The 243,793-nt window shown below is 39.5% G+C and overlaps 3 protein-coding genes and 2 pseudogenes across 4 annotated transcripts; 1 reads left to right on the forward strand and 4 right to left on the reverse strand.

Annotated features, from left to right (window-relative positions):
- Positions 1-24,206: 24,206 nt before the first annotated feature.
- On the reverse strand, positions 24,207-24,875 carry LOC124503835 (60S ribosomal protein L10a-like; annotated as a pseudogene).
- Positions 24,876-44,251: 19,376 nt separating this feature from the next.
- On the reverse strand, positions 44,252-71,380 carry GCNT4 (glucosaminyl (N-acetyl) transferase 4). 2 transcript variants are annotated; one of them, XM_047087984.1, is made up of 2 exons: positions 71,153-71,380; positions 44,252-46,128 (listed from the first exon to the last, which is right to left on the reverse strand). In XM_047087984.1, the coding sequence occupies exon 2, from the start codon at positions 46,125-46,127 to the stop codon at positions 44,763-44,765; it is 1,365 nt and encodes a 454-aa protein (XP_046943940.1). In that variant the 5' UTR covers position 46,128; positions 71,153-71,380; the 3' UTR covers positions 44,252-44,762. The 2 variants fall into 2 exon arrangements, with proteins under 2 accessions (XP_046943940.1, XP_046943930.1); XM_047087974.1 differs by lacking the exon at positions 71,153-71,380 and adding an exon at positions 70,662-70,899.
- On the forward strand, positions 69,956-80,609 carry LOC124509715 (uncharacterized). Its single transcript, XM_047076407.1, has 7 exons — positions 69,956-70,088; positions 70,175-70,330; positions 70,510-70,851; positions 70,890-71,229; positions 72,475-72,591; positions 75,146-75,260; positions 80,220-80,609. Exons 1-7 carry the CDS (start codon positions 69,956-69,958, stop codon positions 80,316-80,318), a joined length of 1,302 nt encoding a protein of 433 aa, XP_046932363.1. The 3' UTR covers positions 80,319-80,609.
- Positions 80,610-86,830: 6,221 nt separating this feature from the next.
- ANKRD31 (ankyrin repeat domain 31) lies at positions 86,831-224,953 on the reverse strand. Its single transcript, XM_047087997.1, has 25 exons — positions 224,728-224,953; positions 210,239-210,312; positions 204,490-204,596; positions 203,305-203,345; positions 198,389-198,465; positions 196,211-196,254; positions 188,344-188,901; positions 185,472-185,746; positions 182,682-182,791; positions 171,306-171,461; positions 164,091-164,233; positions 154,764-154,908; positions 150,145-150,197; positions 147,238-148,717; positions 146,444-146,608; positions 142,187-142,324; positions 140,985-141,127; positions 131,935-132,097; positions 130,334-130,449; positions 125,397-125,484; positions 120,717-120,813; positions 116,806-117,808; positions 100,249-100,389; positions 93,924-94,026; positions 86,831-87,193 (listed from the first exon to the last, which is right to left on the reverse strand). Exons 1-25 carry the CDS (start codon positions 224,829-224,831, stop codon positions 87,048-87,050), a joined length of 5,670 nt encoding a protein of 1,889 aa, XP_046943953.1. The 5' UTR covers positions 224,832-224,953; the 3' UTR covers positions 86,831-87,047.
- Positions 158,418-161,178, reverse strand: LOC124520116 (metallothionein-1-like; annotated as a pseudogene).
- Positions 224,954-243,793: the final 18,840 nt, after the last annotated feature.

A 243,793-nucleotide genomic window follows, 5' to 3' on the forward strand; every position in this document is an offset into this window, starting at 1 on the left:
GGGCTCGCAGGCGGAGGTCTGGGACAGGGCTGTTGCATGATGATCAAGTTCAGCTACCTTCAGTGAGGTCCCCTCTCACCACTGGGGAGCATACCTGCCTGCCCGCCATTGGGGAAGCCTCATGATAGGAGTGTCCTTGTTCTCCCTGTGCACTCTCTCCTTCTGCAGCCAGGGGCAGCTTCCCGCTTTAAACCTTTCTAGGCACAAGTCCAGCTTCAGGTCGTAGTGACCTTCCTCTCCAGGGTTCCACATCATGCTCTGCTAGCTGTTCACTTGAAGGTCACTTTCTGACCTTATCTTCAAAGAAATTCCTTCTATCAACCTCCCTTTCCCGTGTAGCCTGGAAGTTGGTGATAAGCTAAGTTGTGGTGGAAAATTTTGGCCATACCCCTTAGCAAATCGGGCAAAGATGATGTGCGTCCTCTCTTAAGACGTGCGTACTCATAACCTTTATTCTCAGTTTTTGGGCCTCAGGCAAAATTGAGATAAGGGAAGTGTGCCATTTAAACATCCACTGTAGAAATACCACTTAAAATGGGAAACGGGGAAAATGTGAGTGTGAAAGGGAGTTATTTCCATGAAAGCTGTTAAACGTTTGGGAAAGGCAAAAAAAAACAAAAGAGAAAACCCAAACCCAAATCATTACAAAGATCCTATAGAAATAGGTGCAGGTGAGATGCCTACTGATTTAGAGAATCATAAAAATCAGTAAGATTATGTCCATAGTGTTCAAGAACTTTGAGTTGCTGCTTCTCCTTTTTTCCCCCCTAAGAGAAAAATTTATTATTTGCTGCCACACAAAGAATAATATATTACTTAAACACACATTGTATCTATGGGGACAAAGGCAAGGCAGGCAGTTACGTTTTTAAAGCAAAGAAACAACAGAATATTCATGTACTTTCATTTTTGAGTGTCTATAAACTTAACTCTATTATCTGAAAAATTCACACATTTCTGAATTTGTACTTATAAATCTTCAAACACTTGCAAGTTCACATTAGACAATAGATAAAAATCTATAACCGGATTCCAAAAATTCAGGTATGTGAATGGAGAGTTCATACATGGCTCGGGCGTGTCACTAGCGGATTTCAGAAAAATCCCTTCATCCCTCTTCTGAACTTCACAACCCATGGTTTAAAGTAAGACAGCATCTGCCAAGCCCCGTTCCTCTGTCTTTGTGGTCAAATCTTGGTTTTGGCTGCTGTCTTCCTTCAGGATTCAGAGAGCAGGCACCACCCACTGGGTCAGGAAGGGGTTATTGTCATCGGTGCCGCAGCTGTCTAGAACCAAGAGAGTGCCATCCAGCTCATTTGCCTTGCCTTGGATATCTTTATTCTCATAACGCAGATTTCCAATCGGACAAATGAAATGGGACTTCTACCCCTTGGCCACATCGGAGACGTCACCTGCTGCTTTTATGCAACCAGAGGTGCTGAACATGTTCGTGTGGTCTTTTCCGGCTCCATGAATCAGTCATAAAAAGATTAGATTACTAGGTTATTGTAAAAGGATATAACTCAGGAACAGCTAGAGGGAGGAGAGGTATAGGGCAAGGAATGGGGAAAGGGCCTGGAGCTGCCAAGCTCTTTTGGAGGATGCCACTCTCCCTCCATCTCCACGTGTTCAACCAACCCAGAAGCTCCCTGCTTCTCTCTAAAGAGGGTGTGGTGATCTCCACTGAGAGGATCCAAGACTAACTGCAATCATCTGCCTTGTACTCAGGGAAAGTGAAGAATGACATACTGTGTTGTGTTAGAAGTTAAAAGCAGCATTTAAGGGGTGCATGGGTGGCTCAGTCGGTTGAGCGACGACTTTAGCTCAGGTCATAATCTCACAGTTCATGGGTTCGAGCCCCGCGTCCGGCTCTGTGCTGACAGCTCGGAGCTTGGAGCCTGCTTTGGATTCTGTGTCTCCCTCTCTCTCTCTGCCCCCCTCCTACATACACTCTGTCTGTCTCTCTCTCAAAAATAAATAAAGATTAAAAAAAAATTTTTTTTTAAAAATTTTTTTTTTCCAACGTTTATTTATTTTTGGGACAGAGAGAGACAGAGCATGAACGGGGGAGGGGCAGAGAGAGAGGGAGACACAGAATGGGAAACAGGCTCCAGGCTCCGAGCCATCAGCCCAGAGCCTGACGCAGGGCTCAAACTCACGGACCGCAAGATCGTGACCTGGCTGAAGTCGGATGCTCAACCGACTGCGCCACCCAGGCGCCCCAAGATTAAAAAAAATTTTTAAAGCAACATATAAGGTAAGTATCATTGATATGTAAATATCTTCTTTGTAATTCCTTCCTTTAACTAACTTTTTAATTATCAAACACCTACCAGTTTTAATAGAGTTGGCTAAAAGTTTTGCAGAGAATGCTGTTTTCCCTTCTCTGTACATTCTTCCCTTCTTCCATATTAATATAGTTTCATTTTTTTTTTCACTGGGCCCTAGCTTCCCAAAATAAAAATATTTCTCTTTGTCTCTTGCAGCTTAGCATAACAACATGACTTAATCGTGGTCAAGAAATATATGTTGAAATATCTTTTGGTAGTTTCTAGGAATGTTCTTTAAGCAAAAGCTACCATATGCCCTTGCCCATGTCTTTTATGCCCATCTTCCAACCTACTACCTGGAATACAGATATGATAGCTGGAGCTCTAGCCACCATCTTGGGTCATGAGGGAAAAAAAATGGAAGGTGGCTGGGTCTCTGAGGACTTTGTGGAACCAAAGTGCCAGAACAACATGGAAGTAAATGTCTGCCTTCTTTAAACTGCTACTGTTTTTGGTCTCTGTGATTCATGGTCAAGCTTAACCATAACTGAAATACAGGGCTTGGGACTAACTATTTTTTTCTGAGCAGAAATGCAATCCGCTCTGCATATTCTATTAAGAAACTTATAGGCAACCACTATCTATGTAGATTTTTTTTTTTTTTTTACAATACTCAGGAGCTTTATAGAGGGGCTACCTGAATTAGGAAGAGAACCCTCTTCAGGTCTTTTGGACTCAAATATTCTACAGTGCATCATTTTACTTGAAGAATATTCAGTTTTAAATCATTGCAAAGTCCATACTTTGCCCAGAGATAATTCTTTTAAAATCAGTGATTTGGCTTACTGTTTCTGGTAAATGTTTTCATGTTCTGCAAAATTTCCTCAGGCCATATTGATTTATTTTACTAAGTCTAACTCCAGAGCTGGGAATACACCATTTTAGAACCAGCACCAATGTGCTAACACATTGTACCTTGGGGGCAGAAGGACCTCATTCCCTCAATTCTGAGATGTCATCACTAGATGGTGCACCAAGGGTGTCCTGACAGCTTTTGAGAAAAGAGGAAAACACGCTAAAGGACCCATATTTTTCTCGGCAAATGCTAATAGCATACGTATATATGCTCATTCACTCCTTTTTTATTTTTTTCATTCATTACTTTTTTTTTCTCCAACTTTGAATTCCAATCATTTTCACATTCAGTCTAAAGATTCTTTTGAATTACTTTTTGTTTCACGGCACCCCGACTCTTTGCTTTATTTAACCAGTTCTTGCATTTTGGAGTCTTTTGCCCCTTCGTTACAACACAAGGAATGATTAATGCTATGTGCTCACATGTAACTGTGTGAAGTATGGTTCTTCTCATCCCTTCCTCTATTTTTGCCCATCAAATCGGTCTTTAGGCCGGACTCTTGTTTTGAGAGTTAACGATAAAATTCCAGACCATGGCTCTAAGTTGCAACGCTTCACTATGAGCAAGATGGCGTCGTCTCTCCCCAGTGAAGCCCCAGAGGGAGAGGATCACTATGTCGTTGCTCAGTTAAAAGAGTCATCTTGGCAAGGTGGTAGACTGAGAGCCCTCACAAGCACATTGGTCTTGTTTTCCTGTGCCACGCAGAGGCCTGTGTGAAGGTATATAATTAGCAACCAACTGTCCTTGGAGGTACAATTTGAAACAAGGAGTTTTGGAAGACGCTAAAGACTTTAGAAACATGTTGCCACGTCCTGTGAAAAATAATTTCCAAAAGAGACCTACAATTCTGACTGGCCTATTGCTTTCGTTAAAAAAGTTGCTGCCGGGGCGCCTGGGTGGCGCAGTCGGTTAAGCGTCCGACTTCAGCCAGGTCACGATCTCACGGTCCGTGAGTTCGAGCCCCGCGTCAGGCTCTGGGCTGATGGCTCGGAGCCTGGAGCCTGTTTCCGATTCTGTGTCTCCCTCTCTCTCTGCCCCTCCCCCGTTCATGCTCTGTCTCTCTCTGTCCCAAAAATAAATAAACGTTGAAAAAAAAAAATTAAAAAAAAAAAAAGTTGCTGCCTTGGTCCTAATGTTGAATTAACATCTCCATGTCTTTAACCGTATAAATATTTGCAAGATGGTTCTGTCAGATGAGAAAAGGATTATTAGCTCTTTCCCTGTCGTGTACGTGATAGAAATAATAAATGCTTACCACTCATTTTAACAATGGGATGAAGAGTCCTATCTCATTTAAATTTGTATTATAATTTCAGAGCACATTAAAAAAACATCTCAGGGCACTGGATATCCTGGTAAGATTTTTTTTTTTTTTTACATCAGTTGTGAGACAGCAGTTGGATTTCAGAGATGCATCTATTTTCAGAAATACAGATTTTTAAAGGCATCTTCACATCAAAAAAACTTTGTATTTTTATAATGTAATTCTTGTCATTGTGTGTGTGCCAACAGATATTTAATTATCAGTCACATTTCTGTAATTGTGAGGCCATTCTTAACAGCGTATAACATTTAAGAGAAATTACAGCGAGTGTCCTTCTCTCTTATCTGTTAACATTTCATGCTGGGGCAATCTGTTTAAAATCACTATCCAGAACAACTTAAAAGGTCGATGACAGTGCAGTATCTCAAGGAGGCAGTGCCTGGCATTGTGAATGGTGTGTGTGGAAGTTCCTGGGAAGCCTTGATGCTTCCTGGCCATCCATCAGGTGACCGATGAGATACGGAATATTCTGTCTACCTATATATGGACACTCGAGGCTTTTAACACAACCCTGGGTAGCACCATTTCTGCTTCCATCGGCAGGCTGCTGCCTTCTCAAATCCTTGGCACAGCACTGGGCGTCTCATCTAAGCGGTGTGGGACCCAGATTGTTCCCTTTTACTCTGCCCGAGGGCAGTGTTGCCCTAACTTCAGTCATTCAGGTCCCACCTCTATGGTTTCAGCTATATCTATATTATTTATTCAGTAGGGGTGCCTGGGTGGCTTAGTCGGTTAGCACCTGACTTTGGCTCAGGTCATGATCTCCTGGTTCGTGAGTCTGAGCCCCACATTTGGCTCTGTGCCGACAGCTCAGAGCCTGGAGCCTGCTTCAGATTCTGTGTCTCCCTCTCTCTCTGCCCCTCCCCTGCTCACACTATGTCTATGTGTCTCAAAAATAAGTAAACGTTGAAAAAAGTGTATTTATTCAGTATTTTTATACTTGTACTCTGTTTCCTTAAATGCATTTGCTTTAAAAGAAAACTTTCTATTCTCTTAAATGGCAAAATCGAGTATCACACTACAAATGGAAGGCAACTGTAGGTCAGAGATGGGACCATATCAGAAAAACACAGAATTTAATCATGTTCTCCCCACTTAACACAACCAATTTCTTCTGAACACCTCTCCCAGATGACAAAGTTCTGTGGAACCTGATCTCCCAAATACTACTCTTGGCTTTGCCCTCTAAAGTCCTGGCCCATGATCTTTTCCCTAGACCTTAGACCTACCAAGCTCACTCTTCCTCTGTATTTGGCATGACCAGCTTTCCCTTCACTCCAGGGGCAGCCTAAGTAACCTGACTCCAGGAGGGGAGTGGTCACTGTTGGTGTCCTGCCCAGAAATCCTTGAATATGATTTACTAGTTCCATTTCACCACTTTCTTTCTCCAAAATTCCCCAAAGCACCAACAGAATACTTTACTTACATATACATATGTATATATGTATATATGTGCATATATATATGTGTATATATGTGTATATATATACATATATACATATAACACATTTAGTTATATATATAAATACATATAATAAAATACATATTATATATATACACATATGTATATAACAATACATATTATAATACATAATATATGTTACATATATACATGTATGTACATATATATAAATATACATATATAGTTTAGAATTTATTGAATAGCAGGGGGAACAATGGTAAATGGATAGATCAATACATTTGAAGTCCTGAAATTAATTAGTTGATGTGAATAATTCATTAATTGAAAAGGCAGAAAACATGTTAACTATTATGCATTTGTAGAATCATTTTCAGAACAGCAGAGAATCAACTAAGGGAATGGTACTAATACAGGAACATCTAAGGAGGATTTATCAAGAGGAGGCATCATAACCAGAGAGGGCCATCCTGGGTGAGTCAGCACTGAGGAGGAGGGAAGATCTGCTTATCTGGGGACTGGCACAAAGGGAAAACCAAGGACAAATTTATTTTCTCTTCGCTTCCGTGAGGCAAATGCATAAAATATCTCAGTTTTGTGTGCAAGGCAGACTGAGCCTTCAGGAGACACAAAGCTCACCGCCAGTATCTGGATACCATACTCGGCGGGCTGAAAAATGGCTGAGGATGCCACCCGAAGGGGCCAAACATGGCTGTTTCAGATAAAACTCCCGCTGTCCCTGGCCCCATTGGGATTTGATTTCTGAATCCCCACACTGATAAGAACCTCCCAGTGTGGAGAGGCTGTGAATCATCTGGCTGCACATCTTCCTGTCTGCCTTCCTCCCAGCTCATCGATTGGGTTGAGCGCTAAGCAGTCTGATTCCTGCTGAGACAACCGTGTAAGTACTACTCTTTACTCTCCTGCTCTCCCGGATGCACGGACACGCTCCTAAGAGGAGATGAGCTCTCAGAGTTAGAGCAATAATCTAATCTATTGATCGGGCTCTTCCGGTTGCCTGTTCTGAGAAGACACATTACCGTGAGGGCAGGTGTGGCACTGCTGATGTTTGCAGGAAAAAGAGCTTGCCACAAGGTATTGGCACAGACTGAGGAACCATGATATGGGGAGCCAGTGTCTCAGGAGTACTGCCACTGATTCCCCAGGCCTCCCTGCCCTTGGTGGCCCATTGGTGGCCTGCCCATTTGGCACTTCAGCTGATACCAAATGTGCACATGCTCACCGCATCACACTTGAAGCTCAGACACTGTAAGCAACAAGACAGGGGAGAGGGAGAAAGGTGGCACTGGGGCACCTTCCTCACTCAGAACCTCTATCCACATCCTCCAAAGCTGCCAGGAAAAAAATCCATATAATGATTGTTTCTTACTAGGCAGTTTTAAAACAAGTAACTTAATACCTCTTCTAACCATGAAGCTGCCCATGAACCCCTTCTGGAAGAAAATTCTGAACCTGCAAACTTGGCAAAGATTTCTTCCCTAAGAGAAGTTTTATGAGTTAGAGTAGTATGTTTACCATTATTGTGTTGACCAATATCTGCTTCTTTTCCTATTTTAGGCATATGAAAGTCTGCCCTCCTTAGTCTCTGCAGTCCTTGCAGTTGGACAGGGCCACGTGACTAGTTGTGATGGCCAATGTAATGGCATATATCATTTCCAGGCTGAGACAGTGAAATGCCCATGTGTGATCCTCTAGGCTCTTTCTGTTACACAAAGGAAATCACAGAGAAGGCCTTTTGCTGAGATAGAAGGCCCAAGAGTTTGAAGCAGCCAGAAGAACTAAGTCTTTATGCAGAGGATAACTGCCCTGGAGAGCTGCCTGGGCCCACAGAGGATTTTGCATGAGAGAGAAATAAACCTTTGTTGCATTAAGCCTGTGAGATTTGGAAATTGTTTGTTAGTGCAGCATAACTTAGCCCACCCTTACTAATATAGAATTAATGTTCCATAGAGTGCCTGTTGTTTCTCCTCTGATCCCATCCTTCTCCTCTAGCCAGGTATTCTTTTGTTAGCTAGACTTCTCTCCTGCAATTTTCTGCTTGGCCCAATACTCCTCTCCTGTCTTTCTTCCCCCCGTCAAACCATCCTCAGACCCTGCTCAATTATAGAGTTCATGCTTCAACTGCTCAAACCTTACCATCCTGAAATATTTCTCAGCCACAATGGCCTAAATAAGCAGGAAATTCTGCTGAAAACCCATCCAATTGTTTCATGAAACTGAAACTGTCAAGCCCCATGGAGAATTAGTTTAAGTACTGAGGGAGGAGAAAATATTTGACTTTCTTTACTTAGTAAGTATTTTTACCTAACTAAGTTGTGGAGCAAGTCAAGATAAGACTACTTTCCTTTCATCCTGACACCTATATGTCACCCTTAGGACTTAAAATGTTGCTGTAAAAATAGTTGTTTTTCTGTGAAGTTAACAGCTAAGTGTCTGGGAGGCTGTGCTACTGACCCAAACTTGAGACACCAAGCATTTGTACGGAAAGATGCCTCCCTGGCCAAAGAAAGTGCCTCCTTTGCCTGCAAGTCAGCAAGTCAAGTTTGTAAAGGGCTCCAGTGATCTGAAACTTCTCACTCTTACACCGTGACTGCTGGAAGGAACGCTGGTAACTAACAGGATCACCATTCTCTCTGATCACCTGTGAGCTGAGCCAAGCAGCGTCAACAAAACGAGGGGCCCGTAGATGTGCTTTAAGAAATCTACTGAGATGAACTGTGGAGTTAGGAAAGTAGATACCACTTGGATGAAATGCCTATTTGCCATTATGACTTAGTTGGAAGCAAATAACAGAAAATCTCATTATAGAGCCTTAAACAACTGGCAGTTTCATTGACCATTTCTCCTGGTTTGATACCTTAGAGCTTCAAAGAACTCTCTGAAGGTGAGAAGTAGACCTCCGAGAGTACCAGAATGTTATTCTGGCCCTCGTGATACAGAGCTCTGTCAGCTATGGAGAGGTCAAAAAGCAGTTAAGTGTGAGAAAAAGCCTCTGTGGACCATGAGCGGGACAAAGAGGCTCCAGGACAGAGACAAAACTGAACCACTTTCTGTAGAGGATGTTATCAGTTGCTTCAGGGGTAAACCCTGTTAATTAATTATCCACCCCAAATCTTATGTCCCCTTCCCCTTCCTTCTACAATTCTTCTGGCGTGGCAGGCGACACATCTGATGACAAATCATTCCTAAATATAAACCAATCATGACAACACTATTTCCTGCTTCCTCAGACTCATTTGCAGATAAGAATGGCCGGGGACCTCATCTGAACCAATGGGTAAGTTTGCTAGGGGACTTCTGGGAAAAATATGTTGCATTTAAAATGAAATGGACAAGCATGGCTGGCAAGAAATCCTCGGTTAAATGTAATGACAATGCTCAGTGATACAGTAACCATTTGTGATCATGACTAGGCCCCACGCATGAGGGAAAGCTTCCAGAGAAAGATGAAGATTGTAGACACCCCCTTGCCCCTCAGGGACTTCTTTTTCTGGCTGAGATGGTGTAACAGGGATCAGATTTACCCTTCTACCTGAAGTGAACATAAAAGAGGACAAAATATATGAAATGACAGATTTCAAGACCCAGGGTCATCAGGCAATGAAAAACGTTGATGCATAAGAGGCCAGAAAAAAAGAATATGAGCCCTATAGTTACCCCCAGAATTCTGCCTTGAAAGAGTTTCCAGGCTGTGGAGCAGGGAGGGGAAAACCAGGTAGAGCCCAGCAGACTCCTTGAGTGGAGGTGAGAGGGACAGAGTTGGAGGAGACCACAGCAGCTAGAGTTTGCAGGACAGAGAACCAGAGAAGAAAGAGCTATATAAAGAGAAAAATCCAGAGATCTGCAGAGGGCCCTCCTTGAGTTTGAGCCAATTATTGATTAGGACAGGCATGTAAGAAAATTACCTAAGGCTGTGAAAAAGAACCACCTGAATGGATTATGGTATGTTGCCTGACCATAGGGAATTAAATTAGAAATGAATAACAGAAAGTTCTCTGGAAAATCCCAAAATATTTGGAAACTAAACACCTTTCTAAAAAAAATACGATCAAAGAAATCAAAAGGAAAATTAGAAAGTAGTTTGAACCGGAAAAAAAAAAAAGAATACAACATGTCGCATTTTATGGGATTCCACTAAAGCAGTACCTGGGGGAGGGCGGATATCATAACATTAAAGATTTATATTAGCAAAGAAGAAACATCTTAAAATCAGTGGTCTCAAATCAGTGGTCCAAGTTTCCGTCTTAAAGAACTAGAAAAAGAATCAATGAAACCCAAAGTAAACAGAAGAGTGGAAATAATTAATACCAGGTAGAAAACACTGAATTAGAGGAGACAGAGAGGGATAGGGAGAGGGAGAGGAAGAGGGAGTGGGAAAGGGAGAAGAGGGGGAGGAGGAGGGGACGATGGGGAGGAGAAGGAGGGGAGGGGGAAGGGAGGGGGAAGGGAAGAGGCAGGGGCAGCAGCTGGTGATGGAGGAGGAGAAAGACCAATGAAACCAAAAGCCAGTTCTTTGGGAAGGTCAGTATAATTGATAAATCTTATTAGGGGGAAAAAAAAAGACAAATTACCAATGTTAGAAATGACCGAAGTATTATCACTATAGATTCTATCGATATTAAAAAGATAGTAATAGGCTATAATGAATGCTTTTATGCCAATAAAATTGATAGCTTAGGTGAAATGGAAAAATTCTTTGAAAGACAAATTATTAAACTCACACCCACAAAGATAACCTAACTAGCCCTATTGAAGAAATTGAACTTGTAGGTAAACAGTTTCCCATAAATAAGACTCTAGATCCAGATGGCTTCAATCGTAAATTCTACCACTTAAGAAAGAAATAATACTAATCCTACAAAATATCTCCCCCCAAAATTAAACATGAGGAAAATATGTCCCAACTTATTCTATGAAGCCATCATTACCATTAGACTAAAACCAAAGACATTACAAGAAAACTAGAGCCAGAAATGAAAGACTGGTTTAGCATTTGAAAAAAAAAAAAATCTATCAGCAACAATCTATCAATAATTCACTATATAAACAAACTAACAACTTAATAAAACAACTCTACAAGATGATCTCAATAAATGAGGAAAAAAGTTAACAAAATTCAGCATTCCCTCCTGACATAAACTCTTAGCAAACTAGGAATAGAAGGAATTTTCCTAAACCCAATAAAAGACATTTGCAAAAATACACAGTTAATATCATTTTTAATAATGAAAGACTAAGAATAAGAACAAGACAAGGACGACTCAATACTTCTGTTCAACAATGCCCTTGAGGTCCCAGCCAGTGAAATCAGTCAAGAAAAAGAAATAAAAAGCACTCAGATTGGAAAGAAAGAAACAAAACTGTCCATTCACAGACAACATAATCTGTAGAAAAAAAAGCTACAAGAATGAGAGTTTGACAAGTTAGCAGGATACATGCATACCGTATAAAGATCAATTGTATCTTTGTATACTCGCAGTGGACGATCAGATATTTGAAATTAAAAAAAATTAGCATTTATTCGTTTTTGAGAGACAGAGAGAGACAGAGTGCAAGCAGGGGAGGGGCAGAGAGAGAGGGAGACACAGAATCCGAAGTAGGCTCCAGGCTCTGGGCTGTCAGCACAGACCCCAACACGGGGCTCAAACCCACGAACCATGAGGTCATGACCTGAGCCAAAGTCGGATGCTTGACCAACTCAGCCAACCAGGCACCCTGAGATATTTAAACATTTTAAAAGAATACTAATTACCATACATAAAATATATGAAAAACTTAAGGAAAAATCTAACAAAAAGGTACAACATCTGTATACTGAAAACATTACTGAAAGAAAATTTCCAATATACAAATAAATGGGCAGATAAACTGTGCTCATGGGTCTGAAGACTCAATACAACAACAATACCATCCCTTCTCAATTTATACATTCCATGAATCCTCAGGCACCTGGGTGGCTCCGTCAGTTAAGCGTCCGACTTCAGCTCAGGTCATGATCTCACGATTCGTGAGTTTAAGCCCTGCATCAGGCTCTGTGCTGACAGCTCAGAGCCTGGAGCCTGCTTCAGATTCTGTCTCTCCGTCTCTCTCTGCCCATCTCCCACTCGCACTGTCTCTGTCTCTCACAAAAATAAATAAAACATTAAAAATTTTTTTTATAGATTCCACAAATCCCAATCAAAATCCCAGGAGGCTTTCTGGTAGATATTTGAGAATTCATATTATAATGCAAAGGACAAAAACTAGCCAACCATCTTTGAAAAAAATTATAGGACTTACATTACCAATTTCAAAACTTCTTTATTATTAACTTATAATAATTGAGACAGGGTGATACTGACACAAAACTAAACAAGTAGATGAAGGGAGTAGAATGGAGAGATCAGAAATAAACTCAAACAACTTTTCACAAAATTACAAAAGCAATTTAGTAGAGGACAGTCTTTTCATCAAATGATGTTGTAACAACTGAATGTCCATCAGCAAAAAAAAAGTGAAGGCTGATCTAAACCTCAACTGCATACAAAATTTAACTCACTTGGCCTAAGTGTAACATCTAAAACTTGTTCTTAAAAAGCTTCTAGAAGAAAATGTAATCTTTGTGACTTTGGATTACACACAGATTTCTTAGATACACCACTAAAAGCATAACTCATAAAATAATTTATCAATTGAACTTTGTCAAAATAAACAACTTCTGCTTTTTCAAAGACACAGGCAGAAGAATGAATAGATAAACTGCACACTGGGAGAAAATATTTGCAAACCATATATCTGATAAAAGACTTATTTCCAGAATAAAGAATCTTCAAAACTTGAAAAGAGGAAAACAAACAACCCAATAAAGAAAAGGACAAATTTTTGGATAGACACTTCACCAGGAAAATGTTCAGAAATAAACACATACAGGGGATACTTAACATCATTAGGGAAATGTAAATTAAAACCACAATGTGATACCATTATATGCTTATCAGAATGGCTATAGTGAAAAAAAATGACCATACCTGGTGTTGCCAAGGATAGAGAAGAACTGGAACTTGCTTACACTGCTGGTAGCAATGTAAAATGGTGGAATCATGCTGGAAACAGTTTGGCACTTTCTTTAAAAAGAAAAAAAAGAAAAAAAAATCTACTTATCAAATGATCCAGCCATTCTGCTCCTAGATATTTACTCAAGAGAAAAGGAAATACATATCCGGACAGAGATTTTTACACAAATGTTCATGGCGACTTCGTTTGTAATAGTCAAATTCTGGAACCAATTGAAAAAAAAAAGTCTGGAAACGATGTCAATACCCTTCAATGGATAAACAATCTGTGATGTATCCATACAGTAGAACACCACTCACTTTGTAATTAAAAGGGATAAATTACTGATACATGACACAACATGAATAATCTCAAAATAATTATACACAGTAAAAAAGTCAGGCAAAGAAGGGTATATACTATTGATTGCATTTATAAAAGTTTCTAGAAAATGCAAACTAATTTATAGTGACAGGATGTAGATCAGTGGTCACTTGAGGGGTGTGAGAAGAGACAAGAGGGAGGGACTAAAAAGGAGAATGAGGAAACTTTTGAGGGTAATGGGCATGTTGACTATCTTGAGTGTTGTGATGATTTCGTGGGTATATACATGTGTCAAAATCCATTAAATGGTACAGTTTCATTAGTGGAGTTTATTGTAGGTCGACTAAACTTCTACAAAGCTAAACAAAAGAAAAAAGAAGATGCTGCCCCTGACATTGTTGAGCCATTCGACCAATGATAGATAGCTATCTGTCTCCAAATTTTTGATTATGAAAAACAATGTAAAGAATTAAGCCATGGCAAGCCATTTTCCCCATATTTGCAGCTGGAAACAAAATTTGCTGCTACATCAACCCCAAACCGTGGCATACATATAAAGATTACAGAAACCTAAAGCTTGAAGGGACATTGCAGATTAGCCATGCAAAGCCTTCCCAGTCTCCCCCATTAAAAACAAAAACAAAAATGAAACAGAAAACTAGAGGGACTTGCCGAGATCTGTTGGAAGATCCAGAAAAGACTCACATTGTCTTGACTCCCAAAGTGGGGATCTTTCTAAGTACAACATACTGCGGTGTGCCATTTCAATCATTATTTTCTAAATTGTATTTTCTTAAAACAGCAAAGACAAAGAAATGCAGAGTGAAATTGAATGCGTACAAGCGGAATTAGCAAGAGGAATGGTTGTATGTTTTATAAATGAGGTAACGGAGCCTTGAGGTATGGGAAAGAAAGGTGATATTTTCTCCTAGACTCACAAGGCAAACATTAACACTGGTCTCTTGAGGTAAGTAAAGGAAAATGACACCGCATGCCCTAAACAATATCAAATGTAGAATTACTTCCAGGAGTCAACATCTGTCTCTGTTAGGTGTCCCTCTGAGCGTATGTGTGTGCCTGGAATAGCATCAGACATTTCAATCCTGATGTTTCCGAGGGTGTTCACATGTTAGAAGTGAAGTGTAAAAATTCAGTCATTCTGTGTTAGTTGACATTTTTTTAAATGGCATATCTTTTTTGGTAATTTCACACTAAATTTGTTTCAGATTAGGCTTACTCATGAAGGGCTGAAAGTTTGTTTTATTCCTTAAACGGTCTCATCTTTGAGCCAAGGCCAAAACAATGAAAATTCTAGCTGAGGTAGAATAAGGAAATGAATATTTTGCCAAGTTATGGGTGATGGAAAACCTTCCTGGCTCCATATGCTATCAATATCTTATGTGTCAAACCAAAGTTAGGAACACGGCTTTCATCTGTGCGGTTAACTTTATTTTTCTGGGCCACAGCACCAACGCACATACTTTATAGAACTGCCCAGCTGAGAAGGGCTGATCTCTACTATTCTTCCTTTATAGGAAGAGTAACTCCAAATCCTGGTTCACCAGGGATGTTGGAAAGTCAAAGGGACTTGGGGAAAAGTTACCGAAATGACTGAATTTTGAAAAATATAAACGAACTGTGAAGGAAGATGAAAGGAATTGAAATCACTCAGCCTCAGTGACAAGTTAAGAGCATACTGAATCTCCACTGGGTATTATCTTCCAGCCTTCCTGTCCAAATTCTGCTGGAATTCTTCATGACGTTAATGACCCCATATGGTAGACACTGATATTTGCCTACCCAATATCCATTCCGGTCTCATCCCCATAAACAGAATCAAGGTCTTGTTTAGGAGTGGCAGTGCGCCCACCCAGACTACCCTCCCACATTCCCTTGCAGCAAGGGGTACCCATGTGACACTCATCTGACCAATGAGAAACAAGCCAGGAGTTTCTGGCCGGCTTCTCCCCCTGTTCTCCTGCACCCCTCCCTCCAAGCCTTTTCTGTCACAGAGGCAGGAAGCCTGGAGGTACAGCAGCCATCTGGAGATAAAGGTAATGAGCATGAAGATGACGTACCAGGTAGCCAAGTGACTTTATGAAATTCTCTGCCAGGAACAATGCCCCTCAGGCATCTCAGTCACAGCATGCCCAAAAGGGAACCCAGTATCTGCTCTTAGAATTTTCCTGTTTTGGTAAATGCCATCACCAGGCATGCCGTCACTATCATCAAAAACTTGGAAGTCACCCTTGACCTACTCCCCTCACTCCCAAGTCCCTACAATTCAGCCAGCCAAACATTGCCCAACAGGCTCCTGGTGCTCTCTTATTGTGGTGAGATACACATAACACAATTTGCCATTTTAATGTATCGATTTGGTGGCATTTACTACATTGACAATGTTGTGCAAACATCGCTTCTATCTTGTTCTGGAATATCATCATCATCCCCTAAGAAAACCCCATGCCCTGTAAGCAGCACTTCCTATTCTCCCCTACCCCTGCCTCCTGGTAACCACTAATTTGCTTTCTGTGTCTATAAATTTGTCTATTCTGGATAGTTCATGTAATTGAAATCACACCACATGTGGCTTTTTGTGTCTCGCTTCTCTCACTCTGAGTAATGTTTTCAAGGTTTATCTGTGTTGCATTATACATTAGTATTTCATTCTCTCTTATGGCCAGAGTACCCATTGGGTAGCTAGATCACATTTTGTTTATCCACTCATGAGTTGAGCGGTGTCTGCTTTTTTCTACCTTTTGGCTATTGTGAATCGGGCTGCTATGCACATTTGGGTATGTTTTTGTTCGAGTACCTGTGTCCATTTTCTTGGGATACCTGCAGGTGGAAATGCCAGGTCATATAATAAACTACATTGAACTTACTGAGGAACGGCCCCTATTTTTTAACAGTGGCTGGAAAATATTACATTCCCACCAGAAACTGGAGGGTTTCAATTTCTCCACATCTTCGCAACACTTGTTATTTTCTGTTTTGTTTTCCTCATAGTCATCCTAATAAGCGTGAAGTGAGATCTCACTGTGGTTTTGATTTATACCTCCCTAATGACTAATGACATTGAACATCTTTTAAGTGCTTCTTGGGCGTTTGTGTACCTTCCTTGGAGAGGTAATTGGCTTGTTTGGTGTACAACACTGAGGTAGAGTTCTTTATACATTAGATATTAGATCCCTAGCAGATATATGATTTCTGAATTTTTCCATTCTGTGGGTTGTCTTTTCATTCCCTTGGTAGTGCCCTTTGATGCACAAAATTTTTAAATTTTGATGAAGTCCAATTTATCTATTTTTTCCTTTCATTGTTTGTACTTTTGGTGTCTTACATCCACCTTTGAGTCATTTAATACATTCACAGAGCAGGATGATATTTTACATACTTAAATCTGATTATCACTCCCCTCCTTAACACCTTCTATAGTCTTCCACTGCACTTAGGATAAAGCCCCAAATCCTCCCCATGGACTACAAGGCTCTGTATATATAATTTGGTCCCTGTCTTTCTCTTTATTTTTTTTTTCAATATATGAAATTTATTGTCAAATTGGTTTCCATACAACACCCAGTGCTCATCCCAAAAGGTGCCTTCCTCAATACCCATCACCCACCCTCCCCTCCCCCCCCCCCCGTCTTTCTCTTTAGTCTCATTGTTCCCCATTTCCCATCATCCTCTTTGCTCTCAGTTTCTCAGGTATGCCAGGCTCTCTTTAATCCCAGGACTTTTTTTTTTTTTTTAATGTTTATTTATTTTTCAGAGAGAGAGAGAGAACATGAGCGGGGAGGGGAATGGGGGGGAGACATAGAATTCGAAGTAGGCTCTGTGTTGACAGCAGAGAGCCCAACATTGGGGCTCAAACTCACAAGACACGAGATCACGAGCCAAAGTCAGAGGCTTAACCAAGTGAGCTACCCAGGTGCCCCTAATCCCAGGACTTTCTCCTGTTGGGAATGGTCTTCCTCACCTCCTCTGTATTTAGCTAATTCTAATTCAGCCTTCAGGTTAAGGATATCACCTCCCTAGTGTCACCTCCCTTAAGTGTCACCGCCCTAGGCGTCTTGCTTAACCCCCAGCCTCAAACTTGTTCCAGCTCGTGAGAGGTGCAGGTTTGTAACTAGATGTTAAGCAGGATCATTAGAAATTAAATTATAAAAACACAGTCAAATGCATTATATTAAGAACAAACATGTGAAACATTACATCCTGATTATTTATTATGTTGTACTATTTAAAAAAAATTTTTTTTATCGTTTATTTATTTTTGAGACAGAGACAGAGAGTGAACAGGGGAGGGGCAGAGAGAGAGGGAGACACAGAATCCGAAACAGGCTCCAGGCTCTGAGCTGTCAGCACAGAGCCCGACGCGGGGCTGGAACTCACAGACCGTGAGATCACGACCTGAGCCGAAGTCGGACGCTCAACCAACCGAGACACCCAGGCACCCCTATTATGTTGTACTATTATCCACGCTCCTGAGGCCATCTACACCTGGCAGTACAATGTACTGGTCTCCTACCGTGTATCTCATCCCAACTCTGCCTTTGGTGGCAGAGACAGCCTGAAATCAGTCACGGTGGCAGCATTTACAAAAAGGACACAAGGCAGGGTATTTTGGGGGTGGAGTAGGGGTAAGATTTACCAGCACAGCACCATCAGATCTCCCTCAGGTGCTGACATGGCATCCCAGACTTTGGTCTTTTCCACTCCTGTGATCTCTCAATTTATTATTGAAATAGCGGGTTTCCTGTTGGTGCTTCTCGTAAGGATGCCAACTCCACGAGGGAGGCAAAGCTGTACATGCCACCCACTGTTGATCGCTGCACTCCCAGCACCCAGCACAGTCAACAGCATATGATAAACACTTAATGATTTTGTTGACAGGTTGTCAACAAGGCCCAAGGACCAAGCTCTAACCTTTTAAACACAGAGGGATTGACAGCAGGGATTCATCTAGAAGAGTATAAAATTTTCCATTTCACGGACTGGGCTATCTTGAGGATGTACACACTGGTGATCACTTAATTATGTTCTGAACTTGACCAGGCTTGAACATGGCCTTGAGGATTTTTTCATTAGAAGATAGTCAGTGATGGCCAACGATGCTTTTCAGCTTGGTTCTCTATACAGACGTGCTGGTTTTCCCACCCTGTCTGTTGGTTTCCAGCTGCCTACCTCTGGCCTCTGCTCCATTCCACATGGCGTTCTTCCTCATATGTTTTCAACATCATCTTACAAGGACATCAGTCATACTGGATTAAGTAAGGGCCTACCCTTGTCCAGTGTGACCTTATCTAAACTAACTGCATCTGCACAGACCCTATTTTCAAATAATGTCACATTCTGAGGTACTGGGGCTTAGGTTTAACTGTTACTAGTAAAATACAACCATCTTGGCAAACAATTCTTTTTTTTTTTTGTTTACTAAATTTTTTAAAAAAAATTTTATTTATTTTTGAGACAGAGAAAGATAGAGCATGAACGGGGGAGGGTCAGAGAGAGGGAGACACAGAATCGGAAGCAGGCTCCAGGCTGTGAGATGCCAGCACAGAGCCCGATGCGGGGCTCAAACTCAGAGTGTGAGATCATGACCTGAGCCGAAGTAGGACGCTTAACCGACTGAGCCACCCAGGCGCCCGTTGGCAAACAATTCTGAAGGCACTGGGTCTGGAGCTTTGCAATCCAGGTTCATTTTATTTAGAGACTTAAGAAGAATCACACATCGTCAGGTCTGATCAGAAAAACCAGTATCATATGCCAGGCTAGCACTCTTACTTCTGAGAGGCCTATGTGGCTCTCACTGTATATTCCTGCGAAGCTAACTGAATTAAAAGTGATTGTCAGAGTTATATATTGATGTTTCTGAAAGGCTCTGGAAAGTCTCTGGTTAAATGTGGCAGACTAAACACTTGCTTTTATCTCCACCATCTCATGAAATCCCCCCCAAAATGAGAGGGAAAAAAAGTGGGGGAGGAATAGCCATAAATCATAATTTCTAAGAAAATGGAATGGAGGTAACTAAGATATAACAACAACAACAACAACAACAACAACAACCACAACAAAAGATGTGGGGAATTGGAAAGAGAAATAACTGTTACCTGACTTATCAGACCAAAGGACACAGAAACCTAAGGCTGCAGTTGGGGAAGCCAGCAGGAAGGGAGTTAATTTTCCCCCGAAGAACCCTGAAAAGCCATGGGAATCTGAGAGCGAGAGGCAAAGAAGACGCTGAGAACTGGCAGATTGGTCGCAGTGAGGCAGGAGGGTCTCTCCTTGACCTGGCAGGAAACTGGAGATGGACTCTGTGAAGAAACTGAGTCACAGAGGGTGTGATCTAGGGGACCCAAGACAGGGCTGGCAAATGTGTGTGTGTGGGGGGGTGGGGGCCTGTGTCTCACAACAAAAACTGGAGTCTGATCTCTCAACGGTGGCTTCCAACTTGGCCGCACATTGGAATCACCTGAAGAGCAAGGTAGGCTCCACTTCCAGAGCCGATGAAATTGCTCTGAGGTGCAGACCAGCATCAGGAATTTTCAACGTTCCCCAAGTGATTGTAATGTACAGCCAAGCCACAGAAATTCCACTTTAATGTAACCTACAGGCAACAGCTTCTTGTGTGTCATTCCTGATCTTTTCCAAGAACCAACTTTTAGTTCTACTGATATTCTCTATTCTTTGTCCATTTCCTACTTCACTCATTTGTCATCTTATTTCCTTTCCTCTCCTTTGCTTATTTTGGGTTTAATTTGCCCTTCTTTTTCTAGTTCCTTAAAGTGGAAACACGAAGCATGGGCTTTATGAAGACTTTTTTTTTTTTCTAAAAGTAGCATTTAATGCTATAAATTTCCCTTAAAGCACTGCTGCAGCCATGTCTCACAAATGTTACATTGGGTTTTCTTTTTGATTGTGTTCCAAATATTTCTTAATTTCTCTTGGGATTTCTTCTTTGGCTTATGAATTGTTGAGGCGTATCCTTAGTTTCCAAGAATTTAGTATTTTTTTTTTCTGGACATCTTTCTGTTATTATGTTTAATTCTATTGTATAGAGAATAATTTTGATCCTTTTAAATTCACTGAGACTTGTTTCATGGCCCAGAATATGTGACACCCTGGGGCATCCTATGTTCGTTTGAAAAGAATGTGTCCTCAGTTGGGTGAAATGTTCTATAAAGGTCAATTAGGTCAAATCAGTTGTGAGTGTTATAAAACTGTCTATAGGATGACTCATTTTTTGGTCTGTTTCATCTGTTCATTCTTGAGAAAGGAATATTAAATCTTCAACAATAACTTTAGCTTTGCCTAGAAATTTCTCCTTTCAATTCTAAAAGTTTTTGTTTCAAGTATTTTAAAGCTATGTTATTGTGTGCCTACACACTTGGAATTATTACGTCTTCTCGATGAATTGTCCCCTTTACCATTACGAAAAAGCTCTTTTTATCCCTGCTAATATTATTTGTTCCAAAGTATGCTTTATCTGAATACAATTCAATATAGCCTCTCTCTAGCTTTCTTATGATTAGTAATTGCACAGCATGTCTTTTTCAATTATTTTGCTTTTAGTCTATTTGCTTTTATACTTTAAGTCAGTTTCTTGTAGATAGGGTATAGATGGGTTGTTTTATAAGATCGTGAGATTCTTTTGACGGGAGGTCACAACAGAATGATGCTAGGATAACAGAAAGGCAGAACTGTGTTATTTACAGCTCCAAAGGGGAGCAGGCTGTCAGGCAGGGCCACACGGGGCTCTGCCCATAGGGGACAGGAAGCCTGAGCTGCAGGCAACAGTTTTTTTTTTTTTTAATTATTTTTAATGTTTACTTATTTTTGAGAGAGAGAGAGAGAGAGAGAGAGAGGGCACAAGCGGGGGAGGAGCAGAGAGAGAGGAAGACACAGAATCCAAAGCAGGATTCAGGCTCTCAGCTGTCAGCACAGAGCCCACCGCTGGGCTCGAACTCACAAACCATGAGATCTTGACCTGAGCTGAAGCCAGAAGCTCAACCGACTGAGCCATTAGGCGCCCCTGCAGGCAACATTTTAGATATGGTAAGTGGGGTAAGGTTAGCTAGGTTTCGTGGGGCTCCAGGGGCACGGGGGCTGTGCCTAGCTGTTTGGTACCTGACCCTGGTTAGTTAGGGCTGGTGCACAGTGGTGTGGGGTGTGACAGCCCTAATAAAGGAAGTTGTGGGAGTGCAGACTCCATCAGTGCTCAAAAAGGGGAACTCACTGGCTTCCAGCCAGGGACAAGATTGGATCAAGACAGCAGTTCAAAAAAAAAAAAAAAAAGTTGTTTTTTAAATCAAGTGTAATAATGTCTACTTTTAATTGGAGGGGTTAGATAATTTACATTTAGTATTTTGGTTAAGCTTAAGCCTATTACCTTGCCTTTTGTCTTCTATATTGCTATTTGTTCCTTTCCTCCCTTTTCCTGACTCTTTGTATTTATTTATTTTTAAATGTTTATTTATTTTTGAGAGAGAGAGAGAGAGAGCACTCACAAGCAGGGGAGGGGCAAAGAGAATGGATCTCAGAGGATTAGAAGCCTGCTCTGTGCTGGCAGCAAAGAGACCAATGAGGGGCTTGAACCCACGAAGAGATCATGACCTGAGCCGAAGTTGGGTGCTTAACTTAACCGAATAAGCCACCAGGCGCCCCACCCTGCCTGCCTCTTTTTAAATTTAGTATATTTTATGATTCCACTTGATCTCTACCATTGATTTATTAGTTATATACCTCTTTGCTGCTTTTCATTTTTTCCCCCACATACTATAGTTTATATTTTTTGTTATTGCTTTTCACTTTTAAATATTTGCCCTAGGGTTTCAGTCTATACCTTTAACTTATTACAGCCTCCATCCAAATAAAAGTATGTCTTAAGGACCTTGTAACAGAGAACTTCCATTCCCTGAAAACCACCCATTCTTTGTGCTGTTTTTGTGATAAATTCTGCTTTACAGATGTTTTAAACCCTGTAACACATTTCATTGTTTACAAACTTAAACAATTATCTTCTAAATAGTTTTTAAATAAGGAACAATGTTTTTTATGATTATCTACATATTTATAATTTCCAGCATGCTTCATTTTTTATGTAAATCCAAGTTTCCATGTGGTGTAAATTTGCTTCTGCTTGAAGATTTTCCTTTAAGGTTTTGTGTGTGTGTGTGTGTGTGTGTGTGTGTGTGTGTTGCAGGTCTGCTGGCAGTTAATTCTTCCAGCTTTTTGATTGTTTGAAAAGCCTCTATTTTGCCTTCATTTTAAAAAGATTTTTTTGATAGATGTAAAATTCTAGATGGACCTTTGTGTTTTTGTTTTTGTTCAGGGCTTTCAAGATGTCACTTTAGTGTCTTGTGGATTGAAGTTTCTAAGGAGAAGTCTACTTTAATTTTTAACTTTGTCCTGTAATTTGCTTTTCCCTCTGGCCGTTTTGAAGATTTTCTCCTCATTATGGATTTCTGGCAATTTGTCATTTTCTGTCTGGTTTTTGTACTTGGATTTCCTCGAGTTTCTTAGCTCAGTGTGCTTATAGTTTAATCAAATTTTGGACTTTTTGGGACACTGTGCTCAAAGATTTCTCCTGCTCCCTCTCCCTCCACTGCACGTATGTTATGCACCTTGAGGTTGTCTCAAACTTCACTGAGGCTCTGTTCAGGGGTTTCTTTTGTCTTTCAGTTCAGGTGGCTTGTATTGCTACATCCTTAAGTTCATTGATCTTTTCCTCTGCACTAAATAGTTAATCTCACCCAGTACCTATTTCATTTCAGATATTTTTCACCTCTAAAAAGCTTCATTTGATTTTGTTAACCATTCATCTTTCTTCTCGTCACATCCATGTTTCCTCTTACATCCTTGAACATAAGAAGCACACTTATAATAGCTGTTTAACGTCCTTGCTGCTAATTTCATTTTCTCAATCATTTCTTAGTTTGCTTTTAAAGGCTGCGTTTTCTCCTTCTTATGGGTCCCATTCTCCTGCTTCTTTATAGGGCTAGTGATTTTTGACTGGATGTGAAACATTGTGAATTTGTTATTACCAAATGCTGGGTTTATATTCCCTTAAAGAATATCAAACTTTTTCTGGCAGGCAGTTTAAGTTGCTTGTGGATTAGTTCGATCCATTTGAAGTTTGTTTTGCAGCTCTTTTAAGGGAGGTCTAGAGAACCCACTAGCCTAAAGCCAATAGAATCCCACCTTTAAGGCACGGCCCTTCTGGTCTCTACTGAATGCCCAGGCATTCCGTGAGACCTTTCCACCCTGACTGGCGGGAACTTACGTGGTTTTCAGACCTATGTGAGATTTAAAATCTGTTTATGTCATGGCTCCCTGTCAGTTATTCTTTTCTCGAAAAACGTTGTTGTCCACACTAGTGAAACTCTACCATGGGCATAAGCAGATTAGTATTTAGCCTAAATCTCAAGAGAGACCATATGCAGATTTCTGGAGGTCCAACTTCTGCCTTTTAAGTACTCTGCCCTGAAAAGTTTAGCCACCTTGCCCTCTCTAAATTCCATTCTCTAGTTAGGCTTCTTTTTTGTACCATGGTCTGAGCATTTCTTCCCGGCAGAAAGCCTAGGTGATAGTAAGGCTCACCTCATTTTTCTCCTTTTCTCAGTTTTGTGCTGCGTGTTGTCCAAGTCTGAAAACTGTTTTTTCCTATATGGTTTCCAGTTTTCTAGCTGTTTATGGTGGGAAGATACTTCCGGATTATCTTATCAATAGGAGCACAAGTACCCCGCTCTTTTTCTATTCTATTCTTTTCTTTTCTTTCCTTTCTTTTTTCTTTTCTTTCCTTTCTTTTTTTTCTTTCCTTTCTTTTTTCTTTCCTTTCCTTTTCTTTTTTCTTTCCTTTCCTTTCCTTTCTTTTCTTTTCTTTTAGCACTAGGGTTTATTAAGCTGTGCCTTAGTACAGACACTAGGGCTTGCCCGTGGTGTTCTTCATGTATAAAGCCTGGACATCCTGCCAATTCTTCTTGAGAAATTACATGAGGAGATGACAGCTAAGTGGATGCTGTACACAACTTCATTATCTGTCATCTTTACACGGTCAACGGCCACTACCAGACAGAGTACCTTCTTCATCTGGAATGTGATTACAGACTCCACTTCATCCACTGTGGCCACCATATTCTCATTGTGGGTCAGTCAGAAAGGGAACTTGCCCGCCTTTTAAAGGCCTGGGCCCAGGGTTCATGAGAGCTGCTTCAAGAGAGATGCTGAAGCAAAGAATAAGGCATCATATTTCTTGGCTAGCTTCTTGATCAATTTCTTATTTTTGTTGAGTTTCTTTAGTGCCTCAGTGTCCATGTGGGGAATATCCACCCCCTTGGCCTCATCACAATGCTGCTGGTCCCCTCAAAATACGTATGGAGAGTTTGGGGCGGGGAGTGGACCCAAGCCTGATGGTGCCCCAGAAGTGTTCATCCTTCTGAGTGTCACAGCTCTTCAGGCTGACCTGCAGCTCCGACATCTCCCGACAATTCAGCGCTCACAGTAGTTCCCACGCAGGACCTCCCGCACCATCTCCCACAGGGTGTCTTGGGAGACTTTGCTGCTCATGGTGTGGAAAGCCACAATAACCAGAAAAGAGAGCAAATGCCCCACTCTTAAATTTCAGTTTCTGGCAGCAGATTACCTGATTGAGGGAGTCCTCAGTAAGAAACACAGACACTAAAAGAGGAAGAGGGACCAAAGAAAACAGATAATGCCAAGATCAAAGTATTTTTTTAATGTTTATTTTATTTTTTTGGGGGGGGGAGGGGCAGAGACAGAAGGAGACACAGAATCCAAAGCAGGCTCCAGGCTCTCAGGTGTCAGCACAGAGCCCAACGCGGGACTCAAACTTACAAACCCATGAGATCATGACCTGAGCCGAAGTCAGATGCTTAACCGACTGGGCCACCCCAAAGAACAAAGTATTTTAAGAATTTATAATTAAAACCCTAAAAGGGACCCAGGAAGATACTACATCACTGAAATCAGAGAATGCTGTGAAAATTTTTTCTAATTCAGGGAATAAGAAAGTTTTGAAATTAAAAATATGCTAGCAGGAGCTAAAATTTCAGCAGAAAGTATGAAAGGTACAACTGAGGAAGTTTTTTAGGCAGTTGAACAAAACGACAAGGAGAAAGAAAATACAAGAGAAGAGACAAAATCATTATAGGACTGATCAAGAGATTCCAAATTGTCAGTTGAAAGGATCTTTAGAAAAAGACCATAGAAAAAAAATGGAGGACAGGAAATTACAGAAAAAAGAACAGAAAATTTCCCAAATAGCAGTGTGAACCTCTAGATTTAAAAGAACCAGTGACTGACCAGCTCAATTGATTAAAAAAAAGAAAAAGGATCCTTACCAGGTAAATCAGGACAAAATCTCAGGACGCCTCAACAAATGAGATGCTCTCAAAAGCAGACAAGTGGTCAGAAATTAGAGCGGCACAGGGGCGCCTGGGTGGCGCAGTCAGTTAAGCGTTGGACTTCAGCCAGGTCACGATCTCGCGGTCCGTGAGTTCGAGCCCCGCGTCGGGCTCTGGGCTGATGGCTCGGAGCCTGGAGCCTGTTTCCCATTCTGTGTCTCCCTCTCTCTCTGCCCCTCCCCCGTTCATGCTCTGTCTCTCTCTGTCCCAAAAATAAATAAAAACGTTGAAAAAAAAAATTAGAGCGGCACAGAGACACAAGAGATGAGAGGGTAATGGGCTAGTGCCTACGACTTCTAAGAGGACGTGATGGCCATCCGGAGATTCATACCCTGACCAATTATCAAGTGAATTTAAGGGCCTAATAAAAATATTTTCAAACAGGCAAGGCAACAGAAATTTGACTTTCTATACATTCATTCTCACGAAGGAACAGAAGGATGTACTCCATCAATCACAGTGAAAACCCAGGGGAAGATACAGGGTCCAGAAAATGAAGCATTTCCAACAAGAGATTGTGGGAAGCCCCTGGAAAGTTCTGGAGGGAAATTCCAGGGTAACAGCTGTGTAGCCAGACCAGAGGACAAATAGCATAGGTCTGAGCAGGACAATGGCAAGGGCATATGCAGAAAAGCAGACAAGGGGACCTGACTATTGACTTGATGTGACTGTATTGCTAAGACTTTTTGTTTAGTGTGTTATTTAGAATTACGAAGGCAAATACAAAACACTGCAAAGATTTAAAAATGGTTGCTCTACAATGTGGATGGAACTAGAGAGTGTTATGCTGAGTGAAATAAGTCATACAGAGAAAGACAGATACCATGTTTTCACTCTTATGTGGATCCTGAGAAACTTAACAGAAGACCATGGGGGAGGGAAAGGAAAAAAAAAAAAAAGAGAGGGAGAGAGCCAAACCATAAGAGAGTCTTAAACACTGAGAATAAACTGAGGGTTGATGGGGGGTGGGAGGGAGGGGAGGGTGGGTGATGGGCATTGAGGAGGGCACCTGTTGGGATGAGCACTGGGTGTTGTATGGAAACCAATTTGACAATAAATTTCATATTAAAAAAATAAATAAAAAATAAAAATGGTTGCTCTGGGTAGTAGGTATTGGAGATCCCAAGGGCCTCGGGGAGTGACTGTCAGTTTTTGTTTTAACCTAGTACTTCTGTTTAATTTTTAAAAAGTTTTCATTTATTACTTTGATAAGTAAAAATAATAATAAAAGGGTAAGAGGCCCAGAAACAAAAATACACAAACACTAGACCCATTCCTGGCACAATTCTTGGCTGCTCCCCCAAGGACGTGTGACTGTGGCATGTGGTCAGGTCACCCCAGTGGGGTGGGGTCAGCTCAGGGCCAGAGTGTGGTCTTCCAGCCCTGGAGACACAGCCCTAATATCCAGCCAGGAAAGCTAGAGCCCTGGACAACTGGAGTTCCCACTGTGAATTTATTTTTAATTTATTTTTTTAAGTTTATTTATTTTTGAGAGAGACAAAGACACCATGAGTGGGAAAGAGGTGGGGGGGGGGGAGGAGAGGGAGAGAGAGAGAGAGAAAGAGAGAGAGAGAGAGAGAGGGAGAGAGAGAGAAAATCTCAAGCAAGTTCCTCACTGTCAGGACAGAGCTTGACACAGGGCTCAAACCCACAAAACTGTGGGATCGTGATCTGAGCGGAAACCAAGAGTCAGACACTTAACTGATCGAGTCACCCACGTGCCCCCACCCAGTGTAAATTTATAAGGGACTGCACCAGAGGGCCAATTTAGTGAGAAACAGAATCGTGAAGGCTGATTGGAAATTCACACAAACAAGTCGACACATTCTCTCCTTAATAGAGAAACAAACTCAAGAAGTCTACATTCAGAAGGTGGCTTGATAAAGAGGGAAGCAAAGTGTAGGGAGTCATATAGTTCTCAGAAATACTGTAAATACTTAAGTAAGATATACGATTAAAATAGCCTGGTGAGTCACCTGCTCCTTTAATAGTTATCAAAGATCAACAAACTTTCTCTGTAAAGGGCTAGATATTCAAAGTTTCCACTTCACAGGCTGTCCCTGTCATAACTGGTCAACTCAGCTGTTACAGCTGGTCCTAAGTTTTATCTGACCTGGTGTTATAGATAGCGTGTTCTGCCTTTTCATTCAAGTCCTATTTTTGTTTCTGTTCCAAGAAAAATAATAGCAGAATTTGCACCAGTGGATTTTCTAGAACAAGTTGGTTAATGGCTAAGATGTCTGGAAGCATCTATGCATTTTGGCTTGTCATTAAGATTTCACTTCATGAAAGGATGTTTCATGAGATTCTTACATACAAGGACAATTTAAGGTTGATTCTCTGAACTTACAGATGCTCTTAAAAAAATTGAAGAGGTTTTCTTACAGCTTGACTATCTGACCAGCTCTGCTTTTTGTGTTCATTTGTTTTCACCACAATTAAAAACCACAGCAATTACTCAAATGCAAAGAACTACAGCAAGAATTATCGTGTGACTCTTAGAAAGTGAACATTTTGCTTTCCAGTTGCTACATTCTGGCTTATTTAGTCTGCTGAGAGCAAAAGGGCAAAATAAGCACTGTTTTCCAAGAGCTACGTCAGTTCAGATGACAAACAGCAATTGTAGGTTCAGCCACAGAAAACTCAGAATTTTAGTCATTCAGCACCTATTTACTAGGTGTTTACTGTGTACCTGGTACACACACAGAACAGAGTGCTGAATGAAACACCTTGGTCCCTGGCCTTTTGGAACTTAAGTCTAGTGGGGGGAGACATAGGTTTAAAAAAGAAAAACACTTGGCATAACATCCTCCAGTTCCATCCACGTAGTTGCAAATGGCAAGATTTCATTCTTTTTCATTGCCGAGTAGTATCCATTGTAGATATATACCACATCCTTTTTATCCATTCATCAGTTGATGGACATTTGGGCTCTTTCTGTAATTTGGCTATTGTTGATAGTGCTGCTGTAAACATTGGGGTGCATGTGCCCCTTCAAATCAGCATTCCTATATTCTTTGGATAAATTCCTAGTAGTGCAATTGCTGGGTCACAGGGTAGTTCTATTTTTAATTTTTTGAGGAACCTGCACACTGAAGAAAGACAGCACATGATTTCACTCATATGTGGAAACTGAGAAACTTAACAGATGATCATAGGGGAAGGGAATGAAAAATAGGATGAAAACAGAGAGGGCGGTAAACCATAAGAGACTATTAAATACAGAGAACAAATTGAGGGTTGATGGTTGTGGGGAAAATGGGTGATGGGCATTAAGGAGGACTCTTGGGATGAGCACTGGGTGTTGTATTTCAGTGATGAATCACTGGGTTCTTCTCCTGAAGCGAAGACTACACTGTATGTTAACAAACTTGAGAATAAATAAATAAATGAATAAAATACAAAAGAAAAACGCTTGTAATTAAAAATTGTGATAATGGCCATACGGAAAAGTAAATAGAGGAGAATATCATTTAGACTGTGGTATCTAAGGAGATTCTCTCTTTAGTATCTGAGGTATCTAAGGAGGACTCGTTGGAGAGAGATTATTTGATCTGGGACTTACAAGTTATGAATAGGAATTTCCAGGCATCTGTACCTGCATGACAAACCACCCCATACCTAGTGGCACAGAAGACTCTTTTGTGCTCAAAAATAGGTTAGGATTTCAAACAGGGCATGGTGGTAACAGCTTATTTCTGCTCAACTTGTAGGGTCTTAACTGGGAAAATGGGAATGCCTGGGAGCAATTCCAGTAGCCAGGGACTAGCATCATCTCTGGGCTGCCTCGCGCACATGGCTGGTGCCGCATTGGGCTGGATGGTGGCTCCAAAGACATAGATGCCCAAGTTCTAGTGTCACTACCTGTGAATAGGACCTGATTTGGAAAATGGATATTTGTAGGTGTGATCAAGTCGGGGATCTCAAGATGAGATCCCTCTGGCTTTAGGGTGGGCCCTAAAGCCCATAACCAGGGTCCTCCTAAGAGACAGCAGAGAGAGAGTGGAGAATAGCAGGGGCACAGGGGAGAAGGGAAAATGAAGGAGGAGGCAGAGACTACAGGGATGCATGTACAAGCCCACGAGTGGCAAGGATGGTTGGCTACCACCAGAAACTTGGAGAGAGGAGCGGGTCAGATCCTCCCTCAGAGACCCCAGAATGGGGGGGGCAACACCAGCTGACCCCTTGCTTTCAGACTTGTGGCAGATTTCAGAATTGCCAGACAATGACTTTCTGTTGCTTCAAACCACCAAGTCTGTGGTCATGTTGTTACGACGGCCACAGGAAACTAGGACAGGTGCCTAGGCTGGGGTGACTCAAGGATGCAGCAGCCACAGGTGGCCTCTTTATGTGGCCTTGGCTCCTCACAGTGTGGCAGCAAGGTTCTGAGACAGAGCTTCCTGAAAGCAAGGGACCCAAGAACACAACCTTCAAGAGACCAGGGCAGAGGCTTTCCTTGCCTGGCCTGGGAAGTCACACTGCAGTCACCCAGATCAGAGGAGAGGCGACACAGGCTCCACGTCTCAATTGTAGAATTTGTGAGCATCCCCTGAAATCGCCTCGAGGACTCAGCCATTTCTAGTAGGGAGCAGAGTGAACAAGATCCGTACTGTCCATGCCGGCAGCTGCAGGCCCCACGCGGCTATTTACACGTGAACTAACCGCCTCTGAAGTACTCCTTTGCCACACGTGGCTAGAGATGACCAAGTTTGACAGTGCAGACAGAGAACATTCCCATCACCGGACAAAGGTCTAGGGGACAGTACTGCTCCAGACTGAGGTAACACTATGGGCCAAGTCTAGGAGCTAGAAAATAAATGGCCTGAAAAGTGGAATGGAGAAAACGGGCTTTAAGGACAGGTGTTTGGGCTGGTTTTTGTTGCTGTATGCCCAGCATCTGGGGCAATTTTGTTCTGTGGAATGAAAGGATGCATACATAAGGCTTAAGTATACCATGTGTCACGCTAGAGAAAAATGCCTCAGAGTAGATTGGAGAAGTAGACAGGGGTCAAATCACACAGGGCTTTTCTGAACACTTTATGGAGTGTGTATTTTAAGTAAAATAGAACTTGCAAAATATGTTGTTTCTTATTTTGAATATTTATGACAGGCCTAAAAAAGAAATACATTTATTGTGGCTAGTTGGTTTATTTGTTAGGAAAAAAGGCAAGAGACAGAAATCCAGAAATAACAAAGGTTTAACCAAATTAGAAATCTATTTATCTCCGTTTATAGAAATGTAGGCTGCTATGGCAACTCCAGAATCATCAGGAACCCAGGCTCATGGTGGAAATTTCCCCCTTATTCTCTAGGATGTCTACTTTGGTCCAGACAGGAGAAAGAGAAAAGGGGAGAGGGAGAGCTTCTGGCCTTCATATCCCGGATCATCTCACCTCCAGATCCTTAACTTCATTATGTCTGCAAAAACCCTCCCTCCAAATAAGGTCATATATACAGTTATGGGGTAGAGGTCTTGGACATCTGCTCAATTCAAGGACACTTGTCAGGAAGTTGCTTGTAAAACTTTCACTATATCCCTTTGACCAGTACTTTATTGTATGACCACACGTACCTTGCAAGGGAGGCCAGGAAGCATAATATTTATCCTGGGAAACATGTACTGAGCTAGCAAGGAGAGTTCTATTACTACAGAAGAAGCAGAGATAAGACATGAGAGGCACCAACTATCAATCTCTGGCATAAATGTATGCACATGTGCATTTCCACTAGACCATGAACTCCTGGAGAATGAGTCGGTCTAATTCAACCCCGATCCCCAGCACAAAGCACCGTGCTCACCATGCAGTAACTCATCACTGATGGTGTGCTGAACTGCATGCTTTTCAATTTCAAGGTTCTTAAATTCCAACATCTTTTTCAGAAAGATTTATTTCCTAGAAGCCACGTTCCCCACCCCCGACCCTTACTTGCTGAAGCGTGAGGGGACTTTTCTCCAGGCTTCACCCTGAGAATCTGGTAAGGCTCCCGTACATTAACAGAAGTGTAGGGTTCCCCTAAAATTCCTCCCCACCCCTATCTCACGACTTTGAACTCTCACCCCTAGCAATGTGCCACTTACAGTTGAAGTAATCCCTCTGGTGCTGGCTCCAGCTGTGAGCTTGTGCTCCTGGTCAGGAAGTTGCCTGTCTCTCCAAGTCTCAGGGTGATGGTGGGCCCTGGGAAATCCGTTCTCTGAGGGATCCAAAAATAGTTGTTGATTTTCAGTTTGTTCATCTTTTTCTTTCTTTCTTTTTTTTTAACTGCAATGGTTTGTTAGAGGAGAGGTTGGTAGGGGGACAACATGAGAGAAGGAAAAGGTGAGGGTCAGTGAGGAGAGGCAGGAAGCACAGGAAATAAAGACGCTCACGAGCCAGGAGCTCCACCTTCCCGTAGCCCCCGCCCCCTTCTTCCATCCGGCCAGGTGTGCCCCCCACTGGCCACCCAATTCCTGCTGCCACTTCAGCCTCCGAAAACTTTTCAACTCTGATTGGTCATTAGAATCCCCTGGAGGGCTTTGATAGCACCCTGCACCTAGGTCTCCCCTAATTAGAAACACTTCCGGGGCTTCTAATGTGTGACTGGTGTTGAGAACCAGCGGTCTAGATTCTTGCTCCTCTGAGGATGGCCCACCGACAAGCACCATCGGCATCAATTGGGAGCTTGTCAGAAAGGCAGCGTTTCAGGCCCTACCCCAGACCTACGGAGTCAGAGTCTGCCTTTTAACAAGATCCACAGATGATTTCTATGCACATTCAAGTCCGAGGAGCTTTGAGGAGGTGACCCTCCTATAACCCCAATTATGGCTGTCTTTATGAAGAGGACAGCTCTCTGAGAAGTGCTATGTGAGCCAGGCGTCCTACGGAACACATGGTCCGTGGAAAAGTCTGATGCAGCCAGTGTAGACGGCATGTCTGCTGTCATTCCCCAAGCATAATATATTTGAAATAAAGAGAATTACATCCTCCAAAGGGAAAGGGGCTTGGGCCCTTTAGTCTGAAACACCAACATGGGGTTCATCAACTTCAGGGTCCACCAGAGGAAACACCGCTCTAATTCAATTAATTGAATAGGTTATAATTGAAGAATTGGGGTTAACTTGGAGGCTGGGGTTGGAAGCAGGCATAAGAGACTTTGGCGTAAAAACAGGGTCAGGTATGAGGCCAAGAGAATGACATTGAGATTAAGGAAGTAAGAGCAGGAAGATCACAGGTCAAGTCAGCTCGGGGGTGAGGGGAGCACCACAGAGAGGGCTGGTGGCCTCCAGCAGAGTGACGAGGCACAAGAAAGGCAACGATGACCCTCAGGACCCAGGGTCTCGAAGCCCCGCGGATGTGTCCCTCAACCCTGGCTTCCTGTTTACATCCATAAGCTCTGGTTGCCTCCTTCCCTACAAGATCTCAGCACCATGTGGAGTAAAATAACCATAGGCATGTGTCTGGTACTTTCCTGGTCACCGGGACTGATGCATAAAGCACAGGTGTTATCAAGTGGCTAAGAGCATGGCCTCGGCAGCCACAAAGCCTCAGTCCCAACCTCAGCTCTACCATTTACCACCTGGTGACCTTGGACAAGTCAGCTGACCTCCTCGGGGTACTTCATCATCTACAAAATAAAGATGATATAGGCAACCACTCATAATGGTAAAAGCAGAAGGATTGGAAGCAAAGAGTATCATGCTTGGCACAGTGATATACACACACATATGATATATTATTTACACTGAGACCTGATTCTTTTGGCTTTTTTTGTCTGAAGATTGTTCACCATTCCATGTTACCTGTTAGGTTCCTTTGAGAGTACTAAATGAGAATTACAACACTTAAAAAGTTCTTTGCTTTCTTTCTCTCTTTCTTTTCTTCCTTCCTTCCTTCCTTATTTTAGAGAGAGAGAGAGAGAACTCTAGCAGGGGAGAGGGGCAGAGGGAGAGAGAGAATCCTAAGCAGGCTCCACACTCAGTGCTGAGTCCAAAGCAGGGCTCGATCCTATGACCGTGAGATCATGACCTGAGCTGAAATCAAGAGTTCGATGACTGAGCCACCTGGGTGCCTCAAAAAGTTATTTTATTTATTTATTTTTTTTCTGTGAAAAAAATTTGGTGTTTCGCAGTCCTCCCTCACCCAAGAATCCCTATTAAATTCTAACTGTAACTCCATTACATTTATAAGTTGATTTTGTATCCTCATTTTAAGGGTGGGAAACTGAAGTTCAGTGGGGTAAGTTCTTCCCCCAACAAAATTCACTTGGTCCAAAGAGGCAGTTCTGGGACTAGAACACAGATTTTCTGGTTCTTAAATCAGTGTCCTCTCCACCAAAACAGCTTCTCAAATTTTAATATGCATAAAATCACCTGGGACTCTCATTAAATGCAGATTCTGATTCAGGAAGTCTGGGGTAAGGCCCAAATTCAACATTTCTTCTTTTTTAAAAAAAATATTTATTTATTTATTTTTGGGAGAGCACAAGCCAGGGAGGCGCAGAGAGAGGGGGACAGAGGATCTGAACTGGGCTCTGAGCTGTCAGCACAGAGCCCAACGAGGGGTTGGAACTCATGAGCTGTGAGATCATGACCTGAGCAGAAGTCAGATGCTCAACCAACTGAGCCACCCAGGCACCCCCAAATTCAGCATTTCTAATAAGCACCCAAGGGATGCTAATGCTTCCTTCTAAAGATGAGATTGAGTAGCAAGGGCATTGTATCTTTCAATCCATATAGTTCTGACGTGGCTGCTATGTATTAGTTGTTAGGTCTTGGGTGCCCCTGCTTAGAAGAAACGGTCACTGAAAAGAAAATCTCTTTCTTAGCTTGGGCTGCCTTGCACCCACCAAGCCTAGCTTCTGTCTTTCCTAAGGATATCAGAGCAACTGCCTTGTTCCTGAAGTCCCCAGCTGTGTCATTCATCACAAGAGGATTCACAAAGCTGATCTTGTGGTGCCGGCCCATTCTTCGCTCTTGGGAAGAAACCTTGGTGGTGGTGATGTCCAGGCCTTCGTAAACCTGCACGGAATCGGCACGGACGATTTCGCCACCGAGGGGTCGGCCTAGCTACAATGTCAGGGGGTTTCCCGGTACCCGTGGCCCCAAGAATCACTACAAGACGCAGTGTCCTTGGCAGGCCTCCTAAGCCCAGAGCCCACGGAAATAGCTGGTGCAGCCGCCACCGCCCCCATCTTGAAGATGTCTCCAAAGAATTATTTTTAACAAATTAATGTGCAGACCTTGTCTGGATCCTGATTGCAACATGGTGGCTACAAAGACATAGCTGGTAAATTTTGAAAATGGACTCAGTGTTACATATTAAAGAATTGTTAATTTTGTTAGGTGGGGTAATGACCTGGTAGTTATGTTTAAAAAAAAGAGTCCTTAACACTTAGATTCATATGGAAGTATCAGGTAAGACCATCAAACACTGCCAACATTTGCCCGCCTTTGACCTATAAAAGCAGCAATTGCAAATACCTCAAACATGGACAGAACAGGAGTGTGTCCGGCACTTTCCTGCTCACGAGGACCAGAGCATAAAGCACAGGCAGGCTGCATATCGCTAAGGGAAGTGTTACGATGTCTGGGATTTTCTTTTAAAAATATTTCTGGGGAAAACAGGGTGGAGGGATAGGCAGATGGAACAAGATGGTCACAATGTTAGTAAATGTGAGGCTGGGTAATGAGGCTTTATCATGCCATTCTCTCTACTTTTGTGTTTGTTCGAAATTTCCCATAGTAAAATTATTTTACAGTTTTGTTTGGTGGCATTCAAGTGTATATTCTTATTCTTTACGCCTACAGCTGAAAGAAACTCAAACCGGTCTTGTTTAAACAAACAAAAGGAAGGCTTTAATTGGGCTAACTGACCAGAGGGCAGGCTGGAGCTGGTCTCAAGAAAGATGGGATTTAGCACCTTCGTTACTTTGAGGATCCTTTCTCTCCTCTATTTCTTCTCTGTTCCTTGTGGCACATTGACTTCATTGGCTGATACAAACTTGTCCGGGTGGGGTTCGGAGCTGCCCATGGCTCATGTGCCTGTATCCTTGGGTTTTTACGATTAGAGACGAACAAGAGGTCTATCATCTATCTATCTATCTATCATCTATCTATCATCTATCTATCTATCTATCTATCTATCTCTTTTTCTTTTGGAAATATGGGTCAGCCTCTCTGCTTTCTTTTCAGGTACAAGAGGTTCTAATCCCCTGACAGGAATTTGGAAAGTCCCAGGAACCCCAATTAGCCTAATTGGTCCACGCAGTAGACAATCACTGTGTCTACGGTGGAGGGGGGGAGAGCTGTGCCCGCTCGTTCAGTAGTCAGGAGGACTGTTTTCTGAAGATTCGGGGAGGGAGAAGGGCTGCACAGACGGAAGTGATAGCCACTCTTATGTGGTCTCTGGTTATTTGCACTAGCTATTAGATTATAAGAAAAGTTGCTTACAGATCATGTCTTTTTCCTTCCTGGTTGCTTAATTGGCTTTTTTCCAGTTTTTATTTTAAAGTTTATACAGGTGGTTGCAAACTTTGTTGCAAAAAAGCGTAGCAGCTTCCATTTCTTTCCCCATTTCCCTTCCCCAGTGGCAACTAGTTTCACCTCTCTGCATTGGTTCTTTCGGTTTTATTTCGACCTATCTCAATGACATTTTTATATTGCTAGGCTTGATTTTTCAGTTTTAGGCATTATCTCTTGATTCCTAGCATGGGAGATAAAATCTTTCACACACACACCCACACTTCCCACCCCACATATTCATCCTTTCTATCCCCCCAAATTCATAATAAATTCTCTCAGACCCTATTGATGAGATCAATATTTAAAATTCACATGTTAAATATGACATGATTAACATTATCTGATCATGACTGTGTAAACAGTATGTCCAACTGAGTCACAGGCACAGCTACTCAACTTTCTGTTCTTCTTCTTTCTTCTTATAAATGTTTCCCATAGACATTCAGTCCCTCATTCTCCACTTGGCCTAATTTGCCTCTAAACAAATACATTCAGACTTATGAGGTCTCTATATCTTCATCTTCCTGAAGAAATATCTGAAGCTTTCTGGCCTACTCCAGCGTGAACGGGATACCACCCTTGCTGGCACCTAGCTCCCATCCTGGGATACCCCTTCATCATCGCTCCAAGGATCCACTTCCCTTCTTTCCACGTGGGATCCCCGGTTTCCTGTGGAGGTGGCCTTCCCAACGACAATTGGGGAAACTACCTGTAAAGCTGGATCGATGATTACCCTGAATAAAAAAGAATTAATAGCCAGTAAGAGTAAATGAAATCATGGGCCACACTTACTGCCATGAAAATTACCTGTTCCACGTTGCTGTTTAAAACAGTGGGAAATACTCTTAAATAAAAGTAGGAGCTAGTTTCCCTTAGATGGATACATTTTTCTGAGTTTTCTCTGGCCTATTTTTGTTTTTTGAGTTTCCACCCATGGCTAAAGTAAAAACTTAGAAACATTTAGAGGATGACATATAACTCGGTATCTATTTTGCTTTGGCATTCCTATAGTAGCTTGAAACAGTGAAGAGTTAGAATGATATGGCTGTTTCAATATTTAAAAAATTTTTTAAGATGGTTACATTGAAATGCTCATGAAATAGTCCATCTGGGTAGTCTGTCTCAGCATCACACATCGTTAAGAGAGTTAACACACAACCCTGAATTTGAGACTTCACCACAATAATTTCAGTTTGGGGTTCCCGGGTGGCTCGGCTGGTTAAGTGTCTGTCCGACTCTTGATTTCAGCTCAGGTCATGATCTTGCAGCTCATGGGTTTGAGCCCCACATCAGGCTCTGTGCTGACAGCATGTAGCCTGCTTGGGATTCTCTGTCTCTCCCTCTATTTCTGCTTCTACCCCCCTGACTTGTTCTCTCTCAGAAATAAATAAACATTAAAAAAATTTTCAGGTTACCTACACCCCCAAAGTTCCTTTGGTTTTTTGTTACATTTTATAAAACAGTGGGGCGCCTGGGTGGCTCAGTCGGTTGAGTGTCCGACTTCGGCTCAGGTCACGATCTCGCGGTCCCTGAGTTCGAGCCCCGCGTCGGGCTCTGGGCTGATGGCTCAGAGCCTGGAGCCTGCTTCTGATTCTGTGTCTCCCTTTCTCTCTGCCCCTCCCCCGTTCATGCTCTGTCTCTCTGTGTCTCAAAAATAAATAAACATTAAAAAAAATTTTTTTAAATAGTTACAAATAAGGCAGTAATGTGGTTGAAGATAATTTTAGGAGGACCTGCAGTTATGGAAATATATCAACTTTGGTCATAATTAAAAATAGGTAGAGTGGGTTTCTGCACGGACCCTGGATCCTACTTAGGATTCTCTTTCTCTCTCTCTCTACCCCTCCCCACTCACACACTCCCCCCCTCTCTAACAATAGATAGATATAGATGTAGATAGATATAGATGATATAGGTATAGAATATAAATAGATAACCACCTCTTCAACAACGTAGAGACAGCATATAGGGCAGAGCATATAATCTATTTCTGAACTTCTGATCACAGCTTTTTAGGATCTTGAGGTATGTGTGCTTATTGTAATATTTGGTGCTTTCTATATGCTAACTTGGCCAAATGTTTCTCATGTAAAGAAATAATTTCAGGAAAGATATCCTACAAGTGGTTCTCAAAGTGGGGTTTAGAACAGCATCAGCAAATTCTCCTCTCCATCCACCACTCCACTTCATGACAGAGTGAAGAGGGCAGAGGGGGAGCAATTTGTATTTTAACAAGCCTCTAAATGATTCTGCTACAGACTAAAGTTTGAAAACCATTGTCCTCAGAAACACTGTAAGTTAGGGATCATGCTCCACTGTTAGGAATGGAGAGCTGAGGTCACAGTAGCTCAGAGTATGTATCACCCATAAAAGAAGACGAGATAGGTGGTCTTGGATGGTTCAAATGTTGTATTATTTTTCTCTCCTTGCTATAGAACTTGCATCCGCATGGTTTTAAAATGGCTGCTGAGATTCCAGCTATTACAAACACATTCTAGACAGTAGGAAAAGCAAGGAAGGTGGAGGGAAGGCAAACTAAGTAAGCCATCTTTAAAGTGTATTCTCGGATGCCCCACCAATGACTTTTGCTTTTTCTTATCTGCCATCCCTAGTTGAAAGGGATGGGAAATAACGGTTATGTTGTTGCTCAGAATAGAAAAATATAAACACAAAAAACACAGGAGCCAAGGAGAACGAGTACTAGAAGGAACTGGCACCCTTGAGAGCCGTCCTGGAACAGAGTTCATCATCAAAGGCAAAGTTTTGAGAATATTATTCTGAATGAGCACTTCACTAACCATACATTAAAACACCTTCTTTGATCTGTTAGAGGAACAGCTGCCTCCTTGCTTTAGATAAAGGTCTTTTCTACTTTGAAAATCACAATAGTCATTTATGAGAATAAATAAATACAGTTGATTTCTTTAAAAAAATTTTTTTAATGTTTATTTATTCTTGAGAGAGAAAGAGAGAGGGTGTGAGCAGGGGTGGGACAGAGAGAGAGGGAGACACAGAATCCGAAGCAAGCTCCAGGCTCTGAGCTGTCAGCACAGAGCCCAACACGGGGCTCAAACTCCTGAACCATGAGATCATGACCTGAGCCGAAGTTGAATGCTCAACCAACTGAGCCACCCAGGCACCCCAAATACAGTTTATTCCACATAGGTTGAGGCTATGTTTGATATATACCAACCAAATGTCCTATGCAATTCTTTGACAGGGTGATTTATAACATATGAAAAGCAATCAGAAAAAAAATATCCATTCTCTTCAGAACTGTAATTCTTTTTCAGAAAGTAATTCAAGGAAAGGAGAAGCTATATGTATAAAGCACAGCACTGTTATCTATGACAGCAAAGGGAAAAAAAAGTAATTTACAATCCAAATGTCCTGTAACAAAGGAAGGGCTGAGTGAATTATGGTATGACCATTAGACAGCCATAAAGATCATGCAGCAGCATGGGAAAGTGGTTGCAAATACATTGGTGGGAAGAGAGACAAAAAGCGTATATGTATATGGATAAGGTAGGAGAGGTATTCCGAGAACTATAATGGTTTGGTCAGGATGTGAGAATTATGAATACAAAGGGTTTCTGTTTAAATTTCCTTTATTCTATAAGAAGCAATGGCAGCAATGACAACAAAAAAAGTAAGATGAATTCACCCAATCACTGACCATAATTTTTCCTCAAATTCTCTTCTGTCTGTTTGTCTTCTCCATGATTCAGTGCCAGGGGCTCCCAGGAAGGGCTCTGCTGCTCTATCGTGAAGGCTACACCTGAGGCCAGGCGGATAGTCTTCCTGTGGTTTTTACACACCCATACGATTTGACACACTGATTATCTGTCTCCAAAGCAAAGCTCAAGCTGTTCATTACACATCCTCATAGGAATATTTTTCCAGTAGTGAGAATAAATTTGCAATCATCTGCTCTCTCTCCTGCCAGGGTGTCCCCATAATCAGTTTCATGAAACGAGAAGCCAGTTGTCCTAGGTTATATGTAGATTTGTAGACCCCAAAGGGAATAAAAAAATATGCAACTAATTATCTAGGAATCAAACCTATGGGTCTTTAATATGATGCCGAGTACCCCCACCCCCAACCACTACTGAAAGAAGTCCGAATCCTTCCATGACATTGCTGTGGATTTGTATGGTTGTCCAGCTTGGCAAGACAAAGAATTAACCATAGGTTAAGAGTAGATTTAATTTTTATTATGTAGAAAATTCCCAAAATGGCCTTACTCCTTGAGCTAGATTGTGATTTGTGACAATGACATTTATACTCCTTGCCAGCTAGGGAGGTTGGTGACGGTTACAGCTTTAGAAAGGGTGACAGAGGAAAACTGGCCAGTGGGATTTTCAGAGTGGTTGGAAGGCATAGCAATCAGCAACAAGTAGTCCTTAGCTTAGTAGGACTGGGAATGGCATTATCCAGAACAGAGGGGCAGTTCATCAGGAATAAGCAGCCAGCCAAGCTTGAGGGCCTGGTGGAACCACAGTGAAGGGGACTCACACCAAGGCAGGAGTCCTGGTAGAGAGAGAAAAAGAGTCTTGATTTTCCAGGAACTGAAGAACCTGAGATGAAGAACCTCAACCTACTGTATTAAAAACTAACTTCCAAGGGCTCCTGGGTGGCTCAGTTGGTTAACCGTTCGACTTCGGCTCAGGTCATGATCTCACGGTTTGTGGGTTTGAGCCCCGCGTCGGGCTCTGTGCTGACCGCTCGGAGCCTGGAGCCTGCTTGGGATTCTGTGTCTCCCTCTCTCTCTGCCCCTCCCCCACTCATGCTCTGTCTCTCTCTCTCTCTCAAAAAATGAATAAACATTAAAAAAATTAAAAAAATAACTAAAATCCATAAAGTCATCAAGCAAACATGAATACTTGTCTAGATAATTAATCTTGGAGGAGAAGTCAGTCTGAAGGAGAATGAAGACAGAGATCCTGGAAAACAACTGAAGTTTGTGTGCCCATATTTTGTGTATAATCCACACGATGAATTCTTTTACTCTGAGTGAAATTAACTTGCTCTTCAAATACTGGGCAAGTGTCATAAACTGAAAGAGTCTTTGTGAGGAGCCAGCACAGGCAGAGAAAGGAATTATAAATTCCAGGGACTTGGGGGCACCTGGGTGGCTAAGCGTCTGACTTTGGCTCAGGTCACGATCTTGTGGTTTGTGAGTTAGAATTCGGCATTGGGCTCTCTGTGGTCGGCACAGATGCTGCTTGAGATCCTCTGTCTCCTCTCTCTGCCCATCTTCCGCTCTCTCTCTCTCAAAAATAAATAAACATTAAAAAAATAAATTCCAGGGATTCGGCTTTTGGAGCACATTTTTATTTTATAATACCAGAGAATTAACATCTACCAGCCGCACAATACCAAAATGCAATACCAATCTATTTAAAACTCACAGAATGGGAAATATGCTTTTCAAAAATGGTAAAAAACAATAACACAAACAGCTGTAACATACACATAGGACATTCACTTTACATTCACAAAGAAGACTGTCTTTTTGTTTTCAGGAAATATGTCAAAAAAATATATATATATATGTATGTATAATATTCACATTCTGGAAGGCAAGAGAAATCTTCATATTTAACTCTGCAAATTTAAACATTATATATATATATATATATATATATATATATATATATACACATATATATATATATATATTTTTTTTTACTTAGAATAGCCAAAACATTAAAAATAGCAGCAACATTGATCTTTAAATATTATAATGTTAGAGTAGATTATTCACATAATGTAGATATATTTTAGTAGCTCTTTCTAATATCTAATACAACTTACAAACTTCAAGTCCTGGTCTCATTGCCAAACAACTTAGAATCTAGATTCAATAAATACTATGCAAAGAATGATTATAAAACACAGACTGTAGAACATTCTCTAGAGCAGGAAAAATCATACCAAAAGGTTTTAGGGGAGAGTCAGGTCTGAAGGAGGTTTGAAGGCCTATAAGGAAACTGTAGGATTCCCAAGGCAAAAGAGATGACCAGACAAGCCCCCTGAAAGGTTGAACTGAATCATGGGAAATGTGTCACTGGGGAAAACAAGGTGCTGTCATCTCTTTGTGGTGGCATGTTTCATGTGGATATGGTGTGAAAGTGATTAACAACTGGAAAATTTCCCAATAAACAGGCGATAGAATCATTTGTCACCAAGAGGCAAGACACGGGACAAGGAGATCGAGTTTTCAGCCTTTACATTTATTCTGAGGACCAAAGCCATAAAAACCAAGCTGTCTGTGAGAACTTGTGTATTTAAGACTAGAAGGTAGGAAAAACATTTCTACCCCTAACCTGCATCCAAGACACAGGATCAATCTGCTAATCATACTGGCTTAAAAAGAACCCCAGATGTGGTGACAGGGGTTTCTTTGTACCTGGATTCATTTACAGAAGTTGCTCCTGCAAATGTGGCTTCTTTTATATTTCAGAGGTTTTCCAGAAAAGGTAAAGGGTTAAGTTTCACAATGGGGTTGGATCTCTGTTTTGCCTTGTAATAAGACTACTCTCTGATATTTATTGTCAATAGTTTGTCTCCATTTTCAAACCAGCTCACATATTTCAGTTGATTCACACACACACACACACACACACACACACACACACGTGTGAGGAAGCCAGGGTAAGCATCCAAGTGTTCACTTTAAAGATCAGGAAACCTGAGGCTCATAGAAAGTGACTTAGCTTCTCACAGTCACACATGCTAACAAATGGTTAAGTATCTTCTGCAGAACTTAGCTCTCTCCAAGGGTGACTTATTTTTAAGAACAGGGGCTTGGCCACAGTTTTCTGAAGAATGAAGTAATTTGGGGGGGGGGAGGAAGAAAAATGAGTTCCAGAGAAGAAGAAAGGGAGAATAGTGATCCCGCTTGGCAGTTAGTATCATATACTTGAAAACAAGCAAAATGCATTTCACATGGAGAACACAGACATTTTAGAAAATATTTAAATACATAGATTCTGTGGCCAACATTGAAACATAAGATCAGGAAGAAATTTTTACATGAGCTCCATGATTTCCCAAGAGACGTAAAAATATTACAGCCTGTTCTCAGGACTCTGCTCCTGTCCCATTTCAATTCAAGCACAACATAGCTACATTGAGATAGATGTATATTTGATTCGTTGTGGTAGTTTTCTAAGGAGTAGGTTTTACAAAATACCATTAGTGAAAATTCTTGCTACGTCCTTAAGAAAATTAACGTTTTCTTTCTCTGTATCTAAGCTGAGAAGACTTCAGTGAACTTAGAGATTTTATCATTTTAAGTCTAGATTCTATTTGGATAGTTATTGGAGATGTAAGCAAGAATTTTAAATGACCATAATAGTTGATTTAGAAAGCTGTCATATTTTATACAATCTTTTTGAGAAAATTCAGTGGCTCTTAGCTTAATGGTTCCATAAAACAAAATTATAACAATTCCACTGTAAAAAAAAAAACCATACTTTTAATGATAATCTATGAACTAGAAGACTTAGGTTTAACGTTCAGGAGTGTGACATTTAGAACTACTAACCAAGTTCTTATTTTTCGTCAATAAATGCGTTTTAAAGAAATAATTGAACTAAAAAAAGGAGACCATTCATGAAATTGTTGTGTACGATGATGCAAAAATCCTGCAAATCCCCTTGTTTCTCTTCAGGCACCACCTGTCCCAATCCCCTCCCCCCACCCAACCTCCCCAACATTCATACACTATAAATGCCCCACTGACAGAGTCTTGCGACTCCGAATTGAAAGAGTGAGGCAGTAATAGGTAAATTATGCTTTGGCAAACAGGAAACTGGACATTCTTTGAGTTTTCCTGAGGTAGTGGTTTCTCCTTCTAATATTCTTTTTTTTTTTTTTAATTTAAATTTTTTATTTTTGAGAGAGAGAGCATGAGCAGGGCAGGGGGCAGAGAGACAGGGAGACAGAGGGAGGGAGAGAAAGAATCCCAAGCAGGCTCTGCACTGACAGAGGGGTCTGAACCCATGAACCAACCATGAGATCTTGACCTGAGCCAAAGTAAGACGCTCAACCAACTGAGCTACCCAGGCACCCCTCTCCGTGTAATATTCTAAAGGTTAAGAAAAGTCTAGGGAGCTGAATTAAGAGACAAAAGGAGAGTTGGTCACTACACTTAAACAGTACTCTGAAACTGGTGGTTTAAAAACTTATGTGATTATCGCACATGCCAACACCTTTCCAGTAGACTCTTGATGGCTATGTGGAAAACTTAAAGTATTAAGTGTGATTAGGGTAAGCCTTGAGGGCATCATATGACTCGATCTCTGATTTAGCTCCATAAGATTACAAGGAAAAACAAACATAAAAATCATCCGACCAAGTGCAGTCTTATTGTCATCAAAGCCTAGGTCATTTTGCCTTATGTGTGGAATTTTGGACACCTCTCCAACTATGAGAAGGTTAAGCCCACATGTTAGTGGGCATAGTATAGCACACAGTTCCATATTAGCTCCATTTATCAGATAGCTTCTTTCTGTCATGATTTTATCATGATGTGATTATGGGACTTTTAGCCATGAATAACTTTTTTGAAGACAAAGTAATCCATTCTCTCTGCTGTTCTTCAAGCTTTTCTGCCAGGCATTTAATCAAGACAGGGTCCACCTTAGAATCAAATTTATTAGCAAACCAATGTCCATCATTTATAAGCCACCTTAATTCCGCTGCTCCGTAGATACACACACTTCGAAGGTGGGAGCCAGTACAACGGGGATACAAAAGGCCTTCATGATAATTCCATTTGACAAGGCGGGTCTTACTCTGTAAGTCAGACACGTCCTGGGCTGACCTAGAAATCTCCCCAGGTATTCCTGGTACCCGAATTAAGGTAGCCCAAAAATGTTCATCAGGTGAGTACGTATCTTTAGACCAGGCAAAAAAGTCCTTAACAAGGGAGTTGTTGAAAATATATTTAACAAACGCTCGACTTAAAACAAAATAAGCACTTCCAACAAATATCTCAATGTTATGAGGGGGGGCTTCCTTGGAGATGTTTGTCCTTATTGGTAGCTTCACATATTCATAAGGCACCTGTCTTAGTTCATGGTGGTAAGTGAATCTTTCCATTTTACTGTTAGGGGGTTTTACCGTTTCTAACATATTTGCCCCATTGAGCTTCTTCAGCTCTGACACTAATTCGAAGTTTGACTTCAAAGGAAAATCTTGCCCACACAGATTGATAACATATTTCCACTGAACCGAAGACTTGAGGAGGTCTGACAAGCAATTTAAATCAGCTTGGAGTCTGGAAATGTGGGCATATTGTACTGTCTCTATTTTGGAGGCAATGAAAACATTGGAGAAGCACTTAGCTAAATTGTTCATGGCAACTTTGAAGGTATCAGGTGACTTATAGTCATAATGGATGCAGTAAATATTGTGCTCGTTGTATATAGCATGGATTAGTCTTTCAACCATAATTGCGTCTTTATGAACAACCAAAGAATAGGCTATCGGGAAGCTTCTCTCCTCCCTTGAAACAGGCTTTTGATGGTACCTTCTTAGGGTCTGATAAATGTCACAATCACTGGTTATTGCCACGACATCCTCATCATCCAAGTCGATGATTTCTCTCCTTCTTATTTCCAGACTCTTGCCAATTTCCAAAGGTGCCTGTTCATAGACACCTGAACAGTTAACTTCATACCTGATTTCATTCTTAACATTGGTGTATCTGTTTCTTACAAAAGGTGAGGTACTCAGGGAGTATTCAACCAAGTAAATGCCTCTTTGAGGGAAGAGGAGTCTCCTCACATTTAGAAGCTTCAACAGGGAGAACAGCCATAGAGTTAAAAATAAGACGAAAACTTTCTGCTGTGCTGGGTATTTAAAACAGCATTTGAATGTCTTCATTCTGTAAGAAGGAAAAGGAATAATTCAGGTGGAATAAGAGAAAGACAACTAAGAGGCCATTAGTTCAGTTCAATCAACATTCACTGGGTACCTTCCACATGCCAGGCAGAAGGCTGGGCCCAGAGGTAAATGAAACAAGGTTCTCACCCTTATAAGAGGATCCAGAAATCAGGAAGTGAGAACACACAGAATGGTGGTATTTTGTGGTACGCTGTGTTAACTATACCTAAATTCTGAGAGACATTGGTTACCAAATAAAGGCAAATAATGTAAGCGCCTAAAATATAGGTACTATGTAACTTTCACTGTCTGCATTTCTACTTAGAGTATTTGGGGAGAGATTACTCTGGTTTGGGCAGAGGTCTACAGAGTTAGAGGTCATTAAGGGGTCATCAGAGATGCAAATGGCCCACTGAGCCTGAAAGTAACATCCATCTTGATTCTACCTTCAGATCCTTATTAGATATAGATCTGAAGTCAGACGGGAAGAGCCCAGTGAACCCCACTGCTATAGACTGAATGTTTATGTCCCTCCCCAAATTCATAGGTTGAAAGCTAAGCCCCAGGGTAATGACATTAGGAGACAGGGCTTTGGGAGGTAATTAGAACACGAGGGTGGGTCCCTCATTAATGGATTAGTGCCCTTATAAGAAGAGACCCCCTCCCTTATCCCCTCTGCCACCTGAGGTATGGATTAATTACATCCATACTATGTGAAAAAGCTGGAGACAAAACTGCATGTGCCCATGTGGAACAATTTCCAGGATATACTGTGAAATGGAAATAAGCAAAATGCATAACTGTGTTTAGTGCACTCACATGTGTGTCAAAAAAAAGATGATACAAACCGTATCTACAGAAAAAAGGCACACGTTGGTAAACTTTTCTTTCCCTGTCACAAGTACTCGACTCTGCCACTGGAGCGGGAAAGCAGCCACAGATAACACACCAATGAGAGGGCATGGTCGTGTTCTAATAAAACTTTATTTATGAAAAGGCAGCTGGCTGGCTATTTCCTGAAGGATACTATGGAGACTCGACATTGGGAATGGGAGCTGCTTTGCAGGGTGGGGTGGGAGAGGGTGGAGGGTTAGGGGCCCGCGTAGGAGGGAGATGTACTTATCCGTGAATATCCCTTTGTATTTGAATTTAAAAAAATGATTATACCACTTTTTTTTTTTTTTCAGATAAAAACAGGCTAATCAAGTGAGGGCACAGATGAGTTTATTTTGGGAGCAGTAGGAAGGGGGGAACCAGAAAGTGCTACTGCAAGGCTTGAGGACAGGAGGACCAGCTGAGTTCACAGAGCTGCTTCAAAGAGGTTCAAATCCTGAGAACTGGGAGGTCTGAGGGCCCCATGAGCAATTTCCTAACACATCTCCATAAATCTTAGATGAGGACATAATCATTGTTCCCAATTGTCTTAGAATTAACAAGCAATCTGAACCTCATTTATTTTTGTAGTTCAGATGAATTGAACTAGCTCTCCTGGGAAGGTCATGCCCTCACTCACTTTGTTTGAATCACTCTCGTTACAGAACAACACCTTATGGACAACAGACTGTCCTTCAGAACCTGGTCCTCCCCAGCCACCTCGCAACCTCTCCTCGGGTTTCCCCAGCGCCCTACTTCAGCTCACTGCTCTTCTCGTGCACACTCTCCCTAGCCCTCTGGACGCTGATGTCCACACACACATTGCCAACACCTTTATCTCCAGTCCTCACCTGCTGCCCAAGCTTCTGACATGAACATCCAGTTGCTTGACGGACATCTCCACATCTCCACTAGATATCCCACAGGCACCCAGCTGAGTCCAAAACTGAATCTGACGTCTTCACCTCGCCTGTGTTTCCTGTGTCAGTTTATGGTGACACCACCCATTCAATGACCCAGGCTTGAAACTGGAGGGTCATATGACTCTTTCCTTTCCCTCATGTCCACATTAACAAGCCATCTCATAAATACGCCCAATTCCATCCCTTCTTCTCCATTCTCATTAGCTGAATCAGCACCCAGGTCACGGAATCCCCATTAGGCTCATGGCTCTGGGTCCCTTTGTTAGGTCTCAGGCTTCTCCTCTGAAGCAAAACGAGTAGGGTTCTATCCACACCGGCTCAAGGCCAACGTTCCTGCCAGTTCTTACAGAGCGTGGGAAAACTGACTCCCCATGCACAGGGCAACAAGTTTCTTCAGAAGTTGGAGCACATGTTTAGAAGCAGGTGTTGTGATAAAGTTTGATTCCGAAGATTCATCAATCCCAAATCAATCTATCTCATCATGGTCCTAGTTCATGGCAATTACTCATACATAGGAAGGAGCGTACATAAATGGCTAGAATTAGAATGAATCTTACCCAAAGTAAAATTTTACTTTGTCTTTTCTGGTCCACGGGATCCCTACTTAGCATCAGTTAATAGTTCCCCCTGATACCATAGTGGTAAAATGAAAAAAATCTCCTTACATTTCTAAAGAGGTCTGCAAAGTCTTCCAGAGTTGTCATGGCATTTATGATGTACCATTTAACTATCATCTTCACACTTACATAAAAAGGCAAAGGCTGGCTCCCTGTCCTGTCATCCGTTTTCAAGGGCTCCTCTGTACCCACGCTTCCCCTGTCCCTCCTGAGAACACCTGGAGCACACACTTCCTGATTCCAGCCTGGTGCCTAGTCGGTTCGATTTGGGCTAGCGGGCGTGGCCGCCTGCCCACAGAGGGCAGGTGGCAGGGCATGTGTGGAAGGGAGACATGGCAGGCTTGCTGTGAGAAGTCCTGTGGGAACTGGTTCTGGTTCCACGTCTGAGCTTCGCCAGCCGGGACGAGAGTTAATTTTAAAGGAACGAGGGGAGGGAAGTGGGACATCCCAGGCATCTGGCTGTCTGATTCTCCTTTCCTCCTCTGGGCATCTTTAAGGAGGAGAGCTCATACGTCTACGGGTCAGCCCTAGATGTCAAGGGATCTGAGCAGCCCTCCAATACCACCTTGTCCCAGGTCAAAGTAAAACCCCTCCCCTTGCTTACCATGGCCAGAAATTCCTTTGACTGAAAGGAGATGTGGTATAGACATACGATGGAATACTGCTCGGCGATCAAAAAGAATGAAATCTTGCCATTTGCAACAAGGTGGATGGCGCTAGAGTGTATTATGCTAAGTGAAATTAGTCAGAGAAAGATAAATACCACATGATTTCACTCATATGCGGAATTTAGGAAACAAAACAGATGAACATAAGAGAAGGAAAAATAAGATAAGAACAGAGAGGGATGCAAACCATAAGAGGCTCTTGAGGACAGAGAACAAACCGAGGGTTGCTGTAGGGCTGTTGGGTGGGGGGGATGGGCTAAATGGGTGATGGGCATTAAGGAGGGCACTTGCTACGATGACCACCGGGTGTTATATGGAAGCGATGAATCACTAAATTCTACTCCCGAAACCAATACCACACTCTATGTTAACCAACTGGACTTTAAAGAAAATCTTGGGAGGAAAAAAAAAAATGCACTCCTTTCCCCACGTGAGAAGTCCGAAAGGGGGAAGTGAATAAGCTTCTGTCAAATCCTGAAAAGGGCTGTGGGCCTCTTCCCAGCTTTGATGAGAAGTCAGCAGGACATCCGTGGGCACAAAAGCCTGCAGGAGGTTAGAGACCACAGTTTCCAACCGTGGCTCTGCTGTTTCCTGGACAGAACCTGTGTGTGACATCCACGGTCAGGAGCTGCGGAGGGCAGCGGCGGGCAAGGGGTGGGGGTGGCAGGCACCTGCCCGTTGTGGCGCTTCCTCCCCTCCCTGCCACCCGCAGCCCTAACTCACGAGTCCCCACGAGCCTCAGGTTTGGAGGATGGAAACGAGCTCCTGATGGCTCACGAGAGCTGGCGGGTGCCAGACTGCCAGTTCTACCGGCCATATGGTTCCTAGGAGACTAGGGCAGCAAGGCCACCTTCTGCAAACATCCCACCCTGGATCCTTCCCTATTACAGGCCCTGAGCAGGAAGCAGGCTAGGGTTTTGCTGCCAGGAAGTGGTCTTACAATTACAATACAAATGAGCGCCCACCCACCTGCCCAGGCAAATAAGGAAGCTCGGCCCGCTGCCAAGTTCGCTGCCACATAGGTACGAGTTCCTAGCGATGAAGACAGGGCTGGAAAGGACATGATATCGCTGTAGCGAAGCGGAAACAAGCTGTTAGGATAATTCAATAAAAGCCCAACAAAGATGCTGAATGAAGCCTTTCCCCCAAACCGTCTTCTATTCCCAGTCCTTCCAGGGGCTGATTACAGTCTTATAAGAAACAGCAGGCACACACAAAGTGAACTCAGCTAAGTGGTTAGAACTGTAGTCAGGGCTAAGCGGCCACAGCCATTAGCAGCTCGTCCACGGACTCTCCTTAAGTCAGCAGTTTCAAGACCCAGGACTGTCTAAGAGCAGGGCACTTGGGAGAGAAGAAAAAGTATGCAGGCTTCACGATGCCCCAGACCCGGGCTTGAATCCCTTGGAGGGACGCTGAATCCAACGAATTCACCTCTGGAGCCCAGTTTTCTTATCTCAAAATGGGAACGACAAATCCCCTCCTGAATTGCGGGGAGCAGCTGCGAGGGGTCAGGAGACCTGGCATGTGAACGGGGTCACCCCACAGAGGTGCGCAGCTTGCCTGACTCCAAACCTTTTCCTAGTTTTCTAGGTTTTCTAGTACGTTACACAGAATGTGCGGAAATGCAGACAGTGTTGACCTTCTCTTTTCTGGCCAAAGTAGGAGGTGGAAACATCGTAAGGGAGCAGCCGACAGCTAAGCCCTTGCTCAGGGGCTGAGCTGGAAAAAGCAGAAGCCACGCAGGGTCCTGCGATACACGTTTCACCCTCCGGCCACACGGCCAGGACTTCAGCTCAGAGGAGACCCCCTTTCAGCTCAGGAACAGCCTACCGACCGCCTGGACCCTGGACAAGTTGCTCAACGTCTCCACATCTCTGTGTCCACATCAGTAGAAGTACGTTAATACTAGCAACTACCTGTGGGATTTTGAGGTAAGTGGGTAACGCATGCAAAGCCCTTTAACACAGTCCTGACGGTGACTTGGCCAATGCGGGCTGTGGCTTCACCTTCATCAACATCTTCACCTGGCCTAAGCTACCCTCCTCCTCCTGACTTCTTTAAAGATCCTGCCCAAGACCTATGGCTTACTGTCCTATTTTTTCAAATCTATTTTCTATTTCCCCCCAAAGTTCTGACACAAATGCAATGTTTTAGAATTAATGCCTGAATGCCTCCATGTAGTGCTCCTTACTAATTTAATACCATCATTATTATTAATGAAGAGTCACCGAACAAAGAGGTGTTACCTGGGGCCATGTTCTGAGCCCTCTGCATGTACGCAATCCCCTCATTGGGTCAGTGAGGTAGGGACTACTTTTATGGTTCTTTACAAGACAGGAGACTGAAACATGTGGTAATTAAGAAAGTCCCCCAAGGTGAGCTAGGATCCCTGTCACGTGGAACTTGAACCCAGAGACTCTTGCTTCAGAGATGTACTCTTAACCTTCTAGGTAATACCGTCTTTTACAACATAAAGGTTTCCACAATGGTTTCAGTCTTTGACTGAAATTTCTCATTACTATGTCTTACCGATCCGTCCTAAAACTGAAACAGGGATGAACATAAAATCGCCAAGTCCTGAGACCTTCCGCCCAGTTTAAGGGATTATATACCTGGAGAATCAGCCTGCAAGGACACTGGGGGAGGAGCTCATTCTATTCCTGCAGGCAGAGGCAGTGGCAAGCCAGGTGCTACTGATGAGAGTAGTCAGTCTTCCAGCCATGGAATCCATCGAAGGAAAAGAAAGCCAGCTCATCCTACGGAACTCTGACGGCAGTTATTCTTGTCTCATATCCCGTCACTGACTACTTACCGATTTACTTGTTCTCGTAGTGACCAGTCAGTCACTGAGAGTTCAGGCTCTCTGAGAATTAGTACCTAGTTTAAAAAGCTTTCTCTCCACATGAAGAATATTCCCTCTGTGAGCCACTTTCGAATTCTTAAACGTAATATCCATACATGTTAGTATGAAAAATAGGATTTGAAGACTTTATTGATTTAGAAATATCAGGAATTTGTTTCTTCCTAAAGTTTTCCAAAGAAGGATCGTCACTTAAGTACACTGATATAAAGATGAATTCATTAGAAAAAGAAAAAAAAAAGTCCTGATGTAGTTGAATAAGCTAAGGTCCTTCTACCGCAGCTCCTTGATTTCAATAAGGTCATTGATTCTCCTCTTGATGACATGCTCATCACCAAACCGAGAGAAAGTTTTCAAGTAAGACCATTCGTGGGAGGATGACTCAGCCGGGATGCATTTCCTCAACACCCCCACAGCACCCTACGAGTTCCTAAAGAAGCAGAAAGGCCACAACTTCTTACTCAACATGTCTCCAGAGGCAAGGGAAACAAAAGCAAAAATTAACTACTGAGACCTCATCAGAATCAAAAGCTTCTGTACAGCAAAGGAAACAATCAGCAAAACGAAAAGGCAACTGACAGAATGGGAGAAGATGTTTGCAAATGACATATCAGATAAAGGGTTAGTATCCAAAATCTATAAAGAACTTATCAAACATAACACCCAAAAAACAAATAATCCAGGGAAGAAATGGGCAAAAGACATGAACAGACAGTTCTCCAAAGAAGACATCCAGATGGCCAACCAACACATGAAAAAATGCTCAACATCACTCATCATCAGGGAAATACAAATTAAAGCCACAATGAGAGACTACCTCACACCAGTCAGAATGGCTAAAATAAACAACTCAGGCAACAACAGATTTTGGTGAGGATGTGGAGAAAGAGGATCTCTTTTGCATTGTTGGTGGCAATGCAAGCTGGTGCAGCCACTCTGGAAAACAGTATGGATGTTCCTCAAAAAACTAAAAATAGAACTCCCCTATGACCCAGCAATTGCCCTACTAGGCATTTATCCAAGGGATACAGGTGTGCTGTTTCGAAGGGACACATGCACCCCCATGTTTATAGCAGCACTATCCACAATAGCCAAAGTATGGAAAGAGCCCAAGTGTCCATCGATGGATGAATGCATAAAGAAAATGTGGTATATATATACAATGGAGTATTACTCGGCAATTAGAAAGAATGCAATCTTGCCATTTGCAACTACGTGGATGGAACTGGAGGGTATTATGCTAAGTGAAATTAGAGAAAGACAAACATCATATGACTTCACTCATATGAGGACTTTTAAGAGACAAAACAGATGAACATAAGGGAAGGGAAACAAAAATAATATAAAAACAGGGAGGGGGACAAAACAGAAGAGACTCACAAATATGCAGAACAAACTGAGGGTTACTGGAGAGGTTGTGGGAGGGGGGGATGGGCTAAATGGGTAAGGGGCACTAAGGAATCTACTCCTGAAATCATTGTTGCACTATATGCTAACTAATTTGGATGTAAATTTAAAAAAATAAAAAATAAAACAAGTTAAAAAAAAAAGCAGAAAGGCCAGTTTCTTGCCCAGATGACCTTACATTCTCATTGTTCTAGAAGACGGCAAAGCAAATAATGATCTGACTGTGAGTAGATAAACAGTGAACATACAAAACATAAGAATGGCCTGATTGGTCCGGAAAGACAATACAAACGGAGGACAATTCCTCCACTAATAACAGGTTATAATCTCAAAAAGGAAAAAGAAACGCTTTTCCATTCTCCGTTTACAAAAGTAAACACTTCCATTAAAAAAAAAAATGAACAGAAAAAGAGGTTAGAGTGGGAGAGAGCCAAAGCATAAGAGACTCTTAAAAACTGAGAACCAACTGAGGGTTGATGGGGGGTGGGAGGGAGGGGAGGGTGGGTGATGGGTATTGAGGAGGGCACCTTTTGGGATGAGCACTGGGTGTTGTATGGAAACCAATCTGACAATAAATTTCATATATTGAAAAAAAACAAAAAAACAAACAAACATTAAAAAATTTAAAAAAAAATGAACAAGTCCATAAAGTGTAAGGAGGGAACTAAGGCTCACCAGTAACCCATCACCCGGCAAAAGCATTCTATGGACCTTCTTTTTTTTTTTTTTTTTTTCAACATTTTTATTTATTTTTGGGACAGAGAGAGACAGAGCATGAACGGGGGAGGGGCAGAGAGAGAGGGAGACACAGAATCGGAAACAGGCTCCAGGCTCCGAGCCATCAGCCCAGAGCCCGACGCGAGGCTCGAACTCACGGACCGCGAGATCGTGACCTGGCTGAAGTCGGACGCTTAACCGACTGCGCCACCCAGGCGCCCCTGGACCTTCTGTCCTTCCAGACCATTTTCAATAACGACACCTTTGTGGACTTGCTTTTTTTTAACAAGAAGTTTCACTATACAGATCCTGTCTTATCTGTTTTTTTCATTTCACAATATACTGTGATTAAGTCCTATCCTGAACTGTGTCTATAAATTGTTCGAAAGTAAACAATTTCTAACTGAGGTCAACATACTTTTCTGTAGGAAAAAAAAAAATTCAATAATAGAATTTACTTTTCTGGGCCTTCTTCACCAAAGCTTAATTAATTATCCCATAATTCCTGAAGAAGCCTAGAAGCAAAATCCTAAAACTGACAAAGGACTTTAATGGTAATTGAGTCCAAAGTCCTCCTTCTCTAGATGAGAAAACAGAGTCCTAGCTGTCATTTAACACTGTTTCACTCTTGGGATGCCAAGAATATGTTTCCTCCACTACATACATGGGTTTTTTTTTTAATTTTTTTATGTTTTTATTTATTTTTGAGACAGAGACAGAACATGAGCAGGGGAGGGGCAGAGAGAGAGGAAGACACAGAATCCAAAGCAGGATCCAGGCTCTGAGCTGTCAGCACAGAGCCCGACGAGGGGCTTGAACTCACGGAGTGTGAGATCATGACCTGAGCTGAAGTCGGATGCTCAACCGACTGAGCCACCCAGGCGCCCCACATACATGTTTATACATCCAACTGCTCTCCCTCAAAGGACTGGACAGAGGGGGGACTTCTGTTCCCCAGTATCCAGAACCCTCATGGTGGTACTCAGTCCAGCCTGGCTCCACTGCCCCCTCGACTGAGTCTGTTGGTCAAAGTCAACAAAAATTGTCATTCTACCAGATTCGGTGGACACATACCTGTCATTTCCTAATGGGCTACACTGAGCACTAATACTATTTGTGTTCTTTATTCCCTTCAATAAGCCTATGAGGTTTATTATCCCTATTACTCATTCTTTATCCCCCCATCAATATCCTCATTTTCAGATTAGGAAACTGAGTCACAGAGGATAAATAGCTAGTATGTAGAGGAGCCAGGACTTTCAACTCTGGCCCAATTTCCGAGCTTACACTGTCAACCACAAGGCCAGCCGCCTCTCCAATCTCTTGGAGGAGAACCCTGTTGGTTCTAAACGTGTTTTGAATCCATCCACACCTTTCCACTCCACTGTAGGCCAAGTTACCATCCACTCTTGCCTCTAAAGGAAATAACTTCCTCACTAGCCTCCCTCGAAAGTCCCTCTAATCCATCCTCTGTACTGTTGCCAAAATGATCATTTAAATACATAAATCAGACCACTCCTGCTCCCTAGTCCCACTCCCTACACTTAAAACCCTTCACTGGGATTTCTGTTGTACTTAGAATAAAATCAGAAATCCTTTCTATGGATGGCCGCAAGGCCTAGCCAGTTCCTGTCCCTACCTTCCTTTCCAACTTCATCCTATTCTGCTTTTCTTGCTCATTCTACTTTAAGCAACACTTGCCTTCTAAGTTTTGGTTAGCAAAACAGAGCCCTGCTTCCAGCTCGGCACTGACAGCGTGGAGCCTGCTTGGGATTCTTTCTCCCTTTGCCCCTCCCCCACATGCATGTACTCTCTCTCTCAAACTAAATAAATAAACTTGAAAAAAAAAAAGTTTCTAGAACACTAGTCTCCTGCCTCAGGACCCCTGCACTTGCTGTCCCCATGTTCAGACAATTTTTCTCTGGATCCTGGGGTTACTGGCCCCCCTCTGTCCTTCAAACTATTTTTAAAAAATGTTTATTTATTTTTGAGACAGAAAGAGAGTGAGCAGGGGGAGGGCAGAGAGAGAGGGGGAAACACAGAATTCAAAACAGGCTCCAGGCTCCAAGCTCTGAACTGTCAGCACAGAGCCTGATGCAGGGCTCGAACCCACAAACCACAAATTAACAACCTGAGCCGAAGTTGAATGCTTAACCAACTAAGCCACCCAGGCACCTCTGGCCTTCAAGCTAGAATAGAAATGTCCTTTCCTTGGGTTGTCTCTGATCACCCTTCTCCAGTCTTTCTCCTGACTATTGCACTCCTTGTTTTCTTCCAAGCACTTACCACAGCAGCAGTTACTTTGTTTGACTGTTTATGCCTGTCTCCCAGACAGACCTTGTTCCCGCTCTACCTCCAGCACCTGGAACATACCTAACTGGCACAGAATAGTTGCTCGGTGGGACAAAGTCAGAATACCCAAGTTCTAGTCTGGGCTGTGCCATCAAAAACTCAAGTCACCCTGGCAAGTCATTTATTTAATCTTGGGTAAGTCTTTACTTCCCATGCGTTAAATGGAATAATGGTTTTCTATGCAGCAATGCGATCATGAAGGTCCTATGACACAGGCAAGTCAAAGGGCTACAGAAAGCAACTTTGGTATGCAAATGTTGGTTACCAGGACCTCTAAAAGAGGAATGGTTTCTTGGGAAAACCAGGAATGAGTCTGTATGCTGTGGTTTAGTTTTGTTTTTCTAAAAATTTTTTTAATGTTTATTTATTTCTGAGAGAGAGAGAGAGAGAGAGAGAGAGAGAGAGAGAGAGAGAGAGAGAGAAGCATGAGCAGGGTAGGGGCGGAGAGAGGGAGACACAGAATCCCATGCAGACTCCAGGCTCAGAGCTGTCAGCACAGAGCCTGACGTGGGGCTTGGATTCACAGACCGTGAGATCAAGACCTGAGCCAAAATTGGACACTTAACCGACTGAGCCACCCTAGGGCCCCTAGTTTTATTTTTCTAAAACAGAACATGCATTGCTTCCTTCATTCTGACATTCTAATTATTTTTTGTTTTCACTCCCTGACAACGGTCTTTTTTGTCAATGTCTGTATATATATTGTTCCTAAAGACATACACCTGTCTTGGATCTTGAAAGACAGGAACATAGTTACTCTAGTTAATTGTTAGAGGTTTTTATTTTTTTTCCCCTCCACCTGCTCATTATCTTTCGAAAGACTGATAACCAAAGAATTCCTTATCTTTTAGATGGTATTATGATATTTTTGTGCTTTTCCACTAGGATTTTTGGCAAATATTGAAACGTTGCTGTATTACATGCCTTCTGAAAAGTTTAAATTTCTGCATTAAAAATGTATGCAATTATTATTCCTAAAAAAATAAAGATACCTAGGGAGACACATGTAGCCAGTTCCGCTCAGTCACGTTCAGCTAACCAGCTTCTGTAACTACGGATGGCAGACGCTATACAATTTTTCCCTCCATTCAGTATGTTCAGGGGCAATGCTTCTCCAGACAGTACAAAGCTGCAGTGACCCGTTCGGGCGTCCCTGCTTGGCAAAACCATCCCTAAGGACCACATCACAAGCAAAGCAGCACCGAGGACTCTACAGCAGTGGGAGCACACAACAGCCTCAACGAGGGCCTCTACCAGTGCTCAGGGGCTCAGAGGGTTAACACGGTCTCGGTGCAGGAAAGCGGGACGCCCCTCATCCAAAGGGGATGTGGTGGGGGTGCCGGCAGAACGTGGCACAACTGACAGCTTCCTCCACAGGCCCAGGGCTTGTGAACATCAGTTTGTCAACCACCTCTTGATAATCCTTTCAACCAGTAACTTAAGTGGAGCCCCTTAGTTTTGGGGGGGGGGGGAAGAACGAGCAACCCACGTCAGGATGCATTTACCGGACGGTGGTCCCTCAAGGTCATTTGAAATCTGGACTGCAGCAATGGAGCAAAAGAAGTGCTGAATTCAGCCAGGTTTTTTATAGTCACAAAAACTGGGAGGTGGCCAACTTTGCTCTGGCTTCGTTGCCTTTGGTTCACAGGACAAACATCAAAAGCTGGTTGTATATGGGTTTTTCTGCTTTGTTGTTGTTGTTGTTGTTTGAGGAAGAGAGAGTGAAAGGAGGGTAGGGGCAGAGGGAGAGGGAGAGAGAGAATCCTGAGCAGGCTCCACACTGTCAGCACAGAGCCCTGTTGGGCTCTATACCAAGAATCCGTGAAATCATGACCTGAGCTGTAATCAAGAGTTGGACACTTAACTGAAGCAGCCACCCAGGCACCCGTTTTTGTTTTTGTTTTATGTTTATTTATTTTTGAGAGAGAGAGAGAGAGAGAGAGAGAGCACAAGCAGGGGAGGGGCAGAGAGAAGAGAGGGAGACACAGAAGCTGCAGCAGGCTCCAGGCTGTCAGGACAGAGCCTGATGCAGGGCTTAAACCCCCAAACCGTGAGCTCACGAACTGAGCCCAAGTTGGACGCTTAACTGACTGAACCACCCAAGTGCCCCCCATGTACCCCTGTGTGTGTATCTTATTGGGCAAAACCACAGGGCTAAGTCTTTAGCAGGAAATCTAAAGGGCCATAAATGATACTACTGAATGAAGTGTTTACTTTTTTAACGGTTTGTGACCCTCATTATGTTGCAAAACATTAAGAGCTTTTTTTCTACAGGAAAACAAAAACAAGGAAAGGTGGATTTCAAAAATATCTATGCTCTTAAATTTTAGCTTGGATGGAAACAGCTTAAATGAAATGTTACTTCCTTTGCAGATACAAAAGATAACAAAAAAGAGGTTAATTGATGTACTTGAAGTTTGCCTCTCAAGCTTTATAAACCCCAATCTTACATTCTTTCTTAGATTCTCCTTCTCTTCTCTGCCTTCCACACTTAGCTGGACACAATACAGAACAAAAATATATTTAATATTCTAGATGTAAAATGTGGATTGAGTATATCTTGGCTTCTTTTTCTACAAAGAAGAAGAACTGAATTGAAAGACACCGGTGTCTTTTTTTTAACTGTATGTTTAGTGTGCTAGAAAGAGAAAAAAACTCTTTCCCCCCCAAGGTCTGCATGGTATATAATTCACCGCCCACCCCGAAATTTCTAGAAGCACTTATTTGCTATTGTACGGCTAACTTCATATTTTATACTGGCCGAAATGAATTCCTCAGAGGTAGCAGCAGAAGAGATACAGCTACTCTGATTTCCATGTGTGCACTTGAAGTAGAATCTTTAATGTTCGTCACCACATCACAGAGGCAGCGTGGGGATAAACAGATGTGAATGAAGAATATGGATGGCAGGGATGGCTTAAGGCCAGGCCACACTCTCTACGAATGGATTGGACACACTCAATTTTACATCTTCAGAAGAGTGCCTTTGTTTGCTGGGTTTTGTCGATGCGGTGGGGGGCTGAGCTGGAGACTTCAGTACACTTCTCTACTTCCACTAAAAAATTCAAGGCCAGCTACTCTGGCCTGACTCTACCATTCCGTAAGATCTGTGTTCTCGGTTTACAATGTACATATTGCCCTGAGAGCTTGTGTGCCTATAGATGCCACAAAGTTAAGGCCCAGGAATTTAAAATTAAGATAAACAGGTGGAACAAATACAATCAGCAGTGCTAGAAAAACTTCTGCCCAAATAGGAATTTTCAAAGCAGGATTTCGTGGAAAGTACCTCCAGAAAGTCAAATCTAGAAATTACTCCAGGAAGCTCTCCAGTTGGCATCTGCTACAAGGATGTATTCTAGCAATAGTTTTAATGAAGATAACAGGTCCCTCAATACGAAGGTTTAGATTTTGGATTAATGTAATAAAGAAGTCGAAGACTTTAGTGAAAAACCACCTAAGCAAACTTACATGCCAACGGTACAGAATGCAAAAGTAAGAAACAGCCTCTTCAGATGTTCACACGGATTATAATGTTACAATCATCAGAACAGTCGGGTGCTGGTACCAGAACAGACACAGATCAGTGAGCTGAAAGTCAGCAACAGACCCGGTACGTAAGGACTTCATCTATGGCTCTGATAGAGACGGCCGGTTGCTTTCCAACATCCATCCTCCCTTCCTTCTTTACCAAGCGAACCCCTACATTGTTGGCGGCAGAAATATGCCCCTCTAAAAGCTTTTTTCTTCAGCCTCCACTGAAGAGGAACAGTCAATAACAGTATATTATACTGCGGGGTATCTGGGCAAGTTCTCTAAAGGAACCTGATTCAGGGGGAAGTACGCCATTTTGTCCTTTTTTTGTTTTTGTTTTAAATAAACAAAGAACGCACTTTTCTGCCTGGAAGTCCGACAGGACGGCTAGAGTTATAGTAGCCATGCTGGGACCATGAAGAGCAGGCTGAGAGAATATCAGCAACCACAGCCCAGAAAGCCTCAAAGCCCTGACCCAGCCGCAGCAAACATCCATGCTGTATTCTTGTCATGTGAGAAAAATAAGCCCTCACATGTTTAAGCAACTTTGCAAAGATGCACTTTGGAAGATGAGCATTTGAAAAGGGGAATGTTTCATGCATATCAAGCAAGCTTCACACACAAGCAAGATTAAGCTTAAATGGAAATGAGGTTACAATATGGGGGCGCCTGGGTGGCTCATTTGGTTAGGCATCCAACTCTTGGTTTCAGCTCAGGTCATGATCTCACGGTTTGTGAGTTTGAGCCCCGTGTAGGGCTCTGCGCTGATGGCACGGAGCCTGGAGATTGCTTGGAATTCTCTCTCTCTCCCTCTCTCTCTCTCCCTCTCTCTCTCTCTCTCTCTCTCTGCCCCTCTGCCGTTCTCTTATCAAAAATAAGTAAGTAAATATTAAAAAAATAAAAATATATAAACTAGGTTACAATGACTAGGTACAACTACTTGTCCAACAGTACAATCTGTATGTGGTCAAGCGTGAAATTCTAGGTCTCAGGCGGAGCAAACTAGAGGCAGGTGGAGGTTTTAGGTAAACATCTGAAGGAAAGTAGTCTCCACGATTGACCAAATTGCCTCTGATACTGGCACAAACCGTGCAGTGTGCACACCATGCTTCAGGTACAACACAACACAGCTCTCGGCAAACCTCTACTTTGTATGGTTCTGGTCACCAGCAGGGGGAAGGCCACATAATCTCTGAAAGTCAACTTGGGCAGGCTGCCTTCTTGTGAGTTTATCTGTAACAAGCTTCCCACCTGTCAAGGAAGATAACAGCGCCACTTAGGGTGAAACATGCCGAGTAGTTCCGATCGCCCCCTCCCTCCCTGACCTGCCTGACCCCATTCCTCTCTTCCCTGCCACACTTGACCCCTCTGCATCATACCCTCCTGCTCTACCCCTCTATTTACAGCATAGCCGGTTTGGAACTTAAAGCCAGCGGTTCTGAATTTAAGTCCTGACTTCACTAAGAAGCTCACCAGTCTAGTCAGTCCCCTGCCTCCTTATACCTGTGAAAGAGGCCAAGGTGCTGACTCCCATGGGTACTGTGATGACTGACTGAGCTCCTGCGTGGGGTACATTCTGGCAGGAAAAGCAGACGGGCACATAGGTTGCATGACAGTAAGGGGTCAAAAGCATTTAAGCAAGAGGAGCACCCAGTACCATAGTCCAGGGGCCGTTCTGCAGGCAGGGACTGGGCTCATCCTCAACGTGCCACACCGGCTCCTGCACCCAGACACCACCTCCAGGGGGCGACAGCCAGGGCTCTCCATTGGGCAGGATGGTGCGGAAGCCATAGCAAAGCCTTCCACATTCACCTGCTCCAGGGGAAATGAGGCCGTGCCCACTGTCGTAGTCCTACAACTTTTCTGTAGGCTTGAGATTTTTTTTTTTTAAATTTTGTTTTTTAACGTTTATTTATTTTTGAGACAAAGAGAGACAGAGCATGAACGGGGGAGGGGCAGAGAGAGAGGGAGGCACAGAATCGGAAGCAGGCTCCAGGCTCTGAGCCATCAGCACAGAGCCTGACGCGGGGCTCGAACTCACGGACCGCGAGATTGTGACCTGAGCCGAAGTCGGTCGCTTAACCAACTGAGCCACCCAGGCGCCCTTTGAGATTTTTTTCAAAATAAATTTTTTTTTCTTTTTTTAAAGCGGGAATCAAGGGGGTAAACGGGAGTGCGCAGGACTGCAAGGCTTCCAAAGTCTCCGCCTCATACGGAGATGCAGGCAACGCATTTTTAGTAGCATGGTCTTAAACATCTCAGTAAGTCTGGGGTCACTGCTGTCGTCCTTCTGTAAGTACGTGTTCCAAGTATGACCCGGTTCACTACTTTGTTATGAAAATATCTTCTGCTTGTTCCGTATTTATGAACTAGTCGATGATCATAAAAATATTCTTTCTTCTATTATTTATTGTGGTTAAAATATACTTAATATAAATTTTACCATTTTAATCATCAGTGCTAAGAAGTCTCTGCTTCCTAGTTTATCCTAGAAAAGCCATTCCATAAATGATGGAGACATCGTGGGTGGATGAGTGTGTGGACAAATGGTGGATGGATGGGTGGATGGATGGATGGAGAGGTAGAGGGACATGGATGGATCAATGGTTACAATTTTAACCATTTTTAACTTCTGTAGCATCAAATATATTCACATGGTTGTACAACCATCACCACCTGCATCCACAGAATTTTTTCATCCTCCCCAGTGGAAACTTTGTACCTGTTAAACGCTAACTCCTGATTCCCCCCCACTTCTGCAGTTCCTGGAAGCTACCCCCCTACTTTCTCTTTTTATGAATTTGATTCCTCTGGGAACCTCGTATGAAAGGAATCACAGCCTCTGTCCTTATTTTACTTATCATCATGTCTTCCAAGTTCATTTGTACTGCAGCATCCATCTAAAGTTCCTTCCTTTGAAGGCTGAATGATATTCTATTGTACGTATACACCATGCTTTGTTTAGCTATTTGTTGGTGGATGCTTGCATCGCTTCAATCTTTTGACTATTATGAATAATGCTGCTACAGACGTGGGTGTACAAATATCTGTTCATGTCCCTGCTTTCACCTCTTTTGTACACACCTTCATGCTTGTATATCCTACTTCTATCCCCCTTCAACTGCTTGCCTGTCCATCCAGCAAACGTCTACTGTGTGCCCACCATGTGCCAGGGAGGCGCTATGTTAGATTCTGGAGAGATAATAGAAACTGTCCTGCCTGGAGGGATCCAGAGAGAAATAAATAGCGAGGTCCCAAGAAATCCCAAGTTACTTTGGTACCTCTGAATTTTACTGTATAATCTCTCAGAATTATAATCACCAGGTGGCATATAGAAATGATTTTTATTCAGGGATTTTCCTGGCACAGTGTTAATTATATGTCCCTCCTTTTAAGGATCTCTTCTCTGGTTCCACATCCCCTTCCTTCAGCTCCACGATCTCCGTGTTATTCCCTTAGTACTTTTTCACGATCTAGTCTTTGGAACTTAATTTGTGTTTGCCTTGAGCGTCACTCCACTTCCGTCTCCTGACCCCTCGGATACTATATCCGACTCTGCCTGCCCGAGAGTATGGCAGGGTGCTTGCTGGAATGGCTGCAGGAAGAAAGAACCTGGTGGAAGAGGGTGGCTGGGCAGAGAGAGCCCCTCCTTGCTGCACCCAGGCGTTACGTGGGGGTGTGGAGAAAGGACACGACAATGCAAATATTCCAAATATGCCACCATGATGCAGAGGAGCAGAAGGAAGAGAGAAGGAAGGCTGGCCGGCACAGGAGCTACGTTAGGCTTTGCTCTTCCTGGTCCTGGGCACAGGTGGCCACCCTCTGCTGCAGTCTGAACGAGCTGCTGTCACTGGCTGTCTGGATCTGGAAAACGACCAGGAGAAATACCACGGTTTGCAGAACTTTTAGAAACAGGTCCAACCTATCCAAGAGCAGACAGGCTGACTGTCTGAGCCTGAACACAGACAGGAAACTCTCCTCCAAAGGGACCACCTCATCTGTTTGCCCCTTAACTAGATGAGGAAAGCAACAGAAGGGACTGGGGAAGGAAGAAAAGCAATCAAAGAGCTAGAAGTCCAGAGTATTCATAGAGATTACCTTGAGGTTACAAAGAGCTCCCTTATCACCAGGCACTTTTGTTTTGCTTGCCACGGCAAGAGAGCACATCACCTCAAAAGGCGTTTGGTAGCATCTTGGATGGGAAAGCAGGCTTGAATTTTATGGACATCTTTGCAGTTTGGTTTAAAGCTAGTCTTTCAGTGCCCGGGGAAAGTACGTGGGAGAGGGCTTGGGTAGGACTGGATACGGATCATGAATGATAGCACAGTGTTGGATTCCAGGCACTCTTTCATGCTCTAGCAACCATGGCTAAAAGCATTCTTGCCATAAAGTTGTTCTGCTTTTTACATTCTTTTTTTTTAAATTGTTTTTTAATGTTTATATTATTTATTTTTGAGAGAGAGAGAGAGAGCAGGGGAGGGGCAGAGAGAGAGGGAGACACAGAATCTGAAGCAGGCTCCAGGCTCTAAACTGCCAGCACAGAGCCCAACGTGGGGCTCAAACTCATGAACAGCAAGATTGTGACCTGAGCCGAAGTCAGACGCCCAACCGACTGAGCCACCCGGGGGCACCTGCTTTTTACATTCTTAAACTTTGTGCAATTAAAGTATCTAATTATATTCCTTTAAAAGCCATATATGGACAAAATTCTACCTGAAAAAAAATTTTAAATAACCTGAATCTCTTCGGTAAAATGTAAGCTTTAGCACAAAACCCTCTTCAAGTCTAGAGCTTAGTGGTGGTTGTGAGGGGTGGGGTGAAGGAGAGGGAAATGACAAGGCACAATTATTGCTTCCTATTATTTTGAAATATCTGAATCCATCCTAATCTGACTATAAAGAAGCTGAAATTTACCTCTGTGTCACTTACAGAAAACCCCCTAAGCTGACAGTATAAACCAATCAGGACAACAAGAACAGTCATGGAGCTCCTGACCTTAAGCTGCCAGTGACTACAAGGGGTGCGGGGTAGGGGGACACGGAGGCTGGAGTCAGAGAAGATGGTCCTCTCGTCCTCTCCCTCTCTCGGAGCAACCGCATGGGGACGCTTCAGAGCAGCCGTAATTTAAACCAAACAACGATGGGCTGATGACAATTCTTCTGATGTCAGCCCCACAAGGACTGCAAAAGATGCCAAGTTTTTAAGCCTCATTAACCGTGAGGAAGGCCTCTACCAAAGCTACTCACATTGTTATTAATTCCTGTGGCCAGGACATCAGCAGCCAGATCAGCAGAGGACATGAAGGTTTATACGAAAGAGGACAGAAGGAGGATCCAAACAGATTTGGACGACTTGAATCCAGTAAGATGCAATCTAACGTCAGTACCAAGACCAGCGCTTAGGTCCAAGAAATTAACTGCACTCACAGCAGATGGAGAAATGGGGTTTAACAGGAGCATCTGGAGAGAACAGTTCAGGGTTTGGCGGACTGTATGTCTGGGGGGAGTAACAGTTTGTTGGGGATGAGACTGCCAAAAGATTTTTTTTTTTAAAGGCAGCAGATGCAAACCAAAACCCAAATCAGTGTGGTTCTGGGAAGCATGAGAACCACAGGGCTGCACAACCTGAGAGCTTAGAGGGCCCTCAGGAAGCATCTTCCCCGGGGTTAGACCCTGGGGCGGAGGAAGGGATGGGTTTGTGTCTGGGTACAACCCCCCACAAGGACACTGACCAGCAGAAGTTAAGCAGAACAGTGAGAAGCTCGTGAACACAAGAGGGAAACGGAAGGTCGAGAATGAAGAAACAAAAATTCAAGAAGAATGAAAGCTGGCTCCAAATATTGAAACACAGGGTGCTGGGCCCCATCCCCAGAGGTTCCCATTCAGCAGATCCGGGTGGTCTCGGAATTTGCATTTCTAAGTTCCCAGGGGAGGCTGACGTGGCTGGTCCAGGGACCATACTCTGAGAAACAAAATTGTAATTCAGAAAAAAACATGTATGTATTTCTGAGATTTTACTAAGACACAAAGGCCATTCCCCAGCAAGTCCAAATTAGGGATAATTTATTGGTTTTAAAACCCCACATATTGGGGCACCTGCGTGGCTCAGTCAGATAAGTGTCTGACTTCAGCTCAGGTCATGATCTCATGGTTCATGAGTTCGAGCCCCATGTTGGGCTCTGTGCTGACAGCTCAGAGCCTGGAGCCTGCTTCAGATTCTGTGTCTCCCTCTCTCTCTGCCCCTCTCCTGCTCACCATCTGTTTCTCTCTCAAAAATAAATAAACATTAAAAAAAACACACATTTATTTTTAAGATTGTGCTCTTTTTAAAATTTTATGTTGCTGAACAGAAGTTTCACCTTTACTTCTGACCCTTAGCATTTCTTATTAGTTCAGCTTCATAGAGCAAAATTCTATCTCTCTCTCTGCTTCATTTCTTGCATTTTACGTAGTGGGCAGTCTCCTTCTGGTATTCTTCCATGCATCCTGTCCTGATGTATTATATTCGGCAGGTCAAGCCTCATTACATATTAAAATGTGACCTGCTTTCATCAAATGGTATCTGGCTTCCCACATCTGCTAAAATAGTAAATACTGATCCAGTCCTTTCCCCCCAAAAGCCCACACCGAGCCCACCGTGCCCAGGGACCCATTAGATTTCGAACCAGCTGCATTCAATTCCTGATTAATTTTTATTTGATCTTATATACTTGAAGCTTTAGCCTTTCAATCCCAGTAGGAAAATTACCAGCATATGGAATGCATATACAATGACATGCAAAGCAATGCAAATTAATACAAAACATACACTTCTAAATTGCTTGGGAAAAGTCTGTAAGCTTTGACATTGATATTATCTGCTTTGCTTCTCTACAGTCTGGCGAGCAGTGACCAGATTCTTTTATTACAGTTAATTTTATATGGCACCTAGCACCTGACACTGGTTAGCCTGTTAAATGGAAGGCGCCCCTGTCCGGGAGTCAGGCAAACGGGATCCTAGCCTGAACTTGGCCACTGTTCGGTTCTATGGCCTTGAACAAGTTCTCCCAATTCTCTGGTTCTCAGATCCTACATCTGGAAGTAATGAGGTGACATCATCCTAAAACCACCAGCACTAAGGCTTACAGGCCGGCACAATGCACACATCGTGTACACGTTGTGCGTGCGGGATGCACACGTGCAATCCTCACCACAGCCCATGAGAAGGTACGATCAAGCGTGCGCCCCGTCCATGTGGTGTCATTTCAGAGGCCAGGAAACTCTCATGGGTAAGCGAGGGAGCGGCACAGCCAGAACTGGCCTCAGCAGTATCGCTCCAGGGGCCACTCAGTGGAGCTGCTGCTCTGTTGCCCCATTTTCAGCTGTGTTACTACGAAACATTAAGTTTGCATGATTCACGAAGTCAAAGTTCACATCTCACAGTCATATGTGCTTCAAAGTACTGTTTCTGTGAGATGCTGAGAGTTACGGGAGTTCGATGTCAAAATGCCAGCCCAATCAGACTGTATTCACCTGAAGGGACTCCAGTATCTTCGTTCCATCCCTTTCACGTATTGTGTGTGAAGCTCCCTCATCTCACAAAAGCCATCCCCCTTTCCCTCCTCTCACCTGAGGAGTGGCTTCCAGGGAGGCAAGCGTGGAGGCCACTGCCAGTCCTCAGCCCGCAGCGCGCCCCGCAGACCCGGCAGGTGCTCGCTCCCATGTGTGAGACGCGCCCCCCTGGCTCTCACCTCTCCCCATGAAGGCAGGGCCTCTGTCCCAGGTCCATACCCCTGCCCCGGCCACCCCAAATGTTAAATAGTGCCCCAGCACAGGTGACGCCTACTCCACTGGAGTATCAGCCAGGGTCTCAGACTCAACCAACTGAACATATCTTTCCTCCAAAACCTGACCCTCCCCTAATGTTCCGTTTTTTATGAATGGCAGCAACATCTGCCACAACCTGGAGAGAGTCACCCTGCCCTCTCCACACAAAAGTCCCGCTTCAGAGTCTGCCTTGAATGCAAGCACTTGCTGCCACGGCCTCAGCCCAGCCCAGACCCCCAGGCCTCTCAGACCCTTGGAACAGCCCTGTTTACCTTCCGGGTACCTCAGATCCATTCTCACACAGCAAACCTAGTCTTGTTTTGTTTTGAATGCAACTCTCACCAGGACACTCTCAGGTGTGAAACTGTCCAGAGGATTAATTCCACAAAAGGGCCCCAAGGCCTGGCATCATGTAGCCCTGGCACCTGCTCACCTCACCTGTGCCACTCTCCCTTCACATCAAACTGGACCTCTCCATTCCACAAACTCTCTGCTAGTCCTTCTGTCTCAGGGCACGCTGCTCCCTGGGCGGGGAGAATGCTCCTTTCCCCCTTCTCTTCCGTGCACTTAGTGGACACCACTCCCACTCATCCATGAGGCCCACCTTAAATCTCCCCCAGAAAGCCACCTGCCTCTTTCCCAGACTCAGCACATCTGCCCCCTTCCCCCCCCCCCCCCCCCAACAGCACACGGCACTGGCCAGACCTATAGTAAGGTCTCAACAAATTTGGATTGATGAATTGACTTTTCAATCCGGCATCACATAATCCCATTCTCGTGCTGCTTTCTTCCACTTCCCAGCCTAAGAAGGAAATCCTTTCTTTGAAGGAGACACAGTTTACTTCTGGTAGGGGCCCTAAGATAAGCCCCAGGTTACCAACCAAGCTAGCAGCTGCAGTATTCAGTGATTTTCAAGGGAGAAAACAGAAGCTGGGCACAGTCATGTACATTCCCTACTTCCTCACCCCCCACCCCCCACCTCCCACTGCAGCCATGATCTGCATTCATCCAAAGTCACATTGATAACTATTTACTGCCTGCCTATCTTGAGGGTACTTACTTGGCATGGTGCTATCAAGTGCCGACTTTGACTTATTCCCCAATTATGCCATTCACTCCTACCTACCACCGTGCTGATAACTGTGGCATTTAGCAAATCACTTTGGAATGAGTTAACTCTGGAATGAGTACAAGCAATAAACAGGAAGGAACCCTGCTCCTCATCTCCCCCTCTCCCAAATTCTTCTATCAGCTTTCCGAACTCCGGACCACACAACCAAATTCTTTGGCTATTGTTTCTCTGCTAATAAAAGAGGTAATTCAACAGCATCTTAATCGGTCATTTCTCAGACACTATTGGATCCTTGGAAAGTGCAGCACAGAAATGTTCCCTGCCATCATTCATTTATTTTTAAAGATTTTACTTCCTCAAGACACTATCAACGAAGGCTGTCAAAAGGGACAGTTAGGTTCTAAAATGCCTTAGGCTGATAAGTGGTTTGATAAGGGCACGCTTCATGCATGTAAGATCAAGAAGGGTGACTTCTATGTCTACCAACTCTCACGGGATACTACTTAACATTAGCCCTAATTCCCTTAATATTCTGGGTTGTTCCTCTTCAACTGTACGGACGAGAAGAGGGAAGGGTAAGGTCTGAGGGCTAACACCACCTCTTCGTGTGCCCAGGTAAGGGGGCAAATCACAAGCTTCCCGTGCGACAACAACCCGGAAAACCTCCCCAAGACCGAGAACTTGGTTCTAAAACTACCAGGCAATACCAGCTCACTCACGCCGTCAGTCTAAGTAAAGATGGTAAACTGACTCGAGAGTCCAGACCTCTTGGCTTGGATCCCCGGAGGCTCCAAGCCTGCCTGAGCGGCGCGGCCACCTCGCAGGGGGGACGTCCTGGTCAGCTCTGCGGCACGAAAACTTGACCTTAAAAAGCAACGAAGCTCGTCCCTGCGGAGGGCATCGCCAGGAGGTCCGCCCCACAGCTTGCGATCTCCAAACTGGTGAGACCTCACCCCACCACCCCACCCCACCCCTCCCCTCCGCCCCAGAGCGCCCAGTGCTAATGGACAAGCCACTGGTGCAGCCCATCCCCGAGCGCCTCGTCCCTCTCCCGCCCACGCGCTTCCCGCCTACCAGGGACGAGGACGCCAGGGACCCGAGTCTCGGGCAGCGTCGCCGGCGGCGCTGGGGCTGCGGTGAGGCTGGAGCGCTGGGTTGGGGGGGGGGGTGGAGGTGGGAATAGCCGGCGTCGCGCCCCCTCCCCCTTGGCGCCCCTCGCCAGAGCGGCCCTTGTGCCGCGGGACGGAAACTGCGGGCCCCCCGCCTCGGAAAGGGCGCGTGCGGAGCCGCGTTCTCACCGCTCGGGGAGAGTCCGGGGAAACCCTGGTGCGGACACGCCGCGCGGGTTCCCGAAGTTGCGGCGTCCGCGAGTGCCGAGGTGGGGTCACCCGCAATAGCCCCCGACTCCATCTCCGCCCGCCGGGTGCCCGCGCCCTTCCTCCCGGCACCCGCTAGGCGCGCAGCCAGGCCGGGGCTCAGCCCGGGATCCCGCTGCGGCACCCCGTGGTCGGCGTCCCCGCCCCCCCCCCACCCCCCCACCCCCCCCCCCCCCCCGAGAGCAACGCGGCGCCCAAGTTTTCCCTAGCGGGAAAGTCAAAGTCTCGAGGAGGAGAGGGTCCGGCCGTCCCGGCCACTCTGTGGCTGGGATCGGAGCCCTGCACCCCGGCCCCGGCCGTTCCTCGCTGGCCTGCGTGGCCAAGTCGACTTACGAAAGGGAGCAGGGGAGCCCCGAACGCGGGGTCCCCGCGGCTGCAGAGGCCGTCCGGGAGGGGGCCGCGAGCTGCGCTCCGGGCTCCCAGCCCCTCTGCGGCGGCGGCGGCGGCGGCTCGCTCCCGCCTCCTCCCCTTTCGCCAACTCGGCGGCGCGCCCTGCTAGGGAGTTGCTTTCCCTCGGCCGGGGGTGGGAGAGCGCCGAGCGGCCCCCGTGACGTGGAGGAGAAAGGAGGAGCGCCGTCGTCGCGCTCCCGCAGCGGGAGCTCCCCGCCCCTGCACTCCGGGGTCCCCGCTCCAAGCTTGGGACAAAGTTGCGAGGCGCGCGCAGCGCGCTCCGCTCCGGCCGAGCCGCGCGGCTCTGCGCCGCTGCCCTGAGCGTCATCCAGGTTCGGGTGCCTCCCCGCGTTAAACAGACAAGAAATCCGAGGTCCGGGGATCCAAGAGACTTGCCCAAAGTCGCTCAGAGGGCGGTGACAAAGCAAACTTACATCTGCGACTCCTTGCTTTCCCCCAAGGCTGTGCTCTGTGAAGCTCGGGCCCTGCAGGATTTGCCTCGCTCTCATTGGTGAGACTGGGACAGTGTCCCACGCAGCCGGGAGAAATATCTAGGAACAGCGTGGGAAGGTGGAGCTTTATGGCCAATAAATAGGGTACAAAGTTGTTTTCCGTCAGTGCCTACATGCCAAATAGACACTCGAAGGCTTCCTTTTTACCCGAGAAAGCGGGGCGGGCTGGGGGTGGGGGGGGTCGGTGAGGGCGTCAGGCCTTGAGGGCGTGGGATCCGGTACCAGTCCTGATCCCGGAATAATTGAATGAAAGCAAGCTCAGACCCACTTAACCAACTAAGAAATATCTACAGCTTGAAATATACTAATTTTTGGAAGTGGATGTGATGCAGGCAGGCCAGTCTGAGGACACGGGAGGGGGGCCCCAAAGGACGAACCAAAAGGATCCTTGGCTTCGGGCAGGATAGAAATCACATGTGAAAAGTTTATGGAATAGCGGGAGTGACCGAGAATAGCAGAGTGAGTGTCTGGGAGACTCCAAAGGGGGAATGAGTCTAGGGGTTGCTTTGGGTTAGGGATTTATATTGGAAAGGTGTCCAGAGTATGTGTTCCTTGAGGATTCCAGGAGAGGGGCCAAAGGCACATGACAGGTGAATATTAGGTGTTATTTTAGAAGGTCCGCGGTGTTGATGCCAGCGTCAGCCCAGATTTGATCGAAGCTAATGTCCTGGAATGAGTTTGGGATCTGGCTCTTCTTAGATGTTATCCGGTGTCTGAGAACTTAGGACAGAACTCAGAGAATAACTTTCTTATTTCCCCCTTGGAGTGGGAACATAGCTCCTCTGGTTTATGCAAACGCAAAAAATAGAACATGAGTAAATGGGGCCTAGCAGAAGAACAGCAGAGATGGAGCCTTTCTAAAAATGGAGTCCCTTCCGTTTCCCTATCTCAGATGCTTTATCTGTGCTGGCAGTTGTCTACTTCCAGAAGTCTCCTGCAGCACTCCTGTTCCTTTTAGGGCCAGAGGCTCCTAGGGCCTGACTTTTAGAACAGGAGGCCCACGAGGCAAGTCAGTCACAGCTGGTTTGCTGCTTCCTTCAGTGTCAGTCCGTGTTGACTAAGGGCTTGCCATATGCCTGGTTGGTGGGTGGAGAGCCAGATAAGACCAGACTCTGACACCCAGTGAATCCCAACTAGGGAGCACTGCATAAGACTCCGTATCCTTTACTCCCAGGATCTAGAGTCTGTCCACAATAGTAGAGACTCTGACACTACTCTGCCTCTTAAAAACTTCTCTGTGCCAGGGGAGCAAATACTTCAAGATCCGTTTTGCAGACACTTTCAAGTAAATGGCCAGCTTTGCACTCATCTCCTTTTCCCCAGTGGGACCTCCTTTTTCTGCAAGAGTCACTAAAGATCAGGTAATTCACTCTGCTTGTCTCCCCCGTCTGCACACGAAGAAGATGATGATAAAAACAAGTAAGGCTTCTATCATCCATCTTGGGCGCTATTCTAAGATATCTGTACAGATTCCTGTAATCATCACAAAGTTACGAAAGAGGTGCCATTTCTATTCTGATTTTATAGATGACAAGAGGGAAGCAGGTGAAGTGAAATAAGTTGCCAATAAATGGAAGAGCCAGAACTCAGACCCTGATGGGCTGCCCCAAGTATCCATACTGTTAACAGCTGAGGAGACTGAGGCCTCTGAGACTGGGATTTGAATGGCCCACCGGCCCACACCAGCCCCCACTCGCACCACCGAAGCTTCTGGTTATCTCAAGCAAGGGGCGTTACGAAAGCCACACTCACAGAATTCCTCCCAAAGAGACCAGTTTTCTTATTCTGAATATATCCAATCAAAAGTGGTTATCCAGGGGCATCTGGGTGGCTCAGTCGGTAAAGGGTCCAACTTCTGCTCAGGTCATGATCTTGCAGTTTGTGAGTTAGAGCCCCGCATCAGGCTCTGTGCTGACCTCTCAGAACCTGGATCCTGCTTCAGATTCTGTGTCTCCCCCCTCTTTCTGCCCCTCCCATGCTCATGCTCTGTCTCTGTCTCTCAATAATAAATAAATGTTAAAATTTTTTTTTTTAAAAAGTGGGTATCCATTCACTCACTTGCTCCCCTGTCTCCAACTCCCAGATCAACCTACTTACTAGTCATAAAGCAAACTGTTTCTATGATGGGACCTTAAAAAACACCTTTAGCATAAAATTTGGGCACGTTGTTTTGGATTGTTCTATATTCAGACCATGCCCATTCTCTCCCTGCCCTCTCTATTCACTGCCATCAATTAGTCCCTTTCCTTAAAACAGTGCCCCAAGTCTTCCAAAAGCTGATTGTCCAAGGCTGGATGGTGGCCACGGAAGGTCTCTGCTACGCTGTGCAGCACGCTCAGTATTCCTGTTAGTTTCCCAGAGCTGCCGTAACAAATTACCACGAACTAGGTGACTTAAAACAGTAGAGATGTATTCTTTCACAGTCTGGACCCAGAAGCCTGAAATTAAGGGGCTGGCAGGGCCATGCTCCCTCTGAAAGCTCTAGGGAAGAATACTCCTCTGTCTCTTCCTCGCTTGCGGTGGTCAAGGGCACTCCTTGGCGCTCCTCGGCTTGCAGAAACATCACTTCAGACTTTGTTTCCTTTACTACGTTAGCCTTCTTTTGTGTGTGTGTGTCTTCTCTGTGTCCAAATTTCTGTCTTCTTTAGGGTTATCGGACCCTGGATTTAGGACCACCCTAATCCAGTATGACCTCATCTTAACTTGATTACATCTGCAAAGACCCTATTTCCAAATAAGGTCAGGTCCACAGGTTCTGGGTGGACATGAATTTTGGGAGGACCCTATTCCACCAAGTACCAGCCCTAAAAGTCACTGTTAATGAAAATGTTTGCTTGAGCTAAGGAGGCAAAGAGTTATAAATCACAGGGCCTCTCCTCCAAGTAAGACATTGTACTTACAGACATAGTCCCTGTACCCAGAACATCAATAACCAACAGGACAGGAGATGCCAAGCGCCAAATGATGGGCCAAATGACAGCCATGCTCAGGAAGTCAGCCAAGGGGACACAGTCACTGAGGACACCACTAAAGCACATCACTCCGAGCAGAGGGCAATCTAAGCACACCCTTGTAGGAAAGCAAAGATAAGTAAGGATAGCTTATCAAAAGCACAGCTGTGAGTGGGGAAGGCGTGCCTGGCAGAATTTTACTTCTGAAGTTTTACTGCAGAAATGAGAGGCTAAAAGGACACCTACCATATGGAGTATAAGAACAAGGTAGATTATTTGGCCACAATAATGGTATGTTGCAATGCCATTGCAATTAGCATGCTTTAAAGTGCTCGTTCCTTTCATTAATTTCATTCGGTCTTTTTTTTTTTTTTTTAATGTTCTATTTATTTTTGAGAGAGCACAAGTGGGAGAGGCAGAGAGAGAGAGGGATGAAGGATCTGAAGGGAGCTCTGAGCTGCCAGCACAGAGCTGGATGCTGGGCTTGAACTCAGGAAACACAAGATCATGAATTGAGCCGAAGTTGGATGCCCAACTGACTGAGCCACCCAGATGCCCCTCATTTGGTCTTTATAACAATCAGAGTGTCATCAGAGAAAAGGACATTATATCTTACGTCTAAGGATCCTGGGGCTCAAAGGGGGCAAATAATTTGCTCAGGTCAAACAGCAAATCGGTTGTAGAATTGGTAGGAAACACACTGGCCTCAATAGTCCTTGTTCAGGAATTTCCTTACCAAATGATGTTTTCCCCTGGGTGAGCCTTCCAGTACTGGCTGTGTTGTCCTTGGCCCAAGGAAAGCATCTGAAGAACAGGGTAATCCTGTAAGAAATGAAAAGCCTTCCTAAAGCCATGTGAATTCCAAATTGGAATTGTGATAAACCTCCCCCAGACATCTGAATTGGCTTCACTAAACCTTCTGAGTATTTTTGGCTGTATTAAAGAATCTCCTTTGGCCTTCTAGAAACATAATAGGATACAGTGGCCTTCTGAGAAGCTCAGCTGATTACCTCATGAAAATAGAAGTTGGAGAGGTTGAGATGTTGGATACAAAAGGCAACAAATTACATCACAAAATGGTAAGCTGACAAAAACTGATCATCACAATTTCGTGTTGGATCTCACCAGTGTGGAGTCGTGCGCAGATGACCAGATCTTGGCATGTTTGAAAGATTTTCCACTAAGAATCTGTAACTGTGGCAAGCAGCTGGAAGTAAGCAGAAAGTCTAACCTTGGGCTGAGTATCTGATGATTGATGTGTATTTTCCTGGATTTTCCTTTACTTAGTAATCAGGGAACTTGCTATATCCTCTGCTGGCTGTGTTTAATGGTATGTTTAAGGATGAAATGCTTTTGAATCTAGTGTGATTCACTGAGTTCTTACCTGTGCAAAGTGCTACACTGGTTGCTACAAGAGAATACAAAAATATAAGAGACAGTCCCTGACCTTGAAGAAAAGCCCATATCATTTAGGAGAGATGAGACGTAGAGATTAAAAATGGTATAAGTGGGGCTGCAATGATATTCTTAGCAGTTTCTCATCAATCAGTTGTCTGTTCAGATGCAACTTCTCTTGCCACCCTTTTTACAACAATGGCTTCCTGTACCTCCATATCACCTTCTAGCCCTTTATCTTGCTCTCTGGCCTTTATGACATTTGTCACTATCTGAAATTAACTTGTTTGCTTGTTTACTCTGCTCCTAGACAGAGGACATGGAATTGTCTCATTTTTTGGTGTATTCCTAGCAGCTAAAAACAATGCTGGGCACATATTTGGTGCTCATTAAAATTTTCCAAACAAATGAATGAAGTACATATTAATCAACTGAAAATGGGCCAAGATAAGTTAAATTAATGTAGTGTTTCCCACATTTGACTGATAAAACTTATATGGGCACTATCAAAAATTTTTTTGTGAAGATTTTGATTCAGTAAGCCTGGAATGGGGCCCAGGAATCTGTATTTTTAAGAAGCATCCCAAATGATTCTTTTAATGGGACAAGTTTGAGAAACAGAGGATTAATGCAGTGATTGATGCATTGATGGTGGTTGGAAAAAAAACCAAAAACAAAACTGAAGTTACAAGATCAGTTTCCAAAGATCAGTGGCTGCTCACTGGAATCACCTGGGAGAGATTTAAAAAACCCTGTGGGTGCCTGGGTGGCTCATTTGGTTAAGCAGCCTACTCTTGATTTCAGCTCAGGTCAGGTACTCATAGTTAGTGAGTCAGCTGCACTGACAGCACAGAGCCTGCTTGGGATTCTGTCTCCCCCTCTTTGCACCTCCCCCCCACATGGGTACGTGTGCTTGCTCTCTCTCTCTCTCTCTCTCTCTCTCAATAAATAAATAAACTTACAAAAAAAAAAAATCCCGACAGCACAGACACTACTCCAGATCAATGAAACTAGAATCTCTTGGGATGAGGCCTAGATTTGGTCTGGGTTTTAACATTCATCAGGTGTTCCTAATAAATAGCCAAGACTGACAATCCCCTGAGATCTGCAGAAATATTTTATAAGTACTCCATGTATATTGCTAGGTTGTGGTCCAGTGGCTTTCAGCTTCTTGTGTCCCACAGCTAGAATCCTTGATCTCCTAGTCTGGAAGAAACACATGCAGACACTTACACAATAACCCAATTTGGGGAGAACTATAGTAACTTTTTGCTATTGTAAAACATGTTATTGGGGCGCCTGGGTGGCTCAGTTGGTTAAGTGTCTGACTTCGGCTCAGATCATGAGCTCGTGGTTGGTGGGTTCGAACTGTGTGCTGACAGCTCAGAGCCTGGAGCCTGCTTCCAATTCTGTGTCTCCCTCTCTCACTGCCCCTCCCTCACTTGCATTCTGTCTGTCTGTCTCTCTCTCTTAAAAATAAACAAACATTAAAAAAATTTAACAAAAAAGGTTATTTAAAGCAACAACTGAATAAAATCTCATGTACTTCATGGCCAGAGAAAAAAACACATACAATATTTTGAAGGTGAGAAAGCCAACGCCCCTTGGGCATAGCCTAGATGGTTAGAATGAGTCATAGAGAGTAAAAATGCTATGCTTATAATAACATGGGAGAAAACAGGGGCACCTGGATGGCTTAGTCAGTTAAGTGTCCGACTTTGGCTCAGGTCATGATCTTACAGTGTGTAGGTTCAAGCCCCGTGTCGGGCTCTGTGCTAACAGCTCGGAGCCTGGAGCCTGCTTCGGATTCTGTGTCTCCCTCTCTCTCTCTGCCCCTCCCACACTCACAATCTGTCTCTCTCTCTCTCTCTCTCAATAAATAAAAAAAAAAAAAAAGGAGGAAACATAGGAGAATCCTGAGTTTCTCTCGGAGGCCTACAGAAAGGTGAGAGGTGGCCCAGGAAAGAGAGAAAGGGGAAGATGTGGAAAGAGTCTATAACAGTGGTTCTCAATCTGGCTGCATATTAAAATCACCTAAGGTGCTGAAGAAATTACCGATCCCAGACTCGTTCTCAAAGATTTTCTGTATTAAGTATAGGGATGTAGTGTGTGTGTGTGTGTGTGTGTGTGTGTGTGTGTGTGTGGGTGATGCAGCAAGGTTGTTAATCACAGGTTCAGAGAGGGGAGCCCGGGCAACTTACCCCTCATAACAACAACAGCTATCATTTATTTTTTTAACGTTTTTTATTTTTATTTTTATTTTTGAGAGAGTCAGCACAGAGCCTGACTCTGGGCTTGAACCCACAAACATGAGATCATGACCTGAGCTGAAGTCCATTGCTCAACTGCCTGAGCCACCCAGGTGCCCTGACAGCTATCATTTATTGAGCAACCCCTCTGTGCCAGCCACGGTGGCTGATGCCTGCTTTTTGCAGCTTACCTCATTGAATCCTCACGTACATCTGAGGAGGAAGGTACGTTGGTAGCTCCATTTACAGACATGGAAACCTAGAGAGGGTCACAAGGTTCCCTAATTAGAGAGTGGCAGAGCTAGGATGTCGGCCCCGAGCCTGCTGTCATATCCACTGTCTTGTCCTGCTTCAACCAAGGCAGGGTGTGATGAGGACGTCCTTAAGGAGAAACTCCCTGTGGCAGAGGTCATGTCCAGTCATTAAGTTTTGTGCTGTACTGTGCTGGAACTCCTTCCCCTTTATCACCAAGCCTTCCGGGAAGCCCCTGCTCCACAACAGCTGGGGTGGGTGGTGCTTTGGGGAAAGGACCAGGTGGCGTGAGATCAGTATGAGGCAGAGGGATGTGGGAGGTGGTGAGAGCATTAGTGGCTGAGAGCAGTGTCCAAGGACCAAGCTGACCAGTAGGCTGATGGAGTTTCATAGAAAAACAGCTACAGTAGAGAATGTAGAGAAACAGCAGCAGAGGGACCAAAAATGGGGCAGTGGCAGACTTTGCCCTGTGTGTTGACTGAGCGGCTCAAGTCTGTCCCCTTGGCTTCTATAGGAAAGGGACCTCCACCATTTTAGAGAGGGGCTCTCTGGGCTTGCGTTACGACACATAAAATAATTTGTGACAGAGAGCCAGGTTCTTCCACATTTGACTGTCTACTTGTTTATTTATCCTGGATACCTTTTTTTTTTTTTTTTTGGTTAAGTATCAAAATTTTCTTAAACCTCTCCATATCTACCACTAGCATTTCTGTTTCGGGGACATTTTTACACGAGGAAACCTAATTTTTGTTTTGTTCTGTTTAGTCATTTCGTAACAGTTAATGTGTAGGCATAATGAGCAGAGAACAAAAATGCTGTGCTGAGGTGAAGATGTTGGGTGATTGGCAAGTCTCACCCACCAGCTGGGTAACTTGTCTCACCACTTCCTGGCCTCCGGCTTTGAAGGACATGACCCAACTTCATATCTCAGCCAGCCTGCCAGACGTCATGGAACTTTAAGGTGTCTTGTGAAAATCTAAAAACAGAAATGTTAACTGCTTTTACTTTTAGAAATACCACTATTTACATTACAGCTTCAAATGTTTGCATCTGCCGTTCCTACTTTAAAGTCCCTGGCAAAGTAGCCTAAATGAAAGAATGTGAAGTAACAAATATGTCCAAGGAATTTAAGGTTGACCATGCAGCCTGTACTCAGGGCTTAAATAGAGACCGAGGCAAGCTGATCTGACCATGGCCTCAAGTTCTGTTCCTCTTATTTAGGTCCATAAAAGAATTATGGATGTGAGAACGTTATGATTAAGTTTAAGCAGAAGCTTACTGTATTTCTTGGCTTTAACAAGTTGAAGAATGATATAGCCCTGGTATCCTTCTGTGAAATAGGCTTCAACATAAATGTGCTGAGGAGAAATAGGAGAGGGTGTCCAAAGAAATACACATGGTGGGTATGTGCTATTACCCCTCATGGAACTGGGAATCCAAAGGGACTTAAAAGTCCAGGTCCTCTGGGCACATGCATTCATTTAAAAACAACAGGACAGTTTCCCATGAAAATTGAGTTTGGGCAATATTTCAGATGAATAAGCTTTACTCATTCTTTGTACTGGAACTCCCTAGATTGAGAAAGAGAGAGCCCAAGAACAGATACCAATGTGTTCATATTGCAACTCATCCAGTAAGACTGCTGCATTCCATTTGCCACTTATGTCTCCGTCTGCCATGACTACCTGTCATTCACTGAAGTGAGCAAATACTGACTCCCTCAGAGTGTGTAGGAGGAAGGAGTCGATACGGTTGTCATCACTCAAAATGATGTCAATACTCTTGTAATCATTTTGTATATGTACAATCAGGCAAATACTTTTGGTTGAGAGAGAGGAAATATATGGTAGCTGACAGCATGAGTTCTGAAGCCAGATTATTAGGTTTGAATCCCAGCTTTACCACTTGGTAGCTGTGTGACTTTGGGCCAAGTTACTTCATTCTGTCCCTCAGTTTCCTTATTTGTAAAACGGGAATAATATCTCTGCCTCATAGGGTGTGGTGAGGATTAAATGAGTTATTACATTGAAAGTGGTTAACAATAACTGGTACATATTAAGTGTTCAATAAATATTGCTCTTAGCCCAACTCCTCCCCCTCACACATATGTTTGGTGTTTTTGTTTGTTTGTTTTACTGACAGATTCTGGAATCCGTACAACTGACTACTCTCCTGCACATGGGCAAATCCTTTTTCCTCTCAACCAATCAAGTTAATCCTACTTCCCAGGCCAGTGACTAGTTTACAAACGGGCAGATGGTATAATTCTAGCCAATGAGACACAATGTCCCGGGGTGGTCGTGGTGCTCGGAAAAGATGTGCATTGGAAGAAAGTTCTTTCTGTTCTTCTTCTAATGAGGCTGTTTCTACATGTACACCTCCTATAATAGCCCAGCCATCTTGGCACTGTGAAGGGAGCTGGAAGAAAGATGGAAACAACAGTGACAATGTTGAGTTGAAGAATTAATGAAGTCTAAAGTTTCTACCTCTGGACTCGTTATAGGAAATAAATTTTCCTTATTGTTTAAGCCATTTTTGAGTAGAGTTTTCTATTATTGTACCTGAAACCTTCTAACTGGTTGATATTTCTTGAGCATCTAGTATGTTTGAGATATTTTATGGAAATAAGGTATAAATCTCTAAGCCTGATATCAACAAGTTTTCCAGCTATTTGCAGGGAGATGAACTATGAGAACGAATAACACCAAGCTGTAAATATTCGGTGCTTGGATCACGGTGGTCTGAGAAAGCAATACATGAGGTCATATATGAGGAGAGGGCTCAAAGAGTAAAGAACACATAGATGGGCAGAAGAGAGAGGGAATATTCTAGGTAGTATAAACAAATGTATGGGAGAGTTAGGGATTGCATTAACTTGCTCAGAGCGCCATTACAGAATACCACAAACTGGGTGGCTTAAACAACAAAAAGTTACTTCTCATAGTTCTGGAGTGTAGAGATCCAAGATCAAGGATTCAGCAGTGTTGATTTCATTCTGAGCCCTCTGTCCTTGGTTTGCAGATGGCTGCCTTCTTGCTGTGACTCACATAGTCTTTAAAAAAAATTTATTTTTAATGTTTGAGAGAGAGAGAATGAGCAGGAGAGTGGCAGAGGGAGAGGGAGATACAGAATCCGAAGCAGGCTCCAGGATCTGTGCCGTCAGCACAGAGCCTGATGTGGGGCTCGAACCCATGAACGGCAAGACCATGACCTGAGCCAAAGTTGGGCGCCCAACTGAGCCACTCAGGCACCCCTCACATTATCTTTTATTTGTACATGTGCATCTCTGTTATCCCTCAATGTGTCCACATTTCTTCATAGAAGTACAAGAGATTGTATGAAGACCTACCTTACTGCCATATTTTAATTTAATCACCTCTTTAAAGGCCCTATTTCCACATATAGTCACATTTTGAGGTCTCAGGGGTTAGGACTTCAACATATGAATTTTGAGGAGACACAATCCAGCCTATAATAGGGACAAAGAAAGAATGACTTGCTTTTAATAGTGAGTCAAGGACTGGAGATTATTGGCAGATGAAGCTTGAAGGTTATGTTAGGACCAGAGAGTGGGGGGACTGGAATGTTGGGCCTAGATTTTACTCTTGCAGCAGCAGGGAAGGAAAAGAGATCTTTAAGAATAATTTGGCACACTGTGCATGTTTTATAAAGAACTGGGTGAGGGAAATGGGGTAGGATTGCTGTTGCACATAGTCTAGATATGCACTGATAAAATTACTGAACTCAGGGAAGTAAGGTGGAGGGAAATGAACGAAAGAGAAATTGAGAAAAGAACAAGATGTATGCTTGGACATTCCCAGCAATCAGACCCGTGGAGTCTGTGCCATAGTAATTCAACTCATAAAAAGAAATATGATTTTATCATAATAGGATTGTGAGGTCTGGGACATTGTGGTTCCAGCTTCCTAACAGGACTGACTACCTGTCTGAAAGGGAATAGGCTTCTTTGTTGAGTATGGAGTATCCTAGAGGTGGTCAAGAAGTTAATGTTATAGAAAGGATACAAATATCAGGTAGAAGACTGGATTGTTAGCTATTCTTGGAGGTCCCATACATGGCTTAAGGCCAGAAGCTTGAGGGTTTCATTTAGACCTCAAAATAGCAAAACATCTAGCAAACACTCCACACTGTTGTTTTCTCACGGGGATGATCTGGGGTATCCATAGCTCTCTGAACTCCAGACCCTTTTGTTGTTTAGTTTGGACAAGACTCAGCATGCCTCAAGGGCACTGGGGATTATGCTGGTTACCAGTTGGTAGATACATTCTTAATGGGATTAGAAAATTAAGTTTAAGAATTTGACCATTAAGATGAAAACTCAGAATTTTAAGTTCTTGTACTATCAACTTAGAATGTATGACTTTTGTAAATTGTAATCACTAAACAAAATTCTTGCTTATTCTTTAAAAACTATTTTTTTAAGTTTCAAAAGAAGCATGTGTTGGTTTTTTTTAAGGTGAATCTACACTGCAAAAGCATCCTTCCACCCTTCCCAGTCCAACTCTCTTAAGGGCAGACACTACAAATTGTTTTCTTTCTGGCATTCCAGAGCTTTTACTCGACATACCTGCACCCCCCCCCCATGCTCATTATCTACGAGTACATATTTCATGACTCATCAAGTATATGTCACACACATAATATAAATACATGCATATTTATTGGCTATAAAAATTATATACACACTCAAAGGCACATTTTTTATTCAACACAATCAGGACTTGCATTAACCACTACCTATCAACGTGAATTTTTTTCATTTATATATATAATTTCTCATGTTAGTACATATATTTGCAAATGAGTCATGTTTTAAACATTTCCTTAAATAACAAAAGCCAAATAGGCCACCTCATGTACATTATTCAAGATTTAGGGGCACCTGGGTGGCTCAGTTCATTAAGCGTCTCTTGGTTTCAGCTCCGGTCATGATCTCACGGTTTCATTAGTTTGAGCCCCACATTGAGCTTGGGATTCTCTCTCTCCTTCTCTGTCCCTCCCCCACTCACTCTGTCTCTCTCTCAAAATAAACGAATAAACTTAAAAAAAAAATTTACAAAAATAGGGAGGCCTGGGTAGCTCAGTCGGTTAAGCATCTGGCTCTTGATTTCAGCTCAGGTCATGATCTCACAGTTTGTGACATCAAGCCCTGTGTTGGGCTCAGTGCGGAGTGTGGAGCCTGCTTGGGATTTTCTCTCTCCACCGCCCCTCCCCCCTCCCCACCATTCCCCTGCTTGCGTGATCTCTCTCAAAATAAATAAATAAATAAATAAATAAACATTAACAAAATTCTATAATGTTAAAAAAAAAAGAATTATGGCACAAAAACAGACACACAGACCAATGGAATAGAATAGAAACCCCAGAACTAGACCCACAAACGTATGGCCAACTCATCTTTGACAAAGCAGGAAAGAACATCCAATGGAAAAAAGACAGCCTCTTTAACAAATGGTGCTGGGAGAACTGGACAGCAACATGCAGAAGGTTGAAACTAGACCACTTTCTCACACCATTTACAAAAATAAACTCAAAATGGATAAAGGACCTAAATGTGAGACAGGAAACCATCAAAACCTTAGAGGAGAAAGCAGGAAAAGACCTCTCTGACCTCAGCCGTAGCAATCTCTTACTCGACACATCCCCAAAGGCAAGGGAATTAAAAGCAAAAGTGAATTACTGGGACCTTATGAAGATAAAAAGCTTCTGCACAGCAAAGGAAACAACCAACAAAACTAAAAGGCAACCAACGGAATGGGAAAAGATATTTGCAAATGACATATCGGACAAAGGGCTAGTATCTAAAATCTATAAAGAGCTCACCAAACTCCACACCCGAAAAACAAATAACCCAGTGAAGAAATGGGCAGAAAACACGAATAGACACTTCTCCAAAGAAGACATCCAGATGGCCAACAGGCACATGAAAAGATGTTCAGCGTCGCTCCTTATCAGGGAAATACAAATCAAAACCACACTCAGGTATCACCTCACGCCAGTCAGAGTGGCCAAAATGAACAAATCAGGAGACTATAGATGCTGGAGAGGATGTGGAGAAACGGGAACCCTCTTGCACTGTTGGTGGGAATGCAAATTGGTGCAGCCGCTCTGGAAAGCAGTGTGGAGGTTCCTCAGAAAATTAAAAATAGACCTACCCTATGACCCAGCAATAGCACTGCTAGGAATTTACCCAAGGGATACAGGAGTGCTGATGCATAGGGGCACTTGTACCCCAATGTTCATAGCAGCACTCTCAACAATAGCCAAATTATGGAAAGAGCCTGAATGTCCATCAACTGATGAATGGATAAAGAAATTGTGGTTTATATACACAATGGAATACTACGTGGCAATGAGAAAAAATGAAATATGGCCTTTTGTAGCAACGTGGATGGAACTGGAGAGTGTGATGCTAAGTGAAATAAGCCATACAGAGAAAGACAGATACCATATGGTTTCACTCTTATGTGGATCCTGAGAAACTTAACAGGAACCCATGGGGGAGGGGAAGGAAAAAAAAAAAAAAAAAAAAAAAAAAAAAAAAGGACGTTAGAGTGGGAGAGAGCCAAAGCATAAGAGACTGTTAAAAACTGAGAACAAACTGAGGGTTGATGGGGGGTGGGAGGGAGGGGCGGGTGGGTGATGGGTATTGAGGAGGGCACCTTTTGGGATGAGCACTGGGTGTTGTATGGAAACCAATTTGTCAATAAATTTCATATATAAAAAAAAAAATTTTTTTTAACAAAAAAAAAAATAAATAAATCAGAAAAAATAAATAAATCGCTCAAAATAAAAAAAAAATAAATAAATAAATAAACTCTGAGTTACTATTTACCCTCTAGTATCTCCATTAATAGTGGCTTCTAGCTGGACCAAGAAACGAAGCTTTACATGAACAGTTTCCATAACAGCAATAATAATAATGACCATTTACTGAGCAAAGACAATGCATCAAGAATATGGTTTATGAGGGGGCGCCTGGGTGGCGCAGTCGGTTAAGCGTCCGACTTCAGCCAGGTCACGATCTCGCGGTCCGTGAGTTCGAGCCCCGCGTCAGGCTCTGGGCTGAGGGCTCGGAGCCTGGAGCCTGTTTCCGATTCTGTGTCTCCCTCTCTCTCTGCCCCTCCCCCGTTCATGCTCTGTCTCTCTCTGTCCCAAAAATAAATAAAAAACGTTGAAAAAAAATTAAAAAAAAAAAAAAGAATATGGTTTATGAGGACTTTATACTTATTTCATTTTGTCCTTTCCTCAACCTGGTGAGATAGTACCATTATTTCCACTGTAATTATGTAATATTATTATATAATAAAATGCTTAGAGTGCAAAAAAAAAAAACCAAAAAAAAAATAAAAGAATTAGAAAAATATGGTAATCTGAAGAAATGATAATAGCGTAAGAAACTTGTTAGTTCTCAAAAATTACGACATGTAGGGGTATTCTAACCTGAACATTTTCAATGGACTCTCACAAGAAGAAAAATGATCCAAGATGTCTTTACACTTTTATTAATATGCAAACCTTTCCAGGTGCTTCCTTTCCAGATATTTAAAATTTTTACTTGAACAAGAACACACACATAGTACGCATTTCAAAAGGTGCCAAAGAGCACATGTGGTTCAGAGTCCCCCTTTCTTCTCAGTTCACTAGCCCCACGATTTTTCTTCCCACAGACAACTGTTAACCAGTTTCCCATGTATTCTAAAGATATTTATGACTCTATACATTTAAAATAAGAAAATATCAAAAAAGCAAGATTGTATCTCCCAAAGTCTAACACTTATGAGAGTAATTTTTATCACAGTTTGGTTCCTCTACCCAGATGACCCAAGCCACGGAGTCAAAAAGCTTCTTTGGGTGCCTAGGTTAATGACAGATAGGCAAAGAATAAGACGGCAATCACAGGATTAAGATAGACCCTTGAGGGGTGCCTCGATGGCTTACTGGTTGAGTTGGACTCTTGATTTTGGCTCAGGTCATGATCCCAGGGGCAGGAGACTGAGCCCTGTGTTGGGCTCTGCACTGGTGTGGAGCCTGCCTAAGATTCTCTCTCATTCTGTCTCCTTTGTCCTTCCCTCATGCACACATGCATCCTCTCTCAAAAAGACAGACAGACCCTTGAGAACTCTTGCCAAGTTTCCTTTTTTAAATTTATTCAGGGGAAGGGGGGACAGAGAAAGAGAGAGAATCCCAAGTAGGCTCTGTACTGACATGGTGGCTCTATCTAAGGGATCCTGAGATCATGACCTGAGCAGAAATCAAGAGTCAGATGTTCAACCAATGTGCCATCCAGGTGCTCCCCAAGTTTCTCTTATAAAAATCTTTCTTACAAAAAAAAATAAAAATCTTCTTGACAATGTAGCAAAAGGTTAAGTATATCCTATTTAAAATAATCAGCCACCAAATCAACATTTGATTCATTTTTTGTTCTAAGACTTACCATAGTTACAGTTTTATCTATGCTAAATTTTATGAAATTTAAAATAAACCTCTTTCATAATTTTATATTTTGGTCACAAGATAAGTTCCAAAGTAAATGGGGGAAGGTACCAGGACATTAAGTTCTTGTTTTAAGTAGATACACTTTAGCCTGGCCTTTTCAGGACCATTTATCAATCTTTTTTTAATCCTTACTTCCCTTTAGTTAACTGTTATTTATACAAAGGTAGAAGTATTGACTGAAAGATGAGTTTTACATTTATGTTAATAAAAAGAAAGCCAGAAATTCAATGTGGTTTAATTCAAAAATGCCTTTATTACAATGGCAAAAAAGTATTTTATCTAACTACAATAGTTTGAGTTCTATTTTTTCTTAAAATAGTAAACACACATCTTAAGTAGCAACTCATAAAGTGTGTATTAAAATAGGCCCTCCGGCCCTTATAAGATAAAATATGAATGTGCCTTAATGATATGAACAAATACCTATTAAACTATTAAGAAAACAAGGTTTTAGAATGTTAGCTCTTCGCATTCCACATAGAACTTCCAATGTTGATCCATTATATGGCATGGGAGAAATTCTTGATCGCTGATTAATAGAACTTCTTTTATTTGTAGATAATGTGGGATGCTTTGCATTGACTCTCTGGAAGTTCCTATTTAAAGAAGAACCAACAAATTAAACCCTATTTTTAAAAAAATAGTATTTAAATTTGCTTATTACAAATTTTAGACCCTAGTCAAGTCTACTGAGCACAAAATTAGATTTCTGACCAAGTCATAATTCACTCACTCTATTTCCCATACCCAAGATAAAGCTATAAATCAGCATTGACTTCTTGGGAAAAAGAAGCCTGTCTGCAGTATAAAACACCAAGGGAAGAAAAGGATGACTGCAGCTTCTGAAGGTGGTTATATAAACCCCTCTGTGCCATAATTTCCAGTAAATTGAGAATGAAACAGTAGTGAGGACTAAATGGGATAATGCATGTCAAATGATTGGCTACTGAGTAGCATATAGCAAATAATAAATATAAGCTGCTATTATTATCGTTACTTCTTACTGAAAATAGTATTAGGCTGGAAGACAGATAATCAGTTTTCTAGGCCACACAAACTTGTGTTGTCTCATGCAAGTTTTATGGCTTCTCCGGCCCAGTACAACCCGGAAAATAGCCACAGTGTGAACATTTGGCTCTTCTCATTCCTCCTTGTCCCCAAAAAAGACCGCACAGCTAACTAATGAACCATTCTACTCATGCAAGAAGTAGGAAGAAACCCATTTTCCTCAAGCGAGATCACCAAATATTAGATATTCTGCATAAGTCTCCTTAAACTGAATTGCTAGCTTCATCACTAGGCAAAAGGACAGGCTCATGCACCTATTCATGTTATCTAGTGGCCTAAATTAGCACTTCAAAATGACAAGCTAATTAGTTAGGTTAAAAATAATTTTAACTTTTACTTTTCTTTCTCCTGTAACATTTTAAAAAATTCCCTTAATAGATCGTAAGTAAAAATAATCAGACTCATTATTTTAACTGATAGTTCACTCCTCAAACATCACTAACCTACGTACTCCTTTCATTCAACCCATGTTACCTCTCTGGTTCTCAGTTTCATCATCTGTAAAATAGGTCCAAGACTAGATGATATAGAAATTTCACTTCTTTGCTTACTCTAGTTATAAATGGAAATGAATATATATATATCATTTTCCCTTTGATTGGAATTATACTTCTTGTTCAGAAGTGTATATATATACATACACATTCTCATTCTGAACAAGAAGTATAATTCCAGTCAAAGGGAAAATGATTAGGAATTATTTTAATAGATTGTAAAAGTACATCTGCTATAGTTACAATGGGGAAAAAGTCAATTACAGCTATTTAAATACAAAATTCAATGCCTTTTTAAAATAAAAGGATTCTAAAGGCTAAACATGGTGGTAGAGTATTAGGTGATTTGATATTTAAAACTAAATTAATAGTATGAGATAGATTTATATTGATAAGATCAAAAGCCATCTGTGAAAACTATACTGGAATCAAGAAACAGACTTGGACATTATATTTTGAAGTTGAAATTATTTAAGCCCTTTCTTTATGGGAAAATAAATTTTATACGTGGTTTCTTAAGCTGAACTGGGTTTGAGACAGTTGACTTTATATGTAAAGTGTTCATGTTTTTTTCTGTGTTGTACAGACATCAGGTCTGGAGTTTTACTAATAAGAAACTCATCAAAGGCCTAAGGTATGTAAAACAATCTGGCAGAGGGCCTGGCACACGGCAGGTGCTCAACAGATAAATTAGTTTTCTTCTCTTTCCTCCCCTATCAGTGGATATATATCCTCCACTTTAAGAATTAGGTCAAAGTTAATCATGATACTAGGATGAAAAAAATTATGATTAAAGTAATGAAAAACAATCAAGAATCATCAACAGGAGCTGAAATAAGCACCTTCTGCTCTGTTATCAGACACCCATCTTCCTTAGGTGTTTAAGTTTGAAGAAGTTCTTAACCACATAAAACAGAAGCACCTGTGAATGTTTGTGCTCTCTCTGTTACACATACTTTTACAGAGCAATGAAGCACAGTAATAGCACTGGAATGAACAAAACACTTTCTTTCAAGTAATTTATTTACAACATATTATCAGTAGGTCAAGGACAGTTTTTAGCAAAATCAAAAAAGAGTCTATTTTTTTTTCTGAAAAAGCATGTTCTATTTTCAAATGAAGAAATGATGAAAGAAAATGATATAATTAATATGCATTAAATGATGGCTTGGGAAAAGAAAGACTTCAGGAGATACTCTTTTTTTCCTAGATGAATACATTTGACATAATTTTCTTTGAGTGTTTTACTACTGTGCTGACAGGGGACATAGATATATATAAGATTGGCTTTCTGAGTAAATAATGAATTGTGATCTGCATTAACAGATTTTTTTTTAAGTACTGTAAAAAAGATTGATATGTCTGTACACAGTGATCACAAATTATGTAGAAGTTTGGGAATGTTCATTTTTTCCTTCCAATTTATTCTGAAATATCAGTGAAGATTTCCTCAATAACACAGAAGAGAAACTACAGCCAAGTAGGCAGAGGCTTAGGAGGAAGTTGTGAAATTTCAAGGGAAAATGCACCATAGATTCACTCCATTTTATAGCTTCTAAGGACTTTAGTGATATATATATCAGGATTTCACCAAAAGAATTTCATTTTTTAAGGCTGGTGTTTGTATGATTAAAATCTTTAAAGAAAAAAATTTTTTTTTAACATTTATTTATTTTTGAGAGACAGAGCCAGACAAAGTGAGAGTGGGGGAGGGGCAGAGAGAGAGGGAGACACAGGATCTGAAGCAGGCTCCAGGCTCTGAGCTGCCAGCACAGAGCCCGACACAGGGCTTGAACTCATGGAGGGCGAGATCATGACCTGAGCCGAAGTCGGACACTCAACCGACTGAGCCACCTAGGTGCCCCTGATTAAAATCTTTAATTACAAATAGCATATACCTTCAAATCTGTTAATGTACCACATTCTAGCACTCTGGAGTCCACCAACACATTCACCTGAGTTACCAACTTGACTAGTTTTTGTGCGGGACTAAGAATAAAGCTCTTCCATCATCTCTGATTCATTGGATAAAGTCTCAAAACAACAAGATTAAAAACTTTTATCACTAATCTTCGTGACTCAGGATTTTTTTTTTTTTTTGAGAGAAAGAGAGAGGGATTGAGTATGCGTGTGCCCAAGTGGGAGTGGGAGAGGGACAGAGAGACTGGGAGACAGAGAATCCCGACACTGGACTCGATCTTATGACCGAAATCATGACCTGAGCTGAAATCAAGAGTCAGATGCTTAATCAAATGAGCCACCCAGGAGCCCCTAGAATATTCTTGATACCATGATTCCAAATGATATGAAGAAATAAATTAGTTATTGAGTTTGCTATCTGTCCCATGAAATGCTGACATCATCTGATTAAAGAGGTTTAGGAAATGTTACCAAAACTAAACAGATTTATTATTTATCATGAAGAGGTGGAAGCAGAAGGATATAGCTCTCTTTTAAGTATCTGGTTGAAAAAATGTGAAGGGCCATTAGTCTTCTATCTCAGTCAGATGTCGAAAATTCAGATAAAGGAGATAATATTACCTAACTGAAATCCTATTTACAATCTGTTGAATTCTTCACAACAAATTCCATTAAGCCTGTGAGATCTAGGCATGTCTACTTATTAGGACAGTCAATCACAAGTAAATTCAGTTTTAAATTAGCAGTCCTTTGGATCATATTCATGCATCCATTAATTCATTATTATTTGATGAACATTATTCAATGAACATTTACTGGCAAGCTATTGTGCTAGTCTTTGGGGAATATAATAAGGAGCAAAAGCCCAGAAAAGTCTCTCTGAACTCAAAGATCTCAGTCCATCAGGGGGTTAAGATTAGGTAGCCAGCAATTATTTATAATATAGAGTGCTGGGGCACCTGGGTGGCTCAGTCAGTTGGGCGTATGACTTTGGCTCAGGTCACGATCTCACGGTTTGTGAGTCTGAGCTCCGAGTCAGGCTCTGTGCTGACAGCTCAGGGCCTGGAGCCTGCTTTGGATTCTGTGTCTCCCTCTCTCTCTGCCCCTCCCCTGCTCATGCTCTGTCTCTCTCTTTGTCTCTCCATAATGAATAAACGTTAAAAAAAATTTATAATATAGTGTTATGCATAAAATTTGACCATCTATTTGCACAACAGTATGTAAGAATCTATATAGTTCTTATAGAGAACAAACTGATGGTTACCAGAGGGCAGATGGGTGGAGGGATGTGTTAAAAGGTGGCAGGGATTAAGGAGGGTACTTGTGATGAGCACCAGGTGTTGTATGGAAGTGTTGAATCACTATGTTGTACACTTGAAACTAATACTACACTGTATGTCAACTAATTGGAATTTAAATAAAAACTTTAAAAAAAGTAAATGAAATTGGAGAGTTTCTCTTTTTTTTACCTTGTCCAAATTTCATTTTTTCCAACACCTATGTGCTTGGTTCCTATACTAGGTCATCTAAACAAGGCACATCTGCAAGTCAAAGGGAGTGCTACTAATAAATTTGCTGGATTAAGGACTGCCCTGGCCCAGCTGGGATGCATAATCACCCTAGGTCTGGGAAATGTAAATAGGTCTTCCTAATTTCCTTACTCCCAGAAAGCACTATTCTGAAGAGTGTGACCATTAAAAAGTGTAAGAGAACAGATTATGTTCATGATACGAAGCAGGCTGATGAAATCTGTAAGACCTTGTTTTTCCTTCAAACTTTGTGTATCCTAGAATGTCAGATCCACAATTTCCATGACATTTTGATATGCAAAAGAGGGAAAAAGATTTTCTCTTCATTGGTTGGCTTGTAATAAGGTTATAGAGTTTACATTTTTCTAATCTGCCAGGTTGTTGGATTTCTGTCAGGTACTACAAAACCAGGTACAGAAGAGTCCTAAATTAAAGAGGTTCAAATAAAGTTCCAACAGCAGCCTACAGAATGCCAGCAGAGACCTGCAGCATCCTAGGCCCAGATGAAGGTAGCAAGAAGTTGGCTGGCATATTAGCACTCCATAGTTCTCAAATTAGCATTGACACTGTGTGAAATATCTAAAGGAAAGAAAATTCAGTATTTCTGTAAACAGTGTTTACGATTTAGAAATTTGTTTATATTGCAGGCAACAGAAGCAGCAGTTCAGAACCCATTTTTTATTTCATGCTCACTTAGCAGGGGAACCATGAGCCCTCTGAGGAAGGAGAGAAATGGCTAGGGTTGGAAATGCCTGCCTAGAGCTAAGAAACCTGAGGAGCAGATAACTTCTGTGAAATAGGAAATAGGGAAGATCCTGTATTTCTGCTCTAATTCTTGAGGTTAGAAACCAGGAGGATAAAGGGTTTGCTTGACTTTCCTGTGTGTGTGTGTGTGTGTGTGTGTGTGTGTGTGTGTGTGTGAGAGAGAGAGAGAGAGAGAGAGAGAGAGAGAGAGAAAGAGAGAGAGACAATTTCTGTTTTACCAGATCTATTCTCCCAGAATGATGAAAAGCACTTTTGAGGCTATCTTCAGAAAAATGGGGAAAATGCATCCTATTCTAAAGCCAGTTTTTGAGACAAAGAAGGACCCTAGGAGGTTACAGTGGATTAGGTATAAAGTTAGGAAAGGAAAGTCCTTGGAATTATTAAGGTTTGTTATAGGAAGGATGGCCCTGGGGAGACTCTGGTTAGGGGCTTAATGATAGTAATCCCTGTTTGGTTGTTGACTCTGGTTATCACAGAATTATCATCTTCTGTATTGTAATTCCATTTCTGCTTATACTGTCCCCAACTGGTCTGAGGCAGGGACACTGGGGGAAACAGCAAAGGGTAACAGAGACTTAGTTATATTCGTTTTATAGAAATGTGTGCGGCCTCTTCCCAGATCATTTCAAAGTCTGCTGCTTAACGATGAAGACGACATTCTCTTCAGCTTTCTTGGGTTAAAGTTGATTCCACCAGATAAAGCACATTAGTTTACACTAACAAGCAAAGATTTATTTTAGTACTTGATTTTAGAAAACTAACCAAATCATGCCTGCAGGAAGGAAAAAAGTACCATTTTTCCTTTTATATGACACTTAAAAATCTACCCAAAGTAAGTATAATATAGATTTAGAAAATGGAATTGTGAGAAAAGGTGTCATTTAAAAAATTCTCCTAGAATCAACTATGCTTAAAAATGGAGTGCTATAAACAAACCAACAGAAAATAAGTGTTGGTGAGGATGTGGGGAAATTGGAACCCTTGTATGTTGCTTGTGGACATGTAAATGACTCAGTTGCTCTGGAAAACGGTTTGGCTGTTTCTCAAAAACTTCAACATATAATTACCATATGATGCAGCAATTCCACTCCTAGGTATACATCCAAAAGAACTAAAACCAGGTTAAAATATATGTATAGACATGCTCACAGCAGCACTACTTCCAAAAAAGGGAAACCGAATGTCCTTCAGGGCAAGATCCTTAAAAGCATTATGCTAAATGAAAGATGTCAGACACAAAAGGTTATATATTATATGATTCCATTTATATGATACATTCAGAACAGGCAAATTCATACAGACAGGAAGTAGACCGAGGGGAGCAATTGTTGAATGGGTGTGGAGTTTCTTTTTGGGTAATGAAAGTTGTTTTGGAACTACACAGAGGTGGTGGTTGCTCACCACTGTGAGTGTACTAAATGCCACTGAATTGTTCACTGTAGAATGGTTATTTGAATGTACATGAATGAAAATACAAAACAAGGAGTGCTTTCTCAGTAGCTTTGGGTACTTTCCTCACAACTAAGAAATGGGTGTTGGTCTGCACGTACCTGGAAGACAAGGTTGATGTTGCTGAGGCGCCATGTTTGGCTCTGAGGGTACGGGTATTTCCTCAGAAACATACTTTACAAGCTCTTTCCCCAGATATGTTACCTGTACACAAGTAAGCACAGAATTCAAAAATTCTACATTTCAAAAGAAGCAAATACACGTCTCTCTTGCAAATTGTAACTTTGGTAAAGTATTGACTGTTGTCTATCACAGACTGGCAAACCATAGTCCATGGACAAATCTGGCCTGCCCCCTTTGTTTGTAAGTAAAGTTTTATTAGAACACAAAGATACCCATTCATTTACTTACTATCAATGGATGCTTTTATGCTACACTATCATTGAATATTGGTGACAAAGACCATACTCCCATGAAGCCTGAAATCTTTATTATTTGGCCCTTTAGAGAAGAAATTTGTTACCCCTGCTTTTTATCATTAATTCTCTTTCCATTCACTTAGTAAACAACCATTAAACCAGCATGGGCTACTTTATAGTGTTAAAGAAGTAGCGTTGTACTAATAAAATTAAACCACAAAAGTTAATAGTACTTTTCAAGAAATAAGACATTTAACTGTTCAGATTAATATCATTTCAGGACTATGCATCCAATTTTTTTGGGTTTTTCTGTTTTGTTTGTGAACTTAGCTATTGTTTATCAGCTTTGAAGGTCAGATCTTAGAGATCCCTGCACACAAATGGGCTAGGCTGAGGCACACTGGCGAACATTTGCCACAGGGTCCTTGGGTTCTCCACTCTTTGTTCCAGGGCAGCCTAATAATACGCCTAAACCATCCAGTCTCAACTCGAACATCCCTTCCTCCAGGATGCTTTCTTAGAACTTCGAGAAACTTAGGCAATAACCTTCCTCTAGACCCCCATAATTTCTGCGCTTATCTTTCTGTCAAGGAACTTATCTCATTTAAATGAAATTATGTGTTAAGAGGTCTGCTTCCATTAACATAAACTCCTTGAAGACAAGGTCTGTGTCATATTCATTTTTATACTCTTAGCACTTCGCATACTGCCTGACAATCCTGGGGGGAAAACCTCTGCAGTCTGAGCTCTTAAGCAAGATTCTTACATTCTTTGAGCCTCTGTTTGTGCATTTGTAAAACGAGTACCTCCAAGCTTATCAGGCTGTTGTGAGGATTAGAATACATGAAAAGCATTTGGCATACTGTCGAGCATGTCCTGAGTGCTCAATAAAAGCTGTTATTTAACAGAATGGGGCAGACATAAGGAATCTGGAAGGTTTAGGCACCCTCTGGGCTCAATCCCATGACCAAACAAACTTGGTAATGGAAATGGAACAGATCTGTCTGACCCACTGTGCTAACCCATCCCCACCTGCCACAGGAGAGATGAGGCCTCTGAATGCCATCTGTCAGTTCTCCCAACAACTAACAATTAGAAACAACAGATTTTGTTCACGTTGTGCCTTGATAATATCCAAAATACCTTACAGGCCCGTCAATATGCAGGCTCAGTATATTCTCACCTGTACTTCAGATTTAAAGCAGATTTTTATCAGTTAGTACTGGGTAATAGAAAGTGGTAAAACTGTACCTTAGTAGCCTTAGAAGTCATGAGTCCACATAGGTCTTAAACATAGCACTAGGGGTAATTCAGACATAGAACACAGCTTTCAGAAAATCCACGGAGTTAAAGATCTAGTTTCTTCAAGGTGGGGGTAATTTATTGAATGAGGATAATAATATACAGACCTCAAACTGAACAGGCACTAGTCACTCCTGGAAACTGTCCATTTCATAAGTGTCTGCGCTCTAGTTGTCTAAAGCATAAGAGCCAATAGTCATCTTATTTGCATATAACTCAAACTCTGAATCCTAAACTAAATCTTGAATCCAAATCTAGCTCGTATGCCTGCTCTGATAGAGGCATGTAGGATGAGCTGTTGGTGAGGTTTTTAGGGTCTTGGACTACATAGCTGCTAGCAATCTTGACAACTTTACCACTCAAAACCCATTGTGATGAGGGGCAGCTGGTGGGATGCCACCTCCCCCCAGAGGAGAACAGTAATAAAGCCGGAGTTAGGGTAAGATGCGTGCTGTGAGGGTTATCTGCAGGTTGTGGTGGTCCTGCTTTTCTAAAATGTATAACTACAGGAGTGCTTCATCCGAAGGCCACTGATGCTTTCCTTGAGACTTTTAGGTAGAAGGTCCATTATTCTTCAGAAATCAGTTCATTGTGATTTCCTAATATTATACTTGGGAAAGAAATGGTGTGCATTTGTGTGTGTGTGTGTGTGTGTGTGTGTGTGTGTGTGTGTGAGGTAGATGCATGATTCAGTCAGCCACTATTCTGGAAATGTAGTTAATCAGCCAAGTGAAATTATTAATTAAGTTTATTTTGGTATGGTCTCTGAAGAAATAAAGTACAATCTCAATTGTCATTAACTGCAGTAACAAATGTTTCTCTATACCTTATGTTCTAACGCATCAAAAGAAAATATAAAACATAACCTGCCTTTGAACATTAAAGAGGTGTCCAAGAATTTACTTCCCTGCTGGGGCTCTATTTTATTTGAAAGTATCAGTCCATTTTTCGTATGTCTTCAGGAAAACCATTTGTTGGTACTAATGGGAATCTGTTCATGGATGATCAAATGACTGTTTTACTTCCATTTCAAGTTTTACGAAGCAAGTCTAAACAAATTTACACTATCCCAAAAGGAAGAAAGAGGAAAGGAAAATTGTTTTTGTTGGAGGATGGGAGAGGGGGCAGAAAAGAGCAAAGAAACAGAAGAAAACTGTAGGTTTTTCTTTTAGGTTCACTGTAACACCAAGACATATTTGGCTAAAAAATTAAAATAATTCTCAAATATTTGAGAAGGGAGGATAAAAGTATAATAACTGCCACAAAAGACAGATCCTGGGGAAATATGATGGAAGTGAGGTTCACTTTCACACCGCCCCCCTCTTCCCAATCCCCATCCTAGAGCCTTCTCCACTTCCTTCTCCACTTCCCCCAGGCAGTCTACGTAGCTCCAGGAAAGAGAAGGGCAGTAGGCCTTTCATATTATTTACAGTCTTCAGGATTCACACCTCTTGGATATTTGTATTTTGAAAGGGCCCACGTCTCCAGAGTAGAAGCAGGACTCACATAAGTTTAAGTTAATTAAGACACTTTGGGAATGATTAATTGACTCAATGAGGCTGGCTGGCTGTCCAGATCAACAATTCCCATCACTTTCTATACTCCTACCTCAACCTTTCCCTACCTTGATATTCCTAATCATGGTGGTGGGAGGAATTATTTTAGAAAGTGTGTAGGGCGAGGGGTAACCACAGAGAAAAGTTAATACTAGATCCAAAACAGTGAATTTATAAGGGTCGAAACTCAGAGAGTGAGTCATTTGGATGGAAAGTATGTTTGCCCAAGAGAGCGGTCACTGCTCCTTCAGTCACTGCCCAAAATGGCAGTGTATTCTTCATCTGCAAAGATCCAGTCCTGAGCATTCACAAAATGAATGGTCACTGCCATTCTTACAATTTCCTACCACAACTGTAACACAGAAAGGCATTTTTTTCTGCTAGAAGTGAGCAATTTTTGCTGCACAAGAATGAGGCTTTGCATAAATCCACAAAGACAGCTAGGTAACACTGTGTGCTCTTTTCAGTTCACGGCAACTGGTTTCCAATGAAAGGAATGTGGGCTCCCTTGTGTTGTAAATGTAGAAAATAATGTCCTTCTGTCCTTACTTGTTGTAAATGTGGAAAATAATATACAGGGAACCAAAAGACCAGATTCTAATCCTAGTTCTGGCACTTACTGGCCTTGGGGGTAATCAACTCACTTAATCTCCTATAACTCTGGTTTTACATCCATAGATAGAGAAAATAGTTAATTTTCTTGCCTCATGGGGTTGTTGTGAAAGAAACATGTAAAAGCCTTTATAAATCACACATAATTATCCAAGTCCTAGAATTTCCACATTGGAAGGGTCTTTAGAGACCATTTAGCACTACTACTTATTTCATACATAAGAAAAATGACGTTCAGAAAGGTTAAGTGACTTGATCCAGATCAGTGATTCTCACTCTAGGCTGCATATTACAATTACCTGGAAAGCTTTTTCAAATATTGCCACTTGGTCTTCAGTCAAGACTATTAGATCAGAAGGTATGGAGCTGGGGTCCTCCAGGCATTAGCAGTTTTTAAAAGCTCCTCAAGTGATTCCAATGTGTAGGCAGGATCGAAAAACATTCCCAGATCATGTAACTTATCATGAGTGGAACCGGGAACCAGCCTGGTCTCCTGTCTCCCTCCCAGAGATCACTCTGCCATATCAGGATGATACCTAATAGTCAGGAGACTGCAGGAGTGAGAGGGATCAGTGATGCCCAGTGGGAGTAAGCATCAGAATTCCCTGTATAGCAGCCCAGCTGCTTGGGTAGGAAGTATGAGTCATCTCTGTGTCTAGTGGCTGTTGTCATTCTGTCTGAGGCAGGATAAGACCTAGTTTTCTGGCATTTCTTGCCTGACAAGCAACCACTCCGGGACCTATAGCCACACCAGCATTCTCAGAATGAGTCAGGAGAAATGTTCACATTGACCAATGTAGCCAAAATGCCCTGTCACTCAGAAGCAACTGTGAATTCAGGAGTTACTTCAAGATAAGAGGAGGCAAAGGTTTCTGTGTTAAGTTTTAAAAGAGGGTTTTAAACAATGCAAAAATTTTTACTGGGGTAGTGTTTCTCAGCTTGGGGTATTTATTAAAAGTACATGAGCACCCTGTGGTAATTTTTAAGACTATTTTTGAATATTAAAAAAAATCTAAGCCTACTTAGATAATCTGTACAAATATCTTATACCCAATAATTCTTCTAATTTTAGCACCCACATTCGCCTTTGACTTCACTATCACCTCGGTGTTAAACCATATGACTAACTGACATGTCCAATGAGAAAAGACCATAGGCAATGTGATATATAAATGAGGCTTAAGTACAGAGTGAGGGCCAAATGATGTCACAGCCAGCTATTCAAAAGCAGAAAATGCAGTAGTTCCAATAAAGAAAAAGAGTGGGAGAACTGAGTCATCACTGGGCACACTGTAGCAGAGGCATGTCGAGCTCAAAAAAACTAAACTACAGAAATCAGAACCATATTCAGGCTGTAAGCATAGACTATTTCAACAAAATGATAAAATCTATCACAAGTTTGAGAAACTTTTTAATAAAAAGGGATTTCCAAGGGTAAAATGTTAATTAATAACATGCAAATATGACTTATGAATCCACAGAAAGGACTGGGCAGGGTAAATTGAAAGTAGGTGGCCTGGTGACTCCAGGGGTGGGAAATAAACAACTAGAAAAAACCTTTAAGAAAAAACCCATAAAGACTATAAAGTAGAAAAAAATCCAAGATGTATTGATGTAAGTGAGGGAACTACAACACAATTTTGGAAGCACCTGACACAAAGGTCTAGAACACTGGAAAGTAATTTAGGGATGCAGAAGGAGAGGAGAAACTAGGAGGGAGGGTGGGCAGAGCTAAGTGGGACAAAAAAGGAGAGAAGAAACTGGGCCTTTTATTACTAGTACACTGAGGCTTACTGTAATGGCTAGTGGAGGTTGAAGGCATCTGCAATTCTGTTTAACAGTAATGGTGGATGTCTGATGATTCACACTTTCCTGGGTGAATCATTCCAAGACTCTTCCTTGAAGTGTGACAATGGATATCTGGAGGTGGCTGATCTTGGCCATCAAAGGTGTCAGTCATTAATTGTCTTCAACTGGTGGTTAAACTGGGCTTACAACTCAGAAGACAGAACTGAGGGGAAGATTACTAAGTCTGGGAAGTCAGAATGAAAACAAGTATTTCTTTTTGGGGGTTTAGCAATTGATGGATAAGACTGAGTTCAAACAAAAGTGCAGCATAACCTCTGTGGGTCTTAGGCTACTTACCCCTTCCTGTGGTCTTGGGGAAGATTTTCCTTCACTGCACCAGAATACTAACATATTAATTATCAATACATCAGAGGTCCCAAATTTTCTCTAGGGAGTCACAAAGACCTGAAATCACCTGGGGGAATCCTAGGGGGGAATCAGGGCATTTGAATTTCTGAGACTAGGTGAGGAACAAGGATGGAGAGGCTCAGTCAGCTGTCCAAGTCTGCCCCTGGGGAATTCTGTTAAACAAGAGTTGTAGGAGAAAGCACGGAGCATATTGTATTAAGGATATATGAGGACATAAACGAGCTTGGAGAAGTTCAGATTTCTTAAAAATAATAGTTTTATCATAAAAATGTACATTTCTATTTGAATATGAAGTTACAGATAAATTAAGAATGACCCACCTTACTCCAAGCATAATTCCAAGTCACGTAACTGTCGTCTCCTAGAAGATCCTTGAGCCAGGTGACTGGATTTTGATAAATCTGACCATTTTCTACCTTAATTTTACCACTCAATAAAACACTGGCTTTGTGAGTAGTCTCCTGAAGTGAAAAATAAAAGAAAAATTAAGAAGGAAAAATACCTGAAATATGTGAACATCTGCTTTTGGTCAGGATGAAGTAAGAGGAAGCAGATTTGTCCTAACACGAACAAAAAATAGACAACATATATAAAGCGATAGTTTGTAAGATACCAAACAACATCAGGCAACAAAGTACAGTGATCCCTGAGAAGTGAGAAATTAATGAGGTGAGCCTTCCAAGTGTCCCAGCCATTGACTTGAGAGAATTTCCAAGTCATGGTACAGGGAGAGGGGATCCAGGCAAAGCCTGTGGACTCCCTGAGGTGAAGAGGCAGAGCAGAGTATAGGAAGGCAAAGTGCCCAGAGTCTGTAGGACAGAGTACTGAAGAAGAGAGAAATACAAAGAGAGAGAGCTCTGTAGATCTTCAGAGGGTCCTCTTTGAATATTCAGCTGAGTAGTGATTAGCGGTAATGACACCTGGCATTCAGAAAGGGCAAAAATAGTGCCTGTTTCCAACAGAAAACCTCAAAACTGGTGGGGCACTGGTAAGGTACACAGAAGAAACTTACTTAAGTAGTGAGAAATAATTAGCCCTAGACTGAAAACATGCTCCAATCCTGCCTACCACATCTTAACAGCAAGACTTAAAAGGATCAAATTGTTTCCAAGGAACTTACCTGTATTTTGGAACAAATATATAAAATGTTTGTAAGACTACAAAAATATCCAGCATCCAACAAGGTAGATTTCACAATGTGTGGGATTCAATAACAAATTAACAGGCCTGCAAATAAGTAGGAAAACGCAACCCATACAGAAGAGACAAAGCAATCAACTGAAAATGACCAAGACTGATAAGAATGTTATAATCAGCAGATAAAGACATTAAGTAGTTATTATGATCATATTCCACATGTTCAAAAAGTTATGTGGAGGCAGGGAAAATATTTTTTAAAAGACTCAACTCAAAGTTCTAGAGATGCAATTACAATGTGTGAGATGAAGAGTACTAGATGGGAATAGCACGTCTAATAATAGATTAGACACTGCAAACAAAAAGACTGGAAAATTCAAAAATAAAGCAATAGGAACTGCATAAAAATGAAACACCGAGCAAAGAGAACTTAAAAAATGAACAGATAATCAGTGAACTGTGGAATGATTTCAACCAATCTGTGTGTAATAAGAGGTTAAAAAAGGAGGGGAGGGAAGAAAAAACACTTGAAGAAATAAATTGGCTGAAATTCTTCCACATCTGAGATTCAAATTTGGAACCCAGAGACTCAAGAAATCCAATAAACCCTAAGTATAAGAAACATGAAAAAAATTATGCTAATGCATCTCATAATCAAAATTGTTTAAATCCAGAGATGAAGAGAAAGTCACTAAAAGCAGCCAGAAGGAGCAAAAAGACACATTATGTACAGAGGGACAAAGTTAAGGACAACAGTGTATTACTTGTTGAAAACAATGCAATCAAGAACACAGTCAAGCAACATCTTTAAAGTACTCAAAGAAAAAAACCATTCCAACCTAGAAATCTGTATCTAGCAAAAATATCTTTCAAAAATGAAGGTAAAATAAACTTTTTTACACATGCAAAAGTCAAAAGGATTCATTATCAGTAGAAGACCTTCAATACAAGAAATGTTAAAGGTAGTCCTCCAAGAGAAGAAAATGATAGCAAATGGAAATCAGGATCTACACAAAGAAAAGAAAAACAGTAACAGTAATTACATAAGAAAGATATTTTTCTTTTTATTTAAATCTCAAGATAATTAGCTGCTTAAACAAAAATAATGATGCAGTATGGAATTTATAACATTGGGTAAAATATATAACACAAAGGTCAGGAGTAGAAAAATGGAAGCATACTACTTTGCAGTTATTATAGTATACATAAAGTGGTACAATATCACTTAAAGGCAGACTGGGGGAAGTTAAAAATATGTACTATAAACTCTAAAGCCACAACTGAGTAAAAAGAGTTGTAGCTAATAAACTAACAAAGGAGATAGAACACAAAAAAAAAAAATGAAAAAGGGAACAAAGAAGAGATGAGAGAAATAGAAAACAGATGTCATGTGATAAATTTAAACCTAACTATATCAGAAGTCTCACCAAATATAAATATTCTAGAATCAACTTCTGGCATGACAATGTGAGGATCCACTCCCAGGTGAAAAAGCATTTAAAAATCGTTTAAATCTCTGAAAATGGTCATAAAGGCATGCAGCAAATAGACATCTATTCAGCTAAATCTATGACAATTAGGTTAAAAAAAAAAAAAGGGAGTCTGTGGTATGTGAACCAAGATTGCTTCCTTCTTCCCTTCCCAGTTCAGTGAGGTGCAGATTCTACTCCAGAATGTGTAGCCACAAACACAGGGCTCCCCCTCCCTACAGCCCCTAGTCAGAGGGCCACCTTCTTGTCAAGGGCAGGATATCAACATTTCTCATCTTGCCCTCAGCTATTTGTTGCTAAGGTTAAGTTGAAGGTAAGTGTAGCCAAGAGGCTGGATGCCTGGGTGGCTCAGTCAGTTCAGCATCTGACTTTGGCTCAGGTTATGATCTCATGGTTTGTGAGTTCAAGCCCGCATCGGGGTCTGTGCTGACATCTCAGAGCCTGGAGCCTGCTTCCAATTCTGTGTCTCACTCTCTCTCTGCCTCTTCCCCACTTGCACTCTATCTCTCTTTCTCAAAAATAAACATTAAAAACATTTTTAAAGAAAAACAAAAATAAAGAGGCAGGGGATCTGTTCTGCATAGCCTGCACTGGCGAGGTAGGGGCTCCACCTTTGGCATGGTGTCACTATGACTACTGGGACCCTGATCACCCTTGCCTGGCTTAAAAGGTGGTGGTTTCACATCAGGAGAGAGAAGCTGTAAAGGCAGGAGGCTACTGTGCCTGCCTCAGCTAAATGCTCAACTACTAAAGCCGGGGTGCCGTTCAAAGAAAAGCTGCTGTGTTCTCACCCAGCTCCCGAGCTAAGGTACATTTTGCCTGGGAAAAGAAGGAAGCCTTAAAACAGATGGTTCCTAATCTCCTCCAAAGGAAATGACTTCATTTGCAACAGAACATAGAAGTTCAAGCTCAAAGGCACTTTAAAGGCAGTACAGGTTGTGGTAAAAGGCAATTGAAAGTAAATTGGTGGATTCATTGGAGATACAGGCTAAGCTGTATGCTGGCTAGTTTTCAGGAGAAAATTGGGAAAATAGATAGTAGGGCAGAGACTTCTTAAAGTCAGAATAAAACTCCAACACTGACCTCAAAAACTATCCCTTCAAAGCAGCACACATTTGATTGGATTAGTCTGTAGCAATTTATGCTTCAGGTCATTGTTGAAAACAATAGAACAATGAACCAGCAATAAGTGGAGCTTGATGGTTAGGTATGGTCAGGGAAAGAGACACAGAGAGACCTGCCAAGGCCTAAGTCCATGTGATATAATATCAAAAGTTTAACACTATAGTAGGTAAAAATAACCTCACTAAAACAATCTATCCAGTAACTAAATAAGTAGGCACATAACAATAACAAGACTAAGAGAAGGTGGAAGCCAGTACGCAAATTTGCTATAATCCATGACCCATTTAAAAATATCTAAAATGTCCAGTTCCAACAAAAAATGATGACAGATGTGGGAAAACAGGAAAGTAAGACACATACACAAAATAAAGCAACAGAAAACATCTGTGAGAGTGACCATATGTTGGATTTAACGAAGACTTCAAAACAGCTATTATAAAAATATTGAAAGAACTAAAGGAAACCATAATTAAACAAGTAAAGGAAGGAATGATGACAATGTCATATCAAATAGAAAATATCAATAAAGAGACAGAATTTAAAAAAGAGAACCAAGTAGTAAGTATGGAATTGAAAAGTACAATAACTAAAATGAAAACTTTACTAGAAGGACTTCTAGTACTAGAAGGACAAAAGAAAGGAATAGAAAATATACTGGAAAAAATAATGGCTAAAAACTTGCCAAATTTATTGAAAAACATTAATCTGTACTTTTCGAAGGAGGCTCAGTGACTTCTAAGTAGGATAAACATGAAAAAGTTCATAGAAAGAAACATGCTGAAAGTCAAAGACAATGAGAAAATAATGTACAAAAGAGAAAAATGACTCATTACTTACAAGGGGACTCCAAGAAGATTAACAGCCAGCCTCTTACCAGAAACAAGGGAGGCCAGAAGCAGTGGAATAATATATTCAAAGTGTACAAAGAAAAAAAGTGTCAACCAAGCATTCTATATCCAGCAAAGCTATCTTTCAAAAATGAAGTTAAATAAAAACATTCCAGAGGAAGATGGCGGTGTAGGAGGACGCTGGGCTCACCGCGTCCTGCTGATCACTTAGATTCCACCTACACCTGCCTAAATAACCCAGAAAACCGCCAGAAGACTAGCAGAATGGATTCTCCGGAGCCAAGCATAGATGAGAGGTCCACGGAAGAGGGTAGGAAGGGCGGAGAGGCAGTGTGCGCTACACAGACTGGTGGGAGGGAGCCGGGGCGGAGGGGCAGCCCGCTGGCAAAGGAGAGCCCAAGTCTGGCTTGCAAAAGCGGAGGGGCCAGACGGAGCGTGTTCTGACAGCCAGCGGGACTTAACATCTGGAAGGTTATAAGCTAACAGCTCTGCTCGGAGAACGGGAGGGCTTGAGGACAACAGGAGGGAGAGTTGTTGAGCTCCGGACAACAGAGGGCAGCTTGGAGGGGAACAAAGGCGCTAGCCAGTGCCATCTCCCTCGCCCATCCCTCAGCCAAAATCCCAAAGGGAACCAGTTCCTGCCAGGGAACTTGCTTGCACTGTGCAAAACACCCAACGCTGTGCTTCTATGGATCCATCCCTCTGGCGGGTCTGACTTCCTCCTGGTGCCACAGGGCCCCTCCCAAAGCGGATCTCCAAAGGAAAAGCAAGCTGAGCCTGCCCCTCCCACCCCTGTGCACCTTGCTGATCTACCCCAGCTAATACGCCAGATCCCCAGCACCACAAGCCTGGCAGTGTGCAAGTAGCCCAGACGGGCCACGCCACCCCACAGTGAATCCTGCCCCTAGGAGAGGTGAAGAGAAAGTACACACCAGTCTGACTGTGGCCCCAGCGGTGGGCTGGGGGCAGACACCAGGTCTGACTGCGGCCCCGCCCACCAACGCCAGTTATTCAAGACAGTACAGGGGAAGTGCCGCGCAGTTCCACCCCACTCCAGGGACTATCCAAAATGACAAAACGGAAGAATTCCCCTCAAAAAGACGTCCAGGAAATAACGACAGCTAATGAACTGATCAAAAACGATTTAAACAGTGTAACAGAAAGTGAATTGAGAGTAACAGTCATAAAATTAATCTCTGGGCTTGAAAACAGTATAAAGGACAGCAGAGAATCTACTGCTACAGAGACCAAGGGACTAAGGAACAGCCAGGAGGAGCTAAAAAATGCTATTAATGAGCTGCAAACTAAAATGGAGACGACCACGGCTCAGATTGAAGAGGCAGAGGAGAGAATAGGTGAACTAGAAGATAAAATTATGGAAAAAGAAGCAGCTGAGAAAAAGAGAGATAAAAAAATCCAGGAGTATGAGGGGAAAATTAGAGAACTAAGTGATGCACTAAAGAGAAATAATATACGCATAATTGGTATTCCAGGGGAGGAAGAGAGAGGGAAAGGTGCTGAAGGTATACTTGAAGAAATAATAGCTGAGAACTTCCCTGATCTGGGGAAGGAAAAAGGCACTGAAACCCAAGAGGCACAGAGAACTCCCTTCAGACGTAACTTGAATCGATCTTCTGCACGACGTATCATAGTGAAACTGGCAAAATACAAGGATAAAGAGAAAATTCTGAAAGCAGCTAGGGATAAGTCTGCTCTAACATATAAAGGGAGACCTATAAGACTCGTGACCGATCTCTCTACTGAAACTTGGCAGGCCAGAAAGAATTGGCACGAGATTTTCAGTGTGCTAGACAGAAAAAATATGCAGCCGAGAATCCTTTATCCAGCAAGTCTGTCATTTAGAATAGAAGGAGAGATAAAGGTCTTCCCAAACAAACAAAAACTGAAGGAATTCATCACCACTAAACCAGCCCTACAAGAGACCCTAAGGGGGATCCTGTGAGACAAAGTACCAGAGACATCGCTACAAGCATGAAACCTATGGACATCACAATGACTCCAAACCCGTATCTTTCTATAATAACACTGAATGTAAATGGACTAAATGTGCCAGCCAAAAGACATAGGGTATCAGAATGGATAAAAAAACAAGACCCATCTATTTGCTGTCTACAAGAGACTCATTTTAGACCTGAGGACACCTTTAGATTGAGAGTGAGGAGATGGAGAACTATTTATCATGCCACTGGAAGTCAAAAGAAAGCTGGAGTAGCCATACTTATATCAGACAAACTAGACTTTAAATTAAAGGCTGTAACAAGAGATGAAGAAGGGCATTATATAATAATCACAGGGTCTATCCATCAGGAAGAGCTAACAATAATAAATGTCTATGCGCCGAATACGGGAGCCCCCAAATATATAAAACAATTACTCACAAACATAAGCAACCTTATTGATAAGAATGTGGTAATTGCAGGGGACTTTAACACTCCACTTACAGAAATGGATAGATCATCTAGACACACGGTCAATAAAGAAACAAGGGCCCTGAATGATACATTGGATCAGATGGACTTGACAGATATATTTAGAACTCTGCATCCCAAAGCAACAGAATATACTTTCTTCTCGAGTGCACATGGAACATTCTCCAAGATAGATCACATACTGGGCCACAAAACAGCCCTTCATAAGTATACAAGAATTGAAATCATACCATACATACTTTCAGACCACAATGCTATGAAGCTTCAAATCAACCACAGGAAAAAGTCTGGAAAACCTCCAAAAGCATGGAGGTTAAAGAACACCCTACTAAAGAATGAGTGGGTCAACCAGGCAATTAGAGAAGAAATAAAAAAATATATGGAAACAAACGAAAATGAAAATACAACAATCCAAACGCTTTGGGATGCAGCAAAGGCAGTCCTGAGAGGAAAATACATTGCAATCCAGGCCTATCTCAAGAAACAAGAAAAATCCCAAATACAAAATCTAACAGCACACCTAAAGGAAATAGAAGCAGAACAGCAAAGGCAGCCTAAACCCAGAAGAAGAAGAAAAATGATAAAGATCAGAGCAGATAAACAATATAGAATCTAAAAAAACTGTAGAGCAGATCAACGAAACCAAGAGTTGGTTTTATGAAAAAATAAACAAAATTGATAAACCTCTAGCCAGGCTTCTCAAAAAGAAAAGGGAGATGACCCAAATAGATAAAATCATGAATGAAAATGGAATTATTACAACCAATTCCTCAGAGATACAAGCAAATATCAGGGAATACTATGAAAAATTATATGCCAACAAACTGGACAACCTGGAAGAAATGGACAAATTCTTAAACACCCACACGCTTCCAAAACTCAATCAGGAGGAAACAGAAAGCTTGAACAGACCCATAACCAGCGAAGAAAATGAATCAGTCATCAAAAATCTCCCAACAAATAAGAGTCCAGGACCAGATGGCTTCCCAGGGGAGTTCTACCAGACGTTTAAAGCAGAGATAATACCTATCCTTCTCAAGCTACTCCAAAAAATAGAAAGGGAAGGAAAACTTCCAGACTCATTCTATGAAGCCAGTATTACTTTGATTCCCAAACCAGAGACCCATTAAAAAAAGAGAACTACAAGCCAATATCCCTGATGAATATGGATGCAAAAATTCTCAATAAGATACTAGCAAATCGAATTCAACAGCATATGAAAAGAATTATTCACCATGATCAAGTGGCATTCACTCCTGGGATGCAGGAATGGTTCAACATTTGCAAATCAATCAACATGATACATCACATTAATAAAAGAAAAGAACCATATGATCCTGTCAATCAATGCAGAAAAGGCATTTGACAAAATTCAGCAACATTTCTTAATAAAAACCCTCGAGAAAGTCGGGATAGAAGGAACATACTTAAACATCATGAAAGCCATTTATGAAAAGCCCACAGCTAACATCATCCTCAATGGGGAAAAACTGAGAGCTTTTTCCCTGAGATCAGGAACACGACAGGGATGTCCACGCTCACCGCTGTTGTTTAACATAGTGTTGGAAGTGCTAGCATCAGCAATCAGACAACAAAAGGAAATCAAAGGCATCGAAATTGGCAAAGATGAAGTCAAGCTTTCACTTTTTGCAGATGTCATGATATTATACATGGAAAATCTGATAGACTCCACCAAAAGTCTGCTAGAACTGATACATGAATTCAGCAAAGTTGCAGGATACAAAATCAATGTACAGAAATCAGTTGCATTCTTATACACTAATAATGAAGCAAGAGAAAGACAAATAAACTGATCCCATTCACAACTGCACCAAGAAGCATAAAATACCTAGGGATAAATCTAACCAAAGATGTAAAAGATCTGTATGCTGAAAACTATAGAAAGCTTATGAAGGAAATTGAAGAAGATATAAAGAAATGGAAAAACATTCCGTGCTCATGGATTGGAAGAATAAATATTGTCAAAATGTCAACACTACCCAAAGCTATTTACACATTCAATGCAATCCCAATCAAAATTGCACCAGCATTCTTCTCGAAACTAGAACAAGCAATCCTAAAATTCATATGGAACCACAAAAGGCCCCGAATAGCCAAAGTAATTCTGAAGAAGAAGACCAAAGCAGGAGGCATCACAATCCCAGACTTTAGCCTCTACTACAAAGCTGTCATCATCAAGACAGCATGGTATTGGCACAAAAACAGACACATAGACCAATGGAATAGAATTGAAACCCCAGAACTAGACCCACAAACGTATGGCCAACTAATCTTTGACAAAGCAGGAAAGAATATCCAATGGAAAAAAGACAGTCTCTTTAACAAATGGTGCTGGGAGAACTGGACAGCAACATGCAGAAGATTGAAACTAGACCACTTTCTTACACCATTCACAAAAATAAACTCAAAATGGATAAAGGACCTGAATGTGAAACAGGAAACCATCAAAACCCTAGAGGAGAAAGCAGGAAAAGACCTCTCTGACCTCAGCCGTAGCAATTTCTTACTTGACACATCCCCAAAGGCAAGGGAATTAAAAGCAAAAATGAACTACTGGGACCTTATGAAGATAAAAAGCTTCTGCACAGCAAAGGAAACAACCAACAAAACTAAAAGGCAACCACCGGAATGGGAAAAGATATTTGCAAATGACATATCGGACAAAGGGCTAGTATCCAAAATCTATAAAGAGCTCACCAAACTCCACACCCGAAAAACAAATAACCCGGTGAAGAAATGGGTAGAAAACATGAACAGACACTTCTCTAAAGAAGACATCCGGATGGCCAACAAGCACATGAAAAAGATGCTCAACCTCGCTCCTCATCAGGGAAATACAAATCAAAACCACACTCAGATATCACCTCACGCCAGTCAGAGTGGCCAAAATGAACAAATCAGAAGACTACAGACGCTGGAGAGGATGTGGAGAAACGGGAACCCTCTTGCACTGGTGGTGAGAATGCAAATTGGTGCAGCCACTTTGGAAAACAGTGTGGAGTTTCCTCAAAAAATTAAAAATAGACCTACCTTATGACCCAGCAATAGCACTGCTAGGAATTTACCCAGGGGATACAGGAGTACTGATGCATAGGGGCACTTGTACCCCAATGTTTACAGCAGCATTCTCAACAATAGCCAAATTATGGAAAGAGCCTAAATGTCCATCAACTGATGAATGTATAAAGAAATTGTGTTTTATATACACAATGGAGTACTATGTGGCAATGAGAAAGAATGAAATATGGCCCTTTGTAGCAACGTGGATGGAACTGGAAAGTGTTATGCTAAGTGAAATAAGCCATACAGAGAAAGACAGATACCATATGTTTTCACTCTTATGTAGATCCTGAGACACTTAACAGAAACCCATCGGGGAGGGGAAGAAAAAAAAAAAAAGAGGTTAGAGTGGGAGAGAGCCAAAGCATAAAAGACTGTTAAAAACTGAGACCAAACTGAGGGTTGATGTGGGGTGGGAGGGAGGGGAGGGTGGGTGATGGGTATTGAGGAGGGCACCTTTCGGGATGAGCACTGGGTGTTGTATGGAAACCAATTTGACAATAAATTTCATATTTTGAAAAAAAAACAGCTTAAAAAATCTGTTGTTTATTAAAAACAAACAAACAAACAAACATTCCCCAGATAAACAAAAATGGAGACAATTTGTTGCTAGAGTACTTGAGAAGAAATACCAAAGGAAGTTTTTCATGTTGAAAGCAAGTGACCTCAAATGGTAGTATGAATCCACTTGAGAAAACAAAAAGCATCAATAAAGGTAATTATACATTAAAGAACACAGAATGAACAAATATTTATTCCCCTTCCTTAACTGATTTTAAAAATCATTGTATAAAACAATAGGTACATAATGTATATATTTAGAAATAGCACAAAGGAAGTGTGTGGGAGCAAAGTTTTCTTGGGCTAGGGGAATGATACCAGATGGTAACTCAAATCCACAGGAACAAATGGAGAGAACCAAAAAGGGCAAATAAGAAGGTTAATAAAACAAAACCTATAAATACATACTTGCTTTCTTTTCTATTTCTTTACAAATCACAAAGTTTTATGAAGTCATAATTACAACAATGAATTGTTGCATTTGAGATATAAAAGGGGGAGAGAGGGATAGAACTATACAGGAGTTACAGTTCTTTATCTTACTAGAATTAATCAGTATAAATATGAAGCTGATTCTGATAAGTGAAGATATCATAGCATAAGCATTATGGAAATACTTCAAAAAATATGTCACTAAAGTCACTAAAGAAAAGTCACTAAAGAAACTAAAGTCACTAAAGAAACTAAAATGCTACACTGGAAAATATTCACTTAATGCAAAAGAAAGCAATAAAGGAAACACAGAGGAACAAAAAAGACATGAGACACATTAAAAACAAAAAGTAAAATAGCAGACGTAAGTCCAGTAATATTAATAATGTTAATTAAATGAGAGTGGATGAAAAAACTTATTCAAAAAGTAGAGGCTGTCAGACTTAGTTAAAAGAAAAACAAGATGTATGCTATATGCTGCATATAAAAGACAGATTAAATTGAAAGAGACAAGAAAATTGAACTTGAAAGGACGGAGAAAGATATATCATGCAGACAGCAACCTCAAAAAACAGCAGCAGTTATACTAATATCACACAAAATACACTTTACAACAAAAAGTATTACTAGAGATAACAAGAGACATTTTATAATAAGAAGAGGGTTAATGCATCAGGAAAATATAACAATTATAAACACACATGCACCTAATAAAAGAGCACCAACATACATGAAGCAAAAATTAACATAAATAAAGGGCGAAACAGACAATTCAACAATATTATAGTTGTCAACACTCCACTTTCAATAATACATAGAACAAACAGGCAGAAGATCAATGAGGAAAGAGAAAACTTGAGCAATATTATAAACTAACTACCCCAACAGGCATCTATAAAAAACCTTCTAACAACAGTAGAATAATTATTCTTCTCAAGTGCACATAGGATGGGCCACATGCTAGTTAAGCCACAAAGTAAATCTCAGAAACTTTAAAAAAATTTTTTTTAATGTTTTTATTTATTTTTTTGAGACAGAGAGAGACAGAGCACGAGCGGGGGGCGGGGGGGTGCGGGGGGAAGAGAGGGAGACACAGAATTCGAAGCAGGCTCCAGGCTCCGAGCTGTCAGCCCAGAGCCCGATGCAGGGCTCGAACCCACAGACTGTGAGATCATGACCTGAGCTGAGGTCGGACGCTTAACTGACTGAGCCACCCAGGCGCCCCTAATCTCAGAAATGTTAAAAGGACTCAAATAATACTAGGTATACTCTCTAAATGCAACAGAATGAAATTAGAAATTAATAAAAGAAAAAAATGGAACACTCACAGTTATGAGGAAATCAAACAACACACTCCTAAATAAGTAAAGGATTAAAGACATAATCAAAAGGCAAATACTTTGAGATGAATAAACAAACAACACACCAAAAATGATGGGATGCAGCAAAAGCAGTAGGCTAAAAGTAAATTTATAGCTGTAAATGCCTATATTGAAAAGAAAGAAAAATCTCAAATCAATAACCTGCACTTATAATGATGACACTGAAAAAAGAACAGCAAACTAAACACAAAGCAAGCAGAAAAAAGGAAATAATAAATACTAGAATGGAAATAAATAAAATAGGCAATAGAAGAACGATAAAAATCAATGAAATCAAAGTGATTCTTTGAAAATATTAACAAAATTGACAAAACTTTAGTGACAGTGACCAAGAAAACAAGTGAGAAGACTCGAATTACTAAGATCAACAATGAAAATTAGTACACTACTACTGACCACACTGAAATAAAAGGGATTATAAGAGAAACTATCAATAATTCTGTGCTAATAAATAACAAAAAATGGACAAATTTCTAACAAAATAAAACTACCAAAAATGATTCAAGAAGAAATAGACAATTTGAAAAAACCTGTAAGAGACTGAATTAACACTCCAAACACTATGTACATAGAAAGAAAAAAAAAATCCAGGTACAGATGGCTTCATTGCTGATTACTATCAAGCATTTAAAGAGAATTTAATACTAATATTTTAGATTACCAATATTCTAAAAATAGAAAAAGAGAAACATTTTTGTGAGATCAGTATAACCTTAATACCAAACCAGACAAAAGACAACACAAGAAAACTAAAGACCAATATCTTTAATAAATATGGATGCAAAAATCCTCAAAAACATATTAGAAAACCAAATCCAGCAACATATAAAAAGAATTATATACCATAACAAAGTGGGATTTATCTGCTTTTCCAGGAATGCAAGGTTGGTTTAATATCCAAAGATCAATTAATGTTCTACACCATTATCAAGAGAATACAAAACAAAAACCATATGATCATCACAACTGATGTGGAAAGAGCATTTGACAAAATCCAATACCCTTTCATGATAAAGGCACTCAAGAAACTAGGAAAAGAACTTGCTGAGCCTAATATAGGGCATCTAAGAAAAAACCTATAGCTAACATTGTACTTAACAGTGGAAGCCTCAATTTTTTCTAAGAAACATAGTCTCATCTTAGGGAAAAAACAGAAGTGTGATCTCACTGTTTTATTTCAATACTGCACTGGTGTTAGCCAGTGCAGCTACACAAAAAGAAATGAAAAGCATTCACAATGGAATGAAAGAAGTAAAACTGTCTTTATTCATAGCCAACTTGATCATCTATGTAGAAAATCCAATGACTTCTACAAAAATTTACAGGAAGTAGTGAGTTTAGCAAGATTATAAAATAACATCTCAATATACAAAAATCAGTTGAATTTCTACCTGTGAGCAATAAACAACCAAAAATTGACATTTAAAAAATATCATATATATTACTATCAAAAACATGAAATACTTAGGGATAAATCTGGTAAAAGATATGAAAGACCTGTATACTGACTCCTACAACTGCTGGGAAAAATCAGAAAACGTCTAAATTAACAGAGAGCTATATCATGTTCATGATTTGGACAACTCAATATTGCTGAGATGTCATCTGTCCCAAAATTCATCTACAGATTTAGCTCAATACCAATATAAATGACAGCATCCCCTTTTTTTTAAAAAAAGAAGCTGACAAACTCACTCTAAAATTCATATGGGATTGCAAAAGACCTAGAATAGCCAAAACACTTTACAAAAAGGAAGAACAAAACTGGAGGACTAACACTACCTGGTTTTAACCCTTATTACAGAGCTGCATTAATCAAGACAGTATTCATAGTAAGATAGACAAATAGGTAAACAGAACAGGGAGTCCAGAAATAGGCACATATATGGACAAATGATTTTCTACAAAGGTGCAAAGACAATTCAATAGAGGGCAATGTTTTCAACACATGTAGCTGGAAGAATTGAATACCCATATTCAAAACTATGAATTGGGATCTTGCTCTGTACTACATAAAGAAACTAATGGATCACAGACCTAAATTCTGGGAGAAAATCTTTGTGACCTTGGGTTAGACAAAGACTTCTTAGATATGATACTAAAAACATAATTAGTCAAAGAGCAAATTGCTAAGTTGGACTACATCAAAATTTTAAACTTCTGTTCTTTATAACACAATTTTGAGAGAATGAAAAGGCAAAACTATATTAGGAGAAAATATTTTTGCAAAGTATGTATTGGATAAAGGACTTATATCCAAAATGTATCAAATAAGAGAATGAGCAGCCAATAAAAAAACAGGCAAATATTTGAAAAGGAACTTCACCGAAGAATAAGTATGGATGGCAAAGAGCACACGAAAAGATGCTCAACATAACTAATCATTATGAAATGCAAAATAAAACCACAATAATAAACTACTATACATATATACATATTATATACATACATCTACATTATATGTTAGTATGGCTAAAATTAACAGACGGATCATACTAAATGCTAGCTAAGTAAGAATATGGAAGAACCACAATACTCATCACAGCTGGTGGGAATGTAAAATGTTACTAACAACTTTGGCAGTTTTTTTAAAAGTTAAATATATACTTACCATATTTCATCCAGTCACTCCACTCCTAGGTATTCACCCAAGAAAAGCAAAAGCCTGTGTCATACTGAAATTTGTACACCAATATCCATAGTAGCTTATATGCGATAGTCAACAACTGGAAACAACCTAAATGTCTATCACAGATGAAATGACAAATTGTAGTACATACATACACACTCTAATGAGGATGACTCTCAAGTAATTATGTTCAGAGAAAGAGGCCAGACAAAAATGAACACATATGGTGTAATTCCACTTTTACAGAATTCTTAGAAGTGCAAACAAAAGTATAAGGACATAATGCAGACCAGTAATTATCTGGAGTTCAGCATGGGAAGGAAGAAGTATGAAGGAGGTATACAAAATTGCAAAAAGAAACTTTTGGGGGTGATGGATATGTTCATTACCTGTTTGTGGTTATGGTTTCACAGATATATACATACATCAAAATCTGTCAAAATGCTTAATTTAAATACATATAGTATGTATTTACCATGTAAATACATATGTAAAAACATATGTAATTTAAATACATATGTTAATTATATCTCAATAAAGCTGTTAAGAAATAGCTGAAATATGAAAAGTTATATTAAAATTTTATTATAGCTGCTCCAGAGAAGTAGCCACACCTGCAAAAATTTGAGTTAATGTAATTAATTTACTAACTAAAATCTGAGTTTCTCTGGCTAATCTGATGTAGGTACTACTTAGCAGTAACTGGTTGACAGGCAAGCAAACAGGAACATCAAGAGACCTGAGATCAAGCCACTAATTTGGTCTGTAAACTACAATGTGAAATTTTGAAATTAATTTTTTTGCTCCTAACTTATAAGTAAAGTTTTTTTAACTAGGAAAAGCCTTATTAACCAGCAGTGGAAGGACTAGAAACAATGGTCATTCAGATTAAATTCCAGTTAGCCTGGACCAATTTCTATTGAACTGGTGGTCCGTTAGCAAAGAAACATTCCAGGATTCTTAAAATCACTGCCATTCTGAATTCCTCTTTCAAAAAGTCAATGTAGGGAAAGGGGACAGGATGCCTGTTTTGTAGGCATTTTCTAGTAGAACAATTTTTTCCTCTTCTATTTATTAAAAAATTTTTAAATGTTTATTTTTGAAAGAGAGAGACACAGAATGTGAGTAGGGGAGGGGCAGACAGAGAGGGAGACACAATCTGAAGCAGGCTCCAGGCTCTGAGTGGTCAGCACAGAGCCCAACGCAGGGCTCTAACTCACTAGCTGTGAGATCATGACCTGACCTAAAGTCGGACGCCTAACCGACTGAGCCACCCAGGTACCCTTTCTTCTTCGATTTTTATGCATATGTGATATTGTTTTCATTGAGTCAGATTTATCCAAATTCCAAGTCACTTCTTATTTCTAAATTGAACTTCTATAGAAGATGAATTTATATCTATCCTTTATCTGGGTAAGCTTCAGCAGTGCACAGTAATTCCTAAAACTGTGGAACCAAAGATAGCTCCCATTTATTATTTTTATGTTGTTCTTAAATTCTTCCAGGGCCAATATAATTGACTAACTCTGGCCTGAGAGCCCAAAGGTGCTAGTGACTAAAATGTATAGCGCAACCCAAAAGCATGATTTCACTAGCTAAGAATACAACGTTTTTGTCCCTTCATTCAAGAAGCCCAGCCAAACCCTACATCCATAATCAGAGCTAAATGCCTACACTTTATGAAAGAAACATTTATTTGCTTATTTATAAAATTACATGATTTTAGAGAAAAAAAAGGATACCTGTGTTTTGAATTCCAGAATGTTATTTCCTGGATTAATTCTTCCTAGTAATATCAGATCTTTTATCTGCATACATTTCTTTCTGGGAGCTGTGCTATTGTTTAAAGGGTTTTTTATAATATGTTGACGGCCAGATCCCGAGGAATAGGAGCTCTCACCATCATGAGCATGGGGAACAGCAAAAACTGATTTTTTAAGATATGATTTCATCTGATGCCCAGTAGTACTGCCTAAGGCATCAGTCCCTTGGTGTGCCAAGGATTCTAATGTCCCCCTAGGTGGCTGCTGGGAAGCTATTTTCCTGTTTCCTCTTTTCGGATCACAATTGGTAGGAGCCTGATCGCAAATAACAGTTGATAGATGGGCATCATTTTCGGCAAGTCTGCTTGTAGTCTCTGAAATATTTAACGTGCCAGTTACTGCTGAAGGACTACTGTAAGATTCATTCCCTTTGGCTGGAGTTTCTGTAAGATCATTTTCTTTTTGTGAATATTCTGCTTGAGCAAGAAAAGCAACAGGCTGGGATGGTAATTTAATCTTCTTAGTGCCATCTGAATGTCTGGATTTTGATAACCCATCCAAGGTACAGTCATTGACATTCTGTTTAGAATTCAGCTCATTTCCAAAAAATTCTTCCCTTCTCACTGTCTCTGAATTTACACAAGTGTTGGTATTTTGGCTGCCATTCCACGTTTCCAGAGATGACTGTGTTTCCTGTATGCTTCCACAAATAAGGCTGACAGGAGAACATGAACCTGAATGGGGCTGCACTGAATTTCCCAGACTGGTAAGCCTTTGGCTGTCCTTTTCACTAGAGATTTCTGAGCTGGATGGCAGCCTCTTCAAACCAGGACCAGACGCAGATGTAATGTTTTTATAGTTTTGCATTTTCTGGCTAATTTTTTTCTGTTTTTTTGCCACAACTAAAAGGCTCTTCTGTCTTGTGGCCAAATTAGCCAGTTGTTCTCTGAGGACTCCTTGCTTAAATGATTCTATGGACACTCTAGAGAAAGAAACAGAAAGAGAAAAAAAAAACCAAAAACAATAGAAAACTTTTTTTAGCAATCATGTAGATTTTAAAGATACTTTGTCTCAATTTAAATTTTAATCAGCCCAAAGTACACAAGTATTTCCTCTGAAAGGAAAATGACTCCTAAGGTAAGTAAGACTGCCTTTTTCTGGAGGTGATGGTGTGGTTATCCACATTTATATTATTTACCAGTTGTGAGTCAACCCTGAAAAAAAACAAATGTGGATTGTTTAGTTGGAAGGAGGAACACCATTTTTAAATTCAGAGTTTGCTTACCTGTTTATAGTGGAAAGGTGTATCGGGAAATAAAATTTGGGAGTAAGTTCCACTCAAGTTCCCTTAGAGCTATGGAGGAGTGAGACTGTTTTGAATAATTATATCTGAGCTGGACCTGAGAAATGTCAATCCATCAAGTAATTACTGTAATTGTACTTTGAACCTGTATTGAGGCACTTTCGGGTCCAGAGGGACTACCAGGACAAGCATTAACCTGTGTGACCACAATGGGCTTGAGAGCGAGAGAAAATGGCTGCTTCACACCCTTCTTTTGGTTATACCCATCTACACTACAGTGCCCTTCAGGATACTGGACTCTTTGTTTCCAGTAGTTCTCAAACTTTTTGGCTTTATGACTGTTTTATACTCTTAAAAATTATTGAGGACCCCAAAAGGCCTTTTTTCATATGGGTCTATCTATCAATATTTACTGTTCTACAAAATAAAACAGAAAATTTTAAAACACAAGAATATACAAAGATACATCCCATCGGCTATTAGAATAATGATAGCACCACACATGTGGCCTCTAGAAAATTCCATTATACACTCATGAGAGAATGAGAGCCAAAAAGTTTCATTATAGAAACAGTTGTGACTTCATACACCCTTTGAAATGGTCTCAGTGACCTTCAGGGATCACCCTAAAGCAGCTGCTTTAAGGGATAGCAATAGTATCACAGTTTAGGGTTGTTGGTACTGAACTTCAAGCAGACCAGATGTTAGAGTGAATAGTAGACGTAGGTGGAAGAAGCAGTAAGAAGAAATATTAGCAAACAGCTAGTAGCATAAAATACAAGAAGCTGAACAGAGGAGAAAAAATTAGTAATATCACATTTAAAACAGAGTTCAGACAGAAAATAAAAATGATTTTAAGATTACAAGCTTTTAAGTCTTACAACAGTATTAATAAGGACTTACACACCTACAAACCCAACTGCTTGGGAACTTCCCAAAACTCCAGGTATATTGTTAATCATAGAACATAAAGGAAAACTGAAGCTAGTCTTCTCCAAAGTTTACCTTCTCCAAAGGTAATTGACCTACCTGTAGGTCCTATAAGCTCACTTGCTTTATACTAACAGGAAAACAGAAAAGAGAAATAATCTGTAATATTTATTCACTGGGGAGAAAAGCAAAATGAAGATAAAATATTTGTGAATGAAAATAGAAAACTGATTTTTAAATAAGTTCAGAAAAAAATGTCAAATGATTATAAGAATATAAAGAAAATTAGAGGGGTGCAGGTGGCTCAGTCATTTAAGCACCCGACTTTTGATTTTGTCTCAGGTCACGATCTCGCGGTTTGTAAGATCGAGCCCTGCATCAGCGTGGAGCCTGCTTGGGATTCTCGCTCCCTCTTTCTGCCCCTCCCCCACTGGTACACACGCACAGCACTCACACTCTCTCTCTTAAAAATAAACAAACTTTAAACAAAAGAATATAAAGGAAATTAGAAAATAACAGGTGAATAAGGAACAAGATCAAAAAGATAACTGCAACCCCATATTCACTGCAGCATTATTAACAATAGCCAAGACATGGAAGCAACCTATGTGTCCATCAAAGGCTGAATAAAGAAGATGTGGAATGTGCAAATGTACACACACACACATACACACACACACACACACACACACACACACACAGAGGAATATTATTCAGACATTAAAAAGAAAGAAATCCTGTCATTTTTGACAACATGCATAGACCTTGAGAGCATTATGTTAAGTGAAATAAGTCAGACAGAGAAAAACAAATACTGTATGGTCTCACTCATATGTATAATCTAAAAAAACAAAAAACTACAAAACACAAAAAAATGAACTCATATATACAGAGAACAGATTGGTGGTTGCCAGAGGTGGAAGGTGGAGGGTGGGTGAAATGGCTCACCCATTTTGACCCCAGGTCAAAAGGTACAAACATCCAGTAATAAAATAGGTCAGTCATGGAGGTGTAATGTATAGCATGGTGACTACAGTTAATAATACTGTATTGTATATTTGAAAGTTCTAAGAGAGTAAACCTTAAAAGTTCTCATGAGAAAAAAAAAAAAAAAAAAGAAGGCATAGGTAGCTAAGTCTATGTATGAAAAACTAATAAAAATATGCCCAAACAAGAAAACAATATATCTTTCTCAAAAAAGGGAAAAAAAGAGGATATAATATAATCAGGATAAAACCCCTTAAAAGCCCTGAGAGTTTAAGACATACACAAAACCACAAAAAAACACATGGTTACACCACTTAGATAACATTTGTGATAGCAAAAAGAAAAAATTTTAGTGTAAAAAATCTGAGTTTACTATGGAAAGAAATTTATTTTGGGGATTCATGACCAGAGAGGCTGTCATAAAATTCTTGGCTATGGACAACTTTTTAAGATACTAAAATGTCCTCTTCTGAATATTTCAAGTAATAAAAAAGAAAAATATCTTTCTGGGAAGTACAATTCCCCATGAAGGTAATAGATTAGATGACCTCATGGTCATTCTTTGGCCCTAAGCAACAATTGTATTCTTAAAAAATTCCAGACCTAACTATTGTAGCTAAAAAGGGATAAATTATGAAAATTCTAAAGCAGTTCTACTTTTTTCACTCACCTGTATTTTTTAGCCAGATCATCCCTTTCTGCCTTCTGTTTGGCAAGCACATTATCCATAACCTCTTTTATCTCTAACATCTTTTCAATGTATTGTTCTGGAAACATGGTAATAAAATAAAAAGTTAACTGAGAGATAGCAATTGTTACATTTGATCACAGAGGACTCAGCCTTACTGTTAAATTTTAAAAAATTTATTTCCCTACGCTGCTCCCCAGTATCAATGGCCCAGATATATAAACCAAGACTCATTGAATTATGCCACCCTATGGAAGTACCCTGAAGAGGGCAGGCCAGCTTGAGTTCTAATCCTGCTACTCCACTAAGTTCTGTGACTCTGGACAAGACATATGAGCCCTTTGGTTACTTTTCTTATTTGTGAAATGAGGGTAGGAAATAAATATTTTGTTAAACTTACTTTTTAAAACACAAAAGGAACACATTGTAAGAAAAATTTTCAAATAATATGAATGTTTACACAGAAGAAAAGTAAAAAAGAGTATCCCACTTTCACCCCCTGTTTCTCCTCTTTTTTACTCCACAAAAGAGACTACTGTTAATACTTTGGGAGGGCACTTGTTGGGATGAACACTGGGTGTTGTATGGAAACCAATTTGACAATAAATTATATTTTAAAAAAAAGAATAAAGAAAAGATCTATTCTTGATTTGAAAAAAAAATACTTTGGTAGCAGGGTACCTGTTTGTGTGTGTCAATTTTTTTTTAATTGTGTATTTATTTAATGCATTGTTCTATATATTTATACTATATGTAACTATTTATTATATTTACCTAACAATAAGAATCATGCCATCAGTTCTTGTTCTTTACACTTAGCATTTAGATAGGGCTGTATGATATCTAAGTTCACATAGATCTATATATAATTATTTTTATAATAATTACTTCAAATTTTCCTATTTTCTTCCACTGCTTCCTAAGTAACAGCATCATGCTCTGCCCCATCCATCACAAGTCCACAAGATTTACACACAAATGCCAATTATGTCCAAGTCCACATTCCCAAGTAGTAAATGGAAAGGCTTAGATGAATACATTTTCTTTTAAATGACTTTTTTTAATTTAATTTAATTTAATTTAATTTAATTTAATTTTATTTTATTTTATTTTACTTTTGGCTTTGTTTCTTACATTTTTTCCCTAATTATTTTAGACCAATGCATATTTTTCTAGATAACATAGAGAAAATCAGTGGTGGGAAATGACATGAAGTTCAGAGTTGAAATTTTTTCCAGAACTTTCCTTTGCAAATCAGACAAATGACTTGATCAGTAAAGAGTCAGTGTTCCCAGAGTAGTTTCTGCCCATCACGCACTTGAATTTTAAATCACAGGTAAAAATAACATTATCATAGTCATCAAGAAAATTCTATGTATTTCTATAAAAAAGGATAGGAAGAATTTTACATGTAACTTGACACTATATACTTATTTATCAGATACATTAATCAGTGGTATCTTAGGGAGAACCTAGAATCGCTCTAATATATGTAAGATTTTAATATATGATAATAAAGAATGAGGATGACAGAAATTATTCAACAGATAAGAGGAGGGAAATGGAACAGTTATGTGGGGGTGGGGGACTCTATTCTATCCTCATCTTGTGCCACGTGTGGAAAATAGATTTCAAATGAAGAGCAGAGTTGAAATGCATAGGAAAAAACCAATATACAAAATGTTTAAAGTAAACATCTTTTTGGTCAGTTTGGTTGAGGCACTAAGGTTTCTGACATCAAAGTGAATACAAGACATCGATAAGAAAAACCTACAGAAGGGGCACCTGGGTGGCTTAGTTGGTTAAGCGTCCAACTTTGGCTCAGGTCATGGTCTCATGGTTTGTGAGTTTGAGCCCCGCATCGGGTTCTGTGCTGACAGCTTGGAGCCTGGAGCCTACTTCAGATTCTGTGTCTCCCCCTCTTTCTACCCCTCCCCTGCTCACACTCTGTGTCTCTCTGTCTCTCAATAATAAATAAGTGTTAAAAAAAATTAAAAGAAAAAAGAAAAGAAAAACCTACAGAAAAATGTACAAAATGGGATCTGTTATTCCTGGACTCCTCAGCCAAATCACAGATATAAAAGGTGTCAGAATAAGGAAGTGGTGAATTTGTAAAGACACTTCTTCAGAGAGCTATTGCTCAACTGGATGGGAATCTCCATTCTCAACAGCCAGACTGAGAGGTGAGGTTTCTCTCTGTCTCAAGCCTAAGGAGGGCAGTTTCTCAAAGAACTGTTGAAGAGAGTAATAACTTTCTTTTGAGGTGATAATGGACTCACACCTGGCTTCCTCCTTTGAAATCTAGAGGTTGAGGCCCTGCAAGGCAAGACATGTGGACACCAGGGAAAAGGGAGAGTTGCTCTTGTGCTGAAAGTTAACTGTCCTCCTTTCTAACCACAGGTCCAAAGTGCCAGGATCCTGCAGACTTGGTATGGAGCCTGCCCTGTGCCTGTGAGACTGACTATGGAGACTTCTACCTGAGAGAGAGTCTGTGTAGGTGGACCACCAAAAAACAAAACAAAACAAAAACAACAACAACAAAACCAACAAAAAACCAGCAGCAACAGCAGCTGACAGAAGACAAAGAGGAGCCAGGGAAAGGAAAATGTGCACTGCCCTGCCACACCACAGGAGCCATATACAAGTTCAGAAAAGCCTCAGAAAATTGCTCTGAAGAGACTAAGTTTTAGACATCCGCCAAAGACTGATGGAGTCAGTAGCAGTCAGTATTTAGCCTAGTATTTAGGCTAGCAACTGCTAGCCAAGAACTCTAGAGTCCCGTTGCCTTACCGTTCCTCCCTTAAAGGGGCAATGGGATGAAGATAAAGGGGTCCTGACTAGTCAATGTATTGGTCATAAAAGAATAAAATTAATTTACAAAGCCTAAGGATGGGGAGGGAAGAAAAGTTTCTAATCTTAAAAGCATTAAAAGAAATAGCAAAGGAAAAAGGCTGATACGTTTTATTATACAGAATTTGAAAATGTATGTACTTAAGCATAAAAAGACAGTTTGGCTGAAAAACATATTTGCAGCAGTTATGGCAGAAAAAGAGTCAATAACTTGATTGTATAAAATGGCTCCAACTTATTAACAGAGAAACAGGAACAGTCAATTCACAAAGCAGGAAAAAAAACTAGAGAAAAAATTCCAATAATAATAAGGTAAGTGAAAATACGAGGCACATTTTTCTCATTAAACTGGTAAAATTAATTTAAATGAAAATACTGTTGCTATTAGCAGTGTAAAGGAAAACAAACACTAATGTGTGTTGGGGAAAGTGCAAATTAAATTAATATCTAATACTTTATGAAATAATTTATCAATACAAATTAATAGATTTTAAAATGTTTATAAATTTTTGAGCCAGCAGTTCCAAATCATTCCTATGAAGACAGTCCTAAATTCAAAAGCTATATACTATAAAATAGCAAAGAAGTAGAAAAATGTAAATGCTCAAGAAAAACGGAAAAATTAAGCCCTGGAACATTTACAAAATAGGATACTAGGTAAACCACTAAGAATAATGGCTCTAGAGAGAAAATGTAAAGTTGGCAAGTTTAGCATGATCTAAACTATGTTTTTAATAATTTTATTGAGGTGTCACTGCATAACCAAATTCTTAGAAGAAAGGAAACAAATACAACAAAATACTGTGGTGGGACAGTAGGTATTTTTACATTTTTTTCCTGGTTTTTTGAAGTGTATTTATATGCCTTTTAATAAAAGATTTTTTAATTGGAAAATTCATCTTAGGTATATAAGGTATTATAAATACTAAATAAAATATATGAACTATTCACATTTGTTTGGGAGTATACATCAGTATTTTGTATTATTTTCCTCAAAACATAACATGTTTACCATGTGTTAGGCCAAGATAAAAGAATGGGTATAATTTAAAAGGAAATAATTTTTTAAAAGACTGTACAGTATGAACTAGGATAAGAGATGAATAGCTGTATCCTATTACATTAAAGATTGAGGAGATACTTTTAACTACTTAAACATTCAGATCTAAATCTATCAAGACCCAATTTTTACCTTGTAATCGTTAACTCATGAAAACACAACTGTGAGCTATCAAAGATTTACAAATATTCAGTGAACTTTTGAGAAATTCCGATTAGTAGGTCAGGGATCAAAGTCAAATTTACTATTTTGAATCACTTGTGTTTTGTAAACAGGAAGACATCTATGCTAAGATACTTACCTGGTGTATCTGCTCATCTGAAAGGTCTGAGGATTTGCCCTACTTGAGTCACAACTGCATATTCCTCTGCAGATCTGTTTTTAAAGGGCTACCATAGCTGCAGGGAATAACAAAATCTCCTCCCTAGTCACTGTATTGTGCTTTCTTTTTTTCTTCACATCTTCATCTAAACATATCACCAGTAGTGGCTTATCTCTGATCATTGTTTCAAGTGTCTCTCATGTTACTTATGCTATACTTTGAGTCTTAGAAGTATCTTGATCAACAAGTACACTAACTACTGGTTTGCATAAATGACTTCTGATGCTCATTTCTGGCACTTTACCATCACAAAAAAAAGGCTACTTTCAGCCACTGTAAGCTTTGACATAAACATGTACCGTAAGAAGTTGAGGTAGGAATGACCTTGGATGTACGAAATAATCAAACTTGAGTATGGGTGCATACTTACCTGCATCTTCAGGGGTTCTTATTTCAAATTCTAGTAAACTTTCTTGTTTTTCTTCTATGTCTTGTAGAATGGCACTGATGGTATGATGCTATCAGATAAAAATATTAAAAACTTCATTACAAGAAGGTAGGTATTTCTCTCTGATATGCAATTGTCAAATGCACAGTAAAAGTGCTAAAGAAAGTGCTGCTACAAAGCTTATTTTGCTTTATGTTCAAAATGTGTTCATGCTTTGTTTACCTGTATAAATGTTGCATACTTGAGGGGAAAAGTAAACTTAAATGTTTTGATTTATGTAGCAGATCTACTCCTGGCAAAAAGACTGTAAGAGTAGCAACCGTATAAAGAATCACAATTTCTCACTGACTTCTGTTACAATCATAGCTGTAGGTGAAACAAGAACAACTGAAAGCACATGATATTTAAAGACCACATATATGCAACAAGTTTACTTTAAGGCTCTGTGACTATCACTGCACACTATTAAAATCTCACACATAATCTTAAAATACAAAACACTACTCTCTCAAAAATTCACAAATGGGATTTAAGGCCCCCTCCCCACGCCCTCGTCAGTAGTGACTGTGTTGCCTGGAATGCCTTCAGTTAACTTTGCCCAGATCCACCTCTTTCCTATGAGAGATGTAATCATGGAGTTGATTCTGGAACTAGGCTGCCTGGGTGTGCTCTGGCTTCACTTCTTCCTAGCTGGGGGGCTCTAGCAAGTTACTTGTCCTCTCCTTGCCTGAACAGACTAACACATGTAAAATGCTTAGGACAGGGCCATTGCAAAGTAAGAATTCAATAAATACTGCTTATTATATAAAACCCATCTCATACATGAAACCTCTGACAAATCTAATTCATACTGATTTCTCCTTTCTCAGAATTACTTAGGAATTGCAGTGCTACAAAACTTAGCATTAATATATATAATATCTTACATATTATAGTTCTCCCTCAAAATAATAAGATCTATAGGCAGGAGTATAGCTTTTATATTTGTGAATGATTTCCAAACTGTTGGATATATAGCTGGTGCTCAATAAATGAAAACTGATGGACTGACTCATATTATCTATTCTTTAATATATTCTCAATATACATTCATTTAAAAAATGTGTCAGTCCTCAAAGCCTTCTGAAGTATACTGCCCTGAAATTCTACTTTGGTGCCTACAAGGGACATGAAAAATGCACATAATAAACGCATCCAATTATGTGGAAAAGCAATCTCACTGCTGTCATTTATGAAATGCATCAAAGCAGAACTATAAAATATAAATATGCAAAACAAACAAATGAGATTTATCTCTTTTTATACCAAATGGCTATAAAAGCAAACTAAAGGTCTGAACTGGCTATGCCTCTACCTACAGGTCAGGATAAAGAAAACACTTTCTGGAGGTGATTTTCCTTTCTCTTTTGCTCATATTGTGGATGCACTCAGTCTTGGCCACTATGGGCAATAACCTTTAACTCCACACAAGCTACACCTTCCACCATGGAGGGTCCAGCATAATCTTCCCCCCAAGAACCTCTTCTTTAGTCCTTCATTACTTGTTGTTTACCTTAAAAAAAAAAAAAGCACAACAAAAAACCCAACCTAGGATCTGTCTTTGGAATAAGCAGCTTTACATAGTTTATATTGTGCTTACTAAAAGCTTCACGAAAATTTTACTCCAATTTCCTATTTTTACTGTGGTAGGACCATCTTTGTCTCTGACACCTTTACAATTCTGTACAATATGGCACAGTGGTTAGAAGCACAGGCTCTGTAGCCAGACTGCCTGGCATTGCTTTAGTTCTGGTACTGCTACTTAACAGAAATGTATTTGGGGAGAGTCTGTCATATAATAAGTACTCAGTGAATACCAACTATTAGTTTTGTTATCACTTCTGTACTTCGTCTACACGGGTATAGAGGAGGCTGCCTACATATTTTGATTTGATGGTGTTACAAGGTAGCACCAAACTAAAATCATCTCATTTCCTTTCTATCTGGCCATAGGGTCACCCCATCCCCAATGTGATTTGAAGTTTCCAACACTTAAAAGTTCACATTTACAAAAGATTCTTAATGACTTTAAAGTCCTTATATTTCTTTCGAGTTTTTCTTTCTTTCTTTCTTTCTTTTTTTTTTTGACTGGGAAATTCAGTTTTATTAGTTTTTTTTTAATTTTATTTTTTATTTTTTTAAATTTACATCCAAATTAGTTAGCATATAGTGCAACAATGATTTCAGGAGTAGATTCCTTAATGCCCTTTACCCATTTACTCCATCCCTGTCCCACAACCCCTCCAGTAACCCTGTTTGTTCTCTGTATTTAAGAGTCTCTTCTGTTTTGTCCCCCTCCTGTTTTTATATTATTTTTGTTTCCCTTCCCTTATGTTCATCTGTTTTGTCTCTTAAAAGTCCTCATATGAGTGAAGTCATATGATGTTTGTCTTTCTCTAATTTCACTTAGCATAATACCCTCCAGTTCCATCCACATATTTGCACATGGCAAGATTTCATTCTTTCTGAGTGCCAAGTAATACTCCATTGTATATATATATACCACATCTTCTTTATCCATTCATCCATCAATGGACATTTGGGCCTTTCCATACTTTGGCTATTGTTGCTACTGCTGCTATAAACATAGGGGTGCATGTGTCCCTTAGAAACAGCACACCTGTATCCCTTGGAAAAATGCCTAGTAGTGCTATTGCTGGGTCCTACGGTAGTTCTCTTTTTAGTTTTTTGAGGAACCTCCATACTGTTTTCCAGAGTGGCTGCGCCAGCTTGCATTACCACCAAGAATGCAAAAGAGATCCTCTTTCTCCGCATCCTCGCCAACATCTGTTGTCGCCTGACTTGTTAATGTTAGCCATTCTGACAGGTGAGGTGGTATCTCATTGTGGTTTTGATTTGTATTTCCCTGATGATGAGTGATGTTGAGCATTAGATTCAACAAAAACCGACCATCAACAAGGCATATCATAGTCAAATTCACAAAATACTCAGGCAAGGAGAGAATCATGAAAGCAGCAAGGTAAAAAAAGTCCCTAACATACAAGGGAAGACAGATCAGGTTTGCAGCAGAGTTTTTCTTTTTTAAAGTTGGTTTTCTTTTTAGGGGCACCTGGGTGACTCAGTCGGTTGAGCATCCAACTTTGGCTCAGATCATGATCTCAGAGTCTGTGGGTTCGAGCCCTGCATGGGGCTCTGTGCTGACAGCTCAGAGCCTGGAGTCTGCTTCCGACTCTGTGTGTGTGTCTCTCTCTCTCTGCCCCTCCCCTGCTCATGCTCTGTCTCTCTCTGTCTCAAAAATAAATAAAAACATTAAAAAAAAAAAGAAAAAGAAAATCAGAGACTCAAGCCTATACTACACATGTGTGTAAGAACTAAATTTATATAATTTGTGTGGTTCAGGAACTCAAACTGAGAAATGAGCATAAAAACTTGTGTGAAGCTGATAAACTTCTAAGGGCCCCAGAAGAGGCAAATGTTAAACACGAAGCCTAGGCACACCAAAATTCCCATAGTAATCGGTCCTCAATGAAATGAAATCATAACAAAAAATTAAAAACCACATAAAGAATCATGTTATCATGTGAGACTCAGGAAGAGACCTTAAAATTCCTTTTAGTTTTATTTTGTTCTTTCTTTAAAACAAAAATTCGAAAAGCAAAGAATTTCTAGAAATAAAAGAGTCATTTAAATTAAAGTTTCAACATATGAGTTAAAGAGAGTAGAAATATGGGTTAAATAGAGGAGAAATATTTGAGGAGAGAAATAATGAAGCAGGAGAGAGGTCAAAGGATAGCACACAGAATATAGTGTGGAAAGTTAAAGAGATGGAAAATACGAAAAAGATACTAGAAGATATTAAGACTAGTCTAACCAACATCTAAACAGAAGTTCAAAAAAAAAAAAGAAAAAAGAAAATTACTGAGATGGAGGAGAGGCAATTTTCAAAGGTATAAAGACTGAAAGTTTCTGGAATACAAATGAGAAATGTGCTTTCACATTAAAGGAGTATTTCTAGGCCTGAGTTTAATTAATAAAATGCTCCACATTTAGACACAACTTAGTGAAACTGGAGAACATAAAAGCTACAAGATTATCTATAAGGGAGTGACAATTAGATTGACAGGTGACTTTCTGTCCATTATTAACAGATACCAGGAACCAACGTAAATCATTTTCAAAGTGCTAAGGCAAATGCAATTTAGTTTTAATACAACTTAAAATATTTATGCTATAAATTAGTTGATTAACAATAGTTGAAGTTCAAAGAATAATACTGTCTTCTCTACAATGACTAACAGAAAGCATATAAGAGAAGTCTAACTTCTCTTCAAAATAGTATTTCATTGTACTTCACTTAAGAAGTTAGTTTCTAGTAAGCTTTGTGTTCTTATCATGTTACACAATCTTATCAATTAACATTTTTTATTGAGCAAATACTATGTTATTTTTGTAAAAATATATTTTTATATGAGGAGTTTCAGATACAGCAAACACTACCACTATAAACCATGCGATATCCAGATTGGCTAACCCAGGTTGCTTTCCTCTTTTCTGTCTGGAGTCCAGGGTCCTTTTTTACCCACTATGAATCCTAGACATTTTTTGGGAGTGGATGGGTGAAGACACACTATGATAGTGGCAGGGTCCATGGGACTAGAAGTAGCTAAAGAACCCAACCTAGGTGTAAACAATAGCAGCTAATCCATATTCTGTATTCAGTGCAGATAAGTGAGTTAACTACACAACATATTTTCTTGGCTCATTTTGTTCAATTAGCTATCTTATTTTCTTGTGACAAAAAATATTTTCAACCTGTGCATTCTTAAAATGGAAAGAGTACTGCCAACAGTTAATGACTGACTAGCCCAAAGAATGGCATTTTCTAAGCTGAAAACTTAAAGGATTTCAACTTCACTCACCACAGGATGGCTTTCTCTTGTTTTTTCTCTGTGTGAAAGAAAAGGTGGATCAACACTTTTGCAGTCGTCACTAAAACACTGTTTATGTCTTTTTGGTCGGGCAGCAGGAATTTTGACTTTAAAAATTAAAATTAGAAAATATAATAAGAATGTGTAAAAATTTAGCTTCATTTTATCAATTTTAATGGTGACAGGAGTGGAAAGAATAAATTAAGTCTACAATTACTAAAATATCTTAATTTGGGTCAGCATCTCATTGTTTATTCTCAATTGCTTAATTACAGCTAACGTTTACTGAATACTTATCACACGCTAGATGTCAAACTCTTCCTGAGCCATCTTATTTAATCTTCATACAAGCCCTGTAAGATAGGTAGTTTATTCTATCCATTTTACAGAAAAGGAGAGTGAAGCTTAGAGGGATTCAGGAAGTTTTCTTAATGTCACATAGCTAGTATTGAAATCGGATCTGACTCCAAAATCCGTGCTCTTAAACCACTACGTCTATGATTCATTGTCTCTGATCCTTTCCCATTCTGGATTCCCTTTCTTCATATAACTATTGTTCCCCTACGTCCCTCATCCCTTTACGGTACCTGACCAAGGAAATGTACACACAAGAAACAACAGACAAGTGGGAATTGATACAGCATTTCATAACAGAGTGCCCAATAACTCCAAATACGGCTGTGGAGAGGGAGAGATACATGGCTAGGGCTCTAAGAAAGGCTCTGACCCTATATATTTACCATATGGTAGCAGGTAATGAAAAGAGGAAACCTTGTATCAGTCTTGACCTTGACCTACATGTGATCTAGCTCACTTGTAAAATATGAGACAATGATTATCCTTGGCTCTGACCAATCATAACAGTAGTATGATTCCTCTCTTGAAAATCAACAATTGTTAAGGATAGTATAGGCTGGGAGAAAAGTGACAGGGGTTCTTTTCCCAATCTTTCTGCCTCACTGGAAGAAAGGGCAGATATGTTCCTGGGTTTCTTGTATGAGTCAAGCAGGACAGAAAAGGAAGAATAATTCATTCTCCTCAACATTTAATACATTTTGCCTGGCTGTACATTCCCTTGAAATATTCTTTACACTATATCCACACATACACATATGTATACATGTATATTTCCTTAACAAATTCATATTCTGGCATCAGAACATGAGATTCTTGAAAAGTTGGCATCAGTCCAACTTTCACATGTACCATTACAAATTTTGAAGTAATGGAATCTTACTTCCAAAGACTGAGTATAATGTCAACCTTTTCCAGCCCCTCTACGAGTAAGCCAATCTGTGTGGATTCAATTACATCTCTATCTCAGACCCAATGTTAGAGATTAATAATGGTTTAATGAATAATATGGGCTCCATTTCAACACATAATTCCAAACCAACAGGATCATATGGTATATAAATTAAACCAAATGTGGAAATGCTAATTTCTAAAAATAATGCTTTTCAAGAGTTTAATAAACATATAAAACATCTACCCCAGTCATGAAACAATTTACACTACAAATCTGAAGATTTTATTTTTCTAAGCAGAGGCATACACTTGTATAAAAGAGCAGGCAATACTTCCACACATACCAGTGACTGTAGCATTACTTTCATCTCTATTATCAGTCTCAACAGCATCATAAGATTTCAGCAGCTTTTTCGTTTCTTCATCATCTGCTTCATCCAAAGCAGTATTCTGCTTTTGATTCTTTTGATTTGGGTTTGCTCCATGTTGTAGTAGAATCTCAGCTGCCTAGAAGATATTTTCCCAAGGTTATCTCTATAGACACCTTTCTGCTTTCGTTTTAAGACACCACCATTAAAAGTTATCAAAGTATAAAAAGCTATCAAAAAAGTTGGCAAACTCTGGTCAAGAAAATTTTTGATTAAATTTGATATGACAACTGTAAACTGATCCACTGATTTGGCCTGATCTGTCCTCACAGGAGAACCAAACATGATGACGTGAAAGTACCAGATATGCAGCCTTCAGGGCAGTTAAGAAGCAAATATAGGTAAAATGAGGTGCAAGATTTACTGTCTCTTTAACAGAGCTCTTTGTCTTCCTCCAACCTGCATTACAATATTTTAGGTATGTTACTTGTTTAAGAAATTTTATGAGCTAGGATGAGAATCCATAACCCTCCTAATAATGTCTATGCACACCTATTATGCATCCTAAATAACTTATATGTTAAAGGTAAAAGGCAATTTAGAATCTACTCCAACCCCATCATTTTAAGGAAGAGGAAACTGAGGTCAAGAGCTTGTGACATCGGGTGGAGGGTGATTTCTAATATAAATGAATTTGTAAGTTTACAAAGTCATTTATATTAGAATATAAAGTTGAATAACTCAAAGTTGTTGCATATTAGAAATTAGTGAATGACCAAAGTTAAAGATGTTACTAATTAGTTTATAGTATAACTCAGTTAGTGAGCAATAGCCAATGAGTCCATCTGAGTGAGGAAAGCAATTCAAATCATTGAAAAACCTGATCAAGAAAAGATGGCCAGGATTTTGTTAAAAATAGAGACATACTATGTGTCAGTGGCTTTTCTCTTTCTCCTTATGTCCAGGTATGGAGAAGCAGAGATACTTAGGAGCAGATGGGCCAGTGAAGATGACAAGGACAGCCCCTCATTTGTTCCATCAGCCCAGGGTTAGCATAGCATAAAAGAAAACACATTTGTTTTCAAGTCAAGCATATAGAACTCACTCCTGCTACTTACTAACTGTCCTTGAAGAAGTTTATTTACCATTTGAACCTCATTTTTATCACCTTTGAGAACTAAATGTGAGCCCTTGTCAAATATCTTATACTAGTGGGTCTTTAATGAAAGCAGTCCCGTCTGAGTAAAGGCATTTTGTTTTGTTTTTACAAGAAGGGGTGAGCAGTACCTCAATCCAGTAGTTTCTAAGCCTGAGTGATCAGTAAAGTCACCTGTGGAATTACTTAAAAATACAGATTCCTTATACCCTCTTTCCACTACTATATGGGGGAGAGAGGAAGCTTGTTTTGTTTTGTTTTTTAACAAAGGAAGCTTTTCTAGAGTTAAAAATTATGCCATATAAATAATGACTCTTCTGTGTGTTAGGATGAGGCCTTCCTCTAAGGCCTTGACCTTTATTTTTTTATTTTTTTTTTTAATTTTTTTTTTTTTCAGCGTTTATTTATTTTTGGGACAGAGAGAGACAGAGCATGAACGGGGGAGGGGCAGAAAGAGAGGGAGACACAGAATCGGAAACAGGCTCCAGGCTCTGAGCCATCAGCCCAGAGCCCGACGCGGGGCTCGAACTCATGGACCGCGAGATCGTGACCTGGCTGAAGTCGGACGCTTAACCGACTGCGCCACCCAGGCGCCCCAGGCCTTGACCTTTAATGTATTAACATGGATTCATTTAATATATTAGTTCCGAGGAAACAGAGAACTCAGCTCATTGGAATGGGACCCTGAACAGCTATTTTTCAGTAATGCCTAAAAGAACAGCTACAGGGCCACAAGGCACTAAACAGGAATGGCTAACAGAGAGCTCCAGGCAATAAGATAGGGTGGACCTGAGGAGCAAAGAGCTTGACAAAAATTAGGTGACCAAGAAGTAGGCCCCTTGCTTAACTTTTTTTTTTTTTTAATCCGCTTTACTAGGGTAATCACGATGACAACCATGACTTAGAAACATTCCATCATCATAAAAAAATTTATTATGGCTCTCTGCAGTCAATCTTTTCCCACCTCCCTTTGGCCCTTGGCACTCAGCAATCTGGTTCAATCACTATAAATTTTGCCTTTTGTAGTATTTCATATGAATGGAATCATACAGTATACAGTCTTTTTTGTGTGTGGCTTAAGTTAGCATGATGTTTCTGAGATTCATCCATATTGCTGTATCGATGGTTTCATCTGGCTACTTGCTAGCTGGTATGGGAACAGTGTTATAACAATGAATGGAAGTTACACCTATTCTGCCACGCAGACAGACGTGTTCAGGAACGCCTGTAATGAAGATGTTTCTAAGAATGCTACTTGCAGGGCGCCTGGGTGGCGCAGTCGGTTAAGCGTCCGACTTCAGCCAGGTCACGATCTCGCGGTCCGTGAGTTCGAGCCCCGCGTCGGGCTCTGGCCTGACGGCTCAGAGCCTGGAGCCTGTTTCCGATTCTGTGTCTCCCTCTCTCTCTGCCCCTCCCCCATTCATGCTCTGTCTCTCTCTGTCCCAAAAATAAATAAACGTTGAAAAAAAAATTAAAAAAAAAAAAAAAGAATGCTACTTGCTAGGTATGATGAGAAGAGTGTTACTTCAGGGAATGGAAATCACATATCATTTGCAATGTATGTGGTATTGAAGGACACTTGTAGTAAAGATGTTTCTAAGAAAAAATAGTTTGTTCCTTTTAATGATGTATCTGTGTATCCATCTATTTATTTATCAGTTGGGAGACATTTGGGTTCTTTCCAGTTTCTGGCTATTATGAATAAAGCCACTGTGAACATTTGAGTATATATCTTTATGTAAACAAAAGGTTCTTTTTTAAGATTTCTGTCTCTCTGTTGGACCTCTAGTTTTGTTCATGTTATTACTTTCCCAATTTTACTGAGTTGTCTTGTAGACTGCTGGGCTTCTTTAAAACCATTATTTTAAGTTCTTTGCCAGACAATTCATAGATTTCCATTTCTTTGGGGTCAGTTACTGGAAAATTATTGTGTTCCCTTCTTGGAGCCATGTTTTCCTGATTTGTTAACGTTCCTTGAAGTCTTGCATTGCTATTTTCACATCTGAAGAGACAGTCACATCCTCTAATCTTCCGAATAACCAGCTTTGAAAGAGGCATCTTCACCAGTCAGTCCATCTCAGGATTCTGAGGCTTTCTTAGATTTTTTTCTATAGATGTATTTGCTGCACATTTCTTGTTTTCTCTTGAGGGGAGTTCTTAAAACTGTATGCCTTCTATTGATTCCATGAAGCCAGGCCAATTGGCTTTTGTTTGTTTTTCCAAGGGGGGTTCTCTAAAATGTTCCCTGAAATCCTACAGAATTGAACTTTCTGTGTTGGATTACTAGCAAGTCTGCAAAGGCTTACTTTTGCTGCCCACGAGAGTGCACAGAGAGAGCTGGCCACAGAGTAGGGTAGTAGAAGGAGTACGTGGGTGAGGTGTGCAGAGCATTAGGGAGATCCAAGGAGCTACGTGGGGAGTTCTACAGGTGAGGCATCTCCAACAACCTGTAGGTAGGCTTCCTGGAGTCCACAAACTGGTTAGTTGGAACAACTGTGGAGCAGTTAGCAGCATCACAGAAGCTGGTGAGTTCTAAGCCTTTGCTGCTGTGTCCCCAGCCTCTCCCAGCCCTTCAATCTTGCAGATCACCTCATCAATTTGGGTGAGGCAAAAAAGAAGTGTGTCTCTTGGTGTGTATTTGTATAAGAGAAGAATTTCCTAAGAGAAGAATTGCAATTGCCAGCTATGATAGTGGATTTCCCATTTCTTTTTTAAAAAATTTATATATGAGAGAGAAAGAGAGAGAGAGAGGGAGAGAGGGAGAGAGGCAGAGAGGGAGGGACTGAGAGAGGAGACACAGAATCTGAAGCAGGTTCCATCTCTGAGCTGTCAGCTCAGAGTCCGATGCAGGGCTCGAACTCACGAACCGTGAGATCATGATCTGAGCCGAAGTTGGATGCTCAACCAACTGAACCACCCAGGTGCCCCTATTTCCCATTTCAATTCTGCTTTTACTTCATTTATTTTGAAACTCATTACTGTGTGCACCCACTTTCAGAACTGCTATGCCTTCTTGGTCAAATATTCCCCTTATACTTATGCAATGTCCCTCTTTATCCCTGACAATATTCCTTGCTCTGAAATCTACTTTGTCTTAAGCTTCCAGAGTCACTCATTCTTTTGATTATTGTTTTCATGGTGTATCTTTTTTCCTCATTTCCTCTTCTTCATAGCCCCTGGGAATCACTAATCTACTCTCTGCCTGTATGGATTTGCTTATTGTGGACATTTCATATTAATAAAATAGTATGTGGCCTTTTGTATCCATCTTCTTTCATTTAGCATAATGTTTTCAGGTTCATCCATGTGGTAGCATGTATCAGTACTTCTTTTTTTATGGCTTAATAATATCTTATTGATGTATACCACATTTTGTTTATACACTCATCCACTGATGGACATTTGGGTTGTTTCTACTTTTTGGTTATTTGGAAAATAGTGCTATGGACATTCATATACAAATTTCTGTGTGAACATATGTTTTCAGTTTCCTAGGCTATACACCTGGGAGTGATTTGCTACATTATATGGCAACTTGGTTTAGCTTTTTGAAGGAACTGCCAGACTGTTTTCTATAGCAGCATCACCATTTTACATTACCACCCGCAATGTATGAGAGGTCCAATTTTTCCACATCTTTGCCAACATCACCTTTACTTTTGAAAGATTTTTTGCTGAGTACAGAATTCTAGGTTAACAAGTTCATTACCCCTTGCAGTACTTTTTAAAGATGTTGCTCCTTTATCTAGTGGCTTGTAAAATTTCTGATGAGAGGTTGGCTACCATTCTATTTGTTCCTATATACATGTTTTTTTCCCAAACTTTCTGTTTCTCCCTTTTTCACTGGTTCTCAGCAATCTTATTATGGTATATGTTGGTACAGTTTTCTTCATTTTTCCTTTACTGGCAAGTTGGTAAGATTTTTGGTTCTGTGGATTTACTGTTTTCATCACATTTGGATAGTTTGGTCTTTATTGTCCAAATATTTTTTTCTGAGCAGCCCCCTCCTTTAGGATTAAGCTTGCATATAGATAGATAGATAAATAGATAGATAGACAGACAGACATATATCTGGGAGTATATGTCTATAGATATATAGGTATACATATATCTATATCTATACAGATATATCTATATAGATAGATATAGATATAGATATGTATAATATAACTTGATATTGCCCTACAGGTCACTGACGTTTTCTTATTTTGTTTTTGTTTTTTCAGTCTTTCTTCTTCCTTTATTCTGTATAATTTCTAATGTTTTATCTTCAAATCCAACGCACTTACTTTTTAGTATTTATATGCTGTTAACCAAGCCATTTGGTGAATGTTTCATTTCACATGTTTTATTTTCATCTCTCATAGTCTGAGTCTTATTTACACCTTCCATTTCTATTCTCATCCTGTTTCTGTTTTTTTCCACCGTCTTAAACATAACAGAGTGTATTAGTTTCCTATTACTGCATAACAAATTACTACAAATCTGATAGCTTACAATAATACAAATTTATAATCTCACAGTTCTGTAGGTCAGAAATCTGAGCGTGGTATGGCTGGGTTGTCTGCTCAGATTCTTCACCATGTTGAAATCAAAGTGTCAGCATAGACTGTGATAGTCACCTAAGGTTTAGGGTCCTTTTCCAAGCTCACTAGTTTTTTGGCATAATTCACTTCCTTGAAAGTTTATGACTAAGCTTCCTGTATTCTTCTTGGCTGTGGATTAGGGACTGCTCTCAGCTTCTAAAAGCTAGCTGCAGATCCTTGCCATATGGTTCGCTTTGATGCTTTCCTTCTTTTAAAGGATTTACCTCATTAGGTTGGGCCCACTCACACTCAAAGGGAGGGGATTATACACAATGTATATAGGTCAGTAAGTGAGAATTTTCAGGACCATCTTAGAATTCCGCCTACCACGTACAGTATGTAATTATAATATTTGTTTAACATCCATTTCTGCTAATTTTATTATCTATGTCATTTCTGGGTCTGTTTTGCATGATCATTTTTATGCCTGCTTATAGGTAATATTTTATACTCTTTTATTTAAACAATTTTTTTTGAACTGGTTGATAGACATTGTGATTTTTATACTGCTGAATGCTGAATTTTACTGTATTCCTTTAGATGTTGTTAGGCTTTGTTCTGGGATACATTGAGGTTATTGGAATCAGTAGGATCTTTTTGATACTTTCTTTAAAACATTAGAAAAAATTTACATTTATTTATTTTTGAAAGACAGAGAAGGACCAAGCATGGGCAGGAGAGGGGCAGAGAAAGCACGAGACACATAATCTGAGGCAGGCTCCAGGCTCTGAGTTGTCAGCAGAGCCCGACCCAGGGCTCAAACCCATGAACTGTGAAATCATGACCTGAGCTGAAGTCAGACGCTTAACTGATCGAGCTACCCAGGTGCCCCATATTTTCTTTTAAATTTTAAGGTGAATCCAGAGAAAGGACTAATTTGACTCAACTATGCAAGAAATACCTATTTGATGTTTCCATGTTTTATGAGTTCCTACCACTCTGGCTGGTGCAAACATAAACTACTCAGCCCCCTGTAAGCTCCAGCGATGATTCTGACAATCCTTCCTGCTACCTCTTTGCCTAACCTTACATGGTTTTCTTAAACATATTTGTAGATCAGCCAAGAATCAAGGTGGTTTCCTTCAAATTTCTGGAAAGTTCTCTGTGCAGATCCTTTCTCTCTGGTATTTTGCCCCATAAATTCTAGCTGTTGGAGACTTTTAAACTCCAAATTCTATCTTCTGAACTTGAGACCATAGTGCTGTTTGTTTTCTCTCTTCCTATGTTTCTGCCTGGAGACACCTAGTCCATATGGTAGGGCAACCATAGGATTTGCTTCCCTTCTCTAAAGAAGAAGAATGTCCTGTGCTGCATGTTGTACAATGTCTCAAAACTGCCATTTTATATATTTTTTCACTTTGTAGTTGTTAAGAGGGGAGGGCATATCTTGTCCCTCCCAATTTTTCTGGTACGAAAATGAATGTCCATCCTCACCCACTTTGTATCTTTTTCTCTCACTCTCCTTTTCCTCTTCATTTTACAAGGTGAAATACAGGACCATTTTGGAAAATAACTTAAAGCAGAAATGAAGATTTAAAAAGAATTTAAAAGTTGGAAAAAATAGGCTGTTGAGTAACTTTTCATGCAGTAATGCAAGAATAAAAAAAATAAAATATAAGAATTAGCTTTATAGGATATAGAATTGATACTGATTAGGTCTCTAATACCATATATTTACCTCCCCTGCTCTCTTTTTAATCTTTCTAATTTATCAATATTCTATCTAAAGATAAAGAAATAGGGACAAAGGGGAGGAAATTAGAAATAAAATGAGCCACTGATCAAAGAACTGCCACACAGAGGGAAAATGAAGGAAGATGTGAGGAAAGATTCTGGCAATATACCAGAGTCAAAGAAATTAAAATATCTTTAAAAATACCACCTCCTTCTTTCAAATAGAACATTTCTCTTTAAAATAAAGGCAGTACTGATGTGGAAGGTTAGTCTAAATGCAAACTTTGTCTATACTGCCTTAACATAAGGTCGAGCAATAGCAAACTACGGCCCATGAGCTACGTCCAGTCTGCTGCATATCCTTACAACAATGCTGTACGAAATCTTAGCTATGAGCACCACTGAATGCTGAGCTCTAGAAGTCCTTCTAATAAATTCTAAAATATAGGGGTGGTACTGGGGACCTCCTTATTTTCTTTGTTTTATATTCTATTTTTCAGGATAATGTCTAAAATCCTGATTTTCCTACTATGAAAATTTGGCCCTTATTTAAGTGGTTTCACTTTAAGTGGCCTTTTCCTGTACATATAACCAGTAAGTTCGTTGATCTAATGACTCTTCCTGCTTCCTTTCTTCCATTTCATGACTACATAACCTTGAGACTTTATCTTAGAGACCAAAGGGCTTCTTTGGTCAAAAGAAGCCACTCTGGACATTAGCCCACCCATCTGGTATTATTCTTCATCATTAGTTTATATCTCTTATCTCTGCAAATCATAAATTCCATAGTATTCCTTCACATGACTACCTTTAAACTGAATAAAGTGGGAATATGCTTTCATGAAATTAACAAAAAAATCATCAGGCTCTTAAAAATATCTAGGGACAGATAAATTGATGTTAGTGAGACGTTCAAGGTATTTTTTACATGAACCTTGGTTTTAATACTGTTATTCATAGTGGTTTCCTTAACTGTTTTCCAAATGAGACATTTTTCCTGAAACCTGTACTGCCTATTGATAACAACAGAAGTCTTCTCAGATTTGTCAAACAAAGATGAGTCTAAAAATCTTAGGAATTTTAAGGTATAGATGTGAGATTCAGTGTTACTGAAGTAATTACCTTAGTAATTTTTTCTTGTGATGGCTGTCTGATTAAGAGAAACAAAGGAGAAAAATACACAACAAATCCTCAGGAACAAGCAACATTCATTTGTACCCATTTTTTTGAAACCTCAAACCCACTGAGAAATTTTGAGTTAAAGTCTGTCAACATATATCATCACTACAACTAGGCTCTTATGCACAAGAGCCGATCATTTACAACAACTAAACATGAAATGTATTAAATTTATAGCCTGTGTTTACCCTGAGCCCTTTCATTTTATTCTGACTCATGTGAATTCTATGAACAGAGACAATGTAAAAATGATTCATTAGGAAATATGATTTTTCCAATCTATACACAATATCTTATTTTCATTTATAATTTTAAGTAGTTTTAAAAATCATTTAAGGAATCACTTTAGTGCTCAGTTTAAAATATCTTCATTTTCTTCATTCACTTTTCTAAGGAAAAGTAATAGGAATGCAATCTGATGTGCACTGTACCTTTAAATGACTGCTGGAGGCAGCATCATGTAAGGGCAGAATCCCACCTAGATTTTCACAATTAACATCAGCACCAGCTTTTAACAACTCTACAATTATATCATTAGATCCCTTACTAGATGCCTCATGGAGTGGTGTCCAACCTAAAAAAAGGAAAAAAGAAAAAGCCAAACAAGCTGCTGCGTAAAAATCAACATTCATGTAATATCTCCATTCTTAAGTTTATTTGCACTAATGTAATTAGTATCTATATTGATTCAAATGTATACACTAAGCATTAGACAAGAAATTATACTGAAAACCATGACCTTAAAATGTGTTTCATTTTGGGGGGCGCTTGGGTGGCTCAGTCAGTTAAGCATCTGACTCTTTGTTTTGGCTCAGGTCATGATTTCAACATTTGTTTGAGCCGTACATCCAAGCCCTTGCATGGAATTCTCTCTCTCCCTTTCATTCTCCCTCTCTCTCTGCCCCTCCAGCTCTCTCTCTCTCAAAATAAATAAATAAACTTAAAAAAATGTGTTTCATTTTTGTCAACAAATTGATCTCGGGAAAAAGTATTTCTTGATACAAGGGTGAAAGAAAAGACTCAGAGAACATAAAATATAATGGGACTAAATTTTTTCACCTCAGATATTAAAATAGAGTACGATCATGTCTGACTTTCTCATTTGTATCACTGCATTGTCACTTATCTCTTTAAAATGATATATGATTCTTGAAGTCAACCTCTGAGTTTTTCCCTCTGTTAATTCCTCACACGATGTTTGTGCTTGAGCAAAATGTTAGAAGATCAATTTAAAAATGGAGGCATAAATTAAAATTAACAAAGAGAGACAAAAGGAACTATGTAAAGAGAGGAGAAAGAGAAGGGACAGGGAAATGGGAAAAAATCGGCATTCTCTCCAAAGTGAGAGAATAGTATTAAGGCCTCTAAGGAAAAGGCCTAAATAAAGCTCCCCTTACTCCCCATTCTGTATACTCCCTCTGAATGCTCCCATATGTATGTTAGAAACTGCTTCAGAGGAGGTTATTTTAGCAACTAGAGAAAACCAAGATAAATTTAACTATTCAACTAAATAATATATTATAAAAAAGAAAGCTCAAAGTTAGCAGCCAGGATCAAAATTGGGAGGGGGGATGAAATGTGTAGTTCAGTGAGTTCAAGTGATAAAGACAATTAAAATTTAAAGAATCCAAACCTGCATTATCTTTTACATTCACATCTGCTCCGGATTCTATTAGAGCCTTCACCAGAGACAAATTTCCTCTTGTGGCAGCCAAACGAAGCCGGCTTTCCCTTCTGGCATGCCTCTTATTGATTCCAGCTGTTTTCATTTCTGAAAATTTGCCAAGCAAAACTGAGGCTTCTTTTCTGCCAAATGCTGATTATTACAAAGGAGCTTAGAAAATACAGAACAACTTCCTTAAAATATCCTAAGTAGGGTACACTATACAAAACATACATCGATATCATCATTGCTATTACTGTTTTAAAATGTAACTTGTGGAGAAATTGTAGAGCATCTAAGCACATTACTTTGCATTCATTCTAACAGTTAGTCACTCAATCATAAGATTAAAATAAACTTACTACAGTTCTACACTCCTCTCATTCTCAGTAGTCCTGTAATAATGGATAACATTTTTCTTAAAACAAATTGTGATTTTATAAAACTCCTCTATTCTCTATCTCAGTGAGTGTGTTTCTGATCACAAAAGATGCCAAAAACCGAATTATGGCCTATTGACTGGTTTTTCTTCCATAAAGCATGTAGTACAATATCATTATCCAAAGATTTTAAAATATATTTATTTATTTTTGAGAGAGAAAGAGGGTGTGTGTGTGCATGAGCAGGGGAGGGGTAGAGAGAGGGAGGGAGACAGAATCCCAAGCAGGCTTTGCACTGTCAGAGCAGAGCCTGATGCAGGGCTCTAACCCCAAGAACCATGAGATCATGACCTGAGCCAAAGTCAGGAGTCAGACACTTAACCGACTGATTCACGCAGGTGTCCCCAAAGATTTTTAAAAGTCTTTTCTTTGCACAAGTTAGAAAGACCTAAGTTGGAGCGAAAACACACAAACCAACAACAAAAGAACCATATTTCCTTCTTAATTTCTTCCCTAAACCATGTTAAAATGATGGTAAAAGATTTTTTTAAATACCATATAAGGACAAAAGAAGAGGAAACAATGGAGGACAGAGGCGTCAACAACTTTTTGGGAATCAGAAAATTAGTGACAGAGAAGAGTTAACTGACTTGGTAGACTGGGGGAAATGACTCAACCCAAATGGCTGCAAAAACAATTATAAAGAGAGTCCACCTGAACCCCAGCGCTTGAGGACATCAAGTACCAGGGAAGGCAGGGTGCATGCAACTGGGCTAGAAGTGCAGAGATTGACTGAAAAAAAAACAAAAAACAAAAAACCATATATAGAAAAGTTGGGAATCCAAGTTCCCTTCCCTAATCCTGTAGTGTCTGGCAACCATTCCTCTTACCAAGGTCCCCATCCCCAAGCCAGGTAACTGGAGGTTATTTTCTGTAGCAATTGTATCAGAGAAGCTTCAGAGTGAGACATAAGGCAAAGTTGAGGTTTAGAGTGATGAAACAGAAAGGATATTCATTATACCAGTAGTTCTCAAATGTAGTCCCAGATTAGCAGTTATCAGTATGACCTGGGAAATGTGTTCAAAATGCAAATTCTCCAGCCCACTCCAAAAGCCTACTGTAGAGGGCAGACTTTAAGATAACTCCTGGGGAGCTTGGGTGGCTCAGCCAGGTTGAGTGTCAGACTCTTGATTTCTGCTCAGGTCGTGATCTCAAGGTTGAGACACTGAGCCTGTTTGGGATTCCCTCTCTCCCTCTCTGCCCCTCCCCTGCCTGCGCATGTGCTCTCTTTCAAAATAAATTAACTTAAAAACAAAACAAACACAAAACTTCTAATGATCCCCATCTCCTGGTATTTATGGCCTTGGATAATCCCTTCCTCTTGAATAATTTGCTTCTAACCAATAGAAGACCTCAATATCAAGAGTATATTTCATTCCCTTCATTAGGCTACAAGAGACTAACATTTTCTGTCTTGCTAGCAAATTTGCGCTATCACCTTCAACTTGCATGTTTTGATGAACCAAGAGGACATGCTGGAAAAACTCATGAAGGAAGAAACTGAGGATGACCACAAACTGGCCACAACCCTCAAGGAACTGAATTCTGACAACCACCACATGAGCTTGAAAATGGCTCCTTCCCTTGTTGAGACTTCAGATGAGACCTGTCTTGGCCAACGGCTTGCTTGTAGCCTATAAAATAAACTGAGCAGAAGACCTGCTTAAGCCATACCCAATTCCTGACCTGCAGCAACTATGAGGTTGAAAAATGTGTGTTGTTTTAAACTAAGTTTGTGAATTTGTTATATACCAAGAGAGAACACACTTAATAAATCAGATGTTTTGAGGCTAGAGTCCAGCAATATGTATTTTAATAAGCTTTTCAGGTGATTTTGATGCAGGATAAGGTTTGCAAACCACTGCTTTAAACCTTAAGACCCTCTCCCTGCTCCATTTCCTAAATGCCAGCAAGAGGATTCTTTGATTATATGAATCACAGGAATAGTAACAGCCTCATGGCTATCTTCCACTGACGTCCAGACAAAATCATATAGCTCTTCAGAAATTTGTGCTCAGTGGGGTGCCTGGGTGGCTCAGTCAGTTAAGTGTCTGACTTCGGTGCAGGTCACGATCTCAAGATTCGTGGTTCCGAGCCCTGCGTAGGACTCTGTGCTGACAGCTCAGAACCTGGAACCTGCTTCAGATTCTGTGTCTCCCTCTCTCTCTGCCCCTCCCCTGCTCATGTTCTCTCTCTCTCTCTCAAAAATAAACATTAAAAAAAAGAAGAAGAAATTTGCACTCAGGAATTCTTTACTGGAACAATAAAGACATTTTATGTCTATTATATATATTCAATATTTTATATACATATATAGAGAACGTATTTTAAAATTATGAAATACCCAAAATGGCAGACCTGCAGTTTTCAAGTTTGAATTGAAAAATCTCTCCCAGTCATTGTTACTGTGAATGGTCCAAACCTTCTCACCTTGTTCTTTGTGTTATAGCAAAGGAGGTAGGCACATAATAAACATTTTGGGGCAAAAACTCTAAAATTCTTCAAAGTTATTGTCATCATAAATTTCTACACCATGTAACTAAAATTTTAAAATCTGGAAAAAAAAAACTAGAAAGGAAACAAAGAGGACTCAATTTAAACTTGCAAAAAACTTCTTCATAAAGTCAACTGTTGTTAATACTGAGTACTTTTTAATAGCATTATACTTTATTAATAAATTAATAAATATTAATAATTATTAAAAATATAATATTGAATACATGGTATTAAGATTTATTTTTAGTTTGTGAATTGGTTTTTTGAGAGTGAGTAGGGGAGGGTCAAAGAGAACGGGAGAGAGAAAATCCCAAGCAAGCTCGTGCTGTCAGTGCAGAGCCCGACACAGGTCTCGAACCCATGAACCATGAGATCAAGAGTTACCTGATCTGTAACCAGGAGTCGGAGGCTTAACCAACTGAGCCATCCAGCCACCCCAATAATATTATTTATTAATAAAGTATAATGCTATTAAATACTCAGCTTTCAGTTACTTTGTATGGGATCTATTCTTTACTCTCTGGAAGCTCAAGATCCTTAATTATATCTGCAGAGATTCTTTTTCTAAATAAGATAATATTCACCTCTATATAAAATAATATCACAGGTTCCAGGGATTAAGACATGGACATGTTTTGGAGGACCACTATTCAACCCACTACAGGAGGGATGTATAAGAAGGTCTTTAGATTACACAAGAGAGGGACAATGGGACAAGGTTCTAAGAGAATGCCTAATCCAGTGTCCTTCCTACCTCTTAAGAAACAATAGACAAATGAACTTTTCAGTGTTTAATATTTAACCTGAAGTGGCTTGGCCCAGCCTATTGTTCACCACAGCCTTATCTCCAAGGACCATCAAAAGAGAGTTAGCTTGTCTATATTGCCAAGCACACACAGTTCATTCATCTGACAAAATGAAAACCAGTGGCTACTCTTTAATTTCCCTTATGTTGAAAGGGCTCTCTGGAAGCTGTTAAGTGATCTGGCAAAGTTCAGATGTGCTGCCCCCACTCAATATCATTGCTGTCTGTTTATTTTACCTCCTCTAACATTTCAAGTTAAAAGTCTTAGGCAGAAATATGACAAGAATGTATCTGAAGACTAATGGATTCTCAAGTGGCACTTTATAGTAAAACCATCTGATAAATATAGCTGAAGTAATCTTATAACCTAGTGAATGAGAAAAAAAATCAACCGTAAATGTGAAAGTTTAGCAATTCCCTGAAGTAGAGTGGATTGCTGGGATTGATCATGTCAACTTTTACCTAGACAAGTATAGAAATACAAACCTTGGCTGCAGGTAGCTTTCAAAAAATTTTGTCTTTTTCTCAAATTCCGGACTTTTTTGTGTTTCTGGATACCAGTAGACATTTGAATTTCAGAATCTGTTTTTTCTTTTTTCTCAATGTTTCTCACAGAGTTTTCATCTCCATTGATATTAGTTAATTTCTCACCTGAAAACCAAACATTTTGCAACATACAGTTCTCTTTACTAGCTACATGATTAGAAAAGAGTCTGGTCACATAACTGTTCCAAGTTTCTGTTCCAACCTGGACTGGTGTGTGTGTGTGTGTGTGTGTGTGTGTGTGTGTGTGTGTGTGTATGTGTGTTTTAAGGGAATGAAAGTCTTAAAAAATGTTTTTAGGAGTGCCTGGCTGGCTCAGTCAATAGAGTATGTGACTCTTGATCTCAGGGTTATTTATGAGTTTGAGCCCCAGGTTGAGGACAGAGATTACTTAAAAATAAATTCTTAAAAAAGTATACCTTTATATAACAAAGTGTGCTGGATACAATACTTACAGGAATACAGTGAACCACTGAAATCAAATGAGCTAACAATTTCCTGCTATAGAAACTTCTATAATTAACTTCTATAAACATCAATTTATCAACAATCTTTGATGATAATAGTTTGATTTTCAAGTCAACAATATTACTTAATTAATAGTATCCCTAAATTATACTCTACATGTCCTGATTCTGGTCAGTTTGGGCATAAGGTGAGTGGAATTCAGTTAGAAATTTCTATCAAATAAGTAAATCTATTGGAAATGTGTACTAATCAAGAAATATTATTAATACCTGGTATATGAGAAATTTCTTTCTCTTCTTTTTGTCTAAGTTGTGAGACATTGGTCAATTCCTTATTAATATTGTCGGCAGAATAAAAAATTATATTATGTATGGTTTTGTTCTCTGTAATATCTTGTTTCCTTTTTTCAACTGTAGTTGTTTCTATTACATGAGAATTAACAACTGCAGACAAAGGCCCTTTGGAAGAACTTGGTTTTTGACTTTCATCGTTGTAATCCCTTTTAGCGTCTTCTCCCTCATTTACCTTTTCCACAGTATGCATATCTGTTTGATCCATTAAAGGATCTTGAGGCCTTTTGAATAGCTCCACATGACTAGTCAACTTTGAAGTTCCCTGTGTTGAAAATGTTCCTGGACAAAGCTCTGGACTGCCATGTGAATGATCAAAAGAAGTTTCATATGTGCATCGTCCGTAATTTGCAACATGTTGTTCAGGACCTATTGTATTATCTGACTCAGAAAAATCAACAGCTTCCTGTTGTGGAAATATGGTTAGACTGCAAGCTTTTAACTTATTTTCCTGTGAAATACGGTCTTCAGAAGGGAAAACCTGTTGAAAATCCATTTCTTCTCTATTTGTTATATTCTCTTCACAATTATAGTGGTTTTTGCAACCCGTAGAACATACCACTTTTTTAGGTGTTATAGTCTTCTCAGAGATATAGCAATCATCATCATCACTAAGATTTTCCTTTATAAAGGATGCGAAAGAATTTTCCCACTCATTAAGGCTCTCACCTTTTTGACCCAAGTTACTATTTTCATGAGAAAGGCTAATGTGTTGTTGTTCTTGGTGAGTGTCAGGCTGCTGAGGTGTAGTAACAAGTGGTAACTTGATTTCTTTCTGTAAGGAAAGTCCTGAGAAAAAAACAGCTTCAGCTCCATGAGTGGATTCCAAGCATTTTGTTTCCTGATTATCTGATAAATCCAGGCTGTGGATATGTGTCTCTTTGAGAACTGAACAAGCCTCCATACTATTACCTAATCCATTTTTCAGGCTTGACGGAGCTAGGCTAAAAAGTTTATGTGACTTTTCTGGAAGGTCAGCAAAGCCTTGGAGAATATCTTGTTGACCAGTAACCAATCTATTTATTCTTCTGGAAGAAGAAACAGCGACTGTCTTTCTTGGAATGCTTTCTTGTTTTGCATCATCCACTTGAGTTCTTTTATGCCATGTGTTTCTTCTTCCTCTGGCTTTAGACACATTTGTGCTAGGACCTTTGATATCCTGGAGACTGTCTTTTCTGAGTCCTCTAATAGAGTGTATTTGGTTAAGAGCTGATTGCTTATGCATGGATTTACCAAATTTTGTGTCTTTGGAATCTCTTCGGTAATGTTCATATACATCTTTATTTATAAATAAACCTTCTTTGCTTCCTTTATCAACTTTTACATCTTCTGATTTCTGTCTGTTGGAATTTTCATCACAAACAAACCCAATGAGATTTTTAGAACTGAATTTTGGTTTCTAAAGAAAGAAAACATAGTTAGCTTTAATTTTCCGCTGTAGCTCTATATTCAATTAACTCAGAATTGTTGATAAATGAAATCATTATGCCATTCAATTTTATGATTTGATCTAAACACAGCACCTGATGGCATATATATACAACGTCGTATTTCAAAAAAGGATTAACAGAAAAAGGGAAATGTAGTAGATTAAGACTCATTATGTGTACTAATCCATATTTTTTGGTTCACATTTTGTTTTTGCCAGTATTCAGCACTGTTCCTCTTATTAGGCATAATTCAAAATTTAATCTACTTAATTTTTATAGGCTTTAAACATAACCCAATGAGAATGCTTTAGAAATATTCTCCTCTCCCAATTGTTATACAGATAGAGCTAGAATTGAGAGTTTTTTCATTTAGTATCTGACAGACTATAGGTAGGGCAGGAAAAGAAGGGATTTAAAAACAAGAAGACAGCCTGGGTGGCTCAGTCGGTTGAGCATTAGACTCCTGATTTCGGCTGAGGTCATGATTCCAGGGTTGTGGGACTGAGCCCCATGTTGACCCCATGCTGAGTGTGGAGACTGCTTAAGATTCTCTCTTCCTCTGCCCATCTCCCCTGCTGGCATTCTCTCCTTCTCTCTCAAAATAAAAAAAATAAAAATAAAAACCAACCAACGAACCAACCAAAAAAACCCCAAAAAACAAACAAAACAAAACAAAACCCAAGAAGGCAGATAGGCTCCCAAACCAATCTGCATGAAAAAACTGTTGTGGGCTGCTAAGATTAAAACAGGGACACTGCGGGCGCCTGGGTGGCGCAGTCGGTTAAGCGTCCGACTTCAGCCAGGTCACGATCTCGCGGTCCGTGAGTTCGAGCCCCGCGTCGGGCTCTGGGCTGATGGCTCAGAGCCTGGAGCCTGTTTCCGATTCTGTGTCTCCCTCTCTCTCTGCCCCTCCCCCGTTCATGCTCTGTCTCTCTCTGTCCCAAAAATAAATAAACGTTGAAAAAAATAAAAAAAAAAAAAAAAAAAAAAAAAAACAAAAAAAAAACAGGGACACTGCTTCCTCTCAGTCACCACAAACCAAGCCCCAAATGAAGAGTAATGGCCCACAGTATAAAGTTTGAAGGAATGGGTTGACACCTCTGGCCAGAAGAAATTTGACATGGATGATAAACCCCATGGCTCCATGAAGAGGAGGAAAAAGGAAATGGCTATTGACACATCAGTGTGCCAAAATATGCTACCTTTACTCAACTGCTTCCTGAACTAACAGCCCAGAACACTGATTCTCACGTAACTATTCCAAAGTTTCTTAAAAGCAAGGTGAAGTCACTGTTCCTGATGAATGCTTTAACCATCTTTCTTTCCACTCTGATAATCTATAAAATGGGCAGCGTGTGCAATCTATAAAAATGTTTACTGCTAAACAGCACTATACCTTGTGCTGGTGTACATCCTCTATGTCTGATAGGTCAGTGCTGTTCTTTTGAGCTATAAACAAAAAGAGAAAATCAAAGAAAACAGCCTCCTGTAGTCAGACTCTAGACTTCTAAAACCAACAAGTCCTTTGCCATGAGAAAACCAGAGGGTAAGTGAAATTATGCAAACATTTTCCATTCAAATTGGCACATATAACGTTCCTATAACTAATAACTTTCATATTTATTAGAAACCCCATACTATCTTGAGAAAGCTGAAAATATTTCTGTAGGAAAAGCAATATGGCCCCAACAAAATAACAACAAAGACGGGCAATGAACTATTTCTATATTTCCCACAGATATATCCAGATATGGAGCTGTCAGCAAACTACTTTTATATAGCAAAAAGTATTTCATAATTAACTGGATTATCATTTCCTAATATGTCTGCTTAATAAGGTTCTAGTCTGAATGCTTTGTTCTCTTAAAAATGAAACATACATGCATAGAAAAGGCCAGTCTTGAGAATGCGTAAAAGATGGCTTAATAAAATATACCTAGGTTGATAATAAAAGTACTTTAGTGTCTCTTTTAAATCCTAGGGGTAGAATTAGTTACCTATATATACATTTGGCCTCAAAAGACAAAAGCCTAGAAACAGTGCCTTATACGTAGGAGGTATTCAATCATTATCTAATAGAAGAAGGAATAATGAATGAACATCTTAGGTGTGATATGTAAACAATTTAAAATTCTTTAAATACACTAGGAACTAGAAATATAAAAATATTTTAACAGGGATGTAACTGGAAAAAAGAATATTTTATTTCTTGGGAATAATTTTCATGATAGCAATCAACTTACAACGAGCATAATGAGGCCTGGCATTCACCTACTCACCTCATACAGAAGACAGTAAGTAAGTTCATAGGATGTCCTTCAATGAAGCAAACAGGCTTGGAGCACAGTCTCTGGAGGCTACTCCTGAGTTTCTATCTTTACTCATTTGCTTAGCAGCTGGGTGACCCTGGGTAAGTTTCTTAATATCTCTGCCTCAGTTCCATAAAATGAAGGTAGTAATCGTCCCTATCTTACAGAATTGTTGTGAAGATTCAGTAAGATAATCCATGTAATCCATGTACAGAGTTTAGAGGAGGTCCTGACACATAGAAAGTGCTCCATTATTAATTTTATTATTTTTTTTTCAAGAGCAGAAAGGACTCTGTGCCTTTTCCTAACTGTGGTTCTTAAATAAGACAGCAAGAAAATATTTCATAGGAACCACCATTTTGGGCATGGTTCCTAAGAGAATCTGGAAGCTAGAAAGGGGCTTTAATCTCCTCTTAGTTTCAAGAGTCTATATGCTCTAGTATAACCAATTTGACAAAAAAATCTATACAAGTATCAATTCTGAGGTGGTGAATGTTGGTGATGTAGCTGTAATTTTTTTCACTCTGTTATTCCAAGCTTCTGTCATATGTAAGGTACTGTACTGAAGCATCTTACATACATCAACTCTAATCCTCACAGTAACAATCCCACAGGTATCTAAGTAGAGGAGCAGATATTAGAAGCCCAAATTTACAGATGAGAAAACTGAGTGTTAATATACCTTAGGCTATAAAGTTACTAAGAATGAACTCCTGTCCTATACCAAAGAAGATGTATTTTACTCTAAGAAAACCACCAAATATTATTGCATGAGGGAGGTTTTTTATCCATCATTCCCGTAACTAAAAGCTATTCAACTCAAATTTAAAAACAGAAACTCTCAACTAGTTTTTTCATTTATATTGATGTCAGCTAATAATTAATGACAGACTTCAAAACTTCAAACAAGAAATATTCAAACCACCTACTAAAGCATGATAACACAGCCCAGCTTCGTAAATTCCCTCACCAAGGAAGAATGGAAGCTAAATCCTAAGAAAAAAGGCTTGGGATCCTTTTCCATGAAAGAAATTCCCTTGGGTAGGTGTAGGTCAGAAGTGGGCATTAGTGAATAGGAGATTCTGGATTTGGAGAAAGGGCTATAATGCTGGAGAAAGCACTCTCAGAAAAGCAAAACAATGCATGCTATTAAAATACAGCAGTAAAGAAATTAAGCAGATTATCAAAGCAAAAATTTAAAAACATACATGCTTTGGCCTCCAACTGAATATGTGCAATTTTCCACATAGCTTGAAATGTAAATGTAAGTGCAATAATTTATCTCAATGAATGGAAGCATGAACAATCTATCTCAATGTGCTTTTACAGCCTGGCCTCAACAAGGTGTAGTCTGTCCCTCTTATTTTCTGATGAGACTGGGCTACAGGGGAAGGAGTGTTTTGTTCTAAAGAACCATTAACTAATTGCCTCTTGGTGGCCTTTAATTCTCAATGAAGTTATCTCGTTATTATAAAGTAGGGTGTTGGGGTGCCTAGGTGGCTCAGTCAGCTGAGAGTCCAACTCTTGATTTTGGCTCAGATCATGATTCCAGGATCTTGGGATCCAGCTGTCAGGCTCCATGCTTAAGATTCTCTCTCTCTCTCTTTCTCTGCCCCTATCCACCACTTGTACTCTCTCTCTCTCTCTCTCTCAAAAAATAAATAAATATTGCTTCTCGGCCTTTTGGCTAAGATCAAGTGTAAAAAAATAAATAAATAAAATAACATAGGGTGTTTTCATCCAAGTCTTAGTTCTTTGTCAATAGCATTCAAATAGTTACCTCTTAGGGAAAATGTTATTAACATATAGTTTGGTAAAAGAGAATGAAGCACACATACAGCTCCTGAAGGTAAAGACTTTATTTTGTTTGTTTTGTTTAAAAGGACTAGGGGCGCCTGGGTGGCGCAGTCGGTTAAGCGTCCGACTTCAGCCAGGTCACGATCTCGCGGTCCGTGAGTTCGAGCCCCGCGTCAGGCTCTGGGCTGATGGCTCGGAGCCTGGAGCCTGTTTCCGATTCTGTGTCTCCCTCTCTCTCTGCCCCTCCCCCGTTCATGCTCTGTCTCTCTCTGTCCCAAAAATAAATAAACGTTGAAAAAAAAAAAAATTTAAAATAAAAATAAATAAATAAATAAAAGGACTGACACACTACTTATTCAACAAATATTTACTCAATGCCTACTGGGTACAAGGCACTTAAGTATTCATCACCAGACTAAACACAAATCCTTTCCTTCATGGAGCTTAGATTCTGGTGGGGGAAGACTGAAAATAAAAAATAAACAAATTGTCCAATGTGTTAGAAGGTGTTAAGTGCTATGGAAAAGGGATAAATAGAAGAGTAATATAAGGTAAGAAGGATTGGAGTGTGGCAGTTTGAAAAATATGTTCATAAAATTTTTGGTATTTCCTCCTTTCAAAAGGTGGAACTTCGTAGACTTAGTGACTTACTACAACAAATAGAATATGGCATAAGTGCTTCCAAGATTAGTTTATAGAAAGCTTGGGGCCTCTGTCTTGGGTGTGTTCTCTCTTAGATCACTTGCTCTGAGCCAGCTACAAGGCTGTCAGCAGCTCTATGGAGAAAGCTCCGGTGGCAAGTAATTGAAACCTCCAGCTAATGAGCAGTGAGGCAATGAGGCCTGCCGATAAGCAGGTGAATGAGCTTCAAAGTGGATTTTCCTGCCCTAGCCGAGCCTTGTGATGACCATTCCTCACTAAGAGCTTGGCTGCAACCTGTAAGAGACACTGATTCAGAACTGGTTACTCAGTTAAACTGCTTCCAGACTTCTACTCCGCAGAAACTGTGAGAGATAATACGTTTGGTATTCTGAGATGCTAAATTTCGGGTAACTTGCATAGAGATAGGTAACTAATATGGTGAGGGTGGGAAAGAGGTAGGTTGCAGTATTAAATAGGATGGTCGAGGTCTCCCTGAGAAGATGACATTTAAACTAAGACTTGAAGGAGGTGGAAGAGGCATATTTGAGAAACAGCAAGGAAGCCAGTGTGACTGAAGCTGAGAGACAGAGGTAGAGAATGGTAGAAGTTAACTGGTTGGGTGGCCAGCTCATATAGGGGCCTGTATGCCACTGTAAGGATGCTGACATTTCTTCTAGATTAAATGGAAAGCCACTGCAGGGTTTGAGCAGAGGAATGCTGTGATCTTACCAAAAAATCTAACAGATGCATTAAGGAGAATATAAAGAAAGTGTCATGCATGTAAATTATTCTTATAACCTTGTTATTGACAACTATAAATCAAGTTCTTTGGTAGTTCAATTTTTAAGTGTAATGGATGACAGGGCAAAAATATAACCATAGGAGAAGATTCTTGGGGGATGGAAACAAAAACAATCCTGACCATACTCATAGAACTACATCATATCATGTTAGCCAAAAAACTGTCAGGGGAGTGGGGGGGGACCAGAACTTTATAAAAGTTTTCTTAACTGTTTGTAATGCACAACTAGGAAAAAGTACCTTTGATATTATCCCTTTTTTCTCTTTGTTCTTTTGGAGTCCTTACATTATGTGCATTTGCAAACAAGTCAGTGTGCTTTACTAAAGGAGTGGAGCAAGGACACCACTGGATAGACATTCTCACAACTAAGGAGGAAAGGAAATTAAATTTCTGTAATTCTAAATTCAATTCCTGTAACTCTCTACCAACATGATGGACAGATATAACAGGCCAGTTTAATCTTACCTGATGTAAGATGTTTTTGGTGTTTAGGAATATATTTCTCAAGGAGACGCTTCATACGTGAATCTTTGGCCTCATCCAAAGCACACTTTCCATTGTCACTTCTAAGTAAGGGATCAGCTCCATTCAAAAGAAGTAACGCTGCCACCTACAGGAAGACCGTTCATGTGAGCGTGCCCAGACAAAAGGTATATTATTGCAAATGTGTGCTGGCTTACAACTCTAAGCAACATCGGATATTTCTTTCAACAAGAGAGCTTGGGTTTATCTGTAACATCTTTGCCCAATAAAAAAATTAATGCAACTTACTGAATCATAATTTGTTGATATACATATCCTTTCTCTTACAAAAATAGAGAAAAAGGGGGAAAGGGAGGGGGCAGAGAGGGAGAGGGAAGGAGGGAAAGACTGAGGGAGGAAGGAAAGATCAGAAATATAGATAGTTCAGGTGCTGGTGAAACGGATCTAGAGGTACACCGAGAATTAGGTGTCGGTTCTGTAGTAGTAAATACAAGTTTGACATGTTCCAGGAGATGGTTATGTCATCTTCCATCTGTAGCTGTGTTGCCGTTGCTCTTCCCCAGTGTCAGGGAGAAAGAAACCAGTCAATCCTTAATTGTTCCTACTCCTCAAGTTACCTCCTCATGATGCTCTCCCTGACCTCCTCATCCACTGCTGCTGCCTTTTTTTGGGTACATATTTTATCATAGTGCTCAATATATATTACACTTATTTCTTATTAATCTGTCTCTTGGGCACTCTAAGGTTGTTGAGGGTGGGACTATGTCTTTCTTTTAAAATTAATTACATATGAATAGGAAATTAATGAATATAATTCAAAATATAGAAGACTCAGAAAAGTATACAATGAAAAATAAGTTTCCTCCTCTATCCCTGAATTTCAGTCATCTAATTTTTTTAAGTACTATAGTTTTCTTCTGAATTTTTTGAGTTAATCTAGTCCAACATGTATATATGTATGTATACATACAAATATGTACAGATTTTCTTCTTACCCAAGTGGCCATAGTATACATTCCTCTATATCTTGCCGCCCCTCCCCCAACAAAAGAGCTTAGAAATTGTACCATGTCACTATAAAATGAACTTTCTCATTCTTTTTAGCAGCTGAGTAATAGTCTACTATTGAATGTACTATATGAATGTACTGTATTTTATTTTATTTTTTAATTTTTTTTAATGTTTATTTTTGAGAGACAGGAGAGACAGAGAACGAGCAGGGGAGGAACAGAGAGAGGAAGACGCAGAATCCGAAGCAGGCTCCAGGCTCCGAGCTGTCAGCACAGAACCCTATGCGGGGCTCGAACCCACGGACCGCGAGATCATGCCCTGAGCCGAAGTCAGTTGCCCAACTGACTGAGCCACCCAGGCGCCCCTGTATTTTATTTAAGTACCCTATTGACAGATGTTTAAGTTGCTTCCAAGTTTTTACTACAGGTATATGTCTTAATCATCTTTATATTCCCAGTGCCTATCTCAGTGTCTGACAAACAGTAAATATTCACTAAGTACTGTTTAATACATGAAGAATATAGGGGCGCTTGGGTGGCTCAGTCAGTTGAGCATCTGACTTCGGCTCAGGTCATGATCTTGCGGTCTACGAGTTCGAGCCCCGCGTCGGGCTCTGTGCTGACAGCTCAGAGCCTGGAGCCTGCTTCGGATTCTGTGTCTCCCTCTCTCTCTGCCCCTCCCCAGCTCATGCTCTGTCTCTGTCTCTCTCTCTCTGTCAAAAATAAATAAACATTAAAAAAAATTAAACAAAAAAGAAGAATATAATCAGGGAGGATGTCGGAAGTAGGCTTTAAGTAACACTACAAACACTAAACAGAGCCTAAATTTCCATGTTAGTATCTGGAATGACACAAAGGACCTAAATTTGTGTAAATTATATATACCCCCAAATTAAATATATATACATTTTTCCTTTTATAACAAAGCATTCTAGGAGTGAAAAACATAACACTACAAAGGGACAATATAAGCTAGATCCTCTAAAAATTATTAAGACTCAGCAATTCTACTTTTCAAATTATTATGAGAATTTAATATTAGATAGGGAAATAGAAAGTAATAATAGATATAATTAAACCTATAATTCATATACAAGCCAGGTAACAGTAGATAACAAATTTATGTCTGGATCTTCATGTTTTGTTCAGCAAAGAAAATACAGAGTACACAGCTTTCTTTTAGGAAAAGAAGTTTTCCAAGGGAGTTGCCAACAGGGCTGTGCTGTTTATCTCGAGATTCTGTGTCAAATAATAATCCACACAGTGAGGATGCACAGAAAGATGATCTCTTTTGCACTGCTGGTGAGAATGCAAACTGGTGCAACCACTCTGGAAACAATATGGAGGTTCCTCAAAAAATTAAAAACAGAACTAGGCTACGACCCAGCAATTGCACTACTAGGTATCTATCCAAGGGATACAGGTGTGCTGTTCCAAAGGGGCACATACACCCCAGTGTTTACAGCAGCACTATCAACAAGAGCCAAAGTATGGAAAGAGCCCAAATGTCCATCAACAGATGAATGGATAAAGAAGATGTGGTATATATGTATACAATGGAGTAGTACTCGGTCAAAAAGAATGAAATCTTGCCATTTGCAGCAACGTGGATAGAACTAGACGGTTTTATGCTAAGTGAAATTAGAGAAAGACAAAGATCATATCACTTCTCTCAGATGAGGACTTTAAGAGACAAAACAGATGAACATAAGGGAAGGGAAACAAAAATAATACAAAAACAGGGAGGGGGACAAAACATGAGACTTATAGAGAACTGAGAGTTGATGGAGGGGTTGTGGGCGGGGGCATGGGCTAAATGGGTAAGGAGTATTAGGAAGACATTTGTCGGGATGAGCATTGGGTGTTATACATAGGAGACAAATTATGGGAATCTACTCCTGAAATCATTATTGTACTATATGCTAACTTGGATGTAAATTAAAAAAAAAAAGCGTTTCAACATTTACCATAAAAGAAAAGAAAAACCATCTAGTGTGAGAGTGACTTAGGAACAAGGAGCATGAGAAAGAGGACTGGGAGAAAGGAAAAGGCAGGGGCTAGAACCTCACTTTCCTAGAAATCCGAGTTGGTAATTCCCAGGGAATGGATACATTACTTTGAGAGTCTCTGATTTAGACAATGGATAGTTTGCTTCACCAAATATCCACACTTACTCTTTCCCTCTCTAGCCTTAATATTATGAATTCTGCTTTACATATCCTCTAATTTGAAGCACTCTCTTCTCACCAAAAGGCAATAAATAAATGACTTTTCCTGAGTATTTCTCCCATACTTTAAACCTGCATTTAGGTTCTTTATTAGCTCTTTTTGGCTACCTAACAAATTACCCCCAAATTTAGTGGCTTGAAACAAGAATAACTATTTATAATCTCACAGTATCTGTGGATCAACAATTTGGGAGCGGCACAGGTAGGTGGTTCTATCTGAGTTTCTCTTCTCTTCTCTTCTCTTTTCTTTTGCCAAAGAGTCTAGATGGGATTACTGTCATTCAAGTATTTCATAGAAACAGGAATGTAACGACTGGGTCCAAGTAGTATGAAAAAGTAAAAACACTGCAGGTTTGTACATGCTGCTCTATTTCCATCAGGAATGGGCTCCCCCGACATCAGACACAGCAGCTGTACTTGTCAGATGCGTCCTTGCAGATGCAGCCCTCAGCACACTTGGCACCGCCCACAGGGCAGCAGGAGGAGCAGCTCTTCTTACAGGGGTGCATTTGTACTCTTTGCATTTGCAGGAGCTGGCGCAGGTGCAGGAGCCCATGGTGGAGCAGGAACAGCGTGGGTCTATTTCGAGCCAAGGTGAGGGTGGAGGTCCAAAGCAGGTGACCCGGGGAGACACTGGTGGGGGCTGGAGGTCTGGTCAGACTTATATGAGGATGTAGTCAAGAGGTTGGTTGGATACGATTATGTAAAAGCTTGACTGGGGCTGCAGGATCTGTTTCTAAGATGGCTCCCTCACATGGGTGTGGGACGGAGAGGCCCTAGTTCACTGTCACAAAGACCTTTCCATAGAGCTACTCACGTGTCCTCATGATATGACACCTAGCCTCACACTTAATGACCTGAGAGAGAGAAGAGAAAACGAGGAAGAAGCTACAATACTTTTAACATAGCCTTGAAAGTCATATACTGTCACTTCTGCTACATCCTAATTGTTAGAAGCAACTCACTGACACTCCAGCCCACAATCCTGGGGAAGAGAATCAGGCTTTACCTTTTGAAAGGAGGACTATTAAAAATTTTGTGGACATATTTTAAAGCTACCACAGGTTAACTCAAACAAGCAGAGCAATTTCAGGAAGTGGCTGGCATCACAATCCTCCTTATTTGGCTGGTCAAACAATAGACTCCTTAACGAAATACAGGTAGACGTCTACTTAAAGTTTGCTTATGGATTTTCACCTCAAAGCATATTATTGAATCAAGTGCTTTCTTCCCTCTAAAATCAGCTGACTTCCTTGTGTAAGAAGCAAGTAGGACAGAGAATAAAATTCTTTTAGGTTTCTATTTAAATTTCAGTTAGTTAACATACACGTAATAGTAATTTCAGGTGTACAATAAAGTGATTCAGTACTTGCATACATCACCTGGTGCTAATCACAAGTGCACTCCTTAATCCCCAACACCTATTTAAACCCACCCCCACCTCCCCTCTGGTAACCATCAGTTTGTTCTCTACAGTTAAGAATCTGTATCTTGGTTTGTCTCTCTTTTTCCCCCCTTTGGTCATCTGTTTTGTTTCTTAAATTCCACATATGAGTGAAATCATATGGTATTTATCTTTCCCTGACTGACTTATTTCACTTAGCATAATATTTAGAGAATAAAATATTTTCAAGTACTTGAAAAGACAGTATTATGACTATACAGAACTAATGAAACCTGCACAAAACAGAAAAAACTACAAAAAAAACCCTTCATTCGTAGTTTCATTGTTGATAATAACATTGTTAACATGGATAATAATATTGTTGGTAGTAATAAGTATATTATACAATAAAGAAATAAGTAATTTTTAAGAAACAAATGTTGAGCCTAAGAGAAAAAGAGACATAAATATAAAATTAGTTAAATGTAAATGTATAATATTAAGTTTGAAATAGTAGTATCAGTATGGGGTGCCTGGGTGGCTCAGTCAGTTAAGCATCCGACTATGGCTCAGGTCATGATCTCGCAGTTTGTGAGTTTGATCCCTGCGATAGGCTCTTTGCTGACAGCTCAGATTCTGGAGCCTGCTTCAGATTCTGTGTCTCCCTCTCTCTCTCTGCACCTCCCCCCACTCACACTCTGTCTCTGTCTCTCAAAAATGAATAAATGTTAAAAAAAAAAAAGAAATATCAGTATGAACTAATAATTTTTCTTTCTAAAAATATGTATTTTACTGAAAATGCCTAAAAGCAATGATATCCCATAGCAATGAGCACACCTAGCACCCAGATTGTGATTTCTAAATAGACTATCCACTTACAGACAATATAAGAAGAAACAAGCTATACAACACCACAAAAATAAAATTAGCCAAATCCAGAATTTAGGAAATTCTTTAAGACAAAAGCCAAGATTCTAGAACCCCTAAGAAAACACAAAATAGAGGAAGAACTGTTATAGGTTAAAACACACTTAAGACACACAACAAACATATGTAATATGTGGACCTTGATGGATCCTGATTCAAACAAAAACTTACTATAAAAACGCATTTTTTAGATAAACTGGGAAATTTTAATATGGACTGGATATTAAATAGTAAAAGAAACTATATTAGGTAGGATGATGTTGTGGGTGTAAGAAAAGTTCTTATCTGTCAGAAATGCAGGCTCAAGTATTTATGAGTATAATGGTATAATACCTGTGATTTCTTTTCAAATATTTCCAGTATCAACAACACACAAGTCGTGTTCCAGCCTGTTGAGGGAGTTTGGCTCTTTATAGTGTAACAGAATATACAATCAAACTTTAGAAGAGATTTCACTACAGATACATGTGGAATGAATAATCACCATGTTTAAGGGATGTTTTTCTCAATACATGTGAACCTAAGTAACACTGTCAGCCAACCTCCAAGTCAACATCTCATATACTCATACACCATACAACACTTCATCAAATAAAAGCTTTGTTAAAATCATGATAGCTTACACCAACTTGTCATGCCATTTCCTTCACCTATTAACAAAGTAAACCTAATAAAAGAGAAGTCAAGGTTAGCCTGACATGACTTGTTCTTAGGGATGCCTACAGATTCTCAAAGATCACTGCATTCTTATCTAAATGTCTCCTATGTGTCTAATAATTTGTTCCAGATTTTTCTAAGGAATCACAATGAGCCAATCATTTGTAATTCTCAAATCCCACCTTTACCATATTGGAAAATGTAATTATATTGACATATAATTTACATGCCACACAATTCACCCATTTAAAAAATACAATTCAATGGTTTTTAGTATATTAAGAGAGTTGTATAACTATAACCCACCATCTAATTTTAGAATATTTTAATTTCTCCTAAAAGAAACCCTTTAACAATGAACTGTTACACCCCATTCCCCACCTTCCTTTATTTTTTTTGTTTTTATTTATTTTTGAGAGAGAGAAGAGAGAAAGCAAGCACAAGTTGGGGAGGGGCAGAGAGAGAGGGAGACAGAGAATCCAAAGCAGGCTTCAGGGTCTGAGCTGTCATCACAGAGCCAAACACGGGGCTTGAACCCACGAACCATGAGATCATGACCTGAACTGAAGTCGGATGCTTAACTGACTGAGCCACCCAGGCAAGTCCCCACCTTCCATTCCTAATCTTTTCTGTCTCTAAAAGTTTGGACTACTGCAAATATTTCAAACAAATGGAATCATACAAGGTATTTTTAATGGCTTTTTAGCTTTTAAAAAATAGGTTATTATCTTTTAGGATCTCCCACCTTTTAGTATAAAAGTTAATTCCTGTAAGATAATACATTCAAGTTCCTTCAACTCTGGAATATTTAAGAAACTCACACTCTCCAGGTGCCTGATGCAGTATCAGGTTCCCAGGACTTCCTTGGTTTGACATTTTTAGTCCTATAACAAGTAATGCATGGGAGCAATACCCAGAGTCTAGACCATTTCTCTGATCATCTTTGCCTTACATATGAGATTCCCCAAGGTTAGCCTAGATCCTCATCTGATGCTCAAGCTATCCCTACTCCATCCTCCAAAACAACATCCTACCCTACTTTGATTTTTAAGGCTTTGGTTCTTAAGTCAGTCCAGAACTGACCTGGAATTTTGGAAATCTCTCTTGGACTGGGTGAAGTAACTTTCTGGCTCCCCCCAGCTAAACAGAACGGGAAGGAACAAAGAAGACCGTGACTTCATCCCACCCCACCAGGTTTCAGCTTTTAATTCTTAACAACTGTTCTCTGGACTTCAACTTCCATCTTGCCATTCTCTTTTCTCCCGCCATCAGTCAGGATATGCCACGGTGCCAAAAGCACATCAGTTATAGGAACACAAAGGTTGGCATGAGGGAGTGAGATAGGAGCGAGGTAACTAGATTCTGGAGTCAAAGGTGTGTGTCCTTGATCCCTTTTACTTCACTGAGGGAGTAAGAGAAGGCTACATGTCTGCAAAGGAGAGACAGAAGATAGCCAGTTCTAGCCTGTGAGGCAGAAACTGACTAAAGCCGAGTTACCAGATGGGACAAAGGAAGAACTGAGAAAGAAAGGAGGAAAAAGTGAAGTGGTCAGGGCTCACCTTGCCCAAAGGGGGAAAAAACTTTTGACTAGGGTTAAGTCAGCCCTGAATAGTTGGGAAAGCAGATGGGCCAAAAGGAGAGGGAAGAACTGCTTTGGCATGAGGTTTCTCTGCTGGAGGCCAGCTTTGAAGAGGGAGTAAAGGACAGAGAGGGCTCACACCACCACCTGTCCAAGCCTGCATTCCTTTGGCCATTCAATTAGGTCCCAGGCAGAATTCCCCTCCCCACCCAGCTTTCTCTACAATGTGGAGGGTGACCACCTACTAATAAATGATATAGTATCAAAAGAAGGCAAAAGAATCTAAACTTTCCTGAAGTACTGTTTCACATTAGGAAGGGTTATGCTGTGTCCATGCCCATGGCTCCCAGAAGCCTTCCCCAGATCTATTTGTTAGGCATTTCTTCTTGGAAGCAAGTGTATCATAACTTCCCGAGCTCAGCTGATTAGCTCCCTTTTCTACCCTAGGAGTTTGAACCCAGAGGCAACTTCAATACATGAGATAAAAAAACATTAATATTTTCAGCAAGTATCTCAATCCGGTAATGTGGTGCCTGAACCAGAAAATGTCTGGCAAGCTCAGAATGTAAGTTTATTTCTGAAATAAACTGCACGTGCTGAAACTGATCATCTTAATTAATATTATCATTATAGTAACTACCAATTTGTATGGAACTATAGTATTTTGATATTTTAAACAGTAGTACATCTATGCTAGTATGTACTGGTTAATCATTAAACCTAAGAGATTCATGTCTTATATGGACTCTGAAAGTGACACTAGTGTCCAAAAAGGTGTATGCCTCCAATTGGGACTGGACATCACCGTTTAACACTCTGTAAGCAGAAAACGTTCTGCTAAAACCTATAGAGCACCATACTGAAATAGTCTAAAGAAGTATATAAGTTTAAAAAATACTATGTGAGGGCACCTGGGTGGCTCAGTTGGTTAAACATTGGACTCTTGATTTTACTCAGGTCACGATCTTGCAGTTCGTGAGTTTGAGTCCCTCATCAGGCTCCATACTGACAGTATGGAATCTGCTTGGGATTCTCTCTTCTCTGTCCCTTCCCCACTCTCAAAAATAAACTTAAAAAATAAAAATAAAAAATACTATGTGTATCCATGGGGCATCTAGCCGGCTCAGCTGGCTTAGAGTCTGACTTCAGCTCAGGTTGTGATGTCATGGTTTGAGTTTGAGCCCCATATTGGGCTTGCTACTGTCAATGCAGAGCCCACTTGAGATCCTCTGTTACCCCCTCTCTCTGACCCTCCCCCACTTGTGTTCTCCCTCAAACATAAAGAAACATTAAAAAAAAATACTATGTGTAACCAAAACACTACCTGTAGTTATTAAAAGTAACACATAAAATAGCATCTACCATATTAGACACAATAAGTCTATCACAAAGTAAAACTTTATTCCACATTCTGAGTACCCATTAGAAGAATAAACTATAACTGAATCCCTATTGCTAGCTTCCGGAGATTTTTAGTATCTGTAGAATGTAGTATTTGATCTGCAAACAAAAGCATCACAGTACCTGATAACGTCCATTTATGACAGCATCGTGTAGGGGAGTGATCTGGTACATTCCTTTGATATTTACATCGGCTCCACCTTTTAATAGTTCACTTGCTGTCTGATAAAATCCTCCTACACTAGCTTCATGAAGTGCTGTCCAACCTATTTTACAAAAAGGAAATGGTATTTGTTTATGTTTGGCATCTTAATGTTTTGTGCTTGCCCTTATAAACTATACAAACTCTAAGTTGTTTCTTTAAAAATATTTTGATTAGATGAGACAAAATAATCCCACCATGAAAATAAACTATTATTAGGTGGATTCAATAAATCTGAAGGCCAAATAAAATTCCTACCCCCAACTCAATTGTGAAAATATGAAAAATATGAAAAAAATAAAATATTTGAAACTATTCTTGTCCAGCTCAAATAAAAACGCTGTAAGGGAGTCATTGTTAGCTTAAAGAAATGCTAATTATAGGCTACTTTTTTGCAAAGAGGGAGAAAAAACTTTATTTCTAGCTCACGGTACTTCCATTAAAGTAACCCAGCTGTCAGGAATGCACAGAGGTCACTTCAAAAATAAGGGCTCATTTTTAAAAAGCTCATTTGTAAAAAGCTATTTACAGTAGTTCTAACACAAACTATTGTAATAAAACCAGGCATACAAGTAAGTATCTTATGTATCCTTAAGTATGACTTATGTATCCTCATTAGCCAGAGACAATGGTACGTTATATTTATTCAATTCCAATAAATCATATGATTGATGTAAGAAAACCTAAAAGGTGCATGTTAAAAGTGTATTAAAAAGGGGGGGGGGTAATATTTCATTAACTCTTTCCAGAACCTTCTCCATAAGCTAGGGTTTCTCTATCTCAGCACCAACATTTTGGGCCGGATAATTCTTTGTTGTTCTGAGCATTCTATTAGATACCAGTAGCACCACTCCCCCATTCCAGTTGTAACAACCAAAAATGTTTCCACAAACTGCCAATGTGCCCTAAAAGCCAGTATCACCCCAGTTAAGATCTATTGTCATAAGATGCTATAGAAAGAGTTTCTCCTATAGTATTAAATAGAAAGCTTTGAGGAAGAAATGAAGAGCAACAAAGAAGGTAAATATATAGTTAATAGAGGAGTTTTTTCCTATAAATTTCCTTAAAATGCATGTGACCATTTAAATTGAAAATCATAACATTATATTTTAGTGTTATTAATTTATATAGCTGTTATATGGCATAAAAGATAAGGGAGATGTGTTCAACGTTCTGACATTTTATAGAAATATTAATATACTAACTCTGAAAAGAAAGAAACATTAAAGATGTACATTGCAATCCCCGGGGTAATCACTACAAAAAAAAAAAATGCAAAGACATAGAAAGGAAAAAAAGGATAACATACATGAGGAACAATTAGTAAAATCACAATCCTCACTCAATCCTACCTTTTATATTAAATTAAAATTGGCTAATTGCCCCAATTAAAAGGCAGAGATAGTCAGAATTTATCTATTTCTTTTTATCTAAAAGCTATCTATAAGAAATATGTATGTATGCTATCTATAAGAAATAAATTTTAAATATAAAGAGGTTGAAAATAAAAGGATGGAAAAAGAGCAAATAGACAAGAAACATAAGATACAGCTAGGATGTCTATATTAATATCATATAGAATAGCTTCAAGACAAAATATATTACTAGAGACAAAGAGAAATATTTCAAAATAATTAAAAGGTCAATTTATCAGAAGACATGACAATTTACAACTGTGTATGTACCTGATAACAAAGCTTCAAAATACAGGAAGCAAAAATGGACAGAATGAAAGGGAGAAACAGACAACTCCACAAACATAGTTGTTAATATTTCAATATTCCTCTCATGAAATGATAGATAAACTAGGCAAAAAAATCCATAAAGAAAGACATGATCTGAACATTATTAATCATCTGCATCTAAGCAACAGTTAGAGAACATTACATAAAACTGAGGAATAAACATTCAAATACACAAGGGATATTAACCAAGAAAGACTATATACTAGGAAATTGACCGATTCTCAATAATTGTAAGAGGATAAAATTCACAGAAAGTATATACTTTGACCAAAAGTAATTAAATTAGAAACCAATATCAGAAAGATACCTGGACATTCTTCAAATACTTAAAAATTTAACGACTTCTTGGCACAAAACCAGACACATAGACCAATGGAACAGAATACAGAACCCAAAAATAGGCCCACAAATGTATGGCCAGCTAATCTTTGACAAAGCAGAAAAGAGTATCCAATGGAAAAGTCTCTTCAGCAAAAGGTGTTGGGAAAACTGTACAGTGACATGCAGAAGAATGAACCTGGGCCACTTTCTTACCCCATACACAAAAATAAACTCAAAAAGGAGAGATATCAAAATCCTAGAGGAGAAAAAAGGCAACAACCTCTTTTACCTTGGCTGCAGCAACCTCTTGATAGAGGTTTGGGTTACACAGGTGAATATATATGTCAAAATTCATCAAATAGCACATTTGAGATCTGCATGTCACCATATGAAAATTTTACCTCTAAAAAAAATTGAACTCTAGTTAGAGATATTATTTCTCAGGTGTTTAGTGGTAAAATGTACTAACTTTCTTTGAACTGTGTCAACATAAAGATGGATTGATGGACAGAGATTTATAGATGTAAAGGTATGATGGATAGGCAGGGGCTCTGCCCCCTGGTTCCTGGCACAGAATGTCTAAACCCTTTTAAACACGGGTGCTAGGAGAATCTTTTGTTCTAATATTTGGTCTCTCACCCCAGTTACTCATACAGAATCCCCAAGACCTTTACAATTTCCCAAGTGATAAAAATGTCTGACACAAAGCTCCTAAGTCCCTTATTCCCTGGGTGATAAAAATATCTTTTGTTCTAGTGAGGCAACTTTTGGTGGGCTCCCAGGTTGGGGCTGGTCATAAGAAAGACTAAACCATGATCAGAAACTTGGAACTTTCAGTTTCATGTCCTTCCAACCCCCACCCTGCCTTCATGATGAAGAATCCATGAAAACCCCAAAACTCCGGGGTTCAGAGAACTTTTCCACACTGGTGAACACAACTACGTGCTAGGAAGGTAACACACTCCAATTCCACACGGACAGAAGCTCCTGTGCTCAGGACTCTTCCAGACCTCACTCTATGTATCTTCATCTGGCTGTTAGTCTGTATCTGTATCCTTTGTCATATCCTTTATCATAATAATAAGTAAACTTACATGGTAAACATAAGTAAGTGTTTCCCTGAGTTCTGTGAGCTACTTTAGGAAATGATTGAATCTGAGGAGGGGACTGTGGGAACCTCCAATTAGTAGCCAAGCTGAACAGAAATTGTGGGCAACCTGGGGACCTACTACTTGTGACTAGCATCTGAAGTGGGGGTTTCTGACTGAGCCCTTAACCTGTGGGGTCTGTGCTAATATGGGCTAGTGTCAAAAATGAATTAAATTGCAGGACACTCAGCTGGTGTTGGAGAATTGCTTGATGTGTCCAAAACCCACATATGCGATATCACAAGTGTTAGGAATAAAAGTAGAAGAGAAACACACAAGTGTTCTTCCTTTATAGTAAGTATGTGATGAAAATAAATATGTAGAATGTGGGTATTAGGTATACAGATGCTTACTGTAGATTTTTTTAAACTTTTCTGTATGTTTGCAATTTTTCATAATGTCATAAAAATTTCAAATAAATAGCTCACTTGTGAACTTTTGAAACATAAGCACTTAAGGACTACCTATTTTTAAAAACGTAACATAAAAATTAGGTCCCTCCAAGCACTTTTTCTGATAAAAAGTGTGAACTTGTTTAGATTTTGGGACCTGTGGAAATTTGCTTATCAACGCATATACTGATTAACCTAATTATCTGCCACCAGTCTAGGATGAAAAATGAAACGTGAGAAATCCAAAAGTTATTAAAGAAGATGATAATTTTCCTTCTAGAAAACTTCTTTTCCTTATTTAGGTTTTGATTAAACTACAATAAAAGTTAGTTTCCTAAAGGGGCAAAAATGACTGCTTTAGGAAGGAGAAACCCATAACAAAAGATTAGTTTGTTTTCCCTGAGCCAGAATGATGAAAAACATAAGGTAAATGTACAGTGAAAAGCTAGTCTCCTGTTTTAAATTTACTGCAGAAAATTCCCAAAGAAGAGAATTACTGCATGTCAGTAATTCAGAGTTAACGGTGGGGCCTCAAGGAAGGAGTGAAAAACTAATGCTACTCTGGAGACCTAAACAAGAATGAACCAGTGATGAATAGTACCAGTCTTAAGGATTAAAGAAATTCCCAGCATCCACAAAGCCAGATGGACCTTTATTTTGCAGAGAGAGCCATGGTAGACCAGATATGGCTACACATCTGACAGAAAAAAATCAAACGGGGGTGCCTGGGTGGTTCTGTCCGTTAAGTGTCCGACTTCAGCTCAGGTCATGATCTCGCAGTTCATTGGTTCGAGCCCCGCGTTGGGCTCTGTGCTGACAGCTCAGAGCCTGGAGCCTGCTTCACATTCTGTGTCTCTCTCGCTCTCTACCCCTCCCGCACTCAACACTCTGTCTCTCTCTCAAAAATAAACATTAAAAATTAAAAGGAAAGAAATCAAATGTACAAAGAATTTCCCTTCCCTTAGGGATTACTCCTTCTGTGTTATAAAACCACTCCTTCAAAATAAAGATGGATCACACTTTACAACAGATCTTTTATCTCCCAGATCTACCAGTGGAAGATCCTTTTCTTTTTAAGTTTATTTATTTATTTTTGAGAGCACGAAAGCATGAGTGGGGGGAGGGGCAGAGAGAGAGAGGGAGAGAGAATTCCAAGCAGGCTCCACACTGTCAGCACAGAGCCTGATGCAATGCCTGAAATCATAAACGTTAAGATCATGATCTGAGACAAAATCAAGATGCTTAACTGAATGAGCCATCCAAGCACCCCTACAGGTTAGAAGATCCCTGAACATTTTTTTTTCTTTTTAAAAATTTAATCATCTTGAAGGAAATATCTTTAAAGCTTTATAGGATTATAAACTTCCCAGAAAGAAAATATAACCTAACACATTTTTAATAAAGATTCAAGATCCTAACAATCATAATATTAGTTACATGCTCTAATGTAGCAATTGTTAACACCCATGGAGGTCTAGGTGCATGCTTTACTACATTATACAGTCCTCAACAATGTGTCCTCTCATTTATAATTTTTTTGTCTCTTGCCTTGTTGTTAAACTTCTTGCTATTATCAACATTCTGGTCTGTGCCAATCTTTGCTTTCATTTCTACTGTGCCATAAACTTAGGAATCAGAATTCTGTGTAAAATAATGCTAAGAGCATTGGTGTGAGATAGTTTTAGCGAAGAAGCTTTATGAAATCTGTTTTGGGTATTCAAACTTCAGGCTATTTCCTGGTCGTCACCTTTGTTTTTGATAAATGAAGAATTACTGCAATTGGTTTTTTAAATCAAAGAAAAAGATAACATAAAATGTAAACAAGGATTTAAAATGCAAATGTCAACCTATGACCAGACTATTGGTCTGTTATTGTAACATTTTATTAATTTCTCAAAAGGCACTTACCTTTTTTTTGGATTGTATCACAGAATATATTTAAATTTTTCTAGTAAACGTGTCTTTCTGTTTTCACAGCACGTGGCATATAGGAGACATACTATAAAAGCTCACTACAATGAACTGGTTTATTACATAGAGGTGTACACCTCTTGCCAGTAGTTGCCAGTAGTTCTTGAACTTTAATGAGAATAAAAATCATTGGGGGAACATGCTAAAATACAGATTTCAAGGTTTTAACCTACATATTTTGACTGTGAGACTGGGTGTGAATATGTGTGTTTGGGGGGGTGAAATAAAGGCTACATTTTAAACAAACACTGCAGGTGACTCTGATGAAACAAATAGTTACAAAGCCTTTAAAAATGCTGCCCTCTAGGGGTGCCTGGGTGGCTCAGTTGGTTGAACTTCCAACTTCAGCTCAGGTCGTAATCTCATGCATGGTTCCTGAGTTCGAGCCCTACATCGGGCTCTGTGCTGACAGCTTAGAGCCTGGAACCTGCTTTCGATTCTGGGTCTCCCTCTCTCTCTCTGCCCCTCTCCTGCTTGTGCTCTAAAATAAATAAACATTAAGAAAAAAACCAACACTGCCCTCTGCAATTTTATGGGATGTAATAGCCAGAAATAAAGGTAAGAGCTAAGATGAAGAGTGAGAAGGAAAAGTAGATAACAAGAGAGACTTCAAAAAGTCAAAAAAGTATGTTAAGGATAAAGAATTCATGAAGGTCACAGAAGTACCTGGGGCAGTGAGGAGAAAGTGCACAATAAATGGCCAAAGACAAGGAGGGAAGAGACAGCAAGGATGTTAATGGCGCAGACAAGGGCTAATGAAAAGAAACACGTTAAGAGATTTTTGGGAAATCCATAAAGTAAAGTTAGCTGCATACAGAGCTACTCCTGAATTTAAGGAGCAGATAGAGATTAACAAAAACTACCAGACATTTTTTGTGCACTGTTTCATAAAGTCTAGAAATGGTAGAAAAAGTATGGATACATAAAAGCACTACCCAGGCTGGCCCAGTGCTGCTCAGTGCCTTAAGTACTTGTGTCTTTAAGGAATCATTCTTGTCCAGGAGAATATAAGGTTCTTTCTGCAAAAAAAGACTACCAGAGATCCAGCCTTGTAGAAAGAAAGTTCTGAGCTCCCTGTCCCACCCTCTCTATCTCATACACCCTTCTCTCCATTTCCCTGGCCATTGCCCCTGTTATACACCTGCGATGTTATCTCAATTTCCGTCACATCTCAAGCGTACCATCAGCTTCTTTCAGCTTTTGACCTCACTTCTCTTCCATTCAAAGCTGAGTGTCACGGTAACAACGCCCATGCAAAGCCAGCAAGTCAGCCCCAAGAACGGCATTCTTCTGTGCAAGCCAACTGCACGTGACCCACCTGGTGGGCCCTCAGCAGGCATAATCTTTGAAGGTTAAATATACTACTCTTCTCCTGCTCCTCTTTCCCCTCGTTACCATTTCCCAAGGAGATGATGATGATCAGCTACTCAAGCAGGAAAATGACCTGGAAACTCTGTGTGAGACTTGCCTCAGGTCCACTTTGCCATACTTTCACAGAAGTGACTCTGCAGAAACTACGAACCACCTTCAAAATAATGTGGGTGGTAACCCCAACTTACCAGCATAACTTTGTTGATTAACATTTCCCCCTTTTACTATAAAATGATGAACAAGGTCAGGGTCATTGTGCAGAGCAGCCTGATACAGTAAGTTCTCTCCAAAAATGTTTCTACGGTTAATGTTAGAAAGAGGTATTTCATTCATCTTCATTTTTCCTGAAATGAGGGAATAAACAAAAGAAAACAAAAAAAAATAAGAATCCTTATTTGAAAATCAGAAGGAATACATATAATAGAGTGAATCTAGTCAACATTCTGGAATTGTATTATGGAAAAGTATTGCATCCGTTTACCCAACATTATATAATGTTATCTACAGGCAAAAAGGTGAAAGAAAAAATGTCATTAGTTTGAAAACACCTGCAATACATTATAAATCATGTAAGAAGTTTATATTTATTGAAACCCCATGAAAAGTACATACTTTAGAAGACTAACAGATTCTTTTTTTTTTTTTAATTTTTTTTTTCAATGTTTATTTATTTTTGGTACAGAGAGAGAAAGAGCATGAACGGGGGAGGGGCAGAGAGAGAGGGAGACACAGAATCGGAAACAGGCTCCAGGCTCTGAGCCATCAGCCCAGAGCCTGACGCGGGGCTCGAACTCACGCACCGCGAGATCGTGACCTGGCTGAAGTCGGACGCTTAACCGACTGCGCCACCCAGGCGCCCCCAGATTCTTTTTTAAAAAAACAGATTATTTTAAGAGTTCTGGTGAAAAGGATTATTTAAATCTAGAATTAGATATTATTAAACCCCCCAAAATACTATAGTACTAAAATGTCTTATACCACCATGATGAGAAAATCTCTGAAGTACATAAGGAAGATATAAAAACTAACCCCAGTGAGTCCAGAAAAGAGAAGGCTAAATTTTCTTTCTTTGCTAAAAAGAGCTGTCATGAAATTAAACAAAGAAATATGATCTTGATCTGTACAATAGTTTTGAACTCCTAAGCCAGAAAATATACAATTAAAACAGCTTCCCAGGTTCTGCATATCATTTCTCCACTGTGCCTCCGAAAATACTGCCATTCCTCATTAAGATACTCCAAGTCCTGTCAATTTTTATGGATAATACTTCATGTGGTTTTCCCAAATTTGAGAATAGCTTTGATTATAGCTTTTCCAATTTGAATCTAGCTAACCTACCCCTCCTAAATTCTCACAAAGGTAAATGAGTACAGCAGCCCATTTTTTAATGGACTATAATTTATCTGCTTTGCCTTTATTAGACTCCCTCCATTCAGTTCCACTGTAAAAGAAACCAACTTCTGGCCATTTAACCTGCTTTCCCCCATTCTGGACTACAAAGCATTCTGCTCCTACGAGAAAACTGTATGCTTACCAAAACCCAGTAGTCTTTACTCTAAGATCTGTCTTTGCCAGTTATACTTGCTATTTTAGTTATGTAATTTATTAAGGTAACAAATTAAGAAGAATGCCAAATTTTTCAATGACAACTAAGTTGGAGAAGACATTCACTTCTAATCACAGCTAGACAAAATATATATGGGGTAAAACAAAACAAAACAAAACCCTAATATTCAGACACTGGAAAACAGGCAGTTCACATCTACAACTCGTCTGAGAGGAGGGAAACAAAGTGAGTCCTAACAGCACTCCAGTTTCTTGTCTGGACGCACTTTCCAGAACATAGTACAAGCATAGCAAGGTGATCCTGCTGAACTGAGGAGATAGAGATTAAAGTTTCAGGAGGCTGAGGTGATTAGATTTTGCAGGGCAGGATACCAGGGATGAGAGAGTAAAGAATAGGTACCAGAAATCTAAAGAAGGGACTCCTTGGGCCATTATCTGAATACTAAATGGCTCATATAGAGGAGGAGTCTTCATGAGGCTGGGCAAGAACAACTATCCAAGAACTATAAAATAATAATCGTGACAGGTCACACAGGCCTGAGTGACATTTACATTCCTGACAGCCTGAGGAGATCTTTTTGAACAACCGGGGCATTAGTAAAGACAAACCGTTGACAAGTCATGTCTCAGTAGGAGGAGTTTAACTAGCTCCAGGATAGCGCCTACACCAAACATGCCTAACTAACAAGGTTTTTTAAAAAGTGCTGAAAGGATCAATTTTTTCTTCAAGTCACTGTGGGCCCAAACAAAATGCAACATTCTTAAAATATATGGAGACATTCGATAACATTTTGTTGCGTGTGGATGTCCAATTGTTCTCCTCTACAAAAGCCTTGTGCCTTTGTCAAAATTCAGGTTTTACTTCTGAACTCTTGTTACATTGCTTTCCCTATCTTGACGCAAAAGTCATGCTGTTGTGGTTACAATAACTATGTAATTCTTAAAATGAGGCAGAGTGTTAAGCCCTCTAACTTTGTTATTTTTCAGAACTGTTTTACCAGTCTAGGTCCTCTGCACTCTATTTGAATTTTAGAACCAGCCTGTAAATTTCTACAAGAAACCATACAGGAACTTTGACTGGGATTGTACAGAATCCATAAATAGTATCTAGGGAGAAACAGCATCTTAACAATATTGAGTCTTCTGACTGATGAACAAAGCAATAGACCTCCATTTGTCTCCATCAGATTTTCTTTGATTTCTCTGAATAATGTTTTGTAAGTTTCAGTGTATCTTTTACAATAGTTTGTCAAATTTATCCCTATGTAGTTCATATTTTTTGATACTATGGTATCAATTTTCACTATCTAAATGTTTGTCACTAGAATATAGAAATGCAATATTTGTATTTTCATCTCGTATCCTTTAATTGTGCAAAATTCACTTATACTTGCTTTAATGTAGATTCCATTAGATTTTCTATATAGATGATTATGTCATTTGTGACTAAACACAGTTTTACTTCTTTCCCCGAATGAATGCTTTTTATTTATTTATTTATTTTTACCTGATTGCACTGGCTAAACCCTCTGGTACAATGTTCAACAGAAGTAGTGACAGCAGACATCCCCTGCCTTATTTTTGATCTTAGGGGAAAAGTATTCAATCTTTAAGTATAAAACCTGTAAATATTTTTGTAGATGCCCTCTGTCAGGTTAACAAAATTCCCCTTTATTCTTACTTTGCTGAAAGTTTTCACGTGTGATGGATGTTAGGTGTTGTCAAATGTTTTCTCTGTATCCAATGAGATGATGATATGGTTTTTCTTTTTTAGCTTGTTAGTGAATTACAGTAATTAATTTTTAAATCAAAACTAATCCTGCATTCCTCAGATACACCCCACTCTGTTATGATGAATTTGATTTGCTAAAATTTCATTTAGATTTTTGCATCTATGTTGTTTTCTGTTCCAGTGATGTCTTTGATTTTGGTTTCAGTTCATTGGTGGTTTCATAGAATGAATTGGGAAATATTTCCTTATCTTCAACTTTTTGGAAGAGTTTGTGGAAAACAGGTACTATTTATTCCTTAAATGTCTAGTAGAATTCACCAGTGAAGGTATTATGAACTGAACTGCATCCCCTCAAAATTATTATGTTGAAGCCATAATAAAATAGGACTAGTGTCTTTATAAAAAAAGGTAGAAACACCAGACCTCTCCACACATGAAGGAAGGACACTTCAAAGAAGATGGCTGTCTGCAAGCCAGGTAAAGAGGTCTTGCCAGGGGCGCCTGGGTGGCGCAGTCGGTTAGACGTCCGACTTCAGCCAGGTCACGATCTCGCGGTCCGTGAGTTCGAGCCCCGCGTCGGGCTCTGGGCTGACAGCTCGGAGCCTGGAGCCTGTTTCGGATTCTGTGTCTCCCTCTCTCTCTGCCCCTCCCCTGTTCATGCTCTGTCTCTCTGTGTCTCAAAAATGGATGAACGTTAAAAAAAAAAAATTAAAAAAAAAAAAAAAAGAGGTCTTGCCAGAAATAAAATTCTTTATTACTTTGATCTTAGACATCTAGCTTCCAGAATGGTGAGAATGTGTCATTTAAGCCATCCAGTTTGTGGTTTGGTTATGATAACCCTAGCAGACTTATCTAGAAAGCATTGAGCCTACAAGTTTTTTGTTTGTTTGTTGATTTTTTGGTGGCAAAGTTTTTAACTACAACTGCAACTTATTTAACAGATAATATTATTCAAGTTACTCATTTCTAATAATTTGTTTCTTTCGAGGAACATGTCCATTTCATCTAAGTTGCTGAATGCATTCGCAAAAAGTTGTTCAGAACATTCCCTTATTATCCTTTTCATATTTGTAGACTATGAGTGATGTTACCTCTCTAGTTTCTGATATTTGGAATTTGTATCTTCTTTTATTTACTCATCAGTCTGGCTATAGTTTATCAATTTTATTGATCTTCTCAAAGCACCAGCTGTTCACTTCATTGATTTTCTCAACTATTTTTCTGTTTTCTATTTCACTGATTTCTGCTTTACCAGTGCTTTCTCTTTTATTATTTCCATTCTTTGGTTTACTTTGGATTTCATCCACTTATATTTTTCTAGGTTCTTAAGGCAGAAACTGATGTCCTTAATTTGACAGTGTTCTTCATTTCTAATATACATATTTGGTACTACGTTTCCCCCTTAATTACTTTCTGTGACATCCCAAAATATTGCTATGTTGTGTTTTCATTTTATTTTAGTCAAAAACACTTTCAGATTTCCCTTTCAACTTCCTTTTTGACCCATGAGTTACTTAAAAGTGTGCTATTTAATTTCAAAATATTTCAGGATTTTACAGAAATCTTTCTATTACTGATTTCTGATTTAATTCCATTGGTATAAGAGAACATACTCTTTTAATTTAATTCGGTTAAATTTATTGACACTGGTTTTACGGCCAAGAATAAAACTCTTAAAATATTCTGTGTGTATTTGAAAATAATGTGTGATCTTCTGCTGATGGGTGGAAAGTTCTAAAAACTTTAAGTCAAGCTGATCGATAGTGTTGCTTAAATATTCTGTATCACTACTGATAATTCTATTTGGCTTTTTAAAAAATAATTTAAATTTTTTTAATGTTTATTAATTTTTGAGACAGAGATAGACAGAGCATGAGTGGGGGAGGCAGAGAGAGGAGACCCAGAATCCAAACCAGGCTTCAGGCTATGAGCTGTCAGCACAGAGCCCAACGCGGGGCTCAAACTCACAAACCATGGGATCATGACCTGAGGTGAAGTCGTCGGAAGCTTAACCAACTGAGCCACCTAAGCACCCCTATAAATTTTTTTTATGTTTATATATTTTTGAGAAAGAGAGACAGAGTGTGAGTAGAGAAGGGGAAGAGAGAGGGAGGGAGACACAGAATCCAAAGCAAGCTTCAGGCTCTGAGCTGTCAGCACAGCCTGTCACAGGGCTTGAACCCATGAACCATGAGATCATGATCTGAGCCAAAGTTGTACATTCAACTGACTGAGCCAGGCAGGTGCCCCTGGCTTGCTTTTTTTTTTTTTTTTTTAAAGTTTATTTATTTATTTTTGAGAGAGAGAGAGAGAGAGAGAGAGCGAGCAGGGGAGGGGCAGGGAGAGGGAGACAGAATCCCAAGTAGGCCCCGCACGGTCAGCACAGACAGGGCTCAAACCAACAAACTGTGAGATTATGACCTGAGCCAAAATCAAGAGTCAGATGTTTAACTGACTGAGCCACCCAGACACCCCTACTTAGCTTATTATAATGACTTAAAAATTGCTGAAAGAGTGGTACTGAAATCTCTAATTGCAGATTTGTCTACTTCTCCTAGCAATTTTATCAGTTTTTACTTTATACATTTTGGAACTCTATTAAAAGAGAATACTTGCTTAGAATTATGTACTCTTCATGAAGTGGCCCCTGCATCATTATGAAATAGCTTTCTTTATCCCTGCTAATATTCTTTGTTCTGAAATCTATTTTGTCTGATATTATTAACACATAATGACTCTAGCTTTCTTTTAATTTGTATACTAGGCTAAATACTGGTCCTCCAAAGGTGTTCACATCTTATCTCTGGAGTCTGAGAATGTTACCTTAATATCAAGTGACTTTGCAGGTGTGACTGAGGAACTTGGGAAGGGAAGGGTACTTGAATTGCCTGGATGAGCCTTAAATGTAATCATGAGAATCCTCATAAGAGGGTAACAAAATCAAAGAGGAGAAGTAGAGACTGGACTGGCAGCCAGGAACAAAGGACTGCCACAGTCTCCAGAAGCTGGAAGAAGCAAGAAACAGATTTCCCCCCTTGGAACCTTCAGAAGGAATCAGCCTTGCTGACACCTTGATTTTTAACTCCTTAATAATCATTTGGACTTCTGACCTCAGATCTATAAGGAAATAAATTTCTGTTGTTTTTAAGTTACTACATTTGTGGTAAATTGTTATAACAGGAAACTAATACAATTGAGTATTCCACACCCCCCCCGCCCCCGCCGCCCATTCTTTTAGCATTAACCTATTTATGTCTTTATATTTCAAGTGTGTTTCTTAAAGTCAGCATATAGTTGGGTACTGCTTTTTTATCCAATCTGACGATCTCTGCCTTTTAATTGGGAGTGTTTGACTATTTACATTTACTGTGATTGCTGACATGGTTCGGTACGAGTAATCATCTTGCTATTTGCTTTCAGTTTTTCCTATCCTTTTTTCCCTGTTCCCTCTTCTACTCTTTTTGGATTAAAACTGAATTATTTTTTGTTATTCCATTTTATCTTCTTTGTTGGCTTATTAGCTCTAACTTGTTATAAGAGTTCCTTCAGGGGCGCCTGGGTGGCGCAGTCGGTTAAGCGTCCGACTTCAGCCAGGTCACGATCTCGCAGTCCGTGAGTTTGAGCCCCGCGTCGGGCTCTGGGCTGATGGCTCAGAGCCTGGAGCCTGTTTCTGATTCTGTGTCTCCCTCTCTCTCTGCCCCTCCCCCGTTCATGCTCTGTCTCTCTCTGTCCCAAAAATAAATAAATGTTGAAAAAAAAAAAAAAGAGTTCCTTCAGGGTTTATAATACACATTATTTTTTTTTATTTTTTTAGCCTCAGCATTGGATTTTACTTTGGGCAAAGGTGTGGGGAGAAGAAGAAGGGAAAGGATGGAGAAACAATGTCTCACTAAAGGCTCCAAAGTATATAAGACTGATAGTACAAGGATGGGGTAAGATGGCCAGGTAAATTAGACGGAGGGCCCCCAAGATTCTTCTTTCTACTGATTTCCATACTCCAATGAAAATGATATGACATGTGTAATTGCCTCGCACATGGTATTCAATAAATGCCAGTCACTTTTTCTAGCACTATTCTCCACAGGCTATGCCATACCTACACATCATCATCCTTCTCCTTTAGGGAATGAAACTCATCTAGAAAACTAGGGAACTAAAAGCACAGTACAGTTTGTGTGATACAGTTGGCTAGCTGGCTCAGTGGAGGGTCTCACTGTTTTGCCATCTCACCAACTTCACCCTGCCAGGGTAGGGTTGAGAGTAGTTTCCCTAAGGCCTACCAGTTTATCCTAGAAGATTACATGGGGAGGGCTGTGGGCTGCAACTCTGTAGGGAATACTCCTCTTGCTGATTTTGTGGGCTGTCTTCAGGATCTCAAGAGCCTAGCTGTACTCAGTATCTTGGAAATCCGTATCATTCACAGGCAGGACTTGGTCCCTTCCATGAAGTCCTACTCAATGTACACTGAAGTTAGGACTCACCTTAGAGATGAAAATGCCTAGTTGGGAGATCTTTCCTCCTCAGATATTAAATCCCAACAAAGCTCCAGGAGGATTCTTCATTATGACAATTCAGGGCAGAAACTGAGTCAACTCAATGTTGCAGTTAGGGGGTGTACCCTCTCATGAGGAGGAATACACACTGGGGGATTCTCACAGAAAGGCAGGAAAACCAGTAGGTAGTCATTGTACAGAAACCAGCTGTCCATCTGTGGCAAGGTCCTCACCCACCACAGGCCTCAGCCACCCTAGGCTCTGCTCACCACCAACTCAGTCTCCATAGTATACACCTATAACCCAACAAAGTCTACCTTCAAATGTTATATCCTTAAATACATTTTACAATAGTACGTTTCTACTTCTCCCCTCACAGCCTTTGTTATTATTACCACGCATCTTATTTTTATATATGTTAAAATCCTCATAATCCATTGATGTTATTTTTGTTTAAACAGTCAACTATCCTTTAAAATTGGTTAAAAAAAAGAAAAAAATCTTGTATTTTTATCCATACAGTTACCATTTCCAATGGTCCTCATTCCTTTGTGTAGATGCAGATTTCCATTTAGTATCATCCTTCTGCCTAGAGAATGTCCTTTAGCATTTCATACATATGAGTCTGTTGGTGTTGAGTTCTCTCAGCTTCTATGTGTCTGAAACTTCATTTCACCTTAATTTTTGAAAGATATTTTGCTGGGTATAGAATTTTATGTTCTAGTTATAGAACTCTAGGTATAGAAATTATTTTAATGCTTTAAAACTGCTACTCCACTGTCTTCTTGCTTGCATTGTTTCCAACGAGAAATTGTGTTATCCTTATCTCTATTTTTCTGTACATAACACACATTTTTGTTTCTTAACATATATATATTCTTCTGATTTTTTTTAAAGTTTATTTATTTATTTTGAGAGAGAGAGAGAGAGCGAGAAAGCAAGCGAGCACGCACAAGCAACTGGGCGAGCAGCAGAGAGGGAGTAAGAGAATCCCAAGCAGGCTCCACGCTCAGCACAAAGGCCAACACAGGGCTCCATCTCACGAACCTTGTGAGATCATGACCTAAGATGAAATCAAGAGTCGGATGCTTAACTGACTGATTAAGTCGCCTAGTTTAGACTACTTCTAGTCATTATGATAAACAAAGCTGTAATGAACATCTTTAAAAAAATATCTTTATGTATGTAAGCAAGTATAGCTACAGAATAAATCCCCTTAAGTAGAATTAATGATTCAAAAGAATTGTGACTTAAAAGTCTAATGAATATAAATAAACTGCCCTGTGAAAAGACTGAACAACCTTACACTAAACAAACCAACAACATATGAGCACGCTTACTTTTTCCACATTCTTTCCACTGGGAATTTTCAAATGTTTAAACATTTGACATTCTGTTAAGTGAAAACTATACTTCCTAATTTACATTTCTTTAATCATAACTAAGATGCTAATCTTTTCAGTTATTTATCTACATCTATCTCACACTAAACTATGTTTTTTTTTGAGCAAAATTGTAATGCAAAATCCAAGGTGCCATGTTACTTACTTTATAGTTGAGTCCATCAAAGCCTCCTGTTTCCAGAGAGTGAATGGTATCAGGTTGACACTTGATATTGCATTATTTATGTGTTTACTACTATTTGCAATAACAAAAGCTATTAGAAGATGGGTGTCCTAGGATCAAATATCCCTGCATGAATTAGGTTTGCTGCTGATTAAAAATGCCTTTGCCCATATTTTGCATCTCCTCTGGATTATGATTTCTAAATACAGGATTTCTTTTGGGGGTAGAGGTACACTATTATGTTTCTCTTAGTGTCAGATACGTACATAGTGTATATAGTTATACACACATATATATGTGTGTATATGTATATGTGTGTGTGTGTATATATATATATATATTATATACACTATATATATACATATATATATACACACACACACATACATTTTTTTTTCTGTGAAGTGCTTGTTCATGTTGCCTACCAACTTTTCTTTATCCTTACTGTTTTCTAACAGTTCTCTGCATGTTAATGCAATTAACTCCTTGTTATGTGTTACTAATATTTCTTTTGTGCTTGATGTTTGGTTTTCTTTAGGGTGTTTTTCATACAATTTTTTAAAATGTATGTAGTCAGTTTTATCATTCTTTTCCCTCCTGGATTCTGAGTTTGTCATTCTTTGAAAAGGTGCTTTTCCTTGAAGATTATAAAAAGATTCATTTATGTTTTCTTCTAGAGCTTTTTATTTTTAACTTAATCTTTGGTCAAACTGGAATTAAATTTAGCATAAGGAATGTTATAGGTATCCAATTTTATTAATGTTTTCATTATTTATTACTTAGTCCTTTTTGCCACCAATTTGAGATGCCAGCTTTATCACATACCTTCCCCAATATTCACACTGTACCTGGCTTCTAACATCTAAATTCTCCTGTTTCCTTGATTTATCTGTCTATTCCTGTGCCAAATTACTTTAATTTCTATGGCTTTCTAATTGCTTTCATATTAATTACAGCAGGTTGCAGTCTCTCCACTCTCCCTGTGCTTTTATTTTTCAGAATATTCTAGGCTAGTCTTTCATATTTAGTATGATTTTATAACATTCTTATAGCTAATCTCCAGCCTTATAAAAAATAATACAAAATAAAACAATTGACAGATAAACAATGTTTTTGATTGAGCTCTCATGCATTTATAAAGAGACTTAGGGACAAATAAATTTCTTATGACACTGAATACTGATGGTCAAGAGTAAGGTTCTTCCTTCTCTTTATTCAAGTTTTTTCTTATATTAGCAGAATTTTTAAAGTCTCTTCTTTATAGGTAAGGTACATTTCTTATTAGTTACATAAGCAGGTATTTTCTCTCCTGTGTAATTATTACAAATGGGACCTTCTCCTATATTTTCTGAGTAACTTATATATATGAAAGGCATTTACTTTTGTCTTATTTTAGTTAAATGAATTTTTTAAAAGTTTTATTTGGAAATAATTTCAGGCTTACAAAAAAGTTATAAAAACAAAAGATTCACCCATTGTTAGCATTTTGCCACTACTTTATGTCATTCTAGCTCCTTTTTTATATAAACATATGCATGTACACAGACATATACATAAATAACTTATATACACCATGACCCTTTTGTCACTAATACTTAAGTGTTTATTTCCTAAAAACAAAAATATTCTCTTAAATAACCAAATTATTATTAAATTCAGGAAATTTAACAATGATATATTATTATTTAACCTATAGTTCATATTTTAATTTTCCAACTGTATCCCTATTATATTTTAAACAGTATTTCTAGATTCTTATTGTTTCTGATAGTTTCTTAGGATATTCTTTGGGTTTTTTTTAGGAACAAAGAAATAACATCTTAGAATAACAATAATTTTGCCTTCTCCTTTCCTCTATTTATTCCTCTTGGTATGATTTCTCAAAGTCTTATGCTACGTTGGTTACATCACAAGTAGGTCACATATGTAAATTTGAAAAGAGTTCTGTAACTATTCTCTCCAAAGGAGAAGTATAGAAAAAATGCCAGCCTATAAGCCAGAAGTTCGTGATCAAGTCCTAGTTATGCTACTAATGAGCTGTGCACTACCAGGAAAAATACTTAACCTTTCTCAACTTCTTCATCAGTAAAATGAGAAAGTTGAGACAGATAATCTAGATCATCTCTAAATCCTTTTCAGTACCAAAATTCTATTTTTTTCTAAGTTACTTAGTTAAAAAAATTATAAAGAAATCAAATATGCCTCACCATTTTTTCCAGCAAGTTTTCTGTTTTTCCTGATCTGTTTTCCACTCTTGAGTCTGGCTGAATGCATATTCTTCCTTTTACCTTTAATCATTAAAGCAGGATCCTGCATTCTTGAAAATAAATATGTTTTTAAAATTACTATCATGTCCTCTACAACCATTCACAGAGAATCATATCAAATGTTGACTAAATTTTGAAAACTGAAAGGTATTTTACTGAGCTACTGTCAAGCAGCATGGCAGTTTTAAATATGGAGATTGCAGGGCATCTAGGTAGCTCAGTTGGTTAAATGTCCGACTTTGGTTCAGGTCATGATCTCAAGGTTCATGGGTTTGAGCCACGCATCAGGCTCTGTGCTGACAACTCAGAACCTGGAGCCTGCTTCAGACTGTGTGTCTTCCCCTCTCTCTCCCCTTCCTCTGCTCACACTCTGTCTCTCTCTCTCTCAGAAATAAATAAACATTAAAAAAAAAAGACTAAAATATGGAGCTGACTTCTGAATAAATTGCAGATAATTCTGTGACAGGCATGTCAGTCAGTGTGATTTCTAGCCTTTTCTTTGTACCTGAATTTCTTATGGGCTTCTCTCCTTTATGAGAAGTCATCTATAAGTGTTCTGAGTCTCTTGCCCCTCACTCCCCAAATTGGCATGCTACTATCTATTCACCTTCTAGGGAAAAAGAGACAGGTTCTTTGCAAGAAAAAAGAACTTGCCATATGGGATTGCAGTGATCAAAAACTGCAAACTACTGGCATAAAAATAGACATACAGGTCAATGGGACAGAGTAGAGCCTGGAAATAAACCTACATATATATGGTCAATTAATTTACAACAAAGAAGCCACAAATAAACAATGGGGAAAGGATAATCTTTTTAATAAATGATGTTTTGAAACCGGATAGCCACATGCAATACGGTGAGAATGGACCACAATCTTACACCATACAAAAAATCAACTCAAAATGGATAAAAGACTGGATTGTAAGACCTGAAATCATAAAACTCCTAGAAAAAAACACATGGGTTAAGCACCATGACATTGGTTTGGGCAATGATTTTTCGCATTTGGCACCAAAAACCAAGGCAAAAAAAGGAAAATAAACGAGGGCTACATCAAACTAAAAGCTTCTGCACAGCACAGGAAACCATCAACAAAATAAAAAGGCAAGCTACTGAATGAGAGAAAATATTTGCAAATCATTTATCTCATAAGGGGTTAATATTCAAAATACATAAAGAACACATATAATGCAATAGCAAATAAACAATCCTATTAAAAAATGGAAAAGGAACTAAAAAGACATTTTATTAAAGACAACATGCAGGGGTACCTGTGTGGCTCAGGCCTGTGTGATGCTTGATTAAGTGTCTGACTTGATTTCTGCTCAGGTCATGATGTTGCAGTATGCAAGTTCGAGCCCCATGTTGGGCTCGGCGCTGACAGCTCAGAGCTTGCTTGGGATTCTCTCTCTCTCCCTCTCTTTCTGCTCTTCCCATGCACTTGCTCTCTCTCTCTCTCAAAATAAATAAACTTTAAAAAAAGACATCCAAATGGCTAACCGGTACATAAAAAGGTAACCCACATCACTAATAGCATGAAAATGCAAATGAAAACCACAACGAGATATTACCTCACAAGTGTTATTTACAATGGCTACCATCACCACTTCTGGATATTTATCCAAAGAAAATAAAATTACTATCCTGAAAAGATATCTGCACCTCCAAGGCCATCACAGCAATATTTACAATAGCCAAGGCATGGAAACAACTTAAGTATCCACCGATGGATGAAAGGATAAAGAAATTTGGTATATAGGGGTGCCTGAGTGACTCAGTCAGTTGAGAGTTCAACTTTGGCTGAGGTCATGATCTCACAGTTCATGAATTTGAGCCCCACATCAGGCTCTGTGCTGACAGCTCAGAGCCTGGAGCCTGCTTCAGAGTCTTGTCTCCCTGTCTCTCTGTCTCTCTGCTATTTGCACTCTGTCTCACTCTCCCTCAAAAATAAATGAACATTAATAAAAAATTTAAAAAAGAAAATTGGTGTGTGTATATATATATATACATACATACACATACATACATATACATACAAATATATACACACATACATACACACACAATGGAATATTATTCAGCCAAAGAAAAGGAAATCCTGCCATTTGTGACAATGTGAAAGGACCTAAAGGGTATTATGCTAAGCGAAATAAGTCAGAGAAAGACAAACGCTGTATGATCTCACTTATATGTGGAATCTGAAAAAAAAAAAAAAAAAAAAAACCAAACTCATAGATACAGAGAACAGACTGATGGTTGTCAGAGGCCAGGGGGAGGGGTAGTAGGTGAAATGGGTGAAGGTGATCAAAAACTACAAACTTCCATTTATAAGATAAATAAGTCCTGAGAATGAAATGTACAGCATGGTAAATGTAGTTAACAATTCTGTACTGTATAGTTGAAAGTTGTTGAAAGAGTAACTCTTAGAAGTTCTCGTGACAAGAAAATTTATAACTGTGTAGTGATGCATTTTAACTAAACTTATTTTTAAAAAGAATGAAAATTAGCATTAGGCTGAAATACACCAAATCTCCCATTACCTTTAAAAAAAAAAAGTAGAAGAGTTTTCTGGGTTAAAAAAATAACTGTATAGCAAATAAGGCAACAACAGTAAAAAATAAAGTTCTTCACTTAGGGATAACTGTACAGTAACACTAATGTTCCAATCATAGATTTATCTATAAAGTCTATAGCATATCTAGAGAGAAAGAATAATTTGCTAGCATACCTGAAACTCTTAGTTGAGGACTTCTTATTTGTTTGATCCTCACAGACAAGTATCTTTTGTAAAATCTTTTCTGGCATCTTATACATGTCAGCTGTGTGCTTTGCATCTCTTCCTGCTTTCAGTCTGGATGATCTCCTCAACACGCACAGAGTGTCCTGGTCAGACCTATTTTCCAATGATTGTGAATTTTCCTTATTATTTAATAGTGAATCACAAGTGGTGACATTGTGATGAACTGAAGTTTGCAATCCAAATGGATTTGGATCTTCTAGAGTCTGTAATAAGATGTAAACACATAAAGAAATAATTCTAGCAATGCAAAAAATCTAGAATGAGAAGAGGGGCACCTGGGTGACTCAGCTGGCTAAACCTCTGATTCTTAATTTTAGCTCAGGTCATGATCTCACAGTTCGTAAGTTCAAGCCCTGTGTCAGGCTCTGCGCTGACAGCATGCAACCTGTTTGAGAGTCTCTCCTCTCAATCTCTCTGCCCCTTCCCTGTTCGTGTGCACTGTGTCTCTCTCTCTTCCTATCTCTCTGAAATAAATAAACATGAAAAAAATTTTAAATGAGAAGAAATTAAGTATTATCTTGTCCTTTGATTACATAAAAATGCCTCTTATAAGATGAAAGTACAAAAATTCACATAGTGAAAAATTTAATATTACAATAATAAAGGATAATGCAGATTTAAAAACCTAAGAGAAGAAGAGGAAAAATAAAAACTATTTTTATCACTATTCATCCCTAAATTTCAAGGGCAAACCTAAGGTTACTCTAGGTGCTTTAATGTCACAGGAAATGGGTAGCAAAAAATGATGAGACATATAAAAACAATAGAAACGTCGCACTAGACCAGATCAATGTTCTATTCAGCCCAGTGTTTGTTGTTTGACAGTAGGAAGGATATTTTGCGGGACAAGACAGTAGATAACTTCTGTTACATTAATTTTAAAAGATTACCAGTATATCATGAATGACTCTAACTTACCCTTAATAATACATTATAGATTTAACTTTCATGAAGATATAAGTATTTTTATACATATCATGTAAACCTTTCTTCAGCTTATTTATATATCCAGCTTACAAAGCTTTTTGGGGTTTAAGTTCCATATTTTTATTACAGCTGAGTAAAAAGGTATTTAATTTGTTCTAAATCAATCTCTTTTTTAAAGAATTTCTTTTTTTTTTGAACACTTGCTAATTCGTGCTCACTCTATTAATACCGATCAACTGGAATTTCCTACATTTTACTCATATTACCTCTTTTCAGATTAGAATACCACAATATTTAATTTAACCTTCATGCCCTATCCCCATGATTAGTTTTTATTTTTCTAGATTTTTTTAGTTTTATTATGTCTGTATTAGAATGCTTTTTATGAGAATTTCACGCAGCCAGGTATGTATTCTTCAACATGAGCCTAGTATCATGTTATATAAAGTGTCCCAGGTATATTCATTACAGTATCCTGGCAATAGCCAAAAGCAAAAGAAGAAAAGAAAGAAAACAATCCAAATGATCATTAGTGAATTAGTTAAATAAATTATATTTTATATAATATACATATACACACACACAAAATATCCATATAGTGGAATAGTATTCAGCATGTAAAAAGATTTAAGTAGTATGCTACACTTGCTGACACAGATAACCAAGATGTATTATTATTAAATTTAAAAAACAAGTTCGAAAATGTCAACTATACTTCAATTAAAAATATTTTTAAAAGTCGCAAAGTATTATGTATAATATAGTCTCGTTTATATAAAGTAAACTTACATAAAATATGCACAGAAACAGGGGCACCTGGGTGGCTCAGTCAGTTGAGTGGCTGACTTCAGCTCGGGTCATGATCTCACAGCTTGTGAGTTCAAGCCCCGCATCGGGCTCTGTGCTGACAGCTCAGAGCCTGGAGCCTGCTTTGGATTCTGTGTCTCCCTCTCTCTCTCTCTGCCCCTCCCCCGCTCACACTCTGTCTCTCTCTCTCTCAAAAAATAAATAAACATTAAAAAAAAAAAAAGAAAAAAAATATGCACAGAAACAATTGGAGACAGATATACCAAACTGTTAATAGTGATTATTTCTGAAATGTGGAATTGTGGAGGACTTTTTCTTATTATTATTCTTATTATTATGTATTGCTGTAATATTTGATTTTTCTGTATAATCAGGATCCATTACTAATGAAGTCAGGAAAAACATTTTCTTTAAAAAGTAAAAAACCTGTCAACATAAAAAAGAGACTTGGCAAGCGGTAGCCCACTGCAGGGCCTCCAGGCATAATACTGCAGGGATTCTAAACCCAAGGAATTGTACCACTTGACAGGATCCTCAGACACAGACTTCAAAGTTCTGCTGAAGCCAGGCATAACTTTTCCCTCTCTTGGAAGCTCAACCACATATGTTCTATCCTTAACCAGAAATTAATGTGCAATATCTCATTTCTACTCCACACCCAGGGAGACATAGTGATTTTCTGAGCTAATGGGAAAAATTCTGGTAAATAATTATTTCCTTCATAAATACAAGCAATATAATGATACGTCTTCTCAGGTCTTTTGGTGAGAAACTTACATATTTTGACATTTAGACGCCTTGAAACGTCTACCCCAGGCATCTCTAGAAAGATCAGTTTATACTTTAAATTCAAAAGCATCTTCTGAGCATTGATATTTGGATAGAAAATATGAATTTAAAATAAAGTATATCGGCAATGAAGACTTGCCAAAGGTCATTATAAAAGGCAAAATGACAGACTCATACTTGCACTTACATGCTGCAGTGAAAGATGCTTGTCCTGCAGCTCAGCTAACTTAGAATCTTGGTCAAAAAGCCGAGGAGAACAAAGAGACTCCAAGTTCACCTCTGTTATTTGTATACAATCTTCACCGCTCTGAGACATCTTGGGCTCCACTCCTAAACATTCATTTCCAGCAGTGAGACTGCTGCCTCCCTCTGTTTTGTGACAGATGGGTCCCACAGTGGCTTCTGATAATGTGTTTAAGGCTGTTAACAATTCAGCTGGCAATGCATTATCCTTTGTGTTTTTTAGTAAATCTCTGTGACATGTCAAAGACACTGATATGGAACTTGGAGACTTGCTCAATGGGTTGGTCAACTCTTTAGGATCGAAATCACTCATTATTTCAAATAGTCTTTCCCCCTGAGTGATTTCTGGTGATGTGAGTGACCTTTCTAAGGTAGACACAAATGTTTTAAGAGAGCTTTCTTCATCTTTGGTTTCTTCAGAATTCATGGTCGACATGGCTTCATTTCTAGACTCAGAAAACATATTTGGTACTGCTAAGACCTTCTCTGGCTCTATTAATGATTTCTCCTTTACAACCACCACATTGGATACTCTAAGAGCAGTACGTGAGAGAAAGCTAATTTCAGGAAAGTCTCTGTCTGTGCTTAGTTCCTGTGTGTTCCAAATAGGAATTCCATCATTATAGCATATATAAAAAATTAAAATTAAAACTTTATAGTTTTCTAGTTTATCATCTTGGGAAATTACCACTAAAAAGTTTCAACAATTTCCTTCTGCTTCCATAAATAAAAACACTCTTTACTAATTTCCTATGCCAAATCACCAATGACTCTGAATACATCTACAGTGGACCAAGAGTAAAAATGGCTGGGTCATAATTATAGATGCCAATTATTTGTTTAGCTAAGTTTACATTATCTGTGCTAAGAGAAGAGGCAGAGATGGCATGTATAGTTAAATTAGAAACTGATCTCAAAAATTCACTGGAGTTAATAACCATAAAATTCTCCTTTGTCTAAAATAACACTGAATTTTTATTTACTTATAATGTTTATTTATTTTTAAGAGAGAAAGAGCAGGGAAGGGGCAGAGAAAGAGGGGAACAGAGGATCTGAAGCAATCTTTGTACTGATGGCAGAGAGCCCAACGTGGGGCCGAAACTCAAGATAATGACCTGAGCTGAAGTCAGATGCTTAACAGATCATGAGCCTCTTAATCACTACTAAATTTTTTAAAGATCAATAACCAGTAATAAATTTGGTGTAGTTTCACCTACTTTTTATTCCCCACCTCAGTATGAATATGTAAATGTGAAATAAAAAGGCCAAATGACAAAAGGTCAGAGGAAAACAGAGAAGTAATAAAGATGGTTCTATGTAAATATTAAAAGCCCCAGGTATAAATCAACTGTGGTTGATTTAAACACATAAAACAAAGCTTATATTTTTTTTTAATTTTTTTTCAACGTTTTTTATTTATTTTTGGGACAGAGAGAGACAGAGCATGAATGGGGGAGGGGCAGAGAGAGAGGGAGACACAGAATCGGAAACAGGCTCCAGGCTCCAAGCCAACAGCCCAGAGCCTGACGCAGGGCTCGAACTCACGGACCGCGAGATCGTGACCTGGCTGAAGTCCAACGCTTAACCGACTGCGCCACCCAGGCGCCCCAAAGCTTATATTTTTAAGTGACTATTATTTTTCAAAGACATCATCTTAATAGGTTATACCTATTCTTATAGTTTTTCCAATGTTCAAAATATCATTAGACTTCCTCTTTTGAAATTGGTTTCAAAAAATACTGATAAGCCACTCAAAAAAATGTCTCAATACTTTAAAGACACTGCACTTTTTTCTAACCATTAAAAACTGTTAATTTGCTTGACCCTAAATAACAGAATGAGTTTCAATGACTTTTGGCTATTTCTAAAAATCAAATCCACCTGCCAATGACACAGCACTCTAATAGAATGCATTGTAATTTGTAAGCCCTCCAATGTTCTGATTTGATTTGAATAAGAGAAGTGAAAACCATTTTATTCTTCCCATCCTTTCCAACTGCCACCATTTAACTTTTCTGTAAACAGCATACAGAGTTTAAGAAGACATTTATTTATTAGTAAACTATAATTTGCTCACAAAAGTAAAAGGAATTTAGAAAAAATTCAAGAACCCAGATCCTATCCATTCTTTAAGTCACAGTACAAGGTCTCCTTCCTATTTGAAGGCCTTGTATCTACTAAATTCAAGGTCATTGGGGCACCTGGGTGGCTCAGTCAGTTGCGCATCTGACTTTGGCTCAGGTCATGATCTTGAGCTTCGTGAGTTCGAGCCCAGCATTGGGCTTGCTGCTGTCAGCCTGTAGGCGCAGAGGCCACTTCAGATCCTCTGTCCCCCTCTCACTGCCCCTTCCCTGCTTGCGCTCTCCCAAAATAAATAAATATTAAAAAATAATAATAATAATTAAAAAATAAATTCAAAGTCATAGATATAATAAAGTACATATGTTGGACTCTGCCCTAAAGGAACTTAATTTCTTTTTTTTTTTTTTTAATTTTTTTTTTTTTTTCAACGTTTATTTATTTTTGGGACAGAGAGAGACAGAGCATGAACGGGGGAGGGGCAGAGAGAGAGAGGGAGACCCAGAATCGGAAACAGGCTCCAGGCTCTGAGCCATCCGCCCAGAGCCCGACGCGGGGCTCGAACTCACGGACCGCGAGATCGTGACCTGGCTGAAGTCGGACGCTTAACCGACTGCGCCACCCAGGCGCCCCAAGGAACTTAATTTCTAAATGAAGACTGAAGGCATAAACACAAAGACATTAAATAAAGTATAAACGATGTCAAAACACTGTATGAATTCAAATGAATGGCATAAACAAAAGAGCCTAGTGTTACAAGAAGTTTTCTGGGGGAAAAAACCAGAAGGTAGAAGAGGGTTCTCATGACTGCTTGAAGAATGGTTGGTTAAACAAAGTTAAGCAGGTTTCTTTACCATAAGACTTTTCAGAGCATGTACATTAAAATCTCTGAGGAGACTTTAGGATATAGGTTCTCCAAATTTTTCTGTTCACAAATATCCTTTTTCTCAAGATCTCATCTACTAATGTCATAGGATGCAAGCGACTGAAAAATGCTGGCATAGTCAGTGAATAACGAATGCTTAAGAGGGAGCCATTACTTTGGTCAAGATTACCAGAGTCATCTGAGACAGATCCACACAGGAGAAAGGACTTGAACCAGAAATTAATTTGTGAAGGATTTAAAGAAGGGAAAAACACATATTAAGTACCATCTAGGTGCCAGACACCACGAACTATCATTGCTCTCAGTCCTCACAGTAATCTTGTGAAACAGATATTGCTATTGGTATTTTACACACGTAAATGGACACACTTGTCCTTGAAACACACACTATCTGGTTCCAAATGTTATGTTCTTTCCCTTGCTTTCTGGCTCCTGACTTAAACAAAAGCATGGAGATGGTAATGTGTAACATATAGGTGAGATAAAATAAGGTACAAGTATGGCAGGGTGGACCTAGGGAGGTCCTTGACTACTTGAGTCTGTTGTGGGCAGAGTCAGTCTTACAGTTCTCTGATTCCCCACGGCACTCAGCAGAAAACAAAGCCAAAACAAGCACTCAACACATGGTTAGTGATTAGCAACTGGAAGATGGGTAAACAGTATCTAGCAGGAAATATTGAAGGAACTGGGGTAACACACAAACAGAAGGCATTTCTGCTACACCATCTCAGCAATTAGTTTGATAATAAGTTACATACTTCTCCTCTAGATAAAAGGTAAGAGACTAATAATACTGGATAAGAAACACAGATCAATATACAGTATAAGGAAGATGGCAGAATAGAAAGACCCTAAGCTCACTTCATTCCACAGATACAACTAGATAACACATCAGAGTAAATAACTCAGAAAATGACCCAAAGACTGGCAGGACAAACTCCATAGGTAAATATAGAGAAGAGGCCACACTGAAGAGTATAGGAAGGACAGAGATGCAGTGGGGAGCTAAACAGACCTGCGGAAGCTTCCCTGAGGGAAGAACTCCAGGGGATGGAGGGAAGAACTCCAGGGGATGGAGAGAAGAGAGAAACATACCATCACACTGACGGGAAGGGACCCAGGTAAAATAAATCCCTATAACATTTGGCTGTGAAAACCAGAGGGGCTGAATTTCATGGGTTTTCACAACCAGTGGGACTTAAAACCTAGAACTTTAAAAATCAATAGGCTCACCTCTTGGAGAGCCAGGAGGGTAAAAGGAAACTAAGTCCCCACACTTAAAGAGACAACACAAAAAAATAGCCTACAGAGATATACCATAGAAGCAGCAGTTTGGAAAATACTTGGGGAACAGGGGTGGGAAATTTGTTTACTCATCTCAGAATGTGTGCCAGAGGTGCAGGGATAGTTGGAAGACTTCTCCAGGAACAAAGTAGCTGGCAGGTGCCATTTCCTTCCCCATACTAAACACCTGGCCATATAGGGGGACCAGTGGGATACAGACAGTTGTTGCCTAACTTCTAACAATACACCTGCTCCCATGGATTTTATGGATCCTCCCTTCCAACCCTACCAGGCTTGGTCCCCACCTGTACAGGACTGGGAGCAAATCTTGGTAACACTGTGGTCCCACCACTAAGCACTTTTTGGATCCACCCCCTCCAAAAAGCTCTCAGTCACAGCCCATCCAAAGAGATGCAATTAAGACTCCGTACAAGCTGCCCTGACAGGGGCCAGCACCACTTCAAAAGAGACTCCTGCCCCGGGGAGAAAGAAAAACCACAACATACACCAGTCTAAATGCAGCCCCAGTAGTGGGTGAGGGGCAGACTACAGCTTGCAGCTTGGAGCCTACTTCAGATTCTGTGCCTCCCTCTTTCTGCCCCTCCCCCACTTATACTCTGTCACTCTCTCTCTTTCTCTCTCTCAAAAATAAATAAACATAAAAAAAAAAGAATAGTTAATATCTATTGTTCTCAAACTATTCTAAAAAATGAAGAGGAAGGAAAGCTATCAAATTAATTCTAAGAGGCCAGTATTAACCTGATACCCAAACCAGATAAAGACATCACAAAAAAAAAATGACAGGCCAGTATCTCTGATGAACACAAATGCAAAAATCCTCAATAAAATGTTAGCAAACTGAACCTAACAATACATTAAAAAATCATTCACCCCAGTCAAGTGGGATTTATTCCCAGGATGCAAGGGGTGGTTCAGTGTTTACAAAACAATCAACATGATATAGCACATTAACAAGAGAAAGGATAAAAACCAGATGATCATTTCAATCAATGCAGAAAAAACATCTGACAGAGTACAACACCTACTCATGATAAAAATCCTCAACTAAGTCGGTTTAGAGGGAACATACCTCAACATAATAAAGTCCATATAGGAAAACCCACAGCTGATGCCATACTCACCTAGGTTAGGAATGAGACAAGGATCCCCACTCTCACCACTTTTATTAGTGGAAGTCCTAGCCACAGCAATCAGATAACAAAAAAGAATAAGATATCCCAACTGGGAGGAAGAAGTAACACTTTGACTATTTGTAGATGACATGATACTATATTTAGAAAATCCTAAAGACTTCACCAAAAAACTACCAGACCTAATAATTCAGAAGGTTGCAGGATAAAACATTAATATACAGAAATCCATTGCATTTCCATTAACTAATAATAAAGAAGCAGAAAGAGAAATTAAGAAAACAATCCTATTTACAACTGCACCAAAAAGAGTAAAATACCTAGGAATAAACCTAGCCAAGGAGGTAAAAGACCTATACTCTGAAAACCATAAAGCACTGATAAAATAAATTGAAAACAACACAAAAAAATGGAAAGACATTCCATGCTGATGGATAGGAAGAACAAATATTGTTAAAATGCCCTTATTACCCTAAGCAATATACATATTTAATGCAATCCCTATCAAAATACCAACAGCATTTTCCACAGAACTACAACAAATAAACCTAAAATTTGTATGGAACCACAAAAGACCCCAAATAGCCATCTTCATTCCAAAGTTAATAACTCTTGGATTTCTCACATTTCATTTTTCATCCTAGGCTGGTGGCAGATAATCAGGTTAACCAGTATACACAGTGATAAGCAAATTTCCACAGGTCCTAAAATGTAAACAAGTTCACACACACTTTTTATCAGAAATAGTGCTTGGAAGGACCTATTTTTTATATTACGTTTTTAAAAATAGGTAGTCCTTAAGTGACTTTGTTTCAAAAGTTCACATGTGAGCTAGGTGATGTTTAATTAACTGGTGTTGACTTCAAACAATAAAAATTCATTAAAAGCCATATTGATACATTAAAAAAAAAAAGACCCTGAATAGCCGAAGCAATCTTGACAAAGAAAAATAAAGCTGGAAGTATCACAATCCCAAATTTCAAGTTATACTACAGAGCTGTCATAATCAAAACAGTATGGTATTGGCACAAAAACAGACACACAGATCAATGAAAGAGAATAGAAAGCCCAGAAATAAACCCATGATTATATGGTCAATTAATCTTCAACAAAGGAGGCAAAAAAATGAAATGAGAAAAAGTCTTCAACAAATGGTGCTGGGAAAACTGAATAGCTACATGCAAAAGAATGAAACTGGACCAGTGATATCATACACAAGAAATAAAATCAAAACTGATTAAGAACCTAAATGTGAGACCTAAAATCATAAAAATCCTAGAAGAGAACCCAGGCAGGAATGTCTCTGATATCAGCCATAGCAATATTTTTCTAGATATGGTTCCTAAAGCAAGAGAAACAAAAGCAAAAATAAACTCTTGGGACTACAAATAAAAAGCTATGCAGCAAAGGCAACAATTAACAATCAACAAAACTAAAAGACTGAATGGGAAAAGATATTTGCAAATGACATACCCAATAAAGGATTAGTATCTAAAACATATAAACAATGTATACAGAAGTGCCCGGGTGGCTCAGTCAGTTAAGCGTCTTACTGACTCTTCATATCAACTCCAGTCATGATCTCACGAACTGTGAAATTCCAAATTATAGAAGCAGTGCAAGTCCATTGATAGATGGATAAAGAAGAAATGGTATATACGTAATGGAATATTATTCAGCCATAAAAAGGAATGAAATCTTGCCATTTGCAATAAATGGATGGATCTAGAGTATAATGCTAAGCAAAGTAAGTCCGTCAAAGACAAATACCATATGATTTCACTCATGTGGAATTTAACAAAACAAATGAACAAAGCAAAAAGAGACAAACCAAAAAACAGACAGTTAACTATAAAATACAAACATGCTTATGGGGGGGGAGGGAGATGGGGGTAGGGGTGAAATAGGTGAAGAGGATTAAGAATACACTTAATTCTTTTTTTTTTTTTTAAAGTTGTTTTTTATGTTTATTTATTTCTGAGAGAAAGAGACAGAGCATGAGCAGAAGAGGGGCAGAGAGAGAGGGAGACACAGAATCCGAAGCAGGCTCCAGGCTCTGAGCTGTCAGCACAGAGCCCGACGTGGGGCTCGAACTCACAGACCGTGAGATCATGACCTGAGCTGAAGTTGGATGCTTAACCGACTGAGCCACCCAGGCGCCCCAAGAATACACTTAATTCTTAATCTTGATTAACACTGAGTAATTCATAGAGTTCTTGAGTCACTACATTGTACACTTGAAACTAATATAACACTCTGTGTTAATGACACTGGAATTAAAATACAAAAAAGAAACACAGATCAAGACAATACTATTAAAGATAAAGGAAGAACAAATACTGGAAGGGGTTGTTAGACAAGGATACATTTCTATTTATTGAAATGGTTTAGTCATATTCTCACAGAGGGAAAGAATCTAAATGGCTAAACTTTAATCAATATAATGTTTTAAAAATCTAAACACATGATCTGCATAGCCAATCTCTGTTATATAGACCAACCTTTTCTGGGTGTGGTAAAATTTCAGGATTTTCAGCCTCAGGCCCTAGAAGATAACCATACATTAAAACTCCAGTTTTATTAAAGCACTAAAAACATACCCTCTCACTTAGCATTTCTTAATCATGTAACTTGAAATGACTCCCTCAGACATTCGTGTGATTTATAAAATATTTTATAAATATTATACCTATTTATTGATGTAAAAGTATCATTACACTGGCAATAAACTAACAAAAGAAAATTTTTTCCATTTCTTTAAAATATACTACTTTACATGAAGATAGGTAAAATTATAATTATTTAGAATTGGTTCAGCTAAAACCCAGCTTCTCTATTTCAGCTGATTCTAAGAATAGGTAAGTACAAAGAGCACAAAATCTTATCTCCTTTCTCAGGGTCATTATCTTCTCCATTATGGGTAATAGAATATAAATTAATTTATGCTGTCAAGTTAGGCATGTAAAGGAACACCCCATGTAGGGGCCAAAAGGAATCAGGAGGTTGTCCTAAATATGACTTCCCCTTTACCTCCTCACTCTGCTCCCTCTGCAATTCATACCAAGTGAAGTTGAAGGAGGATCAGGAAAAAAGGTATTTCTCAAATTCCATTCCTCTTGCTTCATACCTTCACCATCAAGGACCAGGTACTCTGACATACTTAGGTAGGAATTTAGGGCTCTTTGGAATTTCAGGCATATGCTTGAGTCATTCACTGGTTTCTTTTGATTAGGCAGTATCTAGAGCTACAGCGTAATCCAAGTAATTGTCTGGTAACCTTACCATGCATCCTCACAAGCAACACAGGTTTTTCAGGAAAAAATAAGCATAAATACGCTTATCACATGGTGCAAAAATCTGCATCTTACTGTTTTTTTGTTTTGTTGTTTTACCTTTGCCATTTGATGATGACAAAGCTATGAAAATCAACTAGGAAGGCTAACATCATGGCATTGCACACCCTCACAGGATGAAGAGCAAAAAGTTATTATGAATAAATAGCTTCTTATCCTTGCATTAGAATTCTTTGTGCCAAGCAATGATGATAATACATGATACTGTGTATATCTTATCATTTAAAATCTTATCTCTAGTTGTTTAAAATTTTAGCACAAATGAAGGAAACACTGTAATACAATAGATACATTTTCAATTATCTCTTTTTTTTTTAACTGTCTGATCCTTGGGGAGTTAGTTTAAAAACACAGAAAAAGACTTCATCCACTTTTGCCTTCTCTAAATTGTAAAGCAAATCCTCAAAACCACCTCCTTCTACATTGTTTTTAGTCACCTCATCACCAAAAATGATCATTCTTCTATGCTAATACTTACTATTTTTAAAATTTGACAAGCTGGTATAATAAAATATAGTATACTAGTTTGACTACTATATTAAAAATAAATGTTATTTAGAGAAAATTCTCATTTTCTAGCTACAAAATTTACTTAAAACATTTTTTACAAATTAAAAAAATTTTGTGGAGTTTTGGTCTTTTAATAAATTATTAAAAGATTTTGTACATTTCCTACTAACACTTGAGACAAAATGTAGTAGTAACATGAATGTAGAAAAAAAGAATTCTAAAGTGCCAAATGAGAAGAAAATGCTCAGAGGAGCTAAATTTTAACTCATAAACAATTACAACAATTACTAATTTGTTTATTTTGATCATTCTACAATTTGGTTAGTATTACTTTTGAACGATTGTATTAGAACAGAGCTAGCAATACTAGCTAACAATTTAATAATTTCCTTACATGTAATTTAACCTAAAGTCTAGGATGATAATAAAATGAGCTTCCTGTTCTGAACACTCTGAAAGGAATAAAAGGATGAGGGAGTTGCAGTGAAGTGCCAGAAGGGAAAAGGAGCGTCTAGTCACAGCAGCTTCATGCAGCAAGAAAAACCATGAAGTCAAAATCCTGGTGCCCATGGCACTTTTAAAGGCTTGCAACTCAGAAGTTCAGTGAGGGTGGTGGTAAGAATGCATAGATAGCAACAGCATCATATGGCATGCGTGGCTTTCAGAAGGCCAAATGTCTTGCATTTCCCACTTTTAACTTCCTACTCATTTGGCCTTCTGAGAGCCATTAACGCAAATAAATCCATATCTAACTAAGCCTTCTATTTTTAGGCAAAGAAAAATTTACTTTGTATGACTCTACCCATAAAAACATACCTTGAATGCTTCGGTGGTTCAGTGAAAGTTCAGCCTGGGGAAATGATTTAGTGACCACTGGAAAACTTTTTCTATGCCTAAAAAATCAATCAATTAATAAATAGATACAAATTTTGAAACGTTAAGAAAAGAACACTTTCTCATTCAAATACAATTTAAACTTTTTTTTTTCATTTAAAGGAATTTCAAGGGGCGCCTGGGTGGCGCAGTCGGTTAAGCGTCCGACTTCAGCCAGGTCACGATCTCGCGGTCCGTGAGTTCGAGCCCCGCATCAGGCTCTGGGCTGATGGCTCAGGGCCTGGAGCCTGTTTCCGATTCTGTGTCTCCCTCTCTCTCTGCCCCTCCCCCGTTCATGCTCTGTCTCTCTCTGTCCCCCAAAAAATAAATAAACGTTGAAAAAAAAAAATTTTTAAAGGAATTTCAAAATTGCATGATTTTTTTTGCTCCATCATTTTAATTACTTTTACAATTACTACCAATTTGCTAACATTTACACTTCAAGTATTTACAAAAATGAACAAGCTGAAAACTTAATGGTGAAGTTCAGGAGTGTAAACATGATAACCTTACATTTAGATGTAGAAGTCACTTTGGGATGACAGTACCAAATAGGGATAGTGGGGGAGAAAAATTGGTCCTGGTTTATGTATCTCGGTTATCGAAATCCTACAATACACTGAAAGCTTGTCATTATAGTTTTAAATGTAAGTGAAAGTCACTAATGAGAAAATTCTCAGATATTTATAATATCTTGTATTTCACAGTAGGCAAAGAACACATATGAAATATTGATGGAAAGAGATTGAAAGCAAAATAGGAGTCATGCTACCCTGCAATTTTATCATCTGCCCTGGGATAATTAAAAGTTGACTGAAGAAAAGCAGTCAGTTAATTATTTTTTCCTTAATCTAATTTACTACACAAAGGCAATCAAGATATCTCTCTTAAAAAAAGAACAAAACCCTCTTGTTCCAGCTGTTTTGAGAGAAGTTTTACACATCAGGTATGGTTACTTGAAGCCTAAGCAAGAATAATTAATTGAACACTCTCTCCTGTCTAAAAACAGAAGTGATCAATATACGCTACCTTGAAAATGGAACTGAAGCTGCTCATACAGAATAATTTCTATGAGGCAAATAGGAATGAATGTTGATTTTTTTCCCGTAAAATGTGATTCTTTGAGAAGAACAAGCTGACTTAAAACAAAATAAAATCATAGTCTGAGTCAACGACTGAATGTTTTTCCTTAATTACAAAGGAGAATTTAAGACATAAGTCTGAAAATAGAGCAAACTTTCAACTAAATTATTAAAAAATAGTTATTTATATTAAGTAACAGAGCAAATAATGTACATGTCTAACAGAGAAATAATTAAATGCATTATTAGTATACAGTCAAGTTATACAGTGAAATATTGGGAGGTCACCAAAATTCATGTTTTTAAATAATATTAATCACATAAGAAAATAATTTGATAATTACTAAAAATTTTTAAAAAGGAAACAAAAAATTATAGAATGACTCTAATTTTGCAAAAAAATATAAACAGAAGTAAAACTATAAAAAAGCCTAAAATAAAATGTACCAAAATGTTAACAATGGGTCTCTAGGGCATGGATGCTGTGTTAGCCTTACCTAGTCTTCTTTCTTCCTCCATTTCTGTAGATGAACTTACAGGGCTAATATATTCAATAATAGAGTTATTTTAATAGGGTGGTTCTCAAACTTTTTGTTCTTTGGTCTCCTTTACACTCTTAAAAATTACTGAGAAACTCAAATGGCTTTTATTTATGTGCAATATATTATATTTATTTAATATAATTTTTATAATTTTATATTTATTTGTAAATATATTTATATAATTATTTTATATATAATATATATTTAAAATATATACTTATATTTATGTATAATTTAAAATAGAGAAATTTTAAAAAATAATCATTAACTTAAAAATAACAGTGAAAGCACATTTATCACGATGAGCACTGAGTAAGATACAGAATTGCTGAATCACTACATCATATACCTGAAACTAATATAACACCATATGTTAACTATACTGGAATTAACATAAAAAAATAAAATTAAAAATAAACAAAAATAACAATAACAATAATAATCCAGTAACGTTAATATAATTTTATGAAAATTTATTATATTTTTCAAAATGAAAATGTGGCATTATTTAACATTTTGAAAAAATTATGGCTTCATATAAGCCAGTTGTCATCTCATTATCCGCTACTGCATTCAATTTTTTGCCAAGCATTGTTTTTTTAGTTCTTTGTTTTGAGAGAGAGAGAGATCTGGGGGTGGGGAGGAAAGGGGCAAGGGGGAGAGAGAGAGAGAGAGAGAGACAGGGAGGGAGGGAGAGAGAGAGAGGGAGAGAGAATGTCTCAAATAGGCTCCATGCTCAGCACAGAGCCTGACCTGGGGCTTGCCATGACCCTGGAATTATGATCTGAGCCGAAATCAAGCGTCAAACACTCAACCAACTGAGACACCCAGGGGCCCCACCATACAAATACTGTTTTATTTGAAGTATATAACAAAAATCTGGCCTCATACAGGTATGCACTTGGAAAAGGAAGGAGTATTTTAGTAGTCTTTTTGGATAACTCTAGTATCACACCAAAACTCTAAAAGGAATAACTTTACAGGTGAACTGGAAATGTAGAAATTGAAACACCAATGAACTTTTTGTATTCTGTCACATTATAACCCATTGGTCTATTTGCACTTTGAATGGATCTTTCACCTGCATGTGATTTTGTGACATTATGCATTTGTCTTTTAGAAAATACGAATTCACTGAGTTATGCAGATCTTCCTTATACTGACAGATTATTAAAAATCAGAAAGATCACTTTTATAAATATTACCACTGATCTCACTGGAAAATTATAAGTACTGGGAAGCCATCAAGGTTGAGGTGGTAAAAATAAGTTTTCCTAACCTCTAATTTTCACTTGAAAGCTAGAACTTTTTCATTGGCAACAAATATCATAAGCTTTTCCTTGAAGTGACTGGCTTACTTCATTCATTTTCAAGACCATGTCTGCCATACACCCAAGTATGAATGTTATTTTGTCTGTCAATTATTCTTCCAAGTTCAAAGAAAAAGTGAGCTAATTTTCTTACAATGTTTATAACTCAAACAAATGCACAAGTGTTCTTAAGACAGCTATCATGCTTCAGTATGCACAGAAGTACTTAAGCATACTTTCCCATCATTGCACAGCACATCAAGAAGATATATATTCAAGGGTAGGAATTCAAAAAAACAATAACCTTTCTGCTTCATCAAATGCATTAAGTGAAGCTGGGTGTTTTCTTCCTTTTCTTTTTTAAATGCTAGTTCATGGGAGTGAAAATTACAGTGACTACTAATACTAATGGGTGCCACTGCCCTGATTCTTACTAAGGCTCCAGCATTTTACCCACTACTTACTTTAGCACTGTATGTGCAAATGTCAATACTATGAAAGAGGCAAATAATGTGTTAGTATTATTATGAAAATGCCTTTTTAAAAAATTTTTTTAAGTTTATTTCTTTTGAGAGAGAGAGAGAGAGAGAGAGAGAGAGCGAGAGAGAGCACAATCAGGGGAAGAGATAAGAGAAGTGAAGAAAAAGAGAATCCCAAGCAGGCTCGGAGCTTCAGTGTGGAGCCTGATGCAGGACTCAATCTCAGGAACCATGAGATCATGACCTCAGCTGAAATCAAGAGTCAGATGTTCAACCAACTGAGCCACCCAGGTTCCCATGAAAATAGTTTTGATCTCACAGACCCTCTAGAAAAAGTCTCAAGGACTCTGAAGGGGTCTGCAGACCATACTTTGAGAACCGTTTTTTGTTTTTTTTGTTTTTTTTTTATATGTTTATTTAGTTTTGAGGGAGAGAGACAACAAGTGGAGGAGGGGCAGAGACAGGGAGACAGAGTGGACTCCGAGCTGACAGCAGAGAGCCTGATGCAGGGCTCGAACTCACCAACTGTGAGATCATAACCTGAGCCACAGTCTGATGCTTAACTGACTGAGCCACCCAGGTGCCATGCGAACCATTGTTCAAAAAAAAACTGAAAGGATAAAGCCTTTTAAAATACAATAATTCTACAAAGTCTAATTTCAATAAGGTCTACAAATTCTTCCTTCATGTCTTGTTATAAATTTACTTTTTAAATAACATTAATAGAGAATCAACTTAATATGAACCAATCCTCATGAAATGAAACTTATCTATAATATTTGTAAATAACACTTATGCTGCTAAAGGGGCATTTGTTTTTCTTCCAAGATTTTATTTATTTTTAAATTTTTTTTTTTAACGTTTATTTATTTTCGAGACAGAGAGAGACAGAGCATGAACGGGGGAGGGTCAGAGAGAGGGAGACACAGAATCTAAAACAGGCTCCAGGCTCTGAGCTATCAGCACAGAGCCCAACGCGGGGCTCGAACTCACGGACCACGAGATCATGACCTGAGCTGAGGTCGGCTGCTTAACCGACTGAGCCACCCAGGCGCCCCTTCCAAGATTTTTTTTAAATTCAAGTTAGTTAATGTACAGTGTAGTACACTTTCAGGAGTACACTTTCAGGAGTAGATCTAAGTGATTCACCACTTACATATAACACCCAGTGCTCATCCCAACAAGTGCCCTCCTTAATGCCCATCACCCATTTAGGCCATCTCCCCACCCACCTCCCTCCGTCAAGCCTCAGTTTGTTCTCTATAATTAAGAGTCTCTTATGGTTAGCCTCCCTCTCTGTTTTTATTTTATTTTATTTTTTAAAGGGACAACCATTTAAAAAAAATACAATAATTCTAAAACTCTGAGAAAATGAAGACTTGTTTTAGTGTGTAAAATTACAAAAAAAATCTACAATATAACAAAGCCAGAAATTAATATACTTACTGGAATAGAGCTTGACTTTGTTCCATTTCATCTTGAGGTTGCTGGGGGCGGGGGGGAAGATTTTGTTTCTAAATGATAAATGCTAATACAAGAACTAAAAATTTAACATTTAAAATAATCTTATGTTACTGTTTCTTAGCATTTTTTGTTGTGGTAAAATATATATGTAACAAAATTCACCATCATAACCATTTTATACATACAGTTCTGTGGCATTTTGTGCACACTGTTGTACAACCATCATCAACATCCAGCTAGAGTACTTTTTCATCTTTTCCAACTGAAACTCGATACCTATGAAGTACTAACTCCCCATTCACCCCTCTCCCAACCCCTGGTACCTACCCTTTTACTTTCTGTCGCTCTGAAACTAAGTACCTAATATAAAAGGAACCATATAATATTTGTCCTTTTGTGTCTGAACTTATTTCACTTATCATAATGTCTTCAAGGTTCACCCATGCTGTACCATGAATCACTATCTCCTTCTTTTTTAATTCCACTTTATGTATGTACCACATTTTGTTTATCCACTCAACTGTTGACGGATGCTTGTGCTACTATCACCTTTTGGCTACTTGAATAATGTTTCAGTGAACATGGATGTACAAATATATTTTGGAGTCACTGCTTTCACTTTCTGGGTATATACCCAGAAGTTCCACATGAAAGAGAGATAGATAAGGAAAGTAAAGAGAGGAAGAAATGAGACATTTTCAACATCCCCCTTTAAAAAAAAAAGACTTGCGGCGCCTGGGTGGCTCTGTCGGTTGAGCGTCCGACGTCGGTTGAGCGTCCGACTTTGGCTCAGGTTATGATCTCGTGGTTTGTGAGTTTGAGCCCTGCATCGGGCTCTGTGCTGACAGCTCAGAACCTGGAGCCTGCTTCAGATTCTGTGTCTCCCCATCTCTCGGCCCCTCCCCTGCTCATGCTCTCTCTCTCTCATTAATAAATAAATGTTAAAAAAAAATTTTTTTAATAAAAATAAATAAATAAATAAATAAGGCTTTCACCAAAGTTACAACAAAGAAACAGAATGACTGGCTAAGAAATGGTAAAAAACTGAGCAAGGGAAGAAAGAAAGAAAATAACAGACAAAAAGAATTAATCATTAGTAATTTGTCACTCTTTGAGATAGCATTTCCAATTTGTAATAAGTATGTATTTAATCAACATGCTACCTACCTGAAAGACTGCCTTGTCATTAAGAGGCATTATCTTACTTTTACTCATTTGCTCTTGGGGATTATCTCTCAGTTTAAACCCAAGTTGAATCTCAGGAGAAAGTTTGCCTAGAATGAAACAATCATAAATCCTTTGAAAATAGTCTCATTGCTCTGCTTTGGCAGCAGCTCTATGATTTTATAGAAACTACAAAATGTCATTTAAATTTATTTTGTGAATTGTAATTTCCTAACTGCCACTTCTGTATATCAAAGTTTTTAAGTTATTAATTTCAAAGAAACATATATACTACACTGGAATAAAACAACACTTGATATTTATTGTTTCAGGATGAATGAATGCAAAGGATAAGTAAGGACAATATACAGACTTAAGCCCCACTAGAAGGAGTATTTTCTTTTTTTAAAATTTCATTTTAGGTCATTTTTAAAAACTTGTAATGCTAGTATAAAATACAACAACAGTCAGAGTTTTGTGTTTTTAAGATGGGAAATTGAGCTCCTATTTTAACTTTTCTTCTCTTCTTAGTTCCTGAAAAGAATCCAAACAAAGGAGTTTTTTTTTTTTTTTAAATAAAATCTGAAGCAGCAATGAGAAAAAATGAAATATGCCCACCAAGGATCAAAATGAGAATGTATTAAAGGGAAACCAGAGGTGCCTGAATGATCAGTTGGTTGAGCATCTGACTCTTGAGCCAGAGTTCAGGTCATGATCTCGTGGTTTGTGGGATCAAGCCCCACGTTGGGCTCTGTGCTGACAACACAGAGCCTGATTGGGATTCTCTCTCTCTCTCTCTCTGCCCCTTTCCCACTTCTGTACTCACATGCACGTGCATGGATCCAGTCTCTTTCTTGAAATAAACATTTTTTTAAAAAAGGGAAACCAGGGGCGCCTGGGTGGCGCAGTCGGTTAAGCGTCCGACTTCAGCCAGGTCACGATCTCGTGGTCTGTGAGTTCGAGCCCCGCGTCAGGCTCTGGGCTGATGGCTCAGAGCCTGGAGCCTGTTTCCGATTCTGTGTCTCCCTCTCTCTCTGCCCCTCCCCCGTTCATGCTCTGTCTCTCTCTGTCCCAAAAATAAATAAACGTTGAAAAAAAAAAAATTTAAAAAAAAACAAAAAAATAAAAAAAATAAATAAATAAATAAAAAAGGGAAACCAAACATTGGTAAACAGTATGTCACTCAACAAAGGAAAAGGAGGGGCTCCTTCAGAAGTAACTATTTGGATTTCTTCCATCAGAATCTCAGAAAACCACCCAGCTCAGAGCAAATCCAACAAAAAGATTGAAGAGGGTACACTGGAAGCTCTCAGTGGGTCTCACACTTCACTGAGCTTGCTGTTTGTACCAAGGAGCTCAGGATGAATGCTATGGCCAGCTACTCTCTGTGGGAAGGTATCTTCCCTACCAGATACAGAAATGTACTTAAAACCAAGGTTGATAAAATAATGCAGTGATGGCACAGCAGTAAAAAGAGCCAAAGAGATCAAAGAAACAAAAAAAGTGGAAAGACATATGTGTATATATATATATATATATATATATATATATATGCCCTACAATGTATCTGCCCCCACAATAATGGTATTTTAAACAGTGGCAGGGTGCCTGGAGGGCTCAATAGATTAAGTGCCCAACTCTTGGCCTCAGCTCATGTCATGATCTCATAGTTTGTGGGACTGAGCCCTGCATCAGGCTCTGGGCTGATAGCATGGAGCCTGCTTGGAATTCTCTCTCTCCCTCTCTCTCTCTGCCTCCCCCACTGGCTTGCATGTGCTCTATCTCTCTCTCTCTTAAATAACATTTTAAAAAAAGAAACTTAAGGGGCGCCTGGGTGGCGCAGTCGGTTAAGCGTCCGACTTCAGCCAGGTCACGATCTCGCGGTCCGTGAGTTCGAGCCCCGCGTCAGGCTCTGGGCTGATGGCTCGGAGCCTGGAGCCTGTTTCCTATTCTGTGTCTCCCTCTCGCTCTGCCCCTCCCCCATTCATGCTCTGTCTCTCTCTGTCCCAAAAATAAATAAACGTTGAAAAAAAAAAAAATTTTTAAAAAAGAAACTTTTCTTCTTTTCCATACCTATTTTCAGATATCCATAAAAATTAAAAATGGTTCACAAGAAGAAAGCACAGAAGAAAATAACCTACCACTTAAACAGCTACTGCAGAATTGCTCTTTTTGAACAGTGACGATTGGTGACGAATTTTTCTAGAAGTATTTAAATTGACCTAGAAGGTGCCTGGGTGGCTCAGTTGGTTAAGCGACCAACTCTTGATTTCGGATCAGGTCATCCTCTCACAGTTGTAAGATTGAGCCCCGCAATGGCCTCCGTTCTGGGCATGGAGCCTGCTTAAGATTCTCTCCCTCTGCCTTTCCCATGCTCACATGTGTGCTTTCTCTCTAAAACAAACAAACAAACAAACCTAGAAGTGGACCCAGGAAGTATAGAAAAGTGGTAGGTGAAAGGTATTTTTTAAAAATATATGTACTACAACTGACGAATGGATAAAGAAATTGTGGTTTATATACACAATGGAATACTACGTGGCAATGAGAAAAAATGAAATATGGCCTTTTGTAGCAACGTGGATGGAACTGGAGAGTGTGATGCTAAGTGAAATAAGCCATACAGAGAAAGACAGATACCATATGGTTTCACTCTTATGTGGATCCTGAGAAACTTAACAGGAACCCATGGGGGAGGGGGAGGAAAAAAGAAAAAAAAAAAAAAGAGGTTAGAGTGGGAGAGAGCCAAAGCATAAGAGACTGTTAAAAACTGAGAACAAACTGAGGGTTGATGGGGGGTGGGAGGGAGGAGAGGGAGGGTGATGGGTATTGAGGAGGGCACCTTTTGGGATGAGCACTGGGTGTTGTATGGAAACCAATTTGACAATAAATTTCATATATTAAAAAAAAAAATAAAAAATATATATGTACTACATATCAATGAAACCAATATTGTATTTGTCTTTTTCAGTCTGACTTATTTCACTTTGCATAATCCCCTCTAGGACCATCCACATGTTGCAACTGGTATGAGCTTTCTTTCTTATAGCTGTGTACTGCTCTGCTGTGTATATATACCACAACTCCTTTATCCATTTTTCTATCAATGAACACTTAGGTTACTTCATATCCTGGCTACTATAAATAATGCTGTAATAAGTATAAGGGTACATATGTCTTTTAAAATTAGGGCTTGGGGCGCCTGGGTGGCGCAGTCGGTTAAGCGTCCGACTTCAGCCAGGTCACGATCTCGCAGTCCGTGAGTTCGAGCCCCGCGTCGGGCTCTGGGCTGATGGCTCAGAGCCTGGAGCCTGTTTCCGATTCTGTGTCTCCCTCTCTCTCTGCCCCTCCCCTGTTCATGCTCTGTCTCTCTCTGTCCCAAAAATAAATAAACGTTGAAAAAAAAAAATTTTAAAAAAAATAAATAAATAAATAAAATTAGGGCTTTTATTTTCTTTGGGTGAATGTCCAGTAGTGGAATTATTGGGTCATATGGCATTACTATTTTTAATTTTTTGAGGAACCTCACACTGTTTTCCATTGTGGTTGTACCAATTTACATTCCTACCAGTAGTGCACAAGGGTTGCTTTTTCGCTATATCCTCACCAACACTTGTTATTTCTTGTTGTTTTGATTTTAGCTATTCTGACAGGTCTAAGGTAAAATCTCATTGTGATTCTGACTTGCATTTCCCTGATGATTAGCGATACTTACCAAAAGACATACGTCTGTTGGCCATCTGTATGTCTTCTTTTTTAAAAATGTCAGTTCGAGTCCTCTGCCCATTTTTTACTTGGGTTATTTGCTCTTTTAGGTGTTGAGTTGTTTAAGTTCTTTATATATTTTGTAAATTAACGCCTTATCAGAGATAGCATTTGCAAATATTTTTTCCAGTTCCGTGGGTTGCCTTTTTGTTTTGTTGATGGTTTCTTTTGATGTAGTCCTAACAGTTTATTTTTGTTTTTATCTCCGTTACCTTAGGAGACAACTAGCTAGAAAAATGTTGCTAGGGCTGATACCTGTGTTCTCTTCTAGAATTTTTATGGTTTCAAGTCTCATATATGTCTTTAATTCATTTGAATTTATTTCTGCATATGGTGTAAGAAACTGGTCTAATTTCATTGTTCTGCTTATAGCTGTCTAGTTTTCCCAGCACCATTTATTGAAAAGACTATCTTTTCCCCATTGCATAGAAAAGACTATCTTTTTCCCACGGCATATTCTTCCTAATTTGTCATAGTTTAATTGGCCTCATAAGTGTAGGTTTATTTCTGGGTTCTCTATTCCGCTGCAGTAATCTTTTGTGCCGGTACCCATCCTGTTTTGATTACTACAGCTTTGCCGTGTATCTTGAAATCTGGGATTGTGATACCTCCAGCTTTGTTCTTCTTTCTCAAGACTTCTTTGGCTATTTGAGCTCTTTTGTGGTTCCATAAAAATTTTAGTATAATTTGTTCCAGTTCTGTGAAAAAATGTTGTTGGTATTTTGATAGGGATTCACTGAATCTGTAGATGTCTTTGGATCATACGGGTGTTTTAACAATATTAATTCTTCCAATCCATGAGCATGGAGTATCTTTCCATTTGTTTGTGTGATTCCAGAGTATAATTCTTTCATCTCCTTGGTTAAATTTACTCCTAGGTATTTTACTCTTTTTGCTGTAGTTGTAAATAGGATTGTTTTCTTAGTTTCTTTCTGCTACTTTGCTAATAGTGTATAATAAGTCAGACTAGGAAAGACAAATACCATATGGTTTCACTCATATGTGGAGTCTAAAAAACAAAACAAATAAATACACACAGAAAAGGTGAATCTGACCTGTAAATACAGAGAAGAAACTGATGATTGCCAGAAGGGAAAGGGGTGGGAGGAATGGAAAAAAATGGTGAAAGAGAATGGAAGATACAGATTTCCAGTTATGGGATGAATAAGTCACAGGAATAAAAGGCATAGAATAGGGAACGCAGTCAATGATATTGCAATAATGTATGTTACAGATGGTAGCTAACACTGTGGTGAGCCTAGCATAACCTATACAAAAGTTAAATCACTATGTTGTACACATGAAACTAATGTGACAATGTGTGTCAACTGTACTCAAATTTAAAAATTTAATATATATAAATAAACCAAGGATATTTGGACCTTAATTTCAGCCTGAAATAATCAGATTGGTTATTTAAAAAAATCTTTTTTAATGTTTATTTTATTTTTGAGAGAGAAAGAGAGAGAGAGACACACACACACAGAGTGCGAGTGGGGGAGGGACAGAGAGAGGGGGAGACACAGGATCTGAAGCAGGCTCCAGGCTCCAAGCTGTCAGCACAGAGCCCAACGTGGGGCTTGAACCCACAAATGTGAGATCATGACCTGAGATGAAGTTGGACGCTTAACCGACTGAGCCACCCAAGTGCCTCAGACTGGTTATTAAAAAGTACTATTCACTTCTGCAAATATGCAAGTAGTATGGTTAAACTGGAAATTTTTGCAAGGAGAAGAGATATCTGGGTATCATTTGCATATCTCTGTAGTCCCCTTTAGGAGCCATGAACATCTTCCTGAAGTTAGAATTCCCCTTGCTATTGTTATAGTAATAGATCTTAATAGACCTCAGGGTCTATTACAGATGAGTATAAGAAACTAATTCTGTGTAAAGTTAAAAACAAAACTAACTATAAAAGGATAAGTTAGTAGAATATTAACACTTTGGAAATTAAAGTGACTACTTAGTGAAAAAAATTATTTCTCACCTTTGCACCTTCCACTTATACCAGGATGGAGACTGAACTCAGATCTAAGAGATGTGTCTTCATCAAAGAGCAACCTTTCAAATACCAAAAAAGAAGATACAGATTGTTATGTTTCCTAAATGTAGACTAACAATTTAACTGTAATTATTAATTATACCTAAACTTGCTAAAATTCTTAGTTACACCACTGTTAATATCTGTACCAAAGTATTTTTTAGTAATGTATGCTTTAATTAAAAACTTATACAAGAATGGGGCGCCTGGGTGGCGCAGTCGGTTAAGCGTCCGACTTCAGCCAGGTCACGATCTCGCGGTCCGTGGGTTCGAGCCCCGCGTCGGGCTCTGAGCTGATGGCTCAGAGCCTGGAGCCTGTTTCCAATTCTGTGTCTCCCTCTCTCTCTGCCCCTCCCCCATTCATGCTGTGTCTCTCTCTGTCCCAAAAATAAATAAACGTTGAAAAAAAAAATTAAAAAAAAAAAAAAACTTATACAAGATGAAAAATACTTATTCATATGGTCATGCTCATTTTTACAAATACCCCATTATTTCTGAGTACTTGGGAGTAAGGAATGAAGGGAGTAGTTTTTGAATGAGATGAAATTAGATGATTTAAGGGAACAGTGCTGGTAGGTTTTCTCTTTCACATTTCTCTATACCACAGAAACTGTGAGATTAAAATCCCAGGGTTAAATTTGGGTATATGTTTTCAGAACACAAAATGACAGAATTCCTTTAATTTTTGGATTCACTTCTTACTATGTTCTAGGCAGCACCAAGGTAACAGAGAGAAGACAAACAGTCCATGCCTCAAGAAGCTTCATTTATAATGATGAATACAAAACTAAAAACAGCAATGATACACCATGGCAAGTGTGCTAGTAGGCAGACTTAAGTGTTTATCTTTTCCATTTAAAAACACCCTTACAGAATTCAAAAATAGGCAAAGGACTTGAAAAGAAATTTACGCAAAGAAGATATACAAATGGCTAATAAGAACATGAAAAGATCCTCAACCCTACTAATTAGGAAAATGCAAATCAAAACCACAGTGAGATACCACGTCACATCCATTAGGATGGTTATAAACAAACCAAAACAAAACAACAAAAATAAAACAGAAAATAACAAGTGTTAGCAAGGATAGAGAGAAATTGGAAATCCTGGGCATTGCTGATGGGAATGGAAAATGGTACAACCATTGTGGAAAACAGTATGGTTGTTCCTCAAAAAAGAGATCTATAACCACAATTTGATCTAGTGATTCCATTTCTGGGTATGTCCACAAAACAACTGAAACCAAGGATCTAAAAAGATACCTGTACACTCATGTTCAGAGAAGCATTAGTCACAGCAGCTAAAAGGTAAAAGCAACCCAAGTGTTCATCAACAGATATGAGTGGATAAACAAAATGTGGTATGTACATAAAATGGAATATTATTCAGCCTTAAAAAGAAAGAAAATATTGACACATGCTATAACAGAAACAGACCGTAAAAACATTATACTAAGTGAAATAAGCCAGATACAAATGTACCAATATTATATGACTCCAGTTATATGAGATAGCTAGAGTGGTCAGATCCATAGTGACAAAGTAGAATGGTGGTTGCCAAGGACTGGAAGCAGGTAGGAATGGGGAGTTAGTGTTTAAGGGATACAGAGTGTTAGTTTGGGAAAATGAAAAAAGTTCTGACGTCAGAGGGCAGTGATGGTTGCACAACAATGTGAACATACTTAATGTCACTGAAATGTATGCTTAAAAATGGTTAGAATGGTAAATTTTATTATATATATATATATATATATATATAATTTTTTTTACCCACAATAAAAAATAAAATTAAAAAAAATCTTTCCAAAATCTAAAAATGTAACAGTGTACCAAGGCATGAACATATAATTTGGTACTAAAGGCATTCTTTTGTCATTCACTTACTTATTTCATTTTGCTTTTCACCTTTTAAATGAAAATGAAAAATAAAAGCAATAAAAGAGGTAAAAGTACACTTATCGTCTAGGTCCAACAATTATCAGTACACAGACAATCTTGTTTCTTCTATAATCCTTCTGCCATCCTCTCTATTCCTGCCAGTCTCTCACTAGATTATTTTGAAACAAGCCCTAGGCCTCTTATTCTATTTCAGCTGGAAATATTTCAGTATGGAACCCTAAAAGATATGAACTCTTTTCAAGCATTACCACAATAATCGCAACTTTAAAAAATAACCATAATTACCTTACTTTCTAAAGCCAAAAATTCCTTAATATTACTATATTTATAGTCTTCAGTAAGCAGCCTCTGAAATGTCTCCTGGTATTTATGCCCTGTGCCCCGCTGTGAGTACAGACTAGATGCAGAAAGTCTTCTAATGAACACAATATAGCAAATGTGTTGGGATGTTATTTTTGAGATTAGGTTACAAAAAGACACTGCCTTTCATCTTGCTCTCCCTCTTTTATTCTCTTGCTTATTCCTTCTCATGGATGTCAGCTTGTCATGTTGTGAAATGCTCTGTGGAGAACCCTATTTAGCAAGAAACTAAGGGAGTCAACCATCAGAGAGGAAGTGAATCTTAAGAATCACTATGCAGGAAGTGAATTCTTCTCATGAAGATTTCAGATGAATGCAGCCCTGTGAGTCCCTGAGCCTGATGACCCAATTAAGACACTCCTGGACTCCTGACCCACAGAAACTACAAGATAATGTTTATTGTTTCAAGTTGTTATACACCAATGGAAAACTAAATGGATTGTAATCACATTTCTCCAACTGTCTCTTTTTAGTTGTTTTGTTCAAAAGAGGATCCAAACAAGGTGCAAACATTGCATTTGGTTGCTATGTCTAAGTCTCTCTTTGAATCCATAATTATCCCCATCCCACTACAATTTATTAGTTGGAAAAAAATAGTTTTTTCCTGCAGTTTCCCACATTTTGAATTTTCTAAATGCATGTCATGTAACGGGTTCCTCTATCCCGTATATTTCATATAAACTGGCTATTAGAGCTAGAAGTTTGACCTGATTCAAGTTCAAATGGGGGTGGGGTGCATGTGTATACTTCCTATAGGAGATAATAAAGTACTGTTGAGAAGGTAGTCTCCTGTATAGTCTTTCAACTCCCTCTCAGCTTTCGGCATGGAACACTTTCTTACTAAGAAAGTGTTTCCCAGCGTGTGTTGGATTTATGACCTTATGTGGGAATACCTTGCCCTGTTTCACACTCAGTGTGTACTCTTTTATTGTGTAATTGTATGTGTCATATGGCACCTGGCAAACCCCACTACTACATTTGTCCTCTGTGGGGACAAGATGAAGTCATTCTTTGGCACAAGACGGGTGTATGCAGCCCAATCTCTCTGCATCAACTGCAGAGTGACTGCTTGCTATGGGGGACCAATGCCTACTATTGAAGCTGATCTTGTGCTTCTTCTCAATGTGAGTAAAGTGTTCAGTCAGTGCTTGACTGCATTTTGTTTTCCTTGGTGATCCTGATAGAAAAATGGATAAGGCAGAAGTGTCTGCATTTCTGGGGAGCCTGGGTGGCTTAGGCAGTTAAGTGTCCAATTCCTGATTTTGGTTCAGGTCATGATCTCATGGTTTCATGAGTTCAAGCCCCCCACTGGGCTCTGGACAGACAATGCAAAGCCTGCTTGGGATTCTCTCTCTTTCCCTCTCTCTCTGCCCCTCCCCAGCTTGTGCACACTTATGCACTCTCTCAAAATAAATAAATAAACTTAAAAAAAAAAAAGTATCTGCATTTCTACTCATGATGATTAGCAACTTGCTCAACAGTGTGGTTGTCACTCTTCTTAGTGGCCACTTATGAACACTGCCTAGGTCTATTCATTATCTTATTAGACCTATATAAAATGGTGGTTATTCTACTTTGCCACTTTCTTCATTTATTAACGGCCATTGTTACATGTTAAAAGAAAATTTTTCATAGGGCACCTGGGTGGCTCAGTCAGTTGAGTGACCAATTCTTAATCTTGGCTCAGGTCATGATCCCATGGTTCATGAGTCTGAGCCCTGAGTCAGGCTCTCCGCTAACAGGGCAGAGCCTGCTTGGGATTCTTTCTCTCCCTCTCTGTGCCCCTCCCCAGCTTGTATGTGTTCTCTGTCTCACTCTCTCAAAATAAATAAACTTAAAAAAAATTTTTTTTTCACTCATCAACTATATCATTACATTCACAGTCAAGCCATGTTACTCAGCCAGGTTACCTAGGTACAGTTTGCACAGGAAAGAAAAAATAAATGCTTACTTCTTTCTCTTTCTTGACCAGTTTTCAGAATATTAAGACCATTATGAATTCATAGATTTAAATCCACTGCTGTTATTATTCTTATCAATGCTCAAATTGTCTAGTTTTTAGCTAGTGGGAAGCCCTTCAAAGTGGCTCATGGAGGCAATTAAGGTTAAAGAAGGTCATGAAGGTGGGGCCCTAATCTATTATGACTGGTGTCCATATAAGAAGACAGACACCAGGGATGAATGCACACAGAGCAAAGACTGTACGACCACACAGCAAGAAGGCGACCATCTACAGCCAAGGAGAAAGCCCTCAGGAGAAAGCAACCCTGCCACCACCTTGATCCTGGACTTCCAGCCTTTAGAGATGAAAGAAAATGAATTTCTGTTAGTTAAGTCACCTAGTCTATGGTATTTTTTATGGCAGCCTCAGCAAATTAATACATCACTAGTCTTCCCTAGCTTCCCGGAATAAGATATTCTACGCTCAGCTTATATATCTCTTGCCTTAGACCCAGAACCACTCATTTTGCACAGAGCCTTGAAGTCCACCATACTAATATTATCATTAACAGTGTGATTATTGATGTTACTTTGCAATTTTTTTGAGAGAGAGAGAAAATTGTGTGCACCAGCAGAGGAGGGGAAGAGGAAGAGGGAGAGAGAAACTCAAGTAGGTTTCATGCCCTGAGCAAAGCCTGACATGGGGACTCGATCTCACAACCGTGAGATCATGACCTGAGCAGAAATCAAGAGTCCCACACTTAACTGACTGAGCCAACCAGGCGCCCCTAAATGTATTCTGCAATTCTTTATATCCTGAGAGTTAATCTCGTCTGGTATGTTCACCTAAATTCTGTTTTAAAGGCACTCAGGTCCTTTTTGTGTAATTATGCTACCAAGTCAATACACAATTAGATTCACTTGTTTAATCTTGCCTTTCCTTTTTAGAAAGTTTTTTTATGGTGATTTAATTTTGTTTTATAATTATGTAAACTGTTTACATCTTTCCAAAAACAAATGTACAAAATAAGATGTATTTAGAGAAGTCTAGCATCTATTCTTATCTTTCACTCACCTGTTCCCTCCCTTCCCATTTTTTAAATATTGTATGTTTTATCCTTCCAATGTGTTTTTGGAAATATAAGCAATATAAGTATATATGCCCTCACCCATTCTTAAATAAGCAGTAGCATTCTTTATATACTTTACTTTCCTTTTTTTCCTAACAATATACCCAGTAGATTGATCGCCCTAGAGGAAAGAGACTCTCCTTATTTCTTTTTATTAATTCATAGTATACCACTGTGTGGATTCTCACATTGTTTTAAAAGCTTAGTAAAACATAACTGTGGAGGCAAAAATTAAAAAAAAAATTGGGGGAGCAGTAAGAAAATTTACAGAACTATCTCATGTTTTCCATTCCCAGTTGCAAATATACATCACATACATAAAGAAGAAAGAACAGGCTACTAAGAAAAATAAGTCACCATTAAAAAGAAAAAACCCCTGCAGCACCTGGGTGGCTCAGATGGTTATTAAGCATCCAACTTCAGCTCAGATCATGATCTCACATTCATGAGTTTGAGTCCCATGTTGAGCTCTGTACTGACAGCTCAGAGCCTGGGGCCTGCTTCAGATTCTGTGTCTCCCTCTCTCTCTCTCTCTGTCCCTCCCCAGGTTGTGCTCTTGCTCACTCACTCTCTCTCTCAAAAGTAAATGGATAAACATTAAAAGAAAAACAAAACAAAACAAAAAAAAACAGGGATTGCCTGGGTAGCTTAGTTGGTTAAGCGTCTGACTCTCAATTTTGGCTCAGCTCATGATCTCACGGTTCATGAGTTCAAGCCCGACGTCAGGCTCTGTGCTGACAGTGCAGAGCCTGCTTGGGATTCTCTCTCTCTGCCCCTCACATACTCTGTCTCTCCCTCTCTCTCAAAAGTAAATAAACATTAAAAAAAAGAAAAAAACCCATATTTCCTAATAGTTCTCAGCACAAGCAAAATTAACAATGTAAAGGACTCCAGTCCTTAACCTAACATCTCTGTAAGAGCAAATATAGTCTCCTACTATAACGAGAAAAAACTTTTTTGGCTCAATTACTACTGGCCATTACTAAGGACTGAAAATTTCATTATTCAAATATGGATAATACCATTACTTTAGTACATTTTTCTAAGAAGTAAAACAATCTATTCATCTTAATGTCCCTAAAAGTCAGAATTATTTTATTTTTTAAAAATTTTTAATTTTTAAAATCTAAAAATTACACAAAAAAGGCATGAAGGAATTTTGGATGGTAATGGTACTATTCTATATCTTCACTGTAGTAACGGTTATTACACAATTTTGTATGTGTTTGTCAAAACACACAGAACTGTACACTAAAAAAATGAATTTTCCTATATGTAAATTCTACCTTAATAAAAAAAAGTGCAAAAATTAACATGATGTCAATTTTCCATCAGTAAATTTATAAATTTAACATTATACTAATACAAATACCAACAAGACTTAAAAAAAATTTTTTTAAGGTTTATTTTTGAAAGAGAGAGAACAGAGCATGAGTGGGGGAGGGATAGAGAGAGAGGGAGACAAAGAATCCGAAGCAGGTTCCAGGCTCTGAGCTGTCAGCACACAGCCCAACACTGGGCTCAAACTCACAAACCATGAGATCATAACCTGAGCTGAAGCCAGATGCTTAACCAACTGAGCCACCCAGGTGCCCCCTCCAACAAGACTTTTTATTGAACTAGACAACTAATCCTCAAATTCATCTGGTAAAATAAATAAGAACACTTAGGAAAAAATTTGTAAATAGCAATAAGGAGGTAATAACCTACAGAACATTAAAATATTTTTGGATAGAAAATGTTTCTAAAGGGGCACCTGGGTGGCTCAGTCGGTTGAGCATCCAACTTCGGCCCACGGCATGATCCCGCACTTCGTGAGTTCGAGCCCCGTGTAGGACTCTGTCCTGACAGCTCGGAGCCTGGATCCTGCTTCAGATTCTGTGTCTCCCTCTCTCTCTGCCCCATCCCTGCTTGCACTGTCTCTCTGTCTCCCCAAAATAAACATTAAAAAAAAATTAAAAGAAAAAAGAAAATGTTTTTTAAAAATGAAACCAGCACATAAAATGACACACCGATAAACAGAATAAAATCTCCTAAATAAACTCACCTACATAGGAAATTTAGTATATTAAAATGGTGGTTGGGGCATCTGAGTAGCTTAGTCAAAGGCCTGACTCCTGATTTTGGCTCAGGTCATGATCTTACGGTTCTGAGATTAGGCCCTGCATTGGGCTCTGTGCTGAGCATGGAGCCTGCTTGAGATTTTCTCTCTCTCTCTCTCTCTCTCTCTCTCTCTCTCTCTCTCTCTCTGGCCCCCCATCCCAGCTTGCATGTGCACATGGGCACTCTCTCTTTAAAAAAAGGGGGGAGGGGCGCCTGGGTGGCGCAGTCGGTTAAGCGTCCGACTTCAGCCAGGTCATGATCTCGCGGTCCGGGAGTTCGAGCCCCGCGTCAGGCTCTGGGCTGATGGCTCGGAGCCTGGAGCGTGTTTCTGATTCTGTGTCTCCCTCTCTCTCTGCCCCTCCCCCGTTCATGCTCTGTCTCTCTCTGTCCCAAAATAAATAAAAAACGTTGAAAAAAAAATTTAAAAAAAAATAAAAAAATAAAAAAAGGGGGGAGAAGGGAACCTAGGTAGCTCTGTCAGTTAAGCTTCTGACTTCGGCTCAGGTCATGATCTCATGGTTCATGGGTTTGAGCCTTGCATCAGGCTCTGTGCTGACAGCTCAGGGCCTGGAGTCTGTTTCGGATTCTTTGTCTCCCTCTCTCTCTGCTCCCCCTACCCCCAATCACACTCTGTCTCTCAAAAATGAATAAACGTTAAAAAATATTAAAAAAGAAAAAGGCAGCATCTAAAATCAGAGGAAAAGATAGGATTTTTCAAAAAATAATACTGTGACAATGAAGGGGACATCTGGAAAATAATTTAGTTGGATCCATACTTCACAGTGTACTCCATATAAAAATGCCACATGAATCAAAATGTAAATGTTTAAAAATGAAACAAAAAGTATTAAAAGAAACAAAGGAGGTATTCTTTTATAAGTGTAGAGGAAAGAAAGCCTTCCTAATTATGATCTAAATCCAAATAAATCAATTATTAAGATTATAAACACCCATACTCTTTGACATAGTTCTTCTATTTCTAGAAAAAAATTTTACATATGCTCTCAAACATATACACATAACTTATAAAATATCTTGGCAGGGAGCCCTGGGTGGCTCAGTCGTTCAAGCATCCAACTCTTGATTTTAGCTTAGGTCATGATTTCACGGTTTGTGAGTTCAAGACCCCCATCGGGCTCCACACTGACAGCATGGAACTTGCTTGGGATTCTCTCTCCCCCTCTCTCTACCCCTCTCCCACTTGTGCATGCTTTCTCTCTCTCTCTAATTAAATAAATAAACAAAAAAAAAAGAAAAGAAAAGAAAATATCTCAGGGAGGATTAAATATATCGAATATATTGGCTGTCTATGGAAAAGAAAAATGAGTAGCTGAGGAGATAGGGATGAGAAGGAGATTTTTACCCTTTATACTTAAAATGTTTTGAACCATGTAAATATATTATCTATTCAAAAAAAACTATACAAAATGTGGGCACTAAAGGGAATTATAAATAAGAATACAGAAATCTCCTAGAATTCTCTCTGTAGTAAGACTTCGGTGTATTTCCTTTCAGCTTTCTTTCTATGAAGGCTAATGTGTTATAGAACCATTAATTTTACAAAGTTTGGATTGATCTGTATAAAGTTTTAGAAACTACATTTTTCACTTAACAATTATATTTAAACATGTGCAATGTTATTAAAATTCTTCCTAAAACCATTAAATATTGATAATACTCCCTCACAAGGATGTATAATTTATTTAAGCATTATATAATTCTAAAACATTTGTTTTTAAGTTTTCATTATTGCAAATAACTCAGAAATAATTTCCTAATAACATAAATCTTTGGTCTTCTTTTTTTTTTTTTTTTTTTTTAACTATTTCCATAAGAGAGTAGTCAGGAATATTTTTATACAAAAAGGAAAACCAAAAGACTGGGGGCCAAAAAATTACTTATCCATGTTCTCAATAAAATAGGGGCACCAGGGTGGCCCAGTCAGTCAAGTGTCCAACTCCTGATTTTGGCTCAGGTCATGATCTTGTGGTTCGTGAGACTGAGCCTCATGTGGGGCTCTGCACTGACAATGTGGAGCCTGCTTGGGATTACGTGTCTCCTTCTCTCTCTGCCACTCCCCTGCTCATTCTCTCTCTTTCTCTCTCAAAATTAACATTTAAAACAAATAACTGAAAAGAGAACATTAATTTCAAAGTGAATTCTAGTCAAACTACTAGACTACATTAATAGCTAATACACCAAAAGTCACTGACCACTTCATTACAGATGCATATTTTCTCTAATTTTTTTAACATTTATTTTTGAGAGAGAGACAGAGAGACAAATCACGACTGGGGGAGGGGCAGAGAGAGAGGGAGACACAGAATCTGAAGCAGGCTCCAGGCTCTGAGCTCACACCCATGAACCACGAGGTTACGACCTGAGCCAAAGTCAGATGCTCAACGAACTGAGCCCCCCAGGTGCCCCACAGATGCATATTTTAATAATAAAATATAATTTTAAGATATTGGAAAATGAGATAATAGCAAATACTAACTATAAAAAAGGGAGGGAGAAAATAGATGGCTGGATTAAAAGAAAAACTTTCAGGCAAAATCTGAAATTCTCAAATAATTTTCACTGTTTTGTTAAAAATATGGTAACATTTTTTGGGACAATCAGAGTTTCAATTTTATATGTTCAAAGTTTATATGTTATCAAAGTTATCAAAACAGCACAATTCTAATGTCATTTCAAGGCTTTGATTCATAAAAAAATCTAATTAAATATCCTTTCAGTGTCACAGTTCTAAAAATAGCACTTGGCACCACTGTGTTTAATCAATGGAGTTGCCAGTATTTTGATATACACCCTAACCAAAATGTTGCTTTCTTTAGTCAATTTAATGTGGTTATTAAATCCTTGTCTCCTTGTACTTTGCTTTCTTTTCCTCCCTTTCCCAAGTATATCCTTTGTAACAAGTATTTTCCATCTACACAATTCACATGAAGACAGTGTTGGTCTGTCTTGAGGGACAAAATTAACACTTATCTTCCAGGGTAATTATGTTGAATTAGCTTTTCACTGTATGCAATTACAGTGTTCAGAAGATATGTGACCTGAACACATATACAAATACATGTAGCAATGAACTATCTAAGGTGGTTCTATAAATGTACTCAACAGGATTAATTTGAGATATATCCCTTCATGTTATAGAGCAGTTAACCTTACAGAGGCTGTAAAAGAATACAAGGGTTGATAAAAAGTTCCCAGGGCACATATAAGAAAAATGAATCCTGCCTCTTAGAAAACAAATCACAAGCCAACAAAATCTCATTAGTCAGCAACTTGAATTTTCACCTAAGATTAGTAGCAACACCTATCAAGTCACAAAAAGGAATGGATGCATTTTCAGACATGGTTTCCAGAGGGAAGGCTAGGACTAAATCCAGGCTCTCAGAGAGTGCTTTTTTAGACAGTGAACACAACTATACGTATTGCCTCCTGGGGATCTTTACTAGGAGCTGTATCCCTCATTCCAGTTAAAGTTGGGAACTTGTGCATGAAAAATAGCCAAAACAAAACATATACAAGCAAAGAAGATGAAGAAAAACAAAATACAATGGTCCAGCAATTCAGCTTCAGCAATGCTTAAACTTTGACCATATTGCCATGTCAATAAAAACACCAATTTTTAACCTTGAGCTGTGAGGTCTGAAAAAATGATGTCTGTGTGGTACTGCGGAGAAGCATTTTAAGTGACTTAGAGGGGAAGAAAATGATTGGCCAGACAAGATAGAGTAAACCATCTACAGCCTATTTCTCCATTCATTACAAATAAAAACTCTGGTAGAGTATTTCTTAAAAGCTACCTGAGTAATATGAAAAGTAAACAATAGCAGGCATATTGGGGCTGAAGTCAAAATCTAAACAACCTTGTAATGGATGAGTTTCAGAGTTTGTTTCATTTTGTTGGTCCTTTATTTGTCTCCAGCTTTGATCCAAAGTCTAATCCTGAAGCTGCACGGTGGGCTCAGACAGCAAAAACTCCAGAAGAAACCCCCTATCTCTCCAGAAGACTAGGGAAAGGGATCTGTGAATGCGAGAAGGTGGGGGGAATCCCTGGGTTGTATTTGTTTTCTTTGGCCTCAGAGATATAGTGTTACCAAACATGGCATCTTAGGCACTTAAAACCCAAGAGAAAGCCTGTCTCTCTTGCTAGAGGAAGCAAACACTAAGGAGTATGGAGAGCATCTCCTTTATTTTCTTCTCTTAACACTCCACCATGAAGGTTGCCTTAGTTTCAAGGACTGCCCTAAAGCAAGAAGGCTAACACTGACAGAAATCTGGCTTTCTGGTCATAGGAACCAGCATGTGTGCATGGGGAAGGAAGGGTGCATGAGACTCCTGTAGGGAAAAAAAAACAAACAAAAGGGGAATCACCTAATTCTGTATACGATTCAACATAAATCCTAGGCTCAACCTTGAGCTGTCCACATAGAAAGCAGATTCAGAGAAGCATAACAAAGATTTAGAGAACTCAACTACAATATTAACTACTGCCCAAGTTCCAGATTAACCCCTGAGTGGTACATGAGTCAGAGTCAAATAGCATAGTAAAGACTCTGAAAATTGGACTGAGGTAACCACCACCCAAGGAAGGCAAAATAGAATGTGCAGTCAGAACCTAATGAGGCTGATTACCTGTCAAAACAAAAATCAACACCCTTAAGAGGGTTTTAACAGGACCAAGAATACAGAACATAAGATTCAAAATACATAGGATATAATCACAATTACTCAACATACAAAGAACAGGAAATCTAATTCTTGAGAGAAAAGATAATTAACAGATGCCAACCGCACCCCCATGACCAAGATGTTGGAATGATATGACAAAGACTTTAAAGCAGCTATTCCAATCATTCTCTATGAGAAAAGGTAAACCCTCATCAAATAGATGAAAACATTGAAATTCTCAGCAGAGAAATAAAAACTACAAAAAGAATCCATTTTAGAAGAGAAAATGATAATATTTGAAGTTAAAAATGCACTGGATTGGCTCAACAACAGAATAGAGATGACCAAAGGAAGGAGTAAATAACTCTGAATATAGAGCAATAAAAATTATACAGTTTGAAGAACTGAGAGAAAAAAATGGAAAAAAAATTAATTCCGCTTCAGGAATCTGGGAACCAGTATCAAAAGGTCTAACATTCATGTAGACCATTAAAGTCCCAGAAGAAGAGGAGAAAGATACTGGTACAGAAAAAAATATACAAAGAAATCATGACAGAAAACTTCCCAAGTTTGGTAAAAGACATAAATTTATATATTCAACAATCTCAGTGAAAAATACCAAAAAAACCCATGCCTAGACACACTATAATAAAGCTAAGAACCAAAGATAGGGGGAAGAGGGCTGAAATCAGATAGATTAAAAAAACCCATGGTATTATACATATAGGAATAGTGATTTAAATGAGTGAAAGGACTTGACTAAGAAGGGCAGCACAAGAGAGGTGTTGTGTTTTGTTTTGTTTTGTTTTGTTTGGAGTGATGGAACTATTCTGGAACTTGATTGTGACGGTTGTCAACAGACTCCATGTATTAGCTGAAATGCACACCAAGAGCAAATATTGCTGTGTGTATAAATAAATGAGCCAAAAACTTGGGTATCATCCCTTACTTGCTGCTCTTCCCTCATCCTCCATATCAGATTAACCACCATCTCCTGCCAAATTACTTTCTCACGATTTCTTAAATTTGCCCTTTTCCTTCCATTCCCACTGTTTCTTCCTAGTTGAGTTCTCGTCATCCCAGCCTGTTACTACTTTAATGCCAAAGCTAACCCCTATACCCTTGCTTTGCAAAAGGCGATCTCTGCTCTAAGTGATACCAACTTTAACCCGCAAGCTTGCTAGAAATGCAGAATTTCAGATCCCACCCTAGAACTCCTGAATTGGAATCACACTTTAACAGGATTCTGGAGTGATTTTATAAGGGCATTAAAATTTGAAAAGCCCTCGTGTAGGGCATCCTGGAGAGTGAAAATCTGATTATGCTGCCCCTCCACTTAACATCTCACAAAGGCGTTAAGGATATATGAGGCCTTACATCACCTCACTCTACCTTCCTCTCCAGGCTCATCCACTGCCCACTCCACCATTTAACACTTCACTTCAGTAAGACTTAACTATCTGTACATTTCAAAACATAACAATGTCATGTCCCACTGCTACACCTTTACCCAAGCAGTTCCCAGATTAGGATACCTAATTTCCCCAAATTAGGATACCTCTTCATATGGCTAATTCCTAACCCACCTTCAAGCCTCTGTTCAGAAGTCAACCCTAGCAATCTCTGAGGACTCCCTGGGTTGAGGTGAGAGTCCCTCTGGTTTCCTAAACCAGCCAAAGCATGCTTCCATCCCTGGACTTCCCACATTTTATTGAAATTACCTGCTTATGAAAAAAAGCAGTTTATCTGTTTATGTGTCTTCCCTGGCCTGTCAGTTTCTCAAAGGCAGTGGCCTCACCTCTTCCATAGTTTTATATCTAGCATGGAGAACTAGTTATGTTCAAGAAGGTTTTGATGAACTGAACTACCATCTTTGATGCTTATAAGATTATTCGTTTCCAGTTTGGTAGTAACCAGTTCCCCCATCACACATTCTTTTCTTGAAAGAAATTATGTTAACCATCTCCTAGTTCAGAGCTTCGAGTTACTTAAAACAAACTGCATCTCAGAAGTTTAGACCCAACACTTTTTGCCTGTGCGAAAGGACTTAGACTCAGGCTAAAAAGGTATATTATATTATATATATCATATCATATTATATTATATCATATCAGCCATCTACCAGAAAGCTCATTTTGTCCTAAACTGGGCCGGGGGGGGGGGGGGGGCATGGTGCGGTTATTCACAAGTTCTTAGCTCAGGCCTGGCTGCCTCACAAGACTCGAATCCTGCCTGCAATGACACATTTAGGTGCCAATGATTTCTACCCAAATCTCCGAGGGCTACTCCACCGCCAGACCTGGAGCTAACAGGTGGTCACCTTCTCCAGGGTAGCTCCTCTTCTTCCAGGTCGCTCTCCGTCACCGACTCGTCTATCACCGTCTCATCACTGTCCCAGTCCGGGGCCTGGGAGCCTTCCTCCATCTTTGCCTCGCACCTGGAGCCTTTTTTATCCTCCTTCTCCACTCCCCGCTTCCCGAGAAAAGAAAGCGCACTCAGAGGGTCGGGGGAAATTGTGAGCAAAAAAGGAAATTCGAGGCTGGAGGCGGGAGGCGGGCCTGGAAAGAAAGGCTGAGCGCACCGAGGGGCAGCGACCGTCGTACGCTGCGAGGCCTTCCAGCTCGGCCGTCTGGCTGCACGCCGCCTACAAGGGGAGCCGCACGCCCCACGTCAGAGCCGCGTGCGGCCCCGCCCCCGACTCTGAGGGCCGGAAGTGGCTGGCAACGCGCGCGCCCGCGCTGGATTTCCCGGCCGCCTGGGGCGTGGCCTCCCACCGCATCCGCTTTCTGTGCTTTTTTTTTTTTCACCCATCTCGAGCTGGGCGGAGGGACTGCGGTTGCGGTCGTGGGGACCAGAAAGGCAGCTATGCCACAGTAAAGACCGAAGTCCAAGCCTGCCTAACGCCGTTGGCAGGAGCGAGACCTAGGTCACCTTACCCGCAATGCGCTTCATGCTTGTGAGACCCATACCCGAAAAGAACTGTCAGCAGCTGCCCGGCCCGGCAGCCCCTGGGCTGTCAGTCTGACATTCTGAAGCCAGAATGTTACCTGACCTCGTAGAGTGTTTTTGCAGTCCACCAGGTGCTGCCTTTTTTCCTTAATCCCAGTGACACCCTCTCCCCAGGTGTCCTCAGATAGGTAAGACAAGCATATTTATCATTAGCTTATAGATCATCAACTACACTAATCGACGTATTTTGTTTGTATTTGTATTTTTTCCTCATTAACTCTTTAATTACCTTGAAATACAAGTTGTGTAGAAACAGTAGATATTTTTTTCTACATAAATTTTTAGAAAAGTGGTAGTCCTAGCAACTTTCAAAAATAGCCAATTACGATTTTTGATTGAAGTACTAGATTTTTATATATCTGATACATTGTATCAATATAACTTGAAACTTTTTAATTCAATCATTCAAAACAAAGCCAAGTGAACTCCATCTGCCAAGTGAGAGGTAGATTCAGGATAAGAGAGAACCCCTTCTGCCTAGCAAGTGTTTAGTATTCACTTTGAAATCTTCAGTGTCTAGCACGTATTCAGTCTTTAAAGGTTTGTTGAATAAGCGCTGAAACTAGGACTTTCTAACTCCCCAATTCACTGCTCTTTTCTCTACATGCAATGGCTTTCCCATTCTTATTATCTTACTATTCAGATCTTATTTAAACCACTACTATTTAGATCATATTAAAACACTTGGCTGCTGGTTGTCTTTTAAACTTACTTGATTATTCTTCATTTCCACTCTGTAAATTAGGTGGGACAGTAATAAATATGCATGAAACTATGCCTCTTTGTGTTTCTCACACCTCTCCACCTACATCCTCCATGTTTAAATCAGTCCTAAATTCCTGTCCACTCTCCTGCTCACGTACTCCTTTGATCATCTAGCTCTGTTTCCACTTTTTAGGTTTTTATTTTTTAAGTTTATTTATTTATTTTTGAGAGACAGAGAGAGCAAGGGAAGAGCAGAGAGAAAGGAGAGAGAGAGAATCCCAAGCAGGCTCCCACTCACAAACGGTGAATTCATGACCTGAGCCAAAATCAGGAGTTGGATGCTCAACCAACTGAACCACCTAGGCGTCCTTCTGTTTCTACTTTTTAAAAAGTGTTAAGTAATTACCAGCAATGGAAAGTGCATATCCAGTAAAAGGCTTGTGGGTGGCTCTAAATGCCCTACACCAGAAGGCAACTTTCCACTAGTAAAAGCACTTGCTCCAGGCATCTGGTAACTTTAGCTAAGTATAGAAAACTTCTAAGCCTGAGATTCAAATTCCTTTTTTTAAAATGCTTTCTCCTTTGGTGGAAAAGAGTCAGTTATTTGTGTGCCTTCAGTTCTTTTATTTTATTCAAGAGACTTGCCAAGATTCAAAGCATAAAGAAGGAATAGCAAAGATGATTCGCATAAATGCCAGCATGATTTTATAGGAAACTTTTTTTGTTTTTTAAAATCCAAAGTTTCACTGCAGGACAGGGACAGAAGAATGACTGATCTTTGTTAGAAATCCAGGCTGCACATGACAAGAAAAGATACAATTCAAACTGATTTAAGCAGATAAAAAGGGTGGGTTGGATCCTGTAACTGAACCATCCATAAGTACCCAGGCATTTCAGGTGTGTTATGATCCAGATATTCAAACAATGTTGAAAGGAAATTTAATTCAGCTTCCTTTTGAATTGGTTAGTTTGAGTTAAACATTCAAATAAATTGAAACACGTCAAATGTATAAAAATCCAGAACTTCCATTTAAAAATAATAATTGGTATTGGGGCACCTGCATGGCTCAGTCAGTTAAACGTCCGATTTCAGGTCAGGTCATGATCCGTGGGGTAGAAGCCCCAGGTCGGGCTCTGTACTGACAGCTCAGTTCGGAGCATGGACCCTGCTTCAGATTCTATGTCTCCCTCTCTGACTCTCCCCACTCATGCTCTGTCTCTTTCTCTCTCAAAAATAAATAAACATAAAAAAATTTAAAAAAAATAATAATAATTGGTACTTTAGAAGGTTGATAGGCACCATTTTATTATTCTAAAACTAAAGGGAGAAAATAAAGCATTTATCCTGATGTTTCTACACCATCAGTTTTTCAGGATGACCAAGAGTTTATTGGGGCAAAATTTCTTGATAGAAAAATCACAGCTAACAAATATGAGCGGTATAATAGAATTAGAAAATCACCATTTTGCAACCCATGAAACAATGGATGTAGGCAATGCTCGTCAATAGATGCAATGGTTAGGGGCGCCTGGGTGGCTCCGTCGGTTAAGCGTCCGACTTCAGCCAGGTCACGATCTCGCGGTCCGTGAGTTCGAGCCCCACGTCGGGCTCTGGGCTGATGGCTCGGAGCCTGGAGTCTGTTTCCGATTCTGTGTCTCCCTCTCTCTCTGCCCCTCGCCCGTTCATGCTCTGTCTCTCTCTGTCCCAAAAATAAATAAACGTTGAAAAAAAAAATTAAAAAAAAAATAGATGCAATGGTTATGCAGAACAGTAAAACAAAAGAAGCAAACAAAACAAAACAAACAGAAAACTAGACCTCTGTTTTTTCACGCCTGTCCACCTACATCCTCCATGTTTCAATGAGTCATAAGTTCCTGGGTAAAGGGCTAATGGAGAATTTTATAATGGATGGATTAGCCTGACAACCCTTAAGTCCAATGATAATCCTTACATCACTAAAAGTGAGATAACCAAATATTATGTACCTCCTGGCACAGTACCACAAAAATAAATGGCACTTCCTGATGAGGTATTCTAGGCACTCCCCAAAACCTCACCAAGCCTCTAGATCTATCAGTTATTTATATTCATGGAGGGGGGACAGAGGAATATGTTAACACCATGAGATGAAATTAACTAAGCTCAGGATGTGGGAAATTCTATAGGACAAATGACCTGGTTTCTTTCAATAATTAAATATCACGGAATTTTAAAAAAGGGAATGAAAACTCTTCTAGATTTAAAAGACCCTATGAAAAAGGGAAAAAATCAAGTAGTTAAAAAAGAGAATAGATTGATTGTTAATATAAATACTAATAAAGAGAGTGAATTAGCAAAAAAAAAACCCTTTTTTTTTTAATTTTTTTTTCAACGTTTTTATTTATTTTTGGGACAGAGAGAGACAGAGGGTGAACGGGGGAGGGGCAGAGAGAGAGGGAGACACAGAATCGGAAACAGGCTCCAGGCTCCGAGCCATCAGTCCAGAGCCTGACGCGGGGCTCGAACTCACGGACCGCGAGATCATGACCTGGCTGAAGTCGGACGCTTAACCGACTGCGCCACCCAGGCGCCCCAAAAAAACCCTTTTTAAATCAACGAATATTTGTAAACAATTAAACAATACAAGGTAGAATAAAATTAAATTTGATTATAGAGAAATTTGAATCATTGACAAATGGTATTATGTACTAAATTCATAAAATGAAACCAAGTAATCCTTAAGAACTATAATTAAATTTGTTGCTTGATTCCATTTAGATTGTAAGTCTTCAAAGAAAAAGTCCTGGGGCATCTGGATGGCTCAGTACGTTGAGCATCTGACTCTTGATTTCAGCTCAGGTTGTGATTCCAGGGTCGTAGGATCGAACCCTGCATCGGGCTCCATGCTGTGTGTGGAGCCAGCTTAGGATTCTCTCTCTCTCCCTTTGCCCTTTTCCCCTGCTCACACACTGTTTTTTTAGAAGAAAAAGGAGGAGGAGGAAGAAGAAAGGGAGGAAGAGGAGGAGGAAAGAAAAAGTCCTATTTGGGAATTCTTTACTTGGTTTAAAGATAAATTAAAAGGAGGAAGTCAGTTCTATCACTTCCTTCCTTTCATTAGGAAGGAAAATTCCAAAATCATACCCAATTGCATGTACGCTAACCCACAATTACTAGTGAGGCTCAGCGCCCTGAAGGAGGACTGAGAATAAGGGCCCTTCCCTTACTGCCTTGCCTTCTTATGGATGAAGCAGACACTAAACAAGTACCTGAATGACTAAGATAATCCAGAGAGTGATGCACGCCTGAAAGAAATGAATAGGTTGCTGACACAGAGAATGTGATCAGAGATGGCCTCTCTGAGGAGGTGACCTTTGACCTAAGACCTAAAACATGAACATAATTGCAGAGGTTCTGAAGCAATCTAGAACAGAAGGGAGGCACGTGTGCCTGCAGCCCTTGAGTAAGGGAAGTGTGGGATGCAATGAGGCCCAAGCACTAAGCAAGTAGAGTATGTGTGAGGTTAAGGTAATGAGATTTTTTTGAAAGTGTGGATTTTGAATAAAAAGTCTCATTATTTTGTGCTTATACAATAGATTTGCTTTTATAATTAAAATCATTTCTGCCTATAGCTGCGTATCATTTACATTCTATCCAGATTGCTTTATATCATAGAACTGTGAAAGCTGAGACTTTCATAGAAGACTTGATTTATCATAACTACAACACACCAGGAATCTCTAAAAGAGTAAACCCAGCAGCTATTTTTTCCTAAGTAATATTCTCCCCACCCCAAAATAAAGCTATATGAAGTGTTTCACCAAGTACTTTATAAGAATTTTAAAATACAGTTTCTGTAAGGATCTTCATTTACTCAAAGATTTAAACATATTTTAGGTAAGTGTTGCTGTCCACTGACCCAAGCAATTCACAGGGCACTCAGCACAAATTAAAACTGTTTTATGAATGAGATATATACACAACCAGAAAAATCAGGATACCTGAGACTGTTTCTCAAAAACTGCAAAACGTGGTGGGCGCCTGGATGGCTCAGTTGTTTAAGCGTCAGACTTTGACTCATATCATGATCTCATGGTTCATGGGTTCAAGGCCTGAGTTGGGCTCTGTGCTGACAGCTCAGAGCCTGGAGCCTGCTTCAGATTATGTGTGTGTGTTTGTGTGTGTGTGTGTGTGCGTGCGTCTCTCTGTCCCTCCCCTGCTCACACTCTGTCTCTCTTTCTCAAAAATAAATAAACGTTAAAAAAAAAAAAACTTAAAAAAACTGTAAAATGTGGGAGCACACAAAGGCAGGCTTACACAGGATTAGATGTTGGTTCAGTACCTACATGTGTTTTTTTATTGGTCACTATAGTTGATTCACTCTTATAGGGGTTTACTAACCACAAGTCCTGTAGGTATGTCCTTTCTTCATGCAGAATTTAAGATAGAAGCTCAAATTTAAATTAAAAAAATTTTTTTTCGTTTATTTATTTTTGAGAGAGAGTGAGAGACAGAGAGCCCATGTGAGTGGGGGAGGGGTAGAGAGAGAGGGAGAGAGAGAATCCCAAGCAGGCTCTATACTGTCAGCACAGAGCCAGATGTGGGGCTTGAACTCATGAACTGAGAGTCATGATCTGAGCCAAAATCAAGAGTCAGATGCTTAACCGACTGAACCACCGAGGTGCCCCAGAAGCTCATCTTTAAAATAGCATAAAATAGATATGAAAATACTTCAAAAAGTTAAAAGTACCATGAAATTTAAGATAATAACCTAATAGATATTTTGTGAAATATTTTGTGATGAAACTTTTGGAGAATAACTAATAGCTTCGATTATTCTGTTAAATGACAAAAAGGTGTATTATCTTATTGAAGTCCACTAAATGGGCAGAGGAACCTGAGAAACCTAATAGGTAAGAAGCTGTGACTGGTTCTGAGAGTAGAACTTAGGGACTGATCAGTGTGCACCACCAATATGTGTTCGAGAAAACAGTGTCTCTTGCAAGCCCAATAGGGGGTATGCTCAAGAAAGAATCAGCCTATTTATGTCCCGTCAAAAGGGTAATCTGGAAAGCGAACAGTCCTCAGAGAAGATGGAAGTGGACTTCTGCATTCTGAATTCTAAGGATAGAAAAAGGGTCATCAAAATAGGATATAGACTCCCAGATAGAAGGAACTGCAAGAGAGGGATCACCAGTGGTGGGCAGGTCTCCGAAAACATTACAAAATCACTTATGATAGTGTCAGCTTTAAATAAATACTGGCGCCAGAAGAGTGAAAAGCTGCCTTAGAACAAGATCCACTCAATGCGATGCTGGTAAATGTTTAACAACCTGCCCTCTAGCGGGGAGTGGTAGAATTGGCAGGTTTCTGTGGTGTAAATACTCCAAAAGGTATTCCTCGCATTATTTCTTCTTTCCTCGTTTTCCTCCTCCACTTAGTTAACCATAGACTCTGGCCCCGTGGTAAAATTTAACAGAATAATGAGGAAGTGATGAGTTTTTGGTGTTTATTGCCTTTATTTTTAAGATGTTGTATTCAATTAGAAGTTTATATACTTTAATTTTTGATAGTGACTATATTTAATAACTTACAAATTCCTGAAAATTTAACAATTAGCTCTTGCAAACTAGTAGAAGCTGCCTCCAGTCCTTCTTTGACTCCACCCTAGTGGAGTCATCCCTGTCTTGCCCACACTCCAGTGCCAGAGGGGCCAGATCTTACAGTTAGCTGAGGGGCGAGCTAGGAAAGAAAGAATCAACCCTGGAATAGGTTTTGGAAGTCTCAGTTCTCAGAAAGTCCTGCTTGGGGGAAGTGAATTAGTCCTTCATTCAACAATGTAGATATTTTAGTAGGAAGACCATGTAAAAGCTGGAGGATGGAAGGGAGGCAGGCAAGAAAGAAAACAGAAAGTTAAATGATTGTTGAAGGAGAAAGGTGACAAAACAAAACGATGACCACTCTACTAGGGCTTATGTTAATTGTGGCTGCATCTCCTGGGCATAACCTTCCTCAGTCTGTGCTTGCCAACACTGGTTGACTACTACTTTTTTAATGATGTAATTGGCTTGGAAAATGATGAACTAGATGCCAACTTTCACTGCCACAGAGAAGTCATGGTACTTTTCTCTGTTAGGACACACTCCCAACTGAAAAGCCGATTCCAGCTTTATGGCATTCTGTGCCTGTGCATTCAGTCTTTCTACCTGAACTGTCCTTTCTCCCTTTGCTTTGTCTGGAAAGCTGCTTAATCTTCCTTCGTCTCGTTTAATGCTTTCCTCTACTGAGCCACCCCCCTTCTTTTGTAATTGTCTACAGTGTGTTATTTTAAACTAATGGACACACACTCACATTTTTTCATAATACAGATGATAGGAGAAGAAACCCACACTCTATAGTCTAATTATGCTTTATCTGTCTTTAACTCTCACATATCAGGGGACAAGCCATGACTGTTTTAATAAACGGAAGCACCAGGTCAATTAAACAAAGAAAGGGTAAACTTTTTAACACAAGGTGCTAGAACAACTGGATATTCATACAGGAGAAAAGAATCAAACTTGTCCCCTACATCATTACATACACAAAAAAATAATTTGGGATAATCATAGAACAAGTGTCCTATAATCTGGTGATTCTACTTCTAGAGAAATTTCTGCACACCAGTATCAAGACAAATGTACATTACTCCTAATAACCCAAAATATAAACAAACTCTAAGGGATAATTTAAAAAGAAAATTCAGGGGAATGCTTGGGTGGCTCAGTCAGTTAAACATCCAACTCTTGATTTCAGCTTGGGTCATGATCTCCCAGTCAAGGGATCAAGCCCCACGCTTAGCGTGGAGCCTGCTTGGGGTTTTCTCCCTCCCTCTCTCTCTCTGCTCCTCCCCCACTTGTATGCTCTCTCTCTTTCTCAAAAGAAATAAATAAACATTTTTAAAAAAGAGAAAATTCAGGGTAGTGATTACGTCTCTGAGGAGGCATATGAATGGTATGGGGAAGAGTTCACAGGAAACACAAATGAATCGGTAATGCCCTATGTCTTGAGTTGTGTAGTTCATCACAGGTGTCTATTGTTTCTATGTTTCATAGCTTCCATGAGATAGATAGATAGATAGATAGATACACACATATATAAAATAAAACAAAATTATATATATATATATGCGTAAAATATAGGTATGCAATATTTTATAATAAAACATAAAAGTTATATGCATATTTTCATGTATAATTAAATAAGAATTATAGTGTATATATACTATATATACAATATTTTATAGTTAAACCAGAAAGTATAGGGAAAAACAGAAGGGAATGAAAATGCTAAAATGCTAACAGATAGTCACCCTGAGTGATAGAGTAATGTAATTATTCTATGTAATTATTTTCCCCATTATAATTTTCTGCATTTTACTAATTGCTTAAATGGTAATATAATACGTTTATAATAAAAAAGTAATTTTTTTGATGTCACAATATTACAATGACACAATGCTAATGCACAAATTTCAACAATGCCAATTTTGCCTTTAAATATTCAGTCCTCCTTAGTCTGGCCTATGTTTTGAGGATATACTTCCCGTTTCTGTGTTTAGGCTTCTATCCTTACTATTTCTGACAGCTCTGTGGTTCCTTTGAGCTCTAATTCAGTAACTCTGAAGGCTTGGATGAAAATGAAGATTGCTTCTTCCACAGCTCTTTAGCAACATCTAGTGGGTATTTAAAGATAGGACAAGACAAACATTTTCCTACATAAAGAGCAACAGTTTTGATGGCAAATCTGACTTAGCAAAATAAGTCTTAAGTCCTCAAGACGAAATAAGCTCTTCTGTGATTAAATAATAGATACATGGGTGTGCATGCAAGCACTTATGATAAAACAGCTGCCATCTCCTCGTCTAGCCTGCTGTGAACTTAATATTTGTTACTGCATTATATAATGAGCATTATCATCAATGCATCAATTACACCAGAGACGTGTCAAAAAAAAGGATGAACTTGTGGAGGATGGCATTTATAAGGAATGGAACTTTCCAGAAATATAACCAAAGAGTAAGAAGAGTGAATAGGAGGGAAGCAATAGGGAGGAGCACAGGAAAAACAGAAAGAGTAAAGGAAGATCATGGAAGCTGAAAGGATTACAGAATCAAGATACTTGCAAGGTAGGCATTGTTCTCTTAATCAAAAGGTAGGTTTCTCTTAACCCCATAAGCCTGTTTGAGGTGCTTGCTTCCTCCAAAGAAAGGGTAAACTTTGACTTGCTGCATTACCTCTCCCACCTCACTTTCATTAAAAGTTCTGGACCTAGATGTGTCATGGGTGACCTAGATAGCTGATGAATGAGGGAAAAGAAACTCCCAACTTCAGTCTTCAGATGTAGATAAAGAAAGCATGGTCGCAACCCCTCTGGTCCTTACCAAAACTTCAGTCCTATCAAAAACAGCTCTTGGAGCACCTGGGTGGCTCAGTTGGTTAAGTGTCCGACTTCAGCTCAGGTCATGATCTAATGATTCATGAGTTCAAGCCCCACGTCGGGCTCTGTGCTGACAGCTCAGAGCCTGGAGCCTGCTTCTGATTCTATGTCTCCCTCTCTCTCTGCCCCTCCCCCACTAGTGCTCTCTTTCTCTCTTTCTCTCTCTCAAAAATAAATAAACATTAAAATTTTTTTAAAAACAAAACAAAACATCTCTCTCCCTAGAAAGCTGGCTGGTGACACGTTCCTAAAAATAATTTGCATTTTGATCTTTATAGTAGAAGAGGACAGGGAGGATCCTGTTTGGGATCTCTCTCTCCTCTCTCTCTGCCCCTCCCTCATCTTCAAAATAAATAAATGAACTTAAATAAAAAGGTACAGGACAAGGATGTTTCTGTGGTGCAGGTAGGAAGAAGTGAGGCGGTGTTATTTTCTGGTGTCCTAACCCTAGTTTGGGGGTACTATAGATTTAAAATAAATCTTGGGCAAGCTGAACACATTAGGAGCCTTTTGGTTTCAAGCAATAGATCCTGATAACAATGGAAGCTGAGTTTCTACTTGTTCTGGCTTAGATCTACTTGGAGACACAATAACATATGCCCCTCTATTTGGCCTTTTTAGTGAAGGGTCCTGTGATCATCAAGTGCCCCAACTCTGGACTAAATAGAGGCTTACTGAACCAATGCAGAAATGCCAAGTAGCTTTTTCATACGTCAATTAAGAGAAGATGCAGAGAACAATGAGCCGTTCTATCCTGGGACAAAGAGTGGTAAGAGACATTTTCTCTCCCCCTGTTCCCATGTTAAGACGTCACATGACTGAATGTAATTTTGAATCTTTGAGCAGAGGATGAAGGTGGATGATGGTATTTTTCTGAAGTCCTTTAATTGCATTCCTGGTGCCTTGTATTAATGCAGCTTGTATGAACTCCCTCAGTTATGACATACATGTTAGTTTTTTAGTAAAGCACTGAAAATGTGTAATTTGTTTTCATATGTCAACTAATAAGGTCTAATCACCCAGGAGAAGGGCCCAATAATTTATATTTTTAGTAAGCATCCCATAAAATTTTATAGGAACCTCTAGACTAAACGGAAAAGTGCTGAAGAGAATAAGCAATATATAGTTTTTAGATTTCAACAATCATTCAGGTCAAAGTGAAGTCAGGTGTTCAAGCTGCCACTGCACCCTTCACTTGTACAGTTTGTGACATTTGTAGGTCAAATTTATTGTATAATGGCTGTAATAGGGTTATTTGTATTTGTATATTTATCTAGTGCCAGCTGATGATGAAACCCACCTTATCCACGTCGCTCCAGCTAAGAACAGCACTAAAATAATTTCAAACAGGAGCCCTCTGCTAAGTAGTCCGGGGTAAACTGGGTGAATGACACTCCTGCCTCAGTTCAAATCCCTTTTATAAATAAAACAGAGAGTCATCTGGGGTGCCTCACTACTCTATCTGCCTGTGCCATTACTTGACATTGCCTGCCACTGTGTGGTTCCACTCCAGGTTTCTGAGGCCTTCTTGGCGTGCAGGTGTTGACCGCACAGATCCCCCAACTACAGAAGGCATGTCTTTGGCCTTCAACACTTCCCCTGCTTACATTTCAGATGTTACAGAGTAACACTGAGGTTAAAGTGGTTGAGCTTTTTGCCCTGTCCAGGCAGGCCACCCTTCCAGCACCTCCACGTATTTACCAACCTGGAAGTTCTCTGAATCTCATCAATGAGGATTTTTATGGAGGCTTCATTACACCGGCATCACTGAGTAAATCATTTGTCATTTGTAGTTGATTCAACCACCAGCCCCTCTCTCCTCTCCTCCCTGCAGGTCAGGAGAGGGGGCTGAAAGTTCCAACCCTGTAGTCACAAGGTTGGTTCCCATGGTCAATCAGCCCTCATCCTGTTCTCATCTAGGGGATTTCCAAAAGTCACCTTATTGACATAAACTCAGGCATAGTTGAAGAGGCTTGCTATGAATTACAAAAGACATTTTTACCTTACTCTGGAACTTGTTGAGGACAAAAGGCCAAATATGACAAAAGATGTTCCCGTTGCTCTAATAATGTAGGAAATTATAAGGATATGGGAAGCTGTGAGATTGGTGGTTAAAGACCAAAGTATATATTTCTGATTATATCACATTATCATTTTTGTCTACCAGGAATGATACAAGTTAATTATCAGAGACAACTCTAGACCTTTACCAGCCCAGAGTCTGCACAGGAATCTACATAACAAATTTTACTAGCTAGGTCTTATCTTCCATTGGCTCCCCCAATATCTACCTTCCCACAGTGTGCCATCCTAGAAACCCAAATTTTTTTTTCTTTTGTCTTATCATTTCTCTAAAACTTTATAGTTCTCTTGTTAAGATGCTATGTAAACTCAAGGTCTAACCACCCTCTGAACTTCCCATCACTGAGTTCTTCCACATTTATACACAATGTTAATAAACTTCTGTGTGTTTTTCTCTTGATCATCTGTCTTTTAACGGTCTAATTAAGGGCCTCATTAAGAGACTAGGAGGGTAGAGGGGGAAATTTTGTTTCCTCCCTTACAGTATATTGATGATGCAAAGATGAACAAACCTTTTGGAATCTCTAAATGAAAGAAAGACAGTTTTATTTGAGCCCAAGTTAGGACAACTTTCTAGGAAACCCAATCTTCACAGGGAAGAAAGTGCTCTAGAGAATGAACAGTTTTTATAGGTTATATACTTTTTTACATATTGTAAAATCTCAAAAAATTATAGATTCACTTATAGGTAGGAATCATGAGTTTTAATGTCAAGGAACTCAGGAAGTAGCATCCATATCTCAAGGACAAGATGGTTTTCCTTTAGGCCACTCGTTTACAAGCTTGGTGGGCCAAATATCAGGCTTTGGTTTAAACAAACTTTAGGTACATTCATGCTGACCTAGAAAAAATTCTAAGATGGCCACTCTTATAGTCAGGCCTTTAGAGAGTTTTTCTCTCATCAGAATGAATGTGTAGACTCCTTTAAATGTGAAAATGTAATTTTTACATTCTCCCCTTTCTGCATAAGAAGAATGGAATTCAAATGTGAATTCAAACATCCTGTGAAGATTTGAGAATTAGGCCACCAGCCATACTTACTTTCCCAGTTCTCAAAGAAAGACAGATTCATTTTTTAGTTGCTGATGATCAGGGTTCTGGGTTTCAGGGACTACCTAGAAAGAGGCAACAATTTGAAAGATAGAACCTGAGGGAAATGAAAAGAAAAGGGGGAGGATTTCCTTAAGTCTAACAAGGAAAAGTAGCAAAGTGGGGTAGGATGCTCCAATGGTATAGATATATGGTTTTGTTTACAAGGGCCACCTGTCATGCCCTTCTTAAGAACAATCTTCATTAAAATCTGTTAAGAGGGTAGATCTTATGTTAGCTGTTCTTGTCAAAAAAATAATTAATTAAAATAATAATAATAATAATAATAAAGAGAACAGAAGGAAACTTAGAGGTGATAGTTATGTTTAATGCATAAGTTGAATGGTTTCATAGGCATATACTTATCTTTAAACTCATCACATTGTATGCATTAAATATGTACAGCGTCATACATGTTGGTCATACCTCAAAAAAAAACAGAGAACAATAATCATCATATGTGAAGGCATAGGTCCCAAGTCCAATTTAAGGAATTGTTCCAATGGTCTCTGATAACACAGTAAGTGGGCAACCACTGTTCCTGAACCCTCAACAATGCCCAGGGCATATGGAAGTCCAAGGAAATGTGTGGGGGGGGAGGGGGTGTGGCTAGAAACATGGTTGAATGGAAATTTCTTGTATATACGTATACTTGTCAGAGAAGAATGAACTGAAAGATCCTGAAACCCACTAGGCTAAGGCAATAATAATAACAACATTTAACAGTAGGATTACTATGACCTGCTCAAAATTGATCAAAGACTACCACTGAGGTGGTAACTGAGGTATTCATTGATCAATTAAACTGATTAGATTTTCTTTCTTTTACTGCCTTTATATTATGGAGGGAAAAAATCTCATACACCATATTTTTTGTCATTTTTATCATCAAGAAAATTTTATGACACATGATGTGTAGTTCACTGTTGAAATAATATGGTTGATGGAGATTAAATGACTAGGATGAAGGTTAATGGAGAGGAGGGATCTGGGTGCTTGGAGTTGACAATATGCTCAAAGGAAAGAGGCAAAATATTTTCCTCCAGGTTCAACATGAGACACCAGGGTTATCAAGGAGGTGGGAACCCAGAACAAAAGCCTCTTGGCAGGTCAGGGGGGTGCCTGGGTGGCTCAGTTGGTTAAGCATCCAACTTTGGCTCAGGTCATGATCTCACAGTTTGTGAATTCAAGACCCCCATCAGGCTCTCTGCTGTCAGCACAGAGCCTGCTTAGGATCCTCTGTCCCCCAATATCCCTGCCCCTCTCCTAGTCACACACACATTCTCTCTCTCTCTGAAAAATAAATAAGCAGGGGGAAAAAAAGCACTGTCTTGGGGGGAAAATATCATACATCAGGCTGAAATGTCTCAGGAAAGAGGAGAAAAGACTTCCTCTAATGAACGTGAAACAACAAAAAGTAAGAGAAAGAAAGTCATAACACAAATAAGCATGGAGTTGAAACTACTAAGGACCAAGTACTTGCTCCTTTGGTCCAAACTCAAACAAAAATGACCTAAGAAACAAAGAACTAACAGAGTTCCTGAGATAGATTATCTTTCACCTGAAATCCAAAGTCAAAGAGAATACTGAGCAGGTCAAAGCTTCAGAGAGTAAAGGGCTGCTTTGGGAGCCCAAAGGCTCCATTGCTCCTGCTAGAAATGGGTGGCCTCAGGAAGTCACAGGGCAGTAGAAGAGACACAATCATGTTTTACTTCTCAGACCATTGTTTTGCAAACTCCAGTTTACAAAATTGTTTTAAACGTAAATGAAGCTCTGATATTACTTGTCCAAGTCTCCTGATGTGTTTTTAGACTTGATTTTAGACTTGAGAGATAGTTAGCAGTACAGCATAGCATCTCAAAGCCTGTAATATGAACTGTTTTAGGTAGGATCAAAAGTCACCTCGGGCATCTGTCCAATCCTAGTAGTTTTTTCTGTTGACTTCTTTAAAGTGTGTTATTTAGTAAAGTAATAGACAACAAAAGGAGAAAATTATAACACAAATAATCATGCTGTCAAACAGGGTACTTCCTGTCCTAGATCTCCAGAGTAAGGTTCTTTGGCATTTATTCAGGCCGATATTTGCCTCTATGGCTGCCTACTCCCACTCTGGTTCTAAGGGAAAAAGTGTGAAGTGTTGTATTAAACCATGGACTTTACTCCTTTGGGTCTCAGTTTCCTCATCTATAAATTAGGTGTGAAAACGCATCCTTGGCTACCTCACAAAATGGGTGTGAGAATTAAAAGGAGATAAATTTTACATTGTGACTTGAGGGAGCCCAATTAAAGGTATCCCTGTTTTCCTTAGTCATGTTATGAATAAAGAATAAGATGAAATAATCTGTCACATAGAGAACCACAATACCACATTTATTAGTGATAAAGCTAATATTGAAAGAATGGCTTATATTTGCAAGTAAATAGAATTCCAAATATAGAACCCAAGAATTAAAAGGACTTACCCACCCAGGACTGGAATACTACAGCACCCCTCCATGTTCCCCCTTCCCCCCTCCCAGTAAACACATGGAGTGGAGGAAAAGGACAATTTATGGTTCTAGTGGATGGCTTTCTCCGAAGAGGAAGAAGGTATAGTTTAGATGAACATGGCAAGTTTACACTTACCCATCCTACCAATCTATTTGCTCATCCCTTTTTTTCTCCTCAGGAAAATCAAAACAAGGGACAGAAAGGACCCGTAGTGTCATACAAATAAAGATATCTTTATATGGAAGGGCACATCAGGAACAGAAAAAAAGCATTTCCTTCACCATCTCAACCAACTGATCTTATCATCCCCCCCCCCCCCCCCACACACACACATATTAATTATAAAGGTGTTAGAATATGGAATAAAAACACGAAGGAATATTAAAGAAAAGTGGAAGCCAAAACACAGTAATCTAAATTTCTAATTTTCCCTTATGAGGAAATGGTAATTAAGACAGGGTCAACTACCTGGGATTATTCTATTATTTTATTTATTTATTTGGATAGGTTATTATTGGGCATTGTGAAGGACTCTAAGAAAAGGGAACTATTTGAATGTTAAAGAGATGTGGCTTCATTTTACACACCAAATTAGTGAAACAGAGCCTCTGTTACAATTGCAAAAACAGCCTCATTATTTGCAACTATATTACATAAAGGATGTGTTTGAAATAAAATGACACAGTAAAGTATTTGTCACATCTTAATTATAACCATTATCATTATTGGGCTTGCTTTGTCATAATTAGGCATAAATGTGAGTAATTCACATAAGTTCTAGTGATCACTGTCCTAGACTCTAAGTCTAAAGTTCTCTCTTGGCCAGCAAGAGAGCAGATGCAGGATTAAAAGCGAGAGATGGCTAAGACAAGAGCCCCGAATAAGGGTCCTTGCCCCATTTTTATTAGGATCAGAAGGCTTACAAACATGGTGATGGACGTGCACAAAGAGACGATGAAACTGTGAACATCAACTCATGGACTTGAGAGAAATGGGGTCTTGAAGATATTCGGGGTTAGGAGTCTGGGTAAATACAAAACAAAATCCTGGCACCAGGTGAGTTGGAAGGTTGTTCACAGCAAACATGAGGCACTACCTCTGTTTGTCTTAGCTAGCCTAGGGGATGACACAGATAGGACATGTGACCTCAGGGTTAACAAGGCACTTTTTCTTTTGCTAATCAGCTCAGCTCTAGGCAACTTACCCCACAGCCCAGCGCTCTATAGCCCCATTTACCTGTTTACCTAATTTGGTCCTTTCTTCCTGTGAAACCAGCTTTCTGCTCTCGTACTAAATTGGGGGGGAACTTTGGCCCTGAATACCTAATCTTGTTTACCTCATATACCTTTGTATTGGGGGCCTTGTCTCTCCCTCTCTATTCTGGGAGCCTTTGCCCCTCCCTACTTTATTTTGGGGGCCTAATCTTGTTTACCCAAGCTTGGGTGTGAGCATCCTATGGCTTTGTAATTCTTTATGCCTTGTTAACCTAACCCATTGGTGCAAGCCCAGGGAATTTCTAAGCTTATTCCCCACAATCACTATATTTTTATGAGGCTAAATCTGATTTTTAGTTTTATCTCTTCTTACCCTGTCAGTTGTTATCATCTACTGTGGTAACAATGGTTCTTTATTATCATGGAGACAAAGCAAAGAGCATCATTAACTACTAGAATCCCTCAACTCAGGTTCTTTACTCCCACAACTGCCTCAGCTTCTGTGCCATTTCTCCTTTCTCTGCTGTGGGAGGTGAACTTTTAAGAGGCCCTCAAGGATCTCCAACTTCTGGCATTCACATCCTTCTGAATCCCCTCCCCGCGAGTGTGGGCTGATAACTTGTTCCTAATGGATAAAATACCAAAAGGGAAGTCATGACACTTTCACAATTAGACTTCAATCTTGCCAGCAGGTACCTCTCTTGCTGGCACTTTCCCTTGCCGTCTGTGTGCTTATTCTGATAACACCAGTGCCACACTCTGAAATGTTCTATGGAGAAACCCAAAGACAGTGAGCCAAGGGAAGCCTTCAGCCAGCAGCTAAGGAGGAATCAAGGCCTCAGTCCAACAGTCAGAGAGGAACGAAATCCTGCCAACAACCATGACAGTGAGCTTGAAAGGGATTCTTCCCAGCCAAGCCTTGAAATGCCTGCACCTTGATTGCAGCACTGTGAATGAATCTGAAGCACAGGTCACAATGTGGCACTGGCTTCCTCAGAGTAGCTAACATCTGCCCTTCCTACCTCACCTAAGACACTATTTGCAAAAGCACTTTTGTTAATTTCCAAAGAGGTGTATAAATTATATGAAACCAGGCAAAGATGCAATCATCTGTCCTGGAGAAATACAGACAAGGTGTAAACAGCCTAAACGAGAACTCAGCTTAGAGTTAATGAATCTGTGAACAAAGGAAAGTTGTGCAACTCTAACGAATCCAGTGGCATATTCCATCTGTAAATACAGGGTCATATTTAAAGAAGCCCTCTGAAGTTGTAATGCCCCCAATTTCGAATCCGAGAGACCACCAAGGAGCCGATACCGATGCAAACGCACGAGGGTTTATTTACAAGCTCGAGCTTGGGCCCAAGTATACTCGACACAGCGGAGCAGGGACTTGGACCCCTAGGTTAAGAGGCGTAGCAGTTTTATAGGGGCCAGTGGCCAGTGAGATTGTAACACACACAGAAAGTTGCATAGTCATGTCAGTCCACACGCAGGTGGCCAACTGAATTACAATCTACCCTATAGTAACTGTTTGAACTAGCCTATCACTCTGATCGGAATTGGCGCGTAAGTTTGGTGGGCAAAAGGCGGGGTTTAAGAATTGGCGCTCAAGTTTGGCGGGCAAAAGGCGGGGTTTACATTCTTTGGCTGTTAGAGGTTCTGCATTCCTATATGAGCCGGTTTCCAGTAAGGGTGTGCTCAGCAGCTTGACTAGGGTGGGGGAGTGTCTTAAGCAATAAGTAGGTCATGTGGGGGTTATACATGAGATGGTGGGTGTAGCACAAAATGGAGTTAGTCTTGCTCTGCTTGTCCAGGGGTAGGGGATTTTTGTTAAATTCCTTGGGTCCCACAAAGTAGCCAAACATAATTGTTTCAGCCAAAAATAATTAATGAGATTGCATTCTTTACTCCAAATGCTGAGGAACATTAACAGGATGCAATGTATAACCCACATGGACTCTTAACTTCCTCCATTCTGCAACTGCTTGCATCCTGAGAAAGTTCCAGAACTTCTCACACACTTAATTTCCAAACAGTTTCTTCAGGTCTTGTTCTGAATAATTTTTATTTTCCCTCTCGCCAACGCCCCTGTTTTCTTTCCCAACAAATAAGAATTCTTCTTTTTCTTCTTCTTTTTTTTTTTTTTTTGGTCTGTTTTATTTGTTTTGATGGGAAAGGAAGCAGAAAAGAGAAAGAAAACTGAACTAAAGAAAAGGAAGTTATCCTTAGCTACGTGCTATCAATGAAATGTTAATAATTTTTATCATTGGAAACAAAACTGACACCTTTCCCTGCTTCCATTATGGGTAAGTGTGTACATCATTTCTTTCAGTCAGGGA

This window comes from Lynx rufus, unplaced genomic scaffold (genome assembly GCF_022079265.1).
Source record: "Lynx rufus isolate CCGP_SWC_20201006 ecotype Redwood Valley unplaced genomic scaffold, mLynRuf1.p SCAF_1, whole genome shotgun sequence".
Lineage (NCBI taxonomy): Eukaryota > Metazoa > Chordata > Mammalia > Carnivora > Felidae > Lynx > Lynx rufus.

Excerpts from the sequence above, each read along its gene's own strand:
- GCNT4 (XM_047087984.1), bottom strand. The coding sequence starts at position 46,127 with ATGAAGACATTCAAATGCTGTTTTAAATACCCAGCACAGCAGAAAGTT.
- LOC124509715 (XM_047076407.1), top strand. The coding sequence starts at position 69,956 with ATGGACAAGCCACTGGTGCAGCCCATCCCCGAGCGCCTCGTCCCTCTC. Across the intron at positions 71,230-72,474 it reads GATTTGCCTCGCTCTCATTG|GGGAGCAAATACTTCAAGAT; the intron begins GTGAGACTGGGA and ends TCTCTGTGCCAG. Across the intron at positions 72,592-75,145 it reads CAAGAGTCACTAAAGATCAG|AAACATAATAGGATACAGTG; the intron begins GTAATTCACTCT and ends TTGGCCTTCTAG.
- ANKRD31 (XM_047087997.1), bottom strand. The coding sequence starts at position 224,831 with ATGGAGGAAGGCTCCCAGGCCCCGGACTGGGACAGTGATGAGACGGTG. Across the intron at positions 146,609-147,237 it reads AGAAATTTCTCATATACCAG|GTGAGAAATTAACTAATATC; the intron begins GTATTAATAATA and ends TTTGGTTTTCAG. Across the intron at positions 142,325-146,443 it reads GAAAGCTACCTGCAGCCAAG|AAATGAAAACAGCTGGAATC; the intron begins GTTTGTATTTCT and ends GCAAATTTTCAG.